The sequence below is a fragment of the Lemur catta genome, chromosome 4 (assembly GCF_020740605.2).
Source record: "Lemur catta isolate mLemCat1 chromosome 4, mLemCat1.pri, whole genome shotgun sequence".
NCBI classification, from domain to species: domain Eukaryota; kingdom Metazoa; phylum Chordata; class Mammalia; order Primates; family Lemuridae; genus Lemur; species Lemur catta.
In genome coordinates this window covers 110515340-110790559 of record NC_059131.1, presented here as the reverse complement: position 1 = coordinate 110790559, position 275220 = coordinate 110515340, and positions in this window count along the sequence as shown.

The window sequence follows — 275220 nt, the reverse complement described above, 5'->3', positions numbered from 1 at the left end:
GGTTAGCATCAGCCCTAGGATAGTGTTAGGGTTAGGGTTAGGGTTAGCATCAGCCCTAGGATAGTGTTAGGGTTAGTGTTAGCATCAGCCCTAGGATAGTGTTAGGGTTAGGGTTAGGGTTAGCATCAGCCCTAGGATAGTGTTAGGGTTAGGGTTAGCATCAGCCCTAGGATAGTGTTAGGGTTAGGGTTAGGGTTAGGGTTAGCATCAGCCCTAGGATAGTGTTAGGGTTAGGGTTAGCATCAGCCTTAGGATAGTGTTAGGGTTAGGGTTAGGATTAGCATGAGCCCTAGGATACTGTTAGCGTTAGGGTTAGCATCAACCCTAGGATAGTGTTAGGGTTAGGGTTAGGGTTAGCATCAGGCCTAGGATAGTGTTATGGTTAGTGTTAGCATCAACCCTAGGAGAGTGTTAGGGTTAGGGTTAGGGTTAGCATCAGCCCTAGGATAGTGTTAGGGTTAGGGTTAACATCAGCCCTAGGATAGTGTTAGGGTTAGGGTTAGGGTTATCATCAGGCCTAGGGTAGTGTTAGGGTTAGGGTTAGCATCAGGCCTAGGATAGTGTTATGGTTAGGGTTAGCATCAGCCCTAGGAGAGTGTTAGGGTTAGGGTTAGGGTTAGCATCAGCTCTAGGATAGTGTTAGGTTTAGGGTTAGCATCAGACCTAGGATAGTGTTAGGGTTAGGGTTAGGGTAAGCATCTGCCCTAGGATAGTGTAAATGTTAGGTTTGGGTTAGCATCAGGCCTAGGATAGTGTTAGGGTTAGGGTTAGCATCAGCCCTAGGATAGTGTTACGGTTAGGGTTGGGGTTAGCATCAGCCCTAGGATAGTATTAGGGTTAGGGTTAGCATCAGCCCTAGGATAGTGTTAGGGTTAGGGTTAGGGTTAGCACCAGGCCTTGGATAGTGTTAGTGTTAGGGTTAGCATCAGCCTTAGGATAGTGTTAGCGTTAGGGTTAGGGTTAGCATCAGCCGTAGGATAGTGTCAGGGTTAGGGTTAGCCTCAGCCCTAAGATAGTGTTAGAGTTAGGGATAGGGTTCGCATCAGCACTAGGATAGTGTTAGGGTTAGGGTTAGGGTTAGCATCAGCCCTAGGATAGTGTTAGTGTTAGGGTTAGCATCAGCCCTAGGATAGTGTTACGTTTAGGGTTAGGGTTAGCATCAGCCCTAGGATAGTGTTAGGGTTAGGGTTAGGGTTAGCATTCAGCCCTAGAATAGTGTTAGTGTTAGGGTTAACATAAACCCTAGGATAGTGTTAGGGTTAGGGTTAGGGTTATCATCAGGCCTAGGATAGTGTGAGGGTTAGGGTTAGGTTTAGCATCAGTTCAAGGATAGTGTTAGGGTTAGCGTTAGGGTTAGGATCAGCCCTAGGATAGTGTTAGGGTTAGGGTTAGCATCAGCCCTAGGATAGTGTTAGGATTAGGGTTAGGGTTAGCATCAGCCCTAGGATAGTGTTAGGGTTAGGGTTAGCATCAGGCCTAGGATAGTGTTTGGGTTAGGGTTAGGGTTAGCATTAGCCCTAGGATAGTGTTAGGGTTAGGGTTAGCCTCAGCCCTAGGAGAGTGTTAGGGTTAGGGATCGGGTTAGCATCAGGCCTAGGATAGTGTTAGGGTTAGGGTTAGGGTTAGCATCAGGCCTAGGACAGTGTTAGGGTTAGGGTTAGCATCAGGCCTAGGATAGTGTTAGGGTTAGGGTTAGCATCAGCCCTAGGATAGTGTTAGGGTTAGGGTTAGGGTTAGCATCAGCCCTACGATAGTGTTAGGGTTAGGGTTAGGGATATCATCAGGCCTGGGATATTGTTAGGGTTAGGGTTATCATCAGCCCTAGGATAGTGTTAGAGTTAGGGTTAGGGTTAGCATCAGCCCTAGGATAGTGTTAGGGTTAGGATTAGGGTTAGCATCAGCCCTAGGATATTATTAGGGTTAGGGTTAGCATCAGCCCTAGGATAGTGTTAGGGTTAAGGTTAGGGTTAACACCAGGCCTGGGATAGTGTTAGTGTTAGGGTTAGCATCAGCCTTAGGATAGCGTTAGGGTTAGGGTTAGGGTTAGCATCAGCCGTAGGATAGTGTTAGGGTTAGGGTTAGCCTCAGCCCTAAGATAGTGTTAGAGTTAGGGTTAGGGTTAGCATCAGCCCTAGGATAGTGTTAGGGTTAGGGTTAGGGTTAGCATCAGCCCTAGGATAGTGTTAGTGTTAGGGTTAGCATCAGCCCTAGGATAGTGTTAGGGTTAGGGTTAGGGTTAGCATCAGCCCTAGGATAGTATTAGGGTTAGGGTTAGGGTTAGGGTTAGCGTTAGCATCAGCTCTAGGATAGTGTTAGGGTTAGGGTTAGGGTTAGCATCAACCCTAGGATAGTGTTAGGGTTAGGGTTAGGGTTAGCATCAGCCCTAGGATAGTGTTAGGGTTAGGGTTAGCATCAGCCCTAGGATAGTGTTAGGGTTAGGGTTAGGGTTAGCATCAGCCCTAGGATAGTGTTAGGGTTAGTGTTAGCATCAGCCCTAGGATAGTGTTAGGGTTAGGGTTAGGGTTAGCATCAGCCCTAGGATAGTGTTAGGGTTAGGGTTAGGGTTAGCCTCAGCCCTAGGAGAGTGTTAGGGTTAGGGACAGGGTTAGCATCAGGCCTAGGATAGTGTTAGGGTTAGGGTTAGGGTTAGCATCAGCCCTAGGATAGTGTTAAGGTTAGGGTTAGCATCAGGCCTAGGATAGTGTTAGGGTTAGTGTTAGCATCAGCCCTAGGAGAGTGTTAGGGTTAGGGTTAGGGTTACCATCAGCCCTAGGATAGTGTTAGGGTTAGGGTTAACATCACCCCTAGGATAGTGTTAGGGTTAGGGTTAGGGTTAGCATCAGCCCTAGGATCGTGTTAGGTTTAGGGTTAGCATCAGACCTAGGATAGTGTTAGGGTTAGGGTTAGGGTTAGCACCAGGCCTAGGATATTGTTAGTGTTAGGGTTAGCATCAGCCTTAGGATAGTGTTAGGGTTAGGGTTAGGGTTAGCATCAGCCCTAGGATAGTGTTAGTGATAGGGTTAGCATCAGCCTTAGGATAGTGTTAGCGTTAGGGTTAGGGTTAGCATCAGCCGTCGGATAGTGTTTGGGTTAGGGTTAGCCTCAGCCCTAAGATAGTGCTGGAGTTAGGGTTAGGGTTAGCATCAGCCCTAGGATAGTGTTAGGGTTAGGGTTAGGGTTAGCATCAGCCCTAGGATAGTGTTAGTGTTAGGGTTAGCATCAGCCCTAGGATAGTGTTAGTGTTAGGGATAGGGTAGCATCAGCCCTAGGATAGTGTTAGGGTTAGGGTTAACATAAACCTTAGGATAGTGTTAGGGTTAAGGTTAGGGTTATCGTCAGGCCTAGGATAGTGTTAGGGTTAGGGTTAGGGTTAGCATCAGTTCAAGGATAGTGTTAGGGTTAGCGTTAGGGTTAGCATCAGCCCTAGGATAGTGTTAGGGTTAGGGTTAGGGTTAGCATCAGCCCTAGGATAGTGTTAGGGTTAGGGTTAGGGTTAGCATCAGCCCTAGGATAGTGTTAGGGTTAGGGTTAGCATCAGCCCTAGGATAGTGTTAGGGTTAGGGTTAGGGTTAGCATCAGCCCTAGGATAGTGTTAGGGTTAGGGTTAGCATCAGCCCTAGGATAGTGTTAGGGTTAGGGTTAGGGTTAGCATCAGCCCTAGGATAGTGTTAGTGTTAGGGTTAGCATCAACCCTAGGATAGTGTTATGGTTAGGGTTAGGGTTAGCATCAGCCCCAGGATAGTGTTAGGGTTAGGGTTAGCCTCAGCCCTAGGAGAGTGTTAGGGTTAGGGTTAGCATCAGCCCTAGGATAGTGTTAGGGTTAGGGTTAGGGTTAGCATCAGCCCTAGGATAGTGTTAGGGTTAGTGTTAGCATCAGCCCTAGGATAGTGTTAGGGTTAGGGTTAGGGTTAGCATCAGCCCTAGGATAGTGTTAGGGTTAGGGTTAGCATCAGCCCTAGGATAGTGTTAGGGTTAGGGTTAGGGTTAGGGTTAGCATCAGCCCTAGGATAGTGTTAGGGTTAGGGTTAGCATCAGCCTTAGGATAGTGTTAGGGTTAGGGTTAGGATTAGCATGAGCCCTAGGATACTGTTAGCGTTAGGGTTAGCATCAACCCTAGGATAGTGTTAGGGTTAGGGTTAGGGTTAGCATCAGGCCTAGGATAGTGTTATGGTTAGTGTTAGCATCAACCCTAGGAGAGTGTTAGGGTTAGGGTTAGGGTTAGCATCAGCCCTAGGATAGTGTTAGGGTTAGGGTTAACATCAGCCCTAGGATAGTGTTAGGGTTAGGGTTAGGGTTATCATCAGGCCTAGGATAGTGTTAGGGTTAGGGTTAGCATCAGGCCTAGGATAGTGTTATGGTTAGGGTTAGCATCAGCCCTAGGAGAGTGTTAGGGTTAGGGTTAGGGTTAGCATCAGCTCTAGGATAGTGTTAGGTTTAGGGTTAGCATCAGACCTAGGATAGTGTTAGGGTTAGGGTTAGGGTAAGAATCTGCCCTAGGATAGTGTAAATGTTAGGTTTGGGTTAGCATCAGGCCTAGGATAGTGTTAGGGTTAGGGTTAGCATCAGCCCTAGGATAGTGTTACGGTTAGGGTTGGGGTTAGCATCAGCCCTAGGATAGTATTAGGGTTAGGGTTAGCATCAGCCCTAGGATAGTGTTAGGGTTAGGGTTAGGGTTAGCACCAGGCCTTGGATAGTGTTAGTGTTAGGGTTAGCATCAGCCTTAGGATAGTGTTAGTGTTAGGGTTAGGGTTAGCATCAGCCGTAGGATAGTGTCAGGGTTAGGGTTAGCCTCAGCCCTAAGATAGTGTTAGAGTTAGGGATAGGGTTCGCATCAGCACTAGGATAGTGTTAGGGTTAGGGTTAGGGTTAGCATCAGCCCTAGGATAGTGTTAGTGTTAGGGTTAGCATCAGCCCTAGGATAGTGTTACGTTTAGGGTTAGGGTTAGCATCCGCCCTAGGATAGTGTTAGGGTTAGGGTTAGGGTTAGCATTCAGCCCTAGAATAGTGTTAGTGTTAGGGTTAACATAAACCCTAGGATAGTGTTAGGGTTAGGGTTAGGGTTATCATCAGGCCTAGGATAGTGTGAGGGTTAGGGTTAGGTTTAGCATCAGTTCAAGGATAGTGTTAGGGTTAGCGTTAGGGTTAGCATCAGCCCTAGGATAGTGTTAGGATTAGGGTTAGGGTTAGCATCAGCCCTAGGATAGTGTTAGGGTTAGGGTTAGCATCAGGCCTAGGATAGTGTTTGGGTTAGGGTTAGGGTTAGCATTAGCCCTAGGATAGTGTTAGGGTTAGGGTTAGCCTCAGCCCTAGGAGAGTGTTAGGGTTAGGGATCGGGTTAGCATCAGGCCTAGGATAGTGTTAGGGTTAGGGTTAGGGTTAGCATCAGGCCTAGGACAGTGTTAGGGTTAGGGTTAGCATCAGGCCTAGGATAGTGTTAGGGTTAGGGTTAGCATCAGCCCTAGAATAGTGTTAGGGTTAGGGTTAGGGTTAGCATCAGCCCTACGATAGTGTTAGGGTTAGGGTTAGGGATATCATCAGGCCTGGGATATTGTTAGGGTTAGGGTTATCATCAGCCCTAGGATAGTGTTAGAGTTAGGGTTAGGGTTAGCATCAGCCCTAGGATAGTGTTAGGGTTAGGATTAGGGTTAGCATCAGCCCTAGGATATTATTAGGGTTAGGGTTAGCATCAGCCCTAGGATAGTGTTAGGGTTAAGGTTAGGGTTAACACCAGGCCTGGGATAGTGTTAGTGTTAGGGTTAGCATCAGCCTTAGGATAGCGTTAGGGTTAGGGTTAGGGTTAGCATCAGCCGTAGGATAGTGTTAGGGTTAGGGTTAGCCTCAGCCCTAAGATAGTGTTAGAGTTAGGGTTAGGGTTAGCATCAGCCCTAGGATAGTGTTAGGGTTAGGGTTAGGGTTAGCATCAGCCCTAGGATAGTGTTAGTGTTAGGGTTAGCATCAGCCCTAGGATAGTGTTAGGGTTAGGGTTAGGGTTAGCATCAGCCCTAGGATAGTATTAGGGTTAGGGTTAGGGTTAGGGTTAGCGTTAGCATCAGCTCTAGGATAGTGTTAGGGTTAGGGTTAGGGTTAGCATCAACCCTAGGATAGTGTTAGGGTTAGGGTTAGGGTTAGCATCAGCCCTAGGATAGTGTTAGGGTTAGGGTTAGCATCAGCCCTAGGATAGTGTTAGGGTTAGGGTTAGGGTTAGCATCAGCCCTAGGATAGTGTTAGGGTTAGTGTTAGCATCAGCCCTAGATAGTGTTAGGGTTAGGGTTAGGGTTAGCATCAGCCCTAGGATAGTGTTAGGGTTAGGGTTAGCATCAGCCCTAGGATAGTGTTAGGGTTAGGGTTAGGGTTAGGGTTAGCATCAGCCCTAGGATAGTGTTAGGGTTAGGGTTAGCATCAGCCTTAGGATAGTGTTAGGGTTAGGGTTAGGATTAGCATGAGCCCTAGGATAGTGTTAGCGTTAGGGTTAGCATCAACCCTAGGATAGTGTTAGGGTTAGGGTTAGGGTTAGCATCAGGCCTAGGATAGTGTTATGGTTAGTGTTAGCATCAACCCTAGGAGAGTGTTAGGGTTAGGGTTAGGGTTAGCATCAGCCCTAGGATAGTGTTAGGGTTAGGGTTAACATCAGCCCTAGGATAGTGTTAGGGTAAGGGTTAGGGTTAGCATCAGCTCTAGGATAGTGTTAGGTTTAGGGTTAGCATCAGACGTAGGATAGTGTTAGGGTTAGGGTTAGGGTAAGCATCAGCCCTAGGATAGTGTAAATGTTAGGTTTAGGGTTAGCATCAGGCCTAGGATAGTGTTAGGGTTAGGGTTAGCATCAGCCCTAGGATAGTGTTAGGGTTAGGGTTAGGGTTAGCATGAGCCCTAGGATAGTGTTAGGGTTAGGGTTAGGGTTAGCACCAGGCCTAGGCTAGTGTTAGTGTTACGGTTAGCATCAGCCTTAGGATAGTGTTAGGGTTAGGGTTAGGGTTAGCATCAGCCGTAGGATAGTGTTAGGGTTAGGGTAAGCCTCAGCCCTAAGATAGTGTTAGAGTTAGGGATAGGGTTCGCATCAGCACTAGGATAGTGTTAGTGTTAGGGTTAGGGTTAGCATCAGCCCTAGGATAGTGTTAGGGTTAGGGTTAGCATCAGCCCTAGGATAGTGTTAGTGTTAGGGTTAGGGTTAGCATCAGCCCTACGATAGTGTTAGGGTTAGGGTTAGGGATATCATCAGGCCTGGGATATTGTTAGGGTTAGGGTTATCATCAGCCCTAGGATAGTGTTAGAGTTAGGGTTAGGGTTAGCATCAGCCCTAGGATAGTGTTAGGGTTAGGATTAGGGTTAGCATCAGCCCTAGGATAGTGTTAGTGTTAGGGTTAGCATCAGCCTTAGGATAGCGTTAGGGTTAGGGTTAGGGTTAGCATCAGCCGTAGGATAGTGTTATGGTTAGGGTTAGCCTCAGCCCTAGGATAGTGTTAGAGTTAGGGTTAGGGTTAGCATCAGCCCTAGGATAGTGTTAGGTTTAGGGTTAGGGTTAGCATCAGCCCTAGGATAGTGTTAGTGTTAGGGTTAGCATCAGCCCTAGGATAGTGTTAGGGTTAGGGTTAGGCTTAGCATTAGCCCTAGGATAGTATTAGGGTTAGGGTTAGGGTTAGGGTTAGCGTTAGCATCAGCTCTAGGATAGTGTTAGGGTTAGGGTTAGGGTTAGCATCAACCCTAGGATAGTGTTAGGGTTAGGGTTAGGGTTAGCATCAGCCCTAGGATAGTGTTAGGGTTAGGGTTAGGGTTAGCCTCAGCCCTAGGAGAGTGTTAGGGTTAGGGATAGGGTTAGCATCAGGCCTAGGATAGTGTTAGGGTTAGGGTTAGGGTTAGCATCAGCCGTAGGATAGTGTTAAGGTTAGGGTTAGCATCAGGCCTAGGATAGTGTTAGGGTTAGTGTTAGCATCAGCCCTAGGAGAGTGTTAGGGTTAGGGTTAGGGTTACCATCAGCCCTAGGATAGTGTTAGGGTTAGGGTTAACATCACCCCTAGGATAGTGTTAGGGTTAGGGTTAGGGTTAGCATCAGCCCTAGGATAGTGTTAGGTTTAGGGTTAGCATCAGACCTAGGATAGTGTTAGGGTTAGGGTTAGGGTTAGCACCAGGCCTAGGATAGTGTTAGTGTTAGGGTTAGCATCAGCCTTAGGATAGTGTTAGGGTTAGGGTTAGGGTTAGCATCAGCCCTAGGATAGTGTTAGTGATAGGGTTAGCATCAGCCTTAGGATAGTGTTAGCGTTAGGGTTAGGGTTAGCATCAGCCGTCGGATAGTGTTTGGGTTAGGGTTAGCCTCAGCCCTAAGATAGTGCTGGAGTTAGGGTTAGGGTTAGCATCAGCCCTAGGATAGTGTTAGGGTTAGGGTTAGGGTTAGCATCAGCCCTAGGATAGTGTTAGTGTTAGGGTTAGCATCAGCCCTAGGATAGTGTTAGTGTTAGGGATAGGGTTAGCATCAGCCCTAGGATAGTGTTAGGGTTAGGGTTAACATAAACCTTAGGATAGTGTTAGGGTTAAGGTTAGGGTTATCATCAGGCCTAGGATAGTGTTAGGGTTAGGGTTACGGTTAGCATCAGTTCAAGGATAGTGTTAGGGTTAGCGTTAGGGTTAGCATCAGCCCTAGGATAGTGTTAGGGTTACGGTTAGGGTTAGCATCAGCCCTAGGATAGTGTTAGGGTTAGGGTTAGGGTTAGCATCAGCCCTAGGATAGTGTTAGGGTTAGGGTTAGCATCAGCCCTAGGATAGTGTTAGGGTTAGGGTTAGGGTTAGCATCAGCCCTAGGATAGTGTTAGGGTTAGGGTTAGCATCAGCCCTAGGATACTGTTAGGGTTAGGGTTAGGGTTAGCATCAGCCCTAGGATAGTGTTAGTGTTAGGGTTAGCATCAACCCTAGGATAGTGTTATGGTTAGGGTTAGGGTTAGCATCAGCCCCAGGATAGTGTTAGGGTTAGGGTTAGCCTCAGCCCTAGGAGAGTGTTAGGGTTAGGGATAAGGTTAGCATCATGACTAGGATAGTGTTAGGGTTAGGGTTAGGGTTATCATCAGGCCTAGGATAGTGTTAGGGTTAGGGTTAGCATCAGGCCTAGGATAGTGTTATGGTTAGGGTTAGCATCAGCCCTAGGAGAGTGTTAGGGTTAGGGTTATGGTTAGCATCAGCTCTAGGATAGTGTTAGGTTTAGGGTTAGCATCAGACCTAGGATAGTGTTAGGGTTAGGGTTAGGGTAAGCATCTGCCCTAGGATAGTGTAAATGTTAGGTTTGGGTTAGCATCAGGCCTAGGATAGTGTTAGGGTTAGGGTTAGCATCAGCCCTAGGATAGTGTTACGGTTAGGGTTGGGGTTAGCATCAGCCCTAGGATAGTATTAGGGTTAGGGTTAGCATCAGCCCTAGGATAGTGTTAGGGTTAGGGTTAGGGTTAGCACCAGGCCTTGGATAGTGTTAGTGTTAGGGTTAGCATCAGCCTTAGGATAGTGTTAGTGTTAGGGTTAGGGTTAGCATCAGCCGTAGGATAGTGTCAGGGTTAGGGTTAGCCTCAGCCCTAAGATAGTGTTAGAGTTAGGGATAGGGTTCGCATCAGCACTAGGATAGTGTTAGGGTTAGGGTTAGGGTTAGCATCAGCCCTAGAATAGTGTTAGTGTTAGGGTTAGCATCAGCCCTAGGATAGTGTTAGGTTTAGGGTTAGGGTTAGCATCCGCCCTAGGATAGTGTTAGGGTTAGGGTTAGGGTTATCATCAGGCCTAGGATAGTGTGAGGGTTAGGGTTAGGGTTAGCATCAGTTCAAGGATAGTGTTAGGGTTAGCGTTAGGGTTAGGATCAGCCCTAGGATAGTGTTAGGGTTAGGGTTAGCATCAGCCCTAGGATAGTGTTAGGATTAGGGTTAGGGTTAGCATCAGCCCTAGGATAGTGTTAGGGTTAGGGTTAGCATCAGGCCTAGGGTAGTTTTTGGGTTAGGGTTAGGGTTAGCATTAGCCCTAGGATAGTGTTAGGGTTAGGGTTAGCCTCAGCCCTAGGAGAGTGTTAGGGTTAGGGATCGGGTTAGCATCAGGCCTAGGATAGTGTTAGGGTTAGGGTTAGGGTTAGCATCAGGCCTAGGACAGTGTTAGGGTTAGGGTTAGCATCAGGCCTAGGATAGTGTTAGGGTTAGGGTTAGCATCAGCCCTAGGATAGTGTTAGGGTTAGGGTTAGGGTTAGCATCAGCCCTAGGATAGTGTTAGGGTTATGGTTAGGTTTAGCATCAGCCCTAGGATAGTGTTAGTGTAAGTGTTATGGTTAGCATCAGGCCTAGGATATTGTTAGGGTTACGGTTAGAATCAGCCCTAGGATAGTGTTAGGGTTAGGGTTAGGGTTAGCATCAGCCCTACGATAGTGTTAGGGTTAGGGTTAGGGATATCATCAGGCCTGGGATATGGTTAGGTTTAGGGTTATCATCAGCCCTAGGATAGTGTTAGAGTTAGGGTTAGGGTTAGCATCAGCCCTAGGATAGTGTTAGGGTTAGGATTAGGGTTAGCATCAGCCCTAGGATATTATTAGGGTTAGGGTTAGCATCAGCCCTAGGATAGTGTTAGGGTTAAGGTTAGGGTTAACACCAGGCCTGGGATAGTGTTAGTGTTAGGGTTAGCATCAGCCTTAGGATAGCGTTAGGGTTAGGGTTAGGGTTAGCATCAGCCGTAGGATAGTGTTAGGGTTAGGGTTAGCCTCAGCCCTAGGATAGTGTTAGAGTTAGGGTTAGGGTTAGCATCAGCCCTAGGATAGTGTTAGGGTTAGGGTTAGGGTTAGCATCAGCCCTAGGATAGTGTTAGTGTTAGGGTTAGCATCAGCCCTAGGATAGTGTTAGGGTTAGGGTTAGGGTTAGCATCAGCCCTAGGATAGTATTAGGGTTAGGGTTAGGGTTAGGGTTAGCGTTAGCATCAGCTCTAGGATAGTGTTAGGGTTAGGGTTAGGGTTAGCATCAACCCTAGGATAGTGTTAGGGTTAGGGTTAGGGTTAGCATCAGCCCTAGGATAGTGTTAGGGTTAGGGTTAGCATCAGCCCTAGGATAGTGTTAGGGTTAGTGTTAGGGTTAGGGTTAGCATCAGCCCTAGGATAGTGTTAGGGTTAGGGTTAGCATCAGCCCTAGGATAGTGTTAGGGTTAGGGTTAGGATTAGCATGAGCCCTAGGATAGTGTTAGCGTTAGGGTTAGCATCAACCCTAGGATAGTGTTAGGGTTAGGGTTAGGGTTAGCATCAGGCCTATGATAGTGTTATGGTTAGTGTCAGCATCAACCCTAGGAGAGTGTTAGGGTTAGGGTTAGGGTTAGCATCAGCCCTAGGATAGTGTTAGGGTTAGGGTTAACATCAGCCCTAGGATAGTGTTAGGGTTAGGGTTAGGGTTAGCATCAGCTCTAGGATAGTGTTAGGTTTAGGGTTAGCATCAGACGTAGGATAGTGTTAGGGTTAGGGTTAGGGTAAGCATCAGCCCTAGGATAGTGTAAATGTTAGGTTTAGGGTTAGCATCAGGCCTAGGATAGTGTTAGGGTTAGGGTTAGCATCAGCCCTAGGATAGTGTTAGGGTTAGGGTTAGGGTTAGCATGAGCCCTAGGATAGTGTTAGGGTTAGGGTTAGGGTTAGCATCAGCCCTAGGATAGTGTTAGGGTTAGGATTAGGGTTAGCATCAGCCCTAGGATATTATTAAGGTTAGGGTTAGCATCAGCCCTAGGATAGTGTTAGGGTTAAGGTTAGGGTTAACACCAGGCCTAGGATAGTGTTAGTGTTAGGGTTAGCATCAGCCTTAGGATAGCGTTAGGGTTAGGGTTAGGGTTAGCATCAGCCGTAGGATAGTGTTATGGTTAGGGTTAGCCTCAGCCCTAGGATAGTGTTAGAGTTAGGGTTAGGGTTAGCATCAGCCCTAGGATAGTGTTAGGTTTAGGGTTAGGGTTAGCATCAGCCCTAGGATAGTGTTAGTGTTAGGGTTAGCATCAGCCCTAGGATAGTGTTAGGGTTAGGGTTAGGCTTAGCATTAGCCCTAGGATAGTATTAGGGTTAGGGTTAGGGTTAGGGTTAGCGTTAGCATCAGCTCTAGGATAGTGTTAGGGTTAGGGTTAGGGTTAGCATCAACCCTAGGATAGTGTTAGGGTTAGGGTTAGGGTTAGCATCAGCCCTAGGATAGTGTTAGGGTTAGGGTTAGGGTTAGCCTCAGCCCTAGGAGAGTGTTAGGGTTAGGGATAGGGTTAGCATCAGGCCTAGGATAGTGTTAGGGTTAGGGTTAGGGTTAGCATCAGCCGTAGGATAGTGTTAAGGTTAGGGTTAGCATCAGGCCTAGGATAGTGTTAGGGTTAGTGTTAGCATCAGCCCTAGGAGAGTGTTAGGGTTAGGGTTAGGGTTACCATCAGCCCTAGGATAGTGTTAGGGTTAGGGTTAACATCACCCCTAGGATAGTGTTAGGGTTAGGGTTAGGGTTAGCATCAGCCCTAGGATAGTGTTAGGTTTAGGGTTAGCATCAGACCTAGGATAGTGTTAGGGTTAGGGTTAGGGTTAGCACCAGGCCTAGGATAGTGTTAGTGTTAGGGTTAGCATCAGCCTTAGGATAGTGTTAGGGTTAGGGTTAGGGTTAGCATCAGCCCTAGGATAGTGTTAGTGATAGGGTTAGCATCAGCCTTAGGATAGTGTTAGCGTTAGGGTTAGGGTTAGCATCAGCCGTCGGATAGTGTTTGGGTTAGGGTTAGCCTCAGCCCTAAGATAGTGCTGGAGTTAGGGTTAGGGTTAGCATCAGCCCTAGGATAGTGTTAGGGTTAGGGTTAGGGTTAGCATCAGCCCTAGGATAGTGTTAGTGTTAGGGTTAGCATCAGCCCTAGGATAGTGTTAGTGTTAGGGATAGGGTTAGCATCAGCCCTAGGATAGTGTTAGGGTTAGGGTTAACATAAACCTTAGGATAGTGTTAGGGTTAAGGTTAGGGTTATCATCAGGCCTAGGATAGTGTTAGGGTTAGGGTTACGGTTAGCATCAGTTCAAGGATAGTGTTAGGGTTAGCGTTAGGGTTAGCATCAGCCCTAGGATAGTGTTAGGGTTACGGTTAGGGTTAGCATCAGCCCTAGGATAGTGTTAGGGTTAGGGTTAGGGTTAGCATCAGCCCTAGGATAGTGTTAGGGTTAGGGTTAGCATCAGCCCTAGGATAGTGTTAGGGTTAGGGTTAGGGTTAGCATCAGCCCTAGGATAGTGTTAGGGTTAGGGTTAGCATCAGCCCTAGGATACTGTTAGGGTTAGGGTTAGGGTTAGCATCAGCCCTAGGATAGTGTTAGTGTTAGGGTTAGCATCAACCCTAGGATAGTGTTATGGTTAGGGTTAGGGTTAGCATCAGCCCCAGGATAGTGTTAGGGTTAGGGTTAGCCTCAGCCCTAGGAGAGTGTTAGGGTTAGGGATAAGGTTAGCATCATGACTAGGATAGTGTTAGGGTTAGGGTTAGGGTTATCATCAGGCCTAGGATAGTGTTAGGGTTAGGGTTAGCATCAGGCCTAGGATAGTGTTATGGTTAGGGTTAGCATCACCCCTAGGAGAGTGTTAGGGTTAGGGTTATGGTTAGCATCAGCTCTAGGATAGTGTTAGGTTTAGGGTTAGCATCAGACCTAGGATAGTGTTAGGGTTAGGGTTAGGGTAAGCATCTGCCCTAGGATAGTGTAAATGTTAGGTTTGGGTTAGCATCAGGCCTAGGATAGTGTTAGGGTTAGGGTTAGCATCAGCCCTAGGATAGTGTTACGGTTAGGGTTGGGGTTAGCATCAGCCCTAGGATAGTATTAGGGTTAGGGTTAGCATCAGCCCTAGGATAGTGTTAGGGTTAGGGTTAGGGTTAGCACCAGGCCTTGGATAGTGTTAGTGTTAGGGTTAGCATCAGCCTTAGGATAGTGTTAGTGTTAGGGTTAGGGTTAGCATCAGCCGTAGGATAGTGTCAGGGTTAGGGTTAGCCTCAGCCCTAAGATAGTGTTAGAGTTAGGGATAGGGTTCGCATCAGCACTAGGATAGTGTTAGGGTTAGGGTTAGGGTTAGCATCAGCCCTAGAATAGTGTTAGTGTTAGGGTTAGCATCAGCCCTAGGATAGTGTTAGGTTTAGGGTTAGGGTTAGCATCCGCCCTAGGATAGTGTTAGGGTTAGGGTTAGGGTTATCATCAGGCCTAGGATAGTGTGAGGGTTAGGGTTAGGGTTAGCATCAGTTCAAGGATAGTGTTAGGGTTAGCGTTAGGGTTAGGATCAGCCCTAGGATAGTGTTAGGGTTAGGATTAGCATCAGCCCTAGGATAGTGTTAGGATTAGGGTTAGGGTTAGCATCAGCCCTAGGATAGTGTTAGGGTTAGGGTTAGCATCAGGCCTAGGATAGTTTTTGGGTTAGGGTTAGGGTTAGCATTAGCCCTAGGATAGTGTTAGGGTTAGGGTTAGCCTCAGCCCTAGGAGAGTGTTAGGGTTAGGGATCGGGTTAGCATCAGGCCTAGGATAGTGTTAGGGTTAGGGTTAGGGTTAGCATCAGGCCTAGGACAGTGTTAGGGTTAGGGTTAGCATCAGGCCTAGGATAGTGTTAGGGTTAGGGTTAGCATCAGCCCTAGGATAGTGTTAGGGTTAGGGTTAGGGTTAGCATCAGCCCTAGGATAGTGTTAGGGTTATGGTTAGGTTTAGCATCAGCCCTAGGATAGTGTTAGTGTAAGTGTTATGGTTAGCATCAGGCCTAGGATATTGTTAGGGTTACGGTTAGAATCAGCCCTAGGATAGTGTTAGGGTTAGGGTTAGGGTTAGCATCAGCCCTACGATAGTGTTAGGGTTAGGGTTAGGGATATCATCAGGCCTGGGATATGGTTAGGTTTAGGGTTATCATCAGCCCTAGGATAGTGTTAGAGTTAGGGTTAGGGTTAGCATCAGCCCTAGGATAGTGTTAGGGTTAGGATTAGGGTTAGCATCAGCCCTAGGATATTATTAGGGTTAGGGTTAGCATCAGCCCTAGGATAGTGTTAGGGTTAAGGTTAGGGTTAACACCAGGCCTGGGATAGTGTTAGTGTTAGGGTTAGCATCAGCCTTAGGATAGCGTTAGGGTTAGGGTTAGGGTTAGCATCAGCCGTAGGATAGTGTTAGGGTTAGGGTTAGCCTCAGCCCTAGGATAGTGTTAGAGTTAGGGTTAGGGTTAGCATCAGCCCTAGGATAGTGTTAGGGTTAGGGTTAGGGTTAGCATCAGCCCTAGGATAGTGTTAGTGTTAGGGTTAGCATCAGCCCTAGGATAGTGTTAGGGTTAGGGTTAGGGTTAGCATCAGCCCTAGGATAGTATTAGGGTTAGGGTTAGGGTTAGGGTTAGCGTTAGCATCAGCTCTAGGATAGTGTTAGGGTTAGGGTTAGGGTTAGCATCAACCCTAGGATAGTGTTAGGGTTAGGGTTAGGGTTAGCATCAGCCCTAGGATAGTGTTAGGGTTAGGGTTAGCATCAGCCCTAGGATAGTGTTAGGGTTAGGGTTAGCATCAGCCCTAGGATAGTGTTAGGGTTAGTGTTAGGGTTAGGGTTAGCATCAGCCCTAGGATAGTGTTAGGGTTAGGGTTAGCATCAGCCCTAGGATAGTGTTAGGGTTAGGGTTAGGATTAGCATGAGCCCTAGGATAGTGTTAGCGTTAGGGTTAGCATCAACCCTAGGATAGTGTTAGGGTTAGGGTTAGGGTTAGCATCAGGCCTATGATAGTGTTATGGTTAGTGTCAGCATCAACCCTAGGAGAGTGTTAGGGTTAGGGTTAGGGTTAGCATCAGCCCTAGGATAGTGTTAGGGTTAGGGTTAACATCAGCCCTAGGATAGTGTTAGGGTTAGGGTTAGGGTTAGCATCAGCTCTAGGATAGTGTTAGGTTTAGGGTTAGCATCAGACGTAGGATAGTGTTAGGGTTAGGGTTAGGGTAAGCATCAGCCCTAGGATAGTGTAAATGTTAGGTTTAGGGTTAGCATCAGGCCTTGGATAGTGTTAGGGTTAGGGTTAGCATCAGCCCTAGGATAGTGTTAGGGTTAGGGTTAGGGTTAGCATGAGCCCTAGGATAGTGTTAGGGTTAGGGTTAGGGTTAGCACCAGGCCTAGGCTAGTGTTACTGTTACGGTTAGCATCAGCCTTAGGATAGTGTTAGGGTTAGGGTTAGGGTTAGCATCAGCCGTAGGATAGTGTTAGGGTTAGGGTAAGCCTCAGCCCTAAGATAGTGTTAGAGTTAGGGATAGGGTTCGCATCAGCACTAGGATAGGGTTAGGGTTAGGGTTAGGGTTAGCATCAGCCCTAGGATAGTGTTAGGGTTAGGGGTAGCATCAGCCCTAGGATAGTGTTAGGGTTAGTGTTAGGGTTAGCATCCGCCCTAGGATAGTGTTAGGGTTAGGGTTAGGGTTAGCATCAGCCCTAGGATAGTGTTAGGGTTAGGGTTAACATAAACCCTAGGATAGTTTTAGGGTTAGGGTTAGCGTTATCATCAGGCCTAGGATAGTGTTAGGGTTAGGGTTATGGTAAGCATCAGTTCAAGGATAGTGTTAGGGTTAGCGTTAGGGTTAGCATCTGCCCTAGGAGAGTGTTAGGGTTAGCATCAGCCCTAGGATAGTGTTAGGATTAGGGTTAGGGTTAGCATTCAGCCCTAGGATAGTGTTAAGGTTAGGGTTAGCATCAACCCTAGGATAGTGTTTGGGTTAGGGTGAGGGTTAGCATCAGCCCTAGGATAGTGTTAGTTTTAGGGTTAGCCTCAGGCCTAGAAGAGTGTTAGGGTTAGGGATAGGGTTAGCATCAGGCCTAGGATAGTGTTAGGGTTAGGGTTAGGGTTAGCATCAGCCCTAGGATAGTGTTAGGGTTAGGGTTAGCATCAGGCCTAGGATAGTGTTAGGGTTAGGGTTAGCATCAGTTCAAGGATAGTGTTAGGGTTAGCGTTAGCGTTAGCATCAGCCCTAGGATAGGGTTAGGGTTAGGGTTAGGGTTAGCATCAGCCCTAGGATAGTGTTAGGGTTAGGGTTAGCATCAGCCCTAGGATAGTGTTAGGGTTAGGATTAGGGTTATCATCAGGCCTAGGATAGTGTTAGGGTTAGGGTTAGCATGAGCTCCAGGATAGTGTTAGGGTTAGGGTTAGGGTTAGCATCAGCCCTAGGATAGTGTTAAGGTTAGGGTTAGGGTTATCATCAGGCCTGGGATAGTGTGAGGGCTAGGGTTAGCATCAGACTTAGGATAGTGTTAGGGTTAGGGTTAGGGTTAGCATCAGCCCTAGGATAGTGTTAGGGTTAGGGTTAGCATCAGCCCTAGGATAGTGTTAGGGTTAGGGTTAACATAAACCCTAGGATAGTGTTAGGGTTAGGGTTAGGGTTATCATCAGGCCTAGGATAGTGTTAGGGTTAGGGTTAGGGTTAGCATCAGTTCAAGGATAGTGTTAGGGTTAGCGTTAGGGTTAGCATCAGCCCTAGGATAGTGTTAGGGTTAGGGTTAGGGTTAGCATCAACCCTAGGATAGTGTTAGGGTTAGGGTTAGGGTTATCATCAGGCCTAGGATAGGGTTAGGGTTAGGGTTAGCATCAGCCCTAGGATAGTGTTAGGGTTAGGGTTAGGGTTAGCATCAGCCGTAGGATAGTGTTAGGGTTAGGGTTAGCATCAACCCTAGGATAGTGTTAGAGTTAGGGTTAGGGTTAGCATCAGCCCTAGCATAGTGTTAGTGTTAGGGTTAGCATCAGCCCTAGGATAGTGTTAGGGTTAGGGTTAGGGTTAGCATCCGCCCTAGGATAGTGTTAGGGTTAGGGATAGGGTTAGCATGAGCCCTAGGATAGTGTTAGGGTTATGGTGAGGTTTATCATCAGCCCTAGGATAGTGTTAGGGTAAGGGTTACGGTTAGCATCAGGCCTAGGATACTGTTTGTGTTACGGTTAGAATCAGCCCTAGGATAGTGTTAGGTTTAGGGTTATGGATATCATCAGGCCTAGTATATTGTTAGTGTTAGGGTTAGCATCAGCCCTAGGATAGTGTTAGGGTTAGGGTTAGGGTTAGCATCAGCCCTAGGATAGTGTTAGGGTTAGGGTTAGGGTTAGCATCAGCCCTAGGATAGTGTTAGGGTTAGGGTTAGCATCAGCCCTAGGATAGTGTTAGGGTTAGGGTTAGGGTTAGCATCAGCCCTAGGATAGTGTTAGGGTTAGGGTTAGCATCAGCCCTAGGATAGTGTTAGGGTTAGGGTTAGGGTTAGCATCAGCCCTAGGATAGTGTTAGGGTTAGGGTTAGCATCAGCCCTAGGATAGTGTTAGGGTTAGGGTTATGGTTAGCATCAACCCTAGGATAGTGTTAGGGTTAGGGTTAGCATCAATTCTAGGATAGTGTTAGGGTTAGGGTTAGGGTTAGCATCAGCCCTAGGATAGTGTTAGGGTTAGGGTTAACCTCAGCCCTAGAAGAGTGTTAGGGTTAGGGATAGGGTTAGCATCAGGCCTAGGATAGTGTTAGGGTTAGGGTTAGGGTTAGCATCAGCCCTAGGATAGTGTTAGGGTTAGGGTTAGCATCAGGCCTAGGATAGTGTTAGGGTTAGGGTTAGCATCAGCCCTAGGAGAGTGTTAGGGTTAGGGTTAGGGTTAGCATTAGGCCTAGGAGAGTGTTAGGGTTAGGGTTAGCATCAGCCCTAGGATAGTGTTAGGGTTAGGGTTAGGGTTAGCATCAGCCCTAGGATAGTGTTAGGGTTAGGGTAATGGTTAGCATCGGCCCTAGGATAGTATTAGGGTTAGGGTTACCATCAGCCCTAGGATAGTGTTAGGGTTAGGGTTAGGGTTAGCACCAGGCCCAGGATAGTGATAGTGTTAGGGTTAGCATCAGACTTAGGATAGTGTTAGGGTTAGGGTTAGGGTTAGCATCAGCCGTAGGATAGTGTTTGGGTTAGGGTTTGCCTCAGCCCTAAGATAGTGTTAGAGTTAGGGTTAGGGTTAGCATCAGCCCTAGGATAGTGTTAGGGTTAGGGTTAGGGTTAGCATCAGCCCTAGGATAGTGTTAGTTTTAGGGTTAGCATCAGCCCTAGGATAGTGTTAGGGTTAGGGTTAGGATTAGGGTTAGCATCAGCCCTAGGATAGTGTTAGGTTTAGGGTTAGCATCAGCCCTAGGATAGTGTTAGGGTTAGGGTTAGGATTAGCATCAGCCCTAGGATAGTGTTAGGGTTAGGGTTAGGATCAACCCTAGGATAGTGTTAGGGTTAGGGTTAGGGTTAGCATCAGCCCTAGGATAGTGTTCGTGTTAGGGTTAGCCTCAGCCCTAGGAGAGTGTTAGGGTTAGGGATAGGGTTAGCATCAGGCCTAGGATAGTGTTAGGGTTAGGGTTAGCATCAGGACTAGGATAGTGTTATGGTTAGGGTTAGCATCAGCCCTAGGAGAGTGTTAGGGTTAGGGTTAGGGTTAGCATCAGCCCTAGGATATTGTTAGGGTTAGGGTTAACATCAGCCCTAGGATAGTGTTAGGGTTAGGGTTATGGTTAGCATCAGCTCTAGGATAGTGTTAGGTTTAGGGTTAGCATCAGACCTAGGATAGTGTTAGGGTTAGGGTTAGGGTAAGCATCTGCCCTAGGATAGTGTAAATGTTAGGTTTGGGTTAGCATCAGGCCTAGGATAGTGTTAGGGTTAGGGTTAGCATCAGCCCTAGGATAGTGTTACGGTTAGGGTTGGGGTTAGCATCAGCCCTAGGATAGTATTAGGGATAGGGTTAGCATCAGCCCTAGGATAGTGTTAGGGTTAGGGTTAGGGTTAGCACCAGGCCTTGGATAGTGTTAGTGTTAGGGTTACCATCAGCCTTAGGATAGTGTTAGGGTTAGGGTTAGGGTTAGCATCAGCCGTAGGATAGTGTCAGGGTTAGGGTTAGCCTCAGCCCTAAGATAGTGTTAGACTTAGGGATAGGGTTCGCATCAGCACTAGGATAGTGTTAGGGTTAGGGTTAGGGTTAGCATCAGCCCTAGGATAGTGTTAGTGTTAGGGTTAGCATCAGCCCTAGGATAGTGTTAGGTTTAGGGTTAGGGTTAGCATCCGCCCTAGGATAGTGTTAAGGTTAGGGTTAGGGTTAGCATTCAGCCCTAGAATAGTGTTAGTGTTAGGGTTAACATAAACCTTAGGATAGTGTTAGGGTTAGGGTTAGGGTTATCATCAGGCCTAGGATAGTGTTAGGGTTAGGGTTAGGGTTAGCATCAGTTCAAGGATAGTGTTAGGGTTAGCGTTAGGGTTAGGATCAGCCCTAGGATAGTGTTAGGGTTAGGGTTATCATCAGCCCTAGGACAGTGTTAGGATTAGGGTTAGGGTTAGCATCAGCCCTAGGATAGTGTTAGGGTTAGGGTTAGCATCAGGCCTAGGATAGTGTTTGGGTTAGGGTTAGGGTTAGCATTAGCCCTAGGATAGTGTTAGGGTTAGGGTTAGCCTCAGCCCTAGGAGAGTGTTAGGGTTAGGGACCGGGTTAGCATCAGGCCTAGGATAGTGTTAGGGTTAGGGTTAGGGTTAGCATCAGGCCTAGGACAGTGTTAGGGTTAGGGTTAGCATCAGGCCTAGGATAGTGTTAGGGTTAGGGTTAGCATCAGCCCTAGGATAGTGTTAGGGTTAGGGTTAGGGTTAGCATCAGCCCTAGGATAGTGTTAGGGTTATGGTTATGTTTAGCATCAGCCCTAGGATAGTATTAGGGTAAGTGTTAGGGTTAGCATCAGGCCTAGGATAGTGTTAGGGTTACGGTTAGAATCAGCCCTAGGATAGTGTTAGGGTTAGGGTTAGGGTTAGCATCAGCCCTACGATAGTGTTAGGGTTAGGGTTAGGGATATCATCAGGCCTGGGATATTGTTAGGGTTAGGGTTATCATCAGCCCTAGGATAGTGTTAGAGTTAGGGTTAGGGTTAGCATCAGCCCTAGGATAGTGTTAGGGTTAGGATTAGGGTTAGCATCAGCCCTAGGATATTATTAAGGTTAGGGTTAGCATCAGCCCTAGGATAGTGTTAGGGTTAAGGTTAGGGTTAACACCAGGCCTAGGATAGTGTTATTGTTAGGGTTAGCATCAGCCTTAGGATAGCGTTAGGGTTAGGGTTAGGGTTAGCATCAGCCGTCGGATAGTGTTTGGGTTAGGGTTAGCCTCAGCCCTAAGATAGAGCTGGAGTTAGGGTTAGGGTTAGCATCAGCCCTAGGATAGTGTTAGGGTTAGGGTTAGGGTTAGCATCAGCCCTAGGATAGTGTTAGTGTTAGGGTTAGCATCAGCCCTAGGATAGTGTTAGTGTTAGGGATAGGGTTAGCATCAGCCCTAGGATAGTGTTAGGGTTAGGGTTAACATAAACCTTAGGATAGTGTTAGGGTTAAGGTTAGATTTATCATCAGGCCTAGGATAGTGTTAGGGTTAGGGTTAGGGTTAGCATCAGTTCAAGGATAGTGTTAGGGTTAGCGTTAGGGTTAGCATCAGCCCTAGGATAGTGTTAGGGTTAGGGTTAGGGTTAGCATCAGCCCTAGGATAGTGTTAGGGTTAGGGTTAGGGTTAGCATCAGCCCCAGGATAGTGTTAGTGTTAGGGTTAGCCTCAGCCCTAGGAGAGTGTTAGGGTTAGGGATAGGGTTAGCATCATGACTAGGATAGTGTTAGGGTTAGGGTTAGGGTTATCATCAGGCCTAGGATAGAGTTAGGGTTAGGGTTAGCATCAGGCCTAGGATAGTGTTATGGTTAGGGTTAGCATCAGCCCTAGGAGAGTGTTAGGGTTAGGGTTAGGGTTAGCATCAGCCGTAGGATAGTGTTTGGGTTAGGGTTTGCCTCAGCCCTAAGATAGTGTTAGAGTTAGGGTTAGGGTTAGCATCAGCCCTAGGATAGTGTTAGGGTTAGGGTTAGGGTTAGCATCAGCCCTAGGATAGTGTTAGTTTTAGGGTTAGCATCAGCCCTAGGATAGTGTTAGGGTTAGGGTTAACCTAAACCCTAGGATAGTGTTAGGGTTAGGGTTAGGGTTATCATCAGTCCTAGGATATTGTTAGGGTTAGGGTTAGCATCAGCTCTAGGATAGTGTTAGGGTTAGGGTTAGGGTTACCATCAGCCCTAGGATAGTGTTAGGGTTAGGGTTAGGGTTAGCATCAGCCCTAGGATAGTGTTAGGGTTAGGGTTAGCATCAGCCATAGGATAGTGTTAGGGTTAGTGTTAGGGTTAGCATCAGCCCTAGGATAGTGTTAGGATTAGGGTTAGCATCAGCCCTAGGATAGTGTTAGGGTTAGGGTTAGGATTAGGGTTAGCATCAGCCCTAGGATAGTGTTAGGTTTAGGGTTAGCATCAGCCCTAGGATAGTGTTAGGGTTAGGGTTAGGATTAGCATCAGCCCTAGGATAGTGTTAGGGTTAGGGTTAGGATCAACCCTAGGATAGTGTTAGGGTTAGGGTTAGGGTTAGCATCAGCCCTAGGATAGTGTTCGTGTTAGGGTTAGCCTCAGCCCTAGGAGAGTGTTAGGGTTAGGGATAGGGTTAGCATCAGGCCTAGGATAGTGTTAGGGTTAGGGTTAGCATCAGGCCTAGGATAGTGTTATGGTTAGGGTTAGCATCAGCCCTAGGAGAGTGTTAGGGTTAGGGTTAGGGTTAGCATCAGCCCTAGGATATTGTTAGGGTTAGGGTTAACATCAGCCCTAGGATAGTGTTAGGGTTAGGGTTATGGTTAGCATCAGCTCTAGGATAGTGTTAGGTTTAGGGTTAGCATCAGACCTAGGATAGTGTTAGGGTTAGGGTTAGGGTAAGCATCTGCCCTAGGATAGTGTAAATGTTAGGTTTGGGTTAGCATCAGGCCTAGGATAGTGTTAGGGTTAGGGTTAGCATCAGCCCTAGGATAGTGTTACGGTTAGGGTTGGGGTTAGCATCAGCCCTAGGATAGTATTAGTGTTAGGGTTAGCATCAGCCCTAGGATAGTGTTAGGGTTAGGGTTAGGGTTAGCACCAGGCCTTGGATAGTGTTAGTGTTAGGGTTACCATCAGCCTTAGGATAGTGTTAGGGTTAGGGTTAGGGTTAGCATCAGCCGTAGGATAGTGTCAGGGTTAGGGTTAGCCTCAGCCCTAAGATAGTGTTAGACTTAGGGATAGGGTTCGCATCAGCACTAGGATAGTGTTAGGGTTAGGGTTAGGGTTAGCATCAGCCCTAGGATAGTGTTAGTGTTAGGGTTAGCATCAGCCCTAGGATAGTGTTAGGTTTAGGGTTAGGGTTAGCATCCGCCCTAGGATAGTGTTAAGGTTAGGGTTAGGGTTAGCATTCAGCCCTAGAATAGTGTTAGTGTTAGGGTTAACATAAACCTTAGGATAGTGTTAGGGTTAGGGTTAGGGTTATCATCAGGCCTAGGATAGTGTTAGGGTTAGGGTTAGGGTTAGCATCAGTTCAAGGATAGTGTTAGGGTTAGCGTTAGGGTTAGGATCAGCCCTAGGATAGTGTTAGGGTTAGGGTTAGCATCAGCCCTAGGATAGTGTTAGGGTTAGGGTTAGCATCAGGCCTAGGATAGTGTTTGGGTTAGGGTTAGGGTTAGCATTAGCCCTAGGATAGTGTTAGGGTTAGGGTTAGCCTCAGCCCTAGGAGAGTGTTAGGGTTAGGGATCGGGTTAGCATCAGGCCTAGGATAGTGTTAGGGTTAGGGTTAGGGTTAGCATCAGGCCTAGGACAGTGTTATGGTTAGGGTTAGCATCAGGCCTAGGATAGTGTTAGGGTTAGGGTTAGCATCAGCCCTAGGATAGTGTTAGGGTTAGGGTTAGGGTTAGCATCAGCCCTAGGATAGTGTTAGGGTTATGGTTAGGTTTAGCATCAGCCCTAGGATAGTGTTAGGGTAAGTGTTAGGGTTAGCATCAGGCCTAGGATAGTGTTAGGGTTACGGTTAGAATCAGCAATAGGATAGTGTTAGGGTTAGGGTTAGGGTTAGCATCAGCCCTACGATAGTGTTAGGGTTAGGGTTAGGGATATCATCAGGCCTGGGATATTGTTAGGGTTAGGGTTATCATCAGCCCTAGGATAGTGTTAGAGTTAGGGTTAGGGTTAGCATCAGCCCTAGGATAGTGTTAGGGTTAGGATTAGGGTTAGCATCAGCCCTAGGATATTATTAAGGTTAGGGTTAGCATCAGCCCTAGGATAGTGTTAGGGTTAAGGTTAGGGTTAACACCAGGCCTAGGATAGTGTTAGTGTTAGGGTTAGCATCAGCCTTAGGATAGCGCTAGGGTTAGGGTTAGGGTTAGCATCAGCCGTAGGATAGTGTTATGGTTAGGGTTAGCCTCAGCCCTAGGATAGTGTTAGAGTTAGGGTTAGGGTTAGCATCAGCCCTAGGATAGTGTTAGGTTTAGGGTTAGGGTTAGCATCAGCCCTAGGATAGTGTTAGTGTTAGGGTTAGCATCAGCCCTAGGATAGTGTTAGGGTTAGGGTTAGGCTTAGCATTAGCCCTAGGATAGTATTAGGGTTAGGGTTAGGGTTAGGGTTAGCGTTAGCATCAGCTCTAGGATAGTGTTAGGGTTAGGGTTAGGGTTAGCATCAACCCTAGGATAGTGTTAGGGTTAGGGTTAGGGTTAGCATCAGCCCTAGGATAGTGTTAGGGTTAGGGTTAGGGTTAGCCTCAGCCCTAGGAGAGTGTTAGGGTTAGGGATAGGGTTAGCATCAGGCCTAGGATAGTGTTAGGGTTAGGGTTAGGGTTAGCATCAGCCCTAGGATAGTGTTAAGGTTAGGGTTAGCATCAGGCCTAGGAGAGTGTTAGGGTTAGTGTTAGCATCAGCCCTAGGAGAGTGTTAGGGTTAGGGTTAGGGTTACCATCAGCCCTAGGATAGTGTTAGGGTTAGGGTTAACATCACCCCTAGGATAGTGTTAGGGTTAGGGTTAGGGTTAGCATCAGCCCTAGGATAGTGTTAGGTTTAGGGTTAGCATCAGACCTAGGATAGTGTTAGGGTTAGGGTTAGGGTTAGCACCAGGCCTAGGATAGTGTTAGTGTTAGGGTTAGCATCAGCCTTAGGATAGTGTTAGGGTTAGGGTTAGGGTTAGCATCAGCCCTAGGATAGTGTTAGTGTTAGGGTTAGCATCAGCCTTAGGATAGTGTTAGCGTTAGGATTAGGGTTAGCATCAGCCGTCGGATAGTGTTTGGGTTAGGGTTAGCCTCAGCCCTAAGATAGTGCTGGAGTTAGGGTTAGGGTTAGCATCAGCCCTAGGATAGTGTTAGGGTTAGGGTTAGGGTTAGCATCAGCCCTAGGATAGTGTTAGTGTTAGGGTTAGCATCAGCCCTAGGATAGTGTTAGTGTTAGGGATAGGGTTAGCATCAGCCCTAGGATAGTGTTAGGGTTAGGGTTAACATAAACCTTAGGATAGTGTTAGGGTTAAGGTTAGGGTTATCATCAGGCCTAGGATAGTGTTAGGGTTAGGGTTAGGGTTAGCATCAGTTCAAGGATAGTGTTAGGGTTAGCGTTAGGGTTAGCATCAGCCCTAGGATAGTGTTAGGGTTAGGGTTAGGGTTAGCATCAGCCCTAGGATAGTGTTAGGGTTAGGGTTAGTGTTAGCATCAGCCCTAGGATAGTGTTAGGGTTAGGGTTAGCATCAGCCCTAGGATAGTGTTAGGGTTAGGGTTAGGGTTAGCATCAGCCCTAGGATAGTGTTAGGGTTAGGGTTAGCATCAGCCCTAGGATAGTGTTAGGGTTAGGGTTAGGGTTAGCATCAGCCCTAGGATAGTGTTAGTGTTAGGGTTAGCATCAACCCTAGGATAGTGTTATGGTTAGGGTTAGGGTTAGCATCAGCCCCAGGATAGTGTTAGGGTTAGGGTTAGCCTCAGCCCTAGGAGAGTGTTAGGGTTAGGGATAGGGTTAGCATCATGACTAGGATAGTGTTAGGGTTAGGGTTAGGGTTATCATCAGGCCTAGGATAGTGTTAGGGTTAGGGTTAGCATCAGGCCTAGGATAGTGTTATGGTTAGGGTTAGCATCAGCCCTAGGAGAGTGTTAGGGTTAGGGTTAGGGTAAGCATCTGCCCTAGGATAGTGTAAATGTTAGGTTTGGGTTAGCATCAGGCCTAGGATAGTGTTAGGGTTAGGGTTAGCATCAGCCCTAGGATAGTGTTACGGTTAGGGTTGGGGTTAGCATCAGCCCTAGGATAGTATTAGGGTTAGGGTTAGCATCAGCCCTAGGATAGTGTTAGGGTTAGGGTTAGGGTTAGCACTAGGCCTTGGATAGTGTTAGTGTTAGGGTTAGCATCAGCCTTAGGATAGTGTTAGTGTTAGGGTTAGGGTTAGCATCAGCCGTAGGATAGTGTCAGGGTTAGGGTTAGCCTCAGCCCTAAGATAGTGTTAGAGTTAGGGATAGGGTTCGCATCAGCACTAGGATTGTGTTAGGGTTAGGGTTAGGGTTAGCATCAGCCCTAGGATAGTGTTAGTGTTAGGGTTAGCATCAGCCCTAGGATAGTGTTAGGTTTAGGGTTAGGGTTAGCATCCGCCCTAGGATAGTGTTAGGGTTAGGGTTAGGGTTAGCATTCAGCCCTAGAATAGTGTTAGTGTTAGGGTTAACATAAACCCTAGGATAGGTTTAGGGTTAGGGTTAGGGTTATCATCAGGCCTAGGATAGTGTTAGGGTTAGGGTTAGGGTTAGCATCAGTTCAAGGATAGTGTTAGGGTTAGCGTTAGGGTTAGGATCAGCCCTAGGATAGTGTTAGGTTTAGGGTTAGCATCAGCCCTAGGATAGTGTTAGGACTAGGGTTAGGGTTACCATCAGCCCTAGGATAGTGTTAGGGTTAGGGTTAGCATCAGGCCTGGGATAGTGTTTGGGTTAGGGTTAGGGTTAGCATTAGCCCTAGGATAGTGTTAGGGTTAGGGTTAGCCTCAGCCCTAGGAGAGTGTTAGGGTTAGGGATCGGGTTAGCATCAGGCCTAGGATAGTGTTAGGGTTAGGGTTAGGGTTAGCATCAGGCCTAGGACAGTGTTAGGGTTAGGGTTAGCATCAGGCCTAGGATAGTGTTAGGGTTAGGGTTAGCATCAGCCCTAGGATAGTGTTAGGGTTAGGGTTAGGGTTAGCATCAGCCCTAGGATAGTGTTAGGGTTATGGTTAGGTTTAGCATCAGCCCTAGGATAGTGTTAGGGTAAGTGTTAGGGTTAGCATCAGGCCTAGGATATTGTTAGGGTTACGATTAGAATCAGCCCTAGGATAGTGTTAGGGTTAGGGTTAGGGTTAGCATCAGCCCTACGATAGTGTTAGGGTTAGGGTTAGGGATATCATCAGGCCTGGGATATTGTTAGGGTTAGGGTTATCATCAGCCCTAGGATAGTGTTAGAGTTAGGGTTAGGGTTAGCATCAGCCCTAGGATAGTGTTAGGGTTAGGATTAGGGTTAGCATCAGCCCTAGGATATTATTAGGGTTAGGGTTAGCATCAGCCCTAGGATAGTGTTAGGGTTAAGGTTAGGGTTAACACCAGGCCTGGGATAGTGTTAGTGTTAGGGTTAGCATCAGCCTTAGGATAGCGTTAGGGTTAGGGTTAGGGTTAGCATCAGCCGTAGGATAGTGTTAGGGTTAGGGTTAGCCTCAGCCCTAGGATAGTGTTAGAGTTAGGGTTAGGGTTAGCATCAGCCCTAGGATAGTGTTAGGGTTAGGGTTAGGGTTAGCATCAGCCCTAGGATAGTGTTAGTGTTAGGGTTAGCATCAACCCTAGGATAGTGTTAGGGTTAGGGTTAGGGTTAGCATCAGCCCTATGATAGTATTAGGGTTAGGGTTAGGGTTAGGGTTAGAGTTAGCATCAGCTCTAGGATAGTGTTAGGGTTAGGGTTAGGGTTAGCATCAACCCTAGGATAGTGTTAGGGTTAGGGTTAGGGTTAGCATCAGCCCTAGGATAGTGTTAGGGTTAGGGTTAGCATCAGCCCTAGGATAGTGTTAGGGTTAGGGTTAGGGTTAGCATCAGCCCTAGGATAGTGTTAGGGTTAGTGTTAGCATCAGCCCTAGGATAGTGTTAGGGTTAGGGTTAGGGTTAAGCATCAGCCCTAGGATAGTGTTAGGGTTAGGGTTAGCATCAGGCCTAGGATAGTGTTAGGGTTAGGGTTAGGGTTAGGGTTAGCATCAGCCCTAGGATAGTGTTAGGGTTAGGGTTAGCATCAGCCCTAGGATAGTGTTAGGGTTAGGGTTAGGATTAGCATGAGCCCTAGGATAGTGTTAGCGTTAGGGTTAGCATCAACCCTAGGATAGTGTTAGGGTTAGGGTTAGGGTTAGCATCAGGCCTAGGATAGTGTTATGGTTAGTGTTAGCATCAGCCCTAGGAGAGTGTTAGGGTTAGGGTTAGGGTTAGCATCAGCCCTAGGATAGTGTTAGGGTTAGGGTTAACATCAGCCCTAGGATAGTGTTAGGGTTAGGGTTAGTGTTAGCATCAGCTCTAGGATAGTGTTAGGTTTAGGGTTAGCATCAGACGTAGGATAGTGTTTGGGTTAGGGTGAGGGTTAGCATCAGCCCTAGGATAGTGTTAGTTTTAGGGTTAGCCTCAGGCCTAGGAGAGTGTTAGGGTTAGGGATAGGGTTAGCATCAGGCCTAGGATAGTGTTAGGGTTAAGGTTAGGGTTAGCATCAGCCCTAGGATAGTGTTAGGGTTAGGGATGGCATCAGGCCTAGGATAGTGTTAGGGTTAGGGTTAGCATCAGTTCAAGGATAGTGTTAGGGTTAGCGTTAGCGTTAGCATCAGCCCTAGGATAGGGTTAGGGTTAGGGTTAGGGTTAGCATCAGCCCTAGGATAGTGTTAGGGTTAGGGTTAGCATCAGCCCTAGGATAGTGTTAGGGTTAGGATTAAGGTTATCATCAGGCCTAGGATAGTGTTAGGGTTAGGGTTATCATCAGCTCCAGGATAGTGTTAGGGTTAGGGTTAGGGTTAGCATCAGCCCTAGGATAGTGTAAAGGTTAGGGTTAGGGTTATCATCAGGCCTAGGATAGTGTGAGGGCTAGGGTTAGCATCAGACTTAGGATAGTGTTAGGGTTAGGGTTAGGGTTAGCATCAGCCCTAGGATAGTGTCAGGGTTAGGGTTAGCATCAGCCCTAGGATAGTGTTAGGGTTAGGGTTAACATAAACCCTAGGATAGTGTTAGGGTTAGGGTTAGGGTTATCATCAGGCCTAGGATAGTGTTAGTGTTAGGGTTAGGGTTAGCATCAGTTCAAGGATAGTGTTAGGGTTAGCGTTAGGGTTAGCATCAGCCCTAGGATAGTGTTAGGGTTAGGGTTAGGGTTAGCATCAACCCTAGGATAGTGTTAGGGTTAGGGTTAGGGTTATCATCAGGCCTAGGATAGTGTTAGGGTTAGGGTTAGCATCAGCCCTAGGATAGTGTTAGGGTTAGGGTTAGGGTTAGCATCAGCCGTAGGATAGTGTTAGGGTTAGGGTTAGCATCAACCCTAGAATAGTGTTAGAGTTAGGGTTAGGGTTAGCATCAGCCCTAGCATAGTGTTAGTGTTAGGGTTAGCATCAGCCCTAGGATAGTGTTAGGGTTAGGGTTAGGGTTAGCATCCGCCCTAGGATAGTGTTAGGGTTAGGGATAGGGTTAGCATGAGCCCTAGGATAGTGTTAGGGTTATGGTGAGGTTTAGCATCAGCCCTAGGATAGTGTTAGGGTAAGGGTTACGGTTAGCATCAGGCCTAGGATACTGTTTGTGTTACGGTTAGAATCAGCCCTAGGATAGTGTTAGGTTTAGGGTTATGGATATCATCAGGCCTAGTATATTGTTAGTGTTAGGGTTAGCATCAGCCCTAGGATAGTGTTAGGGTTAGGGTTAGGGTTAGCATCAGCCCTAGGATAGTGTTAGGGTTAGGGTTAGGGTTAGCATCAGCCCTAGGATAGTGTTAGGGTTAGGGTTAGCATCAGCCCTAGGATAGTGTTAGGGTTAGGGTTAGGGTTAGCATCAGCCCTAGGATAGTGTTAGGGTTAGGGTTAGCATCAGCCCTAGGATAGTGTTAGGGTTAGGGTTAGGGTTAGCATCAGCCCTAGGATAGTGTTAGGGTTAGGGTTAGCATCAGCCCTAGGATAGTGTTAGGGTTAGGGTTATGGTTAGCATCAACCCTAGGATAGTGTTAGGGTTAGGGTTAGCATCAACCCTAGGATAGTGTTAGGGTTAGGGTTAGGGTTAGCATCAGCCCTAGGATAGTGTTAGGGTTAGGGTTAACCTCAGCCCTAGAAGAGTGTTAGGGTTAGGGATAGGGTTAGCATCAGGCCTAGGATAGTGTTAGGGTTAGGGTTAGGGTTAGGGTTAGCATCAGCCCTAGGATAGTGTTAGGGTTAGGGTTAGCATCAGGCCTAGGATAGTGTTAGGGTTAGGGTTAGCATCAGCCCTAGGAGAGTGTTAGGGTTAGGGTTAGGGTTAGCATTAGGCCTACGAGAGTGTTAGGGTTAGGGTTAGCATCAGCCCTAGGATAGTGTTAGGGTTAGGGTTATGGTTAGCATCAGCCCTAGGATAGTATTAGGGTTAGGGTTACCATCAGCCCTAGGATAGTGTTAGGGTTAGGGTTAGGGTTAGCACCAGGCCCAGGATAGTGATAGTGTTAGGGTTAGCATCAGACTTAGGATAGTGTTAGGGTTAGGGTTAGGGTTAGCATCAGCCGTAGGATAGTGTTTGGGTTAGGGTTAGCCTCAGCCCTAAGATAGTGTTAGAGTTAGGGTTAGGGTTAGCATCAGCCCTAGGATAGTGTTAGGGTTAGGGTTAGGGTTAGCATCAGCCCTAGCATAGTGTTAGTTTTAGGGTTAGCATCAGCCCTAGGATAGTGTTAGGGTTAGGGTTAACCTAAACCCTAGGATAGTGTTAGGGTTAGGGTTAGGGTTATCATCAGTCCTAGGATATTGTTAGGGTTAGGGTTAGCATCAGCTCTAGGATAGTGTTAGGGTTAGGGTTAGGGTTACCATCAGCCCTAGGATAGTGTTAGGGTTAGGGTTAGGGTTAGCATCAGCCCTAGGATAGTGTTAGGGTTAGGGTTAGCATCAGCCATAGGATAGTGTTAGCGTTAGGGTTAGGGTTAGCATCAGCCCTAGGATAGTGTTAGGATTAGGGTTAGCATCAGCCCTAGGATAGTGTTAGGGTTAGGGTTAGGATTAGGGTTAGCATCAGCCCTAGGATAGTGTTAGGTTTAGGGTTAGCATCAGCCCTAGGATAGTGTTAGGGTTAGGGTTAGGATTAGCATCAGCCCTAGGATAGTGTTAGGGTTAGGGTTAGGATCAACCCTAGGATAGTGTTAGGGTTAGGGTTAGGGTTAGCATCAGCCCTAGGATAGTGTTCGTGTTAGGGTTAGCCTCAGCCCTAGGAGAGTGTTAGGGTTAGGGATAGGGTTAGCATCAGGCCTAGGATAGTGTTAGGGTTAGGGTTAGCATCAGGCCTAGGATAGTGTTATGGTTAGGGTTAGCATCAGCCCTAGGAGAGTGTTAGGGTTAGGGTTAGGGTTAGCATCAGCCCTAGGATATTGTTAGGGTTAGGGTTAACATCAGCCCTAGGATAGTGTTAGGGTTAGGGTTATGGTTAGCATCAGCTCTAGGATAGTGTTAGGTTTAGGGTTAGCATCAGACCTAGGATAGTGTTAGGGTTAGGGTTAGGGTAAGCAGCAGCCCTAGGATAGTGTAAGTGTTAGGGTTAGCGTTAGCATCAGGCCTAGGATAGTGTTAGGGTTAGGGTTAGAATCAGCCCTAGGATAGTGTTAGGGTTAGGGTTAGGGTTAGCATCAGCCCTAGGGTAGTAATAGGGTTAGGGTTAGCATCAGCCCTAGGATAGTGTTAGGGTTAGGGTGAGGGTTAGCACCAGGCCTAGGATAGTGTTAGGGTTAAGGTTAGGGTTAACACCAGGCCTAGGATAGTGTTAGTGTTAGGGTTAGCATCAGCCCTAGGATAGTATTAGGGTTAGGGTTAGGGTTAGGGTTAGTTTTAGCATCAGCTCTAGGATAGTGTTAGGGTTAGGGTTAGGGTTAGCATGAGCCCTAGGATAGTGTTCGGGTTAGGGATAGGGTTAGCATCAGGCCTAGGACAGTGTTAGGGTTAGGGTTAGCATCAGCAATAGGATAGTGTTAGGGTTAGGGTTAGGGTTATCATCAGCCCTAGGATAGTGTTAGGGTTAGGGTTAGCATCAACCCTAGGATAGTGTTTGGGTTACGGTTAGGGTTAGCAACAGCCCTAGGATAGTGTTAGGGTTAGGGTTAGCCTCAGCCCTAGGATAGTGTTAGGGTTATGGTTAGGTTTAGCATCAGCCCTAGGATAGTGTTACGGTAAGTGTTAGGGTTAGGATCAGGCCTAGGATAGTGTTAGGGTTAGGGTTAGCGTTAGCATCAGCCCTAGGATAGTGTTAGGTTTAGGGTTAGGGATATCATCAGGCCTAGGATATTGTTAGGGTTATGGTTATCATCAGACCTAGGATAGTGTTAGAGTTAGTGTTAGGGTTAGCATCAGCTCTAGGATAGTGTTAGGGTTAGGGTTAGGGTTAGCATCAGCCCTAGGATAGTGTTAGGGTTAGGGTTAGGGTTAGCATCAGCCCTAGGATATTATTAGGGTTAGGGTTAGCATGAGCCCTAGGATAGTGTTAGGGTTAAGGTTAGGGTTAACACCAGGCATAGGATAGTGTTAGTGTTAGGGTTAGCATCAGCCTTAGGATAGCGTTAGGGTTAGGGTTAGGGTTAGCATCAGCCGTAGAATAGTGTTAGGGTTAGGGTTAGCCTCAGCCCTAGGATAGTGTTAGAGTTAGGGTTAGGGTTAGCATCAGCCCTAGGATAGTGTTAGGCTTAGGGTTAGGGTTAGCATCAGCCCTAGGATAGTGTTAGTGTTATGGTTAGCATCAGCCCTAGGATAGTGTTAGGGTTAGCGTTAGGGTTAGCATGAGCCCTAGGATAGTATTAGGGTTAGGGTTAGGGTTAGGGTTAGCGTTAGCATCAGCTCTAGGATAGTGTTAGGGTTAGGGCTAGGGTTAGCATCAACCCCAGGATAGTGTTATTGTTAGGGTTAGGGTTAGCATCAGCCCTAGGATAGTGTTAGGGTTAGGGTTAACATCAGCCCTAGGATAATGTTAGGGTTAGGGTTAGGGTTAGCATCAGCCCTAGGATAGTGTTAGGGTTAGGGTTAGCATCAGCCCTATGATAGTGTTAGGGTTAGGGTTAGGGTTAGCATCAGCCCTAGGATAGTGTTAGCGTTAGGGTTAGCATCAGCCATAGGATAGTGTTAGGGTTAGGGTTAGGGTTAGCATCAGCCCTAGGATAGTGTTAGTGTTAGGGATAGCATCAGCCCTAGGATAGTGTTAGGGTTAGGGTTAGGGTTAGCATCAGCCCTAGGATAGTGTTAGGGTTAGGGTTAGCATCAACCCTAGGATAGTGTTAGGGTTAGGGTTAGGGTTAGCATCAGCCCTAGGATAGTGTTAGGGTTAGGATTAGCCTCAGCCCTAGGAGAGTGTTAGGGATAGGGATAGGGTTAGCATCAGGCCTAGGATAGTGTTAGGGTTAGGGTTAGGGTTATCATCAGGCCTAGGTTAGTGTTAGGGTTAGGGTTAGCATCAGGCCTAGGATAGTGTTAGGGTTAGGGTTAACATCAGCCCTAGGATAGTGTTAGGGTTAGGGTTAGGGTTAGCATCAGCTCTAGGATAGTGTTAGGTTTAGGGTTAGCATCAGACCTAGGATAGTGTTAGGGTTAGGGTTATGGTAAGCATCAGCCCTAGGATAGTGTAAGTGTTAGGGTTAGGGTTAGCATGAGGCCTAGGATAGTGTTAGGGTTAGGGTTAGCATCAGCCCTAGGATAGTGTTAGGGTTCGGGTTAGGGTTAGCACCAGGCCTAGGATAGTGTTAGTGTTAGGGTTAGCATCAGCCTTAGGATAGTGTTAGGGTTAGGGTTAGGGTTAGCATCAGCCGTAGGATAGTGTTAGGGTTAGGGTTAGCCTCAGCCCTAAGATAGTGTTAGAGTTAGGTTTAGGGTTAGCATCCGCCCTAGGATAGTGTTATGGTTAGGGTTAGGGTTAGCATGAGCCCTAGGATAGTGTTAGGGTTAGGGTTAACATAAACCCTAGGATAGTGTTAGAGTTAGGGTTAGGGTTATCATCAGGCCTAGGATAGTGTTAGGGTTAGGGTTAGGGTTAGCATCAGTTCAAGGATAGTTTTAGGGTTAGCGTTAGGGTTAGCATCAGCCCTAGGATAGTGTTAGGGTTAGGGTTAGCATCAGCCCTAGGATAGTGTTAGGATTAGGGTTAGGGTTAGCATCAGCCCTAGGATAGTGTTAGGGTTAGGGTTAGCATCAGGCCTAGAATAGTGTTTGGCTTAGGGTTATTGTTAGCATTAGCCCTAGGATAGTGTTAGGGTTAGGGTTAGCCTCAGCCCTAGGAGAGTGTTAGGGTTAGGGATCGGGTTAGCTTCAGGACTAGGATAGTGTTAGGGTTAGGGTTAGGGTTAGCATCAGCCCTAGGATAGTGTTAGGGTTAGGGTTAGCCTCAGGCCTAGGATAGTGTTAGGGTTAGGGTTAGCATCAGCCCTAGGATAGTGTTAGGGTTATGGTTAGGTTTAGCATCAGTCCTAGGATAGTGTTAGGGTAAGTGTTAGGGTTAGCATCAGGCCTAGGATAGTGTTAGGGTTACGGTTAGAATCAGCCCTAGGATAGTGTTAGGGTTAGGGTTAGGGTTAGCATCAGCCCTAGGATAGTGTTAGGTTTAGGGTTAGGGATATCATCAGGCCTAGGATATTGTTAGGGTTAGGGTTATCATCAGCCCTAGGATAGTGTTAGGGTTAGGGGTAGGGTTAGCATCAGCCCCAGGATAGTGTTAGGGTTAGGGTTAGGGTTAGCATCAGCCCTAGGATAGTGTTAGGGTTAGGGTTAGGGTTAGCATCAGCCCTAGGATATTATTAGGGTTAGGGTTAGCATCAGCCCTAGGATAGTGTTAGGGTTAAGGTTAGGGTTAACACCAGGCCCAGGATAGTGTTAGTGTTAGGGTTAGCATCAGCCTTAGGATAGCGTTAGGGTTAGGGTTAGGGTTAGCATCAGCCGTAGGATAGTGTTAGGGTTACGGTTAGCCTCAGCCCTAGGATAGTGTTAGAGTTAGGGTTAGTGTTAGCATCAGCCCTAGGATAGTGTTATGGTTAGGGTTAGGGTTAGCATCAGCCCTAGGATAGTGTTAGGGTTAGGGTTAGGGTTAGCATCAGCCCTAGGATAGTGTTAGGGTTAGGGTTAGCATCAACCCTAGGATAGTGTTTGGGTTACGGTTAGGGTTAGCATCAGCCCTAGGATAGTGTTAGGGTTAGGGTTAGCCTCAGCCCTAGGATAGTGTTAGGGTTATGGTTAGGTTTAGCATCAGCCCTAGGATAGTGTTAGGGTTAGGGTTAGGGTTAGCATCAGCCCTAGGATAGTGTTAGGTTTAGGGTTAGGGATATCATCAGGCCTAGGATATTGTTAGGGTTAGGGTTATCATCAGACCTAGGATAGTGTTAGAGTTAGGGTTAGGGTTAGCATCAGCCCTAGGATAGTGTTAGGGTTAGGGTTAAGGTTAGCATCAGCCCTAGGATAGTGTTAGGGTTAGGGTTAGGGTTAGCATCAGCCCTAGGATATTATTAGGGTTAGGGTTAGCATCAGCCCTAGGATAGTGTTAGGGTTAAGGTTAGGGTTAACACCAGGCATAGGATAGTGTTAGTGTTAGGGTTAGCATCAGCCTTAGGATAGCATTAGGGTTAGGGTTAGGGTTAGCATCAGCCGTAGTATAGTGTTAGGGTTAGGGTTAGCCTCAGCCCTAGGATAGTGTTAGAGTTAGGGTTAGGGTTAGCATCAGCCCTAAGAGAGTGTTAGGGTTAGGGATAGGGTTAGCATCAGGCCTAGGATAGTGTTAGGGTTAGGGTTAGGGTTATCATCAGGCCTAGGTTAGTGTTAGGGTTAGGGTTAGCATCAGGCCTAGGATAGTGTTAGGGTTAGGGTTAACATCAGCCCTAGGATAGTGTTAGGGTTAGGGTTAGGGTTAGCATCAGCTCTAGGGTAGTGTGAGGTTTAGGGTTAGCATCAGACCTAGGATAGTGTTAGGGTTAGGGTTAGGGTAAGCATCAGCCCTAGGATAGTGTTAGGGTTAGGGTTAACATAAACCCTAGGATAGTGTTAGGGTTAGGGTTAGGGTTATCATCAGGCCTAGGATCGTGTTAGGGTTAGGGTTAGGGTTAGCATCAGCCCTAGGATAGTGTTAGGGTTAGGGTTAGCCTCAGGCCTAGGATAGTGTTAGGGTTAGGGTTAGCATCAGCCCTAGGATAGTGTTAGGGTTATGGTTAGGTTTAGCATCAGTCCTAGGATAGTGTTAGGGTAAGTGTTAGGGTTAGCATCAGCCCTAGGATAGTGTTAGGGTTAGGGTTACGGTTAGCATCAGCCCTAGGATAGTGTTAGGGTTAGGGTTAGCATCAGCCCTAGGATAGTGTTAGGGTTAGGGTTATGGTTAGCATCAACCCTAGGATAGTGTTAGGGTTAGGGTTAGCATCAACCCTAGGATAGTGTTAGGGTTAGGGTTAGGGTTAGCATCAGCCCTAGGATAGTGTTAGGGTTAGGGTTAACCTCAGCCCTAGAAGAGTGTTAGGGTTAGGGATAGGGTTAGCATCAGGCCTAGGATAGTGTTAGGGTTAGGGTTAGGGTTAGCATCAGCCCTAGGATAGTGTTAGGGTTAGGGTTAGCATCAGGCCTAGGATAGTGTTAGGGTTAGGGTTAGCATCAGCCCTAGGAGAGTGTTAGGGTTAGGGTTAGGGTTAGCATTAGGCCTAGGAGAGTGTTAGGGTTAGGGTTAGCCTCAGCCCTAGGATAGTGTTAGGGTTAGGGTTAGGGTTAGCATCAGCCCTAGGATAGTGTTAGGGTTAGGGTTATGGTTAGCATCAGCCCTAGGATAGTATTAGGGTTAGGGTTACCATCAGCCCTAGGTTAGTGTTAGGGTTAGGGTTAGGGTTAGCACCAGGCCCAGGATAGTGATAGTGTTAGGGTTAGCATCAGACTTAGGATAGTGTTAGGGTTAGGGTTAGGGTTAGCATCAGCCGTAGGATAGTGTTTGGGTTAGGGTTAGCCTCAGCCCTAAGATAGTGTTAGAGTTAGGGTTAGGGTTAGCATCAGCCCTAGGTTAGTGTTAGGGTTAGGGTTAGGGTTAGCATCAGCCCTAGGATAGTGTTAGTTTTAGGGTTAGCATCAGCCCTAGGATAGTGTTAGGGTTAGGGTTAACCTAAACCCTAGGATAGTGTTAGGGTTAGGGTTAGGGTTATCATCAGTCCTAGGATATTGTTAGGGTTAGGGTTAGCATCAGCTCTAGGATAGTGTTAGGGTTAGGGTTAGGGTTACCATCAGCCCTAGGATAGTGTTAGGGTTAGGGTTAGGGTTAGCATAAGCCCTAGGATAGTGTTAGGGTTAGGGTTAGCATCAGCCATAGGATAGTGTTAGCGTTAGGGTTAGGGTTAGCATCAGCCCTAGGATAGTGTTAGGATTAGGGTTAGCATCAGCCCTAGGATAGTGTTAGGGTTAGGGTTAGGATTAGGGTTAGCATCAGCCCTAGGATAGTGTTAGGTTTAGGGTTAGCATCAGCCCTAGGATAGTGTTAGGGTTAGGGTTAGGATTAGCATCAGCCCTAGGATAGTGTTAGGGTTAGGGTTAGGATCAACCCTAGGATAGTGTTAGGGTTAGGGTTAGGGTTAGCATCAGCCCTAGGATAGTGTTCGTGTTAGGGTTAGCCTCAGCCCTAGGAGAGTGTTAGGGTTAGGGATAGGGTTAGCATCAGGCCTAGGATAGTGTTAGGGTTAGGGTTAGCATCAGGCCTAGGATAGTGTTATGGTTAGGGTTAGCATCAGCCCTAGGAGAGTGTTAGGGTTAGGGTTAGGGTTAGCATCAGCCCTAGGATATTGTTAGGGTTAGGGTTAACATCAGCCCTAGGATAGTGTTAGGGTTAGGGTTATGGTTAGCATCAGCTCTAGGATAGTGTTAGGTTTAGGGTTAGCATCAGACCTAGGATAGTGTTAGGGTTAGGGTTAGGGTAAGCAGCAGCCCTAGGATAGTGTAAGTGTTAGGGTTAGGGTTAGCATCAGGCCTAGGATAGTGTTAGGGTTAGGGTTAGAATCAGCCCTAGGATAGTGTTAGGGTTAGGGTTAGGGTTAGCATCAGCCCTAGGGTAGTAATAGGGTTAGGGTTAGCATCAGCCCTAGGATAGTGTTAGGGTTAGGGTGAGGGTTAGCACCAAGCCTAGGATAGTGTTAGGGTTAAGGTTAGGGTTAACACCAGGCCTAGGATAGTGTTAGTGTTAGGGTTAGCATCAGCCCTAGGATAGTATTAGGGTTAGGGTTAGGGTTAGGGTTAGTTTTAGCATCAGCTCTAGGATAGTGTTAGGGTTAGGGTTAGGGTTAGCATCAGCCCTAGGATAGTGTTCGGGTTAGGGATAGGGTTAGCATCAGGCCTAGGACAGTGTTAGGGTTAGGGTTAGCATCAGCAATAGGATAGTGTTAGGGTTAGGGTTAGGGTTAGCATCAGCCCTAGGATAGTGTTAGGGTTAGGGTTAGCATCAACCCTAGGATAGTGTTTGGGTTACGGTTAGGGTTAGCAACAGCCCTAGGATAGTGTTAGGGTTAGGGTTAGCCTCAGCCCTAGGATAGTGTTAGGGTTATGGTTAGGTTTAGCATCAGCCCTAGGATAGTGTTACGGTAAGTGTTAGGGTTAGGATCAGGCCTAGGATAGTGTTAGGGTTAGGGTTAGCGTTAGCATCAGCCCTAGGATAGTGTTAGGTTTAGGGTTAGGGATATCATCAGGCCTAGGATATTGTTAGGGTTATGGTTATCATCAGACCTAGGATAGTGTTAGAGTTAGTGTTAGGGTTAGCATCAGCCCTAGGATAGTGTTAGGGTTAGGGTTAGGGTTAGCATCAGCCCTAGGATAGTGTTAGGGTTAGGGTTAGGGTTAGCATCAGCCCTAGGATATTATTAGGGTTAGGGTTAGCATGAGCCCTAGGATAGTGTTAGGGTTAAGGTTAGGGTTAACACCAGGCATAGGATAGTGTTAGTGTTAGGGTTAGCATCAGCCTTAGGATAGCGTTAGGGTTAGGGTTAGGGTTAGCATCAGCCGTAGAATAGTGTTAGGGTTAGGGTTAGCCTCAGCCCTAGGATAGTGTTAGAGTTAGGGTTAGGGTTAGCATCAGCCCTAGGATAGTGTTAGGCTTAGGGTTAGGGTTAGCATCAGCCCTAGGATAGTGTTAGTGTTATGGTTAGCATCAGCCCTAGGATAGTGTTAGGGTTAGCGTTAGGGTTAGCATGAGCCCTAGGATAGTATTAGGGTTAGGGTTAGGGTTAGGGTTAGCGTTAGCATCAGCTCTAGGATAGTGTTAGGGTTAGGGCTAGGGTTAGCATCAATCCCAGGATAGTGTTATTGTTAGGGTTAGGGTTAGCATCAGCCCTAGGATAGTGTTAGGGTTAGGGTTAACATCAGCCCTAGGATAGTGTTAGGGTTAGGGTTAGGGTTAGCATCAGCCCTAGGATAGTGTTAGGGTTAGGGTTAGCATCAGCCCTATGATAGTGTTAGGGTTAGGGTTAGGGTTAGCATCAGCCCTAGGATAGTGTTAGCGTTAGGGTTAGCATCAGCCATAGGATAGTGTTAGGGTTAGGGTTAGGGTTAGCATCAGCCCTAGGATAGTGTTAGGGTTAGGGATAGCATCAGCCCTAGGAGAGTGTTAGGGTTAGGGTTAGGGTTAGCATTAGGCCTAGGAGAGTGTTAGGGTTAGGGTTAGCCTCAGCCCTAGGATAGTGTTAGGGTTAGGGTTAGGGTTAGCATCAGCCCTAGGATAGTGTTAGGGTTAGGGTTATGGTTAGCATCAGCCCTAGGATAGTATTAGGGTTAGGGTTACCATCAGCCCTAGGATAGTGTTAGGGTTAGGGTTAGGGTTAGCACCAGGCCCAGGATAGTGATAGTGTTAGGGTTAGCATCAGACTTAGGATAGTGTTAGGGTTAGGGTTAGGGTTAGCATCAGCCGTAGGATAGTGTTTGGGTTAGGGTTAGCCTCAGCCCTAAGATAGTGTTAGAGTTAGGGTTAGGGTTAGCATCAGCCCTAGGATAGTGTTAGGGTTAGGGTTAGGGTTAGCATCAGCCCTAGGATAGTGTTAGTTTTAGGGTTAGCATCAGCCCTAGGATAGTGTTAGGGTTAGGGTTAACCTAAACCCTAGGATAGTGTTAGGGTTAGGGTTAGGGTTATCATCAGTCCTAGGATATTGTTAGGGTTAGGGTTAGCATCAGCTCTAGGATAGTGTTAGGGTTAGGGTTAGGGTTACCATCAGCCCTAGGATAGTGTTAGGGTTAGGGTTAGGGTTAGCATCAGCCCTAGGATAGTGTTAGGGTTAGGGTTAGCATCAGCCATAGGATAGTGTTAGCGTTAGGGTTAGGGTTAGCATCAGCCCTAGGATAGTGTTAGGATTAGGGTTAGCATCAGCCCTAGGATAGTGTTAGGGTTAGGGTTAGGATTAGGGTTAGCATCAGCCCTAGGATAGTGTTAGGTTTAGGGTTAGCATCAGCCCTAGGATAGTGTTAGGGTTAGGGTTAGGATTAGCATCAGCCCTAGGATAGTGTTAGGGTTAGGGTTAGGATCAACCCTAGGATAGTGTTAGGGTTAGGGTTAGGGTTAGCATCAGCCCTAGGATAGTGTTCGTGTTAGGGTTAGCCTCAGCCCTAGGAGAGTGTTAGGGTTAGGGATAGGGTTAGCATCAGGCCTAGGATAGTGTTAGGGTTAGGGTTAGCATCAGGCCTAGGATAGTGTTATGGTTAGGGTTAGCATCAGCCCTAGGAGAGTGTTAGGGTTAGGGTTAGGGTTAGCATCAGCCCTAGGATATTGTTAGGGTTAGGGTTAACATCAGCCCTAGGATAGTGTTAGGGTTAGGGTTACGGTTAGCATCAGCTCTAGGATAGTGTTAGGTTTAGGGTTAGCATCAGACCTAGGATAGTGTTAGGGTTAGGGTTAGGGTAAGCAGCAGCCCTAGGATAGTGTAAGTGTTAGGGTTAGGGTTAGCATCAGGCCTAGGATAGTGTTAGGGTTAGGGTTAGAATCAGCCCTAGGATAGTGTTAGGGTTAGGGTTAGGGTTAGCATCAGCCCTAGGGTAGTAATAGGGTTAGGGTTAGCATCAGCCCTAGGATAGTGTTAGGGTTAGGGTGAGGGTTAGCACCAAGCCTAGGATAGTGTTAGGGTTAAGGTTAGGGTTAACACCAGGCCTAGGATAGTGTTATTGTTAGGGTTAGCATCAGCCCTAGGATAGTATTAGGGTTAGGGTTAGGGTTAGGGTTAGTTTTAGCATCAGCTCTAGGATAGTGTTAGGGTTAGGGTTAGGGTTAGCATCAGCCCTAGGATAGTGTTCGGGTTAGGGATAGGGTTAGCATCAGGCCTAGGACAGTGTTAGGGTTAGGGTTAGCATCAGCAATAGGATAGTGTTAGGGTTAGGGTTAGGGTTAGCATCAGCCCTAGGATAGTGTTAGGGTTAGGGTTAGCATCAACCCTAGGATAGTGTTTGGGTTACGGTTAGGGTTAGCAACAGCCCTAGGATAGTGTTAGGGTTAGGGTTAGCCTCAGCCCTAGGATAGTGTTAGGGTTATGGTTAGGTTTAGCATCAGCCCTAGGATAGTGTTACGGTAAGTGTTAGGGTTAGGATCAGGCCTAGGATAGTGTTAGGGTTAGGGTTAGCGTTAGCATCAGTCCTAGGATAGTGTTAGGTTTAGGGTTAGGGATATCATCAGGCCTAGGATATTGTTAGGGTTATGGTTATCATCAGACCTAGGATAGTGTTAGAGTTAGTGTTAGGGTTAGCATCAGCCCTAGGATAGTGTTAGGGTTAGGGTTAGGGTTAGCATCAGCCCTAGGATAGTGTTAGGGTTAGGGTTAGGGTTAGCATCAGCCCTAGGATATTATTAGGGTTAGGGTTAGCATGAGCCCTAGGATAGTGTTAGGGTTAAGGTTAGGGTTAACACCAGGCATAGGATAGTGTTAGTGTTAGGGTTAGCATCAGCCTTAGGATAGCGTTAGGGTTAGGGTTAGGGTTAGCATCAGCCGTAGAATAGTGTTAGGGTTAGGGTTAGCCTCAGCCCTAGGATAGTGTTAGAGTTAGGGTTAGGGTTAGCATCAGCCCTAGGATAGTGTTAGGCTTAGGGTTAGGGTTAGCATCAGCCCTAGGATAGTGTTAGTGTTATGGTTAGCATCAGCCCTAGGATAGTGTTAGGGTTAGCGTTAGGGTTAGCATGAGCCCTAGGATAGTATTAGGGTTAGGGTTAGGGTTAGGGTTAGCGTTAGCATCAGCTCTAGGATAGTGTTAGGGTTAGGGCTAGGGTTAGCATCAATCCCAGGATAGTGTTATTGTTAGGGTTAGGGTTAGCATCAGCCCTAGGATAGTGTTAGGGTTAGGGTTAACATCAGCCCTAGGATAGTGTTAGGGTTAGGGTTAGGGTTAGCATCAGCCCTAGGATAGTGTTAGGGTTAGGGTTAGCATCAGCCCTATGATAGTGTTAGGGTTAGGGTTAGGGTTAGCATCAGCCCTAGGATAGTGTTAGCGTTAGGGTTAGCATCAGCCATAGGATAGTGTTAGGGTTAGGGTTAGGGTTAGCATCAGCCCTAGGATAGTGTTAGGGTTAGGGATAGCATCAGCCCTAGGATAGTGTTAGGGTTAGGGTTAGGGTTAGCATCAGCCCTAGGATAGTGTTAGGGTTAGGGTTAGCATCAACCCTAGGATAGTGTTAGGGTTAGGGTTAGGGTTAGCATCAGCCCTAGGATAGTGTTAGGGTTAGGGTTAGCCTCAGCCCTAGGAGAGTGTTAGGGATAGGGATAGGGTTAGCATCAGGCCTAGGATAGTGTTAGGGTTAGGGTTGGGGTTATCATCAGGCCTAGGTTAGTGTTAGGGTTAGGGTTAGCATCAGGCCTAGGATAGTGTTAGGGTTAGGGTTAACATCAGCCCTAGGATAGTGTTAGGGTTAGGGTTAGGGTTAGCATCAGCTCTAGGATAGTGTTAGGTTTAGGGTTAGCATCAGACCTAGGATAGTGTTAGGGTTAGGGTTATGGTAAGCATCAGCCCTAGGATAGTGTAAGTGTTAGGGTTAGGGTTAGCATGAGGCCTAGGATAGTGTTAGGGTTAGGGTTAGCATCAGCCCTAGGATAGTGTTAGGGTTCGGGTTAGGGTTAGCATCAGCCCTAGGATAGTATTAGGGTTAGGGTTAGCATCAGACCTAGGATAGTGTTAGGGTTAGGGTTAGGGTTAGCACCAGGCCTAGGATAGTGTTAGTGTTAAGGTTAGCATCAGCCTTAGGATAGTGTTAGAGTTAGGGTTAGTGTTAGCATCAGCCCTAGGATAGTGTTATGGTTAGGGTTAGGGTTAGCATCAGCCCTAGGATAGTGTTAGGGTTAGGGTTAGGGTTAGCATCAGCCCTAGGATAGTGTTAGGGTTAGGGTTAGCATCAACCCTAGGATAGTGTTTGGGTTACGGTTAGGGTTAGCATCAGCCCTAGGATAGTGTTAGGGTTAGGGTTAGCCTCAGCCCTAGGATAGTGTTAGGGTTATGGTTAGGTTTAGCATCAGCCCTAGGATAGTGTTATTGTTAGGGTTAGGGTTAGCATCAGCCCTAGGATAGTGTTAGGTTTAGGGTTAGGGATATCATCAGGCCTAGGATATTGTTAGGGTTAGGGTTATCATCAGACCTAGGATAGTGTTAGAGTTAGGGTTAGGGTTAGCATCAGCCCTAGGATAGTGTTAGGGTTAGGGTTAGGGTTAGCATCAGCCCTAGGATAGTGTTAGGGTTAGGGTTAGGGTTAGCATCAGCCCTAGGATATTATTAGGGTTAGGGTTAGCATCAGCCCTAGGATAGTGTTAGGGTTAAGGTTAGGGTTAACACCAGGCATAGGATAGTGTTAGTGTTAGGGTTAGCATCAGCCTTAGGATAGCATTAGGGTTAGGGTTAGAGTTAGCATCAGCCGTAGTATAGTGTTAGGGTTAGGGTTAGCTTCAGCCCTAGGATAGTGTTAGAGTTAGGGTTAGGGTTAGCATCAGCCCTAGGAGAGTGTTAGGGTTAGGGATAGGGTTAGCATCAGCCCTAGGATAGTGTTAGGGTTAGGGTTAGCCTCAGCCCTAGGAGAGTGTTAGGGTTAGGGATAGGGTTAGCATCAGGCCTAGGATAGTGTTAGGGTTAGGGTTAGGGTTATCATCAGGCCTAGTTTAGTGTTAGTGTTAGGGTTAGCATCAGGCCTAGGATAGTGTTAGGGTTAGGGGTAACATCAGCCCTAGGATAGTGTTAGGGTTAGGGTTAGGGTTAGCATCAGCTCTAGGATAGTGTGAGGTTTAGGGTTAGCATCAGACCTAGGATAGTGTTAGGGTTAGGGTTAGGGTAAGCATCAGCCCTAGGATAGTGTAAGTGTTAGGGTTAGGGTTAGCATGAGGCCTAGGATAGTGTTAGGGTTAGGGTTAGCATCAGCCCTAGGATAGTATTAGGGTTAGGGTTAGCATCAGCCCTAGGATAGTGTTAGGGTTAGGGTTAGGGTTAGCACCAGGCCTAGGATAGTGTTAGTGTTAGGGTTAGCATCAGCCTTAGGATAGTGTTAGGGTTAGGGTTAGGGTTAGCATCAGCCCTAGGATAGTGTTAGTGTTAGGGTTAGCATCAGCCCTAGGATAGTGTTAGGGTTAGGGTTAGGGTTAGCATCCGCCCTAGGATAGTGTTATGGTTAGGGTTAGGGTTAGCATCAGCCCTAGGATAGTGTTAGGGTTAGGGTTAACATAAACCCTAGGATAGTGTTAGGGTTAGGGTTAGGGTTATCATCAGGCCTAGGATAGTGTTAGGGTTAGGGTTAGGGTTAGCATCAGTTCAAGGATAGTGTTAGGGTTTGCGTTAGGGTTAGCATCAGCCCTAGGATAGTGTTAGGGTTAGGGTTAGCATCAGCCCTAGGATAGTGTTAGGATTAGGGTTAGGGTTAGCATCAGCCCTAGGATAGTGTTAGGGTTAGGGTTAGCATCAGGCCTAGGATAGTGTTTGTGTTAGGGTTAGGGTTAGCATTAGCCCTAGGATAGTGTTAGGGTTAGGGTTAGCCTCAGCCCTAGGAGAGTGTTAGGGTTAGGGATCGGGTTAGCATCAGGCCTAGGATAGTGTTAGGGTTAGGGTTAGGGTTAGCATCAGCCCTAGGATAGTGTTAGGGTTAGGGTTAGCCTCAGGCGTAGGATAGTGTTAGGGTTAGGGTTAGCATCAGCCCTAGGATAGTGTTAGGGTTATGGTTAGGTTTAGCATCAGTCCTAGGATAGTGTTAGGGTAAGTGTTTGGGTTAGCATCAGGCCTAGGATAGTGTTAGGGTTACGGTTAGAATCAGCCCTAGGATAGTGTTAGGGTTAGGGTTAGGGTTAGCATCAGCCCTAGGATAGTGTTAGGTTTAGGGTTTGGGATATCATCAGGCCTAGGATATTGTTAGGGTTAGGGTTATCATCAGCCCTAGGATAGTGTTAGAGTTAGGGTTAGGGTTAGCATCAGCCCTAGGATAGTGTTAGGGTTAGGGTTAGGGTTAGCATCAGCCCTAGGATAGTGTTAGGGTTAGGGTTAGGGTTAGCATCAGCCCTAGGATATTATTAGGGTTAGGGTTAGCATCAGCCCTAGGATAGTGTTAGGGTTAGGGTTAGGGTTAGCATCAGCCCTAGGATATTATTAGGGTTAGGGTTAGCATCAGCCTTAGGATAGCGTTAGGGTTAGGGTTAGGGTTAGCATCAGCCGTAGGATAGTGTTAGGGTTAGGGTTAGCCTCAGCCCTAGGATAGTGTTAGAGTTAGGGTTAGTGTTAGCATCAGCCCTAGGATAGTGTTATCGTTAGGGTTATTGTTAGCATCAGCCCTAAGATAGTGTTAGTGTTAGGGTTAGCATCAGCCCTAGGATAGTGTTAGGGTTAGGGTTAGCCTCAGCCCTAGGATAGTGTTAGGGTTATGGTTAGGTTTAGCATCAGCACTAGGTTAGTGTTAGTGTAAGTGTTAGGGTTAGGATCAGGCCTAGGATAGTGTTAGGGTTAGGGTTAGGGTTAGCATCAGCCCTAGGATAGTGTTAGGTTTAGGGTTAGGGATATCATCAGGCCTAGGATATTGTTAGGGTTAGGGTTATCATCAGACCTAGGATAGTGTTAGAGTTAGGGTTAGGGTTAGCATCAGCCCTAGGATAGTGTTAGGGTTAGGGTTAGGATTAGCATCAGCCCTAGGATAGTGTTAGGGTTAGGGTTAGGGTTAGCATCAGCCCTAGGATAGTATTAGGGTTAGGGTTAACATCAGCCCTAGTATAGTGTTAGGGTTAGGGTTAGGGTTAGCACCAGGCCTAGGATAGTGTTAGTGTTAGGGTTAGCATCAGCCTTAGGATAGTGTTAGGGTTAGGGTTAGGGTTAGCATCAGCCGTAGGATATTGTTAGGCTTAGGGTTAACATCAGCCCTAGGATAGTGTTAGGGTTAGGGTTATGGTTAGCATCAGCTCTAGGATAGTGTTAGGTTTAGGGTTAGCATCAGACCTAGGATAGTGTTAGGGTTAGGGTTAGGGTAAGCAGCAGCCCTAGGATAGTGTAAGTGTTAGGGTTAGGGTTAGCATCAGGCCTAGGATAGTGTTAGGGTTAGGGTTAGAATCAGCCCTAGGATAGTGTTAGGGTTAGGGTTAGGGTTAGCATCAGCCCTAGGGTAGTAATAGGGTTAGGGTTAGCATCAGCCCTAGGATAGTGTTAGGGTTAGGGTGAGGGTTAGCACCAAGCCTAGGATAGTGTTAGGGTTAAGGTTAGGGTTAACACCAGGCCTAGGATAGTGTTAGTGTTAGGGTTAGCATCAGCCCTAGGATAGTATTAGGGTTAGGGTTAGGGTTAGGGTTAGTTTTAGCATCAGCTCTAGGATAGTGTTAGGGTTAGGGTTAGGGTTAGCATCAGCCCTAGGATAGTGTTCGGGTTAGGGATAGGGTTAGCATCAGGCCTAGGACAGTGTTAGGGTTAGGGTTAGCATCAGCAATAGGATAGTGTTAGGGTTAGGGTTAGGGTTAGCATCAGCCCTAGGATAGTGTTAGGGTTAGGGTTAGCATCAACCCTAGGATAGTGTTTGGGTTACGGTTAGGGTTAGCAACAGCCCTAGGATAGTGTTAGGGTTAGGGTTAGCCTCAGCCCTAGGATAGTGTTAGGGTTATGGTTAGGTTTAGCATCAGCCCTAGGATAGTGTTACGGTAAGTGTTAGGGTTAGGATCAGGCCTAGGATAGTGTTAGGGTTAGGGTTAGCGTTAGCATCAGTCCTAGGATAGTGTTAGGTTTAGGGTTAGGGATATCATCAGGCCTAGGATATTGTTAGGGTTATGGTTATCATCAGACCTAGGATAGTGTTAGAGTTAGTGTTAGGGTTAGCATCAGCCCTAGGATAGTGTTAGGGTTAGGGTTAGGGTTAGCATCAGCCCTAGGATAGTGTTAGGGTTAGGGTTAGGGTTAGCATCAGCCCTAGGATATTATTAGGGTTAGGGTTAGCATGAGCCCTAGGATAGTGTTAGGGTTAAGGTTAGGGTTAACACCAGGCATAGGATAGTGTTAGTGTTAGGGTTAGCATCAGCCTTAGGATAGCGTTAGGGTTAGGGTTAGGGTTAGCATCAGCCGTAGAATAGTGTTAGGGTTAGGGTTAGCCTCAGCCCTAGGATAGTGTTAGAGTTAGGGTTAGGGTTAGCATCAGCCCTAGGATAGTGTTAGGCTTAGGGTTAGGGTTAGCATCAGCCCTAGGATAGTGTTAGTGTTATGGTTAGCATCAGCCCTAGGATAGTGTTAGGGTTAGCGTTAGGGTTAGCATGAGCCCTAGGATAGTATTAGGGTTAGGGTTAGGGTTAGGGTTAGCGTTAGCATCAGCTCTAGGATAGTGTTAGGGTTAGGGCTAGGGTTAGCATCAATCCCAGGATAGTGTTATTGTTAGGGTTAGGGTTAGCATCAGCCCTAGGATAGTGTTAGGGTTAGGGTTAACATCAGCCCTAGGATAGTGTTAGGGTTAGGGTTAGGGTTAGCATCAGCCCTAGGATAGTGTTAGGGTTAGGGTTAGCATCAGCCCTATGATAGTGTTAGGGTTAGGGTTAGGGTTAGCATCAGCCCTAGGATAGTGTTAGCGTTAGGGTTAGCATCAGCCATAGGATAGTGTTATGGTTAGGGTTAGGGTTAGCATCAGCCCTAGGATAGTGTTAGGGTTAGGGATAGCATCAGCCCTAGGATAGTGTTAGGGTTAGGGTTAGGGTTAGCATCAGCCCTAGGATAGTGTTAGGGTTAGGGTTAGCATCAACCCTAGGATAGTGTTAGGGTTAGGGTTAGGGTTAGCATCAGCCCTAGGATAGTGTTAGGGTTAGGGTTAGCCTCAGCCCTAGGAGAGTGTTAGGGATAGGGATAGGGTTAGCATCAGGCCTAGGATAGTGTTAGGGTTAGGGTTAGGGTTATCATCAGGCCTAGGTTAGTGTTAGGGTTAGGGTTAGCATCAGGCCTAGGATAGTGTTAGGGTTAGGGTTAACATCAGCCCTAGGATAGTGTTAGGGTTAGGGTTAGGGTTAGCATCAGCTCTAGGATAGTGTTAGGTTTAGGGTTAGCATCAGACCTAGGATAGTGTTAGGGTTAGGGTTATGGTAAGCATCAGCCCTAGGATAGTGTAAGTGTTAGGGTTAGGGTTAGCATGAGGCCTAGGATAGTGTTAGGGTTAGGGTTAGCATCAGCCCTAGGATAGTGTTAGGGTTCGGGTTAGGGTTAGCATCAGCCCTAGGATAGTATTAGGGTTAGGGTTAGCATCAGCCCTAGGATAGTGTTAGGGTTAGGGTTAGGGTTAGCACCAGGCCTAGGATAGTGTTAGTGTTAAGGTTAGCATCAGCCTTAGGATAGTTTAGGGTTAGGGTTAGGGTTAGCATCAGCCGTAGGATAGTGTTAGGGTTAGGGTTAGCCTCAGCCCTAAGATAGTGTTAGAGTTAGGTTTAGGGTTAGCATCCGCCCTAGGATAGTGTTATGGTTAGGGTTAGGGTTAGCATGAGCCCTAGGATAGTGTTAGGGTTAGGGTTAACATAAACCCTAGGATAGTGTTAGAGTTAGGGTTAGGGTTATCATCAGGCCTAGGATAGTGTTAGGGTTAGGGTTAGGGTTAGCATCAGTTCAAGGATAGTTTTAGGGTTAGCGTTAGGGTTAGCATCAGCCCTAGGATAGTGTTAGGGTTAGGGTTAGCATCAGCCCTAGGATAGTGTTAGGATTAGGGTTAGGGTTAGCATCAGCCCTAGGATAGTGTTAGGGTTAGGGTTAGCATCAGGCCTAGAATAGTGTTTGGCTTAGGGTTATTGTTAGCATTAGCCCTAGGATAGTGTTAGGGTTAGGGTTAGCCTCAGCCCTAGGAGAGTGTTAGGGTTAGGGATCGGGTTAGCTTCAGGCCTAGGATAGTGTTAGGGTTAGGGTTAGGGTTAGCATCAGCCCTAGGATAGTGTTAGGGTTAGGGTTAGCCTCAGGCCTAGGATAGTGTTAGGGTTAGGGTTAGCATCAGCCCTAGGATAGTGTTAGGGTTATGGTTAGGTTTAGCATCAGTCCTAGGATAGTGTTAGGGTAAGTGTTAGGGTTAGCATCAGGCCTAGGATAGTGTTAGGGTTACGGTTAGAATCAGCCCTAGGATAGTGTTAGGGTTAGGGTTAGGGTTAGCATCAGCCCTAGGATAGTGTTAGGTTTAGGGTTAGGGATATCATCAGGCCTAGGATATTGTTAGGGTTAGGGTTATCATCAGCCCTAGGATAGTGTTAGGGTTAGGGTTAGGGTTAGCATCAGCCCCAGGATAGTGTTAGGGTTAGGGTTAGGGTTAGCATCAGCCCTAGGATAGTGTTAGGGTTAGGGTTAGGGTTAGCATCAGCCCTAGGATATTATTAGGGTTAGGGTTAGCATCAGCCCTAGGATAGTGTTAGGGTTAAGGTTAGGGTTAACACCAGGCCCAGGATAGTGTTAGTGTTAGGGTTAGCATCAGCCTTAGGATAGCGTTAGGGTTAGGGTTAGGGTTAGCATGAGCCGTAGGATAGTGTTAGGGTTACGGTTAGCCTCAGCCCTAGGATAGTGTTAGAGTTAGGGTTAGTGTTAGCATCAGCCCTAGGATAGTGTTATGGTTAGGGTTAGGGTTAGCATCAGCCCTAGGATAGTGTTAGGGTTAGGGTTAGGGTTAGCATCAGCCCTAGGATAGTGTTAGGGTTAGGGTTAGCATCAACCCTAGGATAGTGTTTGGGTTACGGTTAGGGTTAGCATCAGCCCTAGGATAGTGTTAGGGTTAGGGTTAGCCTCAGCCCTAGGATAGTGTTAGGGTTATGGTTAGGTTTAGCATCAGCCCTAGGATAGTGTTAGGGTTAGGGTTAGGGTTAGCATCAGCCCTAGGATAGTGTTAGGTTTAGGGTTAGGGATATCATCAGGCCTAGGATATTGTTAGGGTTAGGGTTATCATCAGACCTAGGATAGTGTTAGAGTTAGGGTTAGGGTTAGCATCAGCCCTAGGATAGTGTTAGGGGTAGGGTTAGGGTTAGCATCAGCCCTAGGATAGTGTTAGGGTTAGGGTTAGGGTTATCATCAGCCCTAGGATATTATTAAGGTTAGGGTTAGCATCAGCCCTAGGATAGTGTTAGGGTTAAGGTTAGGGTTAACACCAGGCATAGGATAGTGTTAGTGTTAGGGTTAGCATCAGCCTTAGGATAGCATTAGGGTTAGGGTTAGAGTTAGCATCAGCCGTAGTATAGTGTTAGGGTTCGGGTTAGCCTCAGCCCTAGGATAGTGTTAGAGTTAGGGTTAGGGTTAGCATCAGCCCTAGGAGAGTGTTAGGGTTAGGGATAGGGTTAGCATCAGCCCTAGGATCGTGTTAGGGTTAGGGTTAGCCTCAGCCCTAGGAGAGTGTTAGGGTTAGGGATAGGGTTAGCATCAGGCCTAGGATAGTGTTAGGGTTAGGGTTAGGGTTATCATCAGGCCTAGGTTAGTGTTAGTGTTAGGGTTAGCATCAGGCCTAGGATAGTGTTAGGGTTAGGGGTAACATCAGCCCTAGGATAGTGTTAGGGTTAGGGTTAGGGTTAGCATCAGCTCTAGGATAGTGTGAGGTTTAGGGTTAGCATCAGACCTAGGATAGTGTTAGGGTTAGGGTTAGGGTAAGCATCAGCCCTAGGATAGTGTAAGTGTTAGGGTTAGGGTTAGCATGAGGCCTAGGATAGTGTTAGGGTTAGGGTTAGCATCAGCCCTAGGAAAGTGTTAGGGTTCGGGTTAGGGATAGCATCAGCCCTAGGATAGTATTAGGGTTAGGGTTAGCATCAGCCCTAGGATAGTGTTAGGGTTAGGGTTAGGGTTAGCACCAGGCCTAGGATAGTGTTAGTGTTAGGGTTAGCATCAGCCTTAGGATAGTGTTAGGGTTAGGGTTAGGGTTAGCATCAGCCCTAGGATAGTGTTAGTGTTAGGGTTGGCATCAGCCCTAGGATAGTGTTAGGGTTAGGGTTAGGGTTAGCATCCGCCCTAGGATAGTGTTATGGTTAGGGTTAGGGTTAGCATCAGCCCTAGGATAGTGTTAGGGTTAGGGTTAACATAAACCCTAGGATAGTGTTAGAGTTAGGGTTAGGGTTATCATCAGGCCTAGGATAGTGTTAGGGTTAGGGTTAGGGTTAGCATCAGTTCAAGGATAGTGTTAGGGTTTGCGTTAGGGTTAGCATCAGCCCTAGGATAGTGTTAGGGTTAGGGTTAGCATCAGCCCTAGGATAGTGTTAGGATTAGGGTTAGGGTTAGCATCAGCCCTAGGATAGTGTTAGGGTTAGGGTTCGCATCAGGCCTAGGATAGTGTTTGGGTTAGGGTTAGGGTTAGCATTAGCCCTAGGATAGTGTTAGGGTTAGGGTTAGCCTCAGCCCTAGGAGAGTGTTAGGGTTAGGGATCGGGTTAGCATCAGGCCTAGGATAGTGTTAGGGTTAGGGTTAGGGTTAGCATCAGCCCTAGGATAGTGTTAGGGTTAGGGTTAGCCTCAGGCCTAGGATAGTGTTAGGGTTAGGGTTAGCATCAGCCCTAGGATAGTGTTAGGGTTATGGTTAGGTTTAGCATCAGTCCTAGGATAGTGTTAGGGTAAGTGTTTGGGTTAGCATCAGGCCTAGGATAGTGTTAGGGTTACGGTTAGAATCAGCCCTAGGATAGTGTTAGGGTTAGGGTTAGGGTTAGCATCAGCCCTAGGATAGTGTTAGGTTTAGGGTTTGGGATATCATCAGGCCTAGGATATTGTTAGGGTTAGGGTTATCATCAGCCCTAGGATAGTGTTAGAGTTAGGGTTAGGGTTAGCATCAGCCCTAGGATAGTGTTAGGGTTAGGGCTAGGGTTAGCATCAGCCCTAGGATAGTGTTAGGGTTAGGGTTAGGGTTAGCATCAGCCCTAGGATATTATTAGGGTTAGGGTTAGCATCAGCCCTAGGATAGTGTTAGGGTTAGGGTTAGGGTTAGCATCAGCCCTAGGATATTATTAGGGTTAGGGTTAGCATCAGCCTTAGGATAGCGTTAGGGTTAGGGTTAGGGTTAGCATCAGCCGTAGGATAGTGTTAGGGTTAGGGTTAGCCTCAGCCCTAGGATAGTGTTAGAGTTAGGGTTAGTGTTAGCATCAGCCCTAGGATAGTGTTATCGTTAGGGTTATTGTTAGCATCAGCCCTAGGATAGTGTTAGTGTTAGGGTTAGCATCAGCCCTAGGATAGTGTTAGGGTTAGGGTTAGCCTCAGCCCTAGGATAGTGTTAGGGTTATGGTTAGGTTTAGCATCAGCACTAGGTTAGTGTTAGGGTAAGTGTTAGGGTTAGGATCAGGCCTAGGATAGTGTTAGGGTTAGGGTTAGGGTTAGCATCAGCCCTAGGATAGTGTTAGGTTTAGGGTTAGGGATATCATCAGGCCTAGGATATTGTTAGGGTTAGGGTTATCATCAGACCTAGGATAGTGTTAGAGTTAGGGTTAGGGTTAGCATCAGCCCTAGGATAGTGTTAGGGTTAGGGTTAGGATTAGCATCAGCCCTAGGATAGTGTTAGGGTTAGGGTTAGGGTTAGCATCAGCCCTAGGATAGTATTAGGGTTAGGGTTAACATCAGCCCTAGTATAGTGTTAGGGTTAGGGTTAGGGTAAGCATCAGCCCTAGGATAGTGTTATGGTTAGGGTTAGCATCAGCCCTAGGAGAGTGTTAGGGTTAGGGTTAGGGTTAGCATCAGCCCTAGGATAGTGTTAGGGTTAGGGTTATGGTTAGCATCAGCTCTAGGATAGTGTTAGGTTTAGGGTTAGCATCAGACCTAGGATAGTGTTAGGGTTAGGGTTAGGGTAAGCATCAGCCCTAGGATAGTGTAAGTGTTAGTGTTAGGGTTAGCATCAGGCCTAGGATAGTGTTAGGGTTAGGGTTAGAATCAGCCCTAGGATAGTGTTAGGGTTAGGGTTAGGGTTAGCATCAGCCCTAGGATAGTATTAGGGTTAGGGTTAGCATCAGCCCTAGGATAGTGTTAGGGTTATGGTTAGGGTTAGCCACAGGCCTAGGATAGTGTTAGGGTTAAGGTTAGGGTTAACACCAGGCCTAGGATAGTGTTAGTGTTAGGGTTAGCATCAGCCTTCGGATAGCGTTAGGGTTAGGGTTAGGGTTAGCATCAGCCGTAGGATAGTGTTAGTGTTAGGGTTAGCATCAGCCCTAGGATAGTGTTAGGGTTAGGGTTAGGGTTAGCATCAGCCCTAGGATAGTGTTAGGGTTAGGGTTAGCATCAGCCCTAGGATAGTGTTAGGGTTAGGGTTAGCATCAGCCCTAGGATAGTGTTACGGTTAGGGTTAGGGTTAGCATCAGCCCTAGGATAGTGTTAGGGTTAGGGTTAGCATCAGCCCTAGGATAGTGTTAGGGTTAGGGTTAGGGTTAGGATCAGCCCTAGGATAGTGTTAGGGTTACGGTTAGCATCAGCCCTAGGATAGTGTTAGGGTTAGGGTTAGCATCAGCCCTAGGATAGTGTTAGGGTTAGGGTTAGGGATAGCATCAGCCCTAGGATAGTGTTAGGGTTAGGGTGAGCATCAGGCCTAGGATAGTGTTTGGGTTAGGGTTAGGGTTAGCATTAGCCCTAGGATAGTGTTAGGGTTAGGGTTAGCCTCAGCCCTAGGAGAGTGTTAGGGTTAGCGATCGGGTTAGCATCAGGCGTAGGATAGTGTTAGGGTTAGGGTTAGCGTTAGCATCAGGCCTAGGATAGTGTTAGGGTTAGGGTTAGCATCAGGCCAAGGATAGTGTTAGGGTTAGGGTTAGCATCAGCCCTAGGATAGTGTTAGGGTTAGGGTTAGGGTTAGCATCAGCCCTAGGATAGTGTTAGGGTTATGGTTAGGTTTAGCATCAGCCCTAGGATAGTGTTAGGGTAAGTATTAGGGTTAGCATCAGGCGTAGGATAGTGTTAGGGTTACGGTTAGAATCAGCCCGAGGATAGTGTTAGGGTTAGGGTTAGGGTTAGCATCAGCCCTAGGATAGTGTTAGGTTTAGGGTTAGGGATATCATCAGGCCTAGGATATTGTTAGGGTTAGGGTTATCATCAGCCCTAGGATAGTGTTAGGGTTAGGGTTAACATAAACCCTAGGATAGTGTTAGGGTTAGGGTTAGGGTTATCATCAGGCCTAGGATAGTGTTAGGGTTAGGGTTAGGGTTAGCATCAGTTCAAGGATAGTGTTAGGGTTTGCGTTAGGGTTAGCATCAGCCCTAGGATAGTGTTAGGGTTAGGGTTAGCATCAGCCCTAGGATAGTGTTAGGATTAGGGTTAGGGTTAGCATCAGCCCTAGGATAGTGTTAGGGTTAGGGTTAGCATCAGGCCTAGGATAGTGTTTGGGTTAGGGTTAGGGTTAGCATTAGCCCTAGGATAGTGTTAGGGTTAGGGTTAGCCTCAGCCCTAAGAGAGTGTTAGGGTTAGGGATCGGGTTAGCATCAGGCCTAGGATAGTGTTAGGGTTAGGGTTAGGGTTAGCATCAGCCCTAGGATAGTGTTAGGGTTAGGGTTAGCCTCAGGCCTAGGATAGTGTTAGGGTTAGGGTTAGCATCAGCCCTAGGATAGTGTTAGGGTTATGGTTAGGTTTAGCATCAGTCCTAGGATAGTGTTAGGGTAAGTGTTAGGGTTAGCATCAGGCCTAGGATAGTGTTAGGGTTACGGTTAGAATCAGCCCTAGGATAGTGTTAGGGTTAGGGTTAGGGTTAGCATCAGCCCTAGGATAGTGTTAGGTTTAGGGTTTGGGATATCATCAGGCCTAGGATATTGTTAGGGTTAGGGTTATCATCAGCCCTAGGATAGTGTTAGAGTTAGGGTTAGGGTTAGCATCAGCCCTAGGATAGTGTTAGGGTTAGGGTTAGGGTTAGCATCAGCCCTAGGATAGTGTTAGGGTTAGGGTTAGGGTTAGCATCAGCCCTAGGATATTATTAGGGTTAGGGTAGGCATCAGCCCTAGGATAGTGTTAGGGTTAGGGTTAGGGTTAGCATCAGCCCTAGGATATTATTAGGGTTAGGGTTAGCATCGCCTTAGGATAGCGTTAGGGTTAGGGTTAGGGTTAGCATCAGCCGTAGGATAGTGTTAGGGTTAGGGTTAGCCTCAGCCCTAGGATAGTGTTAGAGTTAGGGTTAGTGTTAGCATCAGCCCTAGGATAGTGTTATCGTTAGGGTTATTGTTAGCATCAGCCCTAGGATAGTGTTAGTGTTAGGGTTAGCATCAGCCCTAGGATAGTGTTAGGGTTAGGGTTAGCCTCAGCCCTAGGATAGTGTTAGGGTTATGGTTAGGTTTAGCATCAGCACTAGGTTAGTGTTAGGGTAAGTGTTAGGGTTAGGATCAGGCCTAGGATAGTGTTAGGGTTAGGGTTAGGGTTAGCATCAGCCCTAGGATAGTGTTAGGTTTAGGGTTAGGGATATCATCAGGCCTAGGATATTGTTAGGGTTAGGGTTATCATCAGACCTAGGATAGTGTTAGAGTTAGGGTTAGGGTTAGCATCAGCCCTAGGATAGTGTTAGGGTTAGGGTTAGGATTAGCATCAGCCCTAGGATAGTGTTAGGGTTAGGGTTAGGGTTAGCATCAGCCCTAGGATAGTATTAGGGTTAGGGTTAACATCAGCCCTAGTATAGTGTTAGGGTTAGGGTTAGGGTTAGCACCAGGCCTAGGATAGTGTTAGTGTTAGGGTTAGCATCAGCCTTAGGATAGTGTTAGGGTTAGGGTTAGGGTTAGCATCAGCCGTAGGATAGTGTTAGGTTTAGGGTTAGCCTCAGCCCTAAGATAGTGTTAGAGTTAGGGTTAGGGTTAGCATCAGCACTAGGACAGTGTTAGAGTTAGGGTCAGGGTTAGCATCAGCCCTAGGATAGTGTTCGCGTTAGGGTTAGCATCAGCCCTAGGATAGTGTTAGGGTTAGGGTTAGGGTTAGCATCCGCCCTAGGATAGTGTTATGGTTAGGGTTAAGGTTAGCATCAGCCCTAGGATAGTGTTAGGGTTAGGGTTAACATAAACCCTAGGATAGTGTTAGGGTTAGGGTTAGGGTTATCATCAGGCCTAGGATAGTGTTAGGGTTAGGGTTAGGGTTAGCATCAGTTCAAGGATAGTGTTAGGGTTAGCGTTAGGGTTAGCATCAGCCCTAGGATAGTGTTAGGGTTAGGGTTAGCATCAGCCCTAGGATAGTGTTAGGATTAGGGTTAGGGTTAGCATCAGCCCTAGGATAGTGTTAGGGTTAGGGTTAGCATCAGGCCTAGGATAGTGTTTGGGTTAGTGTTAGGGTTAGCATTAGCCCTAGGATAGTGTTAGGGTTAGGGTTAGCCTCAGGCCTAGGAGAGTGTTAGGGTTAGGGTTAGCATCAGCCCTAGGATAGTGTTAGGGTTAGGGTTAGGGTTAGCATCAGTCCTAGGATAGTGTTATGGTTATGGTTAGGTTTAGCATCAGTCCTAGGATAGTGTTAGGGTAAGTGTTAGGGTTAGCATCAGGCTTAGGATAGTGTTAGGGTTACGGTTAGAATCAGCCCTAGGATAGTGTTAGGGTTAGGGTTAGGGTTAGCATCAGCCCTAGGATAGTGTTAGGTTTAGGGTTAGGGATATCATCAGGCCTAGGATATTGTTAGGGTTAGGGTTATCATCAGCCCTAGGATAGTGTTAGAGTGAGGGTTAGGGTTAGCATCAGCCCTAGGATAGTGTTAGGGTTAGGGTTAGGGTTAGCATCAGCCCTAGGATAGTGTTAGGGTTAGGGTTAGGGTTAGCATCAGCCCTAGGATAGTGTTCGGGTTAGGGTTAGCCTCAGCCCTAGGAGAGTGTTAGGGTTAGGGATAGGGTTAGCATCAGGCCTAGGATAGTGTTAGGGTTAGGGTTAGGGTTATCATCAGGCCTAGGATAGTGTTAGGGTTAGTGTTAGCATCAGGCCTAGGATAGTGTTATGGTTAGGGTTAGCATCAGCCCTAGGAGAGTGTTAGGGTTAGGGTTAGGGTTAGCATCAGCCCTAGGATAGTGTTAGGGTTAGGGTTATGGTTAGCATCAGCTCTAGGATAGTGTTAGGTTTAGGGTTAGCATCAGACCTAGGATAGTGTTAGGGTTAGGGTTAGGGTAAGCATCAGCCCTAGGATAGTGTAAGTGTTAGTGTTAGGGTTAGCATCAGGCCTAGGATAGTGTTAGGGTTAGGGTTAGAATCAGCCCTAGGATAGTGTTAGGGTTAGGGTTAGGGTTAGCATCAGCCCTAGGATAGTATTAGGGTTAGGGTTAGCATCAGCCCTAGGATAGTGTTAGGGTTAAGGTTAGGGTTAACACCAGGCCTAGGATAGTGTTAGTGTTAGGGTTAGCATCAGCCTTCGGATAGCGTTAGGGTTAGGGTTAGGGTTAGCATCAGCCGTAGGATAGTGTTAGGGTTAGGGTTAGCATCAGCCCTAGGATAGTGTTAGGGTTAGGGTTAGGGTTAGCATCAGCCCTAGGATAGTGTTAGGGTTAGGGTTAGCATCAGCCCTAGGATAGTGTTAGGGTTAGGGTTAGCATCAGCCCTAGGATAGTGTTAGGGTTAGGGTTAGGGTTAGCATCAGCCCTAGGATAGTGTTAGGGTTAGGGTTAGCATCAGCCCTAGGATAGTGTTAGGGTTAGGGTTAGGGTTAGCATCAGCCCTAGGATAGTGTTAGGGTTACGGTTAGCATCAGCCCTAGGATAGTGTTAGGGTTAGGGTTAGCATCAGCCCTAGGATAGTGTTAGGGTTAGGGTTAGGGATAGCATCAGCCCTAGGATAGTGTTAGGGTTAGGGTGAGCATCAGGCCTAGGATAGTGTTTGGGTTAGGGTTAGGGTTAGCATTAGCCCTAGGATAGTGTTAGGGTTAGGGTTAGCCTCAGCCCTAGGAGAGTGTTAGGGTTAGCGATCGGGTTAGCATCAGGCGTAGTATAGTGTTAGGGTTAGGGTTAGCGTTAGCATCAGGCCTAGGATAGTGTTAGGGTTAGGGTTAGCATCAGGCCAAGGATAGTGTTAGGGTTAGGGTTAGCATCAGCCCTAGGATAGTGTTAGGGTTAGGGTTAGGGTTAGCATCAGCCCTAGGATAGTGTTAGGGTTATGGTTAGGTTTAGCATCAGCCCTAGGATAGTGTTAGGGTAAGTATTAGGGTTAGCATCAGGCCTAGGATAGTGTTAGGGTTACGGTTAGAATCAGCCCGAGGATAGTGTTAGGGTTAGGGTTAGGGTTAGCATCAGCCCTAGGATAGTGTTAGGTTTAGGGTTAGGGATATCATCAGGCCTAGGATATTGTTAGGGTTAGGGTTATCATCAGCCCTAGGATAGTGTTAGAGTTAGGGTTAGGGTTAGCATCAGCCCTAGGATAGTGTTAGGGTTAGGATTAGGGTTAGCATCAGCCCTAGGATATTATTAGGGTTAGCGTTAGCATCAGCCCTAGGATAGTGTTAGGGTTAAGGTTAGGGTTAACACCAGGCCTAGGATAGTGTTAGTGTTAGGGTTAGCATCAGCCTTAGGATAGCGTTAGGGTTAGGGTTAGGGTTAGCATCACCCGTAGGATAGTGTTAGGGTTAGGGTTAGCCTCAGCCCTAGGATAGTGTTAGAGTTAGGGTTAGGGTTAGCATCAGCCCTAGGATAGTGTTAGGGTTAGGGTTAGGGTTAGCATCGGCCCTAGGATAGTGTTAGTGTTAGGGTTAGCATCAGCCCTAGGATAGTGTTAGGGTTAGGGTTAGGGTTAGCATCAGTCCTAGGATAGTATTAGGGTTAGGGTTAGGGTTAGGGTTAGCGTTAGCATCAGCTCTAGGATAGTGTTAGGGTTAGGGTTAGGGTTAGCATCAACCCTAGGATAGTGTTAGGGTTAGGGTTAGGGTTAGCATCAGCCCAAGGATAGTGTTAGGGTTACGGTTAGCATCAGCCCTAGGATAGTGTTAGGGTTAGGGTTAGGGTTAGCATCAGCCCTAGGATAGTGTTAGGGTTAGGGTTAGCATCAGCCCTAGGATAGTGTTAGGGTTAGGGTTAGGGTTAGCATCAGCCCTACGATAGTGTTAGGGTTAGGGTTAGCATCAGCCCTAGGATAGTGTTAGGGTTAGGGTTACTGTTAGGGTTAGCATCAGCCCTAGGATAGTGTTAGGGTTAGGGTTAGCATCAGCCCTAGGATAGTGTTATGGTTAGGGTTAGGATTAGCATCAGCCCTAGGATAGTGTTAGCTTTAGGGTTAGCATCAACCCTAGGATAGTGTTAGGGTTAGGGTTAGGGTTAGCATCAGCCCTAGGATAGTGTTCGGGTTAGGGTTAGGCTCAGCCCTAGGAGAGTGTTAGGGTTAGGGATATGGTTAGCATCAGGCCTAGGATAGTGTTAGGGTTACGGTTAGCATCAGGCCTAGGATAGTGTTATGGTTAGGGTTAGCATCAGCCCTAGGAGAGTGTTAGGGTTAGGGTTATTGTTAGCATCAGCCCTAGGATAGTGTTAGTGTTAGGGTTAGCATCAGCCCTAGGATAGTGTTAGGGTTAGGGTTAGCCTCAGCCCTAGGATAGTGTTAGGGTTATGGTTAGGTTTAGCATCAGCACTAGGTTAGTGTTAGGGTAAGTGTTAGGGTTAGGATCAGGCCTAGGATAGTGTTAGGGTTAGGGTTAGGGTTAGCATCAGGCCTAGGATAGTGTTAGGTTTAGGGTTAGGGATATCATCAGGCCTAGGATATTGTTAGGGTTAGGGTTATCATCAGACCTAGGATAGTGTTAGAGTTAGGGTTAGGGTTAGCATCAGCCCTAGGATAGTGTTAGGGTTAGGGTTAGGATTAGCATCAGCCCTAGGATAGTGTTAGGGTTAGGGTTAGGGTTAGCATCAGCCCTAGGATAGTATTAGGGTTAGGGTTAACATCAGCCCTAGTATAGTGTTAGGGTTAGGGTTAGGGTTAGCACCAGGCCTAGGATAGTGTTAGTGTTAGGGTTAGCATCAGCCTTAGGATAGTGTTAGGGTTAGGGTTAGGGTTAGCATCAGCCGTAGGATAGTGTTAGGTTTAGGGTTAGCCTCAGCCCTAAGATAGTGTTAGAGTTAGGGTTAGGGTTAGCATCAGCACTAGGACAGTGTTAGAGTTAGGGTCAGGGTTAGCATCAGCCCTAGGATAGTGTTCGCGTTAGGGTTAGCATCAGCCCTAGGATAGTGTTAGGGTTAGGGTTAGGGTTAGCATCCGCCCTAGGATAGTGTTATGGTTAGGGTTAAGGTTAGCATCAGCCCTAGGATAGTGTTAGGGTTAGGGTTAACATAAACCCTAGGATAGTGTTAGGGTTAGGGTTAGGGTTATCATCAGGCCTAGGATAGTGTTAGGGTTAGGGTTAGGGTTAGCATCAGTTCAAGGATAGTGTTAGGGTTAGCGTTAGGGTTAGCATCAGCCCTAGGATAGTGTTAGGGTTAGGGTTAGCATCAGCCCTAGGATAGTGTTAGGATTAGGGTTAGGGTTAGCATCAGCCCTAGGATAGTGTTAGGGTTAGGGTTAGCATCAGGCCTAGGATAGTGTTTGGGTTAGTGTTAGGGTTAGCATTAGCCCTAGGATAGTGTTAGGGTTAGGGTTAGCCTCAGGCCTAGGAGAGTGTTAGGGTTAGGGTTAGCATCAGCCCTAGGATAGTGTTAGGGTTAGGGTTAGGGTTAGCATCAGTCCTAGGATAGTGTTATGGTTATGGTTAGGTTTAGCATCAGTCCTAGGATAGTGTTAGGGTAAGTGTTAGGGTTAGCATCAGGCTTAGGATAGTGTTAGGGTTACGGTTAGAATCAGCCCTAGGATAGTGTTAGGGTTAGGGTTAGGGTTAGCATCAGCCCTAGGATAGTGTTAGGTTTAGGGTTAGGGATATCATCAGGCCTAGGATATTGTTAGGGTTAGGGTTATCATCAGCCCTAGGATAGTGTTAGAGTGAGGGTTAGGGTTAGCATCAGCCCTAGGATAGTGTTAGGGTTAGGGTTAGAGTTAGCATCAGCCCTAGGATAGTGTTAGGGTTAGGGTTAGGGTTAGCATCAGCCCTAGGATAGTGTTCGGGTTAGGGTTAGCCTCAGCCCTAGGAGAGTGTTAGGGTTAGGGATAGGGTTAGCATCAGGCCTAGGATAGTGTTAGGGTTAGGGTTAGGGTTATCATCAGGCCTAGGATAGTGTTAGGGTTAGTGTTAGCATCAGGCCTAGGATAGTGTTATGGTTAGGGTTAGCATCAGCCCTAGGAGAGTGTTAGGGTTAGGGTTAGGGTTAGCATCAGCCCTAGGATAGTGTTAGGGTTAGGGTTATGGTTAGCATCAGCTCTAGGATAGTGTTAGGTTTAGGGTTAGCATCAGACCTAGGATAGTGTTAGGGTTAGGGTTAGGGTAAGCATCAGCCCTAGGATAGTGTAAGTGTTAGTGTTAGGGTTAGCATCAGGCCTAGGATAGTGTTAGGGTTAGGGTTAGAATCAGCCCTAGGATAGTGTTAGGGTTAGGGTTAGGGTTAGCATCAGCCCTAGGATAGTATTAGGGTTAGGGTTAGCATCAGCCCTAGGATAGTGTTAGGGTTAAGGTTAGGGTTAACACCAGGCCTAGGATAGTGTTAGTGTTAGGGTTAGCATCAGCCTTCGGATAGCGTTAGGGTTAGGGTTAGGGTTAGCATCAGCCGTAGGATAGTGTTAGGGTTAGGGTTAGCATCAGCCCTAGGATAGTGTTAGGGTTAGGGTTAGGGTTAGCATCAGCCCTAGGATAGTGTTAGGGTTAGGGTTAGCATCAGCCCTAGGATAGTGTTAGGGTTAGGGTTAGCATCAGCCCTAGGATAGTGTTAGGGTTAGGGTTAGGGTTAGCATCAGCCCTAGGATAGTGTTAGGGTTAGGGTTAGCATCAGCCCTAGGATAGTGTTAGGGTTAGGGTTAGGGTTAGCATCAGCCCTAGGATAGTGTTAGGGTTACGGTTAGCATCAGCCCTAGGATAGTGTTAGGGTTAGGGTTAGCATCAGCCCTAGGATAGTGTTAGGGTTAGGGTTAGGGATAGCATCAGCCCTAGGATAGTGTTAGGGTTAGGGTGAGCATCAGGCCTAGGATAGTGTTTGGGTTAGGGTTAGGGTTAGCATTAGCCCTAGGATAGTGTTAGGGTTAGGGTTAGCCTCAGCCCTAGGAGAGTGTTAGGGTTAGTGATCGGGTTAGCATCAGGCGTAGGATAGTGTTAGGGTTAGGGTTAGCGTTAGCATCAGGCCTAGGATAGTGTTAGGGTTAGGGTTAGCATCAGGCCAAGGATAGTGTTAGGGTTAGGGTTAGCATCAGCCCTAGGATAGTGTTAGGGTTAGGGTTAGGGTTAGCATCAGCCCTAGGATAGTGTTAGGGTTATGGTTAGGTTTAGCATCAGCCCTAGGATAGTGTTAGGGTAAGTATTAGGGTTAGCATCAGGCCTAGGATAGTGTTAGGGTTACGGTTAGAATCAGCCCGAGGATAGTGTTAGGGTTAGGGTTAGGGTTAGCATCAGCCCTAGGATAGTGTTAGGTTTAGGGTTAGGGATATCATCAGGCCTAGGATATTGTTAGGGTTAGGGTTATCATCAGCCCTAGGATAGTGTTAGAGTTAGGGTTAGGGTTAGCATCAGCCCTAGGATAGTGTTAGGGTTAGGATTAGGGTTAGCATCAGCCCTAGGATATTATTAGGGTTAGCGTTAGCATCAGCCCTAGGATAGTGTTAGGGTTAAGGTTAGGGTTAACACCAGGCCTAGGATAGTGTTAGTGTTAGGGTTAGCATCAGCCTTAGGATAGCGTTAGGGTTAGGGTTAGGGTTAGCATCACCCGTAGGATAGTGTTAGGGTTAGGGTTAGCCTCAGCCCTAGGATAGTGTTAGAGTTAGGGTTAGGGTTAGCATCAGCCCTAGGATAGTGTTAGGGTTAGGGTTAGGGTTAGCATCGGCCCTAGGATAGTGTTAGTGTTAGGGTTAGCATCAGCCCTAGGATAGTGTTAGGGTTAGGGTTAGGGTTAGCATCAGTCCTAGGATAGTATTAGGGTTAGGGTTAGGTTTAGGGTTAGCGTTAGCATCAGCTCTAGGATAGTGTTAGGGTTAGGGTTAGGGTTAGCATCAACCCTAGGATAGTGTTAGGGTTAGGGTTAGGGTTAGCATCAGCCCAAGGATAGTGTTAGGGTTACGGTTAGCATCAGCCCTAGGATAGTGTTAGGGTTAGGGTTAGGGTTAGCATCAGCCCTAGGATAGTGTTAGGGTTAGGGTTAGCATCAGCCCTAGGATAGTGTTAGGGTTAGGGTTAGGGTTAGCATCAGCCCTACGATAGTGTTAGGGTTAGGGTTAGCATCAGCCCTAGGATAGTGTTAGGGTTAGGGTTACTGTTAGGGTTAGCATCAGCCCTAGGATAGTGTTAGGGTTAGGGTTAGCATCAGCCCTAGGATAGTGTTATGGTTAGGGTTAGGATTAGCATCAGCCCTAGGATAGTGTTAGCTTTAGGGTTAGCATCAACCCTAGGATAGTGTTAGGGTTAGGGTTAGGGTTAGCATCAGCCCTAGGATAGTGTTCGGGTTAGGGTTAGGCTCAGCCCTAGGAGAGTGTTAGGGTTAGGGATATGGTTAGCATCAGGCCTAGGATAGTGTTAGGGTTACGGTTAGCATCAGGCCTAGGATAGTGTTATGGTTAGGGTTAGCATCAGCCCTAGGAGAGTGTTAGGGTTAGGGTTATTGTTAGCATCAGCCCTAGGATAGTGTTAGTGTTAGGGTTAGCATCAGCCCTAGGATAGTGTTAGGGTTAGGGTTAGCCTCAGCCCTAGGATAGTGTTAGGGTTATGGTTAGGTTTAGCATCAGCACTAGGTTAGTGTTAGGGTAAGTGTTAGGGTTAGGATCAGGCCTAGGATAGTGTTAGGGTTAGGGTTAGGGTTAGCATCAGCCCTAGGATAGTGTTAGGTTTAGGGTTAGGGATATCATCAGGCCTAGGATATTGTTAGGGTTAGGGTTATCATCAGACCTAGGATAGTGTTAGAGTTAGGGTTAGGGTTAGCATCAGCCCTAGGATAGTGTTAGGGTTAGGGTTAGGATTAGCATCAGCCCTAGGATAGTGTTAGGGTTAGGGTTAGGGTTAGCATCAGCCCTAGGATAGTATTAGGGTTAGGGTTAACATCAGCCCTAGTATAGTGTTAGGGTTAGGGTTAGGGTTAGCACCAGGCCTAGGATAGTGTTAGTGTTAGGGTTAGCATCAGCCTTAGGATAGTGTTAGGGTTAGGGTTAGGGTTAGCATCAGCCGTAGGATAGTGTTAGGTTTAGGGTTAGCCTCAGCCCTAAGATAGTGTTAGAGTTAGGGTTAGGGTTAGCATCAGCACTAGGACAGTGTTAGAGTTAGGGTTAGGGTTAGCATCAGCCCTAGGATAGTGTTCGCGTTAGGGTTAGCATCAGCCCTAGGATAGTGTTAGGGTTAGGGTTAGGGTTAGCATCCGCCCTAGGATAGTGTTATGGTTAGGGTTAAGGTTAGCATCAGCCCTAGGATAGTGTTAGGGTTAGGGTTAACATAAACCCTAGGATAGTGTTAGGGTTAGGGTTAGGGTTATCATCAGGCCTAGGATAGTGTTAGGGTTAGGGTTAGGGTTAGCATCAGTTCAAGGATAGTGTTAGGGTTAGCGTTAGGGTTAGCATCAGCCCTAGGATAGTGTTAGGGTTAGGGTTAGCATCAGCCCTAGGATAGTGTTAGGATTAGGGTTAGGGTTAGCATCAGCCCTAGGATAGTGTTAGGGTTAGGGTTAGCATCAGGCCTAGGATAGTGTTTGGGTTAGTGTTAGGGTTAGCATTAGCCCTAGGATAGTGTTAGGGTTAGGGTTAGCCTCAGGCCTAGGAGAGTGTTAGGGTTAGGGTTAGCATCAGCCCTAGGATAGTGTTAGGGTTAGGGTTAGGGTTAGCATCAGTCCTAGGATAGTGTTATGGTTATGGTTAGGTTTAGCATCAGTCCTAGGATAGTGTTAGGGTAAGTGTTAGGGTTAGCATCAGGCTTAGGATAGTGTTAGGGTTACGGTTAGAATCAGCCCTAGGATAGTGTTAGGGTTAGGGTTAGGGTTAGCATCAGCCCTAGGATAGTGTTAGGTTTAGGGTTAGGGATATCATCAGGCCTAGGATATTGTTAGGGTTAGGGTTATCATCAGCCCTAGGATAGTGTTAGAGTGAGGGTTAGGGTTAGCATCAGCCCTAGGATAGTGTTAGGGTTAGGGTTAGGGTTAGCATCAGCCCTAGGATAGTGTTAGGGTTAGGGTTAGGGTTAGCATCAGCCCTAGGATAGTGTTCGGGTTAGGGTTAGCCTCAGCCCTAGGAGAGTGTTAGGGTTAGGGATAGGGTTAGCATCAGGCCTAGGATAGTGTTAGGGTTAGGGTTAGGGTTATCATCAGGCCTAGGATAGTGTTAGGGTTAGTGTTAGCATCAGGCCTAGGATAGTGTTATGGTTAGGGTTAGCATCAGCCCTAGGAGAGTGTTAGGGTTAGGGTTAGGGTTAGCATCAGCCCTAGGATAGTGTTAGGGTTAGGGTTATGGTTAGCATCAGCTCTAGGATAGTGTTAGGTTTAGGGTTAGCATCAGACCTAGGATAGTGTTAGGGTTAGGGTTAGGGTAAGCATCAGCCCTAGGATAGTGTAAGTGTTAGTGTTAGGGTTAGCATCAGGCCTAGGATAGTGTTAGGGTTAGGGTTAGAATCAGCCCTAGGATAGTGTTAGGGTTAGGGTTAGGGTTAGCATCAGCCCTAGGATAGTATTAGGGTTAGGGTTAGCATCAGCCCTAGGATAGTGTTAGGGTTAAGGTTAGGGTTAACACCAGGCCTAGGATAGTGTTAGTGTTAGGGTTAGCATCAGCCTTCGGATAGCGTTAGGGTTAGGGTTAGGGTTAGCATCAGCCGTAGGATAGTGTTAGGGTTAGGGTTAGCATCAGCCCTAGGATAGTGTTAGGGTTAGGGTTAGGGTTAGCATCAGCCCTAGGATAGTGTTAGGGTTAGGGTTAGCATCAGCCCTAGGATAGTGTTAGGGTTAGGGTTAGCATCAGCCCTAGGATAGTGTTAGGGTTAGGGTTAGGGTTAGCATCAGCCCTAGGATAGTGTTAGGGTTAGGGTTAGCATCAGCCCTAGGATAGTGTTAGGGTTAGGGTTAGGGTTAGCATCAGCCCTAGGATAGTGTTAGGGTTACGGTTAGCATCAGCCCTAGGATAGTGTTAGGGTTAGGGTTAGCATCAGCCCTAGGATAGTGTTAGGGTTAGGGTTAGGGATAGCATCAGCCCTAGGATAGTGTTAGGGTTAGGGTGAGCATCAGGCCTAGGATAGTGTTTGGGTTAGGGTTAGGGTTAGCATTAGCCCTAGGATAGTGTTAGGGTTAGGGTTAGCCTCAGCCCTAGGAGAGTGTTAGGGTTAGCGATCGGGTTAGCATCAGGCGTAGGATAGTGTTAGGGTTAGGGTTAGCGTTAGCATCAGGCCTAGGATAGTGTTAGGGTTAGGGTTAGCATCAGGCCAAGGATAGTGTTAGGGTTAGGGTTAGCATCAGCCCTAGGATAGTGTTAGGGTTAGGGTTAGGGTTAGCATCAGCCCTAGGATAGTGTTAGGGTTATGGTTAGGTTTAGCATCAGCCCTAGGATAGTGTTAGGGTAAGTATTAGGGTTAGCATCAGGCCTAGGATAGTGTTAGGGTTACGGTTAGAATCAGCCCGAGGATAGTGTTAGGGTTAGGGTTAGGGTTAGCATCAGCCCTAGGATAGTGTTAGGTTTAGGGTTAGGGATATCATCAGGCCTAGGATATTGTTAGGGTTAGGGTTATGATCAGCCCTAGGATAGTGTTAGAGTTAGGGTTAGGGTTAGCATCAGCCCTAGGATAGTGTTAGGGTTAGGATTAGGGTTAGCATCAGCCCTAGGATATTATTAGCGTTAGCGTTAGCATCAGCCCTAGGATAGTGTTAGGGTTAAGGTTAGGGTTAACACCAGGCCTAGGATAGTGTTAGTGTTAGGGTTAGCATCAGCCTTAGGATAGCGTTAGGGTTAGGGTTAGGGTTAGCATCACCCGTAGGATAGTGTTAGGGTTAGGGTTAGCCTCAGCCCTAGGATAGTGTTAGAGTTAGGGTTAGGGTTAGCATCAGCCCTAGGATAGTGTTAGGGTTAGGGTTAGGGTTAGCATCGGCCCTAGGATAGTGTTAGTGTTAGGGTTAGCATCAGCCCTAGGATAGTGTTAGGGTTAGGGTTAGGGTTAGCATCAGTCCTAGGATAGTATTAGGGTTAGGGTAAGGGTTAGGGTTAGCGTTAGCATCAGCTCTAGGATAGTGTTAGGGTTAGGGTTAGGGTTAGCATCAACCCTAGGATAGTGTTAGGGTTAGGGTTAGGGTTAGCATCAGCCCAAGGATAGTGTTAGGGTTACGGTTAGCATCAGCCCTAGGATAGTGTTAGGGTTAGGGTTAGGGTTACCATCAGCCCTAGGATAGTGTTAGGGTTAGGGTTAGCATCAGCCCTAGGATAGTGTTAGGGTTAGGGTTAGGGTTAGCATCAGCCCTACGATAGTGTTAGGGTTAGGGTTAGCATCAGCCCTAGGATAGTGTTAGGGTTAGGGTTACTGTTAGGGTTAGCATCAGCCCTAGGATAGTGTTAGGGTTAGGGTTAGCATCAGCCCTAGGATAGTGTTATGGTTAGGGTTAGGATTAGCATCAGCCCTAGGATAGTGTTAGCTTTAGGGTTAGCATCAACCCTAGGATAGTGTTAGGGTTAGTGTTAGGGTTAGCATCAGCCCTAGGATAGTGTTCGGGTTAGGGTTAGCCTCAGCCCTAGGAGAGTGTTAGGGTTAGGGATATGGTTAGCATCAGGCCTAGGATAGTGTTAGGGTTACGGTTAGCATCAGGCCTAGGATAGTGTTATGGTTAGGGTTAGCATCAGCCCTAGGAGAGTGTTAGGGTTAGGGTTAGCGTTAGCATCAGCCCTAGGATATTGTTAGGGTTAGGGTTAACATCAGCCCTAGGATAGTGTTAGGGTTAGGGTTATGGTTAGCATCAGCTCTAGGATAGTGTTAGGTTTAGGGTTAGCATCATACCTAGGATAGTGTTAGGGTTAGGGTTAGGGTAAGCAGGAGCCCTAGGATAGAGTAAGTGTTAGGGTTAGGGTTAGCATCAGGCCTAGGATACTGTTAGGGTTAGGGTTAGAATCAGCCCTAGGATAGTGTTAGGGTTATGGTTAGGGTTAGCATCAGCCCTAGGATAGTAATAGGGTTAGGGTTAGCATCAGCCCTAGGATAGTGTTAGGGTTAGGGTTAGGGTTAGCACCAGGCCTAGGATAGTGTTAGTGTTAAGCTTAGGGTTAACACCAGGCCTAGGATAGTGTTAGTGTTAGGGTTAGCATCAGCCTTAGGATAGCGTTAGGGTTAGGGTTAGGGTTAGCATCAGCCGTAGGGTAGTATTAGGTTTAGGGTTAGCCTCAGCCCTAGGATAGTGTTAGAGTTAGGGTTAGGGTTAGCATCAGCCCTAGGATAGTGTTAGGGTTAGGGTTAGGGTTAGCATCAGCCGTAGGATAGCGTTAGTGTTAGGGTTAGCATCAGCCCTAGGATAGTGTTAGGGTTAGGGTTAGGGTTAGCATCCGCCCTAGGATAGTGTTAGGGTTAGGGTTAGGGTTATCAACAGGCCTAGGATAGTGTTAGGGTTAGGGTTAGGGTTAGCATCAGTTCAAGGATAGTGTCAGGGTTAGCGTTAGGGTTAGCATCAGCCCTAGGATAGTGTTAGGGTTAGGGTTAGCATCAGCCCTAGGATAGTGTTAGGATTAGGGTTAGGGTTAGCATTCAGCCCTAGGATAGTGTTAAGGTTAGGGTTAGCATCAACCCTAGGATAGTGTTTGGGTTAGGGTTAGGGTTAGCATCAGCCCTAGGATAGTGTTAGGGTTAGGGTTAGCCTCAGCCCTAGGAGAGTGTTAGGGTTAGGGATAGGGTTAGCATCAGGCCTAGGATAGTGTTAGGGTTAGGGTTAGGGTTAGCATCAGCCCTAGGATAGTGTTAGGGTTAGGGTTAGCATCAGGCCTAGGAGAGTGTTAGGGTTAGGGTTAGCATCAGCCCTAGGATAGTGTTAGGGTTAGGGTTAGGGTTAGCATCAGTTCAAGGATAGTGTTAGGGTTAGCGTTAGGGTTAGCATCAGCCCTAGGTTAGTGTTAGGGTTAGGGTTAGCATCAGCCCTAGGATAGTGTTAGGATTAGGGTTAGGGTTAGCATTCAGCCCTAGGATAGTGTTAAGGTTAGGGTTAGCATCAACCCTAGGATAGTGTTTGGGTTAGGGTTAGGGTTAGCATCAGCCCTAGGATAGTGTTAGGGTTAGGGTTAGCCTCAGCCCTAGGAGAGTGTTAGGGTTAGGGATAGGGTTAGCATCAGGCCTAGGATAGTGTTAGGGTTAGGGTTAGTGTTAGCATCAGCCCTAGGATAGTGTTAGGGTTAGGGTTAGCATCAGGACCAAGGATAGTGTTAGGGTTAGGGTTAGCATCAGCCCTAGGATAGTGTTAGGGTTAGGGTTAGGGTTAGCATCAGCGCTAGGATAGTGTTAGGGTTATGGTTAGGTTTAGCATCAGCCCTAGCATAGTGTTAGGGTAAGGGTTAGGGTTAGCATCAGGCCTAGGATAGTGTTAGGTTTACGGTTAGAATCAGCCCTAGGATAGTGTTAGGGTTAGGGTTAGTGTTATCATCAGGCCTAGGATAGTGTTAGGGTTAGGGTTAGCATCAGCCCTAGGATAGTGTTAGTGTTATGGTTAGGTTTAGCATCAGCCCTAGCATAGTGTCAGGGTAAGGGTTAGGGTTAGCATCAGGCCTAGGATAGTGTTAGGTTTACGGTTAGAATCAGCCCTAGGATAGTGTTAGGGTTAGGGTTAGGGTTAGCATCAGCCCTAGGATAGTGTTAGTGTTAAGGTTAGGGTTAGCATCAGCCCTAGGATATTATTAGGGTTAGGGTTAGCATCAGCCCTAGGATAGTGTTAGGGTTAGGGTTTGGGTTAGCACCAGGCCTAGGACAGTGTTAGGGTTAGGGTTAGCCTCAGCCCTAAGATAGTGTTAGAGTTAGGGATAGGGTTCGCATCAGCACTAGGATAGTGTTAGGGTTAGGGTTAGGGTTAGCATCAGCCCCAGGATAGTGTTAGTGTTAGGGTTCGCATCAGCCCTAGGATAGTGTTAGGGTTAGGTTTAGGGTTAGCATCCGCCCTAGGATAGTGTTAGGGTTAGGGTTAGGGTTAGCATCAGCCCTAGAATAGTGTTAGTGTTAGGGTTAACATAAACCCTAGGATAGTGTTAGGGTTAGGGTTACTGTTATCATCAGGCCTAGGATAGTGTTAGGGTTAGGGTTAGGGTTAGCATCAGTTCAAGGATAGTGTTAGGGTTAGCGTTAGGGTTAGCATCAGCCCTAGGATAGTGTTAGGGTTAGGGTTAGCATCAGCCCTAGGATAGTGTTAGGATTAGGGTTAGGGATAGCATCAGCCCTAGGATAGTGTTAGGGTTAGGGTGAGCATTAGGCCTAGGATAGTGTTTGGGTTAGGGTTAGGGTTAGAATTAGCCCTAGGATAGTGTTAGGGTTAGGGTTAGCCTCAGCCCTAGGAGAGTGTTAGGGTTAGCGATCGGGTTAGCATCAGGCGTAGGATAGTGTTAGGGTTAGGGTTAGCGTTAGCATCAGGCCTAGGATAGTGTTAGGGTTAGGGTTAGCATCAGGCCAAGGATAGTGTTAGGGTTAGGGTTAGCATCAGCCCTAGGATAGTGTTAGGGTTAGGGTTAGGGTTAGCATCAGCCCTAGGATAGTGTTAGGGTTATGGTTAGGTTTAGCATCAGCCCTAGGATAGTGTTAGGGTAAGTATTAGGGTTAGCATCAGGCCTAGGATAGTGTTAGGGTTACGGTTAGAATCAGCCCGAGGATAGTGTTAGGGTTAGGGTTAGGGTTAGCATCAGCCCTAGGATAGTGTTAGGTTTAGGGTTAGGGATATCATCAGGCCTAGGATATTGTTAGGGTTAGGGTTATCATCAGCCCTAGGATAGTGTTAGAGTTAGGGTTAGGGTTAGCATCAGCCCTAGGATAGTGTTAGGGTTACGATTAGGGTTAGCATCAGCCCTAGGATATTATTAGGGTTAGCGTTATAATCAGCCCTAGGATAGTGTTAGGGTTAAGGTTAGGGTTAACACCAGGCCTAGGATAGTGTTAGTGTTAGGGTTAGCATCAGCCTTAGGATAGCGTTAGGGTTAGGGTTAGGGTTAGCATCACCCGTAGGATAGTGTTAGGGTTAGGGTTAGCCTCAGCCCTAGGATAGTGTTAGAGTTAGGGTTAGGGTTAGCATCAGCCCTAGGATAGTGTTAGGGTTAGGGTTAGGGTTAGCATCGGCCCTAGGATAGTGTTAGGGTTAGGGTTAGCATCAGCCCTAGGATAGTGTTAGGGTTAGGGTTAGGGTTAGCATCAGCCCTAGGATAGTATTAGGGTTAGGGTTAGGGTTAGGGTTAGCGTTAGCATCAGCTCTAGGATAGTGTTAGGGTTAGGGTTAGGGTTAGCATCAACCCTAGGATAGTGTTAGGGTTAGGGTTAGGGTTAGCATCAGCCCAAGGATAGTGTTAGGGTTACGGTTAGCATCAGCCCTAGGATAGTGTTAGGGTTAGGGTTAGGGTTAGCATCAGCCCTAGGATAGTGTTAGGGTTAGGGTTAGCATCAGCCCTAGGATAGTGTTAGGGTTAGGGTTAGGGTTAGCATCAGCCCTACGATAGTGTTAGGGTTAGGGTTAGCATCAGCCCTAGGATAGTGTTAGGGTTAGGGTTACTGTTAGGGTTAGCATCAGCCCTAGGATAGTGTTAGGGTTAGGGTTAGCATCAGCCCTAGGATAGTGTTATGGTTAGGGTTAGGATTAGCATCAGCCCTAGGATAGTGTTAGCGTTAGGGTTAGCATCAACCCTAGGATAGTGTTAGGGTTAGGGTTAGGGTTAGCATCAGCCCTAGGATAGTGTTCGGGTTAGGGTTAGCCTCAGCCCTAGGAGAGTGTTAGGGTTAGGGATATGGTTAGCATCAGGCCTAGGATAGTGTTAGGGTTAGGGTTAGCATCAGGCCTAGGATAGTGTTATGGTTAGGGTTAGCATCAGCCCTAGGAGAGTGTTAGGGTTAGGGTTAGCGTTAGCATCAGCCCTAGGATATTGTTAGGGTTAGGGTTAACATCAGCCCTAGGATAGTGTTAGGGTTAGGGTTATGGTTAGCATCAGCTCTAGGATAGTGTTAGGTTTAGGGTTAGCATCATACCTAGGATAGTGTTAGGGTTAGGGTTAGGGTAAGCAGCAGCCCTAGGATAGAGTAAGTGTTAGGGTTAGGGTTAGCATCAGGCCTAGGATAGTGTTAGGGTTAGGGTTAGAATCAGCCCTAGGATAGTGTTAGGGTTATGGTTAGTGTTAGCATCAGCCCTAGGATAGTAATAGGGTTAGGGTTAGCATCAGCCCTAGGATAGTGTTAGGGTTAGGGTTAGGGTTAGCACCAGGCCTAGGATAGTGTTAGTGTTAAGGTTAGGGTTAACACCAGGCCTAGGATAGTGTTAGTGTTAGGGTTAGCATCAGCCTTAGGATAGCGTTAGGGTTAGGGTTAGGGTTAGCATCAGCCGTAGGGTAGTGTTAGGGTTAGGGTTAGCCTCAGCCCTAGATCAGTGTTAGAGTTAGGGTTAGGGTTAGCATCAGCCCTAGGATAGTGTTAGGGTTAGTGTTAGGGTTAGCATCAGGCCTAGGATAGTGTTAGGGTTAGGGTTAGCATCAGCCCTAGGATAGTGTTAGGGTTAGGGTTAGGGTTAGCATCAGCCCTACGATAGTGTTAGGGTTAGGGTTAGTATCAACCCTAGGATAGTGTTTGGGTTAGGGTTAGCCTCAGCCCTAGGACAGTGTTAGGGTTAGGGATGGGGTTAGCATCAGGCCTGGGATAGTGTTAGGGTTAGGGTTAGGGTTAGCATCAGCCCTAGGGTAGTAATAGGGTTAGGGTTAGCATCAGCCCTAGGATAGTGTTAGGGTTAGGGTGAGGGTTAGCACCAGGCCTAGGATAGTGTTAGGGTTAAGGTTAGGGTTAACACCAGGCCTAGGATAGTGTTAGTGTTAGGGTTAGCATCAGCCCTAGGATAGTATTAGGGTTAGGGTTAGGGTTAGGGTTAGTTTTAGCATCAGCTCTAGGATAGTGTTAGGGTTAGGGTTAGGGTTAGCATCAGCCCTAGGATAGTGTTCGGGTTAGGGATAGGGTTAGCATCAGGCCTAGGACAGTGTTAGGGTTAGGGTTAGCATCAGCAATAGGATAGTGTTAGGGTTAGGGTTAGGGTTAGCATCAGCCCTAGGATAGTGTTAGGGTTAGGGTTAGCATCAACCCTAGGATAGTGTTTGGGTTACGGTTAGGGTTAGCAACAGCCCTAGGATAGTGTTAGGGTTAGGGTTAGCCTCAGCCCTAGACTAGTGTTAGGGTTATGGTTAGGTTTAGCATCAGCCCTAGGATAGTGTTACGGTAAGTGTTAGGGTTAGGATCAGGCCTAGGATAGTGTTAGGGTTAGGGTTAGGGTTAGCATCAGCCCTAGGATAGTGTTAGGTTTAGGGTTAGGGATATCATCAGGCCTAGGATATTGTTAGGGTTATGGTTATCATCAGACCTAGGATAGTGTTAGAGTTAGTGTTAGGGTTAGCATCAGCCCTAGGATAGTGTTAGGGTTAGGGTTAGGGTTAGCATCAGCCCTAGGATAGTGTTAGGGTTAGGGTTAGGGTTAGCATCAGCCCTAGGATATTATTAGGGTTAGGGTTAGCATGAGCCCTAGGATAGTGTTAGGGTTAAGGTTAGGGTTAACACCAGGCAGAGGATAGTGTTAGTGTTAGGGTTAGCATCAGCCTTAGGATAGCGTTAGTGTTAGGGTTAGGGTTAGCATCAGCCGTAGAATAGTGTTAGGGTTAGGGTTAGCCTCAGCCCTAGGATAGTGTTAGAGTTAGGGTTAGGGTTAGCATCAGCCCTAGGATAGTGTTAGGCTTAGGGTTAGGGTTAGCATCAGCCCTAGGATAGTGTTAGTGTTATGGTTAGCATCAGCCCTAGGATAGTGTTAGGGTTAGCGTTAGGGTTAGCATGAGCCCTAGGATAGTATTAGGGTTAGGGTTAGGGTTAGGGTTAGCGTTAGCATCAGCTCTAGGATAGTGTTAGGGTTAGGGCTAGGGTTAGCATCACCCCCAGGATAGTGTTATTGTTAGGGTTAGGGTTAGCATCAGCCCTAGGATAGTGTTAGGGTTAGGGTTAACATCAGCCCTAGGATAGTGTTAGGGTTAGGGTTAGGGTTAGCATCAGCCCTAGGATAGTGTTAGGGTTAGGGTTAGCATCAGCCCTATGATAGTGTTAGGGTTAGGGTTAGGGTTAGCATCAGCCCTAGGATAGTGTTAGCGTTAGGGTTAGCATCAGCCATAGGATAGTGTTAGGGTTAGGGTTAGGGTTAGCATCAGCCCTAGGATAGTGTTAGGGTTAGGGATAGCATCAGCCCTAGGATAGTGTTAGGGTTAGGGTTAGGGTTAGCATCAGCCCTAGGATAGTGTTAGGGTTAGGGTTAGCATCAACCCTAGGATAGTGTTAGGGTTAGGGTTAGGGTTAGCATCAGCCCTAGGATAGTGTTAGGGTTAGGGTTAGCCTCAGCCCTAGGAGAGTGTTAGGGATAGGGATAGGGTTAGCATCAGGCCTAGGATAGTGTTAGGGTTAGGGTTAGGGTTATCATCAGGCCTAGGTTAGTGTTAGGGTTAGGGTTAGCATCAGGCCTAGGATAGTGTTAGGGTTAGGGTTAACATCAGCCCTAGGATAGTGTTAGGGTTAGGGTTAGGGTTAGCATCAGCTCTAGGATAGTGTTAGGTTTAGGGTTAGCATCAGACCTAGGATAGTGTTAGGGTTAGGGTTATGGTAAGCATCAGCCCTAGGATAGTGTAAGTGTTAGGGTTAGGGTTAGCATGAGGCCTAGGATAGTGTTAGGGTTAGGGTTAGCATCAGCCCTAGGATAGTGTTAGGGTTCGGGTTAGGGTTAGCATCAGCCCTAGGATAGTATTAGGGTTAGGGTTAGCATCAGCCCTAGGATAGTGTTAGGGTTAGGGTTAGGGTTAGCACCAGGCCTAGGATAGTGTTAGTGTTAGGGTTAGCATCAGCCTTAGGATAGTGTTAGGGTTAGGGTTAGGGTTAGCATCAGCCGTAGGATAGTGTTAGGGATAGGGTTAGCCTCAGCCCTAAGATAGTGTTAGAGTTAGGTTTAGGGTTAACATCCGCCCTAGGATAGTGTTATGGTTAGGGTTAGGGTTAGCATGAGCCCTAGGATAGTGTTACGGTTAGGGTTAACATAAACCCTAGGATAGTGTTAGAGTTAGGGTTAGGGTTATCATCAGGCCTAGGATAGTGTTAGGGTTAGGGTTAGGGTTAGCATCAGTTCAAGGATAGTTTTAGGGTTAGCGTTAGGGTTAGCATCAGCCCTAGGATAGTGTTAGGTTTAGGGTTAGCATCAGCCTTAGGATAGTGTTAGGATTAGGGTTAGGGTTAGCATCAGCCCTAGGATAGTGTTAGGGTTAGGGTTAGCATCAGGCCTAGAATAGTGTTTGGGTTAGGGTTATTGTTAGCATTAGCCCTAGGATAGTGTTAGGGTTAGGGTTAGCCTCAGCCCTAGGAGAGTGTTAGGGTTAGGGATCGGGTTAGCTTCAGGCCTAGGATAGTGTTAGGGTTAGGGTTAGGGTTAGCATCAGCCCTAGGATAGTGTTAGGGTTAGGGTTAGCCTCAGGCCTAGGATAGTGTTAGGGTTAGGGTTAGCATCAGCCCTAGGATAGTGTTAGGGTTATGGTTAGGTTTAGCATCAGTCCTAGGATAGTGTTAGGGTAAGTGTTAGGGTTAGCATCAGGCCTAGGATAGTGTTAGGGTTACGGTTAGAATCAGCCCTAGGATAGTGTTAGGGTTAGGGTTAGGGTTATCATCAGCCCTAGGATAGTGTTAGGGTTAGGGTTAGGGTTAGCATCAGCCCCAGGATAGTGTTAGGGTTAGGGTTAGGGTTAGCATCAGCCCTAGGATAGTGTTAGGGTTAGGGTTAGGGTTAGCATCAGCCCTAGGATATTATTAGGGTTAGGGTTAGCATCAGCCCTAGGATAGTGTTAGGGTTAAGGTTAGGGTTAACACCAGGCCCAGGATAGTGTTAGTGTTAGGGTTAGCATCAGCCTTAGGATAGGGTTAGGGTTAGGGTTAGGGTTAGCATCAGCCGTAGGATAGTGTTAGGGTTACGGTTAGCCTCAGCCCTAGGATAGTGTTAGAGTTAGGGTTAGTGTTAGCATCAGCCCTAGGATAGTGTTATGGTTAGGGTTAGGGTTAGCATCAGCCCTAGGATAGTGTTAGGGTTAGGGTTAGGGTTAGCATCAGCCCTAGGATAGTGTTAGGGTTAGGGTTAGCATCAACCCTAGGATAGTGTTTGGGTTACGGTTAGGGTTAGCATCAGCCCTAGGATAGTGTTAGGGTTAGGGTTAGCCTCAGCCCTAGGATAGTGTTAGGGTTATGGTTAGGTTTAGCATCAGCCCTAGGATAGTGTTAGGGTTAGGGTTAGGGTTAGCATCAGCCCTAGGATAGTGTTAGGTTTAGGGTTAGGGATATCATCAGGCCTAGGATATTGTTAGGGTTAGGGTTATCATCAGACCTAGGATAGTGTTAGAGTTAGGGTTAGGGTTAGCATCAGCCCTAGGATAGTGTTAGGGTTAGGGTTAGGGTTAGCATCAGCCCTAGGATAGTGTTAGGGTTAGGGTTAGGGTTAGCATCAGCCCTAGGATATTATTAGGGTTAGGGTTAGCATCAGCCCTAGGATAGTGTTAGGGTTAAGAATAGGGTTAACACCAGGCATAGGATAGTGTTAGTGTTAGGGTTAGCATCAGCCTTAGGATAGCATTAGGGTTAGGGTTAGGGTTAGCATCAGCCGTAGTATAGTGTTAGGGTTAGGGTTAGCCTCAGCCCTAGGATAGTGTTAGAGTTAGGGTTAGGGTTAGCATCAGCCCTAGGAGAGTGTTAGGGTTAGGGATAGGGTTAGCATCAGCCCTAGGATAGTGTTAGGGTTAGGGTTAGCCTCAGCCCTAGGAGCGTGTTAGGGTTAGGGATAGGGTTAGCATGAGGCCTAGGATAGTGTTAGGGTTAGGGTTAGGGTTATCATCAGGCCTAGGTTAGTGTTAGGGTTAGGGTTAGCATCAGGCCTAGGATAGTGTTAGGGTTAGGGTTAACATCAGCCCTAGGATAGTGTTAGGGTTAGGGTTAGGGTTAGCATCAGCTCTAGGATAGTGTGAGGTTTAGGGTTAGCATCAGACCTAGGATAGTGTTAGGGTTAGGGTTAGGGTAAGCATCAGCCCTAGGATAGTGTAAGTGTTAGGGTTAGGGTTAGCATGAGGCCTAGGATAGTGTTAGGGTTAGGGTTAGCATCAGCCCTAGGAAAGTGTTAGGGTTCGGGTTTGGGTTAGCATCAGCCCTAGGATAGTATTAGGGTTAGGGTTAGCATCAGCCCTAGGATAGTGTTATGGTTAGGGTTAGGGTTAGCACCAGGCCTAGGATAGTGTTAGTGTTAGGGTTAGCATCAGCCTTAGGATAGTGTTAGGGTTAGGGTTAGGGTTAGCATCAGCCCTAGGATAGTGTTAGTGTTAGGGTTAGCATCAGCCCTAGGATAGTGTTAGGGTTAGGGTTAGGGTTAGCATCCGCCCTAGGATAATGTTATGGTTAGGGTTAGGGTTAGCATCAGCCCTAGGATAGTGTTAGGGTTAGGGTTAACATAAACCCTAGGATAGTGTTAGGGTTAGGGTTAGGGTTATCATCAGGCCTAGGATAGTGTTAGGGTTAGGGTTAGGGTTAGCATCAGTTCAAGGATAGTGTTAGGGTTTGCGTTAGGGTTAGCATCAGCCCTAGGATAGTGTTAGGGTTAGGGTTAGCATCAGCCCTAGGATAGTGTTAGGATTAGGGTTAGGGTTAGCATCAGCCCTAGGATAGTGTTAGGGTTAGGGTTAGCATCAGGCCTAGGATAGTGTTTGGGTTATGGTTAGGGTTAGCATTAGCCCTAAGATAGTGTTAGGGTTAGGGTTAGCCTCAGCCCTAGGAGAGTGTTAGAGTTAGGGATCGGGTTAGCATCAGGCCTAGGATAGTGTTAGGGTTAGGGTTAGGGTTAGCATCAGCCCTAGGTTAGTGTTAGGGTTAGGGTTAGGGTTAGCATCAGTTCAAGGATAGTGTTAGGGTTTGCGTTAGGGTTAGCATCAGCTCTAGGATAGTGTTAGGGTTAGGGTTAGGGTTAGCATCAGCCCTAGGATAGTGTTAGGGTTAGTGTTAGGGTTAGCATCAGGCCTAGGATAGTGTTAGGGTTAGGGTTAGCATCAGCCCTAGGATAGTGTTAGGGTTAGGGTTAGGGTTAGCATCAGCCCTAGGATAGTGTTAGGGTTAGGGTTAGTATCAACCCTAGGATAGTGTTTGGGTTAGGGTTAGCCTCAGCCCTAGGACAGTGTTAGGGTTAGGGATGGGGTTAGCATCAGGCCTGGGATAGTGTTAGGGTTAGGGTTAGGGTTAGCATCAGCCCTAGGGTAGTAATAGGGTTAGGGTTAGCATCAGCCCTAGGATAGTGTTAGGGTTAGGGTGAGGGTTAGCACCAGGCCTAGGATAGTGTTAGGGTTAAGGTTAGGGTTAACACCAGGCCTAGGATAGTGTTAGTGTTAGGGTTAGCATCAGCCCTAGGATAGTATTAGGGTTAGGGTTAGGGTTAGGGTTAGTTTTAGCATCAGCTCTAGGATAGTGTTAGGGTTAGGGTTAGGGTTAGCATCAGCCCTAGGATAGTGTTCGGGTTAGGGATAGGGTTAGCATCAGGCCTAGGACAGTGTTAGGGTTAGGGTTAGCATCAGCAATAGGATAGTGTTAGGGTTAGGGTTAGGGTTAGCATCAGCCCTAGGATAGTGTTAGGGTTAGGGTTAGCATCAACCCTAGGATAGTGTTTGGGTTACGGTTAGGGTTAGCAACAGCCCTAGGATAGTGTTAGGGTTAGGGTTAGCCTCAGCCCTAGACTAGTGTTAGGGTTATGGTTAGGTTTAGCATCAGCCCTAGGATAGTGTTACGGTAAGTGTTAGGGTTAGGATCAGGCCTAGGATAGTGTTAGGGTTAGGGTTAGGGTTAGCATCAGCCCTAGGATAGTGTTAGGTTTAGGGTTAGGGATATCATCAGGCCTAGGATATTGTTAGGGTTATGGTTATCATCAGACCTAGGATAGTGTTAGAGTTAGTGTTAGGGTTAGCATCAGCCCTAGGATAGTGTTAGGGTTAGGGTTAGGGTTAGCATCAGCCCTAGGATAGTGTTAGGGTTAGGGTTAGGGTTAGCATCAGCCCTAGGATATTATTAGGGTTAGGGTTAGCATGAGCCCTAGGATAGTGTTAGGGTTAAGGTTAGGGTTAACACCAGGCAGAGGATAGTGTTAGTGTTAGGGTTAGCATCAGCCTTAGGATAGCGTTAGGGTTAGGGTTAGGGTTAGCATCAGCCGTAGAATAGTGTTAGGGTTAGGGTTAGCCTCAGCCCTAGGATAGTGTTAGAGTTAGGGTTAGGGTTAGCATCAGCCCTAGGATAGTGTTAGGCTTAGGGTTAGGGTTAGCATCAGCCCTAGGATAGTGTTAGTGTTATGGTTAGCATCAGCCCTAGGATAGTGTTAGGGTTAGCGTTAGGGTTAGCATGAGCCCTAGGATAGTATTAGGGTTAGGGTTAGGGTTAGGGTTAGCGTTAGCATCAGCTCTAGGATAGTGTTAGGGTTAGGGCTAGGGTTAGCATCACCCCCAGGATAGTGTTATTGTTAGGGTTAGGGTTAGCATCAGCCCTAGGATAGTGTTAGGGTTAGGGTTAACATCAGCCCTAGGATAGTGTTAGGGTTAGGGTTAGGGTTAGCATCAGCCCTGGGATAGTGTTAGGGTTAGGGTTAGCATCAGCCCTATGATAGTGTTAGGGTTAGGGTTAGGGTTAGCATCAGCCCTAGGATAGTGTTAGCGTTAGGGTTAGCATCAGCCATAGGATAGTGTTAGGGTTAGGGTTAGGGTTAGCATCAGCCCTAGGATAGTGTTAGGGTTAGGGATAGCATCAGCCCTAGGATAGTGTTAGGGTTAGGGTTAGGGTTAGCATCAGCCCTAGGATAGTGTTAGGGTTAGGGTTAGCATCAACCCTAGGATAGTGTTAGGGTTAGGGTTAGGGTTAGCATCAGCCCTAGGATAGTGTTAGGGTTAGGGTTAGCCTCAGCCCTAGGAGAGTGTTAGGGATAGGGATAGGGTTAGCATCAGGCCTAGGATAGTGTTAGGGTTAGGGTTAGGGTTATCATCAGGCCTAGGTTAGTGTTAGGGTTAGGGTTAGCATCAGGCCTAGGATAGTGTTAGGGTTAGGGTTAACATCAGCCCTAGGATAGTGTTAGGGTTAGGGTTAGGGTTAGCATCAGCTCTAGGATAGTGTTAGGTTTAGGGTTAGCATCAGACCTAGGATAGTGTTAGGGTTAGGGTTATGGTAAGCATCAGCCCTAGGATAGTGTAAGTGTTAGGGTTAGGGTTAGCATGAGGCCTAGGATAGTGTTAGGGTTAGGGTTAGCATCAGCCCTAGGATAGTGTTAGGGTTCGGGTTAGGGTTAGCATCAGCCCTAGGATAGTATTAGGGTTAGGGTTAGCATCAGCCCTAGGATAGTGTTAGGGTTAGGGTTAGGGTTAGCACCAGGCCTAGGATAGTGTTAGTGTTAGGGTTAGCATCAGCCTTAGGATAGTGTTAGGGTTAGGGTTAGGGTTAGCATCAGCCGTAGGATAGTGTTAGGGATAGGGTTAGCCTCAGCCCTAAGATAGTGTTAGAGTTAGGTTTAGGGTTAACATCCGCCCTAGGATAGTGTTATGGTTAGGGTTAGGGTTAGCATGAGCCCTAGGATAGTGTTACGGTTAGGGTTAACATAAACCCTAGGATAGTGTTAGAGTTAGGGTTAGGGTTATCATCAGGCCTAGGATAGTGTTAGGGTTAGGGTTAGGGTTAGCATCAGTTCAAGGATAGTTTTAGGGTTAGCGTTAGGGTTAGCATCAGCCCTAGGATAGTGTTAGGTTTAGGGTTAGCATCAGCCTTAGGATAGTGTTAGGATTAGGGTTAGGGTTAGCATCAGCCCTAGGATAGTGTTAGGGTTAGGGTTAGCATCAGGCCTAGAATAGTGTTTGGGTTAGGGTTATTGTTAGCATTAGCCCTAGGATAGTGTTAGGGTTAGGGTTAGCCTCAGCCCTAGGAGAGTGTTAGGGTTAGGGATCGGGTTAGCTTCAGGCCTAGGATAGTGTTAGGGTTAGGGTTAGGGTTAGCATCAGCCCTAGGATAGTGTTAGGGTTAGGGTTAGCCTCAGGCCTAGGATAGTGTTAGGGTTAGGGTTAGCATCAGCCCTAGGATAGTGTTAGGGTTATGGTTAGGTTTAGCATCAGTCCTAGGATAGTGTTAGGGTAAGTGTTAGGGTTAGCATCAGGCCTAGGATAGTGTTAGGGTTACGGTTAGAATCAGCCCTAGGATAGTGTTAGGGTTAGGGTTAGGGTTATCATCAGCCCTAGGATAGTGTTAGGGTTAGGGTTAGGGTTAGCATCAGCCCCAGGATAGTGTTAGGGTTAGGGTTAGGGTTAGCATCAGCCCTAGGATAGTGTTAGGGTTAGGGTTAGGGTTAGCATCAGCCCTAGGATATTATTAGGGTTAGGGTTAGCATCAGCCCTAGGATAGTGTTAGGGTTAAGGTTAGGGTTAACACCAGGCCCAGGATAGTGTTAGTGTTAGGGTTAGCATCAGCCTTAGGATAGCGTTAGGGTTAGGGTTAGGGTTAGCATCAGCCGTAGGATAGTGTTAGGGTTACGGTTAGCCTCAGCCCTAGGATAGTGTTAGAGTTAGGGTTAGTGTTAGCATCAGCCCTAGGATAGTGTTATGGTTAGGGTTAGGGTTAGCATCAGCCCTAGGATAGTGTTAGGGTTAGGGTTAGGGTTAGCATCAGCCCTAGGATAGTGTTAGGGTTAGGGTTAGCATCAACCCTAGGATAGTGTTTGGGTTACGGTTAGGGTTAGCATCAGCCCTAGGATAGTGTTAGGGTTAGGGTTAGCCTCAGCCCTAGGATAGTGTTAGGGTTATGGTTAGGTTTAGCATCAGCCCTAGGATAGTGTTAGGGTTAGGGTTAGGGTTAGCATCAGCCCTAGGATAGTGTTAGGTTTAGGGTTAGGGATATCATCAGGCCTAGGATATTGTTAGGGTTAGGGTTATCATCAGACCTAGGATAGTGTTAGAGTTAGGGTTAGGGTTAGCATGAGCCCTAGGATAGTGTTAGGGTTAAGGTTAGGGTTAACACCAGGCAGAGGATAGTGTTAGTGTTAGGGTTAGCATCAGCCTTAGGATAGCGTTAGGGTTAGGGTTAGGGTTAGCATCAGCCGTAGAATAGTGTTAGGGTTAGGGTTAGCCTCAGCCCTAGGATAGTGTTAGAGTTAGGGTTAGGGTTAGCATCAGCCCTAGGATAGTGTTAGGCTTAGGGTTAGGGTTAGCATCAGCCCTAGGATAGTGTTAGTGTTATGGTTAGCATCAGCCCTAGGATAGTGTTAGGGTTAGCGTTAGGGTTAGCATGAGCCCTAGGATAGTATTAGGGTTAGGGTTAGGGTTAGGGTTAGCGTTAGCATCAGCTCTAGGATAGTGTTAGGGTTAGGGCTAGGGTTAGCATCACCCCCAGGATAGTGTTATTGTTAGGGTTAGGGTTAGCATCAGCCCTAGGATAGTGTTAGGGTTAGGGTTAACATCAGCCCTAGGATAGTGTTAGGGTTAGGGTTAGGGTTAGCATCAGCCCTGGGATAGTGTTAGGGTTAGGGTTAGCATCAGCCCTATGATAGTGTTAGGGTTAGGGTTAGGGTTAGCATCAGCCCTAGGATAGTGTTAGCGTTAGGGTTAGCATCAGCCATAGGATAGTGTTAGGGTTAGGGTTAGGGTTAGCATCAGCCCTAGGATAGTGTTAGGGTTAGGGATAGCATCAGCCCTAGGATAGTGTTAGGGTTAGGGTTAGGGTTAGCATCAGCCCTAGGATAGTGTTAGGGTTAGGGTTAGCATCAACCCTAGGATAGTGTTAGGGTTAGGGTTAGGGTTAGCATCAGCCCTAGGATAGTGTTAGGGTTAGGGTTAGCCTCAGCCCTAGGAGAGTGTTAGGGATAGGGATAGGGTTAGCATCAGGCCTAGGATAGTGTTAGGGTTAGGGTTAGGGTTATCATCAGGCCTAGGTTAGTGTTAGGGTTAGGGTTAGCATCAGGCCTAGGATAGTGTTAGGGTTAGGGTTAACATCAGCCCTAGGATAGTGTTAGGGTTAGGGTTAGGGTTAGCATCAGCTCTAGGATAGTGTTAGGTTTAGGGTTAGCATCAGACCTAGGATAGTGTTAGGGTTAGGGTTATGGTAAGCATCAGCCCTAGGATAGTGTAAGTGTTAGGGTTAGGGTTAGCATGAGGCCTAGGATAGTGTTAGGGTTAGGGTTAGCATCAGCCCTAGGATAGTGTTAGGGTTCGGGTTAGGGTTAGCATCAGCCCTAGGATAGTATTAGGGATAGGGTTAGCCTCAGCCCTAAGATAGTGTTAGAGTTAGGTTTAGGGTTAACATCCGCCCTAGGATAGTGTTATGGTTAGGGTTAGGGTTAGCATGAGCCCTAGGATAGTGTTACGGTTAGGGTTAACATAAACCCTAGGATAGTGTTAGAGTTAGGGTTAGGGTTATCATCAGGCCTAGGATAGTGTTAGGGTTAGGGTTAGGGTTAGCATCAGTTCAAGGATAGTTTTAGGGTTAGCGTTAGGGTTAGCATCAGCCCTAGGATAGTGTTAGGTTTAGGGTTAGCATCAGCCTTAGGATAGTGTTAGGATTAGGGTTAGGGTTAGCATCAGCCCTAGGATAGTGTTAGGGTTAGGGTTAGCATCAGGCCTAGAATAGTGTTTGGGTTAGGGTTATTGTTAGCATTAGCCCTAGGATAGTGTTAGGGTTAGGGTTAGCCTCAGCCCTAGGAGAGTGTTAGGGTTAGGGATCGGGTTAGCTTCAGGCCTAGGATAGTGTTAGGGTTAGGGTTAGGGTTAGCATCAGCCCTAGGATAGTGTTAGGGTTAGGGTTAGCCTCAGGCCTAGGATAGTGTTAGGGTTAGGGTTAGCATCAGCCCTAGGATAGTGTTAGGGTTATGGTTAGGTTTAGCATCAGTCCTAGGATAGTGTTAGGGTAAGTGTTAGGGTTAGCATCAGGCCTAGGATAGTGTTAGGGTTACGGTTAGAATCAGCCCTAGGATAGTGTTAGGGTTAGGGTTAGGGTTATCATCAGCCCTAGGATAGTGTTAGGGTTAGGGTTAGGGTTAGCATCAGCCCCAGGATAGTGTTAGGGTTAGGGTTAGGGTTAGCATCAGCCCTAGGATAGTGTTAGGGTTAGGGTTAGGGTTAGCATCAGCCCTAGGATATTATTAGGGTTAGGGTTAGCATCAGCCCTAGGATAGTGTTAGGGTTAAGGTTAGGGTTAACACCAGGCCCAGGATAGTGTTAGTGTTAGGGTTAGCATCAGCCTTAGGATAGCGTTAGGGTTAGGGTTAGGGTTAGCATCAGCCGTAGGATAGTGTTAGGGTTACGGTTAGCCTCAGCCCTAGGATAGTGTTAGAGTTAGGGTTAGTGTTAGCATCAGCCCTAGGATAGTGTTATGGTTAGGGTTAGGGTTAGCATCAGCCCTAGGATAGTGTTAGGGTTAGGGTTAGGGTTAGCATCAGCCCTAGGATAGTGTTAGGGTTAGGGTTAGCATCAACCCTAGGATAGTGTTTGGGTTACGGTTAGGGTTAGCATCAGCCCTAGGATAGTGTTAGGGTTAGGGTTAGCCTCAGCCCTAGGATAGTGTTAGGGTTATGGTTAGGTTTAGCATCAGCCCTAGGATAGTGTTAGGGTTAGGGTTAGGGTTAGCATCAGCCCTAGGATAGTGTTAGGTTTAGGGTTAGGGATATCATCAGGCCTAGGATATTGTTAGGGTTAGGGTTATCATCAGACCTAGGATAGTGTTAGAGTTAGGGTTAGGGTTAGCATCAGCCCTAGGATAGTGTTAGGGTTAGGGTTAGGGTTAGCATCAGCCCTAGGATAGTGTTAGGGTTAGGGTTAGGGTTAGCATCAGCCCTAGGATATTATTAGGGTTAGGGTTAGCATCAGCCCTAGGATAGTGTTAGGGTTAAGATTAGGGTTAACACCAGGCATAGGATAGTGTTAGTGTTAGGGTTAGCATCAGCCTTAGGATAGCATTAGGGTTAGGGTTAGGGTTAGCATCAGCCGTAGTATAGTGTTAGGGTTAGGGTTAGCCTCAGCCCTAGGATAGTGTTAGAGTTAGGGTTAGGGTTAGCATCAGCCCTAGGAGAGTGTTAGGGTTAGGGATAGGGTTAGCATCAGCCCTAGGATAGTGTTAGGGTTAGGGTTAGCCTCAGCCCTAGGAGCGTGTTAGGGTTAGGGATAGGGTTAGCATCAGGCCTAGGATAGTGTTAGGGTTAGGGTTAGGGTTATCATCAGGCCTAGGTTAGTGTTAGGGTTAGGGTTAGCATCAGGCCTAGGATAGTGTTAGGGTTAGGGTTAACATCAGCCCTAGGATAGTGTTAGGGTTAGGGTTAGGGTTAGCATCAGCTCTAGGATAGTGTGAGGTTTAGGGTTAGCATCAGACCTAGGATAGTGTTAGGGTTAGGGTTAGGGTAAGCATCAGCCCTAGGATAGTGTAAGTGTTAGGGTTAGGGTTAGCATGAGGCCTAGGATAGTGTTAGGGTTAGGGTTAGCATCAGCCCTAGGAAAGTGTTAGGGTTCGGGTTTGGGTTAGCATCAGCCCTAGGATAGTATTAGGGTTAGGGTTAGCATCAGCCCTAGGATAGTGTTATGGTTAGGGTTAGGGTTAGCACCAGGCCTAGGATAGTGTTAGTGTTAGGGTTAGCATCAGCCTTAGGATAGTGTTAGGGTTAGGGTTAGGGTTAGCATCAGCCCTAGGATAGTGTTAGTGTTAGGGTTAGCATCAGCCCTAGGATAGTGTTAGGGTTAGGGTTAGGGTTAGCATCAGCCCTAGGTTAGTGTTAGGGTTAGGGTTAGCCTGAGGCCTAGGATAGTGTTAGGGTTAGGGTTAGCATCAGCCCTAGGATAGTGTTAGGGTTATGGTTAGGTTTAGCATCAGTCCTAATATAGTGTTAGGGTAAGTGTTAGGGTTAGCATCAGGCCTAGGATAGTGTTAGGGTTACGGTTAGAATCAGCCCTAGGATAGTGTTAGGGTTAGGGTTAGGGTTAGCATCAGCCCTAGGATAGTGTTAGGTTTAGGGTTAGGGATATCATCAGGCCTAGGATATTGTTAGGGTTAGGGTTATCATCAGCCCTAGGATAGTGTTATAGTTAGGGTTAGGGTTAGCATCAGCCCTAGGATAGTGTTAGGGTTAGGGTTAGGGTTAGCATCAGCCCTAGGATAGTGTTAGGGTTAGGGTTAGGGTTAGCATCAGCCCTAGGATATTATTAGGGTTAGGGTTAGCATCAGCCCTAGGATAGTGTTAGGGTTAGGGTTAGGGTTAGCATCAGCCCTAGGATATTATTAGGGTTAGGGTTAGCATCAGCCTTAGGATAGCGTTAGGGTTAGGGTTAGGGTTAGCATCAGCCGTAGGATAGTGTTAGGGTTAGGGTTAGCCTCAGCCCTAGGATAGTGTTAGAGTTAGGGTTAACATAAACCCTAGGATAGTGTTAGGGTTAGGGTTAGGGTTATCATCAGGCCTAGGATAGTGTTAGGGTTAGGGTTAGGGTTAGCATCAGTTCAAGGATAGTGTTAGGGTTAGCGTTAGGGTTAGCATCAGCCCTAGGATAGTGTTAGGGTTAGGGTTAGCATCAGCCCTAGGATAGTGTTAGGATTAGGGTTAGGGTTAGCATCAGCCCTAGGATAGTGTTAGGGTTAGGGTTAGCATCAGGCCTAGGATAGTGTTTGGGTTAGTGTTAGGGTTAGCATTAGCCCTAGGATAGTGTTAGGGTTAGGGTTAGCCTCAGGCCTAGGAGAGTGTTAGGGTTAGGGTTAGCATCAGCCCTAGGATAGTGTTAGGGTTAGGGTTAGGCTTAGCATCAGTCCTAGGATAGTGTTATGGTTATGGTTAGGTTTAGCATCAGTCCTAGGATAGTGTTAGGGTAAGTGTTAGGGTTAGCATCAGGCTTAGGATAGTGTTAGGGTTACGGTTAGAATCAGCCCTAGGATAGTGTTAGGGTTAGGGTTAGGGTTAGCATCAGCCCTAGGATAGTGTTAGGTTTAGGGTTAGGGATATCATCAGGCCTAGGATATTGTTAGGGTTAGGGTTATCATCAGACCTAGGATAGTGTTAGAGTTAGGGTTAGGGTTAGCATCAGCCCTAGGATAGTGTTAGGGTTAGGGTTAGGATTAGCATCAGCCCTAGGATAGTGTTAGGGTTAGGGTTAGGGTTAGCATCAGCCCTAGGATAGTATTAGGGTTAGGGTTAACATCAGCCCTAGTATAGTGTTAGGGTTAGGGTTAGGGTTAGCACCAGGCCTAGGATAGTGTTAGTGTTAGGGTTAGCATCAGCCTTAGGATAGTGTTAGGGTTAGGGTTAGGGTTACCATCAGCCGTAGGATAGTGTTAGGTTTAGGGTTAGCCTCAGCCCTAAGATAGTGTTAGTGTTAGGGTTAGGGTTAGCATCAGCCCTAGGATAGTGTTAGGGTTAGGGTTAGGGTTAGCATCCGCCCTAGGATAGTGTTATGGTTAGGGTTAAGGTTAGCATCAGCCCTAGGATAGTGTTAGGGTTAGGGTTAACATAAACCCTAGGATAGTGTTAGGGTTAGGGTTAGGGTTATCATCAGGCCTAGGATAGTGTTAGGGTTAGGGTTAGGGTTAGCATCAGTTCAAGGATAGTGTTAGGGTTAGCGTTAGGGTTAGCATCAGCCCTAGGATAGTGTTAGGGTTAGGGTTAGCATCAGCCCTAGGATAGTGTTAGGATTAGGGTTAGGGTTAGCATCAGCCCTAGGATAGTGTTAGGGTTAGGGTTAGCATCAGGCCTAGGATAGTGTTTGGGTTAGTGTTAGGGTTAGCATTAGCCCTAGGATAGTGTTAGGGTTAGGGTTAGCCTCAGGCCTAGGAGAGTGTTAGGGTTAGGGTTAGCATCAGCCCTAGGATAGTGTTAGGGTTAGGGTTAGGGTTAGCATCAGTCCTAGGATAGTGTTATGGTTATGGTTAGGTTTAGCATCAGTCCTAGGATAGTGTTAGGGTAAGTGTTAGGGTTAGCATCAGGCTTAGGATAGTGTTAGGGTTACGGTTAGAATCAGCCCTAGGATAGTGTTAGGGTTAGGGTTAGGGTTAGCATCAGCCCTAGGATAGTGTTAGGTTTAGGGTTAGGGATATCATCAGGCCTAGGATATTGTTAGGGTTAGGGTTATCATCAGCCCTAGGATAGTGTTAGAGTTAGGGTTAGGGTTAGCATCAGCCCTAGGATAGTGTTAGGGTTAGGGTTAGTGTTAGCATCAGCCCTAGGATAGTGTTAGGGTTAGGGTTAGGGTTAGCATCAGCCCTAGGATAGTGTTCGGGTTAGGGTTAGCCTCAGCCCTAGGAGAGTGTTAGGGTTAGGGATAGGGTTAGCATCAGGCCTAGGATAGTGTTAGGGTTAGTGTTAGCATCAGGCCTAGGATAGTGTTATGGTTAGGGTTAGCATCAGCCCTAGGAGAGTGTTAGGGTTAGGGTTAGGGTTAGCATCAGCCCTAGGATAGTGTTAGGGTTAGGGTTATGGTTAGCATCAGCTCTAGGATAGTGTTAGGTTTAGGGTTAGCATCAGACCTAGGATAGTGTTAGGGTTAGGGTTAGGGTAAGCATCAGCCCTAGGATAGTGTAAGTGTTAGTGTTAGGGTTAGCATCAGGCCTAGGATAGTGTTAGGGTTAGGGTTAGAATCAGCCCTAGGATAGTGATAGGGTTAGGGTTAGGGTTAGCATCAGCCCTAGGATAGTATTAGGGTCAGGGTTAGCATCAGCCAAAGAATAGTGTTAGGGTTATGGTTAGGGTTAGCCCCAGGCCTAGGATAGTGTTAGGGTTAAGGTTAGGGTTAACACCAGGCCTAGGATAGTGTTAGTGTTAGGGTTAGCATCAGCCTTCGGATAGCGTTAGGGTTAGGGTTAGGGTTAGCATCAGCCGTAGCATAGTGTTAGGGTTAGGGTTAGCATCAGCCCTAGGATAGTGTTAGGGTTAGGGTTAGGGTTAGCATCAGCCCTAGGATAGTGTTAGGGTTAGGGTTAGCATCAGCCCTAGGATAGTGTTAGGGTTAGGGTTAGCATCTGCCCTAGGATAGTGTTAGGGTTAGGGTTAGGGTTAGCATCAGCCCTAGGATAATGTTAGGGTTAGGGTTAGCATCAGCCCTAGGATAGTGTTAGGGTTAGGGTTAGGGTTAGCATCAGCCCTAGGATAGTGTTAGGGTTAGGGTTAGCATCAGCCCTAGGATAGTGTTAGGTTTAGGGTTAGGGATATCATCAGGCCTAGGATATTGTTAGGGTTAGGGTTATCATCAGCCCTAGGATAGTGTTAGAGTTAGGGTTAGGGTTAGCATCAGCCCTAGGATAGTGTTAGGGTTAGGGTTAGTGTTAGCATCAGCCCTAGGATAGTGTTAGGGTTAGGGTTAGGGTTAGCATCAGCCCTAGGATAGTGTTCGGGTTAGGGTTAGCCTCAGCCCTAGGAGAGTGTTAGGGTTAGGGATAGGGTTAGCATCAGGCCTAGGATAGTGTTAGGGTTAGTGTTAGCATCAGGCCTAGGATAGTGTTATGGTTAGGGTTAGCATCAGCCCTAGGAGAGTGTTAGGGTTAGGGTTAGGGTTAGCATCAGCCCTAGGATAGTGTTAGGGTTAGGGTTATGGTTAGCATCAGCTCTAGGATAGTGTTAGGTTTAGTGTTAGCATCAGACCTAGGATAGTGTTAGGGTTAGGGTTAGGGTAAGCATCAGCCCTAGGATAGTGTAAGTGTTAGTGTTAGGGTTAGCATCAGGCCTAGGATAGTGTTAGGGTTAGGGTTAGAATCAGCCCTAGGATAGTGATAGGGTTAGGGTTAGGGTTAGCATCAGCCCTAGGATAGTATTAGGGTCAGGGTTAGCATCAGCCAAAGAATAGTGTTAGGGTTATGGTTAGGGTTAGCCCCAGGCCTAGGATAGTGTTAGGGTTAAGGTTAGGGTTAACACCAGGCCTAGGATAGTGTTAGTGTTAGGGTTAGCATCAGCCTTCGGATAGCGTTAGGGTTAGGGTTAGGGTTAGCATCAGCCGTAGCATAGTGTTAGGGTTAGGGTTAGCATCAGCCCTAGGATAGTGTTAGGGTTAGGGTTAGGGTTAGCATCAGCCCTAGGATAGTGTTAGGGTTAGGGTTAGCATCAGCCCTAGGATAGTGTTAGGGTTAGGGTTAGCATCTGCCCTAGGATAGTGTTAGGGTTAGGGTTAGGGTTAGCATCAGCCCTAGGATAGTGTTAGGGTTAGGGTTAGCATCAGCCCTAGGATAGTGTTAGGGTTAGGGTTAGGGTTAGCATCAGCCCTAGGATAGTGTTAGGGTTAGAGTTAGCATCAGCCCTAGGATAGTGTTAGGGTTAGGGTTAGCATCAGCCCTAGGATAGTGTTAGGGTTAGGGTTAGGGTTAGCATCAGGCCTAGGATAGTGTTATGATCAGTGTTAGCATCAGCCCTAGGAGAGTGTTAGGGTTAGGGTTAGGGTTAGCATCAGCCCTAGGATAGTGTTAGGGTTAGGGTTATCATCAGCCCTAGGATAGTGTTAGGGTTAGGGTTAGGGTTAGCATCAGCTCTAGGATAGTGTTAGGTTTAGGGTTAGCATCAGACGTAGGATAGTGTTAGGGTTAGGGTTAGGGTAAGCGTCAGCCCTAGGATAGTGTAAATGTTAGGTTTAGGGTTAGCATCAGGCCTAGGATAGTGTTAGGGTTAGGGTTAGCATCAGCCCTAGGATAGTGTTAGGGTTAGGGTTAGGGTTAGCATCAGCCCTAGGATAGTGTTAGGGTTAGGGTTAGGGTTAGCACCAGGCCTAGCCTAGTGTTAGTGTTAGGGTTAGCATCAGCCTTAGGATAGTGTTAGGGTTAGGGTTAGGGTTAGCATCAGCCGTAGGATAGTGTTAGGGTTAGGGTTAGCCTCAGCCCTAAGATAGTGTTAGAGTTAGGGATAGGGTTCGCATCAGCACTAGGATAGTGTTAGGGTTAGGGTTAGGGTTAGCATCAGCCCTAGGATAGTGTTAGTGTTAGGGTTAGCATCAGCCCTAGGATAGTGTTAGGGTTAGAGTTAGGGTTAGCATCCGCCCTAGGATAGTGTTAGGGTTAGGGTTAGGGTTAGCATCAGCCCTAGGATAGTGTTAGGGTTAGGGTTAACATAAACCCTAGGATAGTGTTAGGGTTAGGGTTAGGGTTATCATCAGGCCTAGGATAGTGTTAGGGTTAGGGTTAGGGTTAGCATCAGTTCAAGGATAGTGTTAGGGTTAGCGTTAGGGTTAGCATCAGCCCTAGGTTAGTGTTAGGGTTAGTGTTAGCATCAGCCCTAGGATAGTGTTAGGATTAGGGTTAGGGTTAGCATTCAGCCCTAGGATAGTGTTAAGGTTAGGGTTAGCATCAACCCTAGGATAGTGTTTGGGTTAGGGTTAGGGTTAGCATCAGCCCTAGGATAGTGTTAGGGTTAGGGTTAGCCTCAGCCCTAGGAGAGTGTTAGGGATAGGGATAGGGTTAGCATCAGGCCTAGGATAGTGTTAGAGTTAGGGTTAGTGTTAGCATCAGCCCAAGGATAGTGTTAGGGTTAGGGTTAGGGTTAGCATCAGCCCTAGGATAGTGTTAGTGTTAGGGTTAGAATCAGCCCTAGGATAGTGTTAGGGTTAGGGTTAACATAAACCCTAGGATAGTGTTAGGGTTAGGGTTAGGGTTATCATCAGGCCTAGGTTAGTGTTAGGGTTAGGGTTAGCATCAGGCCTAGGATAGTGTTAGGGTTAGGGTTAACATCAGCCCTAGGATAGTGTTAGGGTTAGGGTTAGGGTTAGCATCAGCTCTAGGATAGTGTTAGGTTTAGGGTTAGCATCAGACCTAGGATAGTGTTAGGGTTAGGGTTATGGTAAGCATCAGCCCTAGGATAGTGTAAGTGTTAGGGTTAGGGTTAGCATGAGGCCTAGGATAGTGTTAGGGTTAGGGTTAGCATCAGCCCTAGGATAGTGTTAGGGTTCGGGTTAGGGTTAGCATCAGCCCTAGGATAGTATTAGGGTTAGGGTTAGCATCAGCCCTAGGAGAGTGTTAGGGTTAGCGATCGGGTTAGCATCAGGCGTAGGATAGTGTTAGGGTTAGGGTTAGCGTTAGCATCAGGCCTAGGATAGTGTTAGGGTTAGGGTTAGCATCAGGCCAAGGATAGTGTTAGGGTTAGGGTTAGCATCAGCCCTAGGATAGTGTTAGGGTTAGGGTTAGGGTTAGCATCAGCCCTAGGATAGTGTTAGGGTTATGGTTAGGTTTAGCATCAGCCCTAGGATAGTGTTAGGGTAAGTATTAGGGTTAGCATCAGGCCTAGGATAGTGTTAGGGTTACGGTTAGAATCAGCCCGAGGATAGTGTTAGGGTTAGGGTTAGGGTTAGCATCAGCCCTCGGATAGTGTTAGGTTTAGGGTTAGGGATATCATCAGGCCTAGGATATTGTTAGGGTTAGGGTTATCATCAGCCCTAGGATAGTGTTAGAGTTAGGGTTAGGGTTAGCATCAGCCCTAGGATAGTGTTAGGGTTACGATTAGGGTTAGCATCAGCCCTAGGATATTATTAGGGTTAGCGTTATAATCAGCCCTAGGATAGTGTTAGGGTTAAGGTTAGGGTTAACACCAGGCCTAGGATAGTGTTAGTGTTAGGGTTAGCATCAGCCTTAGGATAGCGTTAGGGTTAGGGTTAGGGTTAGCATCAGCCGTAGTATAGTGTTAGGGTTAGGGTTAGCCTCAGCCCTAGGATAGTGTTAGAGTTAGGGTTAGGGTTAGCATCAGCCCTAGGAGAGTGTTAGGGTTAGGGATAGGGTTAGCATCAGCCCTAGGATAGTGTTAGGGTTAGGGTTACCTCAGCCCTAGGAGCGTGTTAGGGTTAGGGATAGGGTTAGCATCAGGCCTAGGATAGTGTTAGGGTTAGGGTTAGGGTTATCATCAGGCCTAGGTTAGTGTTAGGGTTAGGGTTAGCATCAGGCCTAGGATAGTGTTAGGGTTAGGGTTAACATCAGCCCTAGGATAGTGTTAGGGTTAGGGTTAGGGTTAGCATCAGCTCTAGGATAGTGTGAGGTTTAGGGTTAGCATCAGACCTAGGATAGTGTTAGGGTTAGGGTTAGGGTAAGCATCAGCCCTAGGATAGTGTTAGAGTTAGGGTTAGGGTTAGCATCAGCCCTAGGATAGTGTTAGGGTTAGGGTTAGGGTTAGCATCGGCCCTAGGATAGTGTTAGTGTTAGGGTTAGCATCAGCCCTAGGATAGTGTTAGGGTTAGGGTTAGGGTTAGGGTTAGCGTTAGCATCAGCTCTAGGATAGTGTTAGGGTTAGGGTTAGGGTTAGCATCAACCCTAGGATAGTGTTAGGGTTAGGGTTAGGGTTAGCATCAGCCCAAGGATAGTGTTAGGGTTACGGTTAGCATCAGCCCTAGGATAGTGTTAGGGTTAGGGTTAGGGTTAGCATCAGCCCTAGGATAGTGTTAGGGTTAGGGTTAGCATCAGCCCTAGGATAGTGTTAGGGTTAGGGTTAGGGTTAGCATCAGCCCTACGATAGTGTTAGGGTTAGGGTTAGCATCAGCCCTAGGATAGTGTTAGGGTTAGGGTTACTGTTAGGGTTAGCATCAGCCCTAGGATAGTGTTAGGGTTAGGGTTAGCATCAGCCCTAGGATAGTGTTATGGTTAGGGTTAGGATTAGCATCAGCCCTAGGATAGTGTTAGCGTTAGGGTTAGCATCAACCCTAGGATAGTGTTAGGGTTAGGGTTAGGGTTAGCATCAGCCCTAGGATAGTGTTCGGGTTAGGGTTAGCCTCAGCCCTAGGAGAGTGTTAGGGTTAGGGATATGGTTAGCATCAGGCCTAGGATAGTGTTAGGGTTAGGGTTAGCATCAGGCCTAGGATAGTGTTATGGTTAGGGTTAGCATCAGCCCTAGGAGAGTGTTAGGGTTAGGGTTAGCGTTAGCATCAGCCCTAGGATATTGTTAGGGTTAGGGTTAACATCAGCCCTAGGATAGTGTTAGGGTTAGGGTTATGGTTAGCATCAGCTCTAGGATAGTGTTAGGTTTAGGGTTAGCATCATACCTAGGATAGTGTTAGGGTTAGGGTTAGGGTAAGCAGCAGCCCTAGGATAGAGTAAATGTTAGGGTTAGGGTTAGCATCAGGCCTAGGATAGTGTTAGGGTTAGGGTTAGAATCAGCCCTAGGATAGTGTTAGGGTTATGGTTAGTGTTAGCATCAGCCCTAGGATAGTAATAGGGTTAGGGTTAGCATCAGCCCTAGGATAGTGTTAGGGTTAGGGTTAGGGTTAGCACCAGGCCTAGGATAGTGTTAGTGTTAAGGTTAGGGTTAACACCAGGCCTAGGATAGTGTTAGTGTTAGGGTTAGCATCAGCCTTAGGATAGCGTTAGGGTTAGGGTTAGGGTTAGCATCAGCCGTAGGGTAGTGTTAGGGTTAGGGTTAGCCTCAGCCCTAGATCAGTGTTAGAGTTAGGGTTAGGGTTAGCATCAGCCCTAGGATAGTGTTAGGGTTAGGGTTAGGGTTAGCATCAGCCGTAGGATAGCGTTAGTGTTAGGGTTAGCATCAGCCCTAGGATAGTGTTAGGGTTAGGGTTAGGGTTAGCATCCGCCCTAGGATAGTGTTAGGGTTAGGGTTAGGGTTATCATCAGGCCTAGGATAGTGTTAGGGTTAGGGTTAGGGTTAGCATCAGTTCAAGGATAGTGTCAGGGTTAGCGTTAGGGTTAGCATCAGCCCTAGGATAGTGTTAGGGTTAGGGTTAGCATCAGCCCTAGGATAGTGTTAGGATTAGGGTTAGGGTTAGCATTCAGCCCTAGGATAGTGTTAAGGTTAGGGTTAGCATCAACCCTAGGATAGTGTTTGGGTTAGGGTTAGGGTTAGCATCAGCCCTAGGATAGTGTTAGGGTTAGGGTTAGCCTCAGCCCTAGGAGAGTGTTAGGGTTAGGGATAGGGTTAGCATCAGGCCTAGGATAGTGTTAGGGTTAGGGTTAGGGTTAGCATCAGCCCTAGGATAGTGTTAGGGTTAGGGTTAGCATCAGGCCTAGGAGAGTGTTAGGGTTAGGGTTAGCATCAGCCCTAGGATAGTGTTAGGGTTAGGGTTAGGGTTAGCATCAGCCCTAGGATAGTGTTAGGGTTATGGTTAGGTTTAGCATCAGCCCTAGCATAGTGTTAGGGTAAGGGTTAGGGTTAGCATCAGGCCTAGGATAGTGTTAGGTTTACGGTTGGAATCAGCCCTAGGATAGTGTTAGGGTTAGGGTTAGGGTTATCATCAGGCCTAGGATAGTGTTAGGGTTAGGGTTAGCATCAGCCCTAGGATAGTGTTAGGGTTATGGTTAGGTTTAGCGTCAGCCCTAACATAGTGTTAGGGTAAGGGTTAGGGTTAGCATCAGGCCTAGGATAGTGTTAGGTTTACGGTTAGAATCAGCCCTAGGATAGTGTTAGGGTTTGGTTTAGGGTTAGCATCAGCCCTAGGATAGTGTTAGGTTTAGGGTTATGGATATCATCAGGCCTAGCATATTGTTAGGGTTAGGGTTAGCATCAGCCCTAGGATAGTGTTAGGGTTAGGGTTAGGGTTAGCATCAGCCCTAGGATAGTGTTAGAGTTAAGGTTAGGGTTAGCATCAGCCCTAGGATATTATTAGGGTTAGGGTTAGCATCAGCCCTAGAATAGTGTTAGGGTGAGGGTAAGGGTTAGCACCAGGCCTAGGATAGTGTTAGTGTTAGGGTTAGCATCAGCCTTAGGATAGTGTTAGGGTTAGGGTTAGGGTTAGCATCAGCCGTAGGATAGTGTTAGGGTTAGGGTTAGCCTCAGACTAGGATAGTGTTAGAGTTAGGGTTAGGGTTAGCATCAGCCCTAGGATAGTGTTAGGGTTAGGGTTTGGGTTAGCATCAGCCCTAGGATAGTGTTAGTGTTAGGGTTAGCATCAGCCCTAGGATAGTGTTAGGGTTAGGGTTAGGGTTAGCATCAGCCCTAGGAGAGTATTAAGGTTAGGGTTAGGGTTAGGGTTAGCATCAGCTCTAGGATAGTGTTAGGGTTAGGGTTAGGGTTAGCATCAGCCCTAGGATAGTGTTAGGGTTAGTGTTAGGGTTAGCATCAGGCCTAGGATAGTGTTAGGGTTAGGGTTAGCATCAGCCCTAGGATAGTGTTAGGGTTAGGGTTAGGGTTAGCATCAGCCCTAGGATAGTGTTAGGGTTAGGGTTAGTATCAACCCTAGGATAGTGTTTGGGTTAGGGTTAGCCTCAGCCCTAGGACAGTGTTAGGGTTAGGGATGGGGTTAGCATCAGGCCTGGGATAGTGTTAGGGTTAGGGTTAGGGTTAGCATCAGCCCTAGGGTAGTAATAGGGTTAGGGTTAGCATCAGCCCTAGGATAGTGTTAGGGTTAGGGTGAGGGTTAGCACCAGGCCTAGGATAGTGTTAGGGTTAAGGTTAGGGTTAACACCAGGCCTAGGATAGTGTTAGTGTTAGGGTTAGCATCAGCCCTAGGATAGTATTAGGGTTAGGGTTAGGGTTAGGGTTAGTTTTAGCATCAGCTCTAGGATAGTGTTAGGGTTAGGGTTAGGGTTAGCATCAGCCCTAGGATAGTGTTCGGGTTAGGGATAGGGTTAGCATCAGGCCTAGGACAGTGTTAGGGTTAGGGTTAGCATCAGCAATAGGATAGTGTTAGGGTTAGGGTTAGGGTTAGCATCAGCCCTAGGATAGTGTTAGGGTTAGGGTTAGCATCAACCCTAGGATAGTGTTTGGGTTACGGTTAGGGTTAGCAACAGCCCTAGGATAGTGTTAGGGTTAGGGTTAGCCTCAGCCCTAGGATAGTGTTAGGGTTATGGTTAGGTTTAGCATCAGCCCTAGGATAGTGTTACGGTAAGTGTTAGGGTTAGGATCAGGCCTAGGATAGTGTTAGGGTTAGGGTTAGGGTTAGCATCAGCCCTAGGATAGTGTTAGGTTTAGGGTTAGGGATATCATCAGGCCTAGGATATTGTTAGGGTTATGGTTATCATCAGACCTAGGATAGTGTTAGAGTTAGTGTTAGGGTTAGCATCAGCCCTAGGATAGTGTTAGGGTTAGGGTTAGGGTTAGCATCAGCCCTAGGATAGTGTTAGGGTTAGGGTTAGGGTTAGCATCAGCCCTAGGATAGTGTTAAGGTTAGGGTTAGCATGAGCCCTAGGATAGTGTTAGGGTTAAGGTTAGGGTTAACACCAGGCATAGGATAGTGTTAGTGTTAGGGTTAGCATCAGCCTTAGGATAGCGTTAGGGTTAGGGTTAGGGTTAGCATCAGCCGTAGAATAGTGTTAGGGTTAGGGTTAGCCTCAGCCCTAGGATAGTGTTAGAGTTAGGGTTAGGGTTAGCATCAGCCCTAGGATAGTGTTAGGCTTAGGGTTAGGGTTAGCATCAGCCCTAGGATAGTGTTAGTGTTATGGTTAGCATCAGCCCTAGGATAGTGTTAGGGTTAGCGTTAGGGTTAGCATGAGCCCTAGGATAGTATTAGGGTTAGGGTTAGGGTTAGGGTTAGCGTTAGCATCAGCTCTAGGATAGTTTAGGGTTAGGGCTAGGGTTAGCATCACCCCCAGGATAGTGTTATTGTTAGGGTTAGGGTTAGCATCAGCCCTAGGATAGTGTTAGGGTTAGGGTTAACATCAGCCCTAGGATAGTGTTAGGGTTAGGGTTAGGGTTAGCATCAGCCCTAGGATAGTGTTAGGGTTAGGGTTAGCATCAGCCCTATGATAGTGTTAGGGTTAGGGTTAGGGTTAGCATCAGCCCTAGGATAGTGTTAGCGTTAGGGTTAGCATCAGCCATAGGATAGTGTTAGGGTTAGGGTTAGGGTTAGCATCAGCCCTAGGATAGTGTTAGGGTTAGGGATAGCATCAGCCCTAGGATAGTGTTAGGGTTAGGGTTAGGGTTAGCATCAGCCCTAGGATAGTGTTAGGGTTAGGGTTAGCATCAACCCTAGGATAGTGTTAGGGTTAGGGTTAGGGTTAGCATCAGCCCTAGGATAGTGTTAGGGTTAGGGTTAGCCTCAGCCCTAGGAGAGTGTTAGGGATAGGGATAGGGTTAGCATCAGGCCTAGGATAGTGTTAGGGTTAGGGTTAGGGTTATCATCAGGCCTAGGTTAGTGTTAGGGTTAGGGTTAGCATCAGGCCTAGGATAGTGTTAGGGTTAGGGTTAACATCAGCCCTAGGATAGTGTTAGGGTTAGGGTTAGGGTTAGCATCAGCTCTAGGATAGTGTTAGGTTTAGGGTTAGCATCAGACCTAGGATAGTGTTAGGGTTAGGGTTATGGTAAGCATCAGCCCTAGGATAGTGTAAGTGTTAGGGTTAGGGTTAGCATGAGGCCTAGGATAGTGTTAGGGTTAGGGTTAGCATCAGCCCTAGGATAGTGTTAGGGTTCGGGTTAGGGTTAGCATCAGCCCTAGGATAGTATTAGGGTTAGGGTTAGCATCAGCCCTAGGATAGTGTTAGGGTTAGGGTTAGGGTTAGCACCAGGCCTAGGATAGTGTTAGTGTTAGGGTTAGCATCAGCCTTAGGATAGTGTTAGGGTTAGGGTTAGGGTTAGCATCAGCCGTAGGATAGTGTTAGGGATAGGGTTAGCCTCAGCCCTAAGATAGTGTTAGAGTTAGGTTTAGGGTTAACATCCGCCCTAGGATAGTGTTATGGTTAGGGTTAGGGTTAGCATGAGCCCTAGGATAGTGTTACGGTTAGGGTTAACATAAACCCTAGGATAGTGTTAGAGTTAGGGTTAGGGTTATCATCAGGCCTAGGATAGTGTTAGGGTTAGGGTTAGGGTTAGCATCAGTTCAAGGATAGTTTTAGGGTTAGCGTTAGGGTTAGCATCAGCCCTAGGATAGTGTTAGGTTTAGGGTTAGCATCAGCCTTAGGATAGTGTTAGGATTAGGGTTAGGGTTAGCATCAGCCCTAGGATAGTGTTAGGGTTAGGGTTAGCATCAGGCCTAGAATAGTGTTTGGGTTAGGGTTATTGTTAGCATTAGCCCTAGGATAGTGTTAGGGTTAGGGTTAGCCTCAGCCCTAGGAGAGTGTTAGGGTTAGGGATCGGGTTAGCTTCAGGCCTAGGATAGTGTTAGGGTTAGGGTTAGGGTTAGCATCAGCCCTAGGATAGTGTTAGGGTTAGGGTTAGCCTCAGGCCTAGGATAGTGTTAGGGTTAGGGTTAGCATCAGCCCTAGGATAGTGTTAGGGTTATGGTTAGGTTTAGAATCAGTCCTAGGATAGTGTTAGGGTAAGTGTTAGGGTTAGCATCAGGCCTAGGATAGTGTTAGGGTTACGGTTAGAATCAGCCCTAGGATAGTGTTAGGGTTAGGGTTAGGGTTATCATCAGCCCTAGGATAGTGTTAGGGTTAGGGTTAGGGTTAGCATCAGCCCCAGGATAGTGTTAGGGTTAGGGTTAGGGTTAGCATCAGCCCTAGGATAGTGTTAGGGTTAGGGTTAGGGTTAGCATCAGCCCTAGGATATTATTAGGGTTAGGGTTAGCATCAGCCCTAGGATAGTGTTAGGGTTAAGGTTAGGGTTAACACCAGGCCCAGGATAGTGTTAGTGTTAGGGTTAGCATCAGCCTTAGGATAGCGTTAGGGTTAGGGTTAGGGTTAGCATCAGCCGTAGGATAGTGTTAGGGTTACGGTTAGCCTCAGCCCTAGGATAGTGTTAGAGTTAGGGTTAGTGTTAGCATCAGCCCTAGGATAGTGTTATGGTTAGGGTTAGGGTTAGCATCAGCCCTAGGATAGTGTTAGGGTTAGGGTTAGGGTTAGCATCAGCCCTAGGATAGTGTTAGGGTTAGGGTTAGCATCAACCCTAGGATAGTGTTTGGGTTACGGTTAGGGTTAGCATCAGCCCTAGGATAGTGTTAGGGTTAGGGTTAGCCTCAGCCCTAGGATAGTGTTAGGGTTATGGTTAGGTTTAGCATCAGCCCTAGGATAGTGTTAGGGTTAGGGTTAGGGTTAGCATCAGCCCTAGGATAGTGTTAGGTTTAGGGTTAGGGATATCATCAGGCCTAGGATATTGTTAGGGTTAGGGTTATCATCAGACCTAGGATAGTGTTAGAGTTAGGGTTAGGGTTAGCATCAGCCCTAGGATAGTGTTAGGGTTAGGGTTAGGGTTAGCATCAGCCCTAGGATAGTGTTAGGGTTAGGGTTAGGGTTAGCATCAGCCCTAGGATATTATTAGGGTTAGGGTTAGCATCAGCCCTAGGATAGTGTTAGGGTTAAGATTAGGGTTAACACCAGGCATAGGATAGTGTTAGTGTTAGGGTTAGCATCAGCCTTAGGATAGCATTAGGGTTAGGGTTAGGGTTAGCATCAGCCGTAGTATAGTGTTAGGGTTAGGGTTAGCCTCAGCCCTAGGATAGTGTTAGAGTTAGGGTTAGGGTTAGCATCAGCCCTAGGAGAGTGTTAGGGTTAGGGATAGGGTTAGCATCAGCCCTAGGATAGTGTTAGGGTTAGGGTTAGCCTCAGCCCTAGGAGCGTGTTAGGGTTAGGGATAGGGTTAGCATCAGGCCTAGGATAGTGTTAGGGTTAGGGTTAGGGTTATCATCAGGCCTAGGTTAGTGTTAGGGTTAGGGTTAGCATCAGGCCTTGGATAGTGTTAGGGTTAGGGTTAACATCAGCCCTAGGATAGTGTTAGGGTTAGGGTTAGGGTTAGCATCAGCTCTAGGATAGTGTGAGGTTTAGGGTTAGCATCAGACCTAGGATAGTGTTAGGGTTAGGGTTAGGGTAAGCATCAGCCCTAGGATAGTGTAAGTGTTAGGGTTAGGGTTAGCATGAGGCCTAGGATAGTGTTAGGGTTAGGGTTAGCATCAGCCCTAGGAAAGTGTTAGGGTTCGGGTTTGGGTTAGCATCAGCCCTAGGATAGTATTAGGGTTAGGGTTAGCATCAGCCCTAGGATAGTGTTATGGTTAGGGTTAGGGTTAGCACCAGGCCTAGGATAGTGTTAGTGTTAGGGTTAGCATCAGCCTTAGGATAGTGTTAGGGTTAGGGTTAGGGTTAGCATCAGCCCTAGGATAGTGTTAGTGTTAGGGTTAGCATCAGCCCTAGGATAGTGTTAGGGTTAGGGTTAGGGTTAGCATCCGCCCTAGGATAGTGTTATGGTTAGGGTTAGGGTTAGCATCAGCCCTAGGATAGTGTTAGGGTTAGGGTTAACATAAACCCTAGGATAGTGTTAGGGTTAGGGTTAGGGTTATCATCAGGCCTAGGATAGTGTTAGGGTTAGGGTTAGGGTTAGCATCAGTTCAAGGATAGTGTTAGGGTTTGCGTTAGGGTTAGCATCAGCCCTAGGATAGTGTTAGGGTTAGGGTTAGCATCAGCCCTAGGATAGTGTTAGGATTAGGGTTAGGGTTAGCATCAGCCCTAGGATAGTGTTAGGGTTAGGGTTAGCATCAGGCCTAGGATAGTGTTTGGGTTAGGGTTAGGGTTAGCATTAGCCCTAGGATAGTGTTAGGGTTAGGGTTAGCCTCAGCCCTAGGAGAGTGTTAGAGTTAGGGATCGGGTTAGCATCAGGCCTAGGATAGTGTTAGGGTTAGGGTTAGGGTTAGCATCAGCCCTAGGTTAGTGTTAGGGTTAGGGTTAGCCTGAGGCCTAGGATAGTGTTAGGGTTAGGGTTAGCATCAGCCCTAGGATAGTGTTAGGGTTATGGTTAGGTTTAGCATCAGTCCTAATATAGTGTTAGGGTAAGTGTTAGGGTTAGCATAAGGCCTAGGATAGTGTTAGGGTTACGGTTAGAATCAGCCCTAGGATAGTGTTAGGGTTAGGGTTAGGGTTAGCATCAGCCCTAGGATAGTGTTAGGTTTAGGGTTAGGGATATCATCAGGCCTAGGATATTGTTAGGGTTAGGGTTATCATCAGCCCTAGGATAGTGTTATAGTTAGGGTTAGGGTTAGCATCAGCCCTAGGATAGTGTTAGGGTTAGGGTTAGGGTTAGCATCAGCCCTAGGATAGTGTTAGGGTTAGGGTTAGGGTTAGCATCAGCCCTAGGATATTATTAGGGTTAGGGTTAGCATCAGCCCTAGGATAGTGTTAGGGTTAGGGTTAGGGTTAGCATCAGCCCTAGGATATTATTAGGGTTAGGGTTAGCATCAGCCTTAGGATAGCGTTAGGGTTAGGGTTAGGGTTAGCATCAGCCGTAGGATAGTGTTAGGGTTAGGGTTAGCCTCAGCCCTAGGATAGTGTTAGAGTTAGGGTTAGTGTTAGCATCAGCCCTAGGATAGTGTTATCGTTAGGGTTATTGTTAGCATCAGGCCTAGGATAGTGTTAGTGTTAGGGTTAGCATCAGCCCTAGGATAGTGTTAGGGTTAGGGTTAGCCTCAGCCCTAGGACAGTGTTAGGGTTATGGTTAGGTTTAGCATCAGCACTAGGATAGTGTTATGGTAAGTGTTAGGGTTAGGATCAGGCCTAGGATAGTGTTAGGGTTAGGGTTAGGGTTAGCATCAGCCCTAGGATAGTGTTAGGTTTAGGGTTAGGGATATCATCAGGCCTAGGATATTGTTAGGGTTAGGGTTATCATCAGACCTAGGATAGTGTTAGAGTTAGGGTTAGGGTTAGCATCAGCCCTAGGATAGTGTTAGGGTTAGGGTTAGGATTAGCATCAGCCCTAGGATAGTGTTAGGGTTAGGGTTAGGGTTAGCATCAGCCCTAGGATAGTATTAGGGTTAGGGTTAACATCAGCCCTAGTATAGTGTTAGGGTTAGGGTTAGGGTTAGCACCAGGCCTAGGATAGTGTTAGTGTTAGGGTTAGCATCAGCCTTAGGATAGTGTTAGGGTTAGGGTTAGGGTTAGCATCAGCCGTAGGATAGTGTTAGGATTAGGGTTAGCCTCAGCCCTAAGATAGTGTTAGTGTTAGGGTTAGGGTTAGCATCAGCCCTAGGATAGTGTAAGGGTTAGGGTTAGGGTTAGCATCCGCCCTAAGATAGTGTTATGGTTAGGGTTAAGGTTAGCATCAGCCCTAGGATAGTGTTAGGGTTAGGGTTAACATAAACCCTAGGATAGTGTTAGGGTTAGGGTTAGGGTTATCATCAGGCCTAGGATAGTGTTAGGGTTAGGGTTAGGGTTAGCATCAGTTCAAGGATAGTGTTAGGGTTAGCGTTAGGGTTAGCATCAGCCCTAGGATAGTGTTAGGGTTAGGGTTAGCATCAGCCCTAGGATAGTGTTAGGATTAGGGTTAGGGTTAGCATCAGCCCTAGGATAGTGTTAGGGTTAGGGTTAGCATCAGGCCTAGGATAGTGTTTGGGTTAGTGTTAGGGTTAGCATTAGCCCTAGGATAGTGTTAGGGTTAGGGTTAGCCTCAGGCCTAGGAGAGTGTTAGGGTTAGGGTTAGCATCAGCCCTAGGATAGTGTTAGGGTTAGGGTTAGGGTTAGCATCAGTCCTAGGATAGTGTTATGGTTATGGTTAGGTTTAGCATCAGTCCTAGGATAGTGTTAGGGTAAGTGTTAGGGTTAGCATCAGGCTTAGGATAGTGTTAGGGTTACAGTTAGAATCAGCTCTAGGATAGTGTTAGGGTTAGGGTTAGGGTTAGCATCAGCCCTAGGATAGTGTTAGGTTTAGGGTTAGGGATATCATCAGGCCTAGGATATTGTTAGGGTTAGGGTTATCATCAGCCCTAGGATAGTGTTAGAGTTAGGGTTAGGGTTAGCATCAGCCCTAGGATAGTGTTAGGGTTAGGGTTAGTGTTAGCATCAGCCCTAGGATAGTGTTAGGGTTAGGGTTAGGGTTAGCATCAGCCCTAGGATAGTGTTCGGGTTAGGGTTAGCCTCAGCCCTAGGAGAGTGTTAGGGTTAGGGATAGGGTTAGCATCAGGCCTAGGATAGTGTTAGGGTTAGGGTTAGGGTTATCATCAGGCCTAGGATAGTGTTAGGGTTAGTGTTAGCATCAGGCCTAGGATAGTGTTATGGTTAGGGTTAGCATCAGCCCTAGGAGAGTGTTAGGGTTAGGGTTAGGGTTAGCATCAGCCCTAGGATAGTGTTAGGGTTAGGGTTATGGTTAGCATCAGCTCTAGGATAGTGTTAGGTTTAGGGTTAGCATCAGACCTAGGATAGTGTTAGGGTTAGGGTTAGGGTAAGCATCAGCCCTAGGATAGTGTAAGTGTTAGTGTTAGGGTTAGCATCAGGCCTAGGATAGTGTTAGGGTTAGGGTTAGAATCAGCCCTAGGATAGTGATAGGGTTAGGGTTAGGGTTAGCATCAGCCCTAGGATAGTATTAGGGTCAGGGTTAGCATCAGCCAAAGAATAGTGTTAGGGTTATGGTTAGGGTTAGCCCCAGGCCTAGGATAGTGTTAGGGTTAAGGTTAGGGTTAACACCAGGCCTAGGATAGTGTTAGTGTTAGGGTTAGCATCAGCCTTCGGATAGCGTTAGGGTTAGGGTTAGGGTTAGCATCAGCCGTAGCATAGTGTTAGGGTTAGGGTTAGCATCAGCCCTAGGATAGTGTTAGGGTTAGGGTTAGGGTTAGCATCAGCCCTAGGATAGTGTTAGGGTTAGGGTTAGCATCAGCCCTAGGATAGTGTTAGGGTTAGGGTTAGCATCAGCCCTAGGATAGTGTTAGGGTTAGGGTTAGGGTTAGCATCAGCCCTAGGATAGTGTTAGGGTTAGGGTTAGCATCAGCCCTAAGATAGTGTTAGGGTTAGGGTTAGGGTTAGCATCAGGCCTAGGATAGTGTTATGGTCAGTGTTAGCATCAGCCCTAGGAGAGTGTTAGGGTTAGGGTTAGGGTTAGCATCAGCCCTAGGATAGTGTTAGGGTTAGGGTTATCATCAGCCCTAGGATAGTGTTAGGGTTAGGGTTAGGGTTAGCATCAGCTCTAGGATAGTGTTAGGTTTAGGGTTAGCATCAGACGTAGGATAGTGTTAGGGTTAGGGTTAGGGTAAGCGTCAGCCCTAGGATAGTGTAAATGTTAGGTTTAGGGTTAGCATCAGGCCTAGGATAGTGTTAGGGTTAGGGTTAGCATCAGCCCTAGGATAGTGTTAGGGTTAGGGTTAGGGTTAGCATCAGCCCTAGGATAGTGTTAGGGTTAGGGTTAGGGTTAGCACCAGGCCTAGCCTAGTGTTAGTGTTAGGGTTAGCATCAGCCTTAGGATAGTGTTAGGGTTAGGGTTGGGGTTAGCATCAGCCGTAGGATAGTGTTAGGGTTAGGGTTAGCCTCAGCCCTAAGATAGTGTTAGAGTTAGGGATAGGGTTCGCATCAGCACTAGGATAGTGTTAGGGTTAGGGTTAGGGTTAGCATCAGCCCTAGGATAGTGTTAGTGTTAGGGTTAGCATCAGCCCTAGGATAGTGTTAGGGTTAGAGTTAGGGTTAGCATCCGCCCTAGGATAGTGTTAGGGTTAGGGTTAGGGTTAGCAGCAGCCCTAGGATAGTGTTAGGGTTAGGGTTAACATAAACCCTAGGATAGTGTTAGGGTTAGGGTTAGGGTTATCATCAGGCCTAGGATAGTGTTAGGGTTAGGGTTAGGGTTACCATCAGTTCAAGGATAGTGTTAGGGTTAGCGTTAGGGTTAGCATCAGCCCTAGGTTAGTGTTAGGGTTAGGGTTAGCATCAGCCCTAGGATAGTGTTAGGATTAGGGTTAGGGTTAGCATTCAGCCCTAGGATAGTGTTAAGGTTAGGGTTAGGTCAACCCTAGGATAGTGTTTGGGTTAGGGTTAGGGTTAGCATCAGCCCTAGGATAGTGTTAGGGTTAGGGTTAGCCTCAGCCCTAGGAGAGTGTTAGGGATAGGGATAGGGTTAGCATCAGGCCTAGGATAGTGTTAGAGTTAGGGTTAGTGTTAGCATCAGCCCAAGGATAGTGTTAGGGTTAGGGTTAGGGTTAGCATCAGCCCTAGGATAGTGTTAGTGTTAGGGTTAGAATCAGCCCTAGGATAGTGTTAGGGTTAGGGTTAACATAAACCCTAGGATAGTGTTAGGGTTAGGGTTAGGGTTATCATCAGGCCTAGGTTAGTGTTAGGGTTAGGGTTAGCATCAGGCCTAGGATAGTGTTAGGGTTAGGGTTAACATCAGCCCTAGGATAGTGTTAGGGTTAGGGTTAGGGTTAGCATCAGCTCTAGGATAGTGTTAGGTTTAGGGTTAGCATCAGACCTAGGATAGTGTTAGGGTTAGGGTTATGGTAAGCATCAGCCCTAGGATAGTGTAAGTGTTAGGGTTAGGGTTAGCATGAGGCCTAGGATAGTGTTAGGGTTAGGGTTAGCATCAGCCCTAGGATAGTGTTAGGGTTCGGGTTAGGGTTAGCATCAGCCCTAGGATAGTATTAGGGTTAGGGTTAGCATCAGCCCTAGGATAGTGTTAGGGTTAGGGTTAGGGTTAGCACCAGGCCTTGGATAGTGTTAGTGTTAGGGTTAGCATCAGCCTTAGGATAGTGTTAGGGTTAGGGTTAGGGTTAGCATCAGCCGTAGGATAGTGTTAGGGATAGGGTTAGCCTCAGCCCTAAGATAGTGTTAGAGTTAGGTTTAGGGTTAACATCCGCCCTAGGATAGTGTTATGGTTAGGGTTAGGGTTAGCATGAGCCCTAGGATAGTGTTAGGGTTAGGGTTAACATAAACCCTAGGATAGTGTTAGAGTTAGGGTTAGGGTTATCATCAGGCCTAGGATAGTGTTAGGGTTAGGGTTAGGGTTAGCATCAGTTCAAGGATAGTTTTAGGGTTAGCGTTAGGGTTAGCATCAGCCCTAGGATAGTGTTAGGTTTAGGGTTAGCATCAGCCTTAGGATAGTGTTAGGATTAGGGTTAGGGTTAGCATCAGCCCTAGGATAGTGTTAGGGTTAGGGTTAGCATCAGGCCTAGAATAGTGTTTGGGTTAGGGTTATTGTTAGCATTAGCCCTAGGATAGTGTTAGGGTTAGGGTTAGCCTCAGCCCTAGGAGAGTGTTAGGGTTAGGGATCGGGTTAGCTTCAGGCCTAGGATAGTGTTAGGGTTAGGGTTAGGGTTAGCATCAGCCCTAGGATAGTGTTAGGGTTAGGGTTAGCCTCAGGCCTAGGATAGTGTTAGGGTTAGGGTTAGCATCAGCCCTAGGATAGTGTTAGGGTTATGGTTAGGTTTAGCATCAGTCCTAGGATAGTGTTAGGGTAAGTGTTAGGGTTAGCATCAGGCCTAGGATAGTGTTAGGGTTACGGTTAGAATCAGCCCTAGGATAGTGTTAGGGTTAGGGTTAGGGTTATCATCAGCCCTAGGATAGTGTTAGGGTTAGGGTTAGGGTTAGCATCAGCCCCAGGATAGTGTTAGGGTTAGGGTTAGGGTTAGCATCAGCCCTAGGATAGTCTTAGGGTTAGGGTTAGGGTTAGCATCAGCCCTAGGATATTATTAGGGTTAGGGTTAGCATCAGCCCTAGGATAGTGTTAGGGTTAAGGTTAGGGTTAACACCAGGCCCAGGATAGTGTTAGTGTTAGGGTTAGCATCAGCCTTAGGATAGCGTTAGGGTTAGGGTTAGGGTTAGCATCAGCCGTAGGATAGTGTTAGGGTTACGGTTAGCCTCAGCCCTAGGATAGTGTTAGAGTTAGGGTTAGTGTTAGCATCAGCCCTAGGATAGTGTTATGGTTAGGGTTAGGGTTAGCATCAGCCCTAGGATAGTGTTAGGGTTAGGGTTAGGGTTAGCATCAGCCCTAGGATAGTGTTAGGGTTAGGGTTAGCATCAACCCTAGGATAGTGTTTGGGTTACGGTTATGGTTAGCATCAGCCCTAGGATAGTGTTAGGGTTAGGGTTAGCCTCAGCCCTAGGATAGTGTTAGGGTTATGGTTAGGTTTAGCATCAAACCTAGGATAGTGTTAGGGTTAGGGTTAGGTTTAGCATCAGCCCTAGGATAGTGTTAGGTTTAGGGTTAGGGATATCATCAGGCCTAGGATATTGTTAGGGTTAGGGTTATCATCAGACCTAGGATAGTGTTAGAGTTAGGGTTAGGGTTAGCATCAGCCCTAGGATAGTGTTAGGGTTAGGGTTAGGGTTAGCATCAGCCCTAGGATAGTGTTAGGGTTAGGGTTAGGGTTAGCATCAGCCCTAGGATATTATTAGGGTTAGGGTTAGCATCAGCCCTAGGATAGTGTTAGGGTTAAGGTTAGGGTTAACACCAGGCATAGGATAGTGTTAGTGTTAGGGTTAGCATCAGCCTTAGGATAGCATTAGGGTTAGGGTTAGGGTTAGCATCAGCCGTAGTATAGTGTTAGGGTTAGGGTTAGCCTCAGCCCTAGGATAGTGTTAGAGTTAGGGTTAGGGTTAGCATCAGCCCTAGGAGAGTGTTAGGGTTAGGGATAGGGTTAGCATCAGGCCTAGGATAGTGTTAGGGTTAGGGTTAGGGTTATCATCAGGCCTAGGTTAGTGTTAGGGTTAGGGTTAGCATCAGGCCTAGGATAGTGTTAGGGTTAGGGTTAACATCAGCCCTAGGATAGTGTTAGGGTTAGGGTTAGGGTTAGCATCAGCTCTAGGATAGTGTGAGGTTTAGGGTTAGCATCAGACCTAGGATAGTGTTAGGGTTAGGGTTAGGGTAAGCATCAGCCCTAGGATAGTGTAAGTGTTAGGGTTAGGGTTAGCATGAGGCCTAGGATAGTGTTAGGGTTAGGGTTAGCATCAGCCCTAGGAAAGTGTTAGTGTTCGGGTTAGGGTTAGCATCCGCCCTAGGATAGTATTAGGGTTAGGGTTAGCATCAGCCCTAGGATAGTGTTATGGTTAGGGTTAGGGTTAGCACCAGGCCTAGGATAGTGTTAGTGATAGGGTTAGCATCAGCCTTAGGATAGTGTTAGGGTTAGGGTTAGGGTTAGCATCAGCCCTAGGATAGTGTTAGTGTTAGGGTTAGCATCAGCCCTAGGATAGTGTTAGGGTTAGGGTTAGGGTTAGCATCCGCCCTAGGATAGTGTTATGGTTAGGGTTAGGGTTAGCATCAGCCCTAGGATAGTGTTAGGGTTAGGGTTAACATAAACCCTAGGATAGTGTTAGGGTTAGGGTTAGGGTTATCATCAGGCCTAGGATAGTGTTAGGGTTAGGGTTAGGGTTAGCATCAGTTCAAGGATAGTGTTAGGGTTTGCGTTAGGGTTAGCATCAGCCCTAGGATAGTGTTAGGGTTAGGGTTAGCATCAGCCCTAGGATAGTGTTAGGATTAGGGTTAGGGTTAGCATCAGCCCTAGGATAGTGTTAGGGTTAGGGTTAGCATCAGGCCTAGGATAGTGTTTGGGTTAGGGTTAGGGTTAGCATTAGCCCTAGGATAGTGTTAGGGTTAGGGTTAGCCTCAGCCCTAGGAGAGTGTTAGGGTTAGGGATCGGGTTAGCATCAGGCCTAGGATAGTGTTAGGGTTAGGGTTAGGGTTAGCATCAGCCCTAGGATAGTGTTAGGGTTAGGGTTAGCCTCAGGCCTAGGATAGTGTTAGGGTTAGGGTTAGGTTTAGCATCAGCCCTAGGATAGTGTTAGGGTTATGGTTAGGTTTAGCATCAGTCCTAGGATAGTGTTAGGGTAAGTGTTAGGGTTAGCATCAGGCCTAGGATAGTGTTAGGGTTACGGTTAGAATCAGCCCTAGGATAGTGTTAGGGTTAGGGTTAGGGTTAGCATCAGCCCTAGGATAGTGTTAGGTTTAGGGTTAGGGATATCATCAGGCCTAGGATATTGTTAGGGTTAGGGTTATCATCAGCCCTAGGATAGTGTTAGAGTTAGGGTTAGGGTTAGCATCAGCCCTAGGATAGTGTTAGGGTTAGGGTTAGGGTTAGCATCAGCCCTAGGATAGTGTTAGGGTTAGGGTTAGGGTTAGCATCAGCCCTAGGATATTATTAGGGTTAGGGTTAGCATCAGCCCTAGGATAGTGTTAGGGTTAGGGTTAGGGTTAGCATCAGCCCTAGGATATTATTAGGGTTAGGGTTAGCATCAGCCTTAGGATAGCGTTAGGGTTAGGGTTAGGGTTAGCATCAGCCGTAGGATAGTGTTAGGGTTAGGGTTAGCCTCAGCCCTAGGATAGTGTTAGAGTTAGGGTTAGTGTTAGCATCAGCCCTAGGATAGTGTTATCGTTAGGGTTATTGTTAGCATCAGCCCTAGGATAGTGTTAGTGTTAGGGTTAGCATCAGCCCTAGGATAGTGTTAGGGTTAGGGTTAGCCTCAGCCCTAGGATAGTGTTAGGGTTATGGTTAGGTTTAGCATCAGCACTAGGATAGTGTTAGGGTAAGTGTTAGGGTTAGGATCAGGCCTAGGATAGTGTTAGGGTTAGGGTTAGGGTTAGCATCAGCCCTAGGATAGTGTTAGGTTTAGGGTTAGGGATATCATCAGGCCTAGGATATTGTTAGGTTTAGGGTTATCATCAGACCTAGGATAGTGTTAGAGTTAGGGTTAGGGTTAGCATCAGCCCTAGGATAGTGTTAGGGTTAGGGTTAGGATTAGCATCAGCCCTAGGATAGTGTTAGGGTTAGGGTTAGGGTTAGCATCAGCCCTAGGATAGTATTAGGGTTAGGGTTAACATCAGCCCTAGTATAGTGTTAGGGTTAGGGTTAGGGTTAGCACCAGGCCTAGGATAGTGTTAGTGTTAGGGTTAGCATCAGCCTTAGGATAGTGTTAGGGTTAGGGTTAGGGTTAGCATCAGCCGTAGGATAGTGTTAGGTTTAGGGTTAGCCTCAGCCCTAAGATAGTGTTAGAGTTAGGGTTAGGGTTAGCATCAGCACTAGGACAGTGTTAGTGTTAGGGTTAGGGTTAGCATCAGCCCTAGGATAGTGTTAGGGTTAGGGTTAGGGTTAGCATCCGCCCTAGGATAGTGTTATGGTTAGGGTTAAGGTTAGCATCAGCCCTAGGATAGTGTTAGGGTTAGGGTTAACATAAACCCTAGGATAGTGTTAGGGTTAGGGTTAGGGTTATCATCAGGCCTAGGATAGTGTTAGGGTTAGGGTTAGGGTTAGCATCAGTTCAAGGATAGTGTTAGGGTTAGCGTTAGGGTTAGCATCAGCCCTAGGATAGTGTTAGGGTTAGGGTTAGCATCAGCCCTAGGATAGTGTTAGGATTAGGGTTAGGGTTAGCATCAGCCCTAGGATAGTGTTAGGGTTAGGGTTAGCATCAGGCCTAAGATAGTGTTTGGGTTAGTGTTAAGGTTAGCATTAGCCCTAGGATAGTGTTAGGGTTAGGGTTAGCCTCAGGCCTAGGAGAGTGTTAGGGTTAGGGTTAGCATCAGCCCTAGGATAGTGTTAGGGTTAGGGTTAGGGTTATCATCAGTCCTAGGATAGTGTTATGGTTATGGTTAGGTTTAGCATCAGTCCTAGGATAGTGTTAGGGTAAGTGTTAGGGTTAGCATCAGGCTTAGGATAGTGTTAGGGTTACGGTTAGAATCAGCCCTAGGATAGTGTTAGGGTTAGGGTTAGGGTTAGCATCAGCCCTAGGATAGTGTTAGGTTTAGGGTTAGGGATATCATCAGGCCTAGGATATTGTTAGGGTTAGGGTTATCATCAGCCCTAGGATAGTGTTAGAGTTAGGGTTAGGGTTAGCATCAGCCCTAGGATAGTGTTAGGGTTAGGGTTAGGGTTAGCATCAGCCCTAGGATAGTGTTAGGGTTAGGGTTAGGGTTAGCATCAGCCCTAGGATAGTGTTCGGGTTAGGGTTAGCCTCAGCCCTAGGAGAGTGTTAGGGTTAGGGATAGGGTTAGCATCAGGCCTAGGATAGTGTTAGGGTTAGGGTTAGGGTTATCATCAGGCCTAGGATAGTGTTAGGGTTAGTGTTAGCATCAGGCCTAGGATAGTGTTATGGTTAGGGTTAGCATCAGCCCTAGGAGAGTGTTAGGGTTAGGGTTAGGGTTAGCATCAGCCCTAGGATAGTGTTAGGGTTAGGGTTATGGTTAGCATCAGCTCTAGGATAGTGTTAGGTTTAGGGTTAGCATCAGACCTAGGATAGTGTTAGGGTTAGGGTTAGGGTAAGCATCAGCCCTAGGATAGTGTAAGTGTTAGTGTTAGGGTTAGCATCAGGCCTAGGATAGTGTTAGGGTTAGGGTTAGAATCAGCCCTAGGATAGTGTTAGGGTTAGGGTTAGGGTTAGCATCAGCCCTAGGATAGTATTAGGGTTAGGGTTAGCATCAGCCCTAGAATAGTGTTAGGGTTATGGTTAGGGTTAGCCCCAGGCCTAGGATAGTGTTAGGGTTAAGGTTAGGGTTAACACCAGGCCTAGGATAGTGTTAGTGTTAGGGTTAGCATCAGCCTTCGGATAGCGTTAGGGTTAGGGTTAGGGTTAGCATCAGCCGTAGCATAGTGTTAGGGTTAGGGTTAGCATCAGCCCTAGGATAGTGTTAGGGTTAGGGTTAGGGTTAGCATCAGCCCTAGGATAGTGTTAGGGTTAGGGTTAGCATCAGCCCTAGGATAGTGTTAGGGTTAGGGTTAGCATCAGCCCTAGGATAGTGTTAGGGTTAGGGTTAGGGTTAGCATCAGCCCTAGGATAGTGTTAGGGTTAGGGTTAGCATCAGCCCTAGTATAGTGTTAGGGTTAGGGTTAGGGTTAGCATCAGCCCTAGGATAGTGTTAGGGTTAGAGTTAGCATCAGCCCTAGGATAGTGTTAGGGTTAGGGTTAGCATCAGCCCTAGGATAGTGTTAGGGTTAGGGTTAGGGTTAGCATCAGGCCTAGGATAGTGTTATGGTCAGTGTTAGCATCAGCCCTAGGAGAGTGTTAGGGTTAGGGTTAGGGTTAGCATCAGCCCTAGGATAGTGTTAGGGTTAGGGTTATCATCAGCCCTAGGATAGTGTTAGGGTTAGGGTTAGGGTTAGCATCAGCTCTAGGATAGTGTTAGGTTTAGGGTTAGCATCAGACGTAGGATAGTGTTAGGGTTAGGGTTAGGGTAAGCGTCAGCCCTAGGATAGTGTAAATGTTAGGTTTAGGGTTAGCATCAGGCCTAGGATAGTATTAGGGTTAGGGTTAGCATCAGCCCTAGGATAGTGTTAGGGTTAGGGTTAGGGTTAGCATCAGCCCTAGGATAGTGTTAGGGTTACGGTTAGGGTTAGCACCAGGCCTAGCCTAGTGTTAGTGTTAGGGTTAGCATCAGCCTTAGGATAGTGTTAGGGTTAGGGTTAGGGTTAGCATCAGCCGTAGGATAGTGTTAGGGTTAGGGTTAGCCTCAGCCCTAAGATAGTGTTAGAGTTAGGGATAGGGTTCGCATCAGCACTAGGATAGTGTTAGGGTTAGGGTTAGGGTTAGCATCAGCTCTAGGATAGTGTTAGGTTTAGGGTTAGCATCAGACGTAGGATAGTGTTAGGGTTAGGGTTAGGGTAAGCGTCAGCCCTAGGATAGTGTAAATGTTAGGTTTAGGGTTAGCATCAGGCCTAGGATAGTGTTAGGGTTAGGGTTAGCATCAGCCCTAGGATAGTGTTAGGGTTAGGGTTAGGGTTAGCATCAGCCCTAGGATAGTGTTAGGGTTAGGGTTAGGGTTAGCACCAGGCCTAGCCTAGTGTTAGTGTTAGGGTTAGCATCAGCCGTAGGATAGTGTTAGGGTTAGGGTTAGCCTCAGCCCTAAGATAGTGTTAGAGTTAGGGATAGGGTTCGCATCAGCACTAGGATAGTGTTAGGGTTAGGGTTAGGGTTAGCATCAGCCCTAGGATAGTGTTAGTGTTAGGGTTAGCATCAGCCCTAGGATAGTGTTAGGGTTAGAGTTAGGGTTAGCATCCGCCCTAGGATAGTGTTAGGGTTAGGGTTAGGGTTAGCATCAGCCCTAGGATAGTGTTAGGGTTAGGGTTAACATAAACCCTAGGATAGTGTTAGGGTTAGGGTTAGGGTTATCATCAGGCCTAGGATAGTGTTAGGGTTAGGGTTAGGGTTAGCATCAGTTCAAGGATAGTGTTAGGGTTAGCGTTAGGGTTAGCATCAGCCCTAGGTTAGTGTTAGGGTTAGGGTTAGCATCAGCCCTAGGATAGTGTTAGGATTAGGGTTAGGGTTAGCATTCAGCCCTAGGATAGTGTTAAGGTTAGGGTTAGCATCAACCCTAGGATAGTGTTTGGGTTAGGGTTAGGGTTAGCATCAGGCCTAGGATAGTGTTAGGGTTAGGGTTAGTGTTAGCATCAGCCCTAGGATAGTGTTAGGGTTAGGGTTAGCATCAGGACCAAGGATAGTGTTAGGGTTAGGGTTAGCATCAGCCCTAGGATAGTGTTAGGGTTAGGGTTAGGGTTAGCATCAGCCCTAGGATAGTGTTAGGGTTATGGTTAAGTTTAGCATCAGCCCTAGCATAGTGTTAGGGTAAGGGTTAGGGTTAGCATCAGGCCTAGGATAGTGTTAGGTTTACGGTTAGAATCAGCCCTAGGATAGTGTTAGGGTTAGGGTTAGGGTTATCATCAGGCCTAGGATAGTGTTAGGGTTAGGGTTAGCATCAGCCCTAGGATAGTGTTAGTGTTATGGTTAGGTTTAGCATCAGCCCTAGCATAGTGTCAGGGTAAGGGTTAGGGTTAGCATCAGGCCTAGGATAGTGTTAGGTTTACGGTTAGAATCAGCCCTAGGATAGTGTTAGGGTTAGGGTTAGGGTTAGCATCAGCCCTAGGATAGTGTTAGGTTTAGGGTTATGGATATCATCAGGCCTAGCATATTGTTAGGGTTAGGGTTAGCATCAGTCCTAGGATAGTGTTAGGGTTAGGGTTAGGGTTAGCATCAGCCCTAGGATAGTGTTAGTGTTAAGGTTAGGGTTAGCATCAGCCCTAGGATATTATTAGGGTTAGGGTTAGCATCAGCCCTAGGATAGTGTTAGGGTTAGGGTTTGGGTTAGCACTAGGCCTAGGACAGTGTTAGTGTTAGGGTTAGCATCAGCCTTAGGATAGTGTTAGGGTTAGGGTTAGGGTTAGCATCAGCCGTAGGATAGTGTTAGGGTTAGGGTTAGCCTCAGACTAGGATAGTGTTAGAGTTAGGGTTAGGGTTAGCATCAGCCCTAGGATAGTGTTAGGGTTAGGGTTTGGGTTAGCATCAGCCCTAGGATAGTGTTAGTGTTAGGGTTAGCATCAGCCCTAGGATAGTGTTAGGGTTAGGGTTAGGGTTAGCATCAGCCCTAGGAGAGTATTAAGGTTAGGGTTAGGGTTAGGGTTAGCATCAGCTCTAGGATAGTGTTAGGGTTAGGGTTAGGGTTAGCATCAGCCCTAGGATAGTGTTAGGGTTAGTGTTAGGGTTAGCATCAGGCCTAGGATAGTGTTAGGGTTAGGGTTAGCATCAGCCCTAGGATAGTGTTAGGGTTATGGTTAGGGTTAGCATCAGCCCTAGGATAGTGTTAGGGTTAGGGTTAGTATCAACCCTAGGATAGTGTTTGGGTTAGGGTTAGCCTCAGCCCTAGGACAGTGATAGGGTTAGGGATGGGGTTAGCATCAGGCCTGGGATAGTGTTAGGGTTAGGGTTAGGGTTAGCATCAGCCCTAGGGTAGTAATAGGGTTAGGGTTAGCATCAGCCCTAGGATAGTGTTAGGGTTAGGGTGAGGGTTAGCACCAGGCCTAGGATAGTGTTAGGGTTAAGGTTAGGGTTAACACCAGGCCTAGGATAGTGTTAGTGTTAGGGTTAGCATCAGCCCTAGGATAGTATTAGGGTTAGGGTTAGGGTTAGGGTTAGTTTTAGCATCAGCTCTAGGATAGTGTTAGGGTTAGGGTTAGGGTTAGCATCAGCCCTAGGATAGTGTTCGGGTTAGGGATAGGGTTAGCATCAGGCCTAGGACAGTGTTAGGGTTAGGGTTAGCATCAGCAATAGGATAGTGTTAGGGTTAGGGTTAGTGTTAGCATCAGCCCTAGGATAGTGTTAGGGTTAGGGTTAGCATCAACCCTAGGATAGTGTTTGGGTTACGGTTAGGGTTAGCAACAGCCCTAGGATAGTGTTAGGGTTAGGGTTAGCCTCAGCCCTAGGATAGTGTTAGGGTTATGGTTAGGTTTAGCATCAGCCCTAGGATAGTGTTACGGTAAGTGTTAGGGTTAGGATCAGGCCTAGGATAGTGTTAGGGTTAGGGTTAGGGTTAGCATCAGCCCTAGGATAGTGTTAGGTTTAGGGTTAGGGATATCATCAGGCCTAGGATATTGTTAGGGTTATGGTTACCATCAGACCTAGGATAGTGTTAGAGTTAGTGTTAGGGTTAGCATCAGCCCTAGGATAGTGTTAGGGTTAGGGTTAGGGTTAGCATCAGCCCTAGGATAGTGTTAGGGTTAGGGTTAGGGTTAGCATCAGCCCTAGGATATTATTAGGGTTAGGGTTAGCATGAGCCCTAGGATAGTGTTAGGGTTAAGGTTAGGGTTAACACCAGGCATAGGATAGTGTTAGTGTTAGTGTTAGCATCAGCCTTAGGATAGCGTTAGGGTTAGGGTTAGGGTTAGCATCAGCCGTAGAATAGTGTTAGGGTTAGGGTTAGCCTCAGCCCTAGGATAGTGTTAGAGTTAGGGTTAGGGTTAGCATCAGCCCTAGGATAGTGTTGGGCTTAGGGTTAGGGTTAGCATCAGCCCTAGGATAGTGTTAGTGTTATGGTTAGCATCAGCCCTAGGATAGTGTTAGGGTTAGCGTTAGGGTGAGCATGAGCCCTAGGATAGTATTAGGGTTAGGGTTAGGGTTAGGGTTAGCGTTAGCATCAGCTCTAGGATAGTGTTAGGGTTAGGGCTAGGGTTAGCATCACCCCCAGGATAGTGTTATTGTTAGGGTTAGGGTTAGCATCAGCCCTAGGATAGTGTTAGGGTTAGGGTTAACATCAGCCCTAGGATAGTGTTAGGGTTAGGGTTAGGGTTAGCATCAGCCCTAGGATAGTGTTAGGGTTAGGGTTAGCATCAGCCCTATGATAGTGTTAGGGTTAGGGTTAGGGTTAGCATCAGCCCTAGGATAGTGTTAGCGTTAGGGTTAGCATCAGCCATAGGATAGTGTTAGGGTTAGGGTTAGGGTTAGCATCAGCCCTAGGATAGTGTTAGGGTTAGGGATAGCATCAGCCCTAGGATAGTGTTAGGGTTAGGGTTAGGGTTAGCATCAGCCCTAGGATAGTGTTAGGGTTAGGGTTAGCATCAACCCTAGGATAGTGTTAGGGTTAGGGTTAGGGTTAGCATCAGCCCTAGGATAGTGTTAGGGTTATGGTTAGCCTCAGCCCTAGGAGAGTGTTAGGGATAGGGATAGGGTTAGCATCAGGCCTAGGATAGTGTTAGGGTTAGGGTTAGGGTTATCATCAGGCCTAGGTTAGTGTTAGGGTTAGGGTTAGCATCAGGCCTAGGATAGTGTTAGGGTTAGGGTTAACATCAGCCCTAGGATAGTGTTAGGGTTAGGGTTAGGGTTAGCATCAGCTCTAGGATAGTGTTAGGTTTAGGGTTAGCATCAGACCTAGGATAGTGTTAGGGTTAGGGTTATGGTAAGCATCAGCCCTAGGATAGTGTAAGTGTTAGGGTTAGGGTTAGCATGAGGCCTAGGATAGTGTTAGGGTTAGGGTTAGCATCAGCCCTAGGATAGTGTTAGGGTTCGGGTTAGGGTTAGCATCAGCCCTAGGATAGTATTAGGGTTAGGGTTAGCATCAGCCCTAGGATAGTGTTAGGGTTAGGGTTAGGGTTAGCACCAGGCCTAGGATAGTGTTAGTGTTAGGGTTAGCATCAGCCTTAGGATAGTGTTAGGGTTAGGGTTAGGGTTAGCATCAGCCGTAGGATAGTGTTAGGGATAGGGTTAGCCTCAGCCCTAAGATAGTGTTAGAGTTAGGTTTAGGGTTAACATCCGCCCTAGGATAGTGTTATGGTTAGGGTTAGGGTTAGCATGAGCCCTAGGATAGTGTTAGGGTTAGGGTTAACATAAACCCTAGGATAGTGTTAGAGTTAGGGTTAGGGTTATCATCAGGCCTAGGAGAGTGTTAGGGTTAGGGTTAGGGTTAGCATCAGTTCAAGGATAGTTTTAGGGTTAGCGTTAGGGTTAGCATCAGCCCTAGGATAGTGTTAGGTTTAGGGTTAGCATCAGCCTTAGGATAGTGTTAGGATTAGGGTTAGGGTTAGCATCAGCCCTAGGATAGTGTTAGGGTTAGGGTTAGCATCAGGCCTAGAATAGTGTTTGGGTTAGGGTTATTGTTAGCATTAGCCCTAGGATAGTGTTAGGGTTAGGGTTAGCCTCAGCCCTAGGAGAGTGTTAGGGTTAGGGATCGGGTTAGCTTCAGGCCTAGGATAGTGTTAGGGTTAGGGTTAGGGTTAGCATCAGCCCTAGGATAGTGTTAGGGTTAGGGTTAGCCTCAGGCCTAGGATAGTGTTAGGGTTAGGGTTAGCATCAGCCCTAGGATAGTGTTAGGGTTATGGTTAGGTTTAGCATCAGTCCTAGGATAGTGTTAGGGTAAGTGTTAGGGTTAGCATCAGGCCTAGGATAGTGTTAGGGTTACGGTTAGAATCAGCCCTAGGATAGTGTTAGGGTTAGGGTTAGGGTTATCATCAGCCCTAGGATAGTGTTAGGGTTAGGGTTAGGGTTAGCATCAGCCCCAGGATAGTGTTAGGGTTAGGGTTAGGGTTAGCATCAGCCCTAGGATAGTGTTAGGGTTAGGGTTAGGGTTAGCATCAGCCCTAGGATATTATTAGGGTTAGGGTTAGCATCAGCCTTAGGATAGCGTTAGGGTTAGGGTTAGGGTTAGCATCAGCCGTAGGATAGTGTTAGGGTTACGGTTAGCCTCAGCCCTAGGATAGTGTTAGAGTTAGGGTTAGTGTTAGCATCAGCCCTAGGATAGTGTTATGGTTAGGGTTAGGGTTAGCATCAGCCCTAGGATAGTGTTAGGGTTAGGGTTAGGGTTAGCATCAGCCCTAGGATAGTGTTAGGGTTAGGGTTAGCATCAACCCTAGGATAGTGTTTGGGTTACGGTTAGGGTTAGCATCAGCCCTAGGATAGTGTTAGGGTTAGGGTTAGCCTCAGCCCTAGGATAGTGTTAGGGTTATGGTTAGGTTTAGCATCAGCCCTAGGATAGTGTTAGGGTTAGGGTTAGGTTTAGCATCAGCCCTAGGATAGTGTTAGGTTTAGGGTTAGGGATATCATCAGGCCTAGGATATTGTTAGGGTTAGGGTTATCATCAGACCTAGGATAGTGTTAGAGTTAGGATTAGGGTTAGCATCAGCCCTAGGATAGTGTTAGGGTTAGGGTTAGGGTTAGCATCAGCCCTAGGATAGTGTTAGGGTTAGGGTTAGGGTTAGCATCAGCCCTAGGATATTATTAGGGTTAGGGTTAGCATCAGCCCTAGGATAGTGTTAGGGTTAAGGTTAGGGTTAACACCAGGCATAGGATAGTGTTAGTGTTAGGGTTAGCATCAGCCTTAGGATAGCATTAGGGTTAGGGTTAGGGTTAGCATCAGCCGTAGTATAGTGTTAGGGTTAGGGTTAGCCTCAGCCCTAGGATAGTGTTAGAGTTAGGGTTAGGGTTAGCATCAGCCCTAGGAGAGTGTTAGGGTTAGGGATAGGGTTAGCATCAGCCCTAGGATAGTGTTAGGGTTAGGGTTAGCCTCAGCCCTAGGAGAGTGTTAGGGTTAGGGATAGGGTTAGCATCAGGCCTAGGATAGTGTTAGGGTTAGGGTTAGGGTTATCATCAGGCCTAGGTTAGTGTTAGGGTTAGGGTTAGCATCAGGCCTAGGATAGTGTTAGGGTTAGGGTTAACATCAGCCCTAGGATAGTGTTAGGGTTAGGGTTAGGGTTAGCATCAGCTCTAGGATACTGTGAGGTTTAGGGTTAGCATCAGACCTAGGATAGTGTTAGGGTTAGGGTTAGGGTAAGCATCAGCCCTAGGATAGTGTAAGTGTTAGGGTTAGGGTTAGCATGAGGCCTAGGATAGTGTTAGGGTTAGGGTTAGCATCAGCCCTAGGAAAGTGTTAGGGTTCGGGTTAGGGTTAGCATCCGCCCTAGGATAGTATTAGGGTTAGGGTTAGCATCAGCCCTAGGATAGTGTTATGGTTAGGGTTAGGGTTAGCACCAGGCCTAGGATAGTGTTAGTGTTAGGGTTAGCATCAGCCTTAGGATAGTGTTAGGGTTAGGGTTAGGGTTAGCATCAGCCCTAGGATAGTGTTAGTGTTAGGGTTAGCATCAGCCCTAGGATAGTGTTAGGGTTAGGGTTAGGGTTAGCATCCGCCCTAGGATAGTGTTATGGTTAGGGTTAGGGTTAGCATCAGCCCTAGGATAGTGTTAGGGTTAGGGTTAACATAAACCCTAGGATAGTGTTAGGGTTAGGGTTAGGGTTATCATCAGGCCTAGGATAGTGTTAGGGTTAGGGTTAGGGTTAGCATCAGTTCAAGGATAGTGTTAGGGTTTGCGTTAGGGTTAGCATCAGCCCTAGGATAGTGTTAGGGTTAGGGTTAGCATCAGCCCTAGGATAGTGTTAGGATTAGGGTTAGGGTTAGCATCAGCCCTAGGATAGTGTTAGGGTTAGGGTTAGCATCAGGCCTAGGATAGTGTTTGGGTTAGGGTTAGGGTTAGCATTAGCCCTAGGATAGTGTTAGGGTTAGGGTTAGCCTCAGCCCTAGGAGAGTGTTAGGGTTAGGGATCGGGTTAGCATCAGGCCTAGGATAGTGTTAGGGTTAGGGTTAGGGTTAGCATCAGCCCTAGGATAGTGTTAGGGTTAGGGTTAGCCTCAGGCCTAGGTTAGTGTTAGGGTTAGGGTTAGCATCAGCCCTAGGATAGTGTTAGGGTTATGGTTAGGTTTAGCATCAGTCCTAGGATAGTGTTAGGGTAAGTGTTAGGGTTAGCATCAGGCCTAGGATAGTGTTAGGGTTACGGTTAGAATCAGCCCTAGGATAGTGTTAGGGTTAGGGTTAGGGTTAGCATCAGCCCTAGGATAGTGTTAGGGTTAGGGTTAGGGTTAGCATCAGCCCTAGGATATTATTAGGGTTAGGGTTAGCATGAGCCCTAGGATAGTGTTAGGGTTAAGGTTAGGGTTAACACCAGGCATAGGATAGTGTTAGTGTTAGTGTTAGCATCAGCCTTAGGATAGCGTTAGGGTTAGGGTTAGGGTTAGCATCAGCCGTAGAATAGTGTTAGGGTTAGGGTTAGCCTCAGCCCTAGGATAGTGTTAGAGTTAGGGTTAGGGTTAGCATCAGCCCTAGGATAGTGTTAGGCTTAGGGTTAGGGTTAGCATCAGCCCTAGGATAGTGTTAGTGTTATGGTTAGCATCAGCCCTAGGATAGTGTTAGGGTTAGCGTTAGGGTGAGCATGAGCCCTAGGATAGTATTAGGGTTAGGGTTAGGGTTAGGGTTAGCGTTAGCATCAGCTCTAGGATAGTGTTAGGGTTAGGGCTAGGGTTAGCATCACCCCCAGGATAGTGTTATTGTTAGGGTTAGGGTTAGCATCAGCCCTAGGATAGTGTTAGGGTTAGGGTTAACATCAGCCCTAGGATAGTGTTAGGGTTAGGGTTAGGGTTAGCATCAGCCCTAGGATAGTGTTAGGGTTAGGGTTAGCATCAGCCCTATGATAGTGTTAGGGTTAGGGTTAGGGTTAGCATCAGCCCTAGGATAGTGTTAGCGTTAGGGTTAGCATCAGCCATAGGATAGTGTTAGGGTTAGGGTTAGGGTTAGCATCAGCCCTAGGATAGTGTTAGGGTTAGGGATAGCATCAGCCCTAGGATAGTGTTAGGGTTAGGGTTAGGGTTAGCATCAGCCCTAGGATAGTGTTAGGGTTAGGGTTAGCATCAACCCTAGGATAGTGTTAGGGTTAGGGTTAGGGTTAGCATCAGCCCTAGGATAGTGTTAGGGTTAGGGTTAGCCTCAGCCCTAGGAGAGTGTTAGGGATAGGGATAGGGTTAGCATCAGGCCTAGGATAGTGTTAGGGTTAGGGTTAGGGTTATCATCAGGCCTAGGTTAGTGTTAGGGTTAGGGTTAGCATCAGGCCTAGGATAGTGTTAGGGTTAGGGTTAACATCAGCCCTAGGATAGTGTTAGGGTTAGGGTTAGGGTTAGCATCAGCTCTAGGATAGTGTTAGGTTTAGGGTTAGCATCAGACCTAGGATAGTGTTAGGGTTAGGGTTATGGTAAGCATCAGCCCTAGGATAGTGTAAGTGTTAGGGTTAGGGTTAGCATGAGGCCTAGGATAGTGTTAGGGTTAGGGTTAGCATCAGCCCTAGGATAGTGTTAGGGTTCGGGTTAGGGTTATCATCAGCCCTAGGATAGTATTAGGGTTAGGGTTAGCATCAGCCCTAGGATAGTGTTAGGGTTAGGGTTAGGGTTAGCACCAGGCCTAGGATAGTGTTAGTGTTAGGGTTAGCATCAGCCTTAGGATAGTGTTAGGGTTAGGGTTAGGGTTAGCATCAGCCGTAGGATAGTGTTAGGGATAGGGTTAGCCTCAGCCCTAAGATAGTGTTAGAGTTAGGTTTAGGGTTAACATCCGCCCTAGGATAGTGTTATGGTTAGGGTTAGGGTTAGCATGAGCCCTAGGATAGTGTTAGGGTTAGGGTTAACATAAACCCTAGGATAGTGTTAGAGTTAGGGTTAGGGTTATCATCAGGCCTAGGAGAGTGTTAGGGTTAGGGTTAGGGTTAGCATCAGTTCAAGGATAGTTTTAGGGTTAGCGTTAGGGTTAGCATCAGCCCTAGGATAGTGTTAGGTTTAGGGTTAGCATCAGCCTTAGGATAGTGTTAGGATTAGGGTTAGGGTTAGCATCAGCCCTAGGATAGTGTTAGGGTTAGGGTTAGCATCAGGCCTAGAATAGTGTTTGGGTTAGGGTTATTGTTAGCATTAGCCCTAGGATAGTGTTAGGGTTAGGGTTAGCCTCAGCCCTAGGAGAGTGTTAGGGTTAGGGATCGGGTTAGCTTCAGGCCTAGGATAGTGTTAGGGTTAGGGTTAGGGTTAGCATCAGCCCTAGGATAGTGTTAGGGTTAGGGTTAGCCTCAGGCCTAGGATAGTGTTAGGGTTAGGGTTAGCATCAGCCCTAGGATAGTGTTAGGGTTATGGTTAGGTTTAGCATCAGTCCTAGGATAGTGTTAGGGTAAGTGTTAGGGTTAGCATCAGGCCTAGGATACTGTTAGGGTTACGGTTAGAATCAGCCCTAGGATAGTGTTAGGGTTAGGGTTAGGGTTATCATCAGCCCTAGGATAGTGTTAGGGTTAGGGTTAGGGTTAGCATCAGCCCCAGGATAGTGTTAGGGTTAGGGTTAGGGTTAGCATCAGCCCTAGGATAGTGTTAGGGTTAGGGTTAGGGTTAGCATCAGCCCTAGGATATTATTAGGGTTAGGGTTAGCATCAGCCCTAGGATAGTGTTAGGGTTAAGGTTAGGGTTAACACCAGGCCCAGGATAGTGTTAGTGTTAGGGTTAGCATCAGCCTTAGGATAGCGTTAGGGTTAGGGTTAGGGTTAGCATCAGCCGTAGGATAGTGTTAGGGTTACGGTTAGCCTCAGCCCTAGGATAGTGTTAGAGTTAGGGTTAGTGTTAGCATCAGCCCTAGGATAGTGTTATGGTTAGGGTTAGGGTTAGCATCAGCCCTAGGATAGTGTTAGGGTTAGGGTTAGGGTTAGCATCAGCCCTAGGATAGTGTTAGGGTTAGGGTTAGCATCAACCCTAGGATAGTGTTTGGGTTACGGTTAGGGTTAGCATCAGCCCTAGGATAGTGTTAGGGTTAGGGTTAGCCTCAGCCCTAGGATAGTGTTAGGGTTATGGTTAGGTTTAGCATCAGCCCTAGGATAGTGTTAGGGTTAGGGTTAGGTTTAGCATCAGCCCTAGGATAGTGTTAGGTTTAGGGTTAGGGATATCATCAGGCCTAGGATATTGTTAGGGTTAGGGTTATCATCAGACCTAGGATAGTGTTAGAGTTAGGGTTAGGGTTAGCATCAGCCCTAGGATAGTGTTAGTGTTAGGGTTAGGGTTAGCATCAGCCCTAGGATAGTGTTAGGGTTAGGGTTAGGGTTAGCATCAGCCCTAGGATATTATTAGGGTTAGGGTTAGCATCAGCCCTAGGATAGTGTTAGGGTTAAGGTTAGGGTTAACACCAGGCATAGGATAGTGTTAGTGTTAGGGTTAGCATCAGCCTTAGGATAGCATTAGGGTTAGGGTTAGGGTTAGCATCAGCCGTAGTATAGTGTTAGGGTTAGGGTTAGCCTCAGCCCTAGGATAGTGTTAGAGTTAGGGTTAGGGTTAGCATCAGCCCTAGGAGAGTGTTAGGGTTAGGGATAGGGTTAGCATCAGCCCTAGGATAGTGTTAGGGTTAGGGTTAGCCTCAGCCCTAGGAGAGTGTTAGGGTTAGGGATAGGGTTAGCATCAGGCCTAGGATAGTGTTAGGGTTAGGGTTAGGGTTATCATCAGGCCTAGGTTAGTGTTAGGGTTAGGGTTAGCATCAGGCCTAGGATAGTGTTAGGGTTAGGGTTAACATCAGCCCTAGGATAGTGTTAGGGTTAGGGTTAGGGTTAGCATCAGCTCTAGGATAGTGTGAGGTTTAGGGTTAGCATCAGACCTAGGATAGTGTTAGGGTTAGGGTTAGGGTAAGCATCAGCCCTAGGATAGTGTAAGTGTTAGGGTTAGGGTTAGCATGAGGCCTAGGATAGTGTTAGGGTTAGGGTTAGCATCAGCCCTAGGAAAGTGTTAGGGTTCGGGTTAGGGTTAGCATCCGCCCTAGGATAGTATTAGGGTTAGGGTTAGCATCAGCCCTAGGATAGTGTTATGGTTAGGGTTAGGGTTAGCACCAGGCCTAGGATAGTGTTAGTGTTAGGGTTAGCATCAGCCTTAGGATAGTGTTAGGGTTAGGGTTAGGGTTAGCATCAGCCCTAGGATAGTGTTAGTGTTAGGGTTAGCATCAGCCCTAGGATAGTGTTAGGGTTAGGGTTAGGGTTAGCATCCGCCCTAGGATAGTGTTATGGTTAGGGTTAGGGTTAGCATCAGCCCTAGGATAGTGTTAGGGTTAGGGTTAACATAAACCCTAGGATAGTGTTAGGGTTAGGGTTAGGGTTATCATCAGGCCTAGGATAGTGTTAGGGTTAGGGTTAGGGTTAGCATCAGTTCAAGGATAGTGTTAGGGTTTGCGTTAGGGTTAGCATCAGCCCTAGGATAGTGTTAGGGTTAGGGTTAGCATCAGCCCTAGGATAGTGTTAGGATTAGGGTTAGGGTTAGCATCAGCCCTAGGATAGTGTTAGGGTTAGGGTTAGCATCAGGCCTAGGATAGTGTTTGGGTTAGGGTTAGGGTTAGCATTAGCCCTAGGATAGTGTTAGGGTTAGGGTTAGCCTCAGCCCTAGGAGAGTGTTAGGGTTAGGGATCGGGTTAGCATCAGGCCTAGGATAGTGTTAGGGTTAGGGTTAGGGTTAGCATCAGCCCTAGGATAGTGTTAGGGTTAGGGTTAGCCTCAGGCCTAGGATAGTGTTAGGGTTAGGGTTAGCATCAGCCCTAGGATAGTGTTAGGGTTATGGTTAGGTTTAGCATCAGTCCTAGGATAGTGTTAGGGTAAGTGTTAGGGTTAGCATCAGGCCTAGGATAGTGTTAGGGTTACGGTTAGAATCAGCCCTAGGATAGTGTTAGGGTTAGGGTTAGGGATAGCATCAGCCCTAGGATAGTGTTAGCTTTAGGGTTAGGGATATCATCAGGCCTAGGATATTGTTAGGGTTAGGGTTATCATCAGCCCTAGGATAGTGTTAGAGTTAGGGTTAGGGTTATCATCAGCCCTAGGATAGTGTTAGGGTTAGGGTTAGGGTTAGCATCAGCCCTAGGATAGTGTTAGGGTTAGGGTTAGGGTTAGCATCAGCCCTAGGATATTATTAGGGTTAGGGTTAGCATCAGCCCTAGGATAGTGTTAGGGTTAGGGTTAGGGTTAGCATCAGCCCTAGGATATTATTAGGGTTAGGGTTAGCATCAGCCTTAGGATAGCGTTAGGGTTAGGGTTAGGGTTAGCATCAGCCGTAGGATAGTGTTAGGGTTAGGGTTAGCCTCAGCCCTAGGATAGTGTTAGAGTTAGGGTTAGTGTTAGCATCAGCCCTAGGATAGTGTTATCGTTAGGGTTATTGTTAGCATCAGCCCTAGGATAGTGTTAGTGTTAGGGTTAGCATCAGCCCTAGGATAGTGTTAGGGTTAGGGTTAGCCTCAGCCCTAGGATAGTGTTAGAGTTAGGGATAGGGTTCGCATCAGCACTAGGATAGTGTTAGGGTTAGGGTTAGGGTTAGCATCAGCCCTAGGATAGTGTTAGTGTTAGGGTTAGCATCAGCCCTAGGATAGTGTTAGGGTTAGAGTTAGGGTTAGCATCCGCCCTAGGATAGTGTTAGGGTTAGGGTTAACATCAGCCCTAGGATAGTGTTAGGGTTAAGGTTATGGTTAGCATCAGCTCTAGGATAGTGTTAGGTTTAGGGTTAGCATCATACCTAGGATAGTGTTAGGGTTAGGGTTAGGGTAAGCAGCAGCCCTCGGATAGAGTAAGTGTTAGGGTTAGGGTTAGCATCAGGCCTAGGAGAGTGTTAGGGTTAGGGTTAGAATCAGCCCTAGGATAGTGTTAGGGTTATGGTTAGGGTTAGCATCAGCCCTAGGATAGTAGTAGGGTTAGGGTTAGCATCAGCCCTAGGATAGTGTTAGGGTTAGGGTTAGGGTTAGCACCAGGCCTAGGAGAGTGTTAGTGTTAAGGTTAGGGTTAACACCAGGCCTAGGATAGTGTTAGTGTTAGGGTTAGCATCAGCCTTAGGATAGCGTTAGGGTTAGGGTTAGGGTTAGCATCAGCCGTTGGGTAGTGTTATGGTTAGGGTTAGCCTCAGCACTAGGATAGTGTTAGAGTTAGGGTTAGGGTTAGCATCAGCCCTAGGATAGTGTTAGGGTTAGGGTTAGGGTTAGCATCAGCCGTAGGATAGCGTTAGTGTTAGGGTTAGCATCAGCCCTAGGATAGTGTTAGGGTTAGGGTTAGGGTTAGCATCCGCCCTAGGATAGTGTTAGGGTTAGGGTTAGGGTTATCATCAGGCCTAGGATAGTGTTAGGGTTAGGGTTAGGGTTAGCATCAGTTCAAGGATAGTGTCAGGGTTAGCGTTAGGGTTAGCATCAGCCCTAGGATAGTGTTAGGGTTAGGGTTAGCATCAGCCCTAGGATAGTGTTAGGATTAGGGTTAGGGTTAGCTTTCAGCCCTTGGATAGTGTTAAGGTTAGGGTTAGCATCAACCCTAGGATAGTGTTTGGGTTAGGGTTAGGGATAGCATCAGCCCTAGGATAGTGTTAGGGTTAGGGTTAGCCTCAGCCCTAGGAGAGTGTTAGGGTTAGGGATAGGGTTAGCATCAGGCCTAGGATAGTGTTAGGGTTAGGGTTAGGGTTAGCATCAGCCCTAGGATAGTGTTAGGGTTAGGGTTAGCATCAGGCCTAGGAGAGTGTTAGGGTTAGGGTTAGCATCAGCCCTAGGATAGTGTTAGGGTTATGGTTAGGTTTAGCATCAGCCCTAGCATAGTGTTAGGGTAAGGGTTAGGGTTAGCATCAGGCCTAGGATAGTGTTAGGTTTACGGTTAGAATCAGCCCTAGGATAGTGTTAGTGTTAGGGTTAGGGTTATCATCAGGCCTAGGATAGTGTTAGGGTTAGGGTTAGCATCAGCCCTAGGATAGTGTTAGGGTTATGGTTAGTTTTAGCATCAGCCCTAGCATAGTGTTAGGGTAAGGGTTAGGGTTAGCATCAGGCCTAGGATAGTGTTAGGTTTACGGTTAGAATCAGCCCTAGGATAGTGTTAGGGTTTGGTTTAGGGTTAGCATCAGCCCTAGGATAGTGTTAGGTTTAGGGTTATGGATATCATCAGGCCTAGCATATTGTTAGGGTTAGGGTTAGCATCAGCCCTAGGATAGTGTTAGGGTTAGGGTTAGGGTTAGCATCAGCCCTAGGATAGTGTTAGAGTTAAGGTTAGGGTTAGCATCAGCCCTAGGATATTATTAGGGTTAGGGTTAGCATCAGCCCTAGAATAGTGTTAGGGTGAGGGTAAGGGTTAGCACCAGGCCTAGGATAGTGTTAGTGTTAGGGTTAGCATCAGCCTTAGGATAGTGTTAGGGTTAGGGTTAGGGTTAGCATCAGCCGTAGGATAGTGTTAGGGTTAGGGTTAGCCTCAGCCCTAGGATAGTGTTAGAGTTAGGGATAGGGTTCGCATCAGCACTAGGATAGTGTTAGGGTTAGGGTTAGGGTTAGCATCAGCCCTAGGATAGTGTTAGTGTTAGGGTTAGCATCAGCCCTAGGATAGTGTTAGGGTTAGAGTTAGGGTTAGCATCCGCCCTAGGATAGTGTTAGGGTTAGGGTTAACATCAGCCCTAGGATAGTGTTAGGGTTAAGGTTATGGTTAGCATCAGCTCTAGGATAGTGTTAGGTTTAGGGTTAGCATCATACCTAGGATAGTGTTAGGGTTAGGGTTAGGGTAAGCAGCAGCCCTCGGATAGAGTAAGTGTTAGGGTTAGGGTTAGCATCAGGCCTAGGAGAGTGTTAGGGTTAGGGTTAGAATCTGCCCTAGGATAGTGTTAGGGTTATGGTTAGGGTTAGCATCAGCCCTAGGATAGTAGTAGGGTTAGGGTTAGCATCAGCCCTAGGATAGTGTTAGGGTTAGGGTTAGGGTTAGCACCAGGCCTAGGAGAGTGTTAGTGTTAAGGTTAGGGTTAACACCAGGCCTAGGATAGTGTTAGTGTTAGGGTTAGCATCAGCCTTAGGATAGCGTTAGGGTTAGGGTTAGGGTTAGCATCAGCCGTTGGGTAGTGTTATGGTTAGGGTTAGCCTCAGCACTAGGATAGTGTTAGAGTTAGGGTTAGGGTTAGCATCAGCCCTAGGATAGTGTTAGGGTTAGGGTTAGGGTTAGCATCAGCCGTAGGATAGCGTTAGTGTTAGGGTTAGCATCAGCCCTAGGATAGTGTTAGGGTTAGGGTTAGGGTTAGCATCCGCCCTAGGATAGTGTTAGGGTTAGGGTTAGGGTTATCATCAGGCCTAGGATAGTGTTAGGGTTAGGGTTAGGGTTAGCATCAGTTCAAGGATAGTGTCAGGGTTAGCGTTAGGGTTAGCATCAGCCCTAGGATAGTGTTAGGGTTAGGGTTAGCATCAGCCCTAGGATAGTGTTAGGATTAGGGTTAGGGTTAGCTTTCAGCCCTTGGATAGTGTTAAGGTTAGGGTTAGCATCAACCCTAGGATAGTGTTTGGGTTAGGGTTAGGGATAGCATCAGCCCTAGGATAGTGTTAGGGTTAGGGTTAGCCTCAGCCCTAGGAGAGTGTTAGGGTTAGGGATAGGGTTAGCATCAGGCCTAGGATAGTGTTAGGGTTAGGGTTAGGGTTAGCATCAGCCCTAGGATAGTGTTAGGGTTAGGGTTAGCATCAGGCCTAGGAGAGTGTTAGGGTTAGGGTTAGCATCAGCCCTAGGATAGTGTTAGGGTTATGGTTAGGTTTAGCATCAGCCCTAGCATAGTGTTAGGGTAAGGGTTAGGGTTAGCATCAGGCCTAGGATAGTGTTAGGTTTACGGTTAGAATCAGCCCTAGGATAGTGTTAGTGTTAGGGTTAGGGTTATCATCAGGCCTAGGATAGTGTTAGGGTTAGGGTTAGCATCAGCCCTAGGATAGTGTTAGGGTTATGGTTAGTTTTAGCATCAGCCCTAGCATAGTGTTAGGGTAAGGGTTAGGGTTAGCATCAGGCCTAGGATAGTGTTAGGTTTACGGTTAGAATCAGCCCTAGGATAGTGTTAGGGTTTGGTTTAGGGTTAGCATCAGCCCTAGGATAGTGTTAGGTTTAGGGTTATGGATATCATCAGGCCTAGCATATTGTTAGGGTTAGGGTTAGCATCAGCCCTAGGATAGTGTTAGGGTTAGGGTTAGGGTTAGCATCAGCCCTAGGATAGTGTTAGAGTTAAGGTTAGGGTTAGCATCAGCCCTAGGATATTATTAGGGTTAGGGTTAGCATCAGCCCTAGAATAGTGTTAGGGTGAGGGTAAGGGTTAGCACCAGGCCTAGGATAGTGTTAGTGTTAGGGTTAGCATCAGCCTTAGGATAGTGTTAGGGTTAGGGTTAGGGTTAGCATCAGCCGTAGGATAGTGTTAGGGTTAGGGTTAGCCTCAGCACTAGGATAGTGTTAGAGTTAGGGTTAGGGTTAGCATCAGCCCTAGGATAGTGTTAGGGTTAGGGTTTGGGTTAGCATCAGCCCTAGGATAGTGTTAGTGTTAGGGTTAGCATCAGCCCTAGGATAGTGTTAGGGTTAGGGTTAGGGTTAGCATCAGCCCTAGGAGAGTATTAAGGTTAGGGTTAGGGTTAGGGTTAGCATCAGCTCTAGGATAGTGTTAGGGTTAGGGTTAGGGTTAGCATCAGCCCTAGGATAGTGTTAGGGTTAGTGTTAGGGTTAGCATCAGGCCTAGGATAGTGTTAGGGTTAGGGTTAGCATCAGCCCTAGGATAGTGTTAGGGTTAGGGTTAGGGTTAGCATCAGCCCTAGGATAGTGTTAGGGTTAGGGTTAGTATCAACCCTAGGATAGTGTTTGGGTTAGGGTTAGCCTCAGCCCTAGGACAGTGTTAGGCTTAGGGATGGGGTTAGCATCAGGCCTGGGATAGTGTTAGGGTTAGGGTTAGGGTTAGCATCAGCCCTAGGAGAGTGTTAGGGTTAGGGATAGGGTTAGCATCAGGCCTAGGATAGTGTTAGGGTTAGGGTTAGGGTTATCATCAGGCCTAGGATAGTGTTAGGGTTAGTGTTAGCATCAGGCCTAGGATAGTGTTATGGTTAGGGTTAGCATCAGCCCTAGGAGAGTGTTAGGGTTAGGGTTAGGGTTAGCATCAGCCCTAGGATAGTGTTAGGGTTAGGGTTATGGTTAGCATCAGCTCTAGGATAGTGTTAGGTTTAGGGTTAGCATCAGACCTAGGATAGTGTTAGGGTTAGGGTTAGGGTAAGCATCAGCCCTAGGATAGTGTAAGTGTTAGTGTTAGGGTTAGCATCAGGCCTAGGATAGTGTTAGGGTTAGGGTTAGAATCAGCCCTAGGATAGTGTTAGGGTTAGGGTTAGGGTTAGCATCAGCCCTAGGATAGTATTAGGGTTAGGGTTAGCATCAGCCCTAGAATAGTGTTAGGGTTATGGTTAGGGTTAGCCCCAGGCCTAGGATAGTGTTAGGGTTAAGGTTAGGGTTAACACCAGGCCTAGGATAGTGTTAGTGTTAGGGTTAGCATCAGCCTTCGGATAGCGTTAGGGTTAGGGTTAGGGTTAGCATCAGCCGTAGCATAGTGTTAGGGTTAGGGTTAGCATCAGCCCTAGGATAGTGTTAGGGTTAGGGTTAGGGTTAGCATCAGCCCTAGGATAGTGTTAGGGTTAGGGTTAGCATCAGCCCTAGGATAGTGTTAGGGTTAGGGTTAGCATCAGCCCTAGGATAGTGTTAGGGTTAGGGTTAGGGTTAGCATCAGCCCTAGGATAGTGTTAGGGTTAGGGTTAGCATCAGCCCTAGGATAGTGTTAGGGTTAGGGTTAGGGTTAGCATCAGCCCTAGGATAGTGTTAGGGTTAGAGTTAGCATCAGCCCTAGGATAGTGTTAGGGTTAGGGTTAGCATCAGCCCTAGGATAGTGTTAGGGTTAGGGTTAGGGTTAGCATCAGGCCTAGGATAGTGTTATGGTCAGTGTTAGCATCAGCCCTAGGAGAGTGTTAGGGTTAGGGTTAGGGTTAGCATCAGCCCTAGGATAGTGTTAGGGTTAGGGTTATCATCAGCCCTAGGATAGTGTTAGGGTTAGGGTTAGGGTTAGCATCAGCTCTAGGATAGTGTTAGGTTTAGGGTTAGCATCAGACGTAGGATAGTGTTAGGGTTAGGGTTAGGGTAAGCGTCAGCCCTAGGATAGTGTAAATGTTAGGTTTAGGGTTAGCATCAGGCCTAGGATAGTGTTAGGGTTAGGGTTAGCATCAGCCCTAGGATAGTGTTAGGGTTAGGGTTAGGGTTAGCATCAGCCCTAGGATAGTGTTAGGGTTAGGGTTAGGGTTAGCACCAGGCCTAGCCTAGTGTTAGTGTTAGGGTTAGCATCAGCCTTAGGATAGTGTTAGGGTTAGGGTTAGGGTTAGCATCAGCCGTAGGATAGTGTTAGGGTTAGGGTTAGCCTCAGCCCTAAGATAGTGTTAGAGTTAGGGATAGGGTTCGCATCAGCACTAGGATAGTGTTAGGGTTAGGGTTAGGGTTAGCATCAGCCCTAGGATAGTGTTAGTGTTAGGGTTAGCATCAGCCCTAGGATAGTGTTAGGGTTAGAGTTATGGTTAGCATCCGCCCTAGGATAGTGTTAGGGTTAGGGTTAGGGTTAGCATCAGCCCTAGGATAGTGTTAGGGTTAGGGTTAACATAAACCCTAGGATAGTGTTAGGGTTAGGGTTAGGGTTATCATCAGGCCTAGGATAGTGTTAGGGTTAGGGTTAGGGTTAGCATCAGTTCAAGGATAGTGTTAGGGTTAGCGTTAGGGTTAGCATCAGCCCTAGGTTAGTGTTAGGGTTAGGGTTAGCATCAGCCCTAGGATAGTGTTAGGATTAGGGTTAGGGTTAGCATTCAGCCCTAGGATAGTGTTAAGGTTAGGGTTAGCATCAACCCTAGGATAGTGTTTGGGTTAGGGTTAGGGTTAGCATCAGCCCTAGGATAGTGTTAGGGTTAGGGTTAGCCTCAGCCCTAGGAGAGTGTTAGGGTTAGGGATACGGTTAGCATCAGGCCTAGGATAGTGTTATGGTTAGGGTTAGTGTTAGCATCAGCCCTAGGATAGTGTTAGGGTTAGGGTTAGCATCAGGACCTAGGATAGTGTTAGGGTTAGGGTTAGCATCAGCCCTAGGATAGTGTTAGGGTTAGGGTTAGGGTTAGCATCAGCCCTAGGATAGTGTTAGGGTTATGGTTAGGTTTAGCATCAGCCCTAGCATAGTGTTAGGGTAAGGGTTAGGGTTAGCATCAGGCCTAGGATAGTGTTAGGTTTACGGTTAGAATCAGCCCTAGGATAGTGTTAGGGTTAGGGTTAGGGTTATCATCAGGCCTAGGATAGTGTTAGGGTTAGGGTTAGCATCAGCCCTAGGATAGTGTTAGTGTTATGGTTAGGTTTAGCATCAGCCCTAGCATAGTGTCAGAGTAAGGGTTAGGGTTAGCATCAGGCCTAGGATAGTGTTAGGTTTACGGTTAGAATCAGCCCTAGGATAGTGTTAGGGTTAGGGTTAGGGTTAGCATCAGCCCTAGGATAGTGTTAGGTTTAGGGTTATGGATATCATCAGGCCTAGCATATTGTTAGGGTTAGGGTTAGCATCAGCCCTAGGATAGTGTTAGGGTTAGGGTTAGGGTTAGCATCAGCCCTAGGATAGTGTTAGTGTTAAGGTTAGGGTTAGCATCAGCCCTAGGATATTATTAGGGTTAGGGTTAGCATCAGCCCTAGGATAGTGTTAGGGTTAGGGTTTGGGTTAGCACCAGGCCTAGGACAGTGTTAGGGTTAGGGTTAGCCTCAGCCCTAAGATAGTGTTAGAGTTAGGGATAGGGTTCGCATCAGCACTAGGATAGTGTTAGGGTTAGGGTTAGGGTTAGCATCAGCCCCAGGATAGTGTTAGTGTTAGGGTTCGCATCAGCCCTAGGATAGTGTTAGGGTTAGGGTTAGGGTTAGCATCCGCCCTAGGATAGTGTTAGGGTTAGGGTTAGGGTTAGCATCAGCACTAGAATAGTGTTAGTGTTAGGGTTAACATAAACCCTAGGATAGTGTTAGGGTTAGGGTTACGGTTATCATCAGGCCTAGGATAGTGTTAGGGTTAGGGTTAGGGTTAGCATCAGTTCAAGGATAGTGTTAGGGTTAGCGTTAGGGTTAGCATCAGCCCTAGGATAGTGTTAGGGTTAGGGTTAGCATCAGCCCTAGGATAGTGTTAGGATTAGGGTTAGGGATAGCATCAGCCCTAGGATAGTGTTAGGGTTAGGGTGAGCATCAGGCCTAGGATAGTGTTTGGGTTAGGGTTAGGGTTAGCATTAGCCCTAGGATAGTGTTAGGGTTAGGGTTAGCCTCAGCCCTAGGAGAGTGTTAGGGTTAGCGATCGGGTTAGCATCAGGCGTAGGATAGTGTTAGGGTTAGGGTTAGCGTTAGCATCAGGCCTAGGATAGTGTTAGCGTTAGGGTTAGCATCAGGCCAAGGATAGTGTTAGGGTTAGGGTTAGCATCAGCCCTAGGATAGTGTTAGGGTTAGGGTTAGGGTTAGCATCAGCCCTAGGATAGTGTTAGGGTTATGGTTAGGTTTAGCATCAGCCCTAGGATAGTGTTAGGGTAAGTATTAGGGTTAGCATCAGGCCTAGGATAGTGTTAGGGTTACGGTTAGAATCAGCCCGAGGATAGTGTTAGGGTTAGGGTTAGGGTTAGCATCAGCCCTAGGATAGTGTTAGGTTTAGGGTTAGGGATATCATCAGGCCTAGGATATTGTTAGGGTTAGGGTTATCATCAGCCCTAGGATAGTGTTAGAGTTAGGGTTAGGGTTAGCATCAGCCCTAGGATAGTGTTAGGGTTAGGATTAGGGTTAGCATCAGCCCTAGGATATTATTAGGGTTAGCGTTAGCATCAGCCCTAGGATAGTGTTAGTGTTATGGTTAGGTTTAGCATCAGCCCTAGCATAGTGTCAGAGTAAGGGTTAGGGTTAGCATCAGGCCTAGGATAGTGTTAGGTTTACGGTTAGAATCAGCCCTAGGATAGTGTTAGGGTTAGGGTTAGGGTTAGCATCAGCCCTAGGATAGTGTTAGGTTTAGGGTTATGGATATCATCAGGCCTAGCATATTGTTAGGGTTAGGGTTAGCATCAGCCCTAGGATAGTGTTAGGGTTAGGGTTAGGGTTAGCATCAGCCCTAGGATAGTGTTAGTGTTAAGGTTAGGGTTAGCATCAGCCCTAGGATATTATTAGGGTTAGGGTTAGCATCAGCCCTAGGATAGTGTTAGGGTTAGGGTTTGGGTTAGCACCAGGCCTAGGACAGTGTTAGGGTTAGGGTTAGCCTCAGCCCTAAGATAGTGTTAGAGTTAGGGATAGGGTTCGCATCAGCACTAGGATAGTGTTAGGGTTAGGGTTAGGGTTAGCATCAGCCCCAGGATAGTGTTAGTGTTAGGGTTCGCATCAGCCCTAGGATAGTGTTAGGGTTAGGATTAGGGTTAGCATCCGCCCTAGGATAGTGTTAGGGTTAGGGTTAGGGTTAGCATCAGCACTAGAATAGTGTTAGTGTTAGGGTTAACATAAACCCTAGGATAGTGTTAGGGTTAGGGTTACGGTTATCATCAGGCCTAGGATAGTGTTAGGGTTAGGGTTAGGGTTAGCATCAGTTCAAGGATAGTGTTAGGGTTAGCGTTAGGGTTAGCATCAGCCCTAGGATAGTGTTAGGGTTAGGGTTAGCATCAGCCCTAGGATAGTGTTAGGATTAGGGTTAGGGATAGCATCAGCCCTAGGATAGTGTTAGGGTTAGGGTGAGCATCAGGCCTAGGATAGTGTTTGGGTTAGGGTTAGGGTTAGCATTAGCCCTAGGATAGTGTTAGGGTTAGGGTTAGCCTCAGCCCTAGGAGAGTGTTAGGGTTAGCGATCGGGTTAGCATCAGGCGTAGGATAGTGTTAGGGTTAGGGTTAGCGTTAGCATCAGGCCTAGGATAGTGTTAGCGTTAGGGTTAGCATCAGGCCAAGGATAGTGTTAGGGTTAGGGTTAGCATCAGCCCTAGGATAGTGTTAGGGTTAGGGTTAGGGTTAGCATCAGCCCTAGGATAGTGTTAGGGTTATGGTTAGGTTTAGCATCAGCCCTAGGATAGTGTTAGGGTAAGTATTAGGGTTAGCATCAGGCCTAGGATAGTGTTAGGGTTACGGTTAGAATCAGCCCGAGGATAGTGTTAGGGTTATGGTTAGGGTTAGCATCAGCCCTAGGATAGTGTTAGGTTTAGGGTTAGGGATATCATCAGGCCTAGGATATTGTTAGGGTTAGGGTTATCATCAGCCCTAGGATAGTGTTAGAGTTAGGGTTAGGGTTAGCATCAGCCCTAGGATAGTGTTAGGGTTAGGATTAGGGTTAGCATCAGCCCTAGGATAGTGTTAGGGTTAGGGTTAGGGTTAGCATCAGCCCTAGGATATTATTAGGGTTAGGGTTAGCATCAGCCCTAGGATAGTGTTAGGGTTAGGGTTAGGGTTAGCATCAGCCCTAGGATATTATTAGGGTTAGGGTTAGCATCAGCCTTAGGATAGCGTTAGGGTTAGGGTTAGGGTTAGCATCAGCCGTAGGATAGTGTTAGGGTTAGGGTTAGCCTCAGCCCTAGGATAGTGTTAGAGTTAGGGTTAGTGTTAGCATCAGCCCTAGGATAGTGTTATCGTTAGGGTTATTGTTAGCATCAGCCCTAGGATAGTGTTAGTGTTAGGGTTAGCATCAGCCCTAGGATAGTGTTAGGGTTAGGGTTAGCCTCAGCCCTAGGATAGTGTTAGGGTTATGGTTAGGTTTAGCATCAGCACTAGGATAGTGTTAGGGTAAGTGTTAGGGTTAGGATCAGGCCTAGGATAGTGTTAGGGTTAGGGTTAGGGTTAGCATCAGCCCTAGGATAGTGTTAGGTTTAGGGTTAGGGATATCATCAGGCCTAGGATATTGTTAGGGTTAGGGTTATCATCAGACCTAGGATAGTGTTAGAGTTAGGGTTAGGGTTAGCATCAGCCCTAGGATAGTGTTAGGGTTAGGGTTAGGATTAGCATCAGCCCTAGGATAGTGTTAGGGTTAGGGTTAGGGTTAGCATCAGCCCTAGGATAGTATTAGGGTTAGGGTTAACATCAGCCCTAGTATAGTGTTAGGGTTAGGGTTAGGGTTAGCACCAGGCCTAGGATAGTGTTAGTGTTAGGGTTAGCATCAGCCTTAGGATAGTGTTAGGGTTAGGGTTAGGGTTAGCATCAGCCGTAGGATAGTGTTAGGTTTAGGGTTAGCCTCAGCCCTAAGATATTGTTAGAGTTAGGGTTAGGGTTAGCATCAGCACTAGGACAGTGTTAGTGTTAGGGTTAGGGTTAGCATCAGCCCTAGGATAGTGTTAGGGTTAGGGTTAGGGTTAGCATCCGCCCTAGGATAGTGTTATGGTTAGGGTTAAGGTTAGCATCAGCCCTAGGATAATGTTAGGGTTAGGGTTAACATAAACCCTAGGATATTGTTAGGGTTAGGGTTAGGGTTATCATCAGGCCTAGGATAGTGTTAGGGTTAGGGTTAGGGTTAGCATCAGTTCAAGGATAGTGTTAGGGTTAGCGTTAGGGTTAGCATCAGCCCTAGGATAGTGTTAGGGTTAGGGTTAGCATCAGCCCTAGGATAGTGTTAGGATTAGGGTTAGGGTTAGCATCAGCCCTAGGATAGTGTTAGGGTTAGGGTTAGCATCAGGCCTAGGATAGTGTTTGGGTTAGTGTTAGGGTTAGCATTAGCCCTAGGATAGTGTTAGGGTTAGGGTTAGCCTCAGGCCTAGGAGAGTGTTAGGGTTAGGGTTAGCATCAGCCCTAGGATAGTGTTAGGGTTAGGGTTAGGGTTAGCATCAGTCCTAGGATAGTGTTATGGTTATGGTTAGGTTTAGCATCAGTCCTAGGATAGTGTTAGGGTAAGTGTTAGGGTTAGCATCAGGCTTAGGATAGTGTTAGGGTTACGGTTAGAATCAGCCCTAGGATAGTGTTAGGGTTAGGGTTAGGGTTAGCATCAGCCCTAGGATAGTGTTAGGTTTAGGGTTAGGGATATCATCAGGCCTAGGATATTGTTAGGGTTAGGGTTATCATCAGCCCTAGGATAGTGTTAGAGTTAGGGTTAGGGTTAGCATCAGCCCTAGGATAGTGTTAGGGTTAGGGTTAGGGTTAGCATCAGCCCTAGGATAGTGTTAGGGTTAGGGTTAGGGTTAGCATCAGCCCTAGGATAGTGTTCGGGTTAGGGTTAGCCTCAGCCCTAGGAGAGTGTTAGGGTTAGGGATAGGGTTAGCATCAGGCCTAGGATAGTGTTAGGGTTAGGGTTAGGGTTATCATCAGGCCTAGGATAGTGTTAGGGTTAGTGTTAGCATCAGGCCTAGGATAGTGTTATGGTTAGGGTTAGCATCAGCCCTAGGAGAGTGTTAGGGTTAGGGTTAGGGTTAGCATCAGCCCTAGGATAGTGTTAGGGTTAGGGTTATGGTTAGCATCAGCTCTAGGATAGTGTTAGGTTTAGGGTTAGCATCAGACCTAGGATAGTGTTAGGGTTAGGGTTAGGGTAAGCATCAGCCCTAGGATAGTGTAAGTGTTAGTGTTAGGGTTAGCATCAGGCCTAGGATAGTGTTAGGGTTAGGGTTAGAATCAGCCCTAGGATAGTGTTAGGGTTAGGGTTAGGGTTAGCATCAGCCCTAGGATAGTATTAGGGTTAGGGTTAGCATCAGCCCTAGAATAGTGTTAGGGTTATGGTTAGGGTTAGCCCCAGGCCTAGGATAGTGTTAGGGTTAAGGTTAGGGTTAACACCAGGCCTAGGATAGTGTTAGTGTTAGGGTTAGCATCAGCCTTCGGATAGCGTTAGGGTTAGGGTTAGGGTTAGCATCAGCCGTAGCATAGTGTTAGGGTTAGGGTTAGCATCAGCCCTAGGATAGTGTTAGGGTTAGGGTTAGGGTTAGCATCAGCCCTAGGATAGTGTTAGGGTTAGGGTTAGCATCAGCCCTAGGATAGTGTTAGGGTTAGGGTTAGCATCAGCCCTAGGATAGTGTTAGGGTTAGGGTTAGGGTTAGCATCAGCCCTAGGATAGTGTTAGGGTTAGGGTTAGCATCAGCCCTAGGATAGTGTTAGGGTTAGGGTTAGGGTTAGCATCAGCCCTAGGATAGTGTTAGGGTTAGAGTTAGCATCAGCCCTAGGATATTGTTAGGGTTAGGGTTATCATCAGCCCTAGGATAGTGTTAGGGTTAGGGTTAGGGTTAGCATCAGGCCTAGGATAGTGTTATGGTCAGTGTTAGCATCAGCCCTAGGAGAGTGTTAGGGTTAGGGTTAGGGTTAGCATCAGCCCTAGGATAGTGTTAGGGTTAGGGTTATCATCAGCCCTAGGATAGTGTTAGGGTTAGGGTTAGGGTTAGCATCAGCTCTAGGATAGTGTTAGGTTTAGGGTTAGCATCAGACGTAGGATAGTGTTAGGGTTAGGGTTAGGGTAAGCGTCAGCCCTAGGATAGTGTAAATGTTAGGTTTAGGGTTAGCATCAGGCCTAGGATAGTGTTAGGGTTAGGGTTAGCATCAGCCCTAGGATAGTGTTAGGGTTAGGGTTAGGGTTAGCATCAGCCCTAGGATAGTGTTAGGGTTAGGGTTAGGGTTAGCACCAGGCCTAGCCTAGTGTTAGTGTTAGGGTTAGCATCAGCCTTAGGATAGTGTTAGGGTTAGGGTTAGGGTTAGCATCAGCCGTAGGATAGTGTTAGGGTTAGGGTTAGCCTCAGCCCTAAGATAGTGTTAGAGTTAGGGATAGGGTTCGCATCAGCACTAGGATAGTGTTAGGGTTAGGGTTAGGGTTAGCATCAGCCCTAGGATAGTGTTAGTGTTAGGGTTAGCATCAGCCCTAGGATAGTGTTAGGGTTAGAGTTAGGGTTAGCATCCGCCCTAGGATAGTGTTAGGGTTAGGGTTAGGGTTAGCATCAGCCCTAGGATAGTGTTAGGGTTAGGGTTAGGGTTATCATCAGGCCTAGGATAGTGTTAGGGTTAGGGTTAGGGTTATCATCAGGCCTAGGATAGTGTTAGGGTTAGGGTTAGCATCAGCCCTAGGATAGTGTTAGTGTTATGGTTAGGTTTAGCATCAGCCCTAGCATAGTGTCAGAGTAAGGGTTAGGGTTAGCATCAGGCCTAGGATAGTGTTAGGTTTACGGTTAGAATCAGCCCTAGGATAGTGTTAGGGTTAGGGTTAGGGTTAGCATCAGCCCTAGGATAGTGTTAGGTTTAGGGTTATGGATATCATCAGGCCTAGCATATTGTTAGGGTTAGGGTTAGCATCAGCCCTAGGATAGTGTTAGGGTTAGGGTTAGGGTTCGCATCAGCCCTAAGATAGTGTTAGTGTTAAGGTTAGGGTTAGCATCAGCCCTAGGATATTATTAGGGTTAGGGTTAGCATCAGCCCTAGGATAGTGTTAGGGTTAGGGTTTGGGTTAGCACCAGGCCTAGGACAGTGTTAGGGTTAGGGTTAGCCTCAGCCCTAAGATAGTGTTAGAGTTAGGGATAGGGTTCGCATCAGCACTAGGATAGTGTTAGGGTTAGGGTTAGGGTTAGCATCAGCCCCAGGATAGTGTTAGTGTTAGGGTTCGCATCAGCCCTAGGATAGTGTTAGGGTTAGTGTTAGGGTTAGCATCCGCCCTAGGATAGTGTTAGGGTTAGGGTTAGGGTTAGCATCAGCACTAGAATAGTGTTAGTGTTAGGGTTAACATAAACCCTAGGATAGTGTTAGGGTTAGGGTTACGGTTATCATCAGGCCTAGGATAGTGTTAGGGTTAGGGTTAGGGTTAGCATCAGTTCAAGGATAGTGTTAGGGTTAGCGTTAGGGTTAGCATCAGCCCTAGGATAGTGTTAGGGTTAGGGTTAGCATCAGCCCTAGGATAGTGTTAGGATTAGGGTTAGGGATAGCATCAGCCCTAGGATAGTGTTAGGGTTAGGGTGAGCATCAGGCCTAGGATAGTGTTTGGGTTAGGGTTAGGGTTAGCATTAGCCCTAGGATAGTGTTAGGGTTAGGGTTAGCCTCAGCCCTAGGAGAGTGTTAGGGTTAGCGATCGGGTTAGCATCAGGCGTAGGATAGTGTTAGGGTTAGGGTTAGCGTTAGCATCAGGCCTAGGATAGTGTTAGCGTTAGGGTTAGCATCAGGCCAAGGATAGTGTTAGGGTTAGGGTTAGCATCAGCCCTAGGATAGTGTTAGGGTTAGGGTTAGGGTTAGCATCAGCCCTAGGATAGTGTTAGGGTTATGGTTAGGTTTAGCATCAGCCCTAGGATAGTGTTAGGGTAAGTATTAGGGTTAGCATCAGGCCTAGGATAGTGTTAGGGTTACGGTTAGAATCAGCCCGAGGATAGTGTTAGGGTTAGGGTTAGGGTTAGCATCAGCCCTAGGATAGTGTTAGGTTTAGGGTTAGGGATATCATCAGGCCTAGGATATTGTTAGGGTTAGGGTTATCATCAGCCCTAGGATAGTGTTAGAGTTAGGGTTAGGGTTAGCATCAGCCCTAGGATAGTGTTAGGGTTAGGATTAGGGTTAGCATCAGCCCTAGGATATTATTAGGGTTAGCGTTAGCATCAGCCCTAGGATAGTGTTAGGGTTAAGGTTAGGGTTAACACCAGGCCTAGGATAGTGTTAGTGTTAGGGTTAGCATCAGCCTTAGGATAGCGTTAGGGTTAGGGTTAGGGTTAGCATCACCCGTAGGATAGTGTTAGGGTTAGGGTTAGCCTCAGCCCTAGGATAGTGTTAGAGTTAGGGTTAGGGTTGGCATCAGCCCTAGGATAGTGTTAGGGTTAGGGTTAGGGTTAGCATCGGCCCTAGGATAGTGTTAGTGTTAGGGTTAGCATCAGCCCTAGGATAGTGTTAGGGTTAGGGTTAGGGTTAGCATATGCCCTAGGATAGTATTAGGGTTAGGGTTAGGGTTAGGGTTAGCGTTAGCATCAGCTCTAGGATAGTGTTAGGGTTAGGGTTAGGGTTATCATCAACCCTAGGATAGTGTTAGGGTTAGGGTTAGGGTTAGCATCAGCCCAAGGATAGTGTTAGGGTTACGGTTAGCATCAGCCCTAGGATAGTGTTAGGGTTAGGGTTAGGGTTAGCATCAGCCCTAGGATAGTGTTAGGGTTAGGGTTAGCATCAGCCCTAGGATAGTGTTAGGGTTAGGGTTAGGGTTAGCATCAGCCCTACGATAGTGTTAGGGTTAGGGTTAGCATCAGCCCTAGGATAGTGTTAGGGTTAGGGTTACTGTTAGGGTTAGCATCAGCCCTAGGATAGTGTTAGGGTTAGGGTTAGCATCAGCCCTAGGATAGTGTTATGGTTAGGGTTAGGATTAGCATCAGCCCTAGGATAGTGTTAGCGTTAGGGTTAGCATCAACCCTAGGATAGTGTTAGGGTTAGGGTTAGGGTTAGAACAGCCCTAGGATAGTGTTCGGGTTAGGGTTAGCCTCAGCCCTAGGAGAGTGTTAGGGTTAGGGATATGGTTAGCATCAGGCCTAGGATAGTGTTAGGGTTAGGGTTAGCATCAGGCCTAGGATAGTGTTATGGTTAGGGTTAGCATCAGCCCTAGGAGAGTGTTAGGGTTAGGGTTAGCGTTAGCATCAGCCCTAGGATATTGTTAGGGTTAGGGTTAACATCAGCCCTAGGATAGTGTTAGGGTTAAGGTTATGGTTAGCATCAGCTCTAGGATAGTGTTAGGTTTAGGGTTAGCATCATACCTAGGATAGTGTTAGGGTTAGGGTTAGGGTAAGCAGCAGCCCTCGGATAGAGTAAGTGTTAGGGTTAGGTTTAGCATCAGGCCTAGGAGAGTGTTAGGGTTAGGGTTAGAATCAGCCCTAGGATAGTGTTAGGGTTATGGTTAGGGTTAGCATCAGCCCTAGGATAGTAGTAGGGTTAGGGTTAGCATCAGCCCTAGGATAGTGTTAGGGTTAGGGTTAGGGTTAGCACCAGGCCTAGGAGAGTGTTAGTGTTAAGGTTAGGGTTAACACCAGGCCTAGGATAGTGTTAGTGTTAGGGTTAGCATCAGCCTTAGGATAGCGTTAGGGTTAGGGTTAGGGTTAGCATCAGCCGTTGGGTAGTGTTATGGTTAGGGTTAGCCTCAGCACTAGGATAGTGTTAGAGTTAGGGTTAGGGTTAGCATCAGCCCTAGGATAGTGTTAGGGTTAGGGTTAGGGTTAGCATCAGCCGTAGGATAGCGTTAGTGTTAGGGTTAGCATCAGCCCTAGGATAGTGTTAGGGTTAGGGTTAGGGTTAGCATCCGCCCTAGGATAGTGTTAGGGTTAGGGTTAGGGTTATCATCAGGCCTAGGATAGTGTTAGGGTTAGGGTTAGGGTTAGCATCAGTTCAAGGATAGTGTCAGGGTTAGCGTTAGGGTTAGCATCAGCCCTAGGATAGTGTTAGGGTTAGGGTTAGCATCAGCCCTAGGATAGTGTTAGGATTAGGGTTAGGGTTAGCTTTCAGCCCTTGGATAGTGTTAAGGTTAGGGTTAGCATCAACCCTAGGATAGTGTTTGGGTTAGGGTTAGGGATAGCATCAGCCCTAGGATAGTGTTAGGGTTAGGGTTAGCCTCAGCCCTAGGAGAGTGTTAGGGTTAGGGATAGGGTTAGCATCAGGCCTAGGATAGTGTTAGGGTTAGGGTTAGGGTTAGCATCAGCCCTAGGATAGTGTTAGGGTTAGGGTTAGCATCAGGCCTAGGAGAGTGTTAGGGTTAGGGTTAGCATCAGCCCTAGGATAGTGTTAGGGTTAGGGTTAGGGTTAGCATCAGCCCTAGGATAGTGTTAGGGTTATGGTTAGGTTTAGCATCAGCCCTAGCATAGTGTTAGGGTAAGGGTTAGGGTTAGCATCAGGCCTAGGATAGTGTAGGTTTACGGTTAGAATCAGCCCTAGGATAGTGTTAGTGTTAGGGTTAGGGTTATCATCAGGCCTAGGATAGTGTTAGGGTTAGGGTTAGCATCAGCCCTAGGATAGTGTTAGGGTTATGGTTAGTTTTAGCATCAGCCCTAGCATAGTGTTAGGGTAAGGGTTAGGGTTAGCATCAGGCCTAGGATAGTGTTAGGTTTACGGTTAGAATCAGCCCTAGGATAGTGTTAGGGTTTGGTTTAGGGTTAGCATCAGCCCTAGGATAGTGTTAGCTTTAGGGTTATGGATATCATCAGGCCTAGCATATTGTTAGGGTTAGGGTTAGCATCAGCCCTAGGATAGTGTTAGGGTTAGGGTTAGGGTTAGCATCAGCCCTAGGATAGTGTTAGAGTTAAGGTTAGGGTTAGCATCAGCCCTAGGATATTATTAGGGTTAGGGTTAGCATCAGCCCTAGAATAGTGTTAGGGTGAGGGTAAGGGTTAGCACCAGGCCTAGGATAGTGTTAGTGTTAGGGTTAGCATCAGCCTTAGGATAGTGTTAGGGTTAGGGTTAGGGTTAGCATCAGCCGTAGGATAGTGTTAGGGTTAGGGTTAGCCTCAGCACTAGGATAGTGTTAGAGTTAGGGTTAGGGTTAGCATCAGCCCTAGGATAGTGTTAGGGTTAGGGTTTGGGTTAGCATCAGCCCTAGGATAGTGTTAGTGTTAGGGTTAGCATCAGCCCTAGGATAGTGTTAGGGTTAGGGTTAGGGTTAGCATCAGCCCTAGGAGAGTATTAAGGTTAGGGTTAGGGTTAGGGTTAGCATCAGCTCTAGGATAGTGTTAGGGTTAGGGTTAGGGTTAGCATCAGCCCTAGGATAGTGTTAGGGTTAGTGTTAGGGTTAGCATCAGGCCTAGGATAGTGTTAGGGTTAGGGTTAGCATCAGCCCTAGGATAGTGTTAGGGTTAGGGTTAGGGTTAGCATCAGCCCTAGGATAGTGTTAGGGTTAGGGTTAGTATCAACCCTAGGATAGTGTTTGGGTTAGGGTTAGCCTCAGCCCTAGGACAGTGTTAGGCTTAGGGATGGGGTTAGCATCAGGCCTGGGATAGTGTTAGGGTTAGGGTTAGGGTTAGCATCAGCCCTAGGAGAGTGTTAGGGTTAGGGTTAGCATCAGGCCTAGGATAGTGTTAGGGTTAAGGTTAGCATCAGCCCTAGGATAGTGTTAGTGTTATGGTTAGGGTTAGCATCAGCCCTAGGATAGTGTTAGGGTTATGGTTAGGTTTAGCATCAGCCCTAGGATAGTGTTAGGGTAAGTGTTAGGGTTTGCATCAGGCCTAGGATAGTGTTAGGGTTACGGTTAGAATCAGCCCTAGGATAGTGTTAGGGTTAGGTTTAGGGTTAGGGTTAGCATCAGCCGTAGGATAGTGTTAGGGTTAGGGTTAGGGTTAGCATCAGCCCTCGGATAGTGTTAGGGTTAGGGTTAGCATCAGCCCTAGGATAATGTTAGGGTTAGGGTTAGGGTTAGCATCAGCCCTAGGATAGTGTTAGTGTTAGGGTTAGCATCAGCCCTAGGATAGTGTTAGGGTTAGGGTTAGGGTTAGCATTAGCCCTAGGATAGTGTTAGGGTTAGGGTTAGCATCAACCCTAGGATAGTGTTAGGGTTAGGGTTAAGGTTAGCATCAGCCCTAGGATAGTGTTAAGGTTAGGGTTAGCATCAGCCCTAGGATAGTGTTAGGGTTAGGGTTAGGGTTAGCATCAGCCCTAGGATAGTGTTAGTGTTAGGGTTAGAATCAGCCCTAGGATAGTGTTAGGGTTAGGGTTAACATAAACCCTAGGATAGTGTTAGTGTTAGGGTTAGCATCAGCCCTAGGATAGTGTTAGGGTTAGGGTTAGGGTTAGCATCAGACCTAGGATAGTATTAGGGTTAGGGTTAGGGTTAGCGTTAGGGTTAGCGTTAGCATCAGCTCTAGGATAGTGTTAGGGTTAGGGTTAGGGTTAGCTTCAGCCCTAGGATAGTGTTAGGGTTAGGGTTAGGGTTAGCATCAGCCCTAGGATAGTGTTAGGGTTAGGGTTAGGGTTAGCATCAGCCCTAGGATAGTTTTAGGGTTAGGGTTAGCATCAGCCCTAGGATAGTGTTAGGGTTAGGGTTAGGGTTAGCATCAGCCCTAGGATAGTGTTAGGGTTAGGGTTAGCATTAGCCCTAGGATAGTGTTAGGGTTAGGGTTAGGGTTAGCATCAGCCCTAGGATAGTGTTAGGGTTAGAGTTAGCATCAGCCCTACGATAGTGTTAGGGTTAGGGTTAGGGTTAGCATCAGCCCTAGGATAGTGTTAGGGTGAGGGTTAGCATCAACCCTATGATAGTGTTAGGGTTAGGGTTAGGGTTAGCATCAGCCCTAGGATAGTGTTAGGGTTAGGGTTAGCCTCAGCCCTAGGAGAGTGTTAGGGTTAGGGATAGGGTTAGCATCAGGCCTAGGATAGTGTTAGGATTAGGGTTAGTGTTAGCATCAGCCCTAGGATAGTGTTAGGGTTAGGGTTAGCATCAGGCCTAGGATAGTGTTAGGGTTAGGGTTAGCATCAGCCCTAGGAGAGTGTTAGGGTTAGGGTTAGGGTTAGCATCAGCCCTATGATAGTGTTAGGGTTAGGGTTAACATCAGCCCTAGGATAGTGTTAGGGTTAGGGTTAGGGTTAGCATCAGCCCTAGGAGAGTGTTAGGTTCAGGGTTAGCATGAGACCTAGGATAGTGTTAGGGTTAGGGTTAGGGATAGCATCAGCCCTAGGATAGTGTAAGTGTTAGGGTTAGGGTTAGCATCAGGCCTAGGATAGTGTTAGGGTTAGGGTTAGCATCAGCCCTAGGATAGTGTTAGGGTTAGGGTTAGAGTTAGCATCAGCCCTAGGATAGTGTTAGGGTTAGGGTTAGGGTTAGCATCAGCCTTAGGATTGTATTAGGTTTAGGGTTAGCATCAGCCCTAGGATAGTGTTAGGGTTAGGGTTAGGGTTAGCACCAGGCCCAGGATAGTGTTAGTGTTAGGGTTAGCATCAGCCTTAGGATAGTGTTAGTGTTAGGGTTAGGGTTAGCATCAGCCGTAGGATAGTGTTTGGGTTAGGGCTAGCCTCAGCCCTAAGATAGTGTTAGAGTTAGGGTTAGGGTTAGCATCAGCCCAAGGATAGTGTTAGGGTTAGGGTTAGGGTTAGCATCAGCCCTAGGATAGTGTTAGTGTTAGGGTTAGAATCAGCCCTAGGATAGTGTTAGGGTTAAGGTTAACATAAACCCTAGGATAGTGTTAGGGTTAGGGTTAGGGTTATCATCAGGCCTAGGATAGTGTTAGGGTTAGGGTTAGGGTTAGCATCAGTTCAAGGATAGTGTTAGGCTTAGCGTTAGGGTTAGCATCAGCCCTAGGATAGTGTTAGGGTTAGGGTTAGGGTTAGCATCAGCCCTAGGATAGTGTTAGGGTTAGGGTTGGCATCAGCCCTAGAATAGTGTTAGGGTAAGGGTTAGGGTTATCATAAGGCCTAGGATAGTGTTAGGGTTAGGGTTAGCATCAGCTCTAGGATAGTGTTAGGGTTAGGGATATGGATAGCATCAGCCCTAGGATAGTGTTAAGGTTAGGGTTAGGGTTATCATCAGGTCTAGGATAGTGTGAGGGCTAGGGTTAGCATCAGACTTAGGATAGTGTTAGGGTTAGGGTTAGGGTTAGCATCAGCCCTAGGATAGTATTAGGGTTAGGGTTAGGGTTAGGGTTAGGGTTAGCATCAGCTCTAGGATAGTGTTAGGGTTAGGGTTAGGGTTAGCAACAGCCCTACGAAAGTGTTAGGGTTAGGGTTAGGGTTAGCATCAGGCCTAGGATAGTGTTAGGGTTAGGGTTAGCATCAGCCCTAGGATAGTGTTAGGGTTAGGGTTAGGGTTAGCATCAGCCCTAGGATAGTGTCAGGGTTAGGGTTAGCATCAACCCTAGGACAGTGTCAGGGTTAGGGATAGGGTTAGCATCAGGCCTAGGATAGTGTTAGGGTTAGGGTTAGGGTTAGCATGAGGCCTAGGATAGTGTTAGGTTTACGGTTAGAATCAGCCCTAGGATAGTGTTAGGGTTAGGGTTAGGGTTAGCATCAGCCCTAGGATAGTGTTAGGTTTAGGGTTAGGGATATCATCAGGCCTAGGATATTGTTAGGGTTAGGGTTGGCATCAGCCCTAGGATAGTGTTAGGGTTAGGGTTAGGGTTAGCATCAGCCCTAGGATATTATTAGGGTTAGGGTTAGCATCAGCCTTAGGATAGTGTTAGGGTTAGGGTTAGGGTTAGCACCAGGCCTAGGATAGTGTTAGTGTTAGGGTTAGCATCAGCCTTAGGATAGTGTTAGGGTTAGGGTTAGGGTTAGCATCAGCCGTAGGTTAGTGTTAGGGTTAGGGTTATCCTCAGCCCTAGGATAGTGTAAGAGTTATGGTTAGGGTTAGCATCAGCCCTAGGATAGTGTTAGGGTTAGGGTTAGGGTTACCATCAACCCTAGGATAGTGTTAGTGTTAGGGTTAGCATCAACCCTAGGATAGTGTTAGGGTTAGGGTTAGGGTTAGCATCAGCCCTAGGATAGTATTAGGGTTAGGGTTAGGGTTAGGGTTAGGGTTAGGGTTAGCGTTAGCATCAGCTCTAGGATAGTGTTAGGGTTAGGGTTAGGGTTAGCATCAGCCCTAGGATAGTGTTAGGGTTAGGGTTAGGGTTAGCATCGGCCCTAGGATAGTGTTAGGGTTAAGGTTAGGGTTAGCATCAGCCCTAGGATAGTGTTAGGGTTAGGGTTAGCATCAGCCCTAGGATAGTGTTAGGGTTAGGGTTAGGGTTAGCATCAGCCCTAGGATAGTGTTAGGCTTAGGGTTAGCATCAGCCCTAGGATAGTGTAAGAGTTATGGTTAGGGTTAGCATCAGCCCTAGGATAGTGTTAGGGTTAGGGTTAGGGTTAGCATCAACCCTAGGATAGTGTTAGTGTTAGGGTTAGCATCAGCCCTAGGATAGTGTTAGGGTTAGGGTTAGGGTTAGCATCAGCCCTAGGATAGTATTAGGGTTAGGGTTAGGGTTAGGGTTAGTGTTAGCGTTAGCATCAGCTCTAGGATAGTGTTAGGGTTAGGGTTAGGGTTAGCATCAGCCCTAGGATAGTGTTAGGGTTAGGGTTAGGGTTAGCATCAGCCCTAGGATAGTGGTAGGGTTAGGGTTAGGGTTAGTATCAGCACTAGGATAGTGTTAGGGTTAGGGTTAGCATCAGCCCTAGGATAGTGTTAGGGTTAGGGTTAAGGTTAGCATCAGTCCTAGGATAGTGTTAGGGTTAGGGTTAGCATCAGCCCTAGGATAGTGTTAGGGTTAGGGTTAGGGTTAGCATCAGCCCTAGGATAGTGTTAGGGTTAGGGTTAGCATCAGCCCTAGGATAGTGTTAGGGTTAGGGTTAGGGTTAGCATCAGCCCTAGGATAGTGTTAGGGTTAGGGTTAGCATCAACCCTAGGATAGTGTTAGGGTTAGGGTTAGGGTTAGCATCAGCCCTAGGATAGTGTTAGGGTTAGGGTTAGCCTCAGCCCTAGGAGAGTGTTAGGGTTAGGGTTAGGGTTAGCATCAGGCCTAGGATAGTGTTAGGGTTAGGGTTAGCATCAGCCCTAGGAGAGTGTTAGGGTTAGGGTTAGGGTTAGCATCAGCCCTAGGATAGTGTTAGGGTTAGGGTTAACATCAGCCCTAGGATAGTGTTAGGGTTAGGGTTAGCATCAGCCCTAGGATAGTGTTAGTGTTAGGGTTAGAGTTAGCATCAGCCCTAGGATAGTGTTAGGGTTAGGTTTAGGGTTAGCATCAGCCTTAGGATTGTATTAGGTTTAGGGTTAGCATCAGCCCTAGGATAGTGTTAGGGTTAGGGTTAGGGTTAGCACCAGGCCCAGGATAGTGTTAGTGTTAGGGTTAGCATCAGCCTTAGGATAGTGTTAGGGTTAGGGTTAGGGTTAGCAACAGCCGTAGGATAGTGTTTGGGTTAGGGTTAGCCTCAGCCCTAAGATAGTGTTATAGTTAGGGTTAGGGTTAGCATCAGCCCAAGGATAGTGTTAGGGTTAGGGTTAGGGTTAGCATCAGCCCTAGGATAGTGTTAGTGTTATTGTTAGAATCAGCCCTAGGATAGTGTTAGGGTTGGGGTTAACATAAACCCTAGGATAGTGTTAGGGTTAGGGTTAGGGTTATCATCAGGCCTAGGATAGTGTTAGGGTTAGGGTTAGGGTTAGCATCAGTTCAAGGATAGTGTTAGGCTTAGCGTTAGGGTTAGCATCAGCCCTAGGATAGTGTTAGGGTTAAGGTTAGGGTTAGCATCAGCCCTAGGATTGTGTTAGGGTTAGGGTTGGCATCAGCCCTAGAATAGTGTTAGGGTAAGGGTTAGGGTTATCATCAGGCCTAGGATAGTGTTAGGGTTAGGGTTAGCATCAGCTCTAGGATAGTGTTAGGGTTAGGGTTAGGGATAGCATTAGCCCAAGGATAGTGTTAAGGTTAGGGTTAGGGTTATCATCAGGTCTAGGATAGTGTGAGGGCTAGGGTTAGCATCAGACTTAGGATAGTGTTAGGGTTAGGGTTAGGGTTTGCATCAGCCCTAGGATAGTTTTAGGGTTAGGGTTAGGGTTAGGGTTAGGGTTAGCATCAGCTCTAGGATAGTGTTAGGGTTAGGGTTAGGGTTAGCATCAGCCCTACGATAGTGTTAGGGTTAGGGTTAGGTTTAGCATCAGGCCTAGGATAGTGTTAGTGTTAGGGTTAGCAACAGCCCTAGGATAGTGTTAGGGTTAGGGTTAGGGTTAGCATCAGCCCTAGGATAGTGTCAGGGTTAGGGTTAGCATCAACCCTAGGATAGTGTTTGGGTTAGGATTAGGGCTAGCCTAAGCCCTAGGAGAGTGTTAGGGTTAGGGATAGGGTTAGCATCAGGCCTAGGATAGTGTTAGGGTTAGGGTTAGGGTTAGCATCAGGCCTAGGATAGTGTTAGGGTTACGGTTAGAATCAGCCCTAGGATAGTGTTAGGGTTAGGGTTAGGGTTAGCATCAGCCCTAGGATAGTGTTAGGTTTAGGGTTAGGGATATCATCAGGCCTAGGATATTGTTAGGGTTAGGGTTGGCATCAGCCCTATGATAGTGTTAGAGTTAGGGTTAGGGTTAGCAACAGCCCTAGGATAGTGTTAGGGTTAGGGTTAGGGTTGGCATCAGCCCTAGGATATTGTTAGGGTTAGGGTTAGGGTTAGCATCAGGCCTAGGTTATTATTAGGGTTAGGGTTAGCATCAGCCCTAGGATAGTGTTAGGGTTAGGGTTAGGGTTAGCACCAGGCCTAGGATAGTGTTAGTGATAGGGTTAGCATCAGCCTTAGGATAGTGTTAGGGTTAGGGTTAGGGTTAGCATCAGCCGTAGGATAGTGTTAGGGTTAGGGTTAGCCTCAGCCCTAGGAGAATGTTAGGGTTAGGGATAGGGTTAGCATCAGGCCTAGGATAGTGTTAGGGTTAGGGTTAGGGTTAGCATCAGCCCTAGGATAGTGTTAGGGTTAGGGTTAGGATCAGGCCTAGGATAGTGTTAGGGTTAGGGTTAGCATCAGCCCTAGGAGAGTGTTAGGGTTAGGGTTAGGGTTAGCATCAGCCCTAGGATAGTGTTAGGGTTAGGGTTAACATCAGCCCTAGGATAGTGTTAGGGTTAGGGTTAGGGTTAGCATCAGCCCTAGGATAGTGTAAGTGTTAGGGTTAGGGTTAGCATCAGGCCTAGGATAGTGTTAGGGTTAGGGTTAGCATCAGCCCTAGGATAGTGTTAGGGTTAGGGTTAGCATCAGGCCTAGGATAGTGTTAGGTTCAGGGTTAGCATCAGACCTAGGATAGTGTTAGGGTTAGGGTTAGGGTTAGCATCAGCCCTAGGATAGTGTAAGTGTTAGGGTTAGGGTTAGCATCAGGCCTAGGATAGTGTTAGGGTTAGGGTTAGCATCAGCCCTAGGATAGTGTTAGGGTTAGGGTTAGAGTTAGCATCAGCCCTAGGATAGTATTAGGGTTAGGGTTAGGGTTAGGGTTAGGGTTAGCATCAGCTCTAGGATAGTGTTAGGGTTAGGGTTAGGGTTAGCATCAGCCCTACGTTAGTGTTAGGGTTAGGGTTAGGGTTAGCATCCGGCCTAGGATAGTGTTAGGGTTAGGGTTAGCATCAGCCCTAGGATAGTGTTAGGGTTAGGGTTAGGGTTAACATCAGCCCTAGGATAGTGTCAGGGTTAGGGTTAGTATCAACCCTAGGATAGTGTTAGGGTTAGGGTTAGGGTTAGCATCAGCCCTAGGATAGTGTTATGGTTAGGGTTAGCCTCAGCCCTAGGAGAGTGTTAGGGTTAGGGATAGGGTTAGCATCAGGCCTAGGATAGTGTTAGAGTTAGGGTTAGGGTTAGCATCAGCCCAAGGATAGTGTTAGGGTTAGGGTTAGGGTTAGCATCAGCCCTAGGATAGTGTTAGTGTTAGGGTTAGCATCAGCCCTAGGATAGTGTTAGGGTTAGGGTTAACATAAACCCTAGGATAGTGTTAGGGTTAGGGTTAGGGTTATCATCAGGCCTAGGATAGTGTTAGGGTTAGGGTTAGGGTTAGCATCAGTTCAAGGATAGTGTTAGGCTTAGCGTTAGGGTTAGCATCAGCCCTAGGATAGTGTTAGGGTTAGGGTTAGGGTTAGCATCAGCCCTAGGATAGTGTTAGGGTTAGGGTTGGCATCAGCCCAAGAATAGTGTTAGGGTAAGGGTTAGGGTTATCATCAGGCCTAGGATAGTGTTAGGGTTAGGGTTAGCATCAGCTCTAGGATAGTGTTAGGGTTAGGGTTAGGGATAGCATCAGCCCTAGGATAGTGTTAAGGTTAGGGTTAGGGTTATCATCAGGTCTAGGATAGTGTGAGGGCTAGGGTTAGCATCAGACTTAGGATAGTGTTAGGGTTAGGGTTAGGGTTAGCATCAGCCCTCGGATAGTATTAGGGTTAGGGTTAGGGTTAGGGTTAGGGTTAGCATCAGCTCTAGGATAGTGTTAGGGTTAGGGTTAGGGTTAGCATCAGCCCTACGATAGTGTTAGGGTTAGGGTTAGGGTTAGCATCAGGCCTAGGATAGTGTTAGGGTTAGGGTTAGCATCAGCCCTAGGATAGTGTTAGGGTTAGGGTTAGGGTTAGCATCAGCCCTAGGATAGTGTCAGGGTTAGGGTTAGCATCAACCCTAGGATAGTGTTTGGGTTAGGGTTAGGGTTAGCCTCAGCTCTAGGAGAGTGTTAGGGTTAGGGATAGGGTTAGCATCAGGCCTAGGATAGTGTTAGGGTTAGGGTTAGGGTTAGCATCAGGCCTAGGATAGTGTTAGGGTTACGGTTAGAATCAGCCCTAGGATAGTGTTAGTGTTAGGGTTAGGGTTAGGGTTAGCATCAGCCGTAGGATAGTGTTTGGGTTAGGGTTAGCCTCAGCCCTAAGATAGTGTTAGAGTTAGGGTTAGGGTTAGCATGAGCCCTAGGATAGTGTTAGGGTTAGGGTTAGGGTTAGCATCAGCCCTAGGATAGTGTTAGTGTTAGGGTTAGAATCAGCCCTAGGATAGTGTTAGGGTTAGGGTTAATATAAACCCTAGGATAGTGTTAGGGTTAGGGTTAGGGTTATCATCAGGCCTAGGATAGTGTTAGGGTTAGGGTTAGGGTTAGCATCAGTTCAAGGATAGTGTTAGGGTTAGGGTTAGGGTTAGCATCAGCCCTAGGATACTGTTAGGGTTAGGGTTGGCATCAGCCCTAGAATAGTGTTAGGGTAAGGGTTAGGGTTATCATCAGGCCTAGGATAGTGTTAGGGTTAGGGTTAGCATCAGCTCTAGGATAGTGTTAGGGTTAGGGTTAGGGATAGCATCAGCCCTAGGATAGTGTTAAGGTTAGGGTTAGGGTTATCATCAGGTCTAGGATAGTGTGAGGGCTAGGGTTAGCATCAGACTTTGGATAGTGTTAGGGTTAGGGTTAGGGTTAGCATCAGCCCTAGGATAGTGTTAGTGTTAGGGTTAGCATCAGCCCTAGGATAGTGTTAGGGTTAGGGTTAACATAAACCCTAGGATAGTGTTAGGGTTAGGGTTAGGGTTATCATCAGGCCTAGGATAGTGTTAGGGTTAGGGTTAGGGTTAGCATCAGTTCAAGGATAGTGTTAGGCTTAGCGTTAGGGTTAGCATCAGCCCTAGGATAGTGTTAGGGTTAGGGTTAGGGTTAGCATCAGCCCTAGGATAGTGTTAGGGTTAGGGTTGGCATCAGCCCTAGGATAGTGTAAGTGTTAGGGTTAGGGTTAGCATCAGGCCTAGGATAGTGTTAGGGTTAGGGTTAGCATCAGCCCTAGGATAGTGTTAGGGTTAGGGTTAGCATCAGGCCTAGGATAGTGTTAGGTTCAGGGTTAGCATCAGACCTAGGATAGTGTTAGGGTTAGGGTTAGGGTTAGCATCAGCCCTAGGATAGTGTAAGTGTTAGGGTTAGGGTTAGCATCAGGCCTAGGATAGTGTTAGGGTTAGGGTTAGCATCAGCCCTAGGATAGTGTTAGGGTTAGGGTTGGAGTTAGCATCAGCCCTAGGATAGTGTTAGGTTTAGGGTTAGGGTTAGCATCAGACTTAGGATTGTATTAGGTTTAGGGTTAGCATCAGCCCTAGGATAGTGTTAGGGTGAGGGTTAGGGTTAGCACCAGGCCCAGTATAGTGTTAGTGTTAGGGTTAGCATCAGCCTTAGGATAGTGTTAGGGTTAGGGTTAGGGTTAGCATCAGCCGTAGGATAGTGTTTGGGTTAGGGTTAGCCTCAGCCCTAAGATAGTATTAGAGTTAGGGTTGGGTTAGCATCAGCCCTAGGATAGTGTTAGGGTTAGGGTTAGGGTTAGCATCAGCCAGAGGATAGTGTTAGTGTTAGGGTTAGAATCAGCCCTAGGATAGTGTTAGGGTTAGGGTTAATATAAACCCTAGGATAGTGTTAGGGTTAGGGTTAGGGTTATCATCAGGCCTAGGATAGTGTTAGGGTTAGGGTTAGGGTTAGCATCAGTTCAAGGATAGTGTTAGGGTTAGGGTTAGGGTTAGCATCAGCCCTAGGATAGTGTTAGGGTTAGGGTTGGCATCAGCCCTAGAATAGTGTTAGGGTAAGGGTTAGGGTTATCATCAGGCCTAGGATAGTGTTAGGGTTAGGGTTAGCATCAGCTCTAGGATAGTGTTAGGGTTAGGGTTAGGGATAGCATCAGCCCTAGGATAGTGTTAAGGTTAGGGTTAGGGTTATCATCAGGTCTAGGATAGTGTGAGGGCTAGGGTTAGCATCAGACTTAGGATAGTGTTAGGTTTAGGGTTAGGGTTAGCATCAGCCCTAGGATAGTATTAGGGTTAGGGTTAGGGTTAGGGTTAGGGTTAGCATCAGCTCTAGGATAGTGTTAGGGTTAGGGTTAGGGTTAGCATCAGCCCTACGTTAGTGTTAGGGTTAGGGTTAGGGTTAGCATCAGGCCTAGGATAGTGTTAGGGTTAGGGTTAGCATCAGCCCTAGGATAGTGTTAGGGTTAGGGTTAGGGTTAGCATCAGCCCTAGGATAGTGTCAGGGTTAGGGTTAGCATCAACCCTAGGATAGTGTTTGGGTTAGGGTTAGGGTTAGCCTCAGCCCTAGGAGAGTGTTAGGGTTAGGGATAGGGTTAGCATCAGGCCTAGGATAGTGTTAGGGTTAGGGTTAGGGTTAGCATCAGGCCTAGGATAGTGTTAGGGTTACGGTTAGAATCAGCCCTAGGATAGTGTTAGTGTTAGGGTTAGGGTTAGGGTTAGCATCAGCCGTAGGATAGTGTTTGGGTTAGGGTTAGCCTCAGCCCTAAGATAGTGTTAGAGTTAGGGTTAGGGTTAGCATCAGCCCTAGGATAGTGTTAGGGTTAGGGTTAGGGTTAGCATCAGCCCTAGGATAGTGTTAGTGTTAGGGTTAGAATCAGCCCTAGGATAGTGTTAGGGTTAGGGTTAATATAAACCCTAGGATAGTGTTAGGGTTAGGGTTAGGGTTATCATCAGGCCTAGGATAGTGTTAGGGTTAGGGTTAGGGTTAGCATCAGTTCAAGGATAGTGTTAGGGTTAGGGTTAGGGTTAGCATCAGCCCTAGGATACTGTTAGGGTTAGGGTTGGCATCAGCCCTAGAATAGTGTTAGGGTAAGGGTTAGGGTTATCATCAGGCCTAGGATAGTGTTAGGGTTAGGGTTAGCATCAGCTCTAGGATAGTGTTAGGGTTAGGGTTAGGGATAGCATCAGCCCTAGGATAGTGTTAAGGTTAGGGTTAGGGTTATCATCAGGTCTAGTATAGTGTGAGGGCTAGGGTTAGCATCAGACTTAGGATAGTGTTAGGGTTAGGGTTAGGGTTAGCATCAGCCCTAGGATAGTATTAGGGTTAGGGTTAGGGTTAGGGTTAGGGTTAGCATCAGCTCTAGGATAGTGTTAGGGTTAGGGTTAGGGTTAGCATCAGCCCTGCGTTAGTGTTAGGGTTAGGGTTAGGGTTAGCATCAGCCCTAGGATAGTGTCAGGGTTAGGGTTAGCATCAACCCTAGGATAGTGTTAGGGTTAGGGTTAGGGTTAGCATCAGCCCTAGGATAGTGTTATGGTTAGGGTTAGCCTCAGCCGTAGGAGAGTGTTAGGGTTAGGGATAGGGTTAGCATCAGGCCTAGGATAGTGTTAGAGTTAGGGTTAGGGTTAGCATCAGCCCAAGGATAGTGTTAGGGTTAGGGTTAGGGTTAGCATCAGCCCTAGGATAGTGTTAGTGTTAGGGTTAGCATCAGCCCTAGGATAGTGTTAGGGTTAGGGTTAACATAAACCCTAGGATAGTGTTAGGGTTAGGGTTAGGGTTATCATCAGGCCTAGGATAGTGTTAGGGTTAGGGTTAGGGTTAGCATCAGTTCAAGGATAGTGTTAGGCTTAGCGTTAGGGTTAGCATCAGCCCTAGGATAGTGTTAGGGTTAGGGTTAGGGTTAGCATCAGCCCTAGGATAGTGTTAGGGTTAGGGTTGGCATCAGCCCTAGGATAGTGTAAGTGTTAGGGTTAGGGTTAGCATCAGGCCTAGGATAGTGTTAGGGTTAGGGTTAGCATCAGCCCTAGGATAGTGTTAGGGTTAGGGTTAGCATCAGGCCTAGGATAGTGTTAGGTTCAGGGTTAGCATCAGACCTAGGATAGTGTTAGGGTTAGGGTTAGGGTTAGCATCAGCCCTAGGATAGTGTAAGTGTTAGGGTTAGGGTTAGCATCAGGCCTAGGATAGTGTTAGGGTTAGGGTTAGCATCAGCCCTAGGATAGTGTTAGGGTTAGGGTTGGAGTTAGCATCAGCCCTAGGATAGTGTTAGGTTTAGGGTTAGGGTTAGCATCAGACTTAGGATTGTATTAGGTTTAGGGTTAGCATCAGCCCTAGGATAGTGTTAGGGTGAGGGTTAGGGTTAGCACCAGGCCCAGGATAGTGTTAGTGTTAGGGTTAGCATCAGCCTTAGGATAGTGTTAGGGTTAGGGTTAGGGTTAGCATCAGCCGTAGGATAGTGTTTGGGTTAGGGTTAGCCTCAGCCCTAAGATAGTATTAGAGTTAGGGTTGGGTTAGCATCAGCCCTAGGATAGTGTTAGGGTTAGGGTTAGGGTTAGCATCAGCCAGAGGATAGTGTTAGTGTTAGGGTTAGAATCAGCCCTAGGATAGTGTTAGGGTTAGGGTTAATATAAACCCTAGGATAGTGTTAGGGTTAGGGTTAGGGTTATCATCAGGCCTAGGATAGTGTTAGGGTTAGGGTTAGCATCAGCCCTAGGATAGTGTTAGGGTTAGGGTTAGGGTTAGCATCAGCCCTAGGATAGTGTCAGGGTTAGGGTTAGCATCAGCCCTAGGATAGTGTTAGGGTTAGGGTTAGGGTTAGCATCAGCCCTAGGATAGTGTTATGGTTAGGGTTAGCCTCAGCCCTAGGAGAGTGTTAGGGTTAGGGATAGGGTTAGCATCAGGCCTAGGATAGTGTTAGAGTTAGGGTTAGGGTTAGCATCAGCCCAAGGATAGTGTTAGGGTTAGGTTTAGGGTTAGCATCAGCCCTAGGATAGTGTTAGTGTTAGGGTTAGCATCAGCCCTAGGATAGTGTTAGGGTTAGGGTTAACATAAACCCTAGGATAGTGTTAGGGTTAGGGTTAGGGTTATCATCAGGCCTAGGATAGTGTTAGGGTTAGGGTTAGGGTTAGCATCAGTTCAAGGATAGTGTTAGGCTTAGCGTTAGGGTTAGCATCAGCCCTAGGATAGTGTTAGGGTTAGGGTTAGGGTTAGCATCAGCCGTAGGTTAGTGTTAGGGTTAGGGTTATCCTCAGCCCTAGGATAGTGTAAGAGTTATGGTTAGGGTTAGCATCAGCCCTAGGATAGTGTTAGGGTTAGGGTTAGGGTTACCATCAACCCTAGGATAGTGTTAGTGTTAGGGTTAGCATCAACCCTAGGATAGTGTTAGGGTTAGGGTTAGGGTTAGCATCAGCCCTAGGATAGTATTAGGGTTAGGGTTAGGGTTAGGGTTAGGGTTAGGGTTAGCGTTAGCATCAGCTCTAGGATAGTGTTAGGGTTAGGGTTAGGGTTAGCATCAGCCCTAGGATAGTGTTAGGGTTAGGGTTAGGGTTAGCATCGGCCCTAGGATAGTGTTAGGGTTAAGGTTAGGGTTAGCATCAGCCCTAGGATAGTGTTAGGGTTAGGGTTAGCATCAGCCCTAGGATAGTGTTAGGGTTAGGGTTAGGGTTAGCATCAGCCCTAGGATAGTGTTAGGCTTAGGGTTAGCATCAGCCCTAGGATAGTGTAAGAGTTATGGTTAGGGTTAGCATCAGCCCTAGGATAGTGTTAGGGTTAGGGTTAGGGTTAGCATCAACCCTAGGATAGTGTTAGTGTTAGGGTTAGCATCAGCCCTAGGATAGTGTTAGGGTTAGGGTTAGGGTTAGCATCAGCCCTAGGATAGTATTAGGGTTAGGGTTAGGGTTAGGGTTAGTGTTAGCGTTAGCATCAGCTCTAGGATAGTGTTAGGGTTAGGGTTAGGGTTAGCATCAGCCCTAGGATAGTGTTAGGGTTAGGGTTAGGGTTAGCATCAGCCCTAGGATAGTGGTAGGGTTAGGGTTAGGGTTAGTATCAGCACTAGGATAGTGTTAGGGTTAGGGTTAGCATCAGCCCTAGGATAGTGTTAGGGTTAGGGTTAAGGTTAGCATCAGTCCTAGGATAGTGTTAGGGTTAGGGTTAGCATCAGCCCTAGGATAGTGTTAGGGTTAGGGTTAGGGTTAGCATCAGCCCTAGGATAGTGTTAGGGTTAGGGTTAGCATCAGCCCTAGGATAGTGTTAGGGTTAGGGTTAGGGTTAGCATCAGCCCTAGGATAGTGTTAGGGTTAGGGTTAGCATCAACCCTAGGATAGTGTTAGGGTTAGGGTTAGGGTTAGCATCAGCCCTAGGATAGTGTTAGGGTTAGGGTTAGCCTCAGCCCTAGGAGAGTGTTAGGGTTAGGGTTAGGGTTATCATCAGGCCTAGGATAGTGTTAGGGTTAGGGTTAGCATCAGCCCTAGGAGAGTGTTAGGGTTAGGGTTAGGGTTAGCATCAGCCCTAGGATAGTGTTAGGGTTAGGGTTAACATCAGCCCTAGGATAGTGTTAGGGTTAGGGTTAGCATCAGCCCTAGGATAGTGTTAGTGTTAGGGTTAGAGTTAGCATCAGCCCTAGGATAGTGTTAGGGTTAGGTTTAGGGTTAGCATCAGCCTTAGGATTGTATTAGGTTTAGGGTTAGCATCAGCCCTAGGATAGTGTTAGGGTTAGGGTTAGGGTTAGCACCAGGCCCAGGATAGTGTTAGTGTTAGGGTTAGCATCAGCCTTAGGATAGTGTTAGGGTTAGGGTTAGGGTTAGCAACAGCCGTAGGATAGTGTTTGGGTTAGGGTTAGCCTCAGCCCTAAGATAGTGTTATAGTTAGGGTTAGGGTTAGCATCAGCCCAAGGATAGTGTTAGGGTTAGGGTTAGGGTTAGCATCAGCCCTAGGATAGTGTTAGTGTTATTGTTAGAATCAGCCCTAGGATAGTGTTAGGGTTGGGGTTAACATAAACCCTAGGATAGTGTTAGGGTTAGGGTTAGGGTTATCATCAGGCCTAGGATAGTGTTAGGGTTAGGGTTAGGGTTAGCATCAGTTCAAGGATAGTGTTAGGCTTAGCGTTAGGGTTAGCATCAGCCCTAGGATAGTGTTAGGGTTAAGGTTAGGGTTAGCATCAGCCCTAGGATTGTGTTAGGGTTAGGGTTGGCATCAGCCCTAGAATAGTGTTAGGGTAAGGGTTAGGGTTATCATCAGGCCTAGGATAGTGTTAGGGTTAGGGTTAGCATCAGCTCTAGGATAGTGTTAGGGTTAGGGTTAGGGATAGCATTAGCCCAAGGATAGTGTTAAGGTTAGGGTTAGGGTTATCATCAGGTCTAGGATAGTGTGAGGGCTAGGGTTAGCATCAGACTTAGGATAGTGTTAGGGTTAGGGTTAGGGTTTGCATCAGCCCTAGGATAGTTTTAGGGTTAGGGTTAGGGTTAGGGTTAGGGTTAGCATCAGCTCTAGGATAGTGTTAGGGTTAGGGTTAGGGTTAGCATCAGCCCTACGATAGTGTTAGGGTTAGGGTTAGGTTTAGCATCAGGCCTAGGATAGTGTTAGTGTTAGGGTTAGCAACAGCCCTAGGATAGTGTTAGGGTTAGGGTTAGGGTTAGCATCAGCCCTAGGATAGTGTCAGGGTTAGGGTTAGCATCAACCCTAGGATAGTGTTTGGGTTAGGATTAGGGCTAGCCTAAGCCCTAGGAGAGTGTTAGGGTTAGGGATAGGGTTAGCATCAGGCCTAGGATAGTGTTAGGGTTAGGGTTAGGGTTAGCATCAGGCCTAGGATAGTGTTAGGGTTACGGTTAGAATCAGCCCTAGGATAGTGTTAGGGTTAGGGTTAGGGTTAGCATCAGCCCTAGGATAGTGTTAGGTTTAGGGTTAGGGATATCATCAGGCCTAGGATATTGTTAGGGTTAGGGTTGGCATCAGCCCTATGATAGTGTTAGAGTTAGGGTTAGGGTTAGCAACAGCCCTAGGATAGTGTTAGGGTTAGGGTTAGGGTTGGCATCAGCCCTAGGATATTGTTAGGGTTAGGGTTAGGGTTAGCATCAGGCCTAGGTTATTATTAGGGTTAGGGTTAGCATCAGCCCTAGGATAGTGTTAGGGTTAGGGTTAGGGTTAGCACCAGGCCTAGGATAGTGTTAGTGATAGGGTTAGCATCAGCCTTAGGATAGTGTTAGGGTTAGGGTTAGGGTTAGCATCAGCCGTAGGATAGTGTTAGGGTTAGGGTTAGCCTCAGCCCTAGGAGAATGTTAGGGTTAGGGATAGGGTTAGCATCAGGCCTAGGATAGTGTTAGGGTTAGGGTTAGGGTTAGCATCAGCCCTAGGATAGTGTTAGGGTTAGGGTTAGGATCAGGCCTAGGATAGTGTTAGGGTTAGGGTTAGCATCAGCCCTAGGAGAGTGTTAGGGTTAGGGTTAGGGTTAGCATCAGCCCTAGGATAGTGTTAGGGTTAGGGTTAACATCAGCCCTAGGATAGTGTTAGGGTTAGGGTTAGGGTTAGCATCAGCCCTAGGATAGTGTAAGTGTTAGGGTTAGGGTTAGCATCAGGCCTAGGATAGTGTTAGGGTTAGGGTTAGCATCAGCCCTAGGATAGTGTTAGGGTTAGGGTTAGCATCAGGCCTAGGATAGTGTTAGGTTCAGGGTTAGCATCAGACCTAGGATAGTGTTAGGGTTAGGGTTAGGGTTAGCATCAGCCCTAGGATAGTGTAAGTGTTAGGGTTAGGGTTAGCATCAGGCCTAGGATAGTGTTAGGGTTAGGGTTAGCATCAGCCCTAGGATAGTGTTAGGGTTAGGGTTAGAGTTAGCATCAGCCCTAGGATAGTATTAGGGTTAGGGTTAGGGTTAGGGTTAGGGTTAGCATCAGCTCTAGGATAGTGTTAGGGTTAGGGTTAGGGTTAGCATCAGCCCTACGTTAGTGTTAGGGTTAGGGTTAGGGTTAGCATCCGGCCTAGGATAGTGTTAGGGTTAGGGTTAGCATCAGCCCTAGGATAGTGTTAGGGTTAGGGTTAGGGTTAACATCAGCCCTAGGATAGTGTCAGGGTTAGGGTTAGTATCAACCCTAGGATAGTGTTAGGGTTAGGGTTAGGGTTAGCATCAGCCCTAGGATAGTGTTATGGTTAGGGTTAGCCTCAGCCCTAGGAGAGTGTTAGGGTTAGGGATAGGGTTAGCATCAGGCCTAGGATAGTGTTAGAGTTAGGGTTAGGGTTAGCATCAGCCCAAGGATAGTGTTAGGGTTAGGGTTAGGGTTAGCATCAGCCCTAGGATAGTGTTAGTGTTAGGGTTAGCATCAGCCCTAGGATAGTGTTAGGGTTAGGGTTAACATAAACCCTAGGATAGTGTTAGGGTTAGGGTTAGGGTTATCATCAGGCCTAGGATAGTGTTAGGGTTAGGGTTAGGGTTAGCATCAGTTCAAGGATAGTGTTAGGCTTAGCGTTAGGGTTAGCATCAGCCCTAGGATAGTGTTAGGGTTAGGGTTAGGGTTAGCATCAGCCCTAGGATAGTGTTAGGGTTAGGGTTGGCATCAGCCCAAGAATAGTGTTAGGGTAAGGGTTAGGGTTATCATCAGGCCTAGGATAGTGTTAGGGTTAGGGTTAGCATCAGCTCTAGGATAGTGTTAGGGTTAGGGTTAGGGATAGCATCAGCCCTAGGATAGTGTTAAGGTTAGGGTTAGGGTTATCATCAGGTCTAGGATAGTGTGAGGGCTAGGGTTAGCATCAGACTTAGGATAGTGTTAGGGTTAGGGTTAGGGTTAGCATCAGCCCTCGGATAGTATTAGGGTTAGGGTTAGGGTTAGGGTTAGGGTTAGCATCAGCTCTAGGATAGTGTTAGGGTTAGGGTTAGGGTTAGCATCAGCCCTACGATAGTGTTAGGGTTAGGGTTAGGGTTAGCATCAGGCCTAGGATAGTGTTAGGGTTAGGGTTAGCATCAGCCCTAGGATAGTGTTAGGGTTAGGGTTAGGGTTAGCATCAGCCCTAGGATAGTGTCAGGGTTAGGGTTAGCATCAACCCTAGGATAGTGTTTGGCTTAGGGTTAGGGTTAGCCTCAGCTCTAGGAGAGTGTTAGGGTTAGGGATAGGGTTAGCATCAGGCCTAGGATAGTGTTAGGGTTAGGGTTAGGGTTAGCATCAGGCCTAGGATAGTGTTAGGGTTACGGTTAGAATCAGCCCTAGGATAGTGTTAGTGTTAGGGTTAGGGTTAGGGTTAGCATCAGCCGTAGGATAGTGTTTGTGTTAGGGTTAGCCTCAGCCCTAAGATAGTGTTAGAGTTAGGGTTAGGGTTAGCATGAGCCCTAGGATAGTGTTAGGGTTAGGGTTAGGGTTAGCATCAGCCCTAGGATAGTGTTAGTGTTAGGGTTAGAATCAGCCCTAGGATAGTGTTAGGGTTAGGGTTAATATAAACCCTAGGATAGTGTTAGGGTTAGGGTTAGGGTTATCATCAGGCCTAGGATAGTGTTAGGGTTAGGGTTAGGGTTAGCATCAGTTCAAGGATAGTGTTAGGGTTAGGGTTAGGGTTAGCATCAGCCCTAGGATACTGTTAGGGTTAGGGTTGGCATCAGCCCTAGAATAGTGTTAGGGTAAGGGTTAGGGTTATCATCAGGCCTAGGATAGTGTTAGGGTTAGGGTTAGCATCAGCTCTAGGATAGTGTTAGGGTTAGGGTTAGGGATAGCATCAGCCCTAGGATAGTGTTAAGGTTAGGGTTAGGGTTATCATCAGGTCTAGGATAGTGTGAGGGCTAGGGTTAGCATCAGACTTAGGATAGTGTTAGGGTTAGGGTTAGGGTTAGCATCAGCCCAAGGATAGTGTTAGGGTTAGGGTTAGGGTTAGCATCAGCCCTAGGATAGTGTTAGTGTTAGGGTTAGCATCAGCCCTAGGATAGTGTTAGGGTTAGGGTTAACATAAACCCTAGGATAGTGTTAGGGTTAGGGTTAGGGTTATCATCAGGCCTAGGATAGTGTTAGGGTTAGGGTTAGGGTTAGCATCAGTTCAAGGATAGTGTTAGGCTTAGCGTTAGGGTTAGCATCAGCCCTAGGATAGTGTTAGGGTTAGGGTTAGGGTTAGCATCAGCCCTAGGATAGTGTTAGGGTTAGGGTTGGCATCAGCCCTAGGATAGTGTAAGTGTTAGGGTTAGGGTTAGCATCAGGCCTAGGATAGTGTTAGGGTTAGGGTTAGCATCAGCCCTAGGATAGTGTTAGGGTTAGGGTTAGCATCAGGCCTAGGATAGTGTTAGGTTCAGGGTTAGCATCAGACCTAGGATAGTGTTAGGGTTAGGGTTAGGGTTAGCATCAGCCCTAGGATAGTGTAAGTGTTAGGGTTAGGGTTAGCATCAGGCCTAGGATAGTGTTAGGGTTAGGGTTAGCATCAGCCCTAGGATAGTGTTAGGGTTAGGGTTAGAGTTAGCATCAGCCCTAGGATAGTGTTAGGTTTAGGGTTAGGGTTAGCATCAGACTTAGGATTGTATTAGGTTTAGGGTTAGCATCAGCCCTAGGATAGTGTTAGGGTGAGGGTTAGGGTTAGCACCAGGCCCAGTATAGTGTTAGTGTTAGGGTTAGCATCAGCCTTAGGATAGTGTTAGGGTTAGGGTTAGGGTTAGCATCAGCCGTAGGATAGTGTTTGGGTTAGGGTTAGCCTCAGCCCTAAGATAGTATTAGAGTTAGGGTTGGGTTAGCATCAGCCCTAGGATAGTGTTAGGGTTAGGGTTAGGGTTAGCATCAGCCAGAGGATAGTGTTAGTGTTAGGGTTAGAATCAGCCCTAGGATAGTGTTAGGGTTAGGGTTAATATAAACCCTAGGATAGTGTTAGGGTTAGGGTTAGGGTTATCATCAGGCCTAGGATAGTGTTAGGGTTAGGGTTAGGGTTAGCATCAGTTCAAGGATAGTGTTAGGGTTAGGGTTAGGGTTAGCATCAGCCCTAGGATAGTGTTAGGGTTAGGGTTGGCATCAGCCCTAGAATAGTGTTAGGGTAAGGGTTAGGGTTATCATCAGGCCTAGGATAGTGTTAGGGTTAGGGTTAGCATCAGCTCTAGGATAGTGTTAGGGTTAGGGTTAGGGATAGCATCAGCCCTAGGATAGTGTTAAGGTTAGGGTTAGGGTTATCATCAGGTCTAGGATAGTGTGAGGGCTAGGGTTAGCATCAGACTTAGGATAGTGTTAGGTTTAGGGTTAGGGTTAGCATCAGCCCTAGGATAGTATTAGGGTTAGGGTTAGGGTTAGGGTTAGGGTTAGCATCAGCTCTAGGATAGTGTTAGGGTTAGGGTTAGGGTTAGCATCAGCCCTACGTTAGTGTTAGGGTTAGGGTTAGGGTTAGCATCAGGCCTAGGATAGTGTTAGGGTTAGGGTTAGCATCAGCCCTAGGATAGTGTTAGGGTTAGGGTTAGGGTTAGCATCAGCCCTAGGATAGTGTCAGGGTTAGGGTTAGCATCAACCCTAGGATAGTGTTTGGGTTAGGGTTAGGGTTAGCCTCAGCCCTAGGAGAGTGTTAGGGTTAGGGATAGGGTTAGCATCAGGCCTAGGATAGTGTTAGGGTTAGGGTTAGGGTTAGCATCAGGCCTAGGATAGTGTTAGGGTTACGGTTAGAATCAGCCCTAGGATAGTGTTAGTGTTAGGGTTAGGGTTAGGGTTAGCATCAGCCGTAGGATAGTGTTTGGGTTAGGGTTAGCCTCAGCCCTAAGATAGTGTTAGAGTTAGGGTTAGGGTTAGCATCAGCCCTAGGATAGTGTTAGGGTTAGGGTTAGGGTTAGCATCAGCCCTAGGATAGTGTTAGTGTTAGGGTTAGAATCAGCCCTAGGATAGTGTTAGGGTTAGGGTTAATATAAACCCTAGGATAGTGTTAGGGTTAGGGTTAGGGTTATCATCAGGCCTAGGATAGTGTTAGGGTTAGGGTTAGGGTTAGCATCAGTTCAAGGATAGTGTTAGGGTTAGGGTTAGGGTTAGCATCAGCCCTAGGATACTGTTAGGGTTAGGGTTGGCATCAGCCCTAGAATAGTGTTAGGGTAAGGGTTAGGGTTATCATCAGGCCTAGGATAGTGTTAGGGTTAGGGTTAGCATCAGCTCTAGGATAGTGTTAGGGTTAGGGTTAGGGATAGCATCAGCCCTAGGATAGTGTTAAGGTTAGGGTTAGGGTTATCATCAGGTCTAGTATAGTGTGAGGGCTAGGGTTAGCATCAGACTTAGGATAGTGTTAGGGTTAGGGTTAGGGTTAGCATCAGCCCTAGGATAGTATTAGGGTTAGGGTTAGGGTTAGGGTTAGGGTTAGCATCAGCTCTAGGATAGTGTTAGGGTTAGGGTTAGGGTTAGCATCAGCCCTGCGTTAGTGTTAGGGTTAGGGTTAGGGTTAGCATCAGCCCTAGGATAGTGTCAGGGTTAGGGTTAGCATCAACCCTAGGATAGTGTTAGGGTTAGGGTTAGGGTTAGCATCAGCCCTAGGATAGTGTTATGGTTAGGGTTAGCCTCAGCCGTAGGAGAGTGTTAGGGTTAGGGATAGGGTTAGCATCAGGCCTAGGATAGTGTTAGAGTTAGGGTTAGGGTTAGCATCAGCCCAAGGATAGTGTTAGGGTTAGGGTTAGGGTTAGCATCAGCCCTAGGATAGTGTTAGTGTTAGGGTTAGCATCAGCCCTAGGATAGTGTTAGGGTTAGGGTTAACATAAACCCTAGGATAGTGTTAGGGTTAGGGTTAGGGTTATCATCAGGCCTAGGATAGTGTTAGGGTTAGGGTTAGGGTTAGCATCAGTTCAAGGATAGTGTTAGGCTTAGCGTTAGGGTTAGCATCAGCCCTAGGATAGTGTTAGGGTTAGGGTTAGGGTTAGCATCAGCCCTAGGATAGTGTTAGGGTTAGGGTTGGCATCAGCCCTAGGATAGTGTAAGTGTTAGGGTTAGGGTTAGCATCAGGCCTAGGATAGTGTTAGGGTTAGGGTTAGCATCAGCCCTAGGATAGTGTTAGGGTTAGGGTTAGCATCAGGCCTAGGATAGTGTTAGGTTCAGGGTTAGCATCAGACCTAGGATAGTGTTAGGGTTAGGGTTAGGGTTAGCATCAGCCCTAGGATAGTGTAAGTGTTAGGGTTAGGGTTAGCATCAGGCCTAGGATAGTGTTAGGGTTAGGGTTAGCATCAGCCCTAGGATAGTGTTAGGGTTAGGGTTAGAGTTAGCATCAGCCCTAGGATAGTGTTAGGTTTAGGGTTAGGGTTAGCATCAGACTTAGGATTGTATTAGGTTTAGGGTTAGCATCAGCCCTAGGATAGTGTTAGGGTGAGGGTTAGGGTTAGCACCAGGCCCAGGATAGTGTTAGTGTTAGGGTTAGCATCAGCCTTAGGATAGTGTTAGGGTTAGGGTTAGGGTTAGCATCAGCCGTAGGATAGTGTTTGGGTTAGGGTTAGCCTCAGCCCTAAGATAGTATTAGAGTTAGGGTTGGGTTAGCATCAGCCCTAGGATAGTGTTAGGGTTAGGGTTAGGGTTAGCATCAGCCAGAGGATAGTGTTAGTGTTAGGGTTAGAATCAGCCCTAGGATAGTGTTAGGGTTAGGGTTAATATAAACCCTAGGATAGTGTTAGGGTTAGGGTTAGGGTTATCATCAGGCCTAGGATAGTGTTAGGGTTAGGGTTAGCATCAGCCCTAGGATAGTGTTAGGGTTAGGGTTAGGGTTAGCATCAGCCCTAGGATAGTGTCAGGGTTAGGGTTAGCATCAGCCCTAGGATAGTGTTAGGGTTAGGGTTAGGGTTAGCATCAGCCCTAGGATAGTGTTATGGTTAGGGTTAGCCTCAGCCCTAGGAGAGTGTTAGGGTTAGGGATAGGGTTAGCATCAGGCCTAGGATAGTGTTAGAGTTAGGGTTAGGGTTAGCATCAGCCCAAGGATAGTGTTAGGGTTAGGATTAGGGTTAGCATCAGCCCTAGGATAGTGTTAGTGTTAGGGTTAGCATCAGCCCTAGGATAGTGTTAGGGTTAGGGTTAACATAAACCCTAGGATAGTGTTAGGGTTAGGGTTAGGGTTATCATCAGGCCTAGGATAGTGTTAGGGTTAGGGTTAGGGTTAGCATCAGTTCAAGGATAGTGTTAGGCTTAGCGTTAGGGTTAGCATCAGCCCTAGGATAGTGTTAGGGTTAGGGTTAGGGTTAGCATCAGCCCTAGGATAGTGTTAGGGTTAGGGTTGGCATCAGCCCAAGAATAGTGTTAGGGTAAGGGTTAGGGTTATCATCAGGCCTAGGATAGTGTTAGGGTTAGGGTTAGCATCAGCTCTAGGATAGTGTTAGGGTTAGGGTTAGGGATAGCATCAGCCCTAGGATAGTGTTAAGGTTAGGGTTAGGGTTATCATCAGGTCTAGGATAGTGTGAGGGCTAGGGTTAGCATCAGACTTAGGATAGTGTTAGGGTTAGGGTTAGGGTTAGCATCAGCCCTCGGATAGCATTAGGGTTAGGGTTAGGGTTAGGGTTAGGGTTAGCATCAGCTCTAGGATAGTGTTAGGGTTAGGGTTAGGGTTAGCATCAGCCCTACGATAGTGTTAGGGTTAGGGTTAGGGTTAGCATCAGCCCTACGATATTGTTAGGTTTAGGGTTAGCATCAGCCCTAGGATAGTGTTAGGGTTAGGGTTAGGGTTAGCATCAGCCCTAGGATAGTGTCAGGGTTAGGGTTAGCATCAACCCTAGGATAGTGTTTGGGTTAGGGTTAGGGTTAGCCTCAGCCCTAGGAGAGTGTTAGGGTTAGGGATAGGGTTAGCATCAGGCCTAGGATAGTGTTAGGGTTAGGGTTAGGGTTAGCATCAGGCCTAGGATAGTGTTAGGGTTACGGTTAGAATCAGCCCTAGGATAGTGTTAGTGTTAGGGTTAGGGTTAGGGTTAGCATCAGCCCTAGGATAGTGTTTGGGTTAGGGTTAGCCTCAGCCCTAAGATAGTGTTAGAGTTAGGGTTAGGGTTAGCATCAGCCCTAGGATAGTGTTAGGGTTAGGGTTAGGGTTAGCATCAGCCCTAGGATAGTGTTAGTGTTAGGGTTAGAATCAGCCCTAGGATAGTGTTAGGGTTAGGGTTAATATAAACCCTAGGATAGTTTTAGGGTTAGGGTTAGGGTTATCATCAGGCCTAGGATAGTGTTAGGGTTAGGGTTAGGGTTAGCATCAGTTCAAGGATAGTGTTAGGGTTAGGGTTAGGGTTAGCATCAGCCCTAGGATAGTGTTAGGGTTAGGGTTGGCATCAGCCCTAGAATAGTGTTAGGGTAAGGGTTAGGGTTATCATCAGGCCTAGGATAGTGTTAGGGTTAGGGTTAGCATCAGCTCTAGGATAGTGTTAGGGTTAGGGTTAGGGATAGCATCAGCCCTAGGATAGTGTTAAGGTTAGGGTTAGGGTTATCATCAGGTCTAGGTTAGTGTGAGGGCTAGGGTTAGCATCAGACTTAGGATAGTGTTAGGGTTAGGGTTAGGGTTAGCATCAGCCCTAGGATAGTATTAGGGTTAGGGTTAGGGTTAGGGTTAGGGTTAGCATCAGCTCTAGGATAGTGTTAGGGTTAGGGTTAGGGTTAGCATCAGCCCTGCGTTAGTGTTAGGGTTAGGGTGATGGTTAGCATCAGGCCTAGGATAGTGTTAGGGTTAGGGTTAGCATCAGCCCTAGGATAGTGTTAGGGTTAGGGTTAGGGTTAGCATCAGCCCTAGGATAGTGTCAGGGTTAGGGTTAGCATCAACCCTCGGATAGTGTTAGGGTTAGGGTTAGGGTTAGCATCAGCCCTAGGATAGTGTTATGGTTAGGGTTAGCCTCAGCCCTAGGAGAGTGTTAGGGTTAGGGATAGGGTTAGCATCAGGCCTAGGATAGTGTTAGAGTTAGGGTTAGGGTTAGCATCAGCCCAAGGATAGTGTTAGGGTTAGGGTTAGGGTTAGCATCAGCCCTAGGATAGTGTTAGTGTTAGGGTTAGCATCAGCCCTAGGATAGTGTTAGGGTTAGGGTTAACATAAACCCTAGGATAGTGTTAGGGTTAGGGTTAGGGTTATCATCAGGCCTAGGATAGTGTTAGGGTTAGGGTTAGGGTTAGCATCAGTTCAAGGATAGTGTTAGGCTTAGCGTTAGGTTTAGCATCAGCCCTAGGATAGTGTTAGAGTTAGGGTTAGGGTTAGCATCAGCCCTAGGATAGTGTTAGGGTTAGGGTTGGCATCAGCCCTAGAATAGTGTTAGGGTAAGGGTTAGGGTTATCATCAGGCCTAGGATAGTGTTAGGGTTAGGGTTAGCATCAGCTCTAGGATAGTGTTAGGGTTAGGGTTAGGGATAGCATCAGCCCTAGGATAGTGTTAAGGTTAGGGTTAGGGTTATCATCAGGTCTAGGATAGTGTGAGGGCTAGGGTTAGCATCAGACTTAGGATAGTGTTAGGGTTAGCGTTAGGGTTAGCATCAGCCCTAGGATAGTATTAGGGTTAGGGTTAGGGTTAGGGTTAGGGTTAGCATCAGCTCTAGGATAGTGTTAGGGTTAGGGTTAGGGTTAGGGTTAGCATCAGCCCTACGATAGTGTTAGGGTTAGGGTTAGGGTTAGCATCAGGCCTAGGATAGTGTTAGGGTTAGGGTTAGCATCAGCCCTAGGATAGTGTTAGGGTTAGGGTTAGGGTTAGCATCAGCCCTAGGATAGTGTCAGGGTTAGGGTTAGCATCAACCCTAGGATAGTGTTTGGGTTAGGGTTAGGGTTAGCCTCTGCCCTAGGAGAGTGTTAGGGTTAGGGATAGGGTTAGCATCAGGCCTAGGATAGTGTTAGGGTTAGGGTTAGGGTTAGCATCAGGCCTAGGATAGTGTTAGGGTTACGGTTAGAATCAGCCCTAGGATAGTGTTAGGGTTAGGGTTAGGGTTAGCATCAGCCCTAGGATAGTGTTAGGTTTAGGGTTAGGGATATCATCAGGCCTAGGATATTGTTAGGGTTAGGGTTGGCATCAGCCCTATGATAGTGTTAGAGTTAGGGTTAGGGTTAGCAACAGCCCTAGGATAGTGTTAGGGTTAGGGTTAGGGTTGGCATCAGCCCTAGGATAGTGTTAGGGTTAGGGTTAGGGTTAGCATCAGCCCTAGGGTATTATTAGGGTTAGGGTTAGCATCAGCCCTAGGATAGTGTTAGGGTTAGGGTTAGGGTTAGCACCAGGCCTAGGATAGTGTTAGTGTTAGGGTTAGCATCAGCCTTAGGATAGTGTTAGGGTTAGGGTTAGGGTTAGCATCAGCCGTACGTTACTGTTAGGGTTAGGGTTAGCCTCAGCCCTAGGATAGTGTAAGAGTTATGGTTAGGGTTAGCATCAGCCCTAGGATAGTGTTAGGGTTAGGGTTAGGGTTAGCATCAACCCTAGGATAGTGTTAGTGTTAGGGTTAGCATCAGCCCTAGGATAGTGTTAGGGTTAGGGTTAGGGTTAGCATTAGCCCTAGAATAGTATTAGGGTTAGGGTTAGGGTTAGGGTTAGGGTTAGCGTTAGCATCAGCTCTAGGATAGTGTTAGGGTTAGGGTTAGGGTTAGTATCAGCCCTAGGATAGTGTTAGGGTTAGGGTTAGGGTTAGCATCAGCCCGAGGATAGTGTTAGGGTTAAGGTTAGGGTTAGCATCAGCCCTAGGATAGTGTTAGGGTTAGGGTTAGCATCAGCCCTAGGATAGTGTTAGGGTTAGGGTTAGCATCAGCCCTAGGATAGTGTAAGAGTTATGGTTAGGGTTAGCATCAGCTCTAGGATAGTGTTAGGGTTAGGGTTAGGGTTAGCATCAACCCTAGGATAGTGTTAGTGTTAGGGTTAGCATCAGCCCTGGGATAGTGTTAGGGTTAGGGTTAGGGTTAGCATCAGCCCAAGGATAGTATTAGGGTTAGGGTTAGGGTTAGGGTTAGGGTTAGCGTTAGCATCAGCTCTAGGATAGTGTTAGGGTTAGGGTTAGGGTTAGCATCAGCCCTAGGATAGTGTTAGGGTTAGGGTTAGGGTTAGCATCAGCCCTGGGATAGTGGTAGGGTTAGGGTTAGGGTTAGCATCAGCCCTAGGATAGTTTTACGGTTAGGGTTAGCATCAGCCCTAGGAGAGTGTTAGGGTTAGGGTTAAGGTTAGCATCAGCCCTAGGATAGTCTTAGGGTTAGGGTTAGCATCAGCCCTAGGATAGTGTTAGGGTTAGGGTTAGGGTTAGCATCAGCCCTAGGAGAGTGTTAGGTTCAGGGTTAGCATGAGACCTAGGATAGTGTTAGGGTTCGGTTTAGGGATAGCATCAGCCCTAGGATAGTGTAAGTGTTAGGGTTATGGTTAGCATCAGGCATAGGATAGTGTTAGGGTTAGGGTTAGCATCAGCCCTAGGATAGTGTTAGGGTTAGGGTTAGAGTTAGCATCAGCCGTAGGTTAGTGTTAGGGTTAGGGTTAGCCTCAGCCCTAGGATAGTGTAAGAGTTATGGTTAGGGTTAGCATCAGCCCTAGGATAGTGTTAGGGTTAGGGTTAGGGTTAGCATCAACCCTAGGATGGTGTTAGTGTTAGGGTTAGCATCAGCCCTAGGATAGTGTTAGGGTTAGGGTTAGGGTTAGCATCAGCCCTAGGATAGTATTAGGGTTAGGGTTAGGGTTAGGGTTAGGGTTAGCGTTAGCATCAGCTCTAGGATAGTGTTAGGGTTAGGGTTAGGGTTAGCATCAGCCCTAGGATAGTGTTAGGGTTAGGGTTAGGGTTAGCATCGGCCCTAGGATAGTGTTAGGGTTAGGGTTAGGGTTAGCATCAGCACTAGGATAGTGTTAGGGTTAGGGTTAGCATCAGCCCTAGGATAGTGTTAGGGTTAGGGTTAGCATCAGCCTTAGGATAGTGTAAGAGTTATGGTTAGGGTTAGCATCAGCCCTAGGATAGTGTTAGGGTTAGGGTTAGGGTTAGCATCAACCCTAGGATAGTGTTAGTGTTAGGGTTAGCATCAGCCCTAGGATAGTGTTAGGGTTAGGGTTAGGGTTAGCATCAGCCCTAGGATAGTATTAGGGTTAGGGTTAGGGTTAGGGTTAGGGTTAGCGTTAGCATCAGCTCTAGGATAGTGTTAGGGTTAGGGTTAGGGTTAGCATCAGCCCTAGGATAGTGTTAGGGTTAGGGTTAGGGTTAGCATCAGCCCTAGATAGTGGTAGGGTTAGGGTTAGGGTTAGCATCAGCCCTAGGATAGTTTTAGGGTTAGGGTTAGCATCAGCCCTAGGATAGTGTTAGGGTTAGGGTTAAGGTTAGCATCAGCCCTAGGATAGTGTTAGGGTTAGGGTTAGCATCAGCCCTAGGATAGTGTTAGGGTTAGGGTTAGGGTTAGCATCAGCCCTAGGATAGTGTTAGGGTTAGGGTTAGCATCAGCCCTAGGATAGTGTTAGGTTTAGGGTTAGGGTTAGCATCAGCCCTAGGATAGTGTTAGGGTTAGGGTTAGCATCAACCCTAGGATAGTGTTAGGGTTAGGGTTAGGGTTAGCATCAGCCCTAGGATAGTGTTAGGGTTAGGGTTAGCCTCAGCCCTAGGAGAGTGTTAGGGTTAGGGATAGGGTTAGCATCAGGCCTAGGATAGTGTTAGGGTTAGGGTTAGGGTTAGCATCAGCCCTAGGATAGTGTTAGGGTTAGGGTTAGCATCAGGCCTAGGATAGTGTTAGGGTTAGGGTTAGCATCAGCCCTAGGAGAGTGTTAGGGTTAGGGTTAGGGTTAGCATCAGCCCTAGGATAGTGTTAGGGTTAGGGTTAACATCAGCCCTAGGATAGTGTTAGGGTTAGGGTTAGCATCAGCCCTAGGATAGTGTTAGTGTTAGGGTTAGAGTTAGCATCAGCCCTAGGATAGTGTTAGGGTTAGGTTTAGGGTTAGCATCAGCCTTAGGATTGTATTAGGTTTAGGGTTAGCATCAGCCCTAGGATAGTGTTAGGGTTAGGGTTAGGGTTAGCACCAGGCCCAGGATAGTGTTAGTGTTAGGGTTAGCATCAGCCTTAGGATAGTGTTAGGGTTAGGGTTAGGGTTAGCAACAGCCGTAGGATAGTGTTTGGGTTAGGGTTAGCCTCAGCCCTAAGATAGTGTTATAGTTAGGGTTAGGGTTAGCATCAGCCCAAGGATAGTGTTAGGGTTAGGGTTAGGGTTAGCATCAGTTCAAGGATAGTGTTAGGCTTAGCGTTAGGGTTAGCATCCGCCCTAGGATAGTGTTAGGGTTAGGGTTAGGGTTAGCATCAGCCCTAGGATAGTGTTAGGGTTAGGGTTGGCATCAGCCCTAGAATAGTGTTAGGGTAAGGGTTAGGGTTATCATAAGGCCTAGGATAGTGTTAGGGTTAGGGTTAGCATCAGCTCTAGGATAGTGTTAGGGTTAGGGATAGGGATAGCATCAGACCTAGGATAGTGTTAAGGTTAGGGTTAGGGTTATCATCAGGTCTAGGATAGTGTGAGGGCTAGGGTTAGCATCAGACTTAGGATAGTGTTAGGGTTAGGGTTAGGGTTAGCATCAGCCCTAGGATAGTATTAGGGTTAGGGTTAGGGTTAGGGTTAGGGTTAGCATCAGCTCTAGGATAGTGTTAGGTTTAGGGTTACGGTTAGCATCAGCCCTACGATAGTGTTAGGGTTAGGGTTAGGGTTAGCATCAGGCCTAGAATAGTGTTAGGGTTAGGGTTAGCATCAGCCCTAGGATAGTGTTAGGGTTAGGGTTAGGGTTAGCATCAGCCCTAAGATAGTGTCAGGGTTAGGGTTAGCATCAACCCTAGGAGAGTGTCAGGGTTAGGGATAGGGTTAGCATCAGGCCTAGGATAGTGTTAGGGTTAGGGTTAGGGTTAGCATCAGGCCTAGGATAGTGTTAGGGTTACGGTTAGAATCAGCCCTAGGATAGTGTTAGGGTTAGGGTTAGGGTTAGCATCAGCCCTAGGATAGTGTTAGGTTTAGGGTTAGGGATATCATCACGCCTAGGATATTGTTAGAGTTAGGGTTGGCATCAGCCCTAGGATAGTGTTAGGGTTATGGTTAGGGTTAGCATCAGCCCTAGGATATTATTAGGGTTAGGGTTAGCATCAGCCTTAGGATAGTGTTAGGGTTAGGGTTAGGGTTAGCACCAGGCCTAGGATAGTGTTAGTGTTAGGGTTAGCATCAGCCTTAGGATAGTGTTAGGGTTAGGGTTAGGGTTAGCATCAGCCGTAGGTTAGTGTTAGGGTTAGGGTTAGCCTCAGCCCTAGGATAGTGTAAGAGTTATGGTTAGGGTTAGCATCAGCCCTAGGATAGTGTTAGGGTTAGGGTTAGCGTTAGCATCAACCCTAGGATAGTGTTAGTGTTAGGGTTAGCATCAGCCCTAGGATAGTGTTAGGGTTAGGGTTAGGGTTAGCATCAGCCCTAGGATAGTATTAGGGTTAGGGTTAGGGTTAGGGTTAGGGTTAGCGTTAGCATCAGCTCTAGGATACTGTTAGGGTTAGGGTTAGGGTTAGCATCAGCCCTAGGATAGTGTTAGGGTTAGGGATAGGGTTAGCATCGGCCCTAGGATAGTGTTAGGGTTAAGGTTAGGGTTAGCATCAGCCCTAGGATAGTGTTAGGGTTAGGGTTAGCATCAGCCCTAGGATAGTGTTAGGGTTAGGGTTAGGGTTAGCATCAGCCCTAGGATAGTGTTAGGGTTAGGGTTAGCATCAGCCTTAGGATAGTGTAAGAGTTATGGTTAGGGTTAGCATCAGCCCTAGGATAGTGTTAGGGTTAGGGTTAGGGTTAGCATCAACCCTAGGATAGTGTTAGTGTTAGGGTTAGCATCAGCCCTAGGATAGTGTTAGGGTTAGGGTTAGGGTTAGCATCAGCCCTAGGATAGTATTAGGGTTAGGGTTAGGGTTAGGGTTAGGGTTAGCGTTAGCATCAGCTCTAGGATAGTGTTAGGGTTAGGGTTAGGGTTAGCATCAGCCCTAGGATAGTGTTAGGGTTAGGGTTAGGGTTAGCATCAGCCCTAGGATAGTGGTAGGGTTAGGGTTAGGGTTAGCATCAGCCCTAGGATAGTTTTAGGGTTAGGGTTAGCATCAGCCCTAGGATAGTGTTAGGGTTAGGGTTAAGGTTAGCATCAGCCCTAGGATAGTGTTAGGGTTAGGGTTAGCATCAGCCCTAGGATAGTGTTAGGGTTAGGGTTAGGGTTAGCATCAGCCCTAGGATAGTGTTAGGGTTAGGGTTAGCATCAGCCCTAGGATAGTGTTAGGGTTAGGGTTAGGGTTAGCATCAGCCCTAGGATAGTGTTAGGGTAAGGGTTAGCATCAACCCTAGGATAGTGTTAGGGTTAGGGTTAGGGTTAGCATCAGCCCTAGGATAGTGTTAGGGTTAGGGTTAGCCTCAGCCCTAGGAGAGTGTTAGGGTTAGGGATAGGGTTAGCATCAGGCCTAGGATAGTGTTAGGGTTAGGGTTAGGGTTAGCATCAGCCCTAGGATAGTGGTAGGGTTAGGGTTAGCATCAGGCCTAGGATAGTGTTAGGGTTAGGGTTAGCATCAGCCCTAGGAGAGTGTTAGGGTTAGGGTTAGGGTTAGCATCAGCCCTAGGATAGTGTTAGGGTTAGGGTTAACATCAGCCCTAGGATAGTGTTAGGGTTAGGGTTAGCATCAGCCCTAGGATAGTGTTAGTGTTAGGGTTAGAGTTAGCATCAGCCCTAGGATAGTGTTAGTGTTAGGTTTAGGGTTAGCATCAGCCTTAGGATTGTATTAGGTTTAGGGTTAGCATCAGCGCTAGGATACTGTTAGGGTTAGGGTTAGGGTTAGCACCAGGCCCAGGATAGTGTTAGTGTTAGGGTTAGCATCAGCCTTAGGATAGTGTTAGAGTTAGGGTTAGGGTTAGCAACAGCCGTAGGATAGTGTTTGGGTTAGGGTTAGCCTCAGCCCTAAGATAGTGTTATAGTTAGGGTTAGGGTTAGCATCAGCCCAAGGATAGTGTTAGGGTTAGGGTTAGGGTTAGCATCAGCCCTAGGATAGTGTTAGTGTTAGGGTTAGAATCAGCCCTAGGATAGTGTTAGGGTTAGGGTTAACATAAACCCTAGGATAGTGTTAGGGTAAGGGTTATGGTTATCATCAGGCCTAGGATAGTGTTAGGGTTAGGGTTAGGGTTAGCATCAGTTCAAGGATAGTGTTAGGCTTAGCGTTAGGGTTAGCATCAGCCCTAGGATAGTGTTAGGGTTAAGGTTAGGGTTAGCATCAGCCCTAGGATTGTGTTAGGGTTAGGGTTGGCATCAGCCCTAGAATAGTGTTAGGGTAAGGGTTAGGGTTATCATCAGGCCTAGGATAGTGTTAGGGTTAGGGTTAGCATCAGCTCTAGGATAGTGTTAGGGTTAGGGTTAGGGATAGCATCAGCCCAAGGATAGTGTTAAGGTTAGGGTTAGGGTTATCATCAGGTCTAGGATAGTGTGAGGGCTAGGGTTAGCATCAGACTTAGGATAGTGTTAGGGTTAGGGTTAGGGTTAGCATCAGCCCTAGGATAGTATTAGGGTTAGGGTTAGGGTTAGGGTTAGGGTTAGCATCAGCTCTAGGATAGTGTTAGGTTTAGGGTTAGGGTTAGCATCAGCCCTACGATAGTGTTAGGGTTAGGGTTAGGGTTAGCATCAGGCCTAGAATAGTGTTAGGGTTAGGGTTAGCATCAGCCCTAGGATAGTGTTAGGGTTAGGGTTAGGGTTAGCATCAGCCCTAGGATAGTGTCAGGGTTAGGGTTAGCATCAACCCTAGGAGAGTGTCAGGGTTAGGGATAGGGTTAGCATCAGGCCTAGGATAGTGTTAGGGTTAGGGTTAGGGTTAGCATCAGGCCTAGGATAGTGTTAGGGTTACGGTTAGAATCAGCCCTAGGATAGTGTTAGGGTTAGGGTTAGGGTTAGCATCAGCCCTAGGATAGTGTTAGGTTTAGGGTTAGGGATATCATCACGCCTAGGATATTGTTAGAGTTAGGGTTGGCATCAGCCCTAGGATAGTGTTAGGGTTATGGTTAGGGTTAGCATCAGCCCTAGGATATTATTAGGGTTAGGGTTAGCATCAGCCTTAGGATAGTGTTAGGGTTAGGGTTAGGGTTAGCACCAGGCCTAGGATAGTGTTAGTGTTAGGGTTAGCATCAGCCTTAGGATAGTGTTAGGGTTAGGGTTAGGGTTAGCATCAGCCGTAGGTTAGTGGTAGGGTTAGGGTTAGCCTCAGCCCTAGGATAGTGTAAGAGTTATGGTTAGGGTTAGCATCAGCCCTAGGATAGTGTTAGGGTTAGGGTTAGGGTTAGCATCAACCCTAGGATAGTGTTAGTGTTAGGGTTAGCATCAGTCCTAGGATAGTGTTAGGGTTAGGGTTAGGGTTAGGGTTAGGGTTAGCGTTAGCATCAGCTCTAGGATAGTGTTAGGGTTAGGGTTAGGGTTAGCATCAGCCATAGGATAGTGTTAGGGTTAGGGTTAGGGTTAGCATCGGCCCTAGGATAGTGTTAGGGTTAAGGTTAGGGTTAGCATCAGCCCTAGGATAGTGTTAGGGTTAGGGTTAGCATCAGCCCTAGGATAGTGTTAGGGTTAGGGTTAGGGTTAGCATCAGCCCTAGGATAGTGTTAGGGTTAGGGTTAGCATCAGCCTTAGGATAGTGTAAGAGTTATGGTTAGGGTTAGCATCAGCCCTAGGATAGTGTTAGGGTTAGGGTTAGGGTTAGCATCAACCCTAGGATAGTGTTAGTGTTAGGGTTAGCATCAGCCCTAGGATAGTGTTAGGGTTAGGGTTAGGGTTAGCATCAGCCCTAGGATAGTATTAGGGTTAGGGTTAGGGTTAGGGTTAGGGTTAGCGTTAGCATCAGCTCTAGGATAGTGTTAGGGTTAGGGTTAGGGTTAGCATCAGCCCTAGGATAGTGTTAGGGTTAGGGTTAGGGTTAGCATCAGCCCTAGGATAGTGGTAGGGTTAGGGTTAGGGTTAGCATCAGCCCTAGGATAGTTTTAGGGTTAGGGTTAGCATCAGCCCTAGGATAGTGTTAGGGTTAGGGTTAAGGTTAGCATCAGCCCTAGGATAGTGTTAGGGTTAGGGTTAGCATCAGCCCTAGGATAGTGTTAGGGTTAGGGTTAGGGTTATCATCAGCCCTAGGATAGTGTTAGGGTTAGGGTTAGCATCAGCCCTAGGATAGTGTTAGGGTTAGGGTTAGAGTTAGCATCAGCCCTAGGATAGTGTTAGGGTTAGGGTTAGCATCAACCCTAGGATAGTGTTAGGGTTAGGGTTAGGGTTAGCATCAGCCCTAGGATAGTGTTAGGGTTAGGGTTAGCCTCAGCCCTAGGAGAGGGTTAGGGTTAGGGATAGGGTTAGCATCAGGCCTAGGATAGTGTTAGGGTTAGGGTTAGGGTTAGCATCAGCCCTAGGATAGTGTTAGGGTTAGGGTTAGCATCAGGCCTAGGATAGTGTTAGGGTTAGGGTTAGCATCAGCCCTAGGAGAGTGTTAGGGTTAGGGTTAGGGTTAGCATCAGCCCTAGGATAGTGTTAGGGTTAGGGTTAACATCAGCCCTAGGATAGTGTTAGGGTTAGGGTTAGCATCAGCCCTAGGATAGTGTTAGTGTTAGGGTTAGAGTTAGCATCAGCCCTAGGATAGTGTTAGGGTTAGGTTTAGGGTTAGCATCAGCCTTAGGATTGTATTAGGTTTAGGGTTAGCATCAGCCCTAGGATAGTGTTAGGGTTAGGGTTAGGGTTAGCACCAGGCCCAGGATAGTGTTAGTGTTAGGGTTAGCATCAGCCTTAGGATAGTGTTAGGGTTAGGGTTAGGGTTAGCAACAGCCGTAGGATAGTGTTTGGGTTAGGGTTAGCCTCAGCCCTAAGATAGTGTTATAGTTAGGGTTAGGGTTAGCATCAGCCCAAGGATAGTGTTAGGGTTAGGGTTAGGGTTAGCATCAGCCCTAGGATAGTGTTAGTGTTAGGGTTAGAATCAGCCCTAGGATAGTGTTAGGGTTAGGGTTAACATAAACCCTAGGATAGTGTTAGGGTAAGGGTTAGGGTTATCATCAGGCCTAGGATAGTGTTAGGGTTAGGGTTAGGGTTAGCATCAGTTCAAGGATAGTGTTAGGCTTAGCGTTAGGGTTAGCATCAGCCCTAGGATAGTGTTAGGGTTAAGGTTAGGGTTAGCATCAGCCCTAGGATTGTGTTAGGGTTAGGGTTGGCATCAGCCCTAGAATAGTGTTAGGGTAAGGGTTAGGGTTATCATCAGGCCTAGGATAGTGTTAGGGTTAGGGTTAGCATCAGCTCTAGGATAGTGTTAGGGTTAGGGTTAGGGATAGCATCAGCCCAAGGATAGTGTTAAGGTTAGGGTTAGGGTTATCATCAGGTCTAGGATAGTGTGAGGGCTAGGGTTAGCATCAGACTTAGGATAGTGTTAGGGTTAGGGTTTTGGTTAGCATCAGCCCTAGGATAGTATTAGGGTTAGGGTTAGGGTTAGGGTTAGGGTTAGCATCAGCTCTAGGATAGTGTTAGGTTTAGGGTTAGGGTTAGCATCAGCCCTACGATAGTGTTAGGGTTAGGGTTAGGGTTAGCATCAGGCCTAGAATAGTGTTAGGGTTAGGGTTAGCATCAGCCCTAGGATAGTGTCAGGATTAGGGTTAGGGTTAGCATCAGCCCTAGGATTGTGTCAGGGTTAGGGTTAGCATCAACCCTAGGAGAGTGTCAGGGTTAGGGATAGGGTTAGCATCAGGCCTAGGATAGTGTTAGGGTTAGGGTTAGGGTTAGCATCAGGCCTAGGATAGTGTTAGGGTTACGGTTAGAATCAGCCCTAGGATAGTGTTAGGGTTAGGGTTAGGGTTAGCATCAGCCCTAGGATAGTGTTAGGTTTAGGGTTAGGGATATCATCACGCCTAGGATATTGTTAGAGTTAGGGTTGGCATCAGCCCTAGGATAGTGTTAGGGTTATGGTTAGGGTAAGCATCAGCCCTAGGATATTATTAGGGTTAGGGTTAGCATCAGCCTTAGGATAGTGTTAGGGTTAAGGTTAGGGTTAGCACCAGGCCTAGGATAGTGTTAGTGTTAGGGTTAGCATCAGCCTTAGGATAGTGTTAGGGTTAGGGTTAGGGTTAGCATCAGCCGTAGGTTAGTGTTAGGGTTAGGGTTAGCCTCAGCCCTAGGATAGTGTAAGAGTTATGGTTAGGGTTAGCATCAGCCCTAGGATAGTGTTAGGGTTAGGGTTAGGGTTAGCATCAACCCTAGGATAGTGTTAGTGTTAGGGTTAGCATCAGCCCTAGGATAGTGTTAGGGTTAGGGTTAGGGTTAGCATCAGCCCTAGGATAGTATTAGGGTTAGGGTTAGGGTTAGGGTTAGGGTTAGCGTTAGCATCAGCTCTAGGATAGTGTTTGGGTTAGGGTTAGGGTTGGCATCAGCCCTAGGATAGTTTTAGGGTTAGGGTTAGGGTTAGCATCGGCCCTAGGATAGTGTTAGGGTTAAGGTTAGGGTTAGCATCAGCCCTAGGATAGTGTTAGGGTTAGGGTTAGCATCAGCCCTAGGATAGTGTTAGGGTTAGGGTTAGGGTTAGCATCAGCCCTAGGATAGTGTTAGGGTTAGGGTTAGGGTTAGCATCAGCCCTAGGATAGTGGTAGGGTTAGGGTTAGGGTTAGCATCAGCCCTAGGATAGTTTTAGGGTTAGGGTTAGCATCAGCCCTAGGATAGTGTTAGGGTTAGGGTTAAGGTTAGCATCAGCCCTAGGATAGTGTTAGGGTTAGGGTTAGCATCAGCCCTAGGATAGTGTTAGGGTTAGGGTTAGGGTTAGCATCAGCCCTAGGATAGTGTTAGGGTTAGGGTTAGCATCAGCCCTAGGATAGTGTTAGGGTTAGGGTTAGGGTTAGCATCAGCCCTAGGATAGTGTTAGGGTTAGGGTTAGCATCAACCCTAGGATAGTGTTAGGGTTAGGGTTAGGGTTAGCATCAGCCCTAGGATAGTGTTAGGGTTAGGGTTAGCCTCAGCCCTAGGAGAGTGTTAGGGTTAGGGATAGGGTTAGCATCAGGCCTAGGATAGTGTTAGGGTTAGGGTTAGGGTTAGCATCAGCCCTAGGATAGTGTTAGGGTTAGGGTTAGCATCAGGCCTAGGATAGTGTTAGGGTTAGGGTTAGCATCAGCCCTAGGAGAGTGTTAGGGTTAGGGTTAGGGTTAGCATCAGCCCTAGGATAGTGTTAGGGTTAGGGTTAACATCAGCCCTAGGATAGTGTTAGGGTTAGGGTTAGCATCAGCCCAAGGATAGTGTTAGTGTTAGGGTTAGAGTTAGCATCAGCCCTAGGATAGTGTTAGGGTTAGGTTTAGGGTTAGCATCAGCCTTAGGATTGTATTAGGTTTAGGGTTAGCATCAGCCCTAGGATAGTGTTAGGGTTAGGGTTAGGGTTAGCACCAGGCCCAGGATAGTGTTAGTGTTAGGGTTAGCATCAGCCTTAGGATAGTGTTAGGGTTAGGGTTAGGGTTAGCAACAGCCGTAGGATAGTGTTTGGGTTAGGGTTAGCCTCAGCCCTAAGATAGTGTTATAGTTAGGGTTAGGGTTAGAATCAGCCCAAGGATAGTGTTAGGGTTAGGGTTAGGGTTAGCATCAGCCCTAGGATAGTGTTAGTGTTAGGGTTAGAATCAGCCCTAGGATAGTGTTAGGGTTAGGGTTAACATAAACCCTAGGATAGTGTTAGGGTAAGGGTTAGAGTTAGCATCAGTTCAAGGATAGTGTTAGGCTTAGCGTTAGGGTTAGCATCAGCCCTAGGATAGTGTTAGGGTTAAGGTTAGGGTTAGCATCAGCCCTAGGATTGTGTTAGGGTTAGGGTTGGCATCAGCCCTAGAATAGTGTTAGGGTAAGGGTTAGGGTTATCATCAGGCCTAGGATAGTGTTAGGGTTAGGGTTAGCATCAGCTCTAGGATAGTGTTAGGGTTAGGGTTAGGGATAGCATCAGCCCAAGGATAGTGTTAAGGTTAGGGTTAGGGTTATCATCAGGTCTAGGATAGTGTGAGGGCTAGGGTTAGCATCAGACTTAGGATAGTGTTAGGGTTAGGGTTAGGGTTAGCATCAGCCCTAGGATAGTATTAGGGTTAGGGTTAGGGTTAGGGTTAGGGTTAGCATCAGCTCTAGGATAGTGTTAGGGTTAGGGTTAGGGTTAGCATCAGCCCTACGATAGTGTTAGGGTTAGGGTTAGGTTTAGCATCAGGCCTAGGATAGTGTTAGTGTTAGGGTTAGCAACAGCCCTAGGATAGTGTTAGGGTTAGGGTTAGGGTTAGCATCAGCCCTAGGATAGTGTCAGGGTTAGGGTTAGCATCAACCCTAGGATAGTGTTTGGGTTAGGGTTAGGGCTAGCCTCAGCCCTAGGAGAGTGTTAGGGTTAGGGATAGGGTTAGCATCAGGCCTAGGATAGTGTTAGGGTTAGGGTTAGGGTTAGCATCAGGCCTAGGATAGTGTTAGGGTTACGGTTAGAATCAGCCCTAGGATAGTGTTAGGGTTAGGGTTAGGGTTAGCATCAGCCCTATTATAGTGTTAGGTTTAGGGTTAGGGATATCATCAGGCCTAGGATATTGTTAGTGTTAGGGTTGGCATCAGCCCTATGATAGTGTTAGAGTTAGGGTTAGGGTTAGCAACAGCCCTAGGATAGTGTTAGGGTTAGGGTTAGGGTTGGCATCAGCCCTAGGATATTGTTAGGGTTAGGGTTAGGGTTAGCATCAGGCCTAGGTTATTATTAGGGTTAGGGTTAGCATCAGCCCTAGGATAGTGTTAGGGTTAGGGTTAGGGTTAGCACCAGGCCTAGGATAGTGTTAGTGTTAGGGTTAGCATCAGCCTTAGGATAGTGTTAGGGTTAGGGTTAGGGTTAGCATCAGCCGTAGGATAGTGTTAGGGTTAGGGTTAGCCTCAGCCCTAAGAGAATGTTAGGGTTAGGGATAGGGTTAGCATCAGGCCTAGGATAGTGTTAGGGTTAGGGTTAGGGTTAGCATCAGCCCTAGGATAGTGTTAGGGTTAGGGTTAGCATCAGGCCTAGGATAGTGTTAGGGTTAGGGTTAGCATCAGCCCTAGGAGAGTGTTAGGGTTACGGTTAGGGTTAGCATCAGCCCTAGGATAGTTTTAGGGTTAGGGTTAACATCAGCCCTAGGATAGTGTTAGGGTTAGGTTTAGGGTTAGCATCAGCCCTAGGATAGTGTAAGTGTTAGGGTTAGGGTTAGCATCAGGCCTAGGATAGTGTTAGGGTTAGGGTTAGCATCAGCCCTAGGATAGTGTTAGGGTTAGGGTTAGCATCAGGCCTAGGATAGTGTTAGGTTCAGGGTTAGCATCAGACCTAGGATAGTGTTAGGGTTAGGGTTAGGGTTAGCATCAGCCCTAGGATAGTGTAAGTGTTAGGGTTAGGGTTAGCATCAGGCCTAGGATAGTGTTAGGGTTAGGGTTAGGGTTAGCATCAGGCCTAGGATAGTGTTAGGGTTACGGTTAGAATCAGCCCTAGGATAGTGTTAAGGTTAGGGTTAGGGTTAGCATCAGCCCTAGGATAGTGTTAGGTTTAGGGTTAGGGATATCATCAGGCCTAGGATATTGTTAGGGTTAGGGTTGGCATCAGCACTATGATAGTGTTAGAGTTAGGGTTAGGGTTAGCAACAGCCCTAGGATAGTGTTAGGGTTCGGGTTAGGGTTGGCATCAGCCCTAGGATAGTGTTAGGGTTAGGGTTAGGGTTAGCATCAGCCCTAGGATATTATTAGGGTTAGGGTTAGCATCAGCCCTAGGATAGTGTTAGGGTTAGGGTTAGGGTTAGCACCAGGCCTAGGATAGTGTTAGTGTTAGGGTTAGCATCAGCCTTAGGATAGTGTTAGGGTTAGGGTTAGGGTTAGCATCAGCCGTAGGATAGTGTTAGGGTTAGGGTTAGCCTCAGCCCTAGGATAGTGTAAGAGTTATGGTTAGGGTTAGCATCAGCCCTAGGATAGTGTTAGGGTTAGGGTTAGGGTTAGCATCAACCCTAGGATAGTGTTAGTGTTAGGGTTAGCATCAGCCCTAGGATAGTGTTAGGGTTAGCATCAGCCCTAGGATAGTATTAGGGTTAGGGTTAGGGTTAGGGTTAGCGTTAGCATCAGCTCTAGGATAGTGTTAGGGTTAGGGTTAGGGTTATCATCAGCCCTAGGATAGTGTTAGGGTTAGGGTTAGGGTTTGCATCAGCCCTAGGATAGTGTTAGGGTTAGGGTTAGGGTTAGCATCAGCCCTAGGATAGTGTTAGGGTTAGGGTTAGCATCAGCCCTAGGATAGTGTTAGGGTTAGGGCTAGGGTTAGCATCAGCCCTAGGATAGTGTTAGGGTTAGGGTTAGCATCAGGCCTAGGATAGTGTTAGGGTTAGGGTTAGCATCAGCCCTAGGAGAGTGTTAGGGTTAGGGTTAGGGTTAGCATCAGCCCTAGGATAGTGTTAGGGTTAGGGTTAACATCAGCCCTAGGATAGTGTTAGGGTTAGGGTTAGGGTTAGCATCAGCCCTAGGATAGTGTAAGTGTTAGGGTTAGGGTTAGCATCAGGCCTAGGATAGTGTTAGGGTTAGGGTTAGCATCAGCCCTAGGATAGTGTTTGGGTTAGGGTTAGCATCAACCCTAGGATAGTGTTAGGGTTAGGGTTAGGGTTAGCATCAGCCCTAGGATAGTGTTATGGTTAGGGTTAGCCTCAGCCCTAGGATAGTGTAAGAGTTATGGTTAGGGTTAGCATCAGCCCTAGGATAGTGTTAGGGTTAGGGTTAGGGTTAGCATCAGCCCTAGGATAGTGTTAGGGTTAGGGTTGGCATCAGCCCTAGAATAGTGTTAGGGTAAGGGTTAGGGTTATCATCAGGCCTAGGATAGTGTTAGGGTTAGGGTTAGCATCAGCTCTAGGATAGTGTTAGGGTTAGGGTTAGGGATAGCATCAGCCCTAGGATAGTGTTAAGGTTAGGGTTAGGGTTATCATCAGGTCTAGGTTAGTGTGAGGGCTAGGGTTAGCATCAGACTTAGGATAGTGTTAGGGTTAGGGTTAGGGTTAGCATCAGCCCTAGGATAGTATTAGGGTTAGGGTTAGGGTTAGGGTTAGGGTTAGCATCAGCTGTAGGATAGTGTTAGGGTTAGGGTTAGGGTTAGCATCAGCCCTGCGTTAGTGTTAGGGTTAGGGTTAGGGTTAGCATCAGGCCTAGGATAGTGTTAGGGTTAGGGTTAGCATCAGCCCTAGGATAGTGTTAGGGTTAGGGTTAGGGTTAGCATCAGCCCTAGGATAGTGTCAGGGTTAGGGTTAGCATCAACCCTAGGATAGTGTTAGGGTTAGGGTTAGGGTTAGCATCAGCCCTAGGATAGTGTTATGGTTAGGGTTAGCCTCAGCCCTAGGAGAGTGTTAGGGTTAGGGATAGGGTTAGCATCAGGCCTAGGATAGTGTTAGAGTTAGGGTTAGGGTTTGCATCAGCCCAAGGATAGTGTTAGGGTTAGGGTTAGGGTTAGCATCAGCCCTAGGATAGTGTTAGTGTTAGGGTTAGCATCAGCCCTAGGATAGTGTTAGGGTTAGGGTTAACATAAACCCTAGGATAGTGTTAGGGTTAGGGTTAGGGTTATCATCAGGCCTAGGATAGTGTTAGGGTTAGGGTTAGGGTTAGCATCAGTTCAAGGATAGTGTTAGGCTTAGCGTTAGGGTTAGCATCAGCCCTAGGATAGTGTTAGGGTTAGGGTTAGGGTTAGCATCAGCCCTAGGATAGTGTTAGGGTTAGGGTTGGCATCAGCCCTAGAATAGTGTTAGGGTAAGGGTTAGGGTTATCATCAGGCCTAGGATAGTGTTAGGGTTAGGGTTAGCATCAGCTCTAGGATAGTGTTAGGGTTAGGGTTAGGGATAGCATCAGCCCTAGGATAGTGTTAAGGTTAGGGTTAGGGTTATCATCAGGTCTAGGATAGTGTGAGGGCTAGGGTTAGCATCAGACTTAGGATAGTGTTAGGGTTAGGGTTAGGGTTAGCATCAGCCCTAGGATAGTATTAGGGTTAGGGTTAGGGTTAGGGTTAGGGTTAGCATCAGCTCTAGGATAGTGTTAGGGTTAGGGTTAGGGTTAGGGTTAGCATCAGCCCTACGATAGTGTTAGGGTTAGGGTTAGGGTTAGCATCAGGCCTAGGATAGTGTTAGGGTTAGGGTTAGCATCAGCCCTAGGATAGTGTTAGGGTTAGGGTTAGGGTTAGCATCAGCCCTAGGATAGTGTCAGGGTTAGGGTTAGCATCAACCCTAGGATAGTGTTTGGGTTAGGGTTAGGGTTAGCCTCTGCCCTAGGAGAGTGTTAGGGTTAGGGATAGGGTTAGCATCAGGCCTAGGATAGTGTTAGGGTTAGGGTTAGGGTTAGCATCAGGCCTAGGATAGTGTTAGGGTTACGGTTAGAATCAGCCCTAGGATAGTGTTAGGGTTAGGGTTAGGGTTAGCATCAGCCCTAGGATAGTGTTAGGTTTAGGGTTAGGGATATCATCAGGCCTAGGATATTGTTAGGGTTAGGGTTGGCATCAGCCCTATGATAGTGTTAGAGTTAGGGTTAGGGTTAGCAACAGCCCTAGGATAGTGTTAGGGTTAGGGTTAGGGTTGGCATCAGCCCTAGGATAGTGTTAGGGTTAGGGTTAGGGTTAGCATCAGCCCTAGGGTATTATTAGGGTTAGGGTTAGCATCAGCCCTAGGATAGTGTTAGGGTTAGGGTTAGGGTTAGCACCAGGCCTAGGATAGTGTTAGTGTTAGGGTTAGCATCAGCCTTAGGATAGTGTTAGGGTTAGGGTTAGGGTTAGCATCAGCCGTACGTTACTGTTAGGGTTAGGGTTAGCCTCAGCCCTAGGATAGTGTAAGAGTTATGGTTAGGGTTAGCATCAGCCCTAGGATAGTGTTAGGGTTAGGGTTAGGGTTAGCATCAACCCTAGGATAGTGTTAGTGTTAGGGTTAGCATCAGCCCTAGGATAGTGTTAGGGTTAGGGTTAGGGTTAGCATTAGCCCTAGAATAGTATTAGGGTTAGGGTTAGGGTTAGGGTTAGGGTTAGCGTTAGCATCAGCTCTAGGATAGTGTTAGGGTTAGGGTTAGGGTTAGCATCAGCCCTAGGATAGTGTTAGGGTTAGGGTTAGGGTTAGCATCAGCCCTAGGATAGTGTTAGGGTTAAGGTTAGGGTTAGCATCAGCCCTAGGATAGTGTTAGGTTTAGGGTTAGCATCAGCCCTAGGATAGTGTTAGGGTTAGGGTTAGCATCAGCCCTAGGATAGTGTAAGAGTTATGGTTAGGGTTAGCATCAGCCCTAGGATAGTGTTAGGGTTAGGGTTAGGGTTAGCATCAACCCTAGGATAGTGTTAGTGTTAGGGTTAGCATCAGCCCTAGGATAGTGTTAGGGTTAGGGTTAGGGTTAGCATCAGCCCAAGGATAGTATTAGGGTTAGGGTTAGGGTTAGGGTTAGGGTTAGCGTTAGCATCAGCTCTAGGATAGTGTTAGGGTTAGGGTTAGGGTTAGCATCAGCCCTAGGATAGTGTTAGGGTTAGGGTTAGGGTTAGCATCAGCCCTGGGATAGTGGTAGGGTTAGGGTTAGGGTTAGCATCAGCCCTAGGATAGTTTTACGGTTAGGGTTAGCATCAGCCCTAGGATAGTGTTAGGGTTAGGGTTAAGGTTAGCATCAGCCCTAGGATAGTCTTAGGGTTAGGGTTAGCATCAGCCCTAGGATAGTGTTAGGGTTAGGGTTAGGGTTAGCATCAGCCCTAGGAGAGTGTTAGGTTCAGGGTTAGCATGAGACCTAGGATAGTGTTAGGGTTAGGGTTAGGGATAGCATCAGCCCTAGGATAGTGTAAGTGTTAGGGTTATGGTTAGCATCAGGCATAGGATAGTGTTAGGGTTAGGGTTAGCATCAGCCCTAGGATAGTGTTAGGGTTAGGGTTAGAGTTAGCATCAGCCGTAGGTTAGTGTTAGGGTTAGGGTTAGCCTCAGCCCTAGGATAGTGTAAGAGTTATGGTTAGGGTTAGCATCAGCCCTAGGATAGTGTTAGGGTTAGGGTTAGGGTTAGCATCAACCCTAGGATGGTGTTAGTGTTAGGGTTAGCATCAGCCCTAGGATAGTGTTAGGGTTAGGGTTAGGGTTAGCATCAGCCCTAGGATAGTATTAGGGTTAGGGTTAGGGTTAGGGTTAGGGTTAGCGTTAGCATCAGCTCTAGGATAGTGTTAGGGTTAGGGTTAGGGTTAGCATCAGCCCTAGGATAGTGTTAGGGTTAGGGTTAGGGTTAGCATCGGCCCTAGGATAGTGTTAGGGTTAGGGTTAGGGTTAGCATCAGCCCTAGGATAGTGTTAGGGTTAGGGTTAGCATCAGCCCTAGGATAGTGTTAGGGTTAGGGTTAGCATCAGCCTTAGGATAGTGTAAGAGTTATGGTTAGGGTTAGCATCAGCCCTAGGATAGTGTTAGGGTTAGGGTTAGGGTTAGCATCAACCCTAGGATAGTGTTAGTGTTAGGGTTAGCATCAGCCCTAGGATAGTGTTAGGGTTAGGGTTAGGGTTAGCATCAGCCCTAGGATAGTATTAGGGTTAGGGTTAGGGTTAGGGTTAGGGTTAGCGTTAGCATCAGCTCTAGGATAGTGTTAGGGTTAGGGTTAGGGTTAGCATCAGCCCTAGGATAGTGTTAGGGTTAGGGTTAGGGTTAGCATCAGCCCTAGATAGTGGTAGGGTTAGGGTTAGGGTTAGCATCAGCCCTAGGATAGTTTTAGGGTTAGGGTTAGCATCAGCCCTAGGATAGTGTTAGGGTTAGGGTTAAGGTTAGCATCAGCCCTAGGATAGTGTTAGGGTTAGGGTTAGCATCAGCCCTAGGATAGTGTTAGGGTTAGGGTTAGGGTTAGCATCAGCCCTAGGATAGTGTTAGGGTTAGGGTTAGCATCAGCCCTAGGATAGTGTTAGGTTTAGGGTTAGGGTTAGCATCAGCCCTAGGATAGTGTTAGGGTTAGGGTTAGCATCAACCCTAGGATAGTGTTAGGGTTAGGGTTAGGGTTAGCATCAGCCCTAGGATAGTGTTAGGGTTAGGGTTAGCCTCAGCCCTAGGAGAGTGTTAGGGTTAGGGATAGGGTTAGCATCAGGCCTAGGATAGTGTTAGGGTTAGGGTTAGGGTTAGCATCAGCCCTAGGATAGTGTTAGGGTTAGGGTTAGCATCAGGCCTAGGATAGTGTTAGGGTTAGGGTTAGCATCAGCCCTAGGAGAGTGTTAGGGTTAGGGTTAGGGTTAGCATCAGCCCTAGGATAGTGTTAGGGTTAGGGTTAACATCAGCCCTAGGATAGTGTTAGGGTTAGGGTTAGCATCAGCCCTAGGATAGTGTTAGTGTTAGGGTTAGAGTTAGCATCAGCCCTAGGATAGTGTTAGGGTTAGGTTTAGGGTTAGCATCAGCCTTAGGATTGTATTAGGTTTAGGGTTAGCATCAGCCCTAGGATAGTGTTAGGGTTAGGGTTAGGGTTAGCACCAGGCCCAGGATAGTGTTAGTGTTAGGGTTAGCATCAGCCTTAGGATAGTGTTAGGGTTAGGGTTAGGGTTAGCAACAGCCGTAGGATAGTGTTTGGGTTAGGGTTAGCCTCAGCCCTAAGATAGTGTTATAGTTAGGGTTAGGGTTAGCATCAGCCCAAGGATAGTGTTAGGGTTAGGGTTAGGGTTAGCATCAGTTCAAGGATAGTGTTAGGCTTAGCGTTAGGGTTAGCATCCGCCCTAGGATAGTGTTAGGGTTAGGGTTAGGGTTAGCATCAGCCCTAGGATAGTGTTAGGGTTAGGGTTGGCATCAGCCCTAGAATAGTGTTAGGGTAAGGGTTAGGGTTATCATAAGGCCTAGGATAGTGTTAGGGTTAGGGTTAGCATCAGCTCTAGGATAGTGTTAGGGTTAGGGATAGGGATAGCATCAGACCTAGGATAGTGTTAAGGTTAGGGTTAGGGTTATCATCAGGTCTAGGATACTGTGAGGGCTAGGTTTAGCATCAGACTTAGGATAGTGTTAGGGTTAGGGTTAGGGTTAGCATCAGCCCTAGGATAGTATTAGGGTTAGGGTTAGGGTTAGGGTTAGGGTTAGCATCAGCTCTAGGATAGTGTTAGGTTTAGGGTTACGGTTAGCATCAGCCCTACGATAGTGTTAGGGTTAGGGTTAGGGTTAGCATCAGGCCTAGAATAGTGTTAGGGTTAGGGTTAGCATCAGCCCTAGGATAGTGTTAGGGTTAGGGTTAGGGTTAGCATCAGCCCTAAGATAGTGTCAGGGTTAGGGTTAGCATCAACCCTAGGAGAGTGTCAGGGTTAGGGATAGGGTTAGCATCAGGCCTAGGATAGTGTTAGGGTTAGGGTTAGGGTTAGCATCAGGCCTAGGATAGTGTTAGGGTTACGGTTAGAATCAGCCCTAGGATAGTGTTAGGGTTAGGGTTAGGGTTAGCATCAGCCCTAGGATAATGTTAGGTTTAGGGTTAGGGATATCATCACGCCTAGGATATTGTTAGAGTTAGGGTTGGCATCAGCCCTAGGATAGTGTTAGGGTTATGGTTAGGGTTAGCATCAGCCCTAGGATATTATTAGGGTTAGGGTTAGCATCAGCCTTAGGATAGTGTTAGGGTTAGGGTTAGGGTTAGCACCAGGCCTAGGATAGTGTTAGTGTTAGGGTTAGCATCAGCCTTAGGATAGTGTTAGGGTTAGGGTTAGGGTTAGCATCAGCCGTAGGTTAGTGTTAGGGTTTGGGTTAGCCTCAGCCCTAGGATAGTGTAAGAGTTATGGTTAGGGTTAGCATCAGCCCTAGGATAGTGTTAGGGTTAGGGTTAGCGTTAGCATCAACCCTATTATAGTGTTAGTGTTAGGGTTAGCATCAGCCCTAGGATAGTGTTAGGGTTAGGGTTAGGGTTAGCATCAGCCCTAGGATAGTATTAGGGTTAGGGTTAGGGTTAGGGTTAGGGTTAGCGTTAGCATCAGCTCTAGGATACTGTTAGGGTTAGGGTTAGGGTTAGCATCAGCCCTAGGATAGTGTTAGGGTTAGGGTTAGGGTTAGCATCGGCCCTAGGATAGTGTTAGGGTTAAGGTTAGGGTTAGCATCAGCCCTAGGATAGTGTTAGGGTTAGGGTTAGCATCAGCCCTAGGATAGTGTTAGGGTTAGGGTTAGGGTTAGCATCAGCCCTAGGATAGTGTTAGGGTTAGGGTTAGCATCAGCCTTAGGATAGTGTAAGAGTTATGGTTAGGGTTAGCATCAGCCCTAGGATAGTGTTAGGGTTAGGGTTAGGGTTAGCATCAACCCTAGGATAGTGTTAGTGTTAGGGTTAGCATCAGCCCTAGGATAGTGTTAGGGTTAGGGTTAGGGTTAGCATCAGCCCTAGGATAGTATTAGGGTTAGGGTTAGGGTTAGGGTTAGGGTTAGCGTTAGCATCAGCTCTAGGATAGTGTTAGGGTTAGGGTTAGGGTTAGCATCAGCCCTAGGATAGTGTTAGGGTTAGGGTTAGGGTTAGCATCAGCCCTAGGATAGTGGTAGGGTTAGGGTTAGGGTTAGCATCAGCCCTAGGATAGTTTTAGGGTTAGGGTTAGCATCAGCCCTAGGATAGTGTTAGGGTTAGGGTTAAGGTTAGCATCAGCCCTAGGATAGTGTTAGGGTTAGGGTTAGCATCAGCCCTAGGATAGTGTTAGGGTTAGGGTTAGGGTTAGCATCAGCCCTAGGATAGTGTTAGGGTTAGGGTTAGCATCAGCCCTAGGATAGTGTTAGGGTTAGGGTTAGGGTTAGCATCAGCCCTAGGATAGTGTTAGGGTTAGGGTTAGCATCAACCCTAGGATAGTGTTAGGGTTAGGGTTAGGGTTAGCATCAGCCCTAGGATAGTGTTAGGGTTAGGGTTAGCCTCAGCCCTAGGAGAGTGTTAGGGTTAGGGATAGGGTTAGCATCAGCCCTAGGATAGTGTTAGGGTTAGGGTTAGGGTTAGCATCAGCCCTAGGATAGTGTTAGGGTTAGGGTTAGCATCAGGCCTAGGATAGTGTTAGGGTTAGGGTTAGCATCAGCCCTAGGAGAGTGTTAGGGTTAGGGTTAGGGTTAGCATCAGCCCTAGGATAGTGTTAGGGTTAGGGTTAACATCATCCCTAGGATAGTGTTAGGGTTAGGGTTAGCATCAGCCCTAGGATAGTGTTAGTGTTAGGGTTAGAGTTAGCATCAGCCCTAGGATAGTGTTAGTGTTAGGTTTAGGGTTAGCATCAGCCTTAGGATTGTATTAGGTTTAGGGTTAGCATCAGCGCTAGGATACTGTTAGGGTTAGGGTTAGGGTTAGCACCAGGCCCAGGATAGTGTTAGTGTTAGGGTTAGCATCAGCCTTAGGATAGTGTTAGAGTTAGGGTTAGGGTTAGCAACAGCCGTAGGATAGTGTTTGGGTTAGGGTTAGCCTCAGCCCTAAGATAGTGTTATAGTTAGGGTTAGGGTTAGCATCAGCCCAAGGATAGTGTTAGGGTTAGGGTTAGGGTTAGCATCAGCCCTAGGATAGTGTTAGTGTTAGGGTTAGAATCAGCCCTAGGATAGTGTTAGGGTTAGGGTTAACATAAACCCTAGGATAGTGTTAGGGTAAGGGTTAGGGTTATCATCAGGCCTAGGATAGTGTTAGGGTTAGGGTTAGGGTTAGCATCAGTTCAAGGATAGTGTTAGGCTTAGCGTTAGGGTTAGCATCAGCCCTAGGATAGTGTTAGGGTTAAGGTTAGGGTTAGCATCAGCCCTAGGATTGTGTTAGGGTTAGGGTTGGCATCAGCCCTAGAATAGTGTTAGGGTAAGGGTTAGGGTTATCATCAGGCCTAGGATAGTGTTAGGGTTAGGGTTAGCATCAGCTCTAGGATAGTGTTAGGGTTAGGGTTAGGGATAGCATCAGCCCAAGGATAGTGTTAAGGTTAGGGTTAGGGTTATCATCAGGTCTAGGATAGTGTGAGGGCTAGGGTTAGCATCAGACTTAGGATAGTGTTAGGGTTAGGGTTAGGGTTAGCATCAGCCCTAGGATAGTATTAGGGTTAGGGTTAGGGTTAGGGTTAGGGTTAGCATCAGCTCTAGGATAGTGTTAGGTTTAGGGTTAGGGTTAGCATCAGCCCTACGATAGTGTTAGGGTTAGGGTTAGGGTTAGCATCAGGCCTAGAATAGTGTTAGGGTTAGGGTTAGCATCAGCCCTAGGATAGTGTTAGGGTTAGGGTTAGGGTTAGCATCAGCCCTAGGATAGTGTCAGGGTTAGGGTTAGCATCAACCCTAGGAGAGTGTCAGGGTTAGGGATAGGGTTAGCATCAGGCCTAGGATAGTGTTAGGGTTACGGTTAGAATCAGCCCTAGGATAGTGTTAGGGTTAGGGTTAGGGTTAGCATCAGCCCTAGGATAGTGTTAGGTTTAGGGTTAGGGATATCATCACGCCTAGGATATTGTTAGAGTTAGGGTTGGCATCAGCCCTAGGATAGTGTTAGGGTTATGGTTAGGGTAAGCATCAGCCCTAGGATATTATTAGGGTTAGGGTTAGCATCAGCCTTAGGATAGTGTTAGGGTTAGGGTTAGGGTTAGCACCAGGCCTAGGATAGTGTTAGTGTTAGGGTTAGCATCAGCCTTAGGATAGTGTTAGGGTTAGGGTTAGGGTTAGCATCAGCCGTAGGTTAGTGTTAGGGTTAGGGTTAGCCTCAGCCCTAGGATAGTGTAAGAGTTATGGTTAGGGTTAGCATCAGCCCTAGGATAGTGTTAGGGTTAGGGTTAGGGTTAGCATCAACCCTAGGATAGTGTTAGTGTTAGGGTTAGCATCAGCCCTAGGATAGTGTTAGGGTTAGGGTTAGGGTTAGCATCAGCCCTAGGATAGTATTAGGGTTAGGGTTAGGGTTAGGGTTAGGGTTAGCGTTAGCATCAGCTCTAGGATAGTGTTTGGGTTAGGGTTAGGGTTGGCATCAGCCCTAGGATAGTTTTAGGGTTAGGGTTAGGGTTAGCATCGGCCCTAGGATAGTGTTAGGGTTAAGGTTAGGGTTAGCATCAGCCCTAGGATAGTGTTAGGGTTAGGGTTAGCATCAGCCCTAGGATAGTGTTAGGGTTAGGGTTAGGGTTAGCATCAGCCCTAGGATAGTGTTAGGGTTAGGGTTAGGGTTAGCATCAGCCCTAGGATAGTGGTAGGGTTAGGGTTAGGGTTAGCATCAGCCCTAGGATAGTTTTAGGGTTAGGGTTAGCATCAGCCCTAGGATAGTGTTAGGGTTAGGGTTAGGGTTAGCATCAGCCCTAGGATAGTGTTAGGGTTAGGGTTAGCATCAGCCCTAGGATAGTGTTAGGGTTAGGGTTAGGGTTAGCATCAGCCCTAGGATAGTGTTAGGGTTAGGGTTAGCATCAGCCCTAGGATAGTGTTAGGGTTAGGGTTAGGGTTAGCATCAGCCCTAGGATAGTGTTAGGGTTAGGGTTAGCATCAACCCTAGGATAGTGTTAGGGTTAGGGTTAGGGTTAGCATCAGCCCTAGGATAGTGTTAGGGTTAGGGTTAGCCTCAGCCCTAGGAGAGTGTTAGGGTTAGGGATAGGGTTAGCATCAGGCCTAGGATAGTGTTAGGGTTAGGGTTAGGGTTAGCATCAGCCCTAGGATAGTGTTAGGGTTAGGGTTAGCATCAGGCCTAGGATAGTGTTAGGGTTAGGGTTAGCATCAGCCCTAGGAGAGTGTTAGGGTTAGGGTTAGGGTTAGCATCAGCCCTAGGATAGTGTTAGGGTTAGGGTTAACATCAGCCCTAGGATAGTGTTAGGGTTAGGGTTAGCATCAGCCCTAGGATAGTGTTAGTGTTAGGGTTAGAGTTAGCATCAGCCCTAGGATAGTGTTAGGGTTAGGTTTAGGGTTAGCATCAGCCTTAGGATTGTATTAGGTTTAGGGTTAGCATCAGCCCTAGGATAGTGTTAGGGTTAGGGTTAGGGTTAGCACCAGGCCCAGGATAGTGATAGTGTTAGGGTTAGCATCAGCCTTAGGATAGTGTTAGGGTTAGGGTTAGGGTTAGCAACAGCCGTAGGATAGTGTTTGGGTTAGGGTTAGCCTCAGTCCTAAGATAGTGTTATAGTTAGGGTTAGGGTTAGCATCAGCCCAAGGATAGTGTTAGGGTTAGGGTTAGGGTTAGCATCAGCCCTAGGATAGTGTTAGTGTTAGGGTTAGAATCAGCCCTAGGATAGTGTTAGGGTTAGGGTTAACATAAACCCTAGGATAGTGTTAGGGTAAGGGTTAGGGTTAGCATCAGTTCAAGGATAGTGTTAGGCTTAGCGTTAGGGTTAGCATCAGCCCTAGGATAGTGTTAGGGTTAAGGTTAGGGTTAGCATCAGCCCTAGGATTGTGTTAGCGTTAGGGTTGGCATCAGCCCTAGAATAGTGTTAGGGTAAGGGTTAGGGTTATCATCAGGCCTAGGATAGTGTTAGGGTTAGGGTTAGCATCAGCTCTAGGATAGTGTTAGGGTTAGGGTTAGGGATAGCATCAGCCCAAGGATAGTGTTAAGGTTAGGGTTAGGGTTATCATCAGGTCTAGGATAGTGTGAGGGCTAGGGTTAGCATCAGACTTAGGATAGTGTTAGGGTTAGGGTTAGGGTTAGCATCAGCCCTAGGATAGTATTAGGGTTAGGGTTAGGGTTAGGGTTAGGGTTAGCATCAGCTCTAGGATAGTGTTAGGGTTAGGGTTAGGGTTAGCATCAGCCCTACGATAGTGTTAGGGTTAGGGTTAGGTTTAGCATCAGGCCTAGGATAGTGTTAGTGTTAGGGTTAGCAACAGCCCTAGGATAGTGTTAGGGTTAGGGTTAGGGTTAGCATCAGCCCTAGGATAGTGTCAGGGTTAGGGTTAGCATCAACCCTAGGATAGTGTTTGGGTTAGGGTTAGGGCTAGCCTCAGCCCTAGGAGAGTGTTAGGGTTAGGGATAGGGTTAGCATCAGGCCTAGGATAGTGTTAGGGTTAGGGTTAGGGTTAGCATCAGGCCTAGGATAGTGTTAGGGTTACGGTTAGAATCAGCCCTAGGATAGTGTTAGGGTTAGGGTTAGGGTTAGCATCAGCCCTATTATAGTGTTAGGTTTAGGGTTAGGGATATCATCAGGCCTAGGATATTGTTAGTGTTAGGGTTGGCATCAGCCCTATGATAGTGTTAGAGTTAGGGTTAGGGTTAGCAACAGCCCTAGGATAGTGTTAGGGTTAGGGTTAGGGTTGGCATCAGCCCTAGGATATTGTTAGGGTTAGGGTTAGGGTTAGCATCAGGCCTAGGTTATTATTAGGGTTAGGGTTAGCATCAGCCCTAGGATAGTGTTAGGGTTAGGGTTAGGGTTAGCACCAGGCCTAGGATAGTGTTAGTGTTAGGGTTAGCATCAGCCTTAGGATAGTGTTAGGGTTAGGGTTAGGGTTAGCATCAGCCGTAGGATAGTGTTAGGGTTAGGGTTAGCCTCAGCCCTAAGAGAATGTTAGGGTTAGGGATAGGGTTAGCATCAGGCCTAGGATAGTGTTAGGGTTAGGGTTAGGGTTAGCATCAGCCCTAGGATAGTGTTAGGGTTAGGGTTAGCATCAGGCCTAGGATAGTGTTAGGGTTAGGGTTAGCATCAGCCCTAGGAGAGTGTTAGGGTTACGGTTAGGGTTAGCATCAGCCCTAGGATAGTTTTAGGGTTAGGGTTAACATCAGCCCTAGGATAGTGTTAGGGTTAGGTTTAGGGTTAGCATCAGCCCTAGGATAGTGTAAGTGTTAGGGTTAGGGTTAGCATCAGGCCTAGGATAGTGTTAGGGTTAGGGTTAGCATCAGCCCTAGGATAGTGTTAGGGTTAGGGTTAGCATCAGGCCTAGGATAGTGTTAGGTTCAGGGTTAGCATCAGACCTAGGATAGTGTTAGGGTTAGGGTTAGGGTTAGCATCAGCCCTAGGATAGTGTAAGTGTTAGGGTTAGGGTTAGCATCAGGCCTAGGATAGTGTTAGGGTTAGGGTTAGCATCAGCCCTAGGATAGTGTTAGGGTTAGGGTTAGAGTTAGCATCAGCCCTAGGATAGTGTTAGGTTTAGGGTTAGGGTTAGCATCAGACTTAGGATTGTATTAGGTTTAGGGTTAGCATCAGCCCTAGGATAGTGTTAGGGTGAGGGTTAGGGTTAGCACCAGGCCCAGGATAGTGTTAGTGTTAGGGTTAGCATCAGCCTTAGGATAGTGTTAGGGTTAGGGTTAGGGTTAGCATCAGCCGTAGGATAGTGTTTGGGTTAGGGTTAGCCTCAGCCCTAAGATAGTGTTAGAGTTAGGGTTAGGGTTAGCATCAGCCCTAGGATAGTGTTAGGGTTAGGGTTAGGGTTAGCATCAGCCCTAGTATAGTGTTAGTGTTAGGGTTAGAATCAGCCCTAGGATAGTGTTAGGGTTAGGGTTAATATAAACCCTAGGATAGTGTTAGGGTTAGGGTTAGGGTTATCATCAGGCCTAGGATAGTGTTAGGGTTAGGGTTAGGGTTAGCATCAGTTCAAGGATAGTGTTAGGGTTAGGGTTAGGGTTAGCATCAGCCCTAGGATAGTGTTAGGGTTAGGGTTGGCATCAGCCCTAGAATAGTGTTAGGGTAAGGTTTAGGGTTATCATCAGGCCTAGGATAGTGTTAGGGTTAGGGTTAGCATCAGCTCTAGGATAGTGTTAGGGTTAGGGTTAGGGATAGCATCAGCCCTAGGATAGTGTTAAGGTTAGGGTTAGGGTTATCATCAGGTCTAGGATAGTGTGAGGGCTAGGGTTAGCATCAGACTTAGGATAGTGTTAGGGTTAGGGTTAGGGTTAGCATCAGCCCTAGGATAGTATTAGGGTTAGGTTTAGGGTTAGGGTTAGGGTTAGCATCAGCTCTAGGATAGTGTTAGGGTTAGGGTTAGGGTTAGCATCAGCCCTACGTTAGTGTTAGGGTTAGGGTTAGGGTTAGCATCAGGCCTAGGATAGTGTTAGGGTTAGGGTTAGCATCATCCCTAGGATAGTGTTAGGGTTAGGGTTAGGGTTAGCATCAGCCCTAGGATAGTGTCAGGGTTATGGTTAGCATCAACCCTAGGATAGTGTTAGGGTTAGGTTTAGGGTTAGCATCAGCCCTAGGATAGTGTTATGGTTAGGGTTAGCCTCAGCCCTAGGAGAGTGTTAGGGTTAGGGATAGGGTTAGCATCAGGCCTAGGATAGTGTTAGAGTTAGGGTTACTGTTAGCATCAGCCCAAGGATAGTGTTAGGGTTAGGGTTAGGGTTAGCATCAGCCCTAGGATAGTGTTAGTGTTAGGGTTAGAATCAGCCCTAGGATAGTGTTAGGGTTAGGGTTAACATAAACCCTAGGATAGTGTTAGGGTTAGGGTTAGGGTTATCATCGGGCCTAGGATAGTGTTAGGGTTAGGGTTAGGGTTAGCATCAGTTCAAGGATAGTGTTAGGCTTAGCGTTAGGGTTAGCATCTGCCCTAGGATAGTGTTAGGGTTAGGGTTAGGATTAGCATCAGCCCTAGGATAGTGTTAGGGTTAGGGTTGGCATCAGCCCTAGAATGGTGTTAGGGTAAGTGTTAGGGTTATCATCAGGCCTAGGATAGTGTTAGGGTTAGGGTTAGCATCAGCTCTAGGATAGTGTTAGGGTTAGGGTTAGGGATAGCATCAGCCCTAGGATAGTGTTAAGGTTAGGGCTAGGGTTATCATCAGGTCTAGGATAGTGTGAGGGCTAGGGTTAGCATCAGACTTAGGATAGTGTTAGGGTTAGGGTTAGGGTTAGCATCAGCCCTAGGATAGTATTAGGGTTAGGGTTAGGGTTAGGGTTAGGGTTAGCATCAGCTCTAGGATAGTGTTAGGGTTAGGGTTAGGGTTAGCATCAGCCCTACGATAGTGTTAGGGTTAGGGTTAGGGTTAGCATCAGGCCTAGGATAGTGTTAGGGTTAGGGTTAGCATCAGCCCTAGGATAGTGTTAGGGTTAGGGTTAGGGTTAGCATCAGCCCTAGGATAGTGTCAGGGTTAGGGTTAGCATCAACCCTAGGATAGTGTTTGGGTTAGGGTTAGGGTTAGCCTCTGCCCTAGGAGAGTGTTAGGGTTAGGGATAGGGTTAGCATCAGGCCTAGGATAGTGTTAGGGTTAGGGTTAGGGTTAGCATCAGGCCTAGGATAGTGTTAGGGTTACGGTTAGAATCAGCCCTAGGATAGTGTTAAGGTTAGGGTTAGGGTTAGCATCAGCCCTAGGATAGTGTTAGGTTTAGGGTTAGGGATATCATCAGGCCTAGGATATTGTTAGGGTTAGGGTTGGCATCAGCACTATGATAGTGTTAGAGTTAGGGTTAGGGTTAGCAACAGCCCTAGGATAGTGTTAGGGTTCGGGTTAGGGTTGGCATCAGCCCTAGGATAGTGTTAGGGTTAGGGTTAGGGTTAGCATCAGCCCTAGGATATTATTAGGGTTAGGGTTAGCATCAGCCCTAGGATAGTGTTAGTGTTAGGGTTAGGGTTAGCACCAGGCCTAGGATAGTGTTAGTGTTAGGGTTAGCATCAGCCTTAGGATAGTGTTAGGGTTAGGGTTAGGGTTAGCATCAGCCGTAGGATAGTGTTAGGGTTAGGGTTAGCCTCAGCCCTAGGATAGTTAAGAGTTATGGTTAGGGTTAGCATCAGCCCTAGGATAGTGCTAGGGTTAGGGTTAGGGATAGCATCAGCCCAAGGATAGTGTTAAGGTTAGGGTTAGGGTTATCATCAGGTCTAGGATAGTGTGAGGGCTAGGGTTAGCATCAGACTTAGGATAGTGTTAGGGTTAGGGTTAGGGTTAGCATCAGCCCTAGGATAGTATTAGGGTTAGGGTTAGGGTTAGGGTTAGGGTTAGCATCAGCTCTAGGATAGTGTTAGGGTTAGGGTTAGGGTTAGCATCAGCCCTACGATAGTGTTAGGGTTAGGGTTAGGTTTAGCATCAGGCCTAGGATAGTGTTAGTGTTAGGGTTAGCAACAGCCCTAGGATAGTGTTAGGGTTAGGGTTAGGGTTAGCATCAGCCCTAGGATAGTGTCAGGGTTAGGGTTAGCATCAACCCTAGGATAGTGTTTGGGTTAGGGTTAGGGCTAGCCTCAGCCCTAGGAGAGTGTTAGGGTTAGGGATAGGGTTAGCATCAGGCCTAGGATAGTGTTAGGGTTAGGGTTAGGGTTAGCATCAGGCCTAGGATAGTGTTAGGGTTACGGTTAGAATCAGCCCTAGGATAGTGTTAGGGTTAGGGTTAGGGTTAGCATCAGCCCTATTATAGTGTTAGGTTTAGGGTTAGGGATATCATCAGGCCTAGGATATTGTTAGTGTTAGGGTTGGCATCAGCCCTATGATAGTGTTAGAGTTAGGGTTAGGGTTAGCAACAGCCCTAGGATAGTGTTAGGGTTAGGGTTAGGGTTGGCATCAGCCCTAGGATATTGTTAGGGTTAGGGTTAGGGTTAGCATCAGGCCTAGGTTATTATTAGGGTTAGGGTTAGCATCAGCCCTAGGATAGTGTTAGGGTTAGGGTTAGGGTTAGCACCAGGCCTAGGATAGTGTTAGTGTTAGGGTTAGCATCAGCCTTAGGATAGTGTTAGGGTTAGGGTTAGGGTTAGCATCAGCCGTAGGATAGTGTTAGGGTTAGGGTTAGCCTCAGCCCTAAGAGAATGTTAGGGTTAGGGATAGGGTTAGCATCAGGCCTAGGATAGTGTTAGGGTTAGGGTTAGGGTTAGCATCAGCCCTAGGATAGTGTTAGGGTTAGGGTTAGCATCAGGCCTAGGATAGTGTTAGGGTTAGGGTTAGCATCAGCCCTAGGAGAGTGTTAGGGTTACGGTTAGGGTTAGCATCAGCCCTAGGATAGTTTTAGGGTTAGGGTTAACATCAGCCCTAGGATAGTGTTAGGGTTAGGTTTAGGGTTAGCATCAGCCCTAGGATAGTGTAAGTGTTAGGGTTAGGGTTAGCATCAGGCCTAGGATAGTGTTAGGGTTAGGGTTAGCATCAGCCCTAGGATAGTGTTAGGGTTAGGGTTAGCATCAGGCCTAGGATAGTGTTAGGTTCAGGGTTAGCATCAGACCTAGGATAGTGTTAGGGTTAGGGTTAGGGTTAGCATCAGCCCTAGGATAGTGTAAGTGTTAGGGTTAGGGTTAGCATCAGGCCTAGGATAGTGTTAGGGTTAGGGTTAGCATCAGCCCTAGGATAGTGTTAGGGTTAGGGTTAGAGTTAGCATCAGCCCTAGGATAGTGTTAGGTTTAGGGTTAGGGTTAGCATCAGACTTAGGATTGTATTAGGTTTAGGGTTAGCATCAGCCCTAGGATAGTGTTAGGGTGAGGGTTAGGGTTAGCACCAGGCCCAGGATAGTGTTAGTGTTAGGGTTAGCATCAGCCTTAGGATAGTGTTAGGGTTAGGGTTAGGGTTAGCATCAGCCGTAGGATAGTGTTTGGGTTAGGGTTAGCCTCAGCCCTAAGATAGTGTTAGAGTTAGGGTTAGGGTTAGCATCAGCCCTAGGATAGTGTTAGGGTTAGGGTTAGGGTTAGCATCAGCCCTAGGATAGTGTTAGTGTTAGGGTTAGAATCAGCCCTAGGATAGTGTTAGGGTTAGGGTTAATATAAACCCTAGGATAGTGTTAGGGTTAGGGTTAGGGTTATCATCAGGCCTAGGATAGTGTTAGGGTTAGGGTTAGGGTTAGCATCAGTTCAAGGATAGTGTTAGGGTTAGGGTTAGGGTTAGCATCAGCCCTAGGATAGTGTTAGGGTTAGGGTTGGCATCAGCCCTAGAATAGTGTTAGGGTAAGGTTTAGGGTTATCATCAGGCCTAGGATAGTGTTAGGGTTAGGGTTAGCATCAGCTCTAGGATAGTGTTAGGGTTAGGGTTAGGGATAGCATCAGCCCTAGGATAGTGTTAAGGTTAGGGTTAGGGTTATCATCAGGTCTAGGATAGTGTGAGGGCTAGGGTTAGCATCAGACTTAGGATAGTGTTAGGGTTAGGGTTAGGGTTAGCATCAGCCCTAGGATAGTATTAGGGTTAGGTTTAGGGTTAGGGTTAGGGTTAGCATCAGCTCTAGGATAGTGTTAGGGTTAGGGTTAGGGTTAGCATCAGCCCTACGTTAGTGTTAGGGTTAGGGTTAGGGTTAGCATCAGGCCTAGGATAGTGTTAGGGTTAGGGTTAGCATCATCCCTAGGATAGTGTTAGGGTTAGGGTTAGGGTTAGCATCAGCCCTAGGATAGTGTCAGGGTTATGGTTAGCATCAACCCTAGGATAGTGTTAGGGTTAGGTTTAGGGTTAGCATCAGCCCTAGGATAGTGTTATGGTTAGGGTTAGCCTCAGCCCTAGGAGAGTGTTAGGGTTAGGGATAGGGTTAGCATCAGGCCTAGGATAGTGTTAGAGTTAGGGTTACTGTTAGCATCAGCCCAAGGATAGTGTTAGGGTTAGGGTTAGGGTTAGCATCAGCCCTAGGATAGTGTTAGTGTTAGGGTTAGAATCAGCCCTAGGATAGTGTTAGGGTTAGGGTTAACATAAACCCTAGGATAGTGTTAGGGTTAGGGTTAGGGTTATCATCGGGCCTAGGATAGTGTTAGGGTTAGGGTTAGGGTTAGCATCAGTTCAAGGATAGTGTTAGGCTTAGCGTTAGGGTTAGCATCTGCCCTAGGATAGTGTTAGGGTTAGGGTTAGGATTAGCATCAGCCCTAGGATAGTGTTAGGGTTAGGGTTGGCATCAGCCCTAGAATGGTGTTAGGGTAAGGGTTAGGGTTATCATCAGGCCTAGGATAGTGTTAGGGTTAGGGTTAGCATCAGCTCTAGGATAGTGTTAGGGTTAGGGTTAGGGATAGCATCAGCCCTAGGATAGTGTTAAGGTTAGGGCTAGGGTTATCATCAGGTCTAGGATAGTGTGAGGGCTAGGGTTAGCATCAGACTTAGGATAGTGTTAGGGTTAGGGTTAGGGTTAGCATCAGCCCTAGGATAGTATTAGGGTTAGGGTTAGGGTTAGGGTTAGGGTTAGCATCAGCTCTAGGATAGTGTTAGGGTTAGGGTTAGGGTTAGCATCAGCCCTACGATAGTGTTAGGGTTAGGGTTAGGGTTAGCATCAGGCCTAGGATAGTGTTAGGGTTAGGGTTAGCATCAGCCCTAGGATAGTGTTAGGGTTAGGGTTAGGGTTAGCATCAGCCCTAGGATAGTGTCAGGGTTAGGGTTAGCATCAACCCTAGGATAGTGTTTGGGTTAGGGTTAGGGTTAGCCTCTGCCCTAGGAGAGTGTTAGGGTTAGGGATAGGGTTAGCATCAGGCCTAGGATAGTGTTAGGGTTAGGGTTAGGGTTAGCATCAGGCCTAGGATAGTGTTAGGGTTACGGTTAGAATCAGCCCTAGGATAGTGTTAAGGTTAGGGTTAGGGTTAGCATCAGCCCTAGGATAGTGTTAGGTTTAGGGTTAGGGATATCATCAGGCCTAGGATATTGTTAGGGTTAGGGTTGGCATCAGCACTATGATAGTGTTAGAGTTAGGGTTAGGGTTAGCAACAGCCCTAGGATAGTGTTAGGGTTCGGGTTAGGGTTGGCATCAGCCCTAGGATAGTGTTAGGGTTAGGGTTAGGGTTAGCATCAGCCCTAGGATATTATTAGGGTTAGGGTTAGCATCAGCCCTAGGATAGTGTTAGTGTTAGGGTTAGGGTTAGCACCAGGCCTAGGATAGTGTTAGTGTTAGGGTTAGCATCAGCCTTAGGATAGTGTTAGGGTTAGGGTTAGGGTTAGCATCAGCCGTAGGATAGTGTTAGGGTTAGGGTTAGCCTCAGCCCTAGGATAGTGTAAGAGTTATGGTTAGGGTTAGCATCAGCCCTAGGATAGTGTTAGGGTTAGGGTTAGGGTTAGCATCAACCCTAGGATAGTGTTAGTGTTAGGGTTAGCATCAGCCCTAGGATAGTGTTAGGGTTAGCATCAGCCCTAGGATAGTATTAGGGTTAGGGTTAGGGTTAGGGTTAGCGTTAGCATCAGCTCTAGGATAGTGTTAGGGTTAGGGTTAGGGTTAGCATCAGCCCTAGGATAGTGTTAGGGTTAGTGTTAGGGTTAGCATCAGCCCTAGGATAGTGTTAGGGTTAGGATTAGGGTTAGCATCAGCCCTAGGATAGTGTTAGGGTTAGGGTTAGCATCAGCCCTAGGATAGTGTTAGGGTTAGGGCTAGGGTTAGCATCAGCCCTAGGATAGTGTTAGGGTTAGGGTTAGCATCAGGCCTAGGATAGTGTTAGGGTTAGGGTTAGCATCAGCCCTAGGAGAGTGTTAGGGTTAGGGTTAGGGTTAGCATCAGCCCTAGGATAGTGTTAGGGTTAGGGTTAACATCAGCCCTAGGATAGTGTTAGGGTTAGGGTTAGGGTTAGCATCAGCCCTAGGATAGTGTAAGTGTTAGGGTTAGGGTTAGCATCAGGCCTAGGATAGTGTTAGGGTTAGGGTTAGCATCAGCCCTAGGATAGTGTTTGGGTTAGGGTTAGCATCAACCCTAGGATAGTGTTAGGGTTAGGGTTAGGGTTAGCATCAGCCCTAGGATAGTGTTATGGTTAGGGTTAGCCTCAGCCCTAGGATAGTGTAAGAGTTATGGTTAGGGTTAGCATCAGCCCTAGGATAGTGTTAGGGTTAGGGTTAGGGTTATCATCAGCCCTAGGATAGTGTTAGGGTTAGGGTTAGCATCAGCCCTAGGATAGTGTTAGGGTTAGGGTTAGGGTTAGCATCAGCCCTAGGATAGTGTTAGGGTTAGGGTTAGCATCAGCCCTAGGATAGTGTTAGGGTTAGGGTTAGCATCAGCCCTAGGATAGTGTTAGGGTTAGGGTTAGGGTTAGAATCAACCCTAGGATAGTGTTAGTGTTAGGGTTAGCATCAGCCCTAGGATGGTATTAGGGTTAGGGTTAGGGTTAGGGTTAGGGTTAGCGTTAGCATCAGCTCTAGGATAGTGTTAGGGTTAGGGTTAGGGTTAGCATCAGCCCTAGGATAGTGTTAGGGTTAGGGTTAGGGTTAGCATCAGCCCTAGGATAGTGGTAGGGTTAGGGTTAGGGTTAGCATCAGCCCTAGGATAGTTTTAGGGTTAGGGTTAGCATCAGGCCTAGGATAGTGTTAGGGTTAGGGTTAAGGTTAGCATCAGCCCTAGGACAGTGTTGGGGTTAGGGTTAGCATCAGCCCTAGGATAGTGTTAGGGTTAGGGTTAGGGTTAGCATCAGCCTTAGGATTGTATTAGGTTTAGGGTTAGCATCAGCCCTAGGATAGTGTTAGGGTTAGGGTTAGGGTTAGCACCATGGCCCAGGATAGTGTTAATGTTAGGGTTAGCATCAGCCTTAGGATAGTGTTAGGGTTAGGGTTAGGGTTAGCATCAACCCTAGGATAGTGTTAGTGTTAGGGTTAGCATCAGCCCTAGGATAGTGTTAGGGTTAGGGTTAGGGTTAGCATTAGCCCTAGGATAGTATTAGGGTTAGGGTTAGGGTTAGGGTTAGGGTTAGCGTTAGCATCAACTCTAGGATAGTGTTAGGGTTAGGGTTAGGGTTAGCATCAGCCCTAGGATAGTGTTAGGGTTAGGGTTAGGGTTAGCATCAGCCCTAGGATAGTGTTAGGGTTAAGGTTAGGGTTAGCATCAGCCCTAGGATAGTGTTAGGGTTAGGGTTAGCATCAGCCCTAGGATAGTGTTAGGGTTAGGGTTAGCATCAGCCCTAGGATAGTGTAAGAGTTATGGTTAGGGTTAGCATCAGCCCTAGGATAGTGTTAGAGTTAGGGTTAGGGTTAGCATCAACCCTAGGATAGTGTTAGTGTTAGGGTTAGCATCAGCCCTAGGATAGTGTTAGGGTTAGGGTTAGGGTTAGCATCAGCCCAAGGATAGTATTAGGGTTAGGGTTAGGGTTAGGGTTAGGGTTAGCGTTAGCATCAGCTCTAGGATAGTGTTAGGGTTAGGGTTAGGGTTAGCATAAGCCCTAGGATAGTGTTAGGGTTAGGGTTAGGGTTAGCATCAGCCCTAGGATAGTGGTAGGGTTAGGGTTAGGGTTAGCATCAGCCGTAGGATAGGTTTAGGGTTAGGGTTAGCATCAGCCCTAGGATAGTGTAAGAGTTATGGTTAGGGTTAGCATCAGCCCTAGGATAGTGTTAGGGTTAGGGTTAGGGTTAGCATCAGCCGTAGGATAGTGTTTGGGTTAGGGTTAGCCTCAGCCCTAAGATAGTGTTAGAGTTAGGGTTAGGGATAGCATCAGCCCAAGGATAGTGTTAGGGTTAGGGTTAGGGTTAGCATCAGCCCTAGGATAGTGTTAGTGTTAGGGTTAGAATCAGCCCTAGGATAGTGTTAGGGTTAGGGTTAACATAAACCCTAGGATAGTGTTAGGGTTAGGGTTAGGGTTATCATCAGGCCTAGGATAGTGTTAGGTTCAGGGTTAGCATCAGACCTAGGATAGTGTTAGGGTTAGGGTTAGGGTTAGCATCAGCCCTAGGATAGTGTAAGTGTTAGGGTTAGGGTTAGCATCAGGCCTAGGATAGTGTTAGGGTTAGGGTTAGCATCAGCCCTAGGATAGTGTTAGGGTTAGGGTTAGAGTTAGCATCAGCCCTAGGATAGTGTTAGGTTTAGGGTTAGGGTTAGCATCAGACTTAGGATTGTATTAGGTTTAGGGTTAGCATCAGCCCTAGGATAGTGTTAGGGTGAGGGTTAGGGTTAGCACCAGGCCCAGGATAGTGTTAGTGTTAGGGTTAGCATCAGCCTTAGGATAGTGTTAGGGTTAGGGTTAGGGTTAGCATCAGCCGTAGGATAGTGTTTGGGTTAGGGTTAGCCTCAGCCCTAAGATAGTGTTAGAGTTAGGGTTAGGGTTAGCATCAGCCCTAGGATAGTGTTAGGGTTAGGGTTAGGGTTAGCATCAGCCCTAGGATAGTGTTAGTGTTAGGGTTAGAATCAGCCCTAGGATAGTGTTAGGGTTAGGGTTAATATAAACCCTAGGATAGTGTTAGGGTTAGGGTTAGGGTTATCATCACGCCTAGGATAGTGTTAGGGTTAGGGTTAGGGTTAGCATCAGTTCAAGGATAGTGTTAGGGTTAGGGTTAGGGTTAGCATCAGCCCTAGGATAGTGTTAGGGTTAGGGTTGGCATCAGCCCTAGAATAGTGTTAGGGTAAGGTTTAGGGTTATCATCAGGCCTAGGATAGTGTTAGGGTTAGGGTTAGCATCAGCTCTAGGATAGTGTTAGGGTTAGGGTTAGGGATAGCATCAGCCCTAGGATAGTGTTAAGGTTAGGGTTAGGGTTATCATCAGGTCTAGGATAGTGTGAGGGCTAGGGTTAGCATCAGACTTAGGATAGTGTTAGGGTTAGGGTTAGGGTTAGCATCAGCCCTAGGATAGTATTAGGGTTAGGTTTAGGGTTAGGGTTAGGGTTAGCATCAGCTCTAGGATAGTGTTAGGGTTAGGGTCAGGGTTAGCATCAGCCCTACGTTAGTGTTAGGGTTAGGGTTAGGGTTAGCATCAGGCCTAGGATAGTGTTAGGGTTAGGGTTAGCATCATCCCTAGGATAGTGTTAGGGTTAGGGTTAGGGTTAGCATCAGCCCTAGGATAGTGTCAGGGTTAGGGTTAGCATCAACCCTAGGATAGTGTTAGGGTTAGGTTTAGGGTTAGCATCAGCCCTAGGATAGTGTTATGGTTAGGGTTAGCCTCAGCCCTAGGAGAGTGTTAGGGTTAGGGATAGGGTTAGCATCAGGCCTAGGATAGTGTTAGAGTTAGGGTTACTGTTAGCATCAGCCCAAGGATAGTGTTAGGGTTAGGGTTAGGGTTAGCATCAGCCCTAGGATAGTGTTAGTGTTAGGGTTAGAATCAGCCCTAGGATAGTGTTAGGGTTAGGGTTAACATAAACCCTAGGATAGTGTTAGGGTTAGGGTTAGGCTTATCATCGGGCCTAGGATAGTGTTAGGGTTAGGGTTAGGGTTAGCATCAGTTCAAGGATAGTGTTAGGCTTAGCGTTAGGGTTAGCATCTGCCCTAGGATAGTGTTAGGGTTAGGGTTAGGGTTAGCATCAGCCCTAGGATAGTGTTAGGGTTAGGGTTGGCATCAGCCCTAGAATGGTGTTAGGGTAAGGGTTAGGGTTATCATCAGGCCTAGGATAGTGTTAGGGTTAGGGTTAGCATCAGCTCTAGGATAGTGTTAGGGTTAGGGTTAGGGATAGCATCAGCCCTAGGATAGTGTTAAGGTTAGGGCTAGGGTTATCATCAGGTCTAGGATAGTGTGAGGGCTAGGGTTAGCATCAGACTTAGGATAGTGTTAGGGTTAGGGTTAGGGTTAGCATCAGCCCTAGGATAGTATTAGGGTTAGGGTTAGGGTTAGGGTTAGGGTTAGCATCAGCTCTAGGATAGTGTTAGGGTTAGGGTTAGGGTTAGCATCAGCCCTACGATAGTGTTAGGGTTAGGGTTAGGGTTAGCATCAGGCCTAGGATAGTGTTAGGGTTAGGGTTAGCATCAGCCCTAGGATAGTGTTAGGGTTAGGGTTAGGGTTAGCATCAGCCCTAGGATAGTGTCAGGGTTAGGGTTAGCATCAACCCTAGGATAGTGTTTGGGTTAGGGTTAGGGTTAGCCTCTGCCCTAGGAGAGTGTTAGGGTTAGGGATAGGGTTAGCATCAGGCCTAGGATAGTGTTAGGGTTAGGGTTAGGGTTAGCATCAGGCCTAGGATAGTGTTAGGGTTACGGTTAGAATCAGCCCTAGGATAGTGTTAGGGTTAGGGTTAGGGTTAGCATCAGCCCTAGGATAGTGTTAGGTTTAGGGTTAGGGATATCATCAGGCCTAGGATATTGTTAGGGTTAGGGTTAGCATCAGCCCTATGATAGTGTTAGAGTTAGGGTTAGGGTTAGCAACAGCCCTAGGATAGTGTTAGGGTTCGGGTTAGGGTTGGCATCAGCCCTAGGATAGTGTTAGGGTTAGGGTTAGGGTTAGCATCAGCCCTAGGATATTATTAGGGTTAGGGTTAGCATCAGCCCTAGGATAGTGTTAGGGTTAGGGTTAGGGTTAGCACAAGGCCTAGGATAGTGTTAGTGTTAGGGTTAGCATCAGCCTTAGGATAGTGTTAGGGTTAGGGTTAGGGTTAGCATCAGCCGTAGGATAGTGTTAGGGTTAGGGTTAGCCTCAGCCCTAGGATAGTGTAAGAGTTATGGTTAGGGTTAGCATCAGCCCTAGGATAGTGTTAGGGTTAGGGTTAGGGTTAGCATCAACCCTAGGATAGTGTTAGTGTTAGGGTTAGCATCAGCCCTAGGATAGTGTTAGGGTTAGCATCAGCCCTAGGATAGTATTAGGGTTAGGGTTAGGGTTAGGGTTAGCGTTAGCATCAGCTCTAGGATAGTGTTAGGGTTAGGGTTAGGGTTAGCATCAGCCCTAGGATAGTGTTAGGGTTAGGGTTAGGGTTTGCATCAGCCCTAGGATAGTGTTAGGGTTAGGGTTAGGGTTAGCATCAGCCCTAGGATAGTGTTAGGGTTAGGGTTAGCATCAGCCCTAGGATAGTGTTAGGGTTAGGGCTAGGGTTAGCATCAGCCCTAGGATAGTGTTAGGGTTAGGGTTAGCATCAGGCCTAGGATAGTGTTAGGGTTAGGGTTAGCATCAGCCCTAGGAGAGTGTTAGGGTTAGGGTTAGGGTTAGCATCAGCCCTAGGATAGTGTTAGGGTTAGGGTTAACATCAGCCCTAGGATAGTGTTAGGGTTAGGGTTAGGGTTAGCATCAGCCCTAGGATAGTGTAAGTGTTAGGGTTAGGGTTAGCATCAGGCCTAGGATAGTGTTAGGGTTAGGGTTAGCATCAGCCCTAGGATAGTGTTTGGGTTAGGGTTAGCATCAACCCTAGGATAGTGTTAGGGTTAGGGTTAGGGTTAGCATCAGCCCTAGGATAGTGTTATGGTTAGGGTTAGCCTCAGCCCTAGGATAGTGTAAGAGTTATGGTTGGGGTTAGCATCAGCCCTAGGATAGTGTTAGGGTTAGGGTTAGGGTTATCATCAGCCCTAGGATAGTGTTAGGGTTAGGGTTAGCATCAGCCCTAGGATAGTGTTAGGGTTAGGGTTAGGGTTAGCATCAGCCCTAGGATAGTGTTAGGGTTAGGGTTAGCATCAGCCCTAGGATAGTGTTAGGGTTAGGGTTAGCATCAGCCCTAGGATAGTGTTAGGGTTAGGGTTAGGGTTAGAATCAACCCTAGGATAGTGTTAGTGTTAGGGTTAGCATCAGCCCTAGGATGGTATTAGGGTTAGGGTTAGGGTTAGGGTTAGGGTTAGCGTTAGCATCAGCTCTAGGATAGTGTTAGGGTTAGGGTTAGGGTTAGCATCAGCCCTAGGATAGTGTTAGGGTTAGGGTTAGGGTTAGCATCAGCCCTAGGATAGTGGTAGGGTTAGGGTTAGGGTTAGCATCAGCCCTAGGATAGTTTTAGGGTTAGGGTTAGCATCAGGCCTAGGATAGTGTTAGGGTTAGGGTTAAGGTTAGCATCAGCCCTAGGACAGTGTTGGGGTTAGGGTTAGCATCAGCCCTAGGATAGTGTTAGGGTTAGGGTTAGGGTTAGCATCAGCCTTAGGATTGTATTAGGTTTAGGGTTAGCATCAGCCCTAGGATAGTGTTAGGGTTAGGGTTAGGGTTAGCACCATGGCCCAGGATAGTGTTAATGTTAGGGTTAGCATCAGCCTTAGGATAGTGTTAGGGTTAGGGTTAGGGTTAGCATCAACCCTAGGATAGTGTTAGTGTTAGGGTTAGCATCAGCCCTAGGATAGTGTTAGGGTTAGGGTTAGGGTTAGCATTAGCCCTAGGATAGTATTAGGGTTAGGGTTAGGGTTAGGGTTAGGGTTAGCGTTAGCATCAACTCTAGGATAGTGTTAGGGTTAGGGTTAGGGTTAGCATCAGCCCTAGGATAGTGTTAGGGTTAGGGTTAGGGTTAGCATCAGCCCTAGGATAGTGTTAGGGTTAAGGTTAGGGTTAGCATCAGCCCTAGGATAGTGTTAGGGTTAGGGTTAGCATCAGCCCTAGGATAGTGTTAGGGTTAGGGTTAGCATCAGCCCTAGGATAGTGTAAGAGTTATGGTTAGGGTTAGCATCAGCCCTAGGATAGTGTTAGAGTTAGGGTTAGGGTTAGCATCAACCCTAGGATAGTGTTAGTGTTAGGGTTAGCATCAGCCCTAGGATAGTGTTAGGGTTAGGGTTAGGGTTAGCATCAGCCCAAGGATAGTATTAGGGTTAGGGTTAGGGTTAGGGTTAGGGTTAGCGTTAGCATCAGCTCTAGGATAGTGTTAGGGTTAGGGTTAGGGTTAGCATAAGCCCTAGGATTGTGTTAGGGTTAGGGTTAGGGTTAGCATCAGCCCTAGGATAGTGGTAGGGTTAGGGTTAGGGTTAGCATCAGCCGTAGGATAGGTTTAGGGTTAGGGTTAGCATCAGCCCTAGGATAGTGTAAGAGTTATGGTTAGGGTTAGCATCAGCCCTAGGATAGTGTTAGGGTTAGGGTTAGGGTTAGCATCAGCCGTAGGATAGTGTTTGGGTTAGGGTTAGCCTCAGCCCTAAGATAGTGTTAGAGTTAGGGTTAGGGATAGCATCAGCCCAAGGATAGTGTTAGGGTTAGGGTTAGGGTTAGCATCAGCCCTAGGATAGTGTTAGTGTTAGGGTTAGAATCAGCCCTAGGATAGTGTTAGGGTTAGGGTTAACATAAACCCTAGGATAGTGTTAGGGTTAGGGTTAGGGTTATCATCAGGCCTAGGATAGTTTTAGGGTTAGGGTTAGGGTTAGCATCAGTTCAAGGATAGTGTTAGGCTTAGCGTTAGGGTTAGCATCAGCCCTAGGGTAGTGTTAGAGTTAGGGTTAGGGTTAGCATCAGCCCTAGGATAGTGTTAGGGTTAGGGTTGGCATCAGCCCTAGAATAGTGTTAGGGTAAGGGTTAGGGTTATCATCAGGCCTAGGATAGTGTTAGGGTTAGGGTTAGCATCAGCTCTAGGATAGTGTTAGGGTTAGGGTTAGGGATAGCATCAGCCCTAGGATAGTGTTAAGGTTAGGGTTAGAGATATCATCAGGCCTAGGATAGTGTTAGGGTTAGGGTTAGCATCAGCCCTACGATAGTGTTAGGGTTAGGGTTAGGGTTAGCATCAGGCCTAGGATAGTGTTAGGGTTAGGGTAAGCATCAGCCCTAGGATAGTGTTAGGGTTAGGGTTAGGGTTAGCATCAGCCCTAGAATAGTGTCAGGGTTAGGGTTAGCATCAACCCTAGGATAGTGTTTGGGTTAGGGTTAGGGTTAGCCTCAGCCCTAGGAGAGTGTTAGGGTTAGGGATAGGGTTAGCATCAGGCCTAGGATAGTGTTAGGGTTAGGGTTAGGGTTAGCATCAGGCCTAGGATAGTGTTAGGGTTACGGTTAGAATCAGCCCTAGGATAGTGTTAGGGTTAAGGTTAGGGTTAGCATCAGCCCTAGGATAGTGTTAGGTTTAGGGTTAGGGATATCATCAGGGCTAGGATATTGTTAGGGTTAGGGTTGGCATCAGCCCTATGATAGTGTTAGAGTTAGGGTTAGGGTTAGCAACAGCCCTAGGATAGTGTTAGGGTTAGGGTTAGGGTTGACATCAGCCCTAGGATAGTGTTAGGGTTAGGGTTAGGGTTAGCATCAGCCCTAGGATATTATTAGGGTTAGGGTTAGCATCAGCCCTAGGATAGTGTTAGGGTTAGGGATAGGGTTAGCACCAGGCCTAGGATAGTGTTAGTGTTAGGGTTAGCCTCAGCCCTAGGATAGTGTAAGAGTTATGGTTAGGGTTAGCATCAGCCCTAGGATAGTGTTAGGGTTAGGGTTAGGGTTAGCATCAACCCTAGGATAGTGTTAGTGTTAGGGTTAGCATCAGCCCTAGGATAGTGTTAGGGTTAGCATCAGCCCTAGGATAGTATTAGGGTTAGGGTTAGGGTTAGGGTTAGCGTTAGCATCAGCTCTAGGATAGTGTTAGGGTTAGGGTTAGGGTTAGCATCAGCCCTAGGATAGTGTTAGGGTTAGGGTTAGGGTTTGCATCAGCCCTAGGATAGTGTTAGGGTTAGGGTTAGGGTTAGCATCAGCCCTAGGATAGTGTTAGGGTTAGGGTTAGCATCAGCCCTAGGATAGTGTTAGGGTTAGGGCTAGGGTTAGCATCAGCCCTAGGATAGTGTTAGGGTTAGGGTTAGCATCAGGCCTAGGATAGTGTTAGGGTTAGGGTTAGCATCAGCCCTAGGAGAGTGTTAGGGTTAGGGTTAGGGTTAGCATCAGCCCTAGGATAGTGTTAGGGTTAGGGTTAACATCAGCCCTAGGATAGTGTTAGGGTTAGGGTTAGGGTTAGCATCAGCCCTAGGATAGTGTAAGTGTTAGGGTTAGGGTTAGCATCAGGCCTAGGATAGTGTTAGGGTTAGGGTTAGCATCAGCCCTAGGATAGTGTTTGGGTTAGGGTTAGCATCAACCCTAGGATAGTGTTAGGGTTAGGGTTAGGGTTAGCATCAGCCCTAGGATAGTGTTATGGTTAGGGTTAGCCTCAGCCCTAGGATAGTGTAAGAGTTATGGTTAGGGTTAGCATCAGCCCTAGGATAGTGTTAGGGTTAGGGTTAGGGTTATCATCAGCCCTAGGATAGTGTTAGGGTTAGGGTTAGCATCAGCCCTAGGATAGTGTTAGGGTTAGGGTTAGGGTTAGCATCAGCCCTAGGATAGTGTTAGGGTTAGGGTTAGCATCAGCCCTAGGATAGTGTTAGGGTTAGGGTTAGCATCAGCCCTAGGATAGTGTTAGGGTTAGGGTTAGGGTTAGAATCAACCCTAGGATAGTGTTAGTGTTAGGGTTAGCATCAGCCCTAGGATGGTATTAGGGTTAGGGTTAGGGTTAGGGTTAGGGTTAGCGTTAGCATCAGCTCTAGGATAGTGTTAGGGTTAGGGTTAGGGTTAGCATCAGCCCTAGGATAGTGTTAGGGTTAGGGTTAGGGTTAGCATCAGCCCTAGGATAGTGGTAGGGTTAGGGTTAGGGTTAGCATCAGCCCTAGGATAGTTTTAGGGTTAGGGTTAGCATCAGGCCTAGGATAGTGTTAGGGTTAGGGTTAAGGTTAGCATCAGCCCTAGGACAGTGTTGGGGTTAGGGTTAGCATCAGCCCTAGGATAGTGTTAGGGTTAGGGTTAGGGTTAGCATCAGCCTTAGGATTGTATTAGGTTTAGGGTTAGCATCAGCCCTAGGATAGTGTTAGGGTTAGGGTTAGGGTTAGCACCATGGCCCAGGATAGTGTTAATGTTAGGGTTAGCATCAGCCTTAGGATAGTGTTAGGGTTAGGGTTAGGGTTAGCATCAACCCTAGGATAGTGTTAGTGTTAGGGTTAGCATCAGCCCTAGGATAGTGTTAGGGTTAGGGTTAGGGTTAGCATTAGCCCTAGGATAGTATTAGGGTTAGGGTTAGGGTTAGGGTTAGGGTTAGCGTTAGCATCAACTCTAGGATAGTGTTAGGGTTAGGGTTAGGGTTAGCATCAGCCCTAGGATAGTGTTAGGGTTAGGGTTAGGGTTAGCATCAGCCCTAGGATAGTGTTAGGGTTAAGGTTAGGGTTAGCATCAGCCCTAGGATAGTGTTAGGGTTAGGGTTAGCATCAGCCCTAGGATAGTGTTAGGGTTAGGGTTAGCATCAGCCCTAGGATAGTGTAAGAGTTATGGTTAGGGTTAGCATCAGCCCTAGGATAGTGTTAGAGTTAGGGTTAGGGTTAGCATCAACCCTAGGATAGTGTTAGTGTTAGGGTTAGCATCAGCCCTAGGATAGTGTTAGGGTTAGGGTTAGGGTTAGCATCAGCCCAAGGATAGTATTAGGGTTAGGGTTAGGGTTAGGGTTAGGGTTAGCGTTAGCATCAGCTCTAGGATAGTGTTAGGGTTAGGGTTAGGGTTAGCATAAGCCCTAGGATTGTGTTAGGGTTAGGGTTAGGGTTAGCATCAGCCCTAGGATAGTGGTAGGGTTAGGGTTAGGGTTAGCATCAGCCGTAGGATAGGTTTAGGGTTAGGGTTAGCATCAGCCCTAGGATAGTGTAAGAGTTATGGTTAGGGTTAGCATCAGCCCTAGGATAGTGTTAGGGTTAGGGTTAGGGTTAGCATCAGCCGTAGGATAGTGTTTGGGTTAGGGTTAGCCTCAGCCCTAAGATAGTGTTAGAGTTAGGGTTAGGGATAGCATCAGCCCAAGGATAGTGTTAGGGTTAGGGTTAGGGTTAGCATCAGCCCTAGGATAGTGTTAGTGTTAGGGTTAGAATCAGCCCTAGGATAGTGTTAGGGTTAGGGTTAACATAAACCCTAGGATAGTGTTAGGGTTAGGGTTAGGGTTATCATCAGGCCTAGGATAGTTTTAGGGTTAGGGTTAGGGTTAGCATCAGTTCAAGGATAGTGTTAGGCTTAGCGTTAGGGTTAGCATCAGCCCTAGGGTAGTGTTAGAGTTAGGGTTAGGGTTAGCATCAGCCCTAGGATAGTGTTAGGGTTAGGGTTGGCATCAGCCCTAGAATAGTGTTAGGGTAAGGGTTAGGGTTATCATCAGCCCTAGGATAGTGTTAGGGTTAGCATCAGCCCTAGGATAGTATTAGGGTTAGGGTTAGGGTTAGGGTTAGCGTTAGCATCAGCTCTAGGATAGTGTTAGGGTTAGGGTTAGGGTTAGCATCAGCCCTAGGATAGTGTTAGGGTTAGTGTTAGGGTTAGCATCAGCCCTAGGATAGTGTTAGGGTTAGGATTAGGGTTAGCATCAGCCCTAGGATAGTGTTAGGGTTAGGGTTAGCATCAGCCCTAGGATAGTGTTAGGGTTAGGGCTAGGGTTAGCATCAGCCCTAGGATAGTGTTAGGGTTAGGGTTAGCATCAGGCCTAGGATAGTGTTAGGGTTAGGGTTAGCATCAGCCCTAGGAGAGTGTTAGGGTTAGGGTTAGGGTTAGCATCAGCCCTAGGATAGTGTTAGGGTTAGGGTTAACATCAGCCCTAGGATAGTGTTAGGGTTAGGGTTAGGGTTAGCATCAGCCCTAGGATAGTGTAAGTGTTAGGGTTAGGGTTAGCATCAGGCCTAGGATAGTGTTAGGGTTAGGGTTAGCATCAGCCCTAGGATAGTGTTTGGGTTAGGGTTAGCATCAACCCTAGGATAGTGTTAGGGTTAGGGTTAGGGTTAGCATCAGCCCTAGGATAGTGTTATGGTTAGGGTTAGCCTCAGCCCTAGGATAGTGTAAGAGTTATGGTTAGGGTTAGCATCAGCCCTAGGATAGTGTTAGGGTTAGGGTTAGGGTTATCATCAGCCCTAGGATAGTGTTAGGGTTAGGGTTAGCATCAGCCCTAGGATAGTGTTAGGGTTAGGGTTAGGGTTAGCATCAGCCCTAGGATAGTGTTAGGGTTAGGGTTAGCATCAGCCCTAGGATAGTGTTAGGGTTAGGGTTAGCATCAGCCCTAGGATAGTGTTAGGGTTAGGGTTAGGGTTAGAATCAACCCTAGGATAGTGTTAGTGTTAGGGTTAGCATCAGCCCTAGGATGGTATTAGGGTTAGGGTTAGGGTTAGGGTTAGGGTTAGCGTTAGCATCAGCTCTAGGATAGTGTTAGGGTTAGGGTTAGGGTTAGCATCAGCCCTAGGATAGTGTTAGGGTTAGGGTTAGGGTTAGCATCAGCCCTAGGATAGTGGTAGGGTTAGGGTTAGGGTTAGCATCAGCCCTAGGATAGTTTTAGGGTTAGGGTTAGCATCAGGCCTAGGATAGTGTTAGGGTTAGGGTTAAGGTTAGCATCAGCCCTAGGACAGTGTTGGGGTTAGGGTTAGCATCAGCCCTAGGATAGTGTTAGGGTTAGGGTTAGGGTTAGCATCAGCCTTAGGATTGTATTAGGTTTAGGGTTAGCATCAGCCCTAGGATAGTGTTAGGGTTAGGGTTAGGGTTAGCACCATGGCCCAGGATAGTGTTAATGTTAGGGTTAGCATCAGCCTTAGGATAGTGTTAGGGTTAGGGTTAGGGTTAGCATCAACCCTAGGATAGTGTTAGTGTTAGGGTTAGCATCAGCCCTAGGATAGTGTTAGGGTTAGGGTTAGGGTTAGCATTAGCCCTAGGATAGTATTAGGGTTAGGGTTAGGGTTAGGGTTAGGGTTAGCGTTAGCATCAACTCTAGGATAGTGTTAGGGTTAGGGTTAGGGTTAGCATCAGCCCTAGGATAGTGTTAGGGTTAGGGTTAGGGTTAGCATCAGCCCTAGGATAGTGTTAGGGTTAAGGTTAGGGTTAGCATCAGCCCTAGGATAGTGTTAGGGTTAGGGTTAGCATCAGCCCTAGGATAGTGTTAGGGTTAGGGTTAGCATCAGCCCTAGGATAGTGTAAGAGTTATGGTTAGGGTTAGCATCAGCCCTAGGATAGTGTTAGAGTTAGGGTTAGGGTTAGCATCAACCCTAGGATAGTGTTAGTGTTAGGGTTAGCATCAGCCCTAGGATAGTGTTAGGGTTAGGGTTAGGGTTAGCATCAGCCCAAGGATAGTATTAGGGTTAGGGTTAGGGTTAGGGTTAGGGTTAGCGTTAGCATCAGCTCTAGGATAGTGTTAGGGTTAGGGTTAGGGTTAGCATAAGCCCTAGGATAGTGTTAGGGTTAGGGTTAGGGTTAGCATCAGCCCTAGGATAGTGGTAGGGTTAGGGTTAGGGTTAGCATCAGCCGTAGGATAGGTTTAGGGTTAGGGTTAGCATCAGCCCTAGGATAGTGTAAGAGTTATGGTTAGGGTTAGCATCAGCCCTAGGATAGTGTTAGGGTTAGGGTTAGGGTTAGCATCAGCCGTAGGATAGTGTTTGGGTTAGGGTTAGCCTCAGCCCTAAGATAGTGTTAGAGTTAGGGTTAGGGATAGCATCAGCCCAAGGATAGTGTTAGGGTTAGGGTTAGGGTTAGCATCAGCCCTAGGATAGTGTTAGTGTTAGGGTTAGAATCAGCCCTAGGATAGTGTTAGGGTTAGGGTTAACATAAACCCTAGGATAGTGTTAGGGTTAGGGTTAGGGTTATCATCAGGCCTAGGATAGTGTTAGGTTCAGGGTTAGCATCAGACCTAGGATAGTGTTAGGGTTAGGGTTAGGGTTAGCATCAGCCCTAGGATAGTGTAAGTGTTAGGGTTAGGGTTAGCATCAGGCCTAGGATAGTGTTAGGGTTAGGGTTAGCATCAGCCCTAGGATAGTGTTAGGGTTAGGGTTAGAGTTAGCATCAGCCCTAGGATAGTGTTAGGTTTAGGGTTAGGGTTAGCATCAGACTTAGGATTGTATTAGGTTTAGGGTTAGCATCAGCCCTAGGATAGTGTTAGGGTGAGGGTTAGGGTTAGCACCAGGCCCAGGATAGTGTTAGTGTTAGGGTTAGCATCAGCCTTAGGATAGTGTTAGGGTTAGGGTTAGGGTTAGCATCAGCCGTAGGATAGTGTTTGGGTTAGGGTTAGCCTCAGCCCTAAGATAGTGTTAGAGTTAGGGTTAGGGTTAGCATCAGCCCTAGGATAGTGTTAGGGTTAGGGTTAGGGTTAGCATCAGCCCTAGGATAGTGTTAGTGTTAGGGTTAGAATCAGCCCTAGGATAGTGTTAGGGTTAGGGTTAATATAAACCCTAGGATAGTGTTAGGGTTAGGGTTAGGGTTATCATCACGCCTAGGATAGTGTTAGGGTTAGGGTTAGGGTTAGCATCAGTTCAAGGATAGTGTTAGGGTTAGGGTTAGGGTTAGCATCAGCCCTAGGATAGTGTTAGGGTTAGGGTTGGCATCAGCCCTAGAATAGTGTTAGGGTAAGGTTTAGGGTTATCATCAGGCCTAGGATAGTGTTAGGGTTAGGGTTAGCATCAGCTCTAGGATAGTGTTAGGGTTAGGGTTAGGGATAGCATCAGCCCTAGGATAGTGTTAAGGTTAGGGTTAGGGTTATCATCAGGTCTAGGATAGTGTGAGGGCTAGGGTTAGCATCAGACTTAGGATAGTGTTAGGGTTAGGGTTAGGGTTAGCATCAGCCCTAGGATAGTATTAGGGTTAGGTTTAGGGTTAGGGTTAGGGTTAGCATCAGCTCTAGGATAGTGTTAGGGTTAGGGTTAGGGTTAGCATCAGCCCTACGTTAGTGTTAGGGTTAGGGTTAGGGTTAGCATCAGGCCTAGGATAGTGTTAGGGTTAGGGTTAGCATCATCCCTAGGATAGTGTTAGGGTTAGGGTTAGGGTTAGCATCAGCCCTAGGATAGTGTCAGGGTTAGGGTTAGCATCAACCCTAGGATAGTGTTAGGGTTAGGTTTAGGGTTAGCATCAGCCCTAGGATAGTGTTATGGTTAGGGTTAGCCTCAGCCCTAGGAGAGTGTTAGGGTTAGGGATAGGGTTAGCATCAGGCCTAGGATAGTGTTAGAGTTAGGGTTACTGTTAGCATCAGCCCAAGGATAGTGTTAGGGTTAGGGTTAGGGTTAGCATCAGCCCTAGGATAGTGTTAGTGTTAGGGTTAGAATCAGCCCTAGGATAGTGTTAGGGTTAGGGTTAACATAAACCCTAGGATAGTGTTAGGGTTAGGGTTAGGCTTATCATCGGGCCTAGGATAGTGTTAGGGTTAGGGTTAGGGTTAGCATCAGTTCAAGGATAGTGTTAGGCTTAGCGTTAGGGTTAGCATCTGCCCTAGGATAGTGTTAGGGTTAGGGTTAGGGTTAGCATCAGCCCTAGGATAGTGTTAGGGTTAGGGTTGGCATCAGCCCTAGAATGGTGTTAGGGTAAGGGTTAGGGTTATCATCAGGCCTAGGATAGTGTTAGGGTTAGGGTTAGCATCAGCTCTAGGATAGTGTTAGGGTTAGGGTTAGGGATAGCATCAGCCCTAGGATAGTGTTAAGGTTAGGGCTAGGGTTATCATCAGGTCTAGGATAGTGTGAGGGCTAGGGTTAGCATCAGACTTAGGATAGTGTTAGGGTTAGGGTTAGGGTTAGCATCAGCCCTAGGATAGTATTAGGGTTAGGGTTAGGGTTAGGGTTAGGGTTAGCATCAGCTCTAGGATAGTATTAGGGTTAGGGTTAGGGTTAGCATCAGCCCTACGATAGTGTTAGGGTTAGGGTTAGGGTTAGCATCAGGCCTAGGATAGTGTTAGGGTTAGGGTTAGCATCAGCCCTAGGATAGTGTTAGGGTTAGGGTTAGGGTTAGCATCAGCCCTAGGATAGTGTCAGGGTTAGGGTTAGCATCAACCCTAGGATAGTGTTTGGGTTAGGGTTAGGGTTAGCCTCTGCCCTAGGAGAGTGTTAGGGTTAGGGATAGGGTTAGCATCAGGCCTAGGATAGTGTTAGGGTTAGGGTTAGGGTTAGCATCAGGCCTAGGATAGTGTTAGGGTTACGGTTAGAATCAGCCCTAGGATAGTGTTAGGGTTAGGGTTAGGGTTAGCATCAGCCCTAGGATAGTGTTAGGTTTAGGGTTAGGGATATCATCAGGCCTAGGATATTGTTAGGGTTAGGGTTGGCATCAGCCCTATGATAGTGTTAGAGTTAGGGTTAGGGTTAGCAACAGCCCTAGGATAGTGTTAGGGTTCGGGTTAGGGTTGGCATCAGCCCTAGGATAGTGTTAGGGTTAGGGTTAGGGTTAGCATCAGCCCTAGGATATTATTAGGGTTAGGGTTAGCATCAGCCCTAGGATAGTGTTAGGGTTAGGGTTAGGGTTAGCACAAGGCCTAGGATAGTGTTAGTGTTAGGGTTAGCATCAGCCTTAGGATAGTGTTAGGGTTAGGGTTAGGGTTAGCATCAGCCGTAGGATAGTGTTAGGGTTAGGGTTAGCCTCAGCCCTAGGATAGTGTAAGAGTTATGGTTAGGGTTAGCATCAGCCCTAGGATAGTGTTAGGGTTAGGGTTAGGGTTAGCATCAACCCTAGGATAGTGTTAGTGTTAGGGTTAGCATCAGCCCTAGGATAGTGTTAGGGTTAGCATCAGCCCTAGGATAGTATTAGGGTTAGGGTTAGGGTTAGGGTTAGCGTTAGCATCAGCTCTAGGATAGTGTTAGGGTTAGGGTTAGGGTTAGCATCAGCCCTAGGATAGTGTTAGGGTTAGGGTTAGGGTTTGCATCAGCCCTAGGATAGTGTTAGGGTTAGGGTTAGGGTTAGCATCAGCCCTAGGATAGTGTTAGGGTTAGGGTTAGCATCAGCCCTAGGATAGTGTTAGGGTTAGGGCTAGGGTTAGCATCAGCCCTAGGATAGTGTTAGGGTTAGGGTTAGCATCAGGCCTAGGATAGTGTTAGGGTTAGGGTTAGCATCAGCCCTAGGAGAGTGTTAGGGTTAGGGTTAGGGTTAGCATCAGCCCTAGGATAGTGTTAGGGTTAGGGTTAACATCAGCCCTAGGATAGTGTTAGGGTTAGGGTTAGGGTTAGCATCAGCCCTAGGATAGTGTAAGTGTTAGGGTTAGGGTTAGCATCAGGCCTAGGATAGTGTTAGGGTTAGGGTTAGCATCAGCCCTAGGATAGTGTTTGGGTTAGGGTTAGCATCAACCCTAGGATAGTGTTAGGGTTAGGGTTAGGGTTAGCATCAGCCCTAGGATAGTGTTATGGTTAGGGTTAGCCTCAGCCCTAGGATAGTGTAAGAGTTATGGTTGGGGTTAGCATCAGCCCTAGGATAGTGTTAGGGTTAGGGTTAGGGTTATCATCAGCCCTAGGATAGTGTTAGGGTTAGGGTTAGCATCAGCCCTAGGATAGTGTTAGGGTTAGGGTTAGGTTTAGCATCAGCCCTAGGATAGTGTTAGGGTTAGGGTTAGCATCAGCCCTAGGATAGTGTTAGGGTTAGGGTTAGCATCAGCCCTAGGATAGTGTTAGGGTTAGGGTTAGGGTTAGAATCAACCCTAGGATAGTGTTAGTGTTAGGGTTAGCATCAGCCCTAGGATGGTATTAGGGTTAGGGTTAGGGTTAGGGTTAGGGTTAGCGTTAGCATCAGCTCTAGGATAGTGTTAGGGTTAGGGTTAGGGTTAGCATCAGCCCTAGGATAGTGTTAGGGTTAGGGTTAGGGTTAGCATCAGCCCTAGGATAGTGGTAGGGTTAGGGTTAGGGTTAGCATCAGCCCTAGGATAGTTTTAGGGTTAGGGTTAGCATCAGGCCTAGGATAGTGTTAGGGTTAGGGTTAAGGTTAGCATCAGCCCTAGGACAGTGTTGGGGTTAGGGTTAGCATCAGCCCTAGGATAGTGTTAGGGTTAGGGTTAGGGTTAGCATCAGCCTTAGGATTGTATTAGGTTTAGGGTTAGCATCAGCCCTAGGATAGTGTTAGGGTTAGGGTTAGGGTTAGCACCATGGCCCAGGATAGTGTTAATGTTAGGGTTAGCATCAGCCTTAGGATAGTGTTAGGGTTAGGGTTAGGGTTAGCATCAACCCTAGGATAGTGTTAGTGTTAGGGTTAGCATCAGCCCTAGGATAGTGTTAGGGTTAGGGTTAGGGTTAGCATTAGCCCTAGGATAGTATTAGGGTTAGGGTTAGGGTTAGGGTTAGGGTTAGCGTTAGCATCAACTCTAGGATAGTGTTAGGGTTAGGGTTAGGGTTAGCATCAGCCCTAGGATAGTGTTAGGGTTAGGGTTAGGGTTAGCATCAGCCCTAGGATAGTGTTAGGGTTAAGGTTAGGGTTAGCATCAGCCCTAGGATAGTGTTAGGGTTAGGGTTAGCATCAGCCCTAGGATAGTGTTAGGGTTAGGGTTAGCATCAGCCCTAGGATAGTGTAAGAGTTATGGTTAGGGTTAGCATCAGCCCTAGGATAGTGTTAGAGTTAGGGTTAGGGTTAGCATCAACCCTAGGATAGTGTTAGTGTTAGGGTTAGCATCAGCCCTAGGATAGTGTTAGGGTTAGGGTTAGGGTTAGCATCAGCCCAAGGATAGTATTAGGGTTAGGGTTAGGGTTAGGGTTAGGGTTAGCGTTAGCATCAGCTCTAGGATAGTGTTAGGGTTAGGGTTAGGGTTAGCATAAGCCCTAGGATTGTGTTAGGGTTAGGGTTAGGGTTAGCATCAGCCCTAGGATAGTGGTAGGGTTAGGGTTAGGGTTAGCATCAGCCGTAGGATAGGTTTAGGGTTAGGGTTAGCATCAGCCCTAGGATAGTGTAAGAGTTATGGTTAGGGTTAGCATCAGCCCTAGGATAGTGTTAGGGTTAGGGTTAGGGTTAGCATCAGCCGTAGGATAGTGTTTGGGTTAGGGTTAGCCTCAGCCCTAAGATAGTGTTAGAGTTAGGGTTAGGGATAGCATCAGCCCAAGGATAGTGTTAGGGTTAGGGTTAGGGTTAGCATCAGCCCTAGGATAGTGTTAGTGTTAGGGTTAGAATCAGCCCTAGGATAGTGTTAGGGTTAGGGTTAACATAAACCCTAGGATAGTGTTAGGGTTAGGGTTAGGGTTATCATCAGGCCTAGGATAGTTTTAGGGTTAGGGTTAGGGTTAGCATCAGTTCAAGGATAGTGTTAGGCTTAGCGTTAGGGTTAGCATCAGCCCTAGGGTAGTGTTAGAGTTAGGGTTAGGGTTAGCATCAGCCCTAGGATAGTGTTAGGGTTAGGGTTGGCATCAGCCCTAGAATAGTGTTAGGGTAAGGGTTAGGGTTATCATCAGGCCTAGGATAGTGTTAGGGTTAGGGTTAGCATCAGCTCTAGGATAGTGTTAGGGTTAGGGTTAGGGATAGCATCAGCCCTAGGATAGTGTTAAGGTTAGGGTTAGAGATATCATCAGGCCTAGGATAGTGTTAGGGTTAGGGTTAGCATCAGCCCTACGATAGTGTTAGGGTTAGGGTTAGGGTTAGCATCAGGCCTAGGATAGTGTTAGGGTTAGGGTAAGCATCAGCCCTAGGATAGTGTTAGGGTTAGGGTTAGGGTTAGCATCAGCCCTAGAATAGTGTCAGGGTTAGGGTTAGCATCAACCCTAGGATAGTGTTTGGGTTAGGGTTAGGGTTAGCCTCAGCCCTAGGAGAGTGTTAGGGTTAGGGATAGGGTTAGCATCAGGCCTAGGATAGTGTTAGGGTTAGGGTTAGGGTTAGCATCAGGCCTAGGATAGTGTTAGGGTTACGGTTAGAATCAGCCCTAGGATAGTGTTAGGGTTAAGGTTAGGGTTAGCATCAGCCCTAGGATAGTGTTAGGTTTAGGGTTAGGGATATCATCAGGGCTAGGATATTGTTAGGGTTAGGGTTGGCATCAGCCCTATGATAGTGTTAGAGTTAGGGTTAGGGTTAGCAACAGCCCTAGGATAGTGTTAGGGTTAGGGTTAGGGTTGACATCAGCCCTAGGATTGTGTTAGGGTTAGGGTTAGGGTTAGCATCAGCCCTAGGATATTATTAGGGTTAGGGTTAGCATCAGCCCTAGGATAGTGTTAGGGTTAGGGATAGGGTTAGCACCAGGCCTAGGATAGTGTTAGTGTTAGGGTTAGCCTCAGCCCTAGGATAGTGTAAGAGTTATGGTTAGGGTTAGCATCAGCCCTAGGATAGTGTTAGGGTTAGGGTTAGGGTTAGCATCAACCCTAGGATAGTGTTAGTGTTAGGGTTAGCATCAGCCCTAGGATAGTGTTAGGGTTAGCATCAGCCCTAGGATAGTATTAGGGTTAGGGTTAGGGTTAGGGTTAGCGTTAGCATCAGCTCTAGGATAGTGTTAGGGTTAGGGTTAGGGTTAGCATCAGCCCTAGGATAGTGTTAGGGTTAGGGTTAGGGTTTGCATCAGCCCTAGGATACTGTTAGGGTTAGGGTAAGGGTTAGCATCAGCCCTAGGATAGTGTTAGGGTTAGGGTTAGCATCAGCCCTAGGATAGTGTTAGGGTTAGGGCTAGGGTTAGCATCAGCCCTAGGATAGTGTTAGGGTTAGGGTTAGCATCAGGCCTAGGATAGTGTTAGGGTTAGGGTTAGCATCAGCCCTAGGAGAGTGTTAGGGTTAGGGTTAGGGTTAGCATCAGCCCTAGGATAGTGTTAGGGTTAGGGTTAACATCAGCCCTAGGATAGTGTTAGGGTTAGGGTTAGGGTTAGCATCAGCCCTAGGATAGTGTAAGTGTTAGGGTTAGGGTTAGCATCAGGCCTAGGATAGTGTTAGGGTTAGGGTTAGCATCAGCCCTAGGATAGTGTTTGGGTTAGGGTTAGCATCAACCCTAGGATAGTGTTAGGGTTAGGGTTAGGGTTAGCATCAGCCCTAGGATAGTGTTATGGTTAGGGTTAGCCTCAGCCCTAGGATAGTGTAAGAGTTATGGTTAGGGTTAGCATCAGCCCTAGGATAGTGTTAGGGTTAGGGTTAGGGTTATCATCAGCCCTAGGATAGTGTTAGGGTTAGGGTTAGCATCAGCCCTAGGATAGTGTTAGGGTTAGGGTTAGGGTTAGCATCAGCCCTAGGATAGTGTTAGGGTTAGGGTTAGCATCAGCCCTAGGATAGTGTTAGGGTTAGGGTTAGCATCAGCCCTAGGATAGTGTTAGGGTTAGGGTTAGGGTTAGAATCAACCCTAGGATAGTGTTAGTGTTAGGGTTAGCATCAGCCCTAGGATGGTATTAGGGTTAGGGTTAGGGTTATGGTTAGGGTTAGCGTTAGCATCAGCTCTAGGATAGTGTTAGGGTTAGGGTTAGGGTTAGCATCAGCCCTAGGATAGTGTTAGGGTTAGGGTTAGGGTTAGCATCAGCCCTAGGATAGTGGTAGGGTTAGGGTTAGGGTTAGCATCAGCCCTAGGATAGTTTTAGGGTTAGGGTTAGCATCAGGCCTAGGATAGTGTTAGGGTTAGGGTTAAGGTTAGCATCAGCCCTAGGACAGTGTTGGGGTTAGGGTTAGCATCAGCCCTAGGATAGTGTTAGGGTTAGGGTTAGGGTTAGCATCAGCCTTAGGATTGTATTAGGTTTAGGGTTAGCATCAGCCCTAGGATAGTGTTAGGGTTAGGGTTAGGGTTAGCACCATGGCCCAGGATAGTGTTAATGTTAGGGTTAGCATCAGCCTTAGGATAGTGTTAGGGTTAGGGTTAGGGTTAGCATCAACCCTAGGATAGTGTTAGTGTTAGGGTTAGCATCAGCCCTAGGATAGTGTTAGGGTTAGGGTTAGGGTTAGCATTAGCCCTAGGATAGTATTAGGGTTAGGGTTAGGGTTAGGGTTAGGGTTAGCGTTAGCATCAACTCTAGGATAGTGTTAGGGTTAGGGTTAGGGTTAGCATCAGCCCTAGGATAGTGTTAGGGTTAGGGTTAGGGTTAGCATCAGCCCTAGGATAGTGTTAGGGTTAAGGTTAGGGTTAGCATCAGCCCTAGGATAGTGTTAGGGTTAGGGTTAGCATCAGCCCTAGGATAGTGTTAGGGTTAGGGTTAGCATCAGCCCTAGGATAGTGTAAGAGTTATGGTTAGGGTTAGCATCAGCCCTAGGATAGTGTTAGAGTTAGGGTTAGGGTTAGCATCAACCCTAGGATAGTGTTAGTGTTAGGGTTAGCATCAGCCCTAGGATAGTGTTAGGGTTAGGGTTAGGGTTAGCATCAGCCCAAGGATAGTATTAGGGTTAGGGTTAGGGTTAGGGTTAGGGTTAGCGTTAGCATCAGCTCTAGGATAGTGTTAGGGTTAGGGTTAGGGTTAGCATAAGCCCTAGGATTGTGTTAGGGTTAGGGTTAGGGTTAGCATCAGCCCTAGGATAGTGGTAGGGTTAGGGTTAGGGTTAGCATCAGCCGTAGGATAGGTTTAGGGTTAGGGTTAGCATCAGCCCTAGGATAGTGTAAGAGTTATGGTTAGGGTTAGCATCAGCCCTAGGATAGTGTTAGGGTTAGGGTTAGGGTTAGCATCAGCCGTAGGATAGTGTTTGGGTTAGGGTTAGCCTCAGCCCTAAGATAGTGTTAGAGTTAGGGTTAGGGATAGCATCAGCCCAAGGATAGTGTTAGGGTTAGGGTTAGGGTTAGCATCAGCCCTAGGATAGTGTTAGTGTTAGGGTTAGAATCAGCCCTAGGATAGTGTTAGGGTTAGGGTTAACATAAACCCTAGGATAGTGTTAGGGTTAGGGTTAGGGTTATCATCAGGCCTAGGATAGTTTTAGGGTTAGGGTTAGGGTTAGCATCAGTTCAAGGATAGTGTTAGGCTTAGCGTTAGGGTTAGCATCAGCCCTAGGGTAGTGTTAGAGTTAGGGTTAGGGTTAGCATCAGCCCTAGGATAGTGTTAGGGTTAGGGTTGGCATCAGCCCTAGAATAGTGTTAGGGTAAGGGTTAGGGTTATCATCAGGCCTAGGATAGTGTTAGGGTTAGGGTTAGCATCAGCTCTAGGATAGTGTTAGGGTTAGGGTTAGGGATAGCATCAGCCCTAGGATAGTGTTAAGGTTAGGGTTAGAGATATCATCAGGCCTAGGATAGTGTTAGGGTTAGGGTTAGCATCAGCCCTACGATAGTGTTAGGGTTAGGGTTAGGGTTAGCATCAGGCCTAGGATAGTGTTAGGGTTAGGGTAAGCATCAGCCCTAGGATAGTGTTAGGGTTAGGGTTAGGGTTAGCATCAGCCCTAGAATAGTGTCAGGGTTAGGGTTAGCATCAACCCTAGGATAGTGTTTGGGTTAGGGTTAGGGTTAGCCTCAGCCCTAGGAGAGTGTTAGGGTTAGGGATAGGGTTAGCATCAGGCCTAGGATAGTGTTAGGGTTAGGGTTAGGGTTAGCATCAGGCCTAGGATAGTGTTAGGGTTACGGTTAGAATCAGCCCTAGGATAGTGTTAGGGTTAAGGTTAGGGTTAGCATCAGCCCTAGGATAGTGTTAGGTTTAGGGTTAGGGATATCATCAGGGCTAGGATATTGTTAGGGTTAGGGTTGGCATCAGCCCTATGATAGTGTTAGAGTTAGGGTTAGGGTTAGCAACAGCCCTAGGATAGTGTTAGGGTTAGGGTTAGGGTTGACATCAGCCCTAGGATAGTGTTAGGGTTAGGGTTAGGGTTAGCATCAGCCCTAGGATATTATTAGGGTTAGGGTTAGCATCAGCCCTAGGATAGTGTTAGGGTTAGGGATAGGGTTAGCACCAGGCCTAGGATAGTGTTAGTGTTAGGGTTAGCATCAGCCTTAGGATAGTGTTAGGGTTAGGGTTAGGGTTAGCATCAGCCGTAGGATAGTGTTAGGGTTAGGGTTAGCCTCAGCCCTAGGATAGTGTAAGAGTTATGGTTAGGGTTAGCATCAGCCCTAGGATAGTGTTAGGGTTAGGGTTAGGGTTAGCATCAACCCTAGGATAGTGTTAGTGTTAGGGTTTGCATCAGCCCTAGGATAGTGTTAGGGTTAGGGTTAGGGTTAGCATCAGCCCTAGGATAGTATTAGGGTTAGGGTTAGGGTTAGGGTTAGCGTTAGCATCAGCTCTAGGATAGTGTTAGGGTTAGGTTTAGGGTTAGCATCAGCCCTAGGATAGTGTTAGGGTTAGGTTTAGCATCAGCCCTAGGATAGTGTTAGGGTTAGGGTTAAGGTTAGCATCAGCCCTAGGACAGTGTTAGGGTTAGGGTTAGCATCAGCCCTAGGATAGTGTTAGGGTTAGGGTTATGGTTAGCGTCAGCCCTAGGATAGGGTTAGGGTTAGGGTTAGCATCAGCCCTAGGATAGTGTTAGGGTTAGGGTTAGCATCAGCCCTAGGATAGTGTTAGGGTTAGGGTTAGCATCAACCCTAGGTTAGTGTTAGGATTAGGGTTAGGGTTAGCATCAGCCCTAGGATAGTGTTAGGGTTAGGGTTAGCCTCAGCCCTAGGAGAGTGTTAGGGTTAGGGATAGGGTTAGCATCAGGCCTAGGATAGTGTTAGGGTTAGGGTTAGGGTTAGCATCAGCCCTAGGATAGTGTTAGGGTTAGGGTTAGCATCAGGCCTAGGATAGTGTTTGGGTTAGGGTTAGCATCAGCCCTAGGAGAGTGTTAGGGTTAGGGTTAGGTTTAGCATCAGCCCTAGGATAGTGTTAGGGTTAGGGTTAACATCAGCCCTAGGATAGTGTTAGGGTTAGTGTTAGGGTTAGCATCAGGCCTAGGATAGTGTTAGGGTTAGGGTTAGCATCAGCCCTAGGATAGTGTTAGGGTTAGGGTTAGGGTTAGCATCAGCCCTAGGATAGTGTTAGGGTTAGGGTTAGGGTTAGCACCATGGCCAAGGATAGTGTTAATGTTAGGGTTAGCATCAGCCTTAGGATAGTGTTAGGGTTAGGGTTAGGGTTAGCATCAGCCGTAGGATAGTGTTTGGGTTAGGGTTAGCCTCAGCCCTAAGATAGTGTTAGAGTTAGGGTTAGGGTTAGCATCAGCCCAAGGATAGTGTTAGGGTTAGGGTTAGGGTTAGCATCAGCCCTAGGATAGTATTAGTGTTAGGGTTAGAATCAGCCCTAGGATAGTGTTAGGGTTAGGGTTAACATAAACCCTAGGATAGTGTTAGGGTTAGGGTTAGGGTTATCATCAGGCCTAGGATAGTGTTAGGGTTAGGGTTAGGGTTAGCATCAGTTCAAGGATAGTGTTAGGCTTAGCGTTAGGGTTAGCATCAGCCCTAGGGTAGTGTTAGAGTTAGGGTTAGGGTTAGCATCAGCCCTAGGATAGTGTTAGGGTTAGGGTTGGCATCAGCCCTAGAATAGTGTTAGGGTAAGGGTTAGGGTTATCATCAGGCCTAGGATAGTGTTAGGGTTAGGGTTAGCATCAGCTCTAGGATAGTGTTAGGGTTAGGGTTAGGGATAGCATCAGCCCTAGGATAGTGTTAAGGTTAGGGTTAGAGTTATCATCAGGTCTAGGATAGTTTGAGGGCTAGGGTTAGCATCAGACTTAGGATAGTGTTAGGGTTAGGGTTAGGGTTAGCATCAGCCCTACGATAGTGTTAGGGTTAGGGTTAGGGTTAGCATCAGGCCTAGGATAGTGTTAGGGTTAGGGTAAGCATCAGCCCTAGGATAGTGTTAGGGTTAGGGTAAGCATCAGCCCTAGGATAGTGTCAGGGTTAGGGTTAGCATCAACCCTAGGATAGTGTTTGGGTTAGGGTTAGGGTTAGCCTCAGCCCTAGGAGAGTGTTAGGGTTAGGGATAGGGTTAGCATCAGGCCTAGGATAGTGTTAGGGTTACGGTTAGAATCAGCCCTAGGATAGTGTTACGGTTAGGGTTAGGGTTAGCATCAGCCCTAGGATAGTGTTAGGTTTAGGGTTAGGGATATCATCAGGGCTAGGATATTGTTAGGGTTAGGGTTGGCATCAGCCCTATGATAGTGTTAGAGTTAGGGTTAGGGTTAGCAACAGCCCTAGGATAGTGTTAGGGTTAGGGTTAGGGTTGGCATCAGCCCTAGAATAGTGTTAGGGTTAGGGTTAGGGTTAGCATCAGCCCTAGGATATTATTAGGGTTAGGGTTAGCATCAGCCCTAGGATAGTGTTAGGGTTAGGGATAGGGTTAGCACCAGGCCTAGGATAGTGTTAGTGTTAGGGTTAGCATCAGCCTTAGGATAGTGTTAGGGTTAGGGTTAGGGTTAGCATCAGCCGTAGGATAGTGTTAGGGTTAGGGTTAGCCTCAGCCCTAGGATAGTGTAAGAGTTATGGTTAGGGTTAGCATCAGCCCTAGGATAGTGTTAGGGTTAGGGTTAGGGTTAGCATCAACCCTAGGATAGTGTTAGTGTTAGGGTTAGCATCAGCCCTAGGATAGTGTTAGGGTTAGGGTTAGGGTTAGCATCAGCCCTAGGATAGTATTAGGGTTAGGGTTAGGGTTAGGGTTAGCGTTAGCATCAGCTCTAGGATAGTGTTAGGGTTAGGGTTAGGGTTAGCATCAGCCCTAGGATAGTGTTAGGGTTAGGGTTAGGGTTAGCATCAGCCCTAGGATAGTGTTAGGGTTAGGGTTAGGGTTAGCATCAGCCCTAGGATAGTGTTAGGGTTAGGGTTAGCAATAGCCCTAGGATAGTGTTAGGGTTAGGGTTATGGTTAGCATCAGCCCTAGGATAGTGTTAGGGTTAGGGTTAGCATCAGCCCTAGGATAGTGTTAGGGTTAGGGTTAGGGTTAGCATCAGCCCTAGGATAGTGTTAGGGTTAGGGTTAGCATCAGCCCTAGGATAGTGTTAGGGTTAGGGTCAGGGTTAGCATCAGCCCTAGGATAGTGTTAGGGTTAGGGTTATCATCAACCCTAGGATAGTGTTAGGGTTAGGGTTGGGGTTAGCATCAGCCCTAGGATAGTGTTAGGGTTAGGGTTAGCCTCAGCCCTAGGAGAATGTTAGGGTTAGGGATAGGGTTAGCATCAGGCCTAGGATAGTGTTAGGGTTAGGGTTAGGTTTAGCATCAGCCCTAGGATAGTGTTAGGGTTAGGGTTAGGGTTAGCATCAGCCCTAGGATAGTGTTACGGTTAGGGTTAGCATCAGCCCTAGGATAGTGTTAGGGTTAGGGTTAGGGTTAGCATCAGCCCTAGGATAGCGTTAGGGTAAGGGTTAGCATCAGCCCTAGGATAGTGTTATTGTTAGGGTTAGGGTTAGCATCAGCCCTAGGATAGTGTTAGGGTTAGGGAGAGCATCAGCCCTAGGATAGTGTTAGGGTTAGGGTTAGGGTTAGCATCAGCCCTAGGATAGTGTTAGGGTTAGGGTTAGCATCAGCCCTAGGATAGTGTTAGGGTTAGGGTTAGGGTTAGCATCAGCCCTAGGATAGTGTTAGGTTTAGGGTTAGCATCAGCCCTAGGATAGTGTTAGGGTTAGGGTTAGGGTTAGCATCAGCCCTAGGATAGTGTTAGGGTTAGGGTTATCATCAACCCTAGGATAGTGTTAGGGTTAGGGTTAGGGTTAGCATCAGCCCTAGGATAGTGTTAGGGTTAGGGTTAGCCTCATCCCTAGGAGAATGTTAGGGTTAGGGATAGGGTTAGCATCAGGCCTAGGATAGTGTTAGGGTTAGGGTTAGGGTTAGCATCAGCTCTAGGATAGTGTTAGGGTTAGGGTTAGGGTTAGCATCAGCCCTAGGATAGTGTTAGGGTTAGGGTTAGCATCAGCCCTAGGATAGTGTTAGGGTTAGGGTTAGGGTTAGCATCAGCCCTAGGATAGTGTTAGGGTAAGGGTTAGCATCAGCCCTAGGATAGTGTTAGGGTTAGGGTTAGGGTTAGCATCAGCCCTAGGATAGTGTTAGGGTTAGGGTTAGCATCAGCCTTAGGATAGTGTTAGGGTTAAGGTTAGGGTTAGCATCAGCCCTAGGATAGTGTTAGGGTTAGGGTTATCATCAACCCTAGGATAGTGTTAGGGTTAGGGTTAGGGTTAGCATCAGCCCTAGGATAGTGTTAGGGTTAGGGTTAGCCTCAGCCCCAGGAGAATGTTAGGGTTAGGGATAGGGTTAGCATCAGGCCTAGGATAGTGTTAGGGTTAGGGTTAGGGTTAGCATCAGCCCTAGGATAGTGTTAGGGTTACGGTTAGCATCAGGCCTAGGATAGTGTTAGTGTTAGGGTTAGCATCAGCCCTAGGAGAGTGTAAGGGTTAGGTTTAGGGTTAGCATCAGCCCTAGGATAGTGTTAGGGTTAGGGTTAACATCAGCCCTAGGATAGTGTTAGGGTTAGGGTTAGGGTTAGCATCAGCCCTAGGATAGTGTAAGTGTTAGGGTTAGGGTTAGCATCAGGCCTAGGATAGTGTTAGGGTTAGGGTTAGCATCAGCCCTAGGATAGTGTTAGGGTTAGGGTTAGCATCAGGCCTAGGATAGTGTTAGGTTCAGGGTTAGCATCAGACCTAGGATAGTGTTAGGGTTAGGGTTAGGGTTAGCATCAGCCCTAGGATAGTGTACGTGTTAGGTTTAGGGTTAGCATCAGGCCTAGGATAGTGTTAGGGTTAGGGTTAGCATCAGCCCTAGGATAGTGTTAGGGTTAGGGTTAGAGTTAGCATCAGCCCTAGGATAGTGTTAGGGTTAGGGTTAGGGTTAGCATCAGACTTAGGATTGTATTAGGTTTAGGGTTAGCATCAGCCCTAGGATAGTGTTAGGGTTAGGGTTAGGGTTAGCACCAGGCCGAGGATAGTGTTAGTGTTAGGGTTAGCATCAGCCTTAGGATAGTGTTAGGGTTAGGGTTAGGGTTAGCATCAGCCGTAGGATAGTGTTTGGGTTAGGGTTAGCCTCAGCCCTAAGATAGTGTTAGAGTTAGGGTTAGGGTTAGCATCAGCCCTAGATAGTGTTAGGGTTAGGGTTAGGGTTAGCATCAGCCCTAGGATAGTGTTAGTGTTAGGGTTAGAATCAGCCCTAGGATAGTGTTAGGGTTAGGGTTAATATAAACCCTAGGATAGTGTTAGGGTTAGGGTTAGGGTTATCATCAGGCCTAGGATAGTGTTAGGGTTAGGGTTAGGGTTAGCATCAGTTCAAGGATAGTGTTAGGGTTAGGGTTAGGGTTAGCATCAGCCCTAGGATAGTGTTAGGGTTAGGGTTGGCATCAGCCCTAGAATAGTGTTAGGGTAAGGGTTAGGGTTATCATCAGGCCTAGGATAGTGTTAGGGTTAGGGTTAGCATCAGCTCTAGGATAGTGTTAGGGTTAGGGTTAGGGATAGCATCAGCCCTAGGATAGTGTTAAGGTTAGGGTTAGGGTTATCATCAGGTCTAGGATAGTGTGAGGGCTAGGGTTAGCATCAGACTTAGGATAGCGTTAGGGTTAGGGTTAGGGTTAGCATCAGCCCTAGGATAGTATTAGGGTTAGGGTTAGGGTTAGGGTTAGGGTTAGCATCAGCTCTAGGATAGTGTTAGGGTTAGGGTTAGGGTTAGCATCAGCCCAACGATAGTGTTAGGGTTAGGGTTAGGGTTAGCATCAGGCCTAGTATAGGGTTAGGGTTAGGGTTAGCATCAGCCCTAGGATAGTGTTAGGGTTAGGGTTAGGGTTAGCATCAGCCCTAGGATAGTGTCAGGGTTAGGGTTAGCATCAACCCTAGGATAGTGTTAGGGTTAGGGTTAGGGTTAGCATGAGCCCTAGGATAGTGTTATGGTTAGGGTTAGCCTCAGCCCTAGGAGAGTGTTAGGGTTAGGGATAGGGTTAGCATAAGGCCTAGGATAGTGTTAGGGTTAGGGTTACGGTTAGCATCAGCCCTAGGATAGTGTTAGGGTTAGGGTTAGCATCAGGCCTAGGATAGTGTTAGGGTTAGGGTTAGCATCAGCCCTAGGAGAGTGTTAGGGTTAGGGTTAGTGTTAGCATCAGCCCTAGGATAGTGTTAGGGTTAGGGTTAGCCTCAGCCCTAGGATTTTGTAAGAGTTATGGTTAGGGTTAGCATCAGCCCTAGGATAGTGTTAGGGTTAGGGTTAGGGTTAGCATCAACCCTAGGATAGTGTTAGTGTTAGGGTTAGCATCAGCCCTAGGATAGTGTTAGGGTTAGTGTTAGGGTTAGCATCAGCCCTAGGATAGTATTAGGGTTAGGGTTAGGGTTAGGGTTAGCGTTATCATCAGCTCTAGGATAGTGTTAGGGTTAGGGTTAGGGTTAGCATCAGCCCTAGGATAGTGTTAGGGTTAGGGTTAGGGTTAGCATCAGGCCTAGGATAGTGTTAGGGTTAGGGTTAGCATCAGCCCTAGGAGAGTGTTAGGGTTAGGGTTAGGGTTAGCATCAGCCCTAGGATAGTGTTAGGGTTAGGGTTAACATCAGCCCTAGGATAGTGTTAGGGTTAGTGTTAGGGTTAGCATCAGCCCTAGGATAGTGTTAGGTTTAGGGTTAGCATCAGACCTAGGATAGTGTTAGGGTTAGGGTTAGGGTTAGCGTCAGCCCTAGGATTGTGTAAGTGTTAGGGTTAGGGTTAGCATCAGGCCTAGGATAGTGTTAGGGTTAGGGTTAGCATCAGCCCTAGGATAGTGTTAGGGTTAGGGTTAGAGTTAGCATCAGCCCTAGGATAGTGTTAGGGTTAGGGTTAGGGTTAGCATCAGCCCTAGGATTGTATTAGGGTTAGGGTTAGCATCAGCCCTAGGATAGTGTTAGAGTTAGGGTTAGGGTTAGCACCAGGCCCAGGATAGTGTTAGTGTTAGGGTTAGCATCAGCCTTAGGATAGTGTTAGGGTTAGGGTTAGGGTTAGCATCAGCCGTAGGATAGTGTTTGGGTTAGGGTTAGCCTCAGCCTAAGATAGTGTTAGAGTTAGGGTTAGGGTTAGCATCAGCCCTGGGATAGTGTTAGGGTTAGGGTTAGGGTTAGCATCAGCCCTAGGTTAGTGTTAGTGTTAGGGTTAGAATCAGCCCTAGGATAGTGTTAGGGTTAGGGTTAACATAAACCCTAGGATAGTGTTAGGGTTAGGGTTAGGGTTATCATCAGGCCTAGGATAGTGTTAGGGTTAGGGTTAGGGTTAGCATCAGTTCAAGGATAGTGTTAGGCTTAGCGATAGGGTTAGCATCAGCCCTAGGATAGTGTTAGGGTTAGGGTTAGGGTTAGCATCAGCCCTAGGATAGTGTTAGGGTTAGGGTTAACATAAACCCTAGGATAGTGTTAGAGTTAGGGTTAGGGTTGTCATCAGGTCTAGGATAGTGTTAGGGTTAGGGTTAGCATCAGCCCTAGGATAGTGTTAGGGTTAGGGTTAGGGTTAGCATCAGCCCTAGGATAGTGTTAGGGTTAAGGTTAGGGTTAGCATCAGCCCTAGGATAGTGTTAGGGTTAGGGTTAGCATCAGCCCTAGGATAGTGTTAGGGTTAGGGTTAGGGTTAGCATCAGCCCTAGGATAGTGTTAGGGTTAGGGTTAGCATCAGCCCTAGGATAGTGTTAGGGTTAGGGTTAGCATCAGCCCTAGGATAGTGTTATGGTTAGGGTTAGGGTTAGCATCAACCCTAGGATAGTGTTAGTGTTAGGGTTAGCATCAGCCCTAGGATAGTGTTAGGGTTAGGGTTAGGGTTAGCATCAGCCCAAGGATAGTATTAGGGTTAGGGTTAGGGTTAGGGTTAGGGTTAGCGTTAACATCAGCTCTAGGATAGTGTTAGGGTTAGGATTAGGGTTAGCATCAGCCCTAGGATAGTGTTAGGGTTAGGGTTAGGGTTAGCATCAGACCTAGGATAGTGGTAGGGTTAGGGTTAGGGTTAGCATCAGCCCTAGGATAGTTTTAGGGTTAGGGTTAGCATCAGCCCTAGGATAGTGTTAGAGTTAGGGTTAAGGTTAGCATCAGCCCTAGGACAGTGTTAGGGTTAGGGTTAGCATCAGCCCTAGGATAGTGTTAGGGTTAGGGTTAGGGTTAGCATCAGCCCTAGGATAGTGTTAGGGTTAGGGTTAGCATCAGCCCTAGGATAGTGTTAGGGTTAGGGTTAGCATCAGCCCTAGGATAGTGTTAGGGTTAGCGTTAGCATCAACCCTAGGATAGTGTTAGGGTTAGGGTTAGGGTTAGCATCAGCCCTAGGATAGTGTTAGGGTTAGGGTTAGCCTCAGCCCTAGGAGAGTGTTAGGGTTAGGGATAGGGTTAGCATCAGGCCTAGGATAGTGTTAGGGTTAGGGTTAGGGTTAGCATCAGCCCTAGGATAGTGTTAGGGTTAGGGTTAGCATCAGGCCTAGGATAGTGTTAGGGTTAGGGTTAGTATCAGCCCTAGGAGTGTGTTAGGGTTAGGGTTAGGGTTAGCATCAGCCCTAGGATAGTGTTAGGGTTAGGGTTAACATCAGCCCTAGGATAGTGTTAGGGTTAGGGTTAGGGTTAGCATCAGGCCTAGGATAGTGTTAGGGTTAGGGTTAGCATCAGCCCTAGGATAGTGTTAGGGTTAGGGTTAGAGTTAGCATCAGCCCTAGGATAGTGTTAGGGTTAGGGTTAGGGTTAGCATCAGCCTTAGGATTGTATTAGGTTTAGGGTTAGCATCAGCCCTAGGATAGTGTTAGGGTTAGGGTTAGGGTTAGCACCATGGCCCAGGATAGTGTTAATGTTAGGGTTAGCATCAGCCTTAGGATAGTGTTAGGGTTAGGGTTAGGGTTAGCATCAGCCGTAGGATAGTGTTTGGGTTAGGGTTAGCCTCAGCCCTAAGATAGTGTTAGAGTTAGGGTTAGGGTTAGCATCAGCCCAAGGATAGTGTTAGGGTTAGGGTTAGGGTTAGCATCAGCCCTAGGATAGTGTTAGTGTTAGGGTTAGAATCAGCCCTAGGATAGTGTTAGGGTTAGGGTTAACATAAACCCTAGGATAGTGTTAGGGTTAGGGTTAGGGTTATCATCAGGCCTAGGATAGTGTTAGGGTTAGGGTTAGGGTTAGCATCAGTTAAAGGATAGTGTTAGGCTTAGCGTTAGGGTTAGCATCAGCCCTAGGGTAGTGTTAGGGTTAGGGTTAGGGTTAGCATCAGCCCTAGGATAGTGTTAGGGTTAGGGTTGGCATCAGCCCTAGAATAGTGTTAGGGTAAGGGTTAGGGTTATCATCAGGCCTAGGATAGTGTTAGGGTTAGGGTTAGCATCAGCTCTAGGATAGTGTTAGGGTTAGGGTTAGGGATAGCATCAGCCCTAGGATAGTGTTAAGGTTAGGGTTAGGGTTATCATCAGGTCTAGGATAGTTTGAGGGCTAGGATTAGCATCAGACTTAGGATAGTGTTAGGGTTAGCGTTAGGGTTAGCATCAGCCCTAGGATAGTATTAGGGTTAGGGTTAGGGTTAGGGTTAGGGTTAGCATAAGCTCTAGGATAGTGTTAGGGTTAGGGTTAGGGTTAGCATCAGCCCTACGATAGTGTTAGGGTTAGGGTTAGGGTTAGCATCAGGCCTAGGATAGTGTTAGGGTTAGGGTAAGCATCAGCCCTAGGATAGTGTTAGGGTTAGGGTTAGGGTTAGCATCAGCCCTAGGATAGTGTCAGGGTTAGGGTTAGGGTTGGCATCAGCCCTAGGATAGTGTTACGGTTAGGGTTAGGGTTAGCATCAGCCCTAGGATAGTGTTAGGGTTAGGGTTAGCATCAGCCCTAGGATAGTGTTAGGGTTAGGGTTAGGGTTAGCATCAGCCCTAGGATAGTGTTAGGGTTAGGGTTAGCATCAGCCCTAGGATAGTGTTATGGTTAGGGTTAGGGTTAGCATCAGCCCTAGGATAGTGTTAGGGTTAGGGTTATCATCAACCCTAGGATAGTGTTAGGGTTAGGGTTAGGGTTAGCATCAGCCCTAGGATAGTGTTAGGGTTAGGGTTAGCCTCAGCCCTAGGAGAATGTTAGGGTTAGGGATAGGGTTAGCATCAGGCCTAGGATAGTGTTAGGGTTAGGGTTAGGGTTAGCATCAGCCCTAGGATAGTGTTAGGGTTAGGGTTAGCATCAGGCCTAGGATAGTGTTAGGGTTAGGGTTAGCATCAGCCCTAGGAGAGTGTTAGGGTTAGGGTTAGGGTTAGCATCAGCCCTAGGATAGTGTTAGGGTTAGGGTTAGCATCAGGCCTAGGATAGTGTTAGGGTTAGGGTTAGCATCAGCCCTAGGACAGTGTTAGGGTTAGGGTTAGCATCAGGCCTAGGATAGTGTTAGGTTCAGGGTTAGCATCAGACCTAGGATAGTGTTAGGGTTAGGGTTAGGGTTAGCATCAGCCCTAGGATAGTGTAAGTGTTAGGGTTAGGGTTAGCATCAGGCCTAGGATAGTGTTAATGTTAGGGTTAGCATCAGCCCTAGGATAGTGTTAGGGTTAGGGTTAGAGTTAGCATCAGCCCTAGGATAGTGTTAGTGTTAGGGTTAGGGTTAGCATCAGACTTAGGATTGTATTAGGTTTAGGGTTAGCATCAGCCCTAGGATAGTGTTAGGGTTAGGGTTAGGGTTAGCACCAGGCCCAGGATAGTGTTAGTGTTAGGGTTAGCATCAGCCTTAGTATAGTGTTAGGGTTAGGGTTAGGGTTAGCATCAGCCGTAGGATAGTGTTTGGGTTAGGGTTAGCCTCAGCCCTAAGATAGTGTTAGAGTTAGGGTTAGGGTTAGCATCAGCCCTAGATAGTGTTAGGGTTAGGGTTAGGGTTAGCATCAGCCCTAGGATAGTGTTAGTGTTAGGGTTAGAATCAGCCCTAGGATAGTGTTAGGTTTAGGGTTAATATAAACCCTAGGATAGTGTTAGGGTTAGGGTTAGGGTTATCATCAGGCCTAGGATAGTGTTAGGGTTAGGGTTAGGGTTAGCATCAGTTCAAGGATAGTGTTAGGGTTAGGGTTAGGGTTAGCATCAGCCCTAGGATAGTGTTAGGGTTAGGGTTGGCATCAGCCCTAGAATAGTGTTAGGGTAAGGGTTAGGGTTATCATCAGGCCTAGGATAGTGTTAGGGTTAGGGTTAGCATCAGCTCTAGGATAGTGTTAGGGTTAGGGTTAGGGATAGCATCAGCCCTAGGATAGTGTTAAGGTTAGGGTTAGGGTTATCATCAGGTCTAGGATAGTGTGAGGTCTAGGGTTAGCATCAGACTTAGGATAGTGTTAGGGTTAGGGTTAGGGTTAGCATCAGCCCTAGGATAGTATTAGGGTTAGGGTTAGGGTTAGGGTTAGGGTTAGCATCAGCTCTAGGATAGTGTTAGGGTTAGGGTTAGGGTTAGCATCAGCCCTACGATAGTGTTAGGGTTAGGGTTAGGGTTAGCATCAGGCCTAGGATAGTGTTAGGGTTAGGGTTAGCATCAGCCCAAGGATAGTGTTAGGGTTAGGGTTAGGGTTAGCATCAGCCCTAGGATAGTGTCAGGGTTAGGGTTAGCATCAACCCTAGGATAGTGGTAGGGTTAGGGTTAGGGTTAGCATCAGCCCTAGGACAGTGTTAGGGTTAGGGTTAGGGTTAGCATCAGCCCTAGGATAGTGTTAGGTTCAGGGTTAGCATCAGACCTAGGATAGTGTTAGGGTTAGGGTTAGGGTTAGGATCAGCCCTAGGATAGTGTAAGTGTTAGGGTTAGGGTTAGCATCAGGCCTAGGATAGTGTTAGGGTTAGGGTTAGCATCAGCCCTAGGATAGTGTTAGGGTTAGGGTTAGAGTTAGCATCAGCCCTAGGATAGTGTTAGGGTTAGGGTTAGGGTTAGCATCAGACTTAGGATTGTATTAGGTTTAGGGTTAGCATCAGCCCTAGGATAGTGTTAGGGTTAGGGTTAGGGTTAGCACCAGGCCTAGGATAGTGTTAGTGTTAGGGTTAGCATCAGCCTTAGTATAGTGTTAGGGTTAGGGTTAGGGTTAGCATCAGCCGTAGGATAGTGTTTGGATTAGGGTTAGCCTCAGCCCTAAGATAGTGTTAGAGTTAGGGTTAGGGTTAGCTTCAGCCCTAGGATAGTGTTAGGGTTAGGGTTAGGGTTAGCATCAGCCCTAGGATAGTGTTAGTGTTAGGGTTAGAATCAGCCATAGGATAGTGTTAGGGTTAGGGTTAACATAAACCCTAGGATATTGTTAGGGTTAGGGTTAGGGTTATCATCAGGCCTAGGATAGTGTTAGGGTTAGGGTTAGGGTTAGCATCAGCCCTAGGATAGTATTAGGGTTAGGGTTAGGGTTAGGGTTAGGGTTAGCATCAGCTCTAGGATAGTGTTAGGGTTAGGGTTAGGTTTAGCATCAGCCCTACGATAGTGTTAGGGTTAGGGTTAGGGTTAGCATCAGGCCTAGGATAGTGTTAGGGTTAGGGTTAGCATCAGCCCTAGGATAGTGTTAGGGTTAGGGTTAGGGTTAGCATCAGCCCTAGGATAGTGTCAGGGTTAGGGTTAGCATCAACCCTAGGATAGTGTTTGGGTTAGGGTTAGGGATATCCTCAGCCCTAGGAGAGTGTTAGGGTTAGGGATAGGGTTAGCATCAGGCCTAGGATAGTGTTAGGGTTAGGGTTAGGGTTAGGGTTAGCATCAGGCCTAGGATAGTGTTAGGGTTACGGTTAGAATCAGCCCTAGGATATTGTTAGGGTTAGGGTTAGGGTTAGCATCAGTCCTAGGATAGTGTTAGGTTTAGGGTTAGGGATATCATCAGGCCTAGGATATTGTTAGGGTTAGGGTTGGCATCAGCCCTATGATAGTGTTAGAGTTAGGGTTAGGGTTAGCAACAGCCCTAGGATAGTGTTAGTGTTAGGGTTAGGGTTAGCATCAGCGCTAGGATAGTGTTAGGGTTAGGGTTAGGGTTAGCATCAGCCCTAGGATATTATTAGGGTTAGGGTTAGCATCAGCTCTAGGATAGTGTTAGGGTTAGGGTTAGGGTTAGCACCAGGCCTAGGACAGTGTTAGTGTTAGGGATAGCATCAGCCTTAGGATAGTGTTAGGGTTAGGGTTAGGGTTAGCATCAGCCGTAGGATAGTGTTACGGTTAGGGTTAGCCTCAGCCCTAGGATAGTGTAAGAGTTATGGTTAGGGTTAGCATCAGCCCTAGGATAGTGTTAGGGTTAGGGTTAGGGTTAGCATCAACCCTAGGATAGTGTTAGTGTTAGGGTTAGCATCAGCCCTAGGATAGTGTTAGGGTTAGCGTTAGGGTTAGCATCAGCCCTAGGATAGTATTAGGGTTAGGGTTAGGGTTAGGGTTAGCGTTAGCATCAGCTCTAGGATAGTGTTAGGGTTAGGGTTAGGGTTAGCATCAGCCCTAGGATAGTGTTAGGGTTAGGGTTAGGGTTAGCATCAGGCCTAGGATAGTGTTAGGGTTAGGGTTAGCTTCAGCCCTAGGAGAGTGTTAGGGTTAGGGTTAGGGTTAGCATCAGCCCTAGGATAGTGTTAGGGTTAGGGTTAACGTCAGCCCTAGGATAGTGTTAGAGTTAGGGTTAGGGTTAGCATCAGCCCTAGGATAGTGTTAGGTTTAGGGTTAGCATCAGACCTAGGATAGTGTTAGGGTTAGGGTTAGGGTTAGCATCAGCCCTAGGATAGTGTAAGTGTTAGGGTTACGGTTACCATCAGGCCTAGGATAGTGTTAGGGTTAGGGTTAGCATCAGCCCTAGGATAGTGTTAGGGTTAGGGTTAGAGTTAGCATCAGCCCTAGGATAGTGTTAGAGTTAGGGTTAGGGTTAGCATCAGCCCTAGGATTGTATTAGGGTTAGGGTTAGCATCAGCCCTAGGATAGTGTTAGAGTTAGGGTTAGGGTTAGCACCAGGCCCAGGATAGTGTTAGTGTTAGGGTTAGCATCAAGCTTAGGATAGTGTTAGGGTTAGGGTTAGGGTTAGCATCAGCCGTAGGATAGTGTTTGGGTTAGGGTTAGCCTCAGCCTAAGATAGTGTTAGAGTTAGGGTTAGGGTTAGCATCAGCCCTAGGATAGTGTTAGGGTTAGGGTTAGGGTTAGCATCAGCCCTAGGATAGTGTTAGTGTTAGGGTTAGAATCAGCCCTTGGATAGTGTTAGGGTTAGGGTTAACATAAACCCTAGGAGAGTGTTAGGGTTAGGGTTAGGGTTATCATCAGGCCTAGGATAGTGTTAGGGTTAGGGTTAGGGTTAGCATCAGTTCAAGGATAGTGTTAGGCTTAGCGTTAGGGTTAGCATCAGCCCTAGGATAGTGTTAGGGTTAGGGTTAGGTTTAGCATCAGCCCTAGGATAGTGTTAGGGTTAGGGTTAGGTTTAGCATCAGCCCTAGGATAGTGTTAGGGTTAGGGTTAACATAAACCCTAGGATAGTGTTAGAGTTAGGGTTAGGGTTATCATCAGGCCTAGGATAGTGTTAGGGTTAGGGTTAGCATCAGCCCTAGGATAGTGTTAGGGTTAGGGTTAGCATCAGCCCTAGGATAGTGTTAGTGTTAGGGTTAGCATGAGCCCTAGGATAGTGTTAGGGTTAGGGTTAGGGTTAGCATCCGCCCTAGGACAGTGTTAGGGTTAGGGTTAACATAAACCCTAGGATAGTGTTAGAGTTAGGGTTAGGGTTATCATCAGGCCTAGGATAGTGTTAGGGTTAGGGTTAGGGTTAGCATCAGTTCAAGGATAGTGTTAGGGTTAGCGTTAGGGTTAGCATCAGCCCTAGGATAGTGTTAAGGTTAGGGTTAGGGTTATCATCAGGCCTAGGATAGTGTGAGGGCTAGGGTTAGCATCAGACTTAGGATAGTGTTAGGGTTAGGGTTAGGGTTAGCATCAGCCGTAGGATAGTGTTAGGGTTAGGGTTAGCATCAGCCCTAGGATAGTGTTAGGGTTAGGGTTAGGGTTAGCATCAGCCCTAGGATAGTGTTAGGGTTAGGGTTAGCATGAGCCCAAGGATAGTGTTAGGGTTAGGGTTAGCATCAACCCTAGGATAGTGTTAGGGTGAGGGTTAGGGTTAGCATCAGCCCTAGGATAGTGTTAGGGTTAGGGTTAGCCTCAGCCCTAGGAGAGTGTTAGGGTTAGGGATAGGTTTAGCATCAGGCCTAGGATAGTGTTAGGGTTAGGGTTAGGGTTAGCATCAGCCCTAGGATAGTGTTAGGGTTAGGGTTAGCATCAGGCCTAGGATAGTGTTAGGGTTAGGGTTAGCATCAGCCCTAGGAGAGTGTTAGGTTTAGGGTTAGTGTTAGCATCAGCCCTAGGATAGTGTTAGGGTTAGTGTTAACATCAGCCCTAGGATAGTGTTAGGGTTAGGGTTAGGGTTAGCATCAGCCCTAGGGTAGTGTTAGGTTTAGGGTTAGCATCAGACCTAGGATAGTGTTAGGGTTAGGGTTAGGGTTAGCATCAGCCCTAGTATAGTGTAAGTGTTAGGGTTAGGGTTAGCATCAGGCCTAGGATAGTGTAAGGGTAGGGTTAGCATCAGCCCTAGGATAGTGTTAGGATTAGGGCTAGGGTTAGCATCAGCCCTGGGATAATGTTAGGGTTAGGGTTAGGGTTAGCATCAGCCCTAGGATAGTATTAGGGTTAGGGTTAGCATCAGCCCTAGGATAGTGTTAGGGTTAGGGTTAGGGTTAGCACCAGGCCTAGGATAGTGTTAGTGTTAGGGTTGGCTTCAGCCTTAGGATAGTGTTAGGGTTAGGGTTAGGGTTAGCATCAGCCGTAGGATAGTGTTTGGGTTAGGGTTAGCCTCAGCCCTAAGATAGTGTTAGAGTTAGGGTTAGGGTTAGCATCAGCCCTAGGATAGTGTTAGGGTTAGGGTTAGGGTTAGCATCAGCCCTAGGATAGTGTTAGGGTTAGGGTTAGCATCAGCCCTAGGAGAGTGTTAGGTTTAGGGTTAGTGTTAGCATCAGCCCTAGGATAGTGTTAGGGTTAGTGTTAACATCAGCCCTAGGATAGTGTTAGGGTTAGGGTTAGGGTTAGCATCAGCCCTAGGATAGTGTTAGGTTTAGGGTTAGCATCAGACCTAGGATAGTGTTAGGGTTAGGGTTAGGGTTAGCATCAGCCCTAGTATAGTGTAAGTGTTAGGGTTAGGGTTAGCATCAGGCCTAGGATAGTGTTAGGGTTAGGGTTAGCATCAGCCCTAGGATAGTGTTAGGGTTAGGGCTAGGGTTAGCATCAGCCCTAGGATAATGTTAGGGTTACGGTTAGGGTTAGCATCAGCCCTAGGATAGTATTAGGGTTAGGGTTAGCATCAGCCCTAGGATAGTGTTAGGGTTAGGGTTAGGGTTAGCACCAGGCCTAGGATAGTGTTAGTGTTAGGGTTGGCTTCAGCCTTAGGATAGTGTTAGGGTTAGGGTTAGGGTTAGCATCAGCCGTAGGATAGTGTTTGGGTTAGGGTTACCCTCAGACCTAAGATAGTGTTAGAGTTGGGGTTAGGGTTAGCATCAGCCCTAGGATAGTGTTAGGGTTGGGTTAGGGTTAGCATCAGCCCTAGGATAGTGTTAGTGTTAGGGTTAGAACCAGCCCTAGGATAGTGTTAGGGTTAGGGTTAACATAAACCCTAGGATAGTGTTAGGGTTAGCGTTAGGGTTATCATCAGGCCTAGGATAGTGTTAGGGTTAGGGTTAGGGTTAGCATCAGCCCTAGGATAGTATTAGGGTTAGGGTTAGGGTTAGTGTTAGGGTTAGCATCAGCTCTAGGATAGTGTTAGGGTTAGGGTTAGGGTTAGCATCAGCCCTACGATAGTGTTAGGGTTAGGGTTAGGGTTAGCATCAGGCCTAGGATAGTGTTAGGGTTAGGGTTAGCATCAGCCCTAGGATAGTGTTAGGGTTAGGGTTAGGGTTAGCATCAGCCCTAGGATAGTGTCAGGGTTAGGGTTAGCATCAACGCTAGGATAGTGTTTGGGTTAGGGTTAGGGTTAGCCTCAGCCCTAGGAGAGTGTTAGGGTTAGGGATAGGGTTAGCATCAGGCCTAGGATAGTGTTAGGGTTAGGGTTAGGGTTAGCATAAGGCCTAGGATAGTGTTAGGTTTAGGGTTAGGGATATCATCAGGCCTAGGATATTGTTAGGGTTAGGGTTGGCATCAGCCCTATGATACTGTTAGACTTAGGGCTAGGGTTAGCAACAGCCCTAGGATAGTGTTAGGGTTAGGGGTAGGGTTAGCATCAGCCCTAGGATAGTGTTAGGTTTAGGGTTAGGGTTAGCATCAGCCCTAGGATATTATTAGGGTTAGGGTTAGCATCAGCTCTAGGATAGTGTTAGGGTTAGGGTTAGGGTTAGCACCAGGCCTAGGACAGTGTTAGTGTTAGGGTTAGCATCAGCCTTAGGATAGTGTTAGGGTTACTGTTAGGGTTAGCATCAGCCGTAGGATAGTGTTAGGGTTAGGGTTAGCCTCAGCCCTAGGATAGTGTAAGAGTTATGGTTAGGGTTAGCATCAGCCCTAGGATAGTGTTAGAGTTAGGGTTAGGGTTAGCATCAACCCTAGGATAGTGTTAGTGTTAGGGTTAGCATCAGCCCTAGGATAGCGTTAGGGTTAGGGTTAGGGTTAGCATCAGCCCTAGGATAGTATTAGGGTTAGGGTTAGGGTTAGGGTTAGCGTTAGCATCAGCTCTAGGATAGTGTTAGGGTTAGGGTTAGGGTTAGCATCAGCCCTAGGATAGTGTTAGGGTTAGGGTTAACATCAGCCCTAGGATAGTGTTAGGGTTAGGGTTAGGGTTAGCATCAGCCCTAGGATAGTGTTAGGTTTAGGGTTAGCATCAGACCTAGGATAGTGTTAGGGTTAGGGTTAGGGTTAGCATCAGCCCTAGGATAGTGTAAGTGTTAGGGTTAGGGTTAGCATCAGGCCTAGGATAGTGTTAGGGTTAGGGTTAGCATCAGCCCTAGGATAGTGTTAGGGTTAGGGTTAGAGTTAGCATCAGCCCTAGGATAGTGTTATGGTTAGGGTTAGGGTTAGCATCAGCCCTAGGATTGTATTAGGGTTAGGGTTAGCATCAGCCCTAGGATAGTGTTAGAGTTAGGGTTAGGGTTAGCACCAGGCCCAGGATAGTGTTAGTGTTAGGGTTAGCATCAGCCTTAGGATAGTGTTTGGGTTAGGGTTAGCCTAAGCCTAAGATAGTGTTAGAGTTAGGGTTAGGGTTAGCATCAGCCCTGGGATAGTGTTAGGGTTAGGGTTAGGGTTAGCATCAGCCCTAGGATAGTGTAAGTGTTAGGGTTAGAATCAGCCCTAGGATAGTGTTAGGGTTAGGGTTAACATAAACCCTAGGATAGTGTTAGGGTTAGGGTTAGGGTTATCATCAGGCCTAGGATAGTGTTAGGGTTAGGGTTAGGGTTAGCATCAGTTCAAGGATAGTGTTAGGCTTAGCGATAGGGTTAGCATCAGCCCTAGGATAGTGTTAGGGTTAGGGTTAGCATCAGCCCTAGGATAGTGTTAGGGTTAGGGTTAACATAAACCCTAGGATAGTGTTAGAGTTAGGGTTAGGGTTATCATCAGTTCTAGGATAGTGTTAGGGTTAGGGTTAGCATCATCCCTAGGATAGTGTTAGGGTTAGGGTTAGGGTTAGCATCAGCCCTAGGATAGTGTTAGGGTTAAGGTTAGGGTTAGCATCAGCCCTAGGATAGTGTTAGGGTTAGGGTTAGCATCAGCCCTAGGATAGTGTTAGGGTTAGGGTTAGGATTAGCATCAGCCCTAGGATAGTGTTAGGGTTAGCTTTAGCATCAGCCCTAGGATAGTGTTAGGGTTAGGGTTAGCATCAGCCCTAGGATAGTGTTAGGGTTAGGGTTAGGGTTAGCATCAACCCTAGGATAGTGTTAGTGTTAGGGTTAGCATCAGCCCTAGGATAGTGTTTGCGTTAGGGTTAGGGTTAGCATCAGCCCAAGGATAGTATTAGGGTTAGGGTTAGGGTTAGGGTTAGGGTTAGCGTTAGCATCAGCTCTAGGATAGTGTTAGTGTTAGGATTAGGGTTAGCATCAGCCCTAGGATAGTGTTAGGTTTAGGGTTAGGGTTAGCATCAGCCCTAGGATAGTGGTAGGGTTAGGGTTAGGGTTAGCATCAGCCCTAGGATAGTTTTAGGGTTAGGGTTAGCATCAGCCCTAGGATAGTGTTAGAGTTAGGGTTAAGGTTAGCATCAGCCCTAGGATAGTGTTAGGGTTAGGGTTAGCATCAGCCCTAGGATATTGTTAGGGTTAGGGTTAGGGTTAGCATCAGCCCTAGGATAGTGTTAGGGTTAGGGTTAGCATCAGCCCTAGGATAGTGTTATGGTTAGGGTTAGCATCAGCCCTAGGATAGTGTTAGGGTTAGGGTTAGCATCAACCCTAGGATAGTGTTAGGGTTAGGGTTAGGGTTAGCATCAGCCCTAGGATAGTGTTAGGGTTAGGGTTAGCCTCAGCCCTAGGAGAGTGTTAGGGTTAGGGATAGGGTTAGCATCAGGCCTAGGATAGTGTTAGGGTTAGGGTTAGGGTTAGCATCAGCCCTAGGATAGTGTTAGGGTTAGGGTTAGCATCAGGCCTAGGATAGTGTTAGAGTTAGGGTTAGCATCAGCCCTAGGAGAGTGTTAGGGTTAGGGTTAGGGTTAGCATCAGCCCTAGGATAGTGTTAGGGTTAGGGTTAACATCAGCCCTAGGATAGTGTTAGGGTTAGGGTTAGGGTTAGCATCAGGCCTAGGATAGTGTTAGGGTTAGGGTTAGCATCAGCCCTAGGATAGTGTTAGGGTTAGGGTTAGAGTTAGCATCAGCCCTAGGATAGTGTTAGGGTTAGGGTTAGGGTTAGCATCAGCCTTAGGATTGTATTAGGTTTAGGGTTAGCATCAGCCCTAGGATAGTGTTAGGGTTAGGGTTAGGGTTAGCACCATGGCCCAGGATAGTGTTAATGTTAGGGTTAGCATCAGCCTTAGGATAGTGTTAGGGTTAGGGTTAGGGTTAGCATCAGCCGTAGGATAGTGTTTGGGTTAGGGTTAGCCTCAGCCCTAAGATAGTGTTAGAGTTAGGGTTAGGGTTAGCATCAGCCCAAGGAGAGTGTTAGGGTTAGGGTTACGGTTAGCATCAGCCCTAGGATAGTGTTAGTGTTAGGGTTAGAATCAGCCCTAGGATAGTGTTAGGGTTAGGGTTAACATAAACCCTAGGATAGTGTTAAGGTTAGGGTTAGGGATATCATCAGGCCTAGGATAGTGTGAGGGCTAGGGTTAGCATCAGACTTAGGATAGTGTTACGGTTAGGGTTAGGGTTAGCATCAGCCCTAGGATAGTGTTAGGGTTAGGGTTAGGGTTATCATCAGGCCTAGGATAGTGTTAGGGTTAGGGTTAGGGTTAGCATCAGTTAAAGGATAGTGTTAGGGTTAGCGTTAGGGTTAGCATCAGCCCTAGGATAGTGTAAAGGTTAGGGTTAGGGTTATCATCAGGCCTAGGATAGTGTGAGGGCTAAGGTTAGCATCAGACTTAGGATAGTGTTAGGGTTAGGGTTAGGGTTAGCATCAGCCGTAGGATAGTGTTAGGGTTAGGGTTAGCATCAGTCCTAGGATAGTGTTAGGGTTAGGGTTAGGGTTAGCATCAGCCCTAGGATAGTGTTAGGGTTAGGGTTAGCATCAGCCCTAGGAGAGTGTTAGGGTTAGGGTTAGCATCAACCCTAGGATAGTGTTAGGGTGAGGGTTAGGGTTAGCACCAGCCCTAGGATAGTGTTACGGTTAGGGTTAGCCTCAGCCCTAGGAGAGTGTTAGGGTTAGGGATAGGTTTAGCATCAGGCCTAGGATAGTGTTAGGGTTAGGGTTAGGGTTAGCATCAGCCCTAGGATAGTGTTAGGGTTAGGGTTAGCATCAGGCCTAGGATAGTGTTAGGGTTAGGGTTAGCATCAGCCCTAGGAGAGTGTTAGGTTTAGGGTTAGTGTTAGCATCAGCCCTAGGATAGTGTTAGGGTTAGTGTTAACATCAGCCCTAGGATAGTGTTAGGGTTAGGGTTAGGGTTAGCATCAGCCCTAGGATAGTGTTAGGTTTAGGGTTAGCATCAGACCTAGGATAGTGTTAGGGTTAGTGTTAGGGTTAGCATCAGCCCTAGTATAGTGTAAGTGTTAGGGTTAGGGTTAGCATCAGGCCTAGGATAGTGTTAGGGTTAGGGTTAGCATCAGCCCTAGGATAGTGTTAGGGTTAGGGCTAGGGTTAGCATCAGCCCTAGGATAATGTTAGGGTTACGGTTAGGGTTAGCATCAGCCCTAGGATAGTATTAGGGTTAGGCTTAGCATCAGCCCTAGGATAGTGTTATGGTTAGGGTTAGGGTTAGCACCAGGCCTAGGATAGTGTTAGTGTTAGGGTTGGCTTCAGCCTTAGGATAGTGTTAGGGTTAGGGTTAGGGTTAGCATCAGCCGTAGGATAGTGTTTGGGTTAGGGTTACCCTCAGCCCTAAGATAGTGTTAGAGTTAGGGTTAGGGTTAGCATCAGCCCTAGGATAGTGTTAGGGTTAGGGTTAGGGTTAGCATCAGCCCTAGGATAGTGTTAGTGTTAGGGTTAGAATCAGCCCTAGGATAGTGTTAGGGTTAGGGTTAACATAAACCCTAGGATAGTGTTAGGGTTAGGGTTAGGGTTATCATCAGGCCTAGGATAGTGTTAGGGTTAGGGTTAGGGTTAGCATCAGCCCTAGGATAGTATTAGGGTTAGGGTTAGGGTTAGCATCAGCACTACGATAGTGTTAGGGTTAGGGTTAGGGTTAGCATCAGGCCTAGGATAGTGTTAGGGTTAGGGTTAGCATCAGCCCTAGGATAGTGTTAGGGTTAGGGTTAGGGTTAGCATCAGCCCTAGGATAGTGTCAGGGTTAGGGTTAGCATCAACCCTAGGATAGTGTTTGGGTTAGGGTTAGGGTTAGCCTCAGCCCTAGGAGAGTGTTAGGGTTAGGGATAGGGTTAGCATCAGGCCTAGGATAGTGTAAGTGTTAGGGTTACGGTTACCATCAGGCCTAGGATAGTGTTAGGGTTAGGGTTAGCATCAGCCCTAGGATAGTGTTAGGGTTAGGGTTAGAGTTAGCATCAGCCCTAGGATAGTGTTAGAGTTAGGGTTAGGGTTAGCATCAGCCCTAGGATTGTATTAGGGTTAGGGTTAGCATCAGCCCTAGGATAGTGTTAGAGTTAGGGTTAGGGTTAGCACCAGGCCCAGGATAGTGTTAGTGTTAGGGTTAGCATCAAGCTTAGGATAGTGTTAGGGTTAGGGTTAGGGTTAGCATCAGCCGTAGGATAGTGTTTGGGTTAGGGTTAGCCTCAGCCTAAGATAGTGTTAGAGTTAGGGTTAGGGTTAGCATCAGCCCTAGGATAGTGTTAGGGTTAGGGTTAGGGTTAGCATCAGCCCTAGGATAGTGTTAGTGTTAGGGTTAGAATCAGCCCTTGGATAGTGTTAGGGTTAGGGTTAACATAAACCCTAGGAGAGTGTTAGGGTTAGGGTTAGGGTTATCATCAGGCCTAGGATAGTGTTAGGGTTAGGGTTAGGGTTAGCATCAGTTCAAGGATAGTGTTAGGCTTAGCGTTAGGGTTAGCATCAGCCCTAGGATAGTGTTAGGGTTAGGGTTAGGTTTAGCATCAGCCCTAGGATAGTGTTAGGGTTAGGGTTAGGTTTAGCATCAGCCCTAGGATAGTGTTAGGGTTAGGGTTAACATAAACCCTAGGATAGTGTTAGAGTTAGGGTTAGGGTTATCATCAGGCCTAGGATAGTGTTAGGGTTAGGGTTAGCATCAGCCCTAGGATAGTGTTAGGGTTAGGGTTAGCATCAGCCCTAGGATAGTGTTAGTGTTAGGGTTAGCATGAGCCCTAGGATAGTGTTAGGGTTAGGGTTAGGGTTAGCATCCGCCCTAGGACAGTGTTAGGGTTAGGGTTAACATAAACCCTAGGATAGTGTTAGAGTTAGGGTTAGGGTTATCATCAGGCCTAGGATAGTGTTAGGGTTAGGGTTAGGGTTAGCATCAGTTCAAGGATAGTGTTAGGGTTAGCGTTAGGGTTAGCATCAGCCCTAGGATAGTGTTAAGGTTAGGGTTAGGGTTATCATCAGGCCTAGGATAGTGTGAGGGCTAGGGTTAGCATCAGACTTAGGATAGTGTTAGGGTTAGGGTTAGGGTTAGCATCAGCCGTAGGATAGTGTTAGGGTTAGGGTTAGCATCAGCCCTAGGATAGTGTTAGGGTTAGGGTTAGGGTTAGCATCAGCCCTAGGATAGTGTTAGGGTTAGGGTTAGCATGAGCCCAAGGATAGTGTTAGGGTTAGGGTTAGCATCAACCCTAGGATAGTGTTAGGGTGAGGGTTAGGGTTAGCATCAACCCTAGGATAGTGTTAGGGTTAGGGTTAGCCTCAGCCCTAGGAGAGTGTTAGGGTTAGGGATAGGTTTAGCATCAGGCCTAGGATAGTGTTAGGGTTAGGGTTAGGGTTAGCATCAGCCCTAGGATAGTGTTAGGGTTAGGGTTAGCATCAGGCCTAGGATAGTGTTAGGGTTAGGGTTAGCATCAGCCCTAGGAGAGTGTTAGGTTTAGGGTTAGTGTTAGCATCAGCCCTAGGATAGTGTTAGGGTTAGTGTTAACATCAGCCCTAGGATAGTGTTAGGGTTAGGGTTAGGGTTAGCATCAGCCCTAGGGTAGTGTTAGGTTTAGGGTTAGCATCAGACCTAGGATAGTGTTAGGGTTAGGGTTAGGGTTAGCATCAGCCCTAGTATAGTGTAAGTGTTAGGGTTAGGGTTAGCATCAGGCCTAGGATAGTGTAAGGGTAGGGTTAGCATCAGCCCTAGGATAGTGTTAGGATTAGGGCTAGGGTTAGCATCAGCCCTAGGATAATGTTAGGGTTAGGGTTAGGGTTAGCATCAGCGCTAGGATAGTATTAGGGTTAGGGTTAGCATCAGCCCTAGGATAGTGTTAGGGTTAGGGTTAGGGTTAGCACCAGGCCTAGGATAGTGTTAGTGTTAGGGTTGGCTTCAGCCTTAGGATAGTGTTAGGGTTAGGGTTAGGGTTAGCATCAGCCGTAGGATAGTGTTTGGGTTAGGGTTAGCCTCAGCCCTAAGATAGTGTTAGAGTTAGGGTTAGGGTTAGCATCAGCCCTAGGATAGTGTTAGGGTTAGGGTTAGGGTTAGCATCAGCCCTAGGATAGTGTTAGGGTTAGGGTTAGCATCAGGCCTAGGATAGTGTTAGGGTTAGGGTTAGCATCAGCCCTAGGAGAGTGTTAGGTTTAGGGTTAGTGTTAGCATCAGCCCTAGGATAGTGTTAGGGTTAGTGTTAACATCAGCCCTAGGATAGTGTTAGGGTTAGGGTTAGGGTTAGCATCAGCCCTAGGATAGTGTTAGGTTTAGGGTTAGCATCAGACCTAGGATAGTGTTAGGGTTAGGGTTAGGGTTAGCATCAGCCCTAGTATAGTGTAAGTGTTAGGGTTAGGGTTAGCATCAGGCCTAGGATAGTGTTAGGGTTAGGGTTAGCATCAGCAATAGGATAGTGTTAGGGTTAGGGCTAGGGTTAGCATCAGCCCTAGGATAATGTTAGGGTTACGGTTAGGGTTAGCATCAGCCCTAGGATAGTATTAGGGTTAGGGTTAGCATCAGCCCTAGGATAGTGTTAGGGTTAGGGTTAGGGTTAGCACCAGGCCTAGGATAGTGTTAGTGTTAGGGTTGGCTTCAGCCTTAGGATAGTGTTAGGGTTAGGGTTAGGGTTAGCATCAGCCGTAGGATAGTGTTTGGGTTAGGGTTACCCTCAGACCTAAGATAGTGTTAGAGTTGGGGTTAGGGTTAGCATCAGCCCTAGGATAGTGTTAGGGTTGGGTTAGGGTTAGCATCAGCCCTAGGATAGTGTTAGTGTTAGGGTTAGAACCAGCCCTAGGATAGTGTTAGGGTTAGGGTTAACATAAACCCTAGGATAGTGTTAGGGTTAGCGTTAGGGTTATCATCAGGCCTAGGATAGTGTTAGGGTTAGGGTTAGGGTTAGCATCAGCCCTAGGATAGTATTAGGGTTAGGGTTAGGGTTAGTGTTAGGGTTAGCATCAGCTCTAGGATAGTGTTAGGGTTAGGGTTAGGGTTAGCATCAGCCCTACGATAGTGTTAGGGTTAGGGTTAGGGTTAGCATCAGGCCTAGGATAGTGTTAGGGTTAGGGTTAGCATCAGCCCTAGGATAGTGTTAGGGTTAGGGTTAGGGTTAGCATCAGCCCTAGGATAGTGTCAGGGTTAGGGTTAGCATCAACGCTAGGATAGTGTTTGGGTTAGGGTTAGGGTTAGCCTCAGCCCTAGGAGAGTGTTAGGGTTAGGGATAGGGTTAGCATCAGGCCTAGGATAGTGTTAGGGTTAGGGTTAGGGTTAGCATAAGGCCTAGGATAGTGTTAGGGTTACGGTTAGAATCAGCCCTAGGATATTGTTAGGGTTAGGGTTAGGGTTAGCATCAGCCCTAGGATAGTGTTAGGTTTAGGGTTAGGGATATCATCAGGCCTAGGATATTGTTAGGGTTAGGGTTGGCATCAGCCCTATGATACTGTTAGACTTAGGGCTAGGGTTAGCAACAGCCCTAGGATAGTGTTAGGGTTAGGGGTAGGGTTAGCATCAGCCCTAGGATAGTGTTAGGTTTAGGGTTAGGGTTAGCATCAGCCCTAGGATATTATTAGGGTTAGGGTTAGCATCAGCTCTAGGATAGTGTTAGGGTTAGGGTTAGGGTTAGCACCAGGCCTAGGACAGTGTTAGTGTTAGGGTTAGCATCAGCCTTAGGATAGTGTTAGGGTTACTGTTAGGGTTAGCATCAGCCGTAGGATAGTGTTAGGGTTAGGGTTAGCCTCAGCCCTAGGATAGTGTAAGAGTTATGGTTAGGGTTAGCATCAGCCCTAGGATAGTGTTAGAGTTAGGGTTAGGGTTAGCATCAACCCTAGGATAGTGTTAGTGTTAGGGTTAGCATCAGCCCTAGGATAGTGTTAGGGTTAGGGTTAGGGTTAGCATCAGCCCTAGGATAGTATTAGGGTTAGGGTTAGGGTTAGGGTTAGCGTTAGCATCAGCTCTAGGATAGTGTTAGGGTTAGGGTTAGGGTTAGCATCAGCCCTAGGATAGTGTTAGGGTTAGGGTTAACATCAGCCCTAGGATAGTGTTAGGGTTAGGGTTAGGGTTAGCATCAGCCCTAGGATAGTGTTAGGTTTAGGGTTAGCATCAGACCTAGGATAGTGTTAGGGTTAGGGTTAGGGTTAGCATCAGCCCTAGGATAGTGTAAGTGTTAGGGTTAGGGTTAGCATCAGGCCTAGGATAGTGTTAGGGTTAGGGTTAGCATCAGCCCTAGGATAGTGTTAGGGTTAGGGTTAGAGTTAGCATCAGCCCTAGGATAGTGTTATGGTTAGGGTTAGGGTTAGCATCAGCCCTAGGATTGTATTAGGGTTAGGGTTAGCATCAGCCCTAGGATAGTGTTAGAGTTAGGGTTAGGGTTAGCACCAGGCCCAGGATAGTGTTAGTGTTAGGGTTAGCATCAGCCTTAGGATAGTGTTTGGGTTAGGGTTAGCCTAAGCCTAAGATAGTGTTAGAGTTAGGGTTAGGGTTAGCATCAGCCCTGGGATAGTGTTAGGGTTAGGGTTAGGGTTAGCATCAGCCCTAGGATAGTGTAAGTGTTAGGGTTAGAATCAGCCCTAGGATAGTGTTAGGGTTAGGGTTCACATAAACCCTAGGATAGTGTTAGGGTTAGGGTTAGGGTTATCATCAGGCCTAGGATAGTGTTAGGGTTAGGGTTAGGGTTAGCATCAGTTCAAGGATAGTGTTAGGCTTAGCGATAGGGTTAGCATCAGCCCTAGGATAGTGTTAGGGTTAGGGTTAGCATCAGCCCTAGGATAGTGTTAGGGTTAGGGTTAACATAAACCCTAGGATAGTGTTAGAGTTAGGGTTAGGGTTATCATCAGTTCTAGGATAGTGTTAGGGTTAGGGTTAGCATCATCCCTAGGATAGTGTTAGGGTTAGGGTTAGGGTTAGCATCAGCCCTAGGATAGTGTTAGGGTTAAGGTTAGGGTTAGCATCAGCCCTAGGATAGTGTTAGGGTTAGGGTTAGCATCAGCCCTAGGATAGTGTTAGGGTTAGGGTTAGGATTAGCATCAGCCCTAGGATAGTGTTAGGGTTAGCTTTAGCATCAGCCCTAGGATAGTGTTAGGGTTAGGGTTAGCATCAGCCCTAGGATAGTGTTAGGGTTAGGGTTAGGGTTAGCATCAACCCTAGGATAGTGTTAGTGTTAGGGTTAGCATCAGCCCTAGGATAGTGTTTGCGTTAGGGTTAGGGTTAGCATCAGCCCAAGGATAGTATTAGGGTTAGGGTTAGGGTTAGGGTTAGGGTTAGCGTTAGCATCAGCTCTAGGATAGTGTTAGTGTTAGGATTAGGGTTAGCATCAGCCCTAGGATAGTGTTAGGTTTAGGGTTAGGGTTAGCATCAGCCCTAGGATAGTGGTAGGGTTAGGGTTAGGGTTAGCATCAGCCCTAGGATAGTTTTAGGGTTAGGGTTAGCATCAGCCCTAGGATAGTGTTAGAGTTAGGGTTAAGGTTAGCATCAGCCCTAGGATAGTGTTAGGGTTAGGGTTAGCATCAGCCCTAGGATATTGTTAGGGTTAGGGTTAGGGTTAGCATCAGCCCTAGGATAGTGTTAGGGTTAGGGTTAGCATCAGCCCTAGGATAGTGTTATGGTTAGGGTTAGCATCAGCCCTAGGATAGTGTTAGGGTTAGGGTTAGCATCAACCCTAGGATAGTGTTAGGGTTAGGGTTAGGGTTAGCATCAGCCCTAGGATAGTGTTAGGGTTAGGGTTAGCCTCAGCCCTAGGAGAGTGTTAGGGTTAGGGATAGGGTTAGCATCAGGCCTAGGATAGTGTTAGGGTTAGGGTTAGGGTTAGCATCAGCCCTAGGATAGTGTTAGGGTTAGGGTTAGCATCAGGCCTAGGATAGTGTTAGAGTTAGGGTTAGCATCAGCCCTAGGAGAGTGTTAGGGTTAGGGTTAGGGTTAGCATCAGCCCTAGGATAGTGTTAGGGTTAGGGTTAACATCAGCCCTAGGATAGTGTTAGGGTTAGGGTTAGGGTTAGCATCAGGCCTAGGATAGTGTTAGGGTTAGGGTTAGCATCAGCCCTAGGATAGTGTTAGGGTTAGGGTTAGAGTTAGCATCAGCCCTAGGATAGTGTTAGGGTTAGGGTTAGGGTTAGCATCAGCCTTAGGATTGTATTAGGTTTAGGGTTAGCATCAGCCCTAGGATAGTGTTAGGGTTAGGGTTAGGGTTAGCACCATGGCCCAGGATAGTGTTAATGTTAGGGTTAGCATCAGCCTTAGGATAGTGTTAGGGTTAGGGTTAGGGTTAGCATCAGCCGTAGGATAGTGTTTGGGTTAGGGTTAGCCTCAGCCCTAAGATAGTGTTAGAGTTAGGGATAGGGTTAGCATCAGCCCAAGGAGAGTGTTAGGGTTAGGGTTACGGTTAGCATCAGCCCTAGGATAGTGTTAGTGTTAGGGTTAGAATCAGCCCTAGGATAGTGTTAGGGTTAGGGTTAACATAAACCCTAGGATAGTGTTAAGGTTAGGGTTAGGGTTATCATCAGGCCTAGGATAGTGTGAGGGCTAGGGTTAGCATCAGACTTAGGATAGTGTTAGGGTTAGGGTTAGCATCAGGCCTAGGATAGTGTTAGGGTTAGGGTTAGCATCAGCCCTAGGAGAGTGTTAGGTTTAGGGTTAGTGTTAGCATCAGCCCTAGGATAGTGTTAGGGTTAGTGTTAACATCAGCCCTAGGATAGTGTTAGGGTTAGGGTTAGGGTTAGCATCAGCCCTAGGATAGTGTTAGGTTTAGGGTTAGCATCAGACCTAGGATAGTGTTAGGGTTAGTGTTAGGGTTAGCATCAGCCCTAGTATAGTGTAAGTGTTAGGGTTAGGGTTAGCATCAGGCCTAGGATAGTGTTAGGGTTAGGGTTAGCATCAGCCCTAGGATAGTGTTAGGGTTAGGGCTAGGGTTAGCATCAGCCCTAGGATAATGTTAGGGTTACGGTTAGGGTTAGCATCAGCCCTAGGATAGTATTAGGGTTAGGCTTAGCATCAGCCCTAGGATAGTGTTATGGTTAGGGTTAGGGTTAGCACCAGGCCTAGGATAGTGTTAGTGTTAGGGTTGGCTTCAGCCTTAGGATAGTGTTAGGGTTAGGGTTAGGGTTAGCATCAGCCGTAGGATAGTGTTTGGGTTAGGGTTACCCTCAGCCCTAAGATAGTGTTAGAGTTAGGGTTAGGGTTAGCATCAGCCCTAGGATAGTGTTAGGGTTAGGGTTAGGGTTAGCATCAGCCCTAGGATAGTGTTAGTGTTAGGGTTAGAATCAGCCCTAGGATAGTGTTAGGGTTAGGGTTAACATAAACCCTAGGATAGTGTTAGGGTTAGGGTTAGGGTTATCATCAGGCCTAGGATAGTGTTAGGGTTAGGGTTAGGGTTAGCATCAGCCCTAGGATAGTATTAGGGTTAGGGTTAGGGTTAGCATCAGCACTACGATAGTGTTAGGGTTAGGGTTAGGGTTAGCATCAGGCCTAGGATAGTGTTAGGGTTAGGGTTAGCATCAGCCCTAGGATAGTGTTAGGGTTAGGGTTAGGGTTAGCATCAGCCCTAGGATAGTGTCAGGGTTAGGGTTAGCATCAACCCTAGGATAGTGTTTGGGTTAGGGTTAGGGTTAGCCTCAGCCCTAGGAGAGTGTTAGGGTTAGGGATAGGGTTAGCATCAGGCCTAGGATAGTGTAAGTGTTAGGGTTACGGTTACCATCAGGCCTAGGATAGTGTTAGGGTTAGGGTTAGCATCAGCCCTAGGATAGTGTTAGGGTTAGGGTTAGAGTTAGCATCAGCCCTAGGATAGTGTTAGAGTTAGGGTTAGGGTTAGCATCAGCCCTAGGATTGTATTAGGGTTAGGGTTAGCATCAGCCCTAGGATAGTGTTAGAGTTAGGGTTAGGGTTAGCACCAGGCCCAGGATAGTGTTAGTGTTAGGGTTAGCATCAAGCTTAGGATAGTGTTAGGGTTAGGGTTAGGGTTAGCATCAGCCGTAGGATAGTGTTTGGGTTAGGGTTAGCCTCAGCCTAAGATAGTGTTAGAGTTAGGGTTAGGGTTAGCATCAGCCCTAGGATAGTGTTAGGGTTAGGGTTAGGGTTAGCATCAGCCCTAGGATAGTGTTAGTGTTAGGGTTAGAATCAGCCCTTGGATAGTGTTAGGGTTAGGGTTAACATAAACCCTAGGAGAGTGTTAGGGTTAGGGTTAGGGTTATCATCAGGCCTAGGATAGTGTTAGGGTTAGGGTTAGGGTTAGCATCAGTTCAAGGATAGTGTTAGGCTTAGCGTTAGGGTTAGCATCAGCCCTAGGATAGTGTTAGGGTTAGGGTTAGGTTTAGCATCAGCCCTAGGATAGTGTTAGGGTTAGGGTTAGGTTTAGCATCAGCCCTAGGATAGTGTTAGGGTTAGGGTTAACATAAACCCTAGGATAGTGTTAGAGTTAGGGTTAGGGTTATCATCAGGCCTAGGATAGTGTTAGGGTTAGGGTTAGCATCAGCCCTAGGATAGTGTTAGGGTTAGGGTTAGCATCAGCCCTAGGATAGTGTTAGTGTTAGGGTTAGCATGAGCCCTAGGATAGTGTTAGGGTTAGGGTTAGGGTTAGCATCCGCCCTAGGACAGTGTTAGGGTTAGGGTTAACATAAACCCTAGGATAGTGTTAGAGTTAGGGTTAGGGTTATCATCAGGCCTAGGATAGTGTTAGGGTTAGGGTTAGGGTTAGCATCAGTTCAAGGATAGTGTTAGGGTTAGCGTTAGGGTTAGCATCAGCCCTAGGATAGTGTTAAGGTTAGGGTTAGGGTTATCATCAGGCCTAGGATAGTGTGAGGGCTAGGGTTAGCATCAGACTTAGGATAGTGTTAGGGTTAGGGTTAGGGTTAGCATCAGCCGTAGGATAGTGTTAGGGTTAGGGTTAGCATCAGCCCTAGGATAGTGTTAGGGTTAGGGTTAGGGTTAGCATCAGCCCTAGGATAGTGTTAGGGTTAGGGTTAGCATGAGCCCAAGGATAGTGTTAGGGTTAGGGTTAGCATCAACCCTAGGATAGTGTTAGGGTGAGGGTTAGGGTTAGCATCAACCCTAGGATAGTGTTAGGGTTAGGGTTAGCCTCAGCCCTAGGAGAGTGTTAGGGTTAGGGATAGGTTTAGCATCAGGCCTAGGATAGTGTTAGGGTTAGGGTTAGGGTTAGCATCAGCCCTAGGATAGTGTTAGGGTTAGGGTTAGCATCAGGCCTAGGATAGTGTTAGGGTTAGGGTTAGCATCAGCCCTAGGAGAGTGTTAGGTTTAGGGTTAGTGTTAGCATCAGCCCTAGGATAGTGTTAGGGTTAGTGTTAACATCAGCCCTAGGATAGTGTTAGGGTTAGGGTTAGGGTTAGCATCAGCCCTAGGGTAGTGTTAGGTTTAGGGTTAGCATCAGACCTAGGATAGTGTTAGGGTTAGGGTTAGGGTTAGCATCAGCCCTAGTATAGTGTAAGTGTTAGGGTTAGGGTTAGCATCAGGCCTAGGATAGTGTAAGGGTAGGGTTAGCATCAGCCCTAGGATAGTGTTAGGATTAGGGCTAGGGTTAGCATCAGCCCTAGGATAATGTTAGGGTTAGGGTTAGGGTTAGCATCAGCGCTAGGATAGTATTAGGGTTAGGGTTAGCATCAGCCCTAGGATAGTGTTAGGGTTAGGGTTAGGGTTAGCACCAGGCCTAGGATAGTGTTAGTGTTAGGGTTGGCTTCAGCCTTAGGATAGTGTTAGGGTTAGGGTTAGGGTTAGCATCAGCCGTAGGATAGTGTTTGGGTTAGGGTTAGCCTCAGCCCTAAGATAGTGTTAGAGTTAGGGTTAGGGTTAGCATCAGCCCTAGGATAGTGTTAGGGTTAGGGTTAGGGTTAGCATCAGCCCTAGGATAGTGTTAGGGTTAGGGTTAGCATCAGGCCTAGGATAGTGTTAGGGTTAGGGTTAGCATCAGCCCTAGGAGAGTGTTAGGTTTAGGGTTAGTGTTAGCATCAGCCCTAGGATAGTGTTAGGGTTAGTGTTAACATCAGCCCTAGGATAGTGTTAGGGTTAGGGTTAGGGTTAGCATCAGCCCTAGGATAGTGTTAGGTTTAGGGTTAGCATCAGACCTAGGATAGTGTTAGGGTTAGGGTTAGGGTTAGCATCAGCCCTAGTATAGTGTAAGTGTTAGGGTTAGGGTTAGCATCAGGCCTAGGATAGTGTTAGGGTTAGGGTTAGCATCAGCAATAGGATAGTGTTAGGGTTAGGGCTAGGGTTAGCATCAGCCCTAGGATAATGTTAGGGTTACGGTTAGGGTTAGCATCAGCCCTAGGATAGTATTAGGGTTAGGGTTAGCATCAGCCCTAGGATAGTGTTAGGGTTAGGGTTAGGGTTAGCACCAGGCCTAGGATAGTGTTAGTGTTAGGGTTGGCTTCAGCCTTAGGATAGTGTTAGGGTTAGGGTTAGGGTTAGCATCAGCCGTAGGATAGTGTTTGGGTTAGGGTTACCCTCAGACCTAAGATAGTGTTAGAGTTGGGGTTAGGGTTAGCATCAGCCCTAGGATAGTGTTAGGGTTGGGTTAGGGTTAGCATCAGCCCTAGGATAGTGTTAGTGTTAGGGTTAGAACCAGCCCTAGGATAGTGTTAGGGTTAGGGTTAACATAAACCCTAGGATAGTGTTAGGGTTAGCGTTAGGGTTATCATCAGGCCTAGGATAGTGTTAGGGTTAGGGTTAGGGTTAGCATCAGCCCTAGGATAGTATTAGGGTTAGGGTTAGGGTTAGTGTTAGGGTTAGCATCAGCTCTAGGATAGTGTTAGGGTTAGGGTTAGGGTTAGCATCAGCCCTACGATAGTGTTAGGGTTAGGGTTAGGGTTAGCATCAGGCCTAGGATAGTGTTAGGGTTAGGGTTAGCATCAGCCCTAGGATAGTGTTAGGGTTAGGGTTAGGGTTAGCATCAGCCCTAGGATAGTGTCAGGGTTAGGGTTAGCATCAACGCTAGGATAGTGTTTGGGTTAGGGTTAGGGTTAGCCTCAGCCCTAGGAGAGTGTTAGGGTTAGGGATAGGGTTAGCATCAGGCCTAGGATAGTGTTAGGGTTAGGGTTAGGGTTAGCATAAGGCCTAGGATAGTGTTAGGGTTACGGTTAGAATCAGCCCTAGGATATTGTTAGGGTTAGGGTTAGGGTTAGCATCAGCCCTAGGATAGTGTTAGGTTTAGGGTTAGGGATATCATCAGGCCTAGGATATTGTTAGGGTTAGGGTTGGCATCAGCCCTATGATACTGTTAGACTTAGGGCTAGGGTTAGCAACAGCCCTAGGATAGTGTTAGGGTTAGGGGTAGGGTTAGCATCAGCCCTAGGATAGTGTTAGGTTTAGGGTTAGGGTTAGCATCAGCCCTAGGATATTATTAGGGTTAGGGTTAGCATCAGCTCTAGGATAGTGTTAGGGTTAGGGTTAGGGTTAGCACCAGGCCTAGGACAGTGTTAGTGTTAGGGTTAGCATCAGCCTTAGGATAGTGTTAGGGTTACTGTTAGGGTTAGCATCAGCCGTAGGATAGTGTTAGGGTTAGGGTTAGCCTCAGCCCTAGGATAGTGTAAGAGTTATGGTTAGGGTTAGCATCAGCCCTAGGATAGTGTTAGAGTTAGGGTTAGGGTTAGCATCAACCCTAGGATAGTGTTAGTGTTAGGGTTAGCATCAGCCCTAGGATAGTGTTAGGGTTAGGGTTAGGGTTAGCATCAGCCCTAGGATAGTATTAGGGTTAGGGTTAGGGTTAGGGTTAGCGTTAGCATCAGCTCTAGGATAGTGTTAGGGTTAGGGTTAGGGTTAGCATCAGCCCTAGGATAGTGTTAGGGTTAGGGTTAACATCAGCCCTAGGATAGTGTTAGGGTTAGGGTTAGGGTTAGCATCAGCCCTAGGATAGTGTTAGGTTTAGGGTTAGCATCAGACCTAGGATAGTGTTAGGGTTAGGGTTAGGGTTAGCATCAGCCCTAGGATAGTGTAAGTGTTAGGGTTAGGGTTAGCATCAGGCCTAGGATAGTGTTAGGGTTAGGGTTAGCATCAGCCCTAGGATAGTGTTAGGGTTAGGGTTAGAGTTAGCATCAGCCCTAGGATAGTGTTATGGTTAGGGTTAGGGTTAGCATCAGCCCTAGGATTGTATTAGGGTTAGGGTTAGCATCAGCCCTAGGATAGTGTTAGAGTTAGGGTTAGGGTTAGCACCAGGCCCAGGATAGTGTTAGTGTTAGGGTTAGCATCAGCCTTAGGATAGTGTTTGGGTTAGGGTTAGCCTAAGCCTAAGATAGTGTTAGAGTTAGGGTTAGGGTTAGCATCAGCCCTGGGATAGTGTTAGGGTTAGGGTTAGGGTTAGCATCAGCCCTAGGATAGTGTAAGTGTTAGGGTTAGAATCAGCCCTAGGATAGTGTTAGGGTTAGGGTTCACATAAACCCTAGGATAGTGTTAGGGTTAGGGTTAGGGTTATCATCAGGCCTAGGATAGTGTTAGGGTTAGGGTTAGGGTTAGCATCAGTTCAAGGATAGTGTTAGGCTTAGCGATAGGGTTAGCATCAGCCCTAGGATAGTGTTAGGGTTAGGGTTAGCATCAGCCCTAGGATAGTGTTAGGGTTAGGGTTAACATAAACCCTAGGATAGTGTTAGAGTTAGGGTTAGGGTTATCATCAGTTCTAGGATAGTGTTAGGGTTAGGGTTAGCATCATCCCTAGGATAGTGTTAGGGTTAGGGTTAGGGTTAGCATCAGCCCTAGGATAGTGTTAGGGTTAAGGTTAGGGTTAGCATCAGCCCTAGGATAGTGTTAGGGTTAGGGTTAGCATCAGCCCTAGGATAGTGTTAGGGTTAGGGTTAGGATTAGCATCAGCCCTAGGATAGTGTTAGGGTTAGCTTTAGCATCAGCCCTAGGATAGTGTTAGGGTTAGGGTTAGCATCAGCCCTAGGATAGTGTTAGGGTTAGGGTTAGGGTTAGCATCAACCCTAGGATAGTGTTAGTGTTAGGGTTAGCATCAGCCCTAGGATAGTGTTTGCGTTAGGGTTAGGGTTAGCATCAGCCCAAGGATAGTATTAGGGTTAGGGTTAGGGTTAGGGTTAGGGTTAGCGTTAGCATCAGCTCTAGGATAGTGTTAGTGTTAGGATTAGGGTTAGCATCAGCCCTAGGATAGTGTTAGGTTTAGGGTTAGGGTTAGCATCAGCCCTAGGATAGTGGTAGGGTTAGGGTTAGGGTTAGCATCAGCCCTAGGATAGTTTTAGGGTTAGGGTTAGCATCAGCCCTAGGATAGTGTTAGAGTTAGGGTTAAGGTTAGCATCAGCCCTAGGATAGTGTTAGGGTTAGGGTTAGCATCAGCCCTAGGATATTGTTAGGGTTAGGGTTAGGGTTAGCATCAGCCCTAGGATAGTGTTAGGGTTAGGGTTAGCATCAGCCCTAGGATAGTGTTATGGTTAGGGTTAGCATCAGCCCTAGGATAGTGTTAGGGTTAGGGTTAGCATCAACCCTAGGATAGTGTTAGGGTTAGGGTTAGGGTTAGCATCAGCCCTAGGATAGTGTTAGGGTTAGGGTTAGCCTCAGCCCTAGGAGAGTGTTAGGGTTAGGGATAGGGTTAGCATCAGGCCTAGGATAGTGTTAGGGTTAGGGTTAGGGTTAGCATCAGCCCTAGGATAGTGTTAGGGTTAGGGTTAGCATCAGGCCTAGGATAGTGTTAGAGTTAGGGTTAGCATCAGCCCTAGGAGAGTGTTAGGGTTAGGGTTAGGGTTAGCATCAGCCCTAGGATAGTGTTAGGGTTAGGGTTAACATCAGCCCTAGGATAGTGTTAGGGTTAGGGTTAGGGTTAGCATCAGGCCTAGGATAGTGTTAGGGTTAGGGTTAGCATCAGCCCTAGGATAGTGTTAGGGTTAGGGTTAGAGTTAGCATCAGCCCTAGGATAGTGTTAGGGTTAGGGTTAGGGTTAGCATCAGCCTTAGGATTGTATTAGGTTTAGGGTTAGCATCAGCCCTAGGATAGTGTTAGGGTTAGGGTTAGGGTTAGCACCATGGCCAAGGATAGTGTTAATGTTAGGGTTAGCATCAGCCTTAGGATAGTGTTAGGGTTAGGGTTAGGGTTAGCATCAGCCGTAGGATAGTGTTTGGGTTAGGGTTAGCCTCAGCCCTAAGATAGTGTTAGAGTTAGGGTTAGGGTTAGCATCAGCCCAAGGAGAGTGTTAGGGTTAGGGTTACGGTTAGCATCAGCCCTAGGATAGTGTTAGTGTTAGGGTTAGAATCAGCCCTAGGATAGTGTTAGGGTTAGGGTTAACATAAACCCTAGGATAGTGTTAAGGTTAGGGTTAGGGTTATCATCAGGCCTAGGATAGTGTGAGGGCTAGGGTTAGCATCAGACTTAGGATAGTGTTACGGTTAGGGTTAGGGTTAGCATCAGCCCTAGGATAGTGTTAGGGTTAGGGTTAGGGTTATCATCAGGCCTAGGATAGTGTTAGGGTTAGGGTTAGGGTTAGCATCAGTTAAAGGATAGTGTTAGGGTTAGCGTTAGGGTTAGCATCAGCCCTAGGATAGTGTAAAGGTTAGGGTTAGGGTTATCATCAGGCCTAGGATAGTGTGAGGGCTAAGGTTAGCATCAGACTTAGGATAGTGTTAGGGTTAGGGTTAGGGTTAGCATCAGCCGTAGGATAGTGTTAGGGTTAGGGTTAGCATCAGTCCTAGGATAGTGTTAGGGTTAGGGTTAGGGTTAGCATCAGCCCTAGGATAGTGTTAGGGTTAGGGTTAGCATCAGCCCTAGGAGAGTGTTAGGGTTAGGGTTAGCATCAACCCTAGGATAGTGTTAGGGTGAGGGTTAGGGTTAGCACCAGCCCTAGGATAGTGTTACGGTTAGGGTTAGCCTCAGCCCTAGGAGAGTGTTAGGGTTAGGGATAGGTTTAGCATCAGGCCTAGGATAGTGTTAGGGTTAGGGTTAGGGTTAGCATCAGCCCTAGGATAGTGTTAGGGTTAGGGTTAGCATCAGGCCTAGGATAGTGTTAGGGTTAGGGTTAGCATCAGCCCTAGGAGAGTGTTAGGTTTAGGGTTAGTGTTAGCATCAGCCCTAGGATAGTGTTAGGGTTAGTGTTAACATCAGCCCTAGGATAGTGTTAGGGTTAGGGTTAGGGTTAGCATCAGCCCTAGGATAGTGTTAGGTTTAGGGTTAGCATCAGACCTAGGATAGTGTTAGGGTTAGTGTTAGGGTTAGCATCAGCCCTAGTATAGTGTAAGTGTTAGGGTTAGGGTTAGCATCAGGCCTAGGATAGTGTTAGGGTTAGGGTTAGCATCAGCCCTAGGATAGTGTTAGGGTTAGGGCTAGGGTTAGCATCAGCCCTAGGATAATGTTAGGGTTACGGTTAGGGTTAGCATCAGCCCTAGGATAGTATTAGGGTTAGGCTTAGCATCAGCCCTAGGATAGTGTTATGGTTAGGGTTAGGGTTAGCACCAGGCCTAGGATAGTGTTAGTGTTAGGGTTGGCTTCAGCCTTAGGATAGTGTTAGGGTTAGGGTTAGGGTTAGCATCAGCCGTAGGATAGTGTTTGGGTTAGGGTTACCCTCAGCCCTAAGATAGTGTTAGAGTTAGGGTTAGGGTTAGCATCAGCCCTAGGATAGTGTTAGGGTTAGGGTTAGGGTTAGCATCAGCCCTAGGATAGTGTTAGTGTTAGGGTTAGAATCAGCCCTAGGATAGTGTTAGGGTTAGGGTTAACATAAACCCTAGGATAGTGTTAGGGTTAGGGTTAGGGTTATCATCAGGCCTAGGATAGTGTTAGGGTTAGGGTTAGGGTTAGCATCAGCCCTAGGATAGTATTAGGGTTAGGGTTAGGGTTAGCATCAGCACTACGATAGTGTTAGGGTTAGGGTTAGGGTTAGCATCAGGCCTAGGATAGTGTTAGGGTTAGGGTTAGCATCAGCCCTAGGATAGTGTTAGGGTTAGGGTTAGGGTTAGCATCAGCCCTAGGATAGTGTCAGGGTTAGGGTTAGCATCAACCCTAGGATAGTGTTTGGGTTAGGGTTAGGGTTAGCCTCAGCCCTAGGAGAGTGTTAGGGTTAGGGATAGGGTTAGCATCAGGCCTAGGATAGTGTTAGGGTTAGGGTTAGGGTTAGCATAAGGCCTAGGATAGTGTTAGGGTTACGGTTAGAATCAGCCCTAGGATATTGTTAGGGTTAGGGTTAGGGTTAGCATCAGCCCTAGGATAGTGTTAGGTTTAGGGTTAGGGATATCATCAGGCCTAGGATATTGTTAGGGTTAGGGTTGGCATCAGCCCTATGATAGTGTTAGACTTAGGGTTAGGGTTAGCAACAGCCCTAGGATAGTGTTAGGGTTAGGGGTAGGGTTAGCATCAGCCCTAGGATAGTGTTAGGTTTAGAGTTAGGGTTAGCATCAGCCCTAGGATATTATTAGGGTTAGGGTTAGCATCAGCTCTAGGATAGTGTTAGGGTTAGGGTTAGGGTTAGCACCAGGCCTAGGACAGTGTTAGTGTTAGGGTTAGCATCAGCCTTAGGATAGTGTTAGGGTTACTGTTAGGGTTAGCATCAGCCGTAGGATAGTGTTAGGGTTAGGGTTAGCCTCAGCCCTAGGATAGTGTAAGAGTTATGGTTAGGGTTAGCATCAGCCCTAGGATAGTGTTAGAGTTAGGGTTAGGGTTAGCATCAACCCTAGGATAGTGTTAGTGTTAGGGTTAGCATCAGCCCTAGGATAGTGTTAGGGTTAGGGTTAGGGTTAGCATCAGCCCTAGGATAGTATTAGGGTTAGGGTTAGGGTTAGGGTTAGCGTTACCATCAGCTCTAGGATAGTGTTAGGGTTAGGGTTAGGGTTAGCATCAGCCCTAGGATAGTGTTAGGGTTAGGGTTAACATCAGCCCTAGGATAGTGTTAGGGTTAGGGTTAGGGTTAGCATCAGCCCTAGGATAGTGTTAGGTTTAGGGTTAGCATCAGACCTAGGATAGTGTTAGGGTTAGGTTTAGGGTTAGCATCAGCCCTAGGATAGTGTAAGTGTTAGGGTTAGGGTTAGCATCAGGCCTAGGATAGTGTTAGGGTTAGGGTTAGCATCAGCCCTAGGATAGTGTTAGGGTTAGGGTTAGAGTTAGCATCAGCCCTAGGATAGTGTTATGGTTAGGGTTAGGGTTAGCATCAGCCCTAGGATTGTATTAGGGTTAGGGTTAGCATCAGCCCTAGGATAGTGTTAGAGTTAGGGTTAGGGTTAGCACCAGGCCCAGGATAGTGTTAGTGTTAGGGTTAGCATCAGCCTTAGGATAGTGTTTGGGTTAGGGTTAGCCTCAGCCTAAGATAGTGTTAGAGTTAGGGTTAGGGTTAGCATCAGCCCTGGGATAGTGTTAGGGTTAGGGTTAGGGTTAGCATCAGCCCTAGGATAGTGTAAGTGTTAGGGTTAGAATCAGCCCTAGGATAGTGTTAGTGTTAGGGTTAACATAAACCCTAGGATAGTGTTAGGGTTAGGGTTAGGGTTATCATCAGGCCTAGGATAGTGTTAGGGTTAGGGTTAGGGTTAGCATCAGTTCAAGGATAGTGTTAGGCTTAGCGATAGGGTTAGCATCAGCCCTAGGATAGTGTTAGGGTTAGGGTTAGGGTTAGCATCAGCCCTAGGATAGTGTTAGGTTTAGGGTTAACATAAACCCTAGGATAGTGTTAGAGTTAGGGTTAGGGTTATCATCAGGTCTAGGATAGTGTTAGGGTTAGGGTTAGCATCAGCCCTAGGATAGTGTTAGGGTTAGGGTTAGGGTTAGCATCAGCCCTAGGATAGTGTTAGGGTTAAGGTTAGGGTTAGCATCAGCCCTAGGATAGTGTTAGGGTTAGGGTTAGCATCAGCCCTAGGATAGTGTTAGGGTTAGGGTTAGGATTAGCATCAGCCCTAGGATAGTGTTAGGGTTAGCTTTAGCATCAGCCGTAGGATAGTGTTAGGGTTAGGGTTAGCATCAGCCCTAGGATAGTGTTAGGGTTAGGGTTAGGGTTAGCATCAACCCTAGGATAGTGTTAGTGTTAGGGTTAGCATCAGCCCTAGGATAGTGTTAGGGTTAGGGTTAGGGTTAGCATCAGCCCAAGGATAGTATTAGGGTTAGGGTTAGGGTTAGGGTTAGGGTTAGCATCAGCCCTAGGATAGTGGTAGGGTTAGGGTTAGGGTTAGCATCAGCCCTAGGATAGTTTTAGGGTTAGGGTTAGCATCAGCCCTAGGATAGTGTTAGAGTTAGGGTTAAGGTTAGCATCAGCCCTAGGATAGTGTTAGGGTTAGGGTTAGCATCAGCCCTAGGATATTGTTAGGGTTAGGGTTAGGGTTAGCATCAGCCCTAGGATAGTGTTAGGGTTAGGGTTAGCATCAGCCCTAGGATAGTGTTATGGTTAGGGTTAGCATCAGCCCTAGGATAGTGTTAGGGTTAGGGTTAGCATCAACCCTAGGATAGTGTTAGGGTTAGGGTTAGGGTTAGCATCAGCCGTAGGATAGTGTTAGGGTTAGGGTTAGCCTCAGCCCTAGGATAGTGTAAGAGTTATGGTTAGGGTTAGCATCAGCCCTAGGATAGTGTTAGGGTTAGGGTTAGGGTTAGCATCAACCCTAGGATAGTGTTAGTGTTAGGGTTAGCATCAGCCCTAGGATAGTGTTAGGGTTAGGGTTAGGGTTAGCATCAGATCTAGGATAGTATTAGGGTTAGGTTTAGGGTTAGGGTTAGCGTTAGCATCAGCTCTAGGATGGTGTTAGGGTTAGGGTTATGGTTAGCATCAGTCCTAGGATAGTGTTAGGGTTAGGGTTAGGGTTAGCATCAGGCCTAGGATAGTGTTAGGGTTAGGGTTAGCATCAGCCCTAGGAGAGTGTTAGGGTTAGGGTTAGGGTTAGCATCAGCCCTAGGATACTGTAAGGGTTAGGGTTAACATCAGCCCTAGGATAGTGTTAGGGTTAGGGTTAGGGTTAGCATCAGCCCTAGGATAGTGTTAGGTTTAGGGTTAGCATCAGACCTAGGATAGTGTTAGGGTTAGGGTTAGGGTTAGCATCAGCCCTAGGACAGTGTAAGTGTTAGGGTTAGGGTTAGCATCAGGCCTAGGATAGTGTTAGGGTTAGGGTTAGCATCAACCCTAGGATAGTGTTAGGGTTAGGGTTAGAGTTAGCATCAGCCCTAGGATAGTGTTATGGTTAGGGTTAGGGTTAGCATCAGCCCTAGGATAGTGTTAGGCTTAGGGTTAGCATCAGCCCTAGGATAGTGTTAGGGTTAGGGTTAGGGTTAGCATCAGCCCTAGGATAGTGTTAGGGTTAGGGTTAGCATCAGCCCTAGGATAGTGTTAGGGTTAGGGTTAGCATCAGCCCTAGGATAGTGTTAGGGTTAGGGTTAGGGTTAGCATCAACCCTAGGATAGTGTTAGTGTTAGGGTTAGCATCAGCCCTAGGATAGTGTTAGGGTTAGGGTTAGGGTTAGCATCAGCCCAAGGATATTATTAGGGTTAGGGTTAGGGTTAGGGTTAGGGTTAGCGTTAGCATCAGCTCTAGGATAGTGTTAGGGTTAGGATTAGGGTTAGCATCAGCCCTAGGATAGTGTTAGGGTTAGGGTTAGGGTTAGCATCAGCCCTAGGATAGTGGTAGGGTTAGGGTTAGGGTTAGCATCAGCCCTAGGATAATTTTAGGGTTAGGGTTAGCATCAGCCCTAGGATAGTGTTAGAGTTAGGGTTAAGGTTAGCATCAGCCCTAGGATAGTGTTAGGGTTAGGGTTAGCATCAGCCCTAGGATATTGTTAGGGTTAGGGTTAGGGTTAGCATCAGCCCTAGGATAGTGTTAGGGTTAGGGTTAGCATCAGCCCTAGGATAGTGTTATGGTTAGGGTTAGCATCAGCCCTAGGATAGTGTTAGGGTTAGGGTTAGCATCAACCCTAGGATAGTGTTAGGGTTAGGGTTAGGGTTAGCATCAGCCCTAGGATAGTGTTAGGGTTAAGGTTAGCCTCAGCCCTAGGAGAGTGTTAGTGTTAGGGATAGGGTTAGCATCAGGCCTAGGATAGTGTTAGGGTTAGGGTTAGGGTTAGCATCAGCCCTAGGATAGTCTTAGGGTTAGGGTTAGCATCAGGCCTAGGATAGTGTTAGAGTTAGGGTTAGCATCAGCCCTAGGAGAGTGTTAGGGTTAGGGTTAGGGTTAGCATCAGCCCTAGGATAGTGTTAGGGTTAGGGTTAACATCAGCCCTAGGATAGTGTTGGGTTAGGGTTAGGGTTAGCATCAGGCCTAGGATAGTGTTAGGGTTAGGGTTAGCATCAGCCCTAGGATAGTGTTAGGGTTAGGGTTAGAGTTAGCATCAGCCCTAGGATAGTGTTAGGGTTAGGGTTAGGGTTAGCATCAGCCTTAGGATTGTATTAGGTTTAGGGTTAGCATCAGCCCTAGGATAGTGTTAGGGTTAGGGTTAGGGTTAGCACCATGGCCCAGGATAGTGTTAATGTTAGGGTTAGCATCAGCCTTAGGATAGTGTTAGGGTTAAGGTTAGGGTTAGCATCAGCCGTAGGATAGTGTTTGGGTTAGGGTTAGCCTCAGCCCTAAGATAGTGTTAGAGTTAAGGTTAGGGTTAGCATCAGCCCAAGGAGAGTGTTAGGGTTAGGGTTAGGGTTAGCATCAGCCCTAGGATAGTGTTAGTGTTAGGGTTAGAATCAGCCCTAGGATAGTGTTAGGGTTAGGGTTAACATAAACCCTAGGATAGTGTTAGGGTTAGGGTTAGGGTTATCATCAGGCCTAGGATAGTGTTAGGGTTAGGGTTAGGGTTAGCATCAGTTCAAGGATAGTGTTAGGCTTAGCGTTAGGGTTAGCATCAGCCCTAGGGTAGTGTTAGGGTTAGGGTTAGGGTTAGCATGAGCCCTAGGATAGTGTTAGGGTTAGGGTTGGCATCAGCCCTAGAATAGTGTTAGGGTTAGGGTTAGGGATAGCATCAGCCCTAGGATAGTGTTAAGGTTAGGGTTAGGGTTATCATCAGGTCTAGGATAGTTTGAGGGCTAGGGTTAGTATCAGACTTAGGATAGTGTTAGGGTTAGGGTTAGGATTAGCATCAGCCCTAGCATAGTATTAGGGTTAGGGTTAGGGTTAGGGTTAGGGTTAGCATCAGCTCTAGGATAGTGTTAGGGTTAGGGTTAGGGTTAGCATCAGCCCTACGATAGTGTTAGGGTTAGGGTTAGGGTTAGCATCAGGCCTAGGATAGTGTTAGGGTTAGGGTAAGCATCAGCACTAGGATAGTGTTAGGGTTAGGGTTAGGGTTAGCATCAGCCCTAGGATAGTGTCAGGGTTAGGGTTAGCATCAACCCTAGGATAGTGTTTGGGTTAGGGTTAGGGTTAGCCTCAGCCCTAGGAGAGTGTTAGGGTTAGGGATAGGGTTAGCATCAGGCCTAGGATAGTGTTAGGGTTAGGGTTAGGGTTAGCATCAGGCCTAGGATAGTGTTAGGGTTACGGTTAGAATCAGCCCTAGGATAGTGTTAGGGTTAGGGTTAGGGTTAGCATCAGCCCTAGGATAGTGTTAGGTTTAGGGTTAGGGATATCATGAGGCCTAGGATATTGTTAGGGTTAGGGTTGGCATCAGCCCTATGATAGTGTTAGAGTTAGGGTTAGGGTTAGCAACAGCCCTAGGATAGTGTTAGGGTTAGGGTTAGGGTTGGCATCAGCCCTAGGATAGTGTTAGGGTTAGGGTTAGGGTTAGCATCAGCCCTAGGATATTATTAGGGTTAGGGTTAGCATCAGCCCTAGGATAGTGTTAGGGTTAGGGTTAGGGTTAGCACCAGGCCTAGGATAGTGTTAGTGTTAGGGTTAGCATCAGCCTTAGGATAGTGTTAGGGTTAGGGTTAGGGTTAGCATCAGCCGTAGGATAGTGTTAGGGTTACGGTTAGCCTCAGCCCTAGGATAGTGTAAGAGTTATGGTTAGGGTTAGCATCAGCCCTAGGATAATGTTAGGGTTAGGGTTAGGGTTAGCATCAACCCTAGGATAGTGTTAATGTTAGGGTTAGCATCAGCCCTAGGATAGTGTTAGGGTTAGGGTTAGGGTTAGCATCAGCCCTAGGATAGTATTAGGGTTAGGGTTAGGGTTAGGGTTAGCGTTAGCATCAGCTCTAGGATAGTGTTAGGGTTAGGGTTAGGGTTAGCATCAGCCCTAGGATAGTGTTAGGGTTAGGGTTAGGGTTAGCATCAGCCCTAGGATAGTGTTAGGGTTAGGGTTAGGGTTAGCATCAGCCCTAGGATAGTGTTAGGGTTAGGGTTAGCATCAGCCCTAGGATAGTGTTAGGGTTAGGGTTAGGGTTAGCATCAGCCCTAGGATAGTGTTAGGGTTAGGGTTAGCATCAGCCCTAGGATAGTGTTAGGGTTAGGGTTAGGGTTAGCATCAGCCCTAGGATAGTGTTAGGGTTAGGGTTAGCATCAGCCCTAGGATAGTGTTAGGGTTAGTGTTAGGGTTAGCATCATCCCTAGGATAGTGTTAGGGTTAGGGTTATCATCAACCCTAGGATAGTGTTAGGGTTAGGGTTAGGGTTAGCATCAGCCCTAGGATAGTGTTAGGGTTAGGGTTAGCCTCAGCCCTAGGAGAATGTTAGGGTTAGGGATAGGGTTAGCATCAGGCCTAGGATAGTGTTAGGGTTAGGGTTAGGGTTAGCATCAGCCCTAGGATAGTGTTAGGGTTAGGGTTAGGGTTAGCATCAGCCCTAGGATAGTGTTAGGGTTAGGGTTAGCATCAGCCCTAGGATAGTGTTAGGGTTAGGGTTAGGGTTAGCATCAGCCCTAGGATAGTGTTAGGGTTAGGGTTAGCATCAGCCCTAGGATAGTGTTAGGGTTAGGGTTAGGGTTAGCATCAGCCCTAGGATAGTGTTAGGGTTAGGGTTAGCATCAGCCCTAGGATAGTGTTATGGTTAGGGTTAGGGTTAGCATCAGCCCTAGGATAGTGTTAGGGTTAGGGTTATCATCAACCCTAGGATAGTGTTAGGGTTAGGGTTAGGGTTAGCATCAGCCCTAGGATAGTGTTAGGGTTAGGGTTAGCCTCAGCCCTAGGAGAATGTTAGGGTTAGGGATAGGGTTAGCATCAGGCCTAGGATAGTGTTAGGGTTAGGGTTAGGGTTAGCATCAGCCCTAGGATAGTGTTAGGGTTAGGGTTAGCATCAGGCCTAGGATAGTGTTAGGGTTAGGGTTAGCATCAGCCCTAGGAGAGTGTTAGGGTTAGGGTTAGGGTTAGCATCAGCCCTAGGATAGTGTTAGGGTTAGGGTTAGCATCAGGCCTAGGATAGTGTTAGGCTTAGGGTTAGCATCAGCCCTAGGACAGTGTTAGGGTTAGGGTTAGCATCAGGCCTAGGATAGTGTTAGGTTCAGGGTTAGCATCAGACCTAGGATAGTGTTAGGGTTAGGGTTAGGGTTAGCATGAGCCCTAGGATAGTGTAAGTGTTAGGGTTAGGGTTAGCATCAGCCCTAGGATAGTGTTAGGGTTAGGGTTATCATCAACCCTAGGATAATGTTAGGGTTAGGGTTAGGGTTAGCATCAGCCCTAGGATAGTGTTAGGGTTAGGGTTAGCCTCAGCCCTAGGAGAATGTTAGGGTTAGGGATAGGGTTAGCATCAGGCCTAGGATAGTGTTAGGGTTAGGGTTAGGGTTAGCATCAGCCCTAGGATAGTGTTAGGGTTAGGGTTAGGGTTAGCATCAGCCCTAGGATAGTGTTAGGGTTAGGGTTAGCATCAGCCCTAGGATAGTGTTAGGGTTAGGGTTAGGGTTAGCATCAGCCCTAGGATAGTGTTAGGGTTAGGGTTAGCATCAGCCCTAGGATAGTGTTAGGGTTAGGGTTAGGGTTAGCATCAGCCCTAGGATAGTGTTAGGGTTAGGGTTAGCATCAGCCCTAGGATAGTGTTATGGTTAGGGTTAGGGTTAGCATCAGCCCTAGGATAGTGTTAGGGTTAGGGTTATCATCAACCCTAGGATAGTGTTAGGGTTAGGGTTAGGGTTAGCATCAGCCCTAGGATAGTGTTAGGGTTAGGGTTAGCCTCAGCCCTAGGAGAATGTTAGGGTTAGGGATAGGGTTAGCATCAGGCCTAGGATAGTGTTAGGGTTAGGGTTAGGGTTAGCATCAGCCCTAGGATAGTGTTAGGGTTAGGGTTAGCATCAGGCCTAGGATAGTGTTAGGGTTAGGGTTAGCATCAGCCCTAGGAGAGTGTTAGGGTTAGGGTTAGGGTTAGCATCAGCCCTAGGATAGTGTTAGGGTTAGGGTTAGCATCAGGCCTAGGATAGTGTTAGGGTTAGGGTTAGCATCAGCCCTAGGACAGTGTTAGGGTTAGGGTTAGCATCAGGCCTAGGATAGTGTTAGGTTCAGGGTTAGCATCAGACCTAGGATAGTGTTAGGGTTAGGGTTAGGGTTAGCATGAGCCCTAGGATAGTGTAAGTGTTAGGGTTAGGGTTAGCATCAGCCCTAGGATAGTGTTAGGGTTAGGGTTAGCATCAGCCCTAGGATAGTGTTAGGGTTAGGGTTAGTGTTAGCATCAGCCCTAGGATAGTGTTAGGGTTAGGGTTAACATCAGCCCTAGGACAGTGTTAGGGTTAGGGTTAGGGTTAGCATCAGCCCTAGGATAGTGTTAGGTTCAGGGTTAGCATCAGACCTAGGATAGTGTTAGGGTTAGGGTTAGGGTTAGCATCAGCCCTAGGATAGTGTTAGGGTTAGGGTTAGGGTTAGCATCAGACTTAGGATTGTATTAGGTTTAGGGTTAGCATCAGCCCTAGGATAGTGTTAGGGTTAGGGTTAGGGTTAGCACCAGGCCCAGGATAGTGATAGTGTTAGGGTTAGCATCAGCCTTAGTATAGTGTTAGGGTTAGGGTTAGGGTTAGCATCAGCCGTAGGATAGTGTTTGGGTTAGGGTTAGCCTCAGCCCTAAGATAGTGTTAGAGTTAGGGTTAGGGTTAGCATCAGCCCTAGGATAGTGTTAGGGTTAGGGTTAGGGTTAGCATCAGCCCTAGGATAGTGTTAGTGTTAGGGTTAGAATCAGCCCTAGGATAGTGTTAGGGTTAGGGTTAACATAAACCCTAGGATAGTGTTAGGGTTAGGGTTAGGGTTATCATCAGGCCTAGGATAGTGTTAGGGTTAGGGTTAGGGTTAGCATCAGCCCTAGGATAGTATTAGGGTTAGGTTTAGGGTTAGGGTTAGGGTTAGCATCAGCTCTAGGATAGTGTTAGGGTTAGGGTTAGGGTTAGCATCAGCCCTACGATAGTGTTAGGGTTAGGGTTAGGGTTAGCATGAGGCCTAGGATAGTGTTAGGGTTAGGGTTAGCATCAGCCCTAGGATA